We start from the raw sequence: 288,358 nt of genomic DNA, 5'->3' as shown, positions 1-288,358 counted from the left end.
ATTACTATTAGACAAACTATTCGAGAAAGATTCACTGAACAAATTAAGACACTCAAATCACACAGCTTATTGAATCAACTTAAATCACTTAGGACATCATGCAAGTGGAGTAGAATGGCCACACTACATGAGTCCTTTGTCAGGCCAATGTTTATGTATCCTGTCTTCTCTCTTTTTCTCTCTCGCTTCCCGGCCTCTTGCCTCCCTGCAACCTCAGCACAGCAACCAGTGTGATTATAAAGGCCATAATTGAGATTGAACAAGTTGGCTTAGCAGATAACGAGGTGCTGGGAGTAAACGCTCTTTTTCTATTCAGAAGACACAAGAGCAAGTATACTTGCCATAGCTCAAACTCACCAATAACTAGCTGAGCAGCCATAACTTTGATCCGTTTGTTTTGGGAAAGTATATATAGGGTCCGAATGGATGCCACCAACAGATGCACAAAGTGATATAACCTGAAAATCATAAATATTCAATGACTTTCTTTGGTTCTTCCCCTCTTTGTACCTATCTTCAACACATATGCTCTCTTTATTAATTCCTGTGATGTTTACTAAAGGAACATTAGAGAGTACCTACTTCATTTAATCTATGTCTAGCATGCTTCAGAGACTATTTTTACTTACAATCAACACTGAGTATTTTAGTCCATTTGAGCTGCTATAACAGAATGCCATAGATTAGGTGGTCTATGAAAAACAGAAATTTATTTCCCACAGTTCTGTACGATGGGAAGTCTAAGATCAAGTCACCAGCAGATTTGGCCTCTAGTGAGGGACCTCTTCCTAGTCCATGGAAGGCCATGTCCTCACTATAGCCTCACATGGCACACGGGGTGATTGAACTCCCACATGTCTCCTTTATAAGGTCCCTGTTCCCATTCATGAGAGCTCTGTCCTAACCATCCATGACCTAATCACCTCCAAAGACCTGACCTTCTAATAGCATCACCTTATGGTTAGGATTTCAACACATGAATTTGGGGGTGGGGATGAAAATATTCAGATCATATCAATAAATTGTACTTATCTATTTATCTTATTATTTATAGCAAATTTGAATTTTTTAGATAATACACCAAACATTCATTAAACATATGTTTTCTAAAGTTGTAATGATATCTAGTAATTATCTTGTGCTGATTATGTCAAGCACTTGACTAGAGTATCACATACCAATAGAAACCCTTTGTTGCCTGTCTGAGAAGCCATCTTCTTCCATAGAAACAGAATGTGTTTGAGTATTGGCCCGCCATGTACCTTCTGGTGCTGGACTCTGCTCCAGCTATGGGGACAGTATCATGACTAGTTCCAGCTCATTGAGATAATCTCATTCCCCTTGCCAGGGATTGGCATTTGACACAGTCCTGGACATTGAGACCAGTGGGGACATCTGTTGTGGGGATTCTGGGGAAGGTTTTCCTCACTGATATTATGAGCTTAGTAAGAAACATTTCCTTTTCAGCACATTTTTCACCTTCGTATGCATCTCAGATCTGCAGGAACCTCTTGGTGACAGTCAGTTTTTGAAGAAAAAAAAAAAAGCCAAACAATGAGAATGCCAGAGGAGAAAGATGGAAAGAAGCAGAGGATTTGATGGCACAGTGAAGTCGCTGAATTAATCAACTCTGGAATGACCCTATGTCCAATATTCTTGTTATGTAAGAGTTTCCTTGATGTTTCAGGCACTCATGGCTGAATTTTCATAATATATTCATTTAAAAAACTTGACTGATACAGAAAAAGACTCCATTTTAATCTTCCCAATGTCCCTAGCATACAAAATTGTAAGTTGTAGAGCTGTGATTCAAATATTGCTTTGTCTGACTCCAATACCCGTTAAAATATCATGCTAAATGAGTGGTTAGTGATACATTGATACATACCGTTAAAATGTTTTCATCTTCCTTGATTTCTATACATGGGTTCCTTGACAAGCCCTGGGAGGCTATGCTCTCAGCTTTATTCATGTTTCCCACCATCCCAAACTCTTGAGCTGGCTCAAGATCTTGTTACCCTTTTTTCCTTTATCTGCCTTTTGTGCCTTCAGATTTTTTATATTAATGACAGTAAGTAAAATCAGTTAAACTGATAAGTTATACGATATGCAACTATTCTCTATTTTTCCTTATTCACTAATATTTTTCATTTCTTTTTGTCTTAGACAAACCACATCACTGATCCTTAATGACCTCATTAATTAGTAGTTACTGGAACAGCTGCAGCTTTGTATTCAACTAGAACTTTTTTATATGCTAAACATCGCCCAGGAAAATAAAGTGCCTCCACAGGAAGGCACTCCCTTAGGAGAAACCGTCTGTGACGTTCTTTGCCTTGGCACTAGAATCTTTTCTAAGTGACCTTGAGTTTCACTATTTTCTTTTTCCATGTAAAACTGTCTCACGATAGTTACTCTGTTTTTATTTATTTATTTTTTTGAGCCTTACATAAAATTTCTTCCACTTTAAATGTGGGACTCATGATTTTATCCAGAAGATGAACAGTATTTTTTGTGAACAGTTAGTTGAGCCATGTTGAGATATCATTTGAACTTCTAGAAGCCCCAGCATGTTTCATGGGGCTCAGAACCCTTGCTCCCTGAGAAGCATTCATCTTCAAGATTTCACCAAGACTGTCAGAATGAATTAGCATTAAATGCTATATTCATTATCCCTTCAACTTTAGAGAGGTGAGAAAGAAGGTTCAGTTTCTATGCCTCTTTTTATGCAGTGAAATCAACAAAGTAGTCATGTATAGGCCTAAGAGGATACATTTGGAAAATATTACAGTAAAACTACATTTATCTGGATATCTCAATCACCTAAGACGTAACAAACAATAGATAATAACCAAAAATTTCCCTGAACAAAAGCACCAAGTATCACAATATCAATTTGCTAAAAGTGACATACACCCTTTTTAGAGCAGGCCTTCAAGTTCTTCTCAGAACTCATATTTTAGGCATTATTGTAATAGATTTGACTACATTGTTCCTAGAAATGTCTGTGAATAATATATTATTCATATTGACTGAATATGAACAAGTTTATTATTCATCTGGTTGCACAGCAGAAAGACATTCTTAGGTTTCACCAAAGCTTTGAAAAATGTATTAAACAAGTAACTTGTACAAAAATTTTGAATATGAACTCAAGAGAATTAACAATTGAATTTAAGGAAAAAAAAAACATGAAGATAGTACTATTGAAAAGATGTATAATGATCGTTGAATTGATATCGAGCCTTTGCAGAGATGAGAAAACAGACATCAAGAGGAAAATATCATTGTTAATAAATGTGATTATCAAAGCTTTTTGCTAAAATGAAGTCATAAAAGAACAGCTGCAGAATATTAAATTACATTTATATATACAAGAAGAAGAGTCAGGGATAAAATAAATAGATAAAAAGAGAAAAAGCCAAATAAAGTATACAATTTCTTATTTTCTATACAGGGTGAGTATTCCTTATCCGAAATGCTTAGGATCAGAAGTGTTTCAGATTTTGAAATGTGTTCAGATTTTGAAATATTTACATATAGATAATGTGAAATCTTGCGGAAGGGGCCCAATTCTAAACACCAAATTCATTTGTTTCACACATATCTTATACATATAGCCTGAAAATAATTTTATACAATACTTTAAAATAATTTTATGCATGAAACATAGTTTGTGTACATCAAACTATCAGAAAGTAAAAATGTCTCTATCTCAGCCACCCATGTGGACAATCTGTGGTTGCTTGGCATCATCATCATTCCTGAATCTGAATTTTTATATGCTATTTATATGTATGTTTTTTTATGTATGTAAAAAAAGCATTTTTTGTGCATATTCACACATAAGCACTTAACGGTAAAAAAAAATTGACATACTATTAATTCAGAAAAAAAATAATGTGCTCAGGTTAACTAAACAGCACAGTATTATCACCAGAATGCCTATCGGCTATTAATCAATAAGAATAATAAAATATGTGATGCAAAAACAAACAAGGGCAGGCTTCCAGTCTCCACCTACAATGCCGTATTTTGATTAAAAGGTTACTGTACGTTGTATTTTATTTTTTTAGGTGAGAAGAAATATCAGAATCCGGAACCAGGAAGTGAGTCCTCTAGGGATGAGGAGGTATTCAGCTGGATGGCTTTTTAAAACATTTCCTTCAGAGTCTTCTGCCTCATTAACAACAGTTTTTGTCCTAGAAGCCTGATTTTATAAATCATATAAAATAAAATGATCTGTTAAAAATAAAATAAAATGGGTCTGTTATACATGCATGCTGCTCTAATCCTTCAATAAGCCCATCTCACATTTTCACCATGCCATATGTAGGTACTTTTTCAGCAGTGTTAGCAACATCTTCTTTGTCTTCATTAATATGATTACCTTGATTCAGAGCCATTTTGGCTACTTGACCATCCGTCAATGAATGAATAACTAGAACCTCATTTCTTTCAATTTACTGACAGACTTTGAAGGGATATTTTTTGCACATGTAAGGAGGTAAGACTTTTTCTTCTCACTTGACTTAAGGAATTCTTCAAAGTCATTACCTTGTGCCTCCTCATTTCTGAATACAGTTACAATCACTCTGTGCCAAGCATTGGCAAAAGCATGTGTGGCATCCTTCATGCTAAACTTCTCTTGAAAACCTTACACACCCAGGCCTCTGTTCACTGCTGCTACCATGCTAGTCAAGAAAGTGTTTTATATTTACCTTTTATTATTCTAAGAATACTCTGGTCACATGGCTGAATTAATGAAGTCACATTTGGTGGAAAGTACATGGCATAAACATTATTTTTTATGACGTTTCAGCTGGAAGATGAGCAGAACATTTGTCAAGGATTAACAGAATCTTGCAGTTGGCATCCAGTCCAACTTCCCTGCAGTGAGCATGCACCACTGGTACAAAATGTTTATGAAACCAATCAGAAAAGATATCTCTGGTGATCTATACCTTTTTATTAGCATAATAATGAACTGGTAAAAAATTCACTTCTTGAAAACAGCGAGGACGCAAACTTTTGCCTATCACAAGTTTACACTTAGGCATGCCTGTTGCATTAGCACATCCCAGCAGAGTTATTCTGTCCTTGGAATCCTTAATTCCTATAGGAGCTGTCTCATCAGCTGTAGTTGTTGTCTTTCTGGAGTGATAACACCAAAATAGTAATGTTTTATCAGCATTATAGACTTGTTCTGGTGCCAGATTTTCATCAGTGATCATCTTAGCGAACTCATCAATGAATTTCTCCATTGCTTCATGATCAGCAGATGCTTTATCACCACAAATTTTTAAAAATTTATTGCTGTGTTTTTTCTCAAATCTTTGTAACCAGCCTGTTACATATTCATAGTTCCTTTCAATTTTCAGTTTATCATGATAAATCTTTGTTTCATGATCAACATACCATTAAGTAATATGTGTTCACTGAGACACTGACAGATGTACTCTGCCCCAGCCCAGAGCATATAGAATCTGTATGTATTTTGATAAATTTATACCTAAGTATTTTTGGTGTTATTGTAAATGGTATTTTTTATTTCAAGTCTTAATTATTCATTGCCATTATAGTGCAACATAATTTATTTTTGTATATTGACCATGCATCCTGCAACCTTCCCAAACTCACTTACTATTTACAGGAGTTTTTGTTTGTTTGTTTTCTGTTTTTTGTAGATTTCTTACAATTACATAGATAATTACACAGCATATGTAAATAGAGATAATGCTACTTCTCCCTTTCCAATTTATATGCTACCTATTTCTTTTTCTTGTATTGTTGCACTGCCTAGGACTTTCACTATGATATTAAATAGGAATAGTGAGTCTTTACCTTGTTCCCAATCTTAGTAAGAAAGAAATCCATCTCTCACCTTAGTTGTAGTTGTAGGTGTTTTGTAAATGCCTTTTATCAGATAAAGTAAGTTTCTATTTCTAGTTTGCTGAGAGGTTTCTCGTAAATAGTTGTTAACTTTCGTCAAATATTTTCCTGCATTTAAAAAAATGATCTTATGAATTTTTCTTTTTTCTTTTTTTGATATACATTTTATTGATGGATTTTTCAAATGTTTAAACAATCCTGTATCTCAACGTAAGCCTATTGGCCATACTGTATTATCATTATTTTATACTGTTAAATTTGATTTGCTAATATTTTGCTGAAGATTTTTGTTTCTGTGATTATGAAAGATACTGGTCTGTAGTTGTGTTTTTCTTATAATGTCTTTGTAAGGTTTTATAACCAGGATAATACTGGCCTCATAAAATGAGCTGGTTCTCTTATGTTTTCTAGAAGTGATTGTGTATATGATTGATATTATTTCTTTTTAAATGGTTTGGTAAAATTTGCTGTTGAAGCTATCTAGGTCTGAAGCTTTCTTTGTTGGAGATGGTTAACTATGAACTGAATTTCTTCAGTAGATATATAATTCTTCTGGTATAACAGTGTTTTTTAACTATCATTTTCTACACAGAGAAGAGAAAGATTATTCAGTTTTTCCTCCAGCACAGGTGATGAAAAAAAAATTTTTATTTTATTAGTGATAGTTGTGATGCATAAAACACGAACCTTCACATACTGACATATTCACTGTTTGTAGTATAGCTACAGGTTTTTGTCCTACAACCCAGGAATTCTGAAACATTTTACACAATTTTTGGATAATTCCCATCAAAGAAAAAAATATGTAGTATTTTTAATTAATACTACTTTATTATTTTATACTTTATTAAAAGTATACAATACATACTTATAAAAATACACCTTATTACAATTTACATTTAATTTTTCTTAGACATCAGTGAGACCCTATTTTTCCATTGACAATTCATGTCATGTTTGGAAGATTCCACAGACTAGCTTCTGCCTCATAAATTACACTTTTTCTTTCATACACTTGGAGCTCACCTATTGCAAAATGTCACACATTAGGCAACACATAATGGTTATGACTATAAATTTATAAATTCTAACACTGAAAGTCCCATGATTTCATGGAGGCTAAAAAAACCAAATCCAACAATATTCTGATAAGGCAAAAGCTACAAACAAGAGTTGATGTGAAGCTAAATTGGTCTTGAATAAGAGGGAAGCAGAACTGGCAACAACAATAATAATAGGACCAAAAGTTTTACGGAAGATAGAATCAGGGTATAATTATAGTACGATAAATAGTAAGGCAAATGCATGAAAGTAATATATGGCAAATAGTGCAGAAAATTTATTAATTAAAATCTTTTAGCAATAAGAGGAGAAATATACAGAAATGTAATTATGGTTTTGTCCATAACTGCCAACCTTACAAACAGAAAAAAAACTATTGAAACTATAATTAATAAAATAAAAAATTGCTGTGTATTACATGTCAACTTCAAACGAGAAATATATATAATTTTCAGTGGCAATATTCATGAAATGACCATTTACTAAGCCACATAAAATATCATATATGGACGTATTAATTTCTACTTTTAATGTTCTGATAACAATATATTCATTTACACTTATTTATAAATTAAAACACTTGTAAATGTTTTGACATATTTCCTAATATCATTTTGTGTGATCATAAAAAGGCTGTGATTCTAGGTTATCTTTGGTCAACCTTAAGAAAAATTGACAGTACAGCTAATGTGATAACTTTTGCAAAAAATACAGTGCGAAATTGCAGACTATTGTCTAAAGTGGATAGCCGAAGTAGATTTTATAGTACCAGTTGCTCTTAAATGAATTATAAAATTGTTGTATTTGTATTTTTTAGCAAAAAAAGAAATATTTCCTAATAAAGTAACTGAATTGAAAAAATATTTAGAAAAATATTTCTAAAAAATATTTAGAAAAAGTTGAAAATACTGAATATAATTATAATAGGGTACAGCTAAAGCATTTTTACTAAAAATTTTTTATATGTACATTCTTGTATTATTTAATCGACCAACACAACTAAAATTGGCTGGAGTAATAAGAAAATTTTCTGATTTAAAATTTAAACAATACCGCACATAAATTCAATAAATTTGAAAATCAAAATAAATGTGATGCTTCTGATCAATTTTAATATGAAATGACAAAAGTAAACTAGAAAACCAGAGAACTATTTATGTGACCATGTGGAAATCATCCAAGAACTGCTGTCAAACACAGTTGGGGAGGGGAGGTCAATTAAACATGACGAGCCCTTTAAAGAAACCTTTCAAGCATTCAAATTGATGATTTCCTTGTAATACATATTTCAAAGACTAGAAAAAAAATTACGAAATTATATCATGAGTCAAACGTGTTTTTTCCACCCAAATCTGGTTATGTCATGCAAAAACACTCTATCTTACTTATGAATGTATGAATATAGGTATGAAAATCTTTTTTAAAAAATATATAGAATTAATACTTGATAAAATAACCCACTGCAACTAAGCTTGGGTCATCTAAGAAATGCAAAAATTTTCCAGTATAAAGAGGTCATTTTAAATAACATTTTAGTTAAGTAACAAAAAATGTAATAATCATAGCAGATGCTGAAAAGATTTAGGAACAGATTGTGAGACTTGACTATGCCCCATCCAGAAGCCCTAGAGAGCCATCAACTGAAAGGAGGGTTCCTAGGACCATTATAAAGAGGATGCTGAGCTCTGTTTAGTTTTGAATGCATGGAACCAAAGAGAGGCACTTGCCAGAGTCAGCAAATAAAGGCAGCTGGTCAGAGCAGGGAGAACAGCCAACCATAGATTGTGCTAAAGGGACTGGGTACCAAAAGGAACCAGAAGATAGGGATTGCTATTTATGATATGGACAAAACAGAAGCAAGCGTGGGCAAACTGAAAGTTAGGAACTTGATCTGTAAACACAGGCCTGGGTCTATAACATGTTCCTTCCTTCTGGTAGCGGTAAGGAGTGGATTCCCAAAATGACTGAATTAGTCTGGAAGAGTTACCTAATAAACCCCAATACATCCTTTGTAAAATTCTTTAATTTGATAAGATAAAGAACACCTATTCTAAATACAGATTCAGCATTTTAAAGACATTTCCTTTAAATAAAAGCATAAACTCAAAATTATTCGTTTGTTTTGAAAATTCTGCATCTACAATAAATGACAAAAGTATTGGTTATAAAAGAAATAAAATAATATTGGAAATGAAGAGAGAAAAACCATTTTTACTATGACTTCTATCTATAAAATAAAAAAATCAATTAAGACAAACCATTAGTTATTTTTTAATTTAATAAAGTCCAAAATAAAATAAACATACACATATCAAGCGTGATTAATACAGCCTAAAATGTTAAGGAATTTTGCATTTTTATTTAGAGAAACAAAGAATGCATACTATATTTCCAATATGAATTCTATATGTAATAAAATCAATTATGGTAAACGAATGGTACAGATTTAGTGCAAGACCAATCAAAAATAGATAAATAGACATAGTTGCCTGGATAACTATGGACATGGACAAAGACATAACTATAGATATAATTATTTGATCAAAGAGAAGCCAGAAATATCAGGTGATTAATGTAAAATATTTAACATTTCAAAGATTAACAATAAACCTAACTAAATATAATAATTTAATATATGATAAAATATTTGCAGAAATAAACGGTAAAAATAAGTCTTACTTTTTTTTTCAAGAATTGAGATAACCCAATAAAAGTTTTGGGGATTTTTTTTCCATAGCATATGTGGTAAAACAAAATGCAATTCTTCTCTTTGACCACAAAATCCTAACTTCATACACGCTTCACACTCTTGCTGCAGAATGTGCCCTTGACCTTCATTATGACCCTGAAGCTCCTCATCCCACACCCTTGGCATGGTGTCATTGGCCTCTCTGTGCATTTGAGGCAATAATTTTAAGATGGTACCCACTAAAGGTACAGCATAATTGCCACTCAGTTCATTTCTAATTCTAGTTAATTCCAACTGCCAGTTTATTCCAATATGTAACTGTATATTTAAACTATAGATTGCCACATACATGCCACCTATTCATTTTATTTCTTGATCATGCTCCCAGAATCCCAAGTGCTGCTGGAGAAGCTGCCAATCCTGAACTGCAAACCCATGTTCTTCAAGATCAGATGGGTAACACTGCTACTTGGAAACTATTTCATCCATATTTGTATAATGCTCTACATCATTTTTCCACAATGGTTGTTACACATCCTTTTCACTTTCCTTACATACCCAATCCCACTCAATATCTTTATTCTAAACAGATGTCCTCATTTCCCATCTGACCAAGCAAATTTGGATCATATGTAATAAAATCCCTCAACTTTGCTATCCCTTACTATGTCTATAAAATTTCGCTGGATACTTTTCTATGCTGAGGGGGAAAAGACTTTTTTCTTTGCCAAAACTAATCCACTCCACTCATTTTTAATCCCATTCACTACTAACACCCCTTTGGGATTTTTTTTTTCCAGCTTTTTCCTTTCTCTTCCTTACAACTTCACTATGTTCCTTGATACTGATTTATTTCCTCATACCTAATGCTCTTGTCCCTTTATGTTAAAAATGACACTTCTGGATGATCAAATGTCTTAAAAGGTAGTCCTCTCTTAATCTTGATTCACATCTATACAGTATTAACAGTTTATAACCGGCTTCTGCTGCCAACTTAGTAAAATCATGGATAAATCCTAAACACCAAATCCAATATAGTTTTTCTCACTATTCATCTGCCTTGACCTCTCAGCAACATGCTCAGTTTTCTTTAATTTTCTGGAATGCAATATATTACTTGTACTTACAAGAAATGCTTTTGTGTTTCCTTCTCCAAATCATTTTTTTTAATTCTCCTTAAATGCTGATTTTTTTCCCCAAGACTGATTCGTTTTCTCAATCACAGAGGTTGCACTCACTATATTTTCACAATAACTTAATTTTTCTCAAAAGTAATTGTCTCTCTACTTCTAATTCCCATGTAAACTCTACATAGGCAAAATTAAAGTCATCTTTCTCTGACTAATGTCACATTAACATCAGACCAGGTTATTCTTCTCTTTGAAAACATTTGCTAACTTAAATGCTTATGCATAAACTTGATCAAGAAACTCAAGGCCACTTTTCCTCTACTAACACCCTGATTAACGCAGGGCTCCTCTGAGAAACCAGGTGTACCTGGAATTCTCTGCATTTTCCATTTTCACTCTCTTTAGTCCCTGAAGACTGATCTTCACACCACCTCCTTTATAAGAACTTTCCTATTATTTTGATCTATTAAAAATATTTTTTTTCTTTTATTAAAACTAACATAGGCCGGGCGCAGTGGCTCATGCCTGTAATCCCAGCACTTTGGGAGACCGAGGCAGGCAGATCACCTACAGTCAGGAGTTTGAGACCAGCCTGGCCAACATGGTGAAACTCCGTCTCTACTAAAATTACAAAAATTAGTTGAGCGTGTTGGTGGGTGCCTGTAATCCCACCTACTCAGGGGGCTGAGGCAGGAGAACCACTTGAACCCAGGAAGCAGAGGTTGCATGAGCTGAGATTGTGCCACTGCACTCCAGCCTGGGCGACAGAGCAGGACTCCGTCTCAAAGAAAAACGAAAACCTAATAAATACTTATTATATAAACTTTAGAAAATATAAAGTTCAGGGAAAATAAATATAAAAACTATGCATGGATTTAAAAATTTTTGCACCGAGATATGTTCATGCTAACTTGTTACAAGATCTCTGAACAAGATCTATTTGAGGCACTAATAAGGGAAAGACACCAGTTTGAAGAGTCCCAATCAAAACAGTATGAATTCTGCTAAAACTGAAGCAGGAACAAACACCAAATGTATGATGAAGCTTGGGTGGAAAATCGTGAAATTATTGATGCTTTATGAAAAGTTCATGGGGACAATGTCGCCAAAGAAATCAGCAGTTTACAAATGGACTAATGTTTTTCAAGGTCACTGTTCTTTAAAAAAAAAAAAAAAAAAAAAAATTATTTCAATAGGTTTTAGGAGAAAGGTGGTGTTTGCTTACATGAGTAAGTTATTTTGTGGCGATTTCTGAGATTGTGGTGCACTCTTCACCCAAGCAGTATACACTCTACCTAATGTGTAGTCTTTTATCCCTCACCTCCCTCCCACCTTTTCCCCCGGAATCCCCAAAATCCACTGTATCATTCTTATGCCTTTACGTTCCCATACCTTAGCTCCCTCTTATGCGTGAGAATATACAATGTTTGGTTTTCCATTCCTGAGTTACTTCACTTAGAATAATAGTCTTCAGTTTCATCGAGGTTGCTGCAAATGCCATTAATTTGTTCCTTTTATAGCTGAGTAGTATTCCATGGTGTGTGTGTGTGTGTGTGTGTGTGTGTGTGTGTGTGTGTGTATATATATATATATATATATATATTACATTTCCTTTATCCACTCATTGTGTATTTATTCCGTATTTTTGCAATTGCAAGTTGTGCTGCTATAAACATGCGTGTGCAAGTATCTTTTTTGTACAATGACTTTCTCTAGGTAGATACCCAGTAATGGGATTGCTGATCAAATTGTAGATACACTTTTAGTTCTTTAAGGAATCTTAACACCGTTTTCCGTAGTGGTTGTAATAGTGTACTCCCTCCCAGCAGTGTAAAAGTGTTCCCTTTTCACCATATTCACGCCAACATTTATTGTTTTGGATTTTTGATTATGGCCATTCTTGCAGGGGTAAGATGGTATCACACTGTGGTTTTGATTTGCTTTTCCTTGATAATCAGTGATGTTGAGCAGTTTTTCATATATTTGCTGGCCATTTGTATATCTCCTTTTGTGGATCGTTTATTCATGTCCTTGACCCACTTTTTGATGGCGTTGTTTGTTTTCTTCTTGCTATTTGTTGGAGTTACTTGTAGATTCTGGATATTAGTCCTTTATTGGATGCACAGTTTATAAAGATTTTCTCCCACTCTGTGAGTTGTCTGTTTACTCTGCTCATTATTTCTTTTGCTATGCAGAAGCTTTTTAGTTTAAATAAGTCCCATATCTTTATCTTGGTTTTTGTTACATTTGCTTTCGGGTTTTTGGTCATGAAGACTTTGTCTAAGCCAATGTCTAGAAGGGTTTCTCCAATGTTATCTTCTAGAATTTTTATGGTTTCAGGTCTTAGATTTAAGTCTTTGATCCATCTTGAGTTGATTTTTGTATGAGGTGAGAGATGAAGAACCAGTTTCATTCTTCTACATGTGGCTTGCCAATTATCCCAGCACCATTTGTGGAATAGGGTGTCCTTTCCCTACTTTGTGTTTTTGTTTGCTTTGTCAAAAATCAGTTGACTGTAAGTATTTGGCTTTATTCTGGGATCTCTGTTCTGTTTCATTGGGCTACGTGCCTATTTCTATACCAGTATCATGCTGTTTTGGTGACTACAGCCTTATAGTATATATAGTTTGAAGTTGGGTAATGTGATGCCTCCAGATTTTTTTTTTTTTTTTTTTTTTTTTACTCAGTTTTGCTTTCGCTATGCAGACAATTTTCTCATTCCATATGAATTTTAGGATTGTTTTTTCTAGCTCTGTGAAGAATGATGGTATTTTGATGGGAGCTGCATTGAATTTATAGATTGCTTTTGGCAGCATGGTCATTTTTGCAATACTGATTCTACCCATCTATGGGATGTGCTTCCATTTGTTTGTGTCATCTATGATTTCTTTCAACAGTGTTTTGTGGAGGACTTTTATCTCCTTGGTTATATATATTCCTAAATATGTTTTTCTCTGTTGCAGCTATTATAAAAGGGGTTGTGTTTTGATTTGATTCTCAGCTTGGTGCTGTTGGTGTATAGCAGTGCTACTGATTTGTGAACACTGAGTTTGTATCCTGAAACTTCACTGAATTCATTTATTAATTCTAGGAGCTTTTTGAATGAGTCTTTAGGGATTTCTAGGTATACAGTCACATCACTGGTGAACAGCAACTATTTGGCTTCCTATTTACTGATTTGGATGCTCTTTCTTTCCCTTGTCTGATTGCTCTGGCTAGTACTTCCAGTACTATGTTGAATAAAAGTGAGGAAAGTGAGCATCCTTGTCTTGTTCCAGTCCTCGGTGGGAATGCTCTCAGCTTTTCCCTGTTCAGTATTATGTTGGCTGTGAGTTTGTCATAGATGGCTTTTATTATCTTAAGGTATGTCGCTTCTATGTCGATTTTGCTGAGGGTTTTAATCATAAAGTGATGCTAGATTTTGTCAAATGCTTTTTCTGTGTCTATTAAGATGATAATGTGATTTTTGTTTTTAATTCTGTTTCTGTGGTGTGTCACGTTTTTTGACTTGCATAAGTTAAACTATCCCTGCATCCCTGGTATGAAACCCATTTGATAATGGTACATTATCTTTTTGATATTCTGTTGGATTGGGTTATCTAGTATTTTCTGGAGGACTTTTGCATCTATGTTCATAAGGAATATTGGTCTGTAGTTTTCATTTTTGACTATATCCTTTCCTGGTTTTGGTATTAGGATGATACAGGGTTCATAGAAACACTTTGGGAGGATTCTCTCTATATCTTGTGGAACAGTGTCAGTAGGATTGGTGCGAATTCTTCTTTGAATGTCTAATGGAATTCAGCTGTGAATCTGTCTGGTCCTAGACTTTTTTTGTTGGCAGTTTTTTTTACTACCATTTCAATCTCACTGCTTGTCATTGGTCTGTTGAGAGTGTCTATTTCTTCCTGGTTTAATCTAGGAGGGTAGTATATTTCCAGGAATTTATTCATCACCTCTAGGTTTTCTAGTTTGTGCATGTAAAAGTGTTCATAGTAGCCTTGAATAATCTTTTGCATTTCTGTGGTGTCAGTTGTAATATCTCCCATTTCATTTCTTTTTTTTTTTTTTTTTTTTTATACTTTAAGTTCTAGGGTACATGTGCATAACGTGCAGGTTTGTTACATATGTATACTTGTGCCATGTTGGTGTGCTGAACCCACCAACTCATCAACACCCATCAACTCATCATTTACATCAGGTATAACTCCCAGTGCAATCCCTCCCTCCTCCCCCCTCCCCATAATAGGCCCCGGTGTGTGATGTTCCCCTTCCCGAGTCCAAGTGATCTCATTGTTCAGTTCCCACCTATGAGTGAGAACATGCGGTGTTTGGTTTTCTGTTCTTATGATAGTTTGCTGAGAATGATGGTTTCCAGCTGCATCCATGTCCCTACAAAGAACACAAACTCATCCTTTGTTATGGCTGCATAGTATTCCATGGTGTATATGTGCCACATTTTCTTAATCCAGTCTGTCACTGATGGACATTTGGGTTGATTCCAAGTCTTTGCTATTGTGAATAGTGCCGCAATGATATACGTTTGCATGTGTCTTTATAGCAGCATGATTTATAATCCTTTGGGTATATACCCAGTAATGGGATGGCTGGGTCATATGGTACTTCTAGTTCTAGATCCTTGAGGAATCGCCATACTGTTTTCCATAATGGTTGAACTAGTTTACAATCCCACCAACAGTGTAAAAGTATTCCTGTTTCTCCACATCCTCTTCAGCACCTGTTGTTTCCTGACTTTTTAATGATTGCCATTCTAACTGGCGTGAGATGGTATCTCATTGTGGTTTTGATTTGCATTTGTCTGATGGCCAGTGATGACGAGCATTTTTTCATGTGTCTGTTGGCTGTATGCATGTATTCTTTTGAGAAATGTCTGTTCATATCCTTTGCCCACTTTTTCATGGGGTTGTTTGTTTTTTTCTTGTAAATTTGTCTGAGTTCTTTGTAGGTTCTGGATATTAGCCCTTTGTCAGATGAATAGATTGCAAAAACTTTCTCCCATTCTGTAGGTTGCCCGTTTACTCTGATGGTAGTTTCTTTTGCTGTGCAGAAGCTCTTTAGTTAATTAGATCCCATTTGTCAATTTTGGCTTTTGTTGCTGTTGCTTTTGGTGTTTTAGACATGAAGTCCTTGCCCATGCCTATGTCCTGAATGGTATTACCTAGGTTTTCTTCTAGGGTTTTTATGGTATTAGGTCTAACATTTAAGTCTCTAATCCATCTTGAATTAATTTTCGTATAAGGAGTAAGGAAAGGATCCAGTTTCAGCTTTCTACTTATAGCTAGCCAATTTTCCCAGCACCATTTATTAAATAGGGAATCTTTTCCCCATTTCCTGTTTTTCTCAGGTTTGTCAAAGATCAGATGGCTGTACATGTGTGGTATTATTTCTGAGGACTCTGTTCTGTTCCATTGGTCTATATCTCTGTTTTGGTACCAGTACCATGCTGTTTTGGTTACCGTAGCCTTGCAGTATAGTTTGAAGTCAGATAGCATGATGCCTCCAGCTTTGTTCTTTTGACTTAGGATTGTCTTGGCAATGCGGGGTCTTTTTTGGTTCCATATGAACTTTAAAGCCATTTTTTCCAATTCTGTGAAGAAACTGGTAGCTTGATGGGGATGGCATTGAATCTATAAATTACCTTGGGCAGTATGGCCATTTTCACGATTGATTCTTCCTATCCATGAGCATGGTATGTTCTTCCATTTGTTTGTGTCCTCTTTTATTTCACTGAGCAGTGGTTTGCAGTTCTCCTTGAAGAGGTCCTTTACATCCCTTGTAAGTTGGATTCCTGGGTATTTTATTCTCTTTGAAGCAATTGTGAATGGAAGCTCATTCATGATTTGGCTCTCTGTCTGTTACTGGTGTATAAGAATGCTTGGGATTTTTGCACATTAATTTTGTATCCTGAGACTTTGCTGAAGTTGCTTATCAGCTTAAGGAGATTTTGGGCTGAGATGATGGGGTTTTCTAAATATACAATCATGTCATCTGCAAACAGGGACAATTTGACTTCTTCTTTTCCTAACTGAATACCCTTGATTTCTTTCTCTTGCCTGATTGCCCTAGCCAGAACTTCCAACACTATATTGAATAGGAGTGGTGAGAGAGGGCATCCCTGTCTTGTGCCAGTTTTCAAAGGGAATGCTTTCAGTTTTTGCCCATTCAGTGTGATATTGGCTGTGAGTTTGTCATAAATAGCTCTTATTATTTTGAGATACGTTCCATCAATACCGAATTTATTGAGTGTTTTTAGCATGAAGGGCTGTTGAATTTTGTCAAAGGCCTTTTCTGCATCTATTGAGATAATCATGTGGTTTTTGTCTTTGGTTCTGTTTATATGCTGGATTACATTTATTGATTTGCGTACGTTGAACCAGCATTGCATCCCAGGGATGAAGCCCACTTGATCATGGTGGATAAGCTTTTGGATGTGCTGTTGGATTCAGTTTTCCAGTATTTTATTGAGGATTTTTGCATCGATGTTCATCAGGGATATTGGTCTAAAATTCTCTTTTTATGTTGTGTCTCTGCCAGGCTTTGGTATCAGGATGATGCTGGCCTCATAAAATGAGTTAGGGAGGATTCCCTCTTTTTCTATTGATTGGAATAGTTTCAGAAGGAATGGTACCAGCTCCTCCTTGTACCTCTGGTAGAATTCTCCCATTTCATTTCGATTTATTTGGATCTTCCCTCTTCTTTTCTTGGTTAATCTCACTAATATTCTATCAATTTTGTTTATCTTTCCAAAGAACCAGCTTTTTGTTTCATTTATATTCTGTATTTTTTTGCTGTTGTTTCCATTTCATTTAGTTCTGCTCTGATCTTGGTTATTTCTTTTCTTCTGCTGGGTTTGGGTTTGGTTTATTCTTCTTTCTCTAGTTCCTTGAGGTGTGACCTCAGATTATCTATCTGTGCTCTTTCAGATTGTTTGATGTAGGCATTTGATGATATGAACTTTCCTCTTAGCACTGCTTTTGCTGTATCCCCGTGGTTTTGATAGGTTGTCTCACTACTATCATTCAGTTCAAAGAATTCTTTAGTTTCTATCTTGATTTCGTTGTTGACAAAATGATCATTCAGAAGCAAGTTATTTAGACCAGGCACAGTGGCTCATGCCTGTAATCCCAGCACTTTGGGAGGCTGGGCGGGCAGATCACCTGAGGTCAGGAGTTTAAGACAAGCCTGGCCAACATGGTGAAACCCTGTCTTTACTAAAGGAAATACAAAATTAGCCAGGAGTGGTGGTGCACACCTGTAACCTCAGCTATTCGGAGTACTGAGACAGGAGAATTGTTTGAACCCAGGAGGCAGAAGTTCCAGTGAGCTGAGATCATGCCACTGCACTCTAGCCTGGGAGAGAGAGCAGAGCAAGACTCCATCTCAAAAAAAAAAAAAAAAAAAAAAGAAGCATATTATTTAATTTTCATGTATTTGCATGGTTTTGAGGATTCCTTTTGGAGTTGATTCCCAATTTTATTCTACTGTAGTTTGAGAGAGTACTTGTTATAATTTCGATTTTTGTAAACTTACTGAGACTTGTTTCATGGCCTATTACATGGTCTTCTTGGAGAATGTTCCATGTGCTGATGAATAGAATGTATATTCTGCAGTTGTTGGGTAGGATGTTCTGTAAATATCTGTGAAGTTCATTTGTTCGAGGGTATAGTTTAAAGCTCATTTTTTCTTTGTTAACTTTCTGTCTTGATGACCTCTCTAGTGCTGCCAGTGCAGTATTTAAGTCCCTCATTATTACTTTGTTGCTATCTATCTCATTTCTTAGGTCTGGTAGCAATTGTTTTATACATTTGAAAGCTCCAGTGTTTATATATTTAGAACTGTGATGTTTTCCTGTTAAGCTAGTCCTTTTATCATTATGTAATGTCTCTCTTTGTCTTTTTTAACTTTGATGCTCTAAAGTCTGTTTTGTCTGATATAAGAATAGCTATTCCTGCTTGCTTTTGGCGTCCCTTTGCATGGAATATTTTTTTCTACCCCTTTACCTTAAGTTTATATGAGTCCTTATGTGTCAGGTGAGTCTCTTGAAGACAGCAGATATGTGGTTGCTGAAATCTTACTCATTCTGCAATTCTGTATCTTTTAAGTGGATCATTTAGGCCATTTACATTCAAAGTTAGTATTGAGATGTGAGGTACTATTCTACTCATCATGCTATTTGTTGCCTAAATACCTTGTGGGGTTTTTTTTATTATTGTGTTATTGTTTTATAGGTCCTGTGAGATTTATGCTTTAAGGGGGTTCTATTTTGGTGTATTCCGAGGATTTGTTTCAAGAGCTACCTTTTGCGGTTCTTGCAGTGTTGGCTTGGTAGTGGCGAATTCTCTCAGTGGTTGTTTGTCTGAAAAAAAACTGTATCTTTCCTTCATTTACGAAGGTTAGTTTGGCTTGATACAAAACTATTGGCTGATAATTGTTTGGTTTAAGGAGACTAAAGATATGATCCCAATCCCTTCCAGCTTGTAGAGTTTCTGCTGAGAAATCTACTGTTAGTCTGATAAGTTTTCCTTTATAGGTTACCTGATGCCTTTCCCTCATAGCTCTTAACAGTCTTTCCTTCATCTGGACTTTAGATAACCTGATGACTATGTGCCTATGTATGTCTTTTTGTGATGAATTTCCCAGGTTTTCTTTGAGCTTCTTGTATTTGGATGTCTAGATCTCCAGCGAGGCCAGGGAAGTCTTCTTCAAACATGTTTTCCAAACTTTTAGATTTCTCTTCTTCCTTGGGAACACCAATTATTCTTAGGTTTGGTCATTTAATGTATTCCCAAATTTCCTGGACACTTTGTTCATTTTTTAATTCTTTTTTCTTTGTCTTTGTTGGATTGGGTTATTTAGAAAGCCTTGTCTTTGAGCTCTGAAGTTCTTTCTTCTACGTGTTTGTTTCTTTTGCTGAGAATTTCCAGTGTATTTTGCATTTCTCTAAATGTGTCCTTCATTTCCAGAAGTTGTGATTATTTTTATTTATGCTATCTATTTTTCTGGAGATTTTCCCAGGCATATTCTGTATCATTTTTTTTTTTTTATTTCTTTAAGTTGGTATTCAGCTTTCTCTGGTGCCTCCTTGAATAGCTTAATAATTGACTTTCTGAATTCTTTTTCTGGCAGTTCAGAGATTTCATCTTGGTTTGGATCCATTGGTGGTGAGCTAGTGTGATCTTTTGGGGGACATTAAAGAAACTTGTTTTGTCATATCACCAGAATTGTTTTTCTGGTTCCTTCTCATTTGAGTAGACTATGTCAGAGGGAAGATCCTGGGCTCAAGGACTGCTGCTCAGATTCTTTTGTTCCACATGATGCTGCCTTGATATGGTGTCCTCTCCATTCCCCTAGGGATGGGGCCTCCTGAGAACTGAGCTGCAGTGATTGTTATCACTCTTCTGGATCTAGCCATACAGAAGAGCTATGGGGCTCCAGGCTGGTACTGGGGAATGTCTGCAGAGTCCTGTGATACAATCAGGTTTCTCAGCCATGGATACCAGCACCTGCTCCATTGGAGGTAGTAGGCGAGTGAAGTGGACTCTGTGAGGGTCCTTGGTTGTAGTTTTATTTAGTGTGCTGGTTTTTTGTTTGTTGGCCTCCAGCCAGGAAGTGAGGCTTTCAAGAGAGCATCAGCTGCCATAGTATAGGGTGGATGTAAGCTTGCCCTAGGGTTACCTGGATAACTATTAGGGTTTCTCACATGGTGGGCAGTGCCATGGAACTCCCAAGAGATTATGTCCTTTGTCTTTGGCTGCCAGGGTGGGTAGAGAAAAACCATAAGGTAGGGGAGGGTTAGGCATGTCTGAGCTCAGACTCCCCTTGTGCAGGGCTTGCTGCAGCTGCTGTGGGAGATTAGGGTGTGGCTCTCAGGCCAATGGAGTTATATTCCCAGGGGAATTATGGCTGCCTTTGTTGTGTTGTACATGGCTCCAGGGAAGTTGGGGAAAGCCACCAGTGACAGGCCTCACCCAGCTTCCACACAGCCAGAAAGGCCAGTCTCACTCCCCCCATGCCCCCAAAACAGCACCAAGTTTATTTCCAGGCAGTCAGTGAACAGGGTTGAGAACTTGCTCCAGGCTACCAGCCACCCCACTGAGAAAGCAAGTAGGGCTTTCAATTTTCATACCTCCCCATCTGCCACAGCTTCTGTGCTTGTATCTGCATTCCCTGTTTGCTGCCTCTCCTGGATTCTGTCCAGGAAACTTCATGTATGGTAAAAACTGTTACAAAGTTCAGCTGGAAGTTCCCATCTACCAGTGGTCTTTCCAACAAATTGACCCATTTTAAGATAGAAAAAGATGTTGTTGAAAATGAAGCCTGCAGCACCACACCAGACCATCCACATTAAATTTGGGAGGAAAAAATTAGTCTTATTTGTCCACTAATTGAAGAAGACCAACAATTAACAGCACAAACAATAGCCAACACTACAGACGTCTCAATTGTTCAGCTTACACAATTCTGACTAAAAATTAAATTTGAACAAACTTTCCACTCAACAGGTGCCAAAGCCATTGCACCCAGATCAACTGCCAACAATAGCTGCCATTGCAATGGAAATTTTAAACAAGTGGGATCAAGATACTAAAGCATTTCCTCAAATAATTGTAACAGGAGATGAAGAATTGCAACATGGTTTTACCAGTATGATCCTGAAGACAAAGCACAATCAAAGCAATGGCTACGAAGAGATGAAAATAGTCCTGTCCAACCAAAAGCAGATCAGTCGGGAGCAAAGATAATGGCAACAGCTTTTCAGATACTTGAGGTATTTTGCTTATTGACTTTCCAGAGAGCCAAAGGACAACAACATTTGCTTATTATGAAAGTGTTTTGAGAAAGTTAGTCAAAGTTTTAGCCAAAAAAAACCCAGGAAACTTCACCAGGAGTCTTTCTCCACCATGACAGTGTTCCTGCTCATTCCCTCATCATGCCAGGACACTGTTATGAGAGTTCTGATGAGAAATCACTAAGCATCCACCTTACCACCCTGATTTGGCTTGACTCCTTCTACCTTTGTTTTCTTTCCTAATTTTAAAACATCTGTAAAAGGTGCCCATTTTTTTAGTTAACAGTATGTGTGTATATATGTATATGTATATATACACACATATATACAGTATGTGTATATATGTATATATAACAGTATGTGTATATATATTTGCATATATATACATATGTGTGTGTGTATATATATATACACACAGAAATAATTTGGGTTTAGAAAGCCTTGTCTTTGAGCTCTGAAGTTCCTTCTTCTACCTGTTCGATTCCTTTGCTAAGACTTCCCAGTGTATTTTGCGTTTCTCTAAGTGTGTCCTTCATTTCCAGGAGTTGTGATTATTTTTTATTTATGCTATCTGTTTCTATGAGAGTTCTGACAAGAAATCATTAAGCATCCACCTTACAATTCTGATTTGGCTCTTTCTACCTTTGTTTTCTTTCTTAATTTTAAAACGTCTGTAAAAGGTGCCAATATATAATAATAACATATTGTGTTATTTAGAAAGCTTGGTCTTTGAGTTCTAAACCTAAATGTTGGGTTTTTAGAAAGGCTTGTCTTTGAGCTCTGAAGTCAGAGCTGTAGTCTTTTATATATACATACAAACAAAGGTAGAAGTCAGTCACGTATATATATATATGTGTGTGTGTGTATATATATATGAGAATATTGACATGGTTAAATTCCCAGGACTCAGTTATTTAGGATTGGAGTAAATGGCTCTTTAACTTGATGAAGCTTATGTTGAGAAATAAAATTCATATTTTAATTTTAATTTTATTTAATTTTTTAATTCAATTTTCCATGAATTTTTTGAAGCCTCCTCATATAAAATGCAATTTCCTGCCATCTCAAGGTTTTAGGCAAAGTAATTCAAAGTAAAATAATCGAAAGTGATATGAAAAGCTTTCTTAGGTGGTGAGATAAAGGAAAATCTTCCTGAGCAGAATATTACAATTTTACGGGAGCTAGCAGATCATATGCTATTTTATAGTTGTTCTTCCTACTTATCAATATATTCTAATCAGTTTCTTTGGATTTGACCAACAAGTTTAGCCACTTTTTTCTTTTAAGAAAGAAGAGCTAAGAAGGAGTTATAAAGAGATACAACACTGACATAGAATTATTGCTTCTTCCTGATGCATTTATTTTAATTCAAATTCTTTCAATTATTATTGAGGCTAAATATGTATGTTTCCACATATTTATTGGCCATTATCATTTATGTGTATGTGTGTGTGTTTGCGTGTGTGTGTGTGTGTGAATTGTCTATCATGAAGTCTTTTTTGATCCGCAACCAAAAGTGATTTAATTTACTTGGAAGTTAAATAGAATTTTATTTGTACCTCTTTTGACATTTATCATACTTGACTTACTATTTAAAATACTTTTGTGCTTGTCTTATCTTCAGTGTGTAAATTCTTCGTGCTGTGAAATTATTTCTTTAATCTGCATTCCCTTTTTATCTAAGATAACATAATGTAGCATAAAGTAGAAGCTCATTAAGTATTTCTTGAATTATGCTGAACTGTGAATGGGTAGGGACCTGATCTCAGAGAGCCTCACCTAGTCTTTTCTAAGTCTTTAGGTATTTTTTATTTACTCTGTTTTATGAATTTAGTAATAATCCTTGTCCTAAGATAGTATATAGTATAGATTAAAGAAAAAAATTGTCATATCATTTTTAATTTTTTGATGTTAAGCACAAGTTTCTTTCAATATATACATTATTTTCATTTCTGTCTCTTCATAAATATCTGACCCCTTGCTATCATCACTTCTCTCTCTCTCTAGATTTGCATTTGTCCTTTATCTACATGTTGATGCTGTCTCTTGTGGCGATGATGGCTGTGTTCACCAACCTGCTTCAAGAGTCACTACCAAGCCTTGTCTTCAGCTATTCCAACTTCCTCCAACTGCATACAAAGCCCAAAGGAACCATTTACGAACACAACTAGTTAAAGAAAATTATCATATTAGTTTTAATAACATAACAGATAACAATATTAACCTCAAGTACACAAATTTAAAGTGGAATCAGGTTGCTGACCCTGCCATTATTCTAAGTATATATAAATAAATGCTGTAATCAAGGGAACATGTTACTAAATAAAGCTAAAATACTATGCTATTAGAAATGGTGAGGTTAGAATCTTTGTTTCTCCATGGCTTAAGATCATGATGTCTAGAGAATTCAGCTTTGTCATTGCTACTTATAATCCTTTAATATGCTATGCTCGAATGGATATAAACTAGTCCCATACATCCATGGGTCTGCAACAGCTGAACCTCAGCAGGTAGCAAGAGGATGATATTAACTGGGTTGTGTGAAGTCCTACAAGCCTACACAGAGCTGGTTGCCATGGTGGTGGCTAGAACAAAACTACCAGTCAAAGGCTCCAGAGACGGAGAAGGTCAAAGGACGCCAAGTGGTGCAAAAAAGGCAGCTGAAACAGATCCTTTTCAAGTGGTGAATTGTCTCTGATGATTAGGATCTGGAGTCTGCTATCAGAGATCAGGCAAGCAAATCTCTTGCCAAGAGAATGTAATTTGAACAAGGCCTGTTTCTATTTTTATTACACAAGAGAGCCTGTCATTAAGAAATAATTAGGTATTTCTTGCCAGGTGGGCAAATCCATCTCTTTTGAGGCAACATAGGTGCTTTAATATTCTAAATGTAGAATCTCAGACATGCAGAACCCATCTCTTAAGCCTAGAAGAAACCCAGGGCAGAAATACTTGACTTTCAGAGCAGAAACCTGAAACCCAGAATGTTTAAGCATAACTTGTCAAAAATCGCAGCTACTAAACAGAAGGATCAGAGCAGTAGCAGTCATCAGTCTTCCAATACCCTGGCCAAGGCTTTTAAGAGTGTACCTTACCTTGTAAATATACCTTCCTTGAGCCCCTCTGGTAATGGCTGTGGGACAAGTTGCCTGGCCCCTGGCTCCCATCATGCCACACCCACACTCACGACTCTACCTCCAAACAATACCCTGACAAGCAAGGCCCCAACCTTTATGCCATTTCCTAGGAACATAGCTAGCATCTAAGAGTCATCATCACTTTCCTCAGTATGTGTAAAAAGTTTTGGCTGCACCCAGGGAACAGCATGATCTGCTACACTCTAGAAATACCAAGGACTGTGTGTCATGTTCAGGTTTTTGGTGAGTACAAGAGGGCTGTCCTGACAAGTCTCAGTAGCAGGAGTGGGCTGCATGTCCCTCAAAGTGGTCTCTCCCCGCAGAGAGAATGTCAAGAGAAAGTTCATCTGTGGCCAGAAATCGCCCAACCCAGATTATTAGGTGCCTTTGTGAAAGTCCAAAATATTATCCTCAAGCTAGACGTAGATCCTAATAACAACTATACCCCTAAAACAGGGCTCTGACCAGGCAATTGGCTTTTTCCTCACTGCTTCAATTTAGGAAACTGACTGAGAGGCTGCCTTTCTCAGAGATTTGAAAATTGTCACTACCCTTTGCTGCCTGAAATGCCTTAGAGGGAGCTGATGCACACCCCCTACAAGTGGTCAGTTTTCCCTGATGATGGGAATCTGGATGCTGCTGTCAGAGATCTTGAACTGTCTGTCTAAAATACTGTGTCTAATCAGTAGTCCTGGAATCATTCATTCATCACGTACTAAAAGAATGCACACCTGGCACAAATTTCTACTGATGCTAGGCACTGTGCAGACACCAGAATCTAGGCAGGACAGAGAGCTTACCATCTCCTTCTAGTCATAGATATAAGAATAGTTAGCAAAGCAGTTTGAAGGTTTTATACGAATTTGTTTTAGGTAGAAGCCTGAGGAAGGCAATATTTAGGAATAATTAATGTTCTGAATTCTGATCTAAGAGAAATATTCTGACAATCTAAGATACACAATACAATAATCCATCCTTACGTACATTCTTGCCAAAAAAAAAAAAAATCTATCCATATCCATCAGAATAGAATTTTTAATTTTTTTTTTTTTTGCTTTTTTAAATTGAGCAATTATCAGTTTTTTTAAGACCATTCACATGGGTCAGTACTAGTTCAATGAAAACAAGTGTGAACAACAGGTAAGTGAAGAGATAAAAATTATGAATGAATGGAAAAGCAAACCCTCAGATCAGGCATCCTTTACCTAATAAAGGTTCAAATGGCAGGGACAGACTGGCACTGACAAATGACAGTGCTGAAATTACCAACAGTCCTCCTTCAAAACTAAACCTATGGCTTTGAACACTGTGCATCACATTAACAATAAAGAATTCTAAATATTTTTTCAAATATCAGCATAAGAAAATGTTGACATGATATCAAACTGTAGTAATGAATAAAACATAGTATATATGAAATGTACAAATAGTCTTGTCTACTTTGATAATTGTGTTGAAAACATTCAGGTAGTCTGACATAGATATAAGAAGCAGCTAAAATTCCCACTGGGTAACTCTTTTTATTGTATTTATTTTTATACAAGAAAAGGCTACAAATGCCTGCTTCTAATTCTCCCGAAAATTAAAAATTTATGTGAAGATTCAGTAAAAAAGTAGATAGAAAGGAAAATATGTATATGCGATTTCTTTAGAAACAAATTCTCATCTAATTTTAGATGGGGAATGTATTACTTTAGGGAATGTTTGTTTTTAATATTTACACTATGAAATATTTTCCCCCAATCACTAGGATCCTTTAAGTATGATAGGGTAAATGTTTATTTAGCATAGACCTAGAGTACTAAAAGTCTAGAGCACTCCAAAAGATTCTCAGTAATCTTTTGATTGATTTAATTTATAATTACTGTAGTGGGTTGAATAATGTCTCCCCAAAACTTCTTGTCTATTAAGAACTTCAGAAAGTAAGCTTATTTGGAAATAGGGTCTTTGCAGATGTAATTAGTTAAGGATTGACATGAGATTATACTAAATTAGAGTGGGCCCTAAATCCAATGAAGTGTCTTTCTAAGAAACAGAAAAAGGACACACAGACAGAGCGAGGAGGCCATATGAAGAGGGAGGAAGAGATTGGAGTCATGCTGCCACAAGCCAAAGAACACTAGTAGCCATCAAGAGCTGGAAGAGGCAAAGAAGGACTCTTCCCTACAGCTTTCAAAGGAAAAGAGGCTTTCTGGCTTCCAGAACTGTGAGTGAATAAGTTCCTGTTGTTTTAAGCCATGGTTATCCCAATTTGTTATGGTAACCATAGGAAATGAATGCAATGGGCATAATCCATTCCAGTGCCGAAGTCTTTCTTTGATGTAAGTTTAGCCTGTAAGCAGACAAATCTGTTCCCTTTACTGTTAGATCTCAATTTAACACATTACTGAATTGGTTGTAAATAATGTGTAACAATGGTGCTCAAGAATCAATTCTTTTTCCAAAGGTTCTTAATTTGAGGAAAAGTTACTTCATTAATAAGAAGTATCGTAGATCTCATTACTTACTGGTATTCTTCATGTTTCCTCCTCTTTAAATACTTTTAAAGTTAATTTTAAAGTGGCAGACTTAATGAATTAATATTTTTCAATATACTGTGTTTGTTAATCTCAACTTAGTCTTTACATTTTACAAGATGCAGTAATCAAATTGTTTTTTATGTAAATGATATTTCATCTCTTGAAAACTGTCAAAGAATAAAGAGCAAGCTCTACACTTGCCATAGGCAAGGTGATCTCAACTGTCACTTTGCAGGCTGTACCTGAGGGGGACTTTATTTAATCCTCCCTAATGTTTCCTGTGGTGTATAAAATGACTCATTCAGGCTTTGCCATTCCAGCGTTTGTTTCTTGTCCAGAAACCAGTAAAGTCTGGCTTTCCATCTGGGCTTCCTCCAGGTCTCTTGCCTGTCAGAGTGTCAAGGCCAGCAGGAGTTCAGTATCACTTACCCTTTATGGGATCGTGTTCCTACCAACTGTATTATTCTTTTAGGTTCACACTTAAAGGGCATGTGAGACTTACAGCTAATTCAATGGTTCTAAGTCGCAGTTGCAGGAGCCTTTAAGAGAATATGTCTTTAAAAATCACAGGGCTGGTTGGCGTGGCATGGTGGCTCACGCCTGTAATCCCAGCACTTTCGGAGGCCAAGGCGGGCAGATCACAAGGTCAGGAGTTCGAGACCAGACTGACCAGCATGGGGAAACCCCATCTCTAATAAAAATACAAAAATTAACCGGGAGTGGTGGTGTGCACCTGTAATCCCAGCTACTCAGGAGACTGAGGCAGGAGAATCCCTTGAACCCAAGAGGCGGAGGTTGCAGTGAGCCAAGATTGCGCCACTGCACTCCAGCCTAGACAACAGAGTAAGGCTCCATCTCAAAAAAAAAAAAAAAAATCATAGGGCTGGTTATATGTTGCTGCCTACAAAAGCTACCAGGCCAGATTACAGGTCCTATTAAAATAAAACCAAAGTGATACTCCTTACCAATCATGTATTAGAATACTTGAAGTCAAACAAATGCTTTAATGCTTTGTTCTTTAAAATGGAGACATGTGTTAAGTTTTGAGAAGGCACTCATATCGTTAATCTCACATGAGGGTCTGAAACAGGGAACTTCTCAATAATAATTTCTTCAATCTCATGAGGACAGAGAGTGTGATCCTCATTCCACAGGAGTAGGGTTTCTTATCAGTGAGCCTCTGAGTTCAGGTGGATGAGATCAAATTAATGTGTTGACAGAGGCAAGGCCAAGGAAACGTTTGGAAAAAAAAAAAAAAAAAAAGCAGCCCCTGCCTTCGGCTCCTGGAACATGCGATGCAGAACAAAAACAAGAGCACAGGACGCCATGCAGAATGAGTGCTCTCTTCCTCACTGCAATCATATTTCCCAGCATCTAAGGATCCGTTTTATAAGAACTACAGTTGGTTCCTGTCCTGTAATATGTCAAAGTATGTGCCTGGAAAGATGAAATATCAGCAGAATTAAACGGCACCCCATGGGTTCCTGACACCTAGTATAAAATATATCTTAATCACTTGATTTTCCTTCTTCTGTGACTGGTTAGCAATGTAAATTATTACTATATTTTAGGATGTTTATGAGCTCTACTTTATACTGAGTAGAAGTTTCAACTATAACCAAACTCCTTAATGTGGTGTTTAAGATCTTTCATAATATGACCCCTTCTTACAGCTTTAATTCTTTCCCAACTCCTCCCCTTGACTTCTGGCTCCAGCAAACCTGAAGCTCTTTCATATTAGGAAGAGTTGTGCTAAGTGTAAGATTACAGCAGTTGACCACACACCATTCTTGCCTTCAAGAAAGTAAGAAGACTTATAAATACAATAACCATCCCTATACAGGAGCACAGGACACCTAACCTAGTCTTGGAGTAGTAGAAGGCTTTCTAGGGAAAATATCTATAGCAACATCTGAACAATAACCAAGGGTTAGGCGATTGAGATTGTGTGGACAAGTATTCTTTACATAGAAAACAGCCTGTACAAATTCTTGGCCATCAGAAGTTCCTTATAAACATCATAAACATTCTTTAGTTTATCCACAGTTTAATTTGTCCATGGTTTCTAAGTGCCAGTTAACGTGGGTGAATTTAAAGTGAGTTCTCAATATGAGTGTTCTCCCCTGTAGGTTCTCTTAAGTTTCATCAGTTTCCTATGCTCAGACCAGTTTTACGAAAACAATAAACACGCCTACAGATGTAAGACTGGAATGCTGTAAGTACTATTTTGTGAATTGCTATGCCCCAAGTACAATATTCTTCCCTAAACAATAATGTCTGGGCCTACCTGGCTCTGTTAATTGTTTTATTTCACTTACTTTTCAAATTGTTCTCACTCTTCATTAGATCGAAAACCTGTGATCTCCATAAATGACCAGTCCTGAATGCAAACTTAGCTTTGAACAGCTGTTTCTCTTCTGTAACTTTTTATATTTCATACAGCTCAGCTTCACTGGTCTCCCTGACAATATCCTCCTTCAAAATACAGAAGTAAAGCAGAAACAATGTTATCAACCATGCATGCTAAAACATGACATTTCCCCACCTCCCTATTGGCCTGACCCTTCTCATTTGTCATACCTTGGCCTCGTCTCAAGTTCCTCTAGACATCCCCTATGCTACTGAAAAAATATGTTGGAGGAGAACTTGGCAAAATACGGCCCTTCTTCGGCTAAATATACATGTGTAATACACATATATGTTCAGAAAATAAGTAGGCAGAACTGATTTCACATATACCAGAGTGGCACCATATCTGGTCTCCATAAATGTCAGTTAAGCAGGAGAATGAGCTTGGAGTTGGTCCAGAGACTAGAAACTCTTGTATGTTCAATTCTTGGCACTTTCTTTTGACTTGCAACGTTATGTTTCACAATATATTTTATCCTTTTTGGCACTCAATTGTCTTCCTCTCTTAAGTGGCAATAATGGCTTCCTGGTCTCCATTCTCACATTGTGTTTACTTCCCAATTTCTGTGTATAGTTTACACTGATTTTGATAGGTGTTCAATTTAGAGAGAGGAAGGAAGTACAGGTACATGAGGAAAAAGCACAGCTCTTTTTGGTTTGTAAAACTACTTGATTAAAATCAGGATATGAGGTACATATATTGTCCATGTAAGCCAATTTTGATTGCCAAAATCTGATGCTGAAATATGCCCACATTTTTACCCATCACTCATGGCATTTACTGTATACTCCAAAAGATAAAATACCATGTTATAATGCTAGAAGTTTTGCTAGGAAATATCCACATTCTTCAATTAAAATTTTAAAATAAATTTCCTCTGCTAAGAATAAAGACACAAAAACATAAATCAGTAGACTTTTTTTAGTTCCAACAGTAAATAAATTCTGATTTTAATTACCTTCATTTGCTGCCTGGTTTTTTAAAAAGGAAAAAAAACAATAAAATTAAAACAAAAATCTGTGGCAATGCTTTTCTTCAGCAGAGCTCAAAGAAATCTATAAATACTCCTTCAACCATTTCTGGTATTCTAATTTAAAATGTTCCATCATGCAAGACTGACAAACAATTGTTTCTTATAAAATTACTTTCCATACAAAGTTTAGTATCAGCTCTTATAAGTCATTTCCTATGATTTCTGAATCATTTGATGAATAGTTATGCATCTGTGCATAACTGAGTGACCTAAATTACTTTAACTTCTGATTCAACACGACCCTATTTCATTTTTATATTTAGGTCTATTTTCTTCCCAAGTTTCAATGTCAACATAGAGCAAGGATACTCTTGAAAACTCTTTAAACTATAGCTTTATTGTTTACTTCCTCAAATAAAGTTTTGCCTCTTTTCTTCTGCTAAATTTCTGGTTTTTTGTCTTCTAAGCCATCTTAAACCTGGAGAGGAACCTCAAGACAGGTTGACCAGTTTGACCTCCTAACAAATGTAGGGATACCTTTTAAAATTCCCTGGCAGGTAATCCAGACTATGAACAGCTCCAGAACAGAGAACTCACGAAATCACAACGAAGCCAATTTCTTATATTCCCAAAGTAAGACTTATTATGTGCAATTCCCTATGCCTGATGAGAACAACCTTACTCCAGGTCTCTGCATGGCTTGGTCTCTAGATACATTCAGTTATTGGCTTACATGTCACATTGTCAGAGAGATTTGCCAGTTATTCTCTATTCTCTTACCTATCTTAATTTTTCTTTATAATACTATTACCTGACATTATACTCTAGGTCTACTAATTATTATCGTATTAATTATATTATATCATGTCATAGCGTATCATATTATTGGCCAATTACTAGATGCCATAGAGAATATAAGCTGAAGCTCTAAGAGAGCAGGAGCTGAGTTCTGTCATCATTGTATCCCTAGCCCCCAGAAATGCCTGGTATATAGGGAATACCAGGAATATTTGCTGACTGACGGAATGTTGAGCTGAAAGGCGCAACCCTGTAACTTTCATCCACTGATCCAAGTCCTGTTTTTTAGAATCACATGAGAGTGAACATTCTTCCACATAACAGCCAACACCCAAATATTTGTAAACAACTTTCAAACCCTTTTCTTTCAGAACTATCAATCATACATCAGGCAGTAGAGAGCATTTTCAGGAGTATGATATTAAAATACGGTTTTTTCACATCAAAGCAAACAATCAGAGAAGTGAATTTAGGGATCAAGAGTAGGGGCTTACGGATGTTAGAGAAAGTACTGTGATCTGGGGTTAGACGACGGAACTGGGCAACAGGGAAGGAATCCAGACTGTTGCTGTTTCTCTTATTTAAAGAATGTTATAAAGGGAAAATGAATTGCTAACCCGATACTACAGCTCTTTGACAGAGTAATATAAATTTCAACATGTATGTCTGTTCTTCACTCCTTTCCTCTTTATAATCAGTGCTGACTGTCAAAGGATCTTAAATGCTTGTCTATTATAATTATTTCTAAAATCTTATTCTTCTTTGAGGCATCTTAACTCTTATTCTGCTTTAGAATAATTCTGTATTTGGAAAATTTTCTCTATTTTTTATTCAGGTTTCAATGAGTGTCATGAAAATGACTAAAATTGGGTTGTTGCATATTATCCCGTATGCTTGGCATGTATAACTTAGCTTTTTAAACATTTTCATATAGCTTTTTTACTAAAGGAAGTATAGCATATTCTCAATAATCAATGATAATGGAAGAGGAGACTAGTATGGATAAATTAGATACACAAACCTCATTATAGTCAATAGTTTGAAGGTTCTCTTTGACAGATATTTACCAGACTTCCCAGCAGGAGCAAAATTATTTGGTTTTCAGTCTCATTTGATTCCCAGAAAAGCAGGCAGTCAGGGCTAGGTAAGGGCTAAGTGTGGATATTCTGCCACAGAGTCTATCCTATGTTCAGTGACGGCATCCACTGGGCTCTCCTGTGTGCTACTCTCTTCCCTCCTGAAAAAGTTCCATCCACTTTCTTTTCCTTCAGAATGTCACCTGGCACTATTAATCAAGCAGCCTTCAGCACACTCATCAAGTTATTTTCATTTACATTCTTAATTTTCTCATTAAATTATCTCCATCTTCTGTTTTTTGTTTAGTTTTGTTTGTTTGTTTTTTGAGATGGGGTTTCGCCCTTTTTGCCCAGGCTGGAGTGCAGTGGCATGATCTTGGCTCACAGCAACCTCCACCTCCCCTGTTCAAGTGATTCTCCTGCCTCAGCCTCCCGAGCAGCTGGGATTACAGGTATGCACCACCATGCCCGGCTAATTTTGCATTTTCAGTAGAGACGGGGTTTCAATATGTTGGCCAGGCTGGTGTCGAAATCTTGATGGTGGGTAATCCGCCTGCCTCGGCCCCCACTAAGTGTTAGGATTACAGGTGTGAGCTACTGTGTCCAGCCTCCATCTTCTCTTTGGAAAACTGGTCCAGCACTGGGGTCTCAAATTTTTTACAGCACTTATTTTTTTTTCCTGCCTGTTTCTAATCCTTGAATCCTCTTTGCAATTCTCTATTTTTCATTATCATTTTTCTTTTTCTAAAACAGTGAGCACTTCATTAATGACGAGGCTGTGGCCCAGGCTTTGTTACCTTTCCTAATTCACAAACACTCACATGAAGGCCCTGTCATCCAAATATTTACAGATGGCAGCCACAATTCCTTCCTCTTCAAGTTCCCAGTGAGACTTCTTTCCCCCTGCCAACACTATCTTCCACCAGATAAAGTCATTGTTACCTGGAGGAAACTGGTTTCCTGTCTGCAGTTTGCTGAGTCACATCTAGCCATTACTCTGCTGTGATCATCCAACTCTTCTTTTTTTTTACTTTTTGCACCACATACTACATACAGTGCATATCCTCATGCAGCTCTTCAAGGCTTCCTTAGCCAAAACTGAATCTCACCTTTTACATCATGGGCCCTTCTTTCAAATTCTCACTGGCCATTTATCTCATCCACATTCTTTCTCCACCTACTTACTCACGCCTTTCCTATTTTCTACAGTTACCTGAGAGCTACATAAGGAAACATAACTGTCCCAAACTTTCCAGTTAAAAAAATAGACACCCTGGGCCGGGTGCGGCGGCTCACTTCTGTAATCCCAGCACTTTGGGAGGCCGAGGAGGGCAGATTACCTGAGGTCAGGAGTTTGAGACCAGCCTGCTCAACCTGGTGAAACCCCATCTCTACCAAAAATACAAAAATTAGCTGGGCATGGTAGTGGGTGCCTGTAATCCCAGCTTCTTGGGAGGCTGAGGCAGGAGAGCTGCTCGAACTCAGGAGGCAGAGGTTGTGGTGAGCCAAGATCATGCCAATGTACTCCAGCACTCCAGCACTCCATCTTGGGCAACAGAGGGAGACTCCACAAAAAAAAAAAAAAAAAAAAAAAAAAAAAAAAAAAAAAAAAAAAAAAACACACCCTGCAAGGTAGTTAAATTACCTAAAATTATAGACCAGTCAAGTGTTAATATACTCTAGGTGGTAGGGTGCTAGTGACTCCCTGCAGTCATTAAAGTAACATTGATGTTTTGGAAACAAAAACTGCTGGACAACTTCTTGTGAACATGTTTTGTTAAGACTTTAGGTGAACAGCAAACACTTGGCTGATTCTCTACTACTCCTGCCCCACCTGAGTTCAGAAGTGTATACAGCATTGGTCCCATTCCAAAGGATGCAGACCAGAGCATGATAAAACTCAATGGCACATCTGCTTGGCTCCCTCGGCCTTCTCTCCTAGAATTCAAACATCCAGCCTGCCCCAAGGTCTTGGTGAGTGAGAAGAATCACATTTCTCAGAGCTGCTTGACAGATGCATCTTCCTCATTATTTCATCCTCAACAGGTTTCCTCAGCTTAATGTCCAATTCTCTCTTTTCAAATAAAACAACTTGCAGCAAAGTGAGGAATGAAGCCTAGTATTTCATTTAGAGATATCTCAAATTCTGGCATACCTCAGAGATACTGTGTGTTCAGTTCCAGACCTCTGCAATAAAGTATCACAATAAAGTGAGTCATATAAATATTTTTGTTTCCCAGTGCATATAAAAGCTACAATTATACTATGTTGTATTAAGTGTGCAATAGCACTAGGTCTAAAAAAAGCAATGTATATGCCTTAATTAAAAATTACATCATTGCTAAAAAATGCTAAGGATCATCTGAGCCTTCAGAGAGTCATATTCTTTTTGTTAGTGGAGGGTCTTGTCTCAATGTCGATGGCTGCTGACTGATCAGGGTTGCTGAGGGTTGAGGTGGCTGTGGCAATTTCTTAAAATAAAGCAATAATAAAGTTTGCCACATTGACAGACTTTCCCTTTCATGAAAGACTTATCTTGTAGCATATAATGCTGTTTGATAGCATTTTACCCACAGTAGAACTTTTTTCTTTTATTTTAGTTTAAACTTCCAGGATCCATGTGTAGGATGTGCGGGTTTGTTACAAAGGTAAATATGTGCCACGGTGGTTTGCTGCACCTATTAACCCATCGCCTAGGGATTAAGCCCTGCATGCATTAGCTATTTATCCTCATGCTTTCCTCCTCCCATCCCCCCAAAAGGCCCTGGTGTGTGTTGTTTCCCTCCCTGTGTCCATGTGTTCTCATTGTTCAGCTCCCACTTAAAAGTAAGAATGTATGGTGTCTAGTTTCCCGTTCCTGTGTTAGATTGCTGAGGATAATGACTTCTAGTTCCATCATATCCATGCAAAGGGCATGATCTTGTTCTTTTTTATGGCTGTATAGTATTCCATGTTATATACCTACCACATTTTCTTTATTCAGTCTATCATTGATGGACATTTGGGTTGATTCCATGTCTTTGCTATTGTGAACAGTGCTGTAATAAACATACGTGTGCATGTATCTCTATTAATAAAATGGTTTATATTCCTTTGATCCAGTAATGGGATTGCTGGGTCAAATAGTATTTCTGCCACTAGGTCTTTGAAGAATCACCACCCTGTCTTCCACAATGGTTGAACTAATTTACACCCCCACAAAAGTGTAAAAGTGTTCCTTTTTCTCCACAACCTTGCCAGTATCTGCTGTTTCTTGACTTTTTAATAGTCGTCATTTTGACTGGTGTGAGATGGTATCTCATTGTTTTGATTCACATATTTCTAATGATCAGTGATGTTGAGCTTTTTTTCATATGTTTCTTGGCTGCATAAATGTTTTCTTTTGAGAAGTATTGTTCATGTCCTTTGCCGACTTTTTAATGGGGTTTTTTTCCTTGTAAATTTGTTTAAGTTCCTTATAGATTCTGGATATTAGACCTTCGTCAGATGGATAGATTGCAAAAATTTTCCCCCATTCTGTAGGTTGTCTGTTCACTCTGATGATAGTTCCTTTTCTGTACAGAAGCTCTTTAGTTTAATTAGATCCCACTTGTCAATTTTTTCTTTTGTTGCAATTTTTTTTTTCATGAAATCTTTGCCTGTACCTATGTCCTGAAGGGTATTGCCTAGATTTTCTTCTAGGGTATTTATAATTTTGGGTTTTACATTTAAGTCTTTAATCCATCTTAATTCTTGTATAAGGTATAAGGAAGGAGTCTGGTTTCAATTTTCTGCTTATGGTTGGCCAGTTTTCCCAGCACTATTTATTAAATAGGGAATACTTTCCCCATTGCTTGCTTTTGTCAGGTTTGTTGAAGATCAGATGGCTGTAGATGTGTGGTCTTATTTCTGAGATCTCTATTCTGTTCCATTGGTCTGTGTGTCTGTTTTTATACCAGTACCATACTGTTTTGGTTATTGTGCCTTGTGGTATAGTTTGAAGTCAGGTAGCATGATGCTTCCAGCTTTATTCTTTTTGCTTAGGATTGTCTTGGCTATATGGGCTCTTTTATTGGTTCCATTTTAATTTTAGAGTGGTTTTTTCTAATTCTGTGAAGAATGTCGATGGTAGTTTAATGGGAATAGCATTGAATCATGATATTGATTCTTCCTATCCACAAGCATGGAATGTTTTTCCATTTGTTTGTGTCCTCCATTTTTTCCTTGAGAAGTGGTTTGTAGTTCTCCTTGAAGAGGTCCTTCGCGACCCTTGTTAGATGTATTCCTAGGCATTTTATTCTCTTTGTAGCAATTGTGAATGAGAGCACAATAGAATTTCTTTCAAACTTGAAGTTAATCTTCTCAAACCCTGTCATTGATTTATCAACTAGTTTATGTAATATTCTAAACTCTTTGTTGTCATTTCAACAATGTCGGCAGCATCTTCACAGAGAGTAGTTCCCATCTCAAAAAAACACTTTCTTTGCTCAGCCATAAGAAACAACTCTTCATTCATTCGCTCCACTTCTAATTCTAGCTCTTTTGCTATCAAAACCACATCCACAGTCACTTCATCCACCAGTATCGAACCTCTTAAAGTCATCTATGGACGACGGGATCAATTTTTCCCGAATTCCTGTTAATGTTCATATTTTGATCTCCCCCCGTGAATCTCAAATGTTCTTAAGGGCATCTGGAATGGTGAATTTTTTCCAGAAGGTCATCAATTTACTTTGCCCAGATTCAAGGAATCATTATCTATGGCAGCTAGAGACTTAAAAAATGTATTTCTTAACTAATAAGACATGAAATTTGAAATTACTGCTTGATCTGTGGGCTGCAGAATGGATGTTGTGTTAGCAAATGTGAAAACAACATTAATCTTTTTTTATATATCCATAAGAGCTCTTGGGTTACCAGGTGCATTGTCAATGAGCAGTAATATTTTGAAAAGATTCTTTTTTTCTAAGCAGTAGGTCTCAGCAGTGAGCTTAAAATATTCAGTAACTATGCTGTAAACAGACTTGCTTTCATCTGGGCTTCATTATTTCATTTATAGAGCACAAAGTAGTTCAGCATAATTCATTCAACTTGAAGTCACCAGCTGCATTATCACTTAACAAGAGAGTCAACCTGTCCTTTGAAGCTTTGAAGCTAGTTGTTGATTTCTTCTCTCTAGCTATGAAAATCCTAGATGGTGTCTTCTTCCAATAGAAGGCCATTTTATCTACATTGAAAATCTGTTGTTTAGTGTAGCCACCTTCATCAATGAGCTTCACTAGATCTTTTAGATAGCTTGCTGCAGCTTCTCCATCAGCACTTGCTGCTTCACTTTGTACTTTTATGCTATGGAGACAGCTTGTTTCCTTAAATCACATGAACCAACTTCTGCTAGCTTCCAACTTTACTTCTGCAACTTCCTCACTTCTCTCAGCCTTCACAGAATTGAAGAGTTAGGGACTTGCTCTGGATTAGGCTTTGGCTTAAGAGAATGTTGTGGCTGGCTTGATCTTTCATGCAGACCCCTGAGCTTTTTCCATATCAACAAGAAGCCTGTTTTACTTTCTTATTATTTGTGTGTTCTCTAGAGCTGCACTCTTCATTTCCTTCAAGAACGTTTTCTATGCAATCACAGTTTGGCTAACTGTTGGCACAAGAGGCCCAACTTTCAACCTGTTTCAGCTTTTGACCTTTCTTCCTCATTTAGTCATTTCTAGTTTTTGATTTAAAGTGGGAGACACGCAACTCTTCCTTTCACTTGAACACAGAGGCCATTGCGGAATTATTATTTATTATTTGGTTTAATTTCACTAATGCTGTGTCTCAGGCAACAGGAAGGCCTGAGTACAGGGGAAAAGATGCAGAGGGGCTACTTGATGGAGTAGCCAGAACACACACATTTATCAGTTAGGTTTGCCATCTTATGTGGGTGTGGTTCTCGGTGGCCCCAGAACAATTAAATAGTAACATCAAAGATCACAGATGGCAGATCACTGTAACATAAATAATAATGACGAAAAATTTGAAATATTGTAATAATTACCAAAACGTGATACAGAGACACGAAGTGAGCACGCCATTAGAAAAATGGTGCAGGTAGACTTGCTCGACACAGGGTTGCCACAAGCCTTCAATTTGTAAAAATACAGTATCCGTGAAGCACAATAAAGTGAGATGTGCCTGTAGGTGGAGAGAGTTTCGGTGTCCTGCTTTGCAATGTACTAAGCCATGCCTTTCGTTGCTCTGCTTTAGATATTCAACTTCACACTCCCTCAGATAAAATGATGAGTGGCAGTCAATGGCATGTTTCTTAAACAAGTCTCAGATATTCTATCTGACAATGTCCCACAATGTCCAGACATAACTTGGGCAAGTTTTAGGACCCGTGATAGAACACAAATTCCTAGGTAAGAACACTTTGATTAGTTTCTATTGCTGCCCAGCAAACTATCACAAGCCTAGTAGCTTAAAACTAGACAAATGTATTATGTTATCACAGATTCTGTGGGTCAGGATTCCAGCACATTTCTGCCGAGTCCTCTACTCACAGTCTCACAAAGCTGTGATCAAAATGCCAGCCAGGACTGCACTTTAAGTTTGGCTTAAAGTTCTAAGGCTTAAGTTCTTCGTCCAGGCTCTTGGGTTGTTGGCAGAATTTGGTTCCTTTGGCTAAAGGACTGAGGTACTCTTTTTCTTGCTGGCGTCACCTGGAACCTGCTTTTGATTTCCTGGAGCCCACTCATGGTTTCCTGCATGGCCTTTACAGCATGGCTCGTTGCCTCTTCAAGGCCACAAGGACAGCAATTCTCTTGCTGTCTCTCCCTCCATCCCGCTAAGATGAGGTCTTCTATACCATAATGTAATCATAGGACTGACAAGTTCATCAGAGGCACGGGTCCCACCAGTAATCAAGCAGAGGGGATTGTACAGGACAGGTACACTTGGTGGGAAGAGGTAATGTCTCAGGGACCATCTCAGAATTCTGCCTACCTCAATGGAACCATTGGGCAGAAGTCTCTTCCAGAAGAGACACAAGTCATCCATTTTTCTAAGGTTATCACAGTGGACAATTAATTAGATTAAGCAAATCACAAATGCAGCAATCGCTTTTATCAGTGGACGTTTTTCCAACACTGTGAGCCTCATGGGATATTCAAATTGGCCTGTAGGAACTGTTGTTCATAAACTGAATGTTATTTTGAAAGTCTTCAAGGAAAGAAAATTCAATAATTTATGCATGGGCACCAAGTATTTTCATTTTTGGCCTAAACCTGATAAGGACTGAAAAAGCAATTGCCTTAAAGTTTTTGGGCAAGGGTGATTCTTTTTGCTGGTAGTTCTAGCTAAGCTTTGAGGAGAAAATTCAAAAGATAATCCTCCAAATAGTCTATCACTTTTAAGGTTCTTTGAGTCATGAAGTAACAACAGCCTATCATAAACTTTTCTCTACTAAAATTTTAGGCTAAGCCTGAAAAATTGTGGTGTTTGAAAGAGAGCAAAATCCTAATAGTCCTCCTCATTGGTATTTAAAAGTTTAGGCTAGCAAAGCTTACAACTACTCTGTGTATGCATTGCATACATAGAGAAAAAATGATTAAAATATTCCAGAGAGACCAGGTGCAGTGGCTCACACCTGTAATCCCAGCATTTTGGGAGGCCAAGATGGTGGATCACCTGAGGTCAGGAGTTCAAGACCAGCCTGGGCAACATGGCGAAACCCTACCTCTACTAAAACTACAAAAATTAGCCAGGCATGGTGACAGGCATCTGTAATCCCAGCTACTCAGGAAGCTAAGGTATGAGAATCGCTTGAACCTGGGAGGCAGAGGTTGCAATGAGTTGAGATTGCACCACTGCACTCCAGCCTAGGTGACAAAGCAAGACTCTGTGAAAAAAAAAAAAGAAAAAGAAAAAAAAAAAGCCAGGGAAACATATCCAATTTGCAGTGCTAGGGTCACATTAAGTAAAATGCAGCATTTTTTGTTGTTGTTTAATTTTTCTATGCTATTGGATAAAACTTTCCACAAACTGTACTAGAATAAAAGACATTTTCTTCCCACAATATTTGCATTTTGAGGTTTCAATATGTGTGATTTAAACAGTGCCAGCTAAATCAATTAAAGCAGCAAGCTAATACCTCCCTAGGTTGTGAGATTGTATACTGTCAAATGGTCATCAGCCTTCCCCAGCATACTGATGCAAATTCTCTTTCTACCACTGCCAATCCATGCCTACCATTATTTGCTCAGGGAACTCAGTAAGAATATGATGATTCAACAAAAACCCACCCAAGTACTACCAAGAAATGACTCAATGCATCTAATCCATAGATATACTGGAGCAGTAGCTTTATCTTTGAAAATAAAAGATCATCTTCGTATTTCAACCTTAAGTAAAATGCTGCAGGTTTTTATTGGTATTTTCTAGTTCATGCAATTTGTACCAATTCGGTTATAGCTGAGAATTCTGGCAGTTTTTCTCCTTGTCTGCTTAGGTTTGGGAGGCTTTTTTGTACCATGGAATCTTTCACCATCAATCATCTCATTCCATGCAAAGTCTGTAGGGACTCAAGAGTCAGAGATGTTGCTGGCCACAGCTCCATGAAGGACTTGGCTTGCTGGCATTGTTCTTGGCTCTTCAGGAACTTCTCAACAATGTCCAGGCTTCTCCAGCAGTATCCAGCCCTATCCAGGCCTCCTGAGGGTTTATGCAGCCAGTTTGACTGCGCTCGCTCTGTTCTCAGCATTCTTTAATATCTGTAGCTCTTTGGGTGGTGGTAGATCCCAAAATTGAGTTTAGATTGCTCCTGCTGTTTGGTTCTGTGGTAATCCTAAGTACATGTCTTTTATTCTACACCTATACAAATCACAGATTCTGAATCTCTGCCTTGGGATGTGCAACCCATACCCAATGTCAGAGGACATAAAAAATAACATAAACATATTTTTCTATGCACAAAACTATTCTGGGAAAATATATAAAAAACTGCAAATAATTGTTGCCTTTGGAGAGGAATGCCAGAGAATTAAAATATTATTCTTTTTAAAGAAAAATTATTCTTTTTTATATACTCATTCTATTTGAATGTGTTCTATTCATTTATTTAATAAATATTTGTATATTTAATTTTTTCCATTAACATGAAAATGAAATTTAAAAATATTGAATAATCAAAAGGAGTCCAGTGTTGTTTGACTTAAGAGGAAACTAGACAAGTCCACGGATGTACATCTATGTTAACTAGGGCTAAAGTGACAAACAACCTCTTCTTCAGCAAGGAGCATTTCTTCATTCAAATAAATCCTTGCCAAATATTCTTCTGAGTGCTACGAAGATTCTAATGAAACACTATGTTTCCATTTTTGGCCTCCAGGAAGCAGAGATGTGACAGGCACATGAACAAATGAGTAGAACATAAAGCAGTTAATGGTTAAATGCCAGAGTCTCACTTTGGCACTCAGTGCAGAATTGTTAGAATCACAGTCTTATGGGTTGAACTGTGTCTACTCCCTCCAAAAAAAGTTGTGCTGGAGTCATAACCCCCGGGGACCTCAGAATGTGACCTTAATTGGAGATCGTGGATCTTTACAGAGTAATCAAGTTAAAACGAGGAGATTGGAGGGGGGCCCTTATCCAAAATAATTCATGTCTTTATAAAAGGGGGAACGTGGACATAAGACAGACACACACAGAGGGAAGAGGATACGAAGAAACAGGGAGAACATAATTTAAAGCCAAGGATTCCTGAAGCCACCAGAAGCTAGGAAAGAAACCTGGAGCAGATTCTTTCTCGCAGCTTTCAAAGGAACCAATGCTGCAAACACCTTGATTTTGGACTTGTTTCCCCTAGAACTGTGAGTCAATAAATTTCTGTTCTTTAAGTCACCCAAATTGTGTATTAATACTTTATTCTAGCAGCCCTCGAAAACTAATACACATATATTTATTTACTATAGTTAAAACGAAATTGAACCCATCCTTCTCATTCAGTCCCTAAACTAGACTAGAAAACAGAAAGCTATGTAGGCAAAACTCAATTATGCTAATTGTAGCTTCCTTTCTCATCAGTGGTTCTCAGCCAGAGGAGATAGGCCACCCAGGGGATATTTGGCAAAGTCTGGAGACATTATTGGTTGTCACAGCAGGGGGAGTTGCTACTAGCAACTGGTGGGTCTAAAGGCCAGGGTTGCTGTTACACAACCTACAAGGCACAAATCAGCCCCTCACAGCAAAGTACTCATTGATAAACTCAGTTTCTAATGATATCAGACCAATTTTTTCTTTATACATAATGAATTGCTGTTTTCATTCAACAAATGGTTGAGTGCCTACTATATTTCGTGTGCACATAAAAAGACATTTATTAAAATATATATTCACTTAAATGTCATGAACAATGGTAATGTGAGATGCCATATGCTACAAAAAGTGATTCTTCTGCCAGTGTCATGCCCGTTTGCTTACTGCACCCTGTTTATTTAACTAAGGTGACGTTCACTATTCTGTTTCAGTTTTGCAATTTAAAGTAACATATCACTCCTTCCATGAAATAACTTCTAAATCCTCTGTAATAAATTAGCATGAGTCTGAAGAAAGTAACTGTTCAGAAGCTGGTTTTGGATTTCCTGTTATTGTAAACCTTGTGGGAGGTGACCCAGGCTCAGAGAAAAGAAATTAACAGACAAGCTGCCTGCTATGTTCTAACAGACTGAATTGAGACCACATATTTGGTGGTCTCTCTCCTAGTCTCCTGTGCAGTCTTCCTCGTACAGTGTATCTGCCTTCTTAGTTCATAAAGGGACTAAAGCTTTTGTTCGTCCTTTTGAAATACTCCAAATCCATCTGACATATATTTAAATGTTTTTGTTCCACTGTCAGAAAAAGTTAAATACTGAATCTTTCTTTAGATAATGTGTAAAGTGTTAATAGGTTTTTTTTTTTTTTCCTTTGATGAGTTTAATTTCAAATTGAGATGACTGGTGAAAAGATGTCATGTGGTTTCATATAAATGCCTGATGGTCATTTATCCACATTGGCCATTGTATATTTGAATCTGATGGACAGTTTTTCTTAAAAAGAAAAAAGATCGGGTCCTAAATAACCCGCAGATCAGAATAAAATGCATCGACAAGTTTCTTCCATGCTGTTAGCATTTACTCATTTATTTACCATACAATTTTATAATATATTTGACTGAGAGGAATCTGTCAACAGCTCTTGCTGCCTATGAAAGGGGACCATTTTCTTCCACATAAATGTTTTAGAGCCATTGACCTAATTAACAATAACTCTAAGTTGAAGAGTTTAATATTTAAACTCTTCAAGTTTACAGGTTAATAATTTATTGCAGACAAAAGAAGTTGGGTACATTTTTAAAATTAAAGAGCAAATGCCTGTATTATATACAACAAAACTGTTGCATTAACTCAAGATATTATGACCTCATGTCACATTTTTAGTTGAATATTATGCTGTTGGAAGGATTTTATAAGCCATGCAACAAGCGTAAATGGAATGAAGAAAGTTTTCAACTCCCAGAGGTAGGAGGTCCAAGTCTTTTTGTTTTGCATGTTTTTTACAGTGCTTTCACTGCAGCTTTGAAATGCTATAAATAAAAGAAAAGAAGAAATTTTAAGTGCTACCTAGAAAAACGTTTGTATGTGTCTGCTGTTTACTTATTTGTTTGCTTGTCTCTTGGGAGCATGAGCGCCTCAGGACTCCTGTCAAATACACCAGTCTTATTCCCAAAAAAAACAGTGTTTCCTCAGGGAAAATAAGTAAATCCTTTCTCCATCACAGAGTGAGAAATAAACTAAAGGATGACAGAGATGCATGGAGTGTGTAAGCTTTCATATAAATGCTGTCAGCATAAATTAGATGTGGTTAGGAATAGAGAAATAGCAGCAGCACCAGAAAGAGTTATGTGCAGGCTTAGAACTGAAAAGAGAATGAGAGAATAAAAAGACAACAGTTCGTAGTGTAAAGCTTGGAAAGGGCAGCCTGCAGGGAAAAGAAATATACAAAGATTTTATTGTCGTGCAGGACACAGAGCATGAACGGGCTGCAAGAAAAGGACAGCTCCAAAGAAGAAAGTCAACCAGAAATAAAAAGTACAGGACAAAGAGCTCGTGAATGGCTGAGGATTCACAGCAAAGGCAGCAAAGCCTCGTTAGAGGAATTGGAATCGAATAGAGATTGAATGAACCTGAAAGGGGTCGGAGTGCTCTCTCTAATCACAGAAGAGGCAACAACAATGGGTAAAGATACACAGGTCATAAGAGCAGCTTTGAAATGCTGGCATCACCAACAGGGTTATTCCCTTAATAATGGTAGATACAGAACTACTATAAACTCCCTGATGTGAAGGGATGAATGATGTCAAACGAAACTGAAACCTCCATAATATACTTCTAATGTATTCTCCTATTTAAGTGATGTTCTTACCAGTTTCATTATTGCAGTCAATTTGATTATTGTCAAATTATCCTTTTTCATTAAAGTTGCCATCTAAATCTCTAATTCGTATAGCATCTAAGGTAGAAGTACTTGAGTGGACTCCTTTGAATAAGTGATACCAGTGATGACAGATAATGGTCCTACTTTGATTGATTTTGTTTACACTCTCAGCTATCTATTAAAAAGGACAGATTAAATACATGGCAACCCAAAATGGTTACACAAAATTGTTTTTAACTTGATAACCTCCCTTCTATGGAAGGTGATAGGTCCTCAAGCAGTCAGAGAAACTGAACTGATTTACTTATCCCCACATCACCCTGCTCCAGATTTTCCTTATCTTGTTGATTAGCGTCAGAAATTGTTTAGCAGTGACTGACAATGTGTATATTATTTCTGGCACAACACAGAACAACATGGAAAAGTTTCATTGAGTTCTTTATGGCCAATGAAAGTATTATTGGGCAAATATTTTATATTCATGCGGGGCTGGTTTTACAACAGGTATTTTTTTAGTCACTCCTCTCATATTTATTGAGTTAAAACCTAGGATCTGGCAGATACTGAGCAGTATTTTCTGCCCACCCAGGATCTGGGCTCATATTCTAAATGCAGCTCCTGTAAGGTTCCTAAAACTACAGATTAACATAATCTATATGCTATTGACATTCAGAGGGAGATGTAATCGCTTCTAAATGGGAAGTCTAGGAAGGCATCATGGAAGAAACACAGGTGGAATTGGTTGGAAGTGTCTCAAAAGGCATGTGAAGGAAACTAATGTTTGTGTATTACATGCTGAAATAATGTAATAATCAGAAGTGCAAAGTTTAGAAAGCAAGTGTTTAGAAGCCATTCAAGGTTGCCTAGAAAGCAGGATACTGTGGGGAAAGCAGAAGAGACACAGCATGAGGGTGGGCATCGGGGAGTGGTTAACAAAAGAGACCAAGCCCCCCTCAACAGTTTGAGTTTTATCTAGCAGGCGATGAAGAGTCAGTGAAAGCTCCTGAGCAAAGGAGTGACTTTAGTAGGATACTTTCTAAACAGTATTTTGAATGGACTGGCAAGGACATCTGTAGGTACAAAATTCAGTTATTGGACCATTCTAGCAATTCAGATATCAAGTTTTATTGGAAACAAGAAGCACACAACTACTTTAAAAGTTGCTGATGGCAAGAGCATTACTTTTTGTATCCACAGTGCCTAACATGTTCTGTGAAGACACAGTATTTTGCTAACTGGTAATCAGGGAGTTAGGAGAGGGATCAGGAGCATCCACGGAAAAAATGAAAGCCAGAGGATAATCAGTGCCAGGTGCTGTGGCATGGCTAAGAAGAACCAAGCTGGTAGATGGCCAGTGGATTTTACAAGAAGATCACTAGAGACAATGAAGAAAAAAGGAAGGAGTTAGTCAGTGGGTTGAAGGAAGAGGAGAGGCAGAGAGTCTTGACTGCTGTTTTAAGAAACTTGAAGGAGAAAGGCAAGAAAAAAAGACACTCTTTGGTAAAAGGTAAATAATAAACCTTTAAAAAGAGCTTTGTATTTCAAAAAAGACACATACCTGAGAAAGACTTAGGTGATGGGAGAAAACCCAGTGTTCAGGGACAACAAAGGCTCCAGCAAGAGAGCAATTAATTAGATAAAATTAAATAGAAAAAATCCTTGAATGAATGTTTGTTAAGCACTCTTATAAACTGGGAAGTATGCTAAGCAATGGAAATATGAAGATGAAAATAAATGGTTTCTGCCCTCACAGAATTTATAATCACACAGAGAATCAGATAAGATGAACACACAAATATAATGCAATACTGGCTTTATTTAAGGCATCTACCAATGGTAGTAAGAGCAAAGGAAAAGCCAAAGAGTGCCTGGGAGAGTTATAGAAGGTACCAAGAATTCTTTCTTCCTGTTAATTGAATTATTATATTGTTTTTGCAGAATCATCCCCACTCTACCAAGTCTTCATGGTTTGGTATAATCGACCATGATCTCCAGCACCTGGCCCTGGGCCACCCAATCAGAGTAACGCATCCTTCAGGGACATCCAAGGATAGACATGAGACCCAGGCTAGGCCAAATGAAATCCTCCCTGAAACTTTTAACTCTCAACTAGCAGGAAAGAGCCACTCTCTTTTTAAAGATAATATACCAGAGCCAAGCAAGCCTTGGCTGCTGGAGTCCCTTTGCCAACATAAAGACAGAGCCTGCCTGATAATGAAGTCATCCAAGAGGAATAAAGAGTAGACAAAAGAAGAGGAAGAAATATAATTTAAAAGACAGACTTCCAACAACATTTTTAATATTTCTAAGACCTCCTAAGACTTTGTTCAGCATAACCAGAGGCAACCAGCCCATGCCATTATACACATTAGTCTGATAAAAATATGCCAAACACGTGGTCCTTCAGAAACTTGCCTGTTACAAGTATTTGATTAGCAGTACCTAATGGTATTATTTATGTGGTACTATTGCCACATTATGCCATGGAAATCAGTGCTCTCTTTCCTAATGGAAATAGTCATTGGCACCTTTAGATCTAGTAAAATTAAAGAACCAACTCCAGAAACCCCAGAACCAATCAGGAAAAGTTATCCTTAAGATTCTGTTCTGAATAGAGAACCCAAAACTAAGACTGCACACCTGCAGCCATCTGACCTTAGACAAACCTGACAAAAAACAAGCAATGGAGAAAGGATTCCCTATTTAACAAATGGAGCAAGAGAACCGACTAGCCATATGCACAAAAACTGAAACTGGACCCCTTCCTTATACCATATACAAAAATTAACTCAAGATACACTAAAGGCTTAAATGTAAAAACCAAAACTATAAAACCCTAGAAGAAAATCTAGGCAATACCATTCAGGATATAGATGTGGGCAAAAATTTCACTACAAAAACACCAAAAGCAATTGCAACAAAAACAAAAATTGAACAATGGGATCTCATTAAACTAAAGAGCTTCTACACAGAAAAAAAAAAAAAAAAAAAAAAAGAATGTCATCAGAGTGAAAAACCTACAAAATGGGACAAAATTTTTGCAATCTATCCATCTAACAAAGGTTTAATATCCAGAGTCTACAAGGAACTTGAACAACTTTACAAGAGAAAAGCAACCACATTAAAATTGGGCAAAAGACTTGAACAGACACTTATCAAAAGAAGATATTCATGTAGCCAAAAAACATATGAGAAAAAGCTCAACATCACTGATCATTAGAGAAATGCAAATCAAAACCATAGTGAGATACCATCTCATGCCAATCAGAATGGCTATTACCATAAAGTCAAAAAACAGCAGATGCTGACAAGGTTGTGGAGAAAAAGTAACACTTTTACTGTGTAAATTAGTGTAATCATTGTGGAAGACAGTGTGGAAATTCCTCAAAGATCTAGAACCAGAAATACCATTTGACCCAGCAATCCCATCACTGGGTATATACCTAAAGGATTATAAATCATTCTATTACAAAGATACATACAAACGTATGTTCATTGCTGTACCATTCACTATAGCAAAGACATGGCATCAACTCAAATGCCCACCAATGATAGACCAGATAAAGAAACTATGGTACATATACACCATGGAATATTATGCAGCCATAAAAAGAAGTGATATCATGTCCTTTGCAAGGACATGGATGGAATTGGAGCCATTATTCTCAGGAAACTAACACAGGAACAGAAAAACAAACACTAAATGTTCTCACTTGTAAGTGGGAGCTGATTGATGAGCATACATAGACACATGGCAGGAAACAACACACTCTGGGCACCTGTTGTGAGGGGGAGAGTGAGGGGCAGGAAGAATAGCTAATGGATGCTGGGCTTAACACCTGGGTGATGGGACTATCTGTGCAGTAAACCACCATGGCACATGTTTACCTATTTAACAAACCTGCACATCCTGCATATGTACCCCTGAACCTAAAAGTTAAAAGAAAAAAAAAAAAGACTCCATTCCTCTAGAACCACTCTCAGTGCCAAAATCTGTACCAGTCAAGTCTCTCCAGAGAAACAGAACAAACAGAAAAGGAGAGAGAGATGTATTTTAAGAAACTGTCTCACACAACTGTAAAAGCTGGCAAATCTGCAATCTGCATGGCAGTCTGGCAGGCTGGAAATGCAGGCAAGAGTTGACATTGCAGTCTTTAGTCTGAATTGGGGCAATCTGCTTACTCAAAGTCTACTGATTTAAATGGTAATTACATCTAAAAAACACCTTCACAGCAACATCTAGGCTGCTGTTGAAACATAAACTTGCCAAGTTGACACATAAAACTAACCATCACCTCCACACAAAGACTTGAACACAAATGTTTATATCAGCCTTATTCATAATAACCCTAAACAGGAAATATTTCAAATGTCCATCAGCAGTTAAACGGATAAACAAATTATGATAGATCCATACAATGAAATATGTCTCAGTAATAACAAGGACAAGATATTGATACAAGCAACATAGATAGATCTCAAAATTGTTATGATCAGTGAAAAGCCAAACAAAAAAATACATATTGTTCCATTTAAGTGAAATTTGAGAATATTCAAACACATCTATGGTGACAGAAGGAAAGCAGTGCTTACCAGCGAGAGGAGGTAGAAGGAGGAATGAGTTCTAAAGGAGTATGAAAATATTTTGGAAGATGATGGTAATGTCAGTTACTTTGATTGTGGTGATGGTGTCATGTACACACATGTCATAATACATTGCGGTAGGCAGCCTGTAAAATGACCCCCAGTGATCCCCACTTCCTAGTGTTCATGCCCTTGTAGAATCCCTTTTTTTAAGTATTGGCTGCATTTAGTGACTTCCTTATAGTGAAAATAATGTAGTAGAAGTAATGATGTCACTTCCAGGATTAGGTTACAGAAATGATGTATGCTTTCACCTTGAATTCATTCTTCTCTCTCTCTTTCTGTCTTCTTCCCTCCTGGACTCGCTTCCTCCTTCTCCCTATTCTGTCTCTTTTTCATGAAAATATTGGTCTAGGGGAAGCAAGCTGTCCTGGAGAGGTTCATATGGCAAGGAGGGCCCTCATGAGTGAACCTTGGAAGTGGATCTCTGAGGCCTCCCAACAGCCATGTGATTGAGTTTCAACGTGGATCCACCCTCAGTTGCACACAGAAATACTATGACTCTGGCCAGCACTGTGGCTTCAGCCTTGTGAGAGACCATGAGCCAGAGTACTCAGCTAAGCCCAGATTCCCAATTCACAGACATGGTGAGAGAGAAAAATGTTTGTTGTTTTAAGCCACCAAGTTTCAGATGATTTTTTAAATGAGGCAATAGATAATATACCTACAAAATGTCTTTCACATCACATAAGCTTCAATAAAGCTGTAAAGAAAGAAAGAAAATAAAGAAAAGAAGGGAGAGGAGAAGGAGGAAAAGAGAGAGGGAAGGAGGTGTGAAGGAGAGATGGAGAAAGAGTTGACTAGAGGGAAGGAGGGAGACAGACAGAAAAGGGGGATGGGCGAAAGAAGAAACTTTAAGGGTAGCTGTAAGAACAATCATTTATGGTGATGAAGTCCCCAAGACCATGGAAAGAATAAGGATGGAAAGGAAGAATATGATATGCCTGCTAATGTTCTTGATAAATATGTCATTGTCCAGTTTTTAGAAGGGAAGTTAGAAGGTTATCTAGTTGGAATACTTAAGTCTTAAAGACGAGTGGTTTAGAACAAGAGTCAAGTATAATGGCTTAGAAACAGTGCTGAGAAAATGTCAACTCCCACTCCTGACCCATGATGCACTGGAAATGGAGCAGGAACATCTTCTGTGAAAGAGGGCTTCATACGGAAGCCAAGGGTAGGCATCAGGTAAGGCACAGACCTAGACAGAGTATTTGAAAAGCATATGAACATGCCAAGGAGCATGAATTCCCACAGGAACAAAGGAAATTGTTAGGTAGAAGAATGAGACCAGCAGAAGATGTATTTAGGGAGAGAATTGCATGGCAATATTTGAGTTCCATTACAGGAAGAACTGTTAACTAGAAAGGCTTACATCTGGAATACAGACAAGGAATGACAGGATAAAATAACCAAATCAAACACAGGCAAAAACTGTTATGATTAAGGGTAGCACGGAGGATTTAGTACTAGGAACATGGGAGAGCCATCTTTTCCTCTAAGACAGGAATGGACTGTATATACAACATGGTTTATACAAAAAGACATTTTGAATCATTGAAAAGAAACTGAAGACAAGTGGGAATTCAAAGGCTGGAACCTGAGTAACTTAATCTCCTACATGATTTTATCCCATGTATTCCATGGTCTGGTAGACTCTCTTAATTACCCTCTCAACACCTGTTCTCCCCTTCTTCCTTACAACCAGAACACCAATTTTATTCAGGTTTCCAGCCTCCAGGGAAAGAAGTCCTATTCACAAACCACAGGTTAATCCTGGTTAGTCTCCACCAATTGTGGTTATCCTATTATCTTGACAATGGGTGGCTTAGCAACAGGCATATAAGCCAGTCTGAGGCAACAAGACAGACATAAGTGGAATCTTGGGAGTAGAAGACAGCCTGAGAGATGTTTTCTCATTCTTAAACTAGCACACAAGAATATAGTACTTCCTCTTTCTGTTCAGTCTTGCTGTGTCAGGGTGCGATGCCTATAATGAGGACATCTTATGACTTTGAGAGAGGCTAGTCTAAGGACCCAGTTAACTGGGGATGGCAGAACGGAAAAGCAGAAATAGCGCAGAATTAACCAAACCTGTAAACACTTACCTCATAATATTTTGTTATTGACTTTGTCTTTTAATTTGCAGTTAATGACATACTCATTGACTTGTTAAAAATACCAACTACATAGTAGGTTAAAAAGTATGACATGAAAAATAGTTCATGGTCAAAAGTGTGGAATATCATGTGTAAAATATTTTTATACGATTTGGAAATCTGTTATTGGCAAATAACAGAAATTTTAAAAGAACATTTATTTCCTTTCATATTAAATTGAAGAAATAGTTCTGGCTTCAGACATGGCTTAACCCAAGGCTAAAATGATACATAGCCTTTATGTCTCAGCTCTTCTCCATGTTAGCTTCCTCCTCAGGCTCCACATGGTGTCAAGACAGCTGCCAGCAGTTCCAAGGCTACATTTTTAGGGGTTCTTTTTCTTAGCAGCTCTGACATAAATGCCTGAATTCACTTTAAGTGCACATACTTGTGCTTGCTCATACCTGAACTGTGGCCGGAGGAATGGAATTATAGTACAGCTTGCTTATGTCAGGGGTCCCCAACCCCCAGGCCAGGGACTGGTACCAGTCCATGGCCTGGTAGGAACCTGAACATATAGCAGGAGGTGAGCGGCGGGTGAGTGAGCATCACTGCCTGAGTTCCACCTCCTGTCAGATCAGCTGCCGCATTAGGTTCTCACAGGAGCACTAACCCTGTTGTCAACTGTGCATGTGAGGGATGTAGGCTGCATGCTCCTTATGAGATTCTAATGTCTGACGGTCTGAGGTGGAACAGTTTCATGCCAAAAGCATCCTCCCACCCCTCCACCCCACTGTGCATGGAAAAATTGTCTTCCACGAAACCAGTCCCTGGTGCCAAAAGGTTGGGGACCACTGTTTTATATGACCACACCTGGAGTCAGGAGTGGAACCATAACAGAATGTAAGGACTAAGATGGAACAGATGGAGGGGCTGCAGGATAATTACCTAGAAGAAATGCATGGAACTGTTTACTGAAGAAGGAGTAATGGGTGTCGGGCAGGCAAAAACATGAAATTTTCATTCTGACTACCCAAAAGCCCACATGTGCTTTCCAGAAGAAGACAACCCAAAGGTCATCAAGTCATTACATTACACACATCACATTACATTACATTACATTACATTACATTGCATTACATTACATTACATTACATTACATTACATTACATTACATTACATTACATTCATGCTAACTCCAGGATCTCTGGGTGACAAGCATCTTTCCAAGTTTTGTCTGGACATGGATCCTTGTGATCTAGCAACCTATACAACAAACACAACCACACTCGTTGTTGGATAGTAAGTATAGAACAGGAAGCACTTAGGAGGACTAGTGAGATAAAGCTATGTTGTCTCCTATTATATTTCCTGTATCCTCACCAATACTTGCACTAATCTTTCATTGAAAAGAGAATTCAACTTTTCCAACCCTATGACTCCATGTTGTTGGGCTTTCAGCTTATTGGATTATGAAAAGCAGAAAGAAATTTGTCTTTTAGTAAAAATTCATTATTTTACAACTTTTATTTTAGCCCTAGATTCAGACTAGCTTGTCTTTTATAAAGGCTTACTGAGGTATATGTGAAATATTTATATTGTTACATAATGTATGTTTAACCTTACATGTGGTATAACAAAGATCTCTAATGTCAATCTTGAGTAGAGCAGACCTCAGGGAGATTTCACTCAACCCTGGAACTCTATCAATCTCACAAGCCCATACCCACTTGTCATCCCTACTCTTGTATCAATTTCTAGATCAACTGGGACTCTTTCTGTTGTGTCAGAAAACCCTACCTAAACTGACCTAGCAAAAACAGAACATATTGACTCAAGTAACAGAAAAGTCAAAGGATGTATGGATTCAGAGGAGTTGACCCAGGAGTTCAAGCAATGTTACCAGTATTCAGGCTCTCCTCTGCTCTGATTCCCTCCATAATAGCTTCCTTGCTCAGGTTCCACATGGCTTCAGGATAGCAACCAGATACCTAAGCCTAAAGCCTCCTAGATTAAATGTGGAGGAAAAGAGTGGATTCACTCTCCAACCTGCAATTGTATGCCCATTCTTGAGCAAAACATTGCCCAGGAAAATGAAATTACAGTACCTGATCACACTTACGTCATGTGACTACCTTGAATCCATCCCTGTGGCTAGGAATATTCACTAAAATTATGTCAAACAGACAAGACAGGAAGTGGTTTCCTCAAAGGAAATTTGAGTACCAGTACAAGAATGAAGAGTCATGAATATGGACCAAAAAATTAAAGATGTCCACTATGATCTCCTTCCTGGATATTCTGAATGTACATCAGTATATTGATGTCAAAGACCTTTGTTTACCTTTTTTTAGCCCAGCATTTTCCAGTCACATTTGATACCATATTCTGTTTATTCTGGGCAACTCATGGGACTAGTATTTAGTAAACACTCTATCAAATTAAGCAGGAGGCAAAGTTATCTCTTGGGAAAAATAGGAGAAGGAATGTGACTGAGACTTTAGGAGTACGTAAAAAGTGTTAATTCCTTGTTATAGAAAGTATAACATGGAGTTCATGAGACTAAAGAGGGTAGTTCAGGAAGAGTGACAGGCGCATTGAAATTAGGTCATCTGACTCCATTATAAGGTTTTTATGACTCATCTATAAATGTTTCACAGCTAGGAGTGACAGAATTGAAGATTGGCATAAAAAGCTGAGAAAATTCAAGGGGCTAAATGATTCAGGAGGCTAGAAAGAGTAACATCAAGATAACTTGTCAGGAAGCCTGCATGAATAAAGAGGCAAGTGAAGAAAGCAGGATAAAGTGATCTGGTTGAATGGAGACGGTAAAAGCTCTGGACTGTCAACTTGAGAAAATATGGGAGAATCAAAGGCATAGACACGTAAGACAAGCCACAAGCAGAGTAACTGGAGCAGTGATGGTGCAGAAGTTCAAAGAGATAATGGGCTAAATTGTGGCTATTCCATGCAGTAGATTAAATTTGTAGAAGAAACTCCAAGATTGAGGTATGATATTATTCATCAATGTAGACATGAAACCCATCAGTTCAGTGAAGGAAAAAAACCAATGTACTAAGAGAATATCTTGAAGGTCAGAAGAAAAGAGAGGAATGACTCACATGGTATAGACTGTGCAAAAGAGACTTAGTCAAGTAAGTATTTGTTGAGTTCTTACTTAGTGTATCTGTTTGCTAGGACTGCCATTATGAAATACCACAGACTGGGTGGCTTAAAAAGCAGAGTTGTTTTCTTGCAGTTCTGGAAGCTGGAAGTTCAACAGCAAGGTATTGGCAAGGTTGGTTTATTTTGAGGAGTCTCCTTAACTTGCAGGTGGCCATCTTCTTCTGGTGTCTGCACAGGGTCTTCCTTCTTTGTGCACACATGTTGTCCTTCTTACAAGGATAATCGTCATGCTGGATTGTGCCCATCTGTATGACCACATTCTACTCAATTACCTTTTTAAAGCCACATGTCCAGATAGTCACATTCTGAGGTACTAGAGTTTAGGATTGCAATGCATGGATTTCAGGCGGGTCAAAATTCAGTCTGAAACGCTTAGTACCTGGCATGGTGTGAGGCACCAGGGATGGAATAGTACAGTCATGGTCCCCGCTACCATGGCACTTACATTCTAGCAGGCAAACAACAATCACACCTGAATAATCACAAGCACAACTTGGAGAATAAAAAGTATGAAGAGTATTTAACAGGGGCACTTACCGCAGTCCAGCGGTTCTCAAGACTGGAGGTAATGTTGCTACAGGAGACATACGGCAGTGTCTGAAGACATTTTTTATTATCACGAATTAAAAGTACTGCCAGCATCCGCTAAACATCCTACAAGGCACAGGACAGCTCTCCACAACAAACAGCTCTTTGGTCGAAAATGCCGTCGTGCCACTGTTGAGAAACCGTGACCTGTAGAAACGCTGATCTGTAAGGTCATGGAAAGATCCCTTGAACCAACTTCTGAAACATTTGTGCTACTTTACTAGGTGAGGCAGTGTAGAAATGGAATTCTACGCAGAGATAAAAGCCAGTGTGGAAACCTTGAGTTAGTAACATGGCTCACGTGAATGGAAAGAAGGCAGAATGTGAAGCAACACAAGTGAGGAGGAGGTTGAAATACAACGAGGTACATGAGCCCAGCTCACGCATACCCTAGAGGTTATATCTAGGATGCCAGTCTTTATTTAGATTGTAAAACAAGGGTTATGAAGGAGCAAGGAGAAGATGAAACCTCCTCCTTTTGTGATTTAGTGATATTTTTATAGTAAATCTCCAGGAACTGGTGAGAAAGGAGATGTTGTTTGTGATATGCCAAGTTAGTTACAGAAAGGAGAAAAAGAACAATCAGTGAAATTTTTGAAGTATAGAAGATCAAGAAAGTATGAAATACTGTTTTGTATTTGGAGAATCCCATAATTCTATGGGCCTAGAGCAGAGATTGCAAAGAAGGAGCAGTGCGGGATGAAGAAGCCTCATGAAAGGGTAAGTGTTTAGAATTCATACTATAGGCCAACACTTCTCAGACTCTCGTTTGGGTAAAATGAACTAAAGCATAAATTCCTGGGCCTTGTGTGAATGTGAATTCTCTTGTGAGAATTCTAATTCTCAAATCTGAGTTTAGCTCCAGAAATTTTCACTTAAAAAAAAAAATCCCAGGTGAGTTTAGTGAAAGTATCAATGCTATACTTATAGAAACCCTGCAGAAAAGAAATGTGATCTAATTTTCACTATAGAAAATGTCTGCTGGCAATGTAAAGGTTAATCTTAAGGGAGAGATGCTGAAATTGGAAGCAGATAGACCAGATAAGAGACTGTTATTATAGGTCAGGTGACTGAGAAGAAAACCTGAATTCAATAGCAGCAACAAAGGTAGAGAAGGGATGGGAGGAGTCAAGAGAAATGTAAGAGGAGGTGTAACTGACGGAGTTGATTACCTGGTTGAATGTGGTCATAGGTGACTTCCAGGTTTCCAACGCGGATTATGGTATAACAGTGGTACCTTTAATTACAATGGAAAGTCAAGGCAGGAATCAGGTTGGAGTGTAGGCAAACAATGATAAGAAACACTCTAAACATGTTGCTTTTAGAGTTCCTTAGTCCACCAAACATTTTTCTTAGTCCCATAGATAGAGATGTGGACTAGTGCTTAGAGCAGACATCTACACTTTCGATGTAAAATTGCAGTCATTTGTGTGCAGGTGATTACATAAGCCCCAGGAGTGGTAAGATTGCTCAGGAAAAGTATGTAGAATGAGAAAAAGAGAAAACCAAAATGGAGGACGCCAACAATTAGACACTGAGCACAGGAGACACTGGTTGAGGAGACACAGGCCAATGGGAAGGGACAATCAGGCAGAGAACAAATGAAGGAAGATGGGGAAACTGGGGAAGGAAGGATTTTCATGACTGTTGCCATTTCTAATATGCTGATAAATGAGAATCTAGGATGATACATGATCTGATAAATGATAAATCTAGGAAACACTACAATTATAGTTGTGTAAATTTTCATATTTACATAATTATAAACAATAGTTATACCTATATAATGCCTACTATACACCAGGTACAGGTCTAATATATATCTTATTTAAACTCCACTAAACTCCTATGAAATAAATACTACTATTATTACTTTTTTATCAATGAGTAAACTGAGACACAGAGGTTAAGTAACTCGTTCAACATCATACACCAGTGCCATACAGTCTGACTCTGAAGCCCATGCTCTTAACCGTTACACTATAATCCCTTCCTTTCTCTGTTACAGAACTTACCATACTAAGAAGGATTTGCATTTCTATGTGTTCCCTTCTGTTAACAGCACATACACAAGACTTAACATATATAGTAAGTGCAAAGCCATTATTTGTTGAATTGAATTCTCTCTATAGCTAAAACCATGAAATAAAAGGGAACCTTGTAAAAGAACAGAGGGGATAACTTCTATTGAATCCATAAGTAGATGATGTTTCTGGGTAAGTAAGGTTTGGGGCAAAAAAAATACAAAAGGAAGGAAGGGAGGGGGAGGAAGAAAGAAAAAAAGGGAAGGAAGGAAGGAAGGAAGGAAGGAAGGAAGGAAGGAAGGAAGGAAGGAAGGAAGGAGGGAGGGAGGGAGGGAGGGAGGGAGGGAGGGAGGGAGGGAGGGAGGGAGGGAAGGAAAGGAAAGGAAAGAAGGAAGGAAGGATTTCTGAAAGTAAATAGCTACAGTAAATGCACATTTTTTTCTATTCCCACTTTCTTAGAAACTATCATTTTTTCACTGTCTTTAGCTATGATTTGGTGTACTGAACTGCTTAGTCTCTGTGATTCAAGAGCCCTGAGATTTTTTTTCTTTGTTCTGCATTTAATTTATTTTGGAATATTGCAAAATCCATCTGGCCTCTCAGTATCTCTCTGTTTTGCACCAAACAGGGGATTAAATGTTGATTGATCGCTAAAATACTTAGAGATCCTTGGGGTAAAAATATTATCTAACCACAAAAGAATATTTGATTGCTATACTTACAGGCTATTGCTAAAGGAAGATTAAAAAAATATTTTAAGCTATAAACTTACTGTGTGGAAAAGAAGCAACACATTTAAATAAAAAAATTTGGGGCCAAGAAAAAATTCTAGACAAGCTAAAGTCTTCATTCATGAAGATATTCTTCAATCGTAAATAAAAATTCAAAATAGATTTATTACCCTACAGCACTACTTATACATTATTTATATATTATTTACCTCTTTTGATAATCTAACACTTTGACCTTTGTCTTCATGGTTTGATGTAGTTGCCCTAAATATTAAACACACCAATATGAGAACAAACGTCAACAGACTAATCAAATATTAGAATATGTTGGGAGCATTCGCTGACCGTTCTATTATTAAAACTATAGGGAAAAAAACAGCTTCCTGAGTGACTTTGATCACGGCTTAAGCTGGCTAAGGAGGGTGTTGCATAGAAGACTCAAGAAGTGAGTAGAAGTAGAAAGGTAGTTTTTTTGTTCCAGCAGCCCCACATCCAGGAAGGCAGATTTGTTTTCTCTTCCTGTGGGAATTAAAGGAGAAATCAGCTGTCTTCTTTAAGAGTCCACTTCAGTGCTTATTAACTTTGCTTTTTATGTGTTCAAAGGTATTCATTCTTCTTCCTTATGTTCATCCCTGTACTCACTAATGAACATGTGGCACTTTTTCCCTCTTTCTAATCTCACTCCTCAAGTGAGCCCATGCAGACTCACTAACTTAAACACCGTCCTTTCACTTAGCCTCGGACAACAGCTCTTCCCTTTCTCTTATGCTCTATCCTTGAATACACAGTATTTGATATTTCCTTCTGGGCATCTAATATGTATCTCAAACTTAGTATCTTCAAAAGAGGTCTCTTGTTTTTCTCCTAAAGGAAATCACAGCTCCAGTTGTCACCCAGTGGCCTGACCAAAAAAATAAGCAATAATAGATTCTCCATTGTTGCCTTCCCCCACACCCGATTCATTAGCCAGTTCTGTCAACTTCATTCTAAAATATACCCCAAATCTCTCCAGTTTTCATTACCTCCCACTGTTCCTCTTGTTCCCCAATTCCACTGTAACTCATTCTCCACAGAGCAGGTAGAATACATTTTTTTAAAAATCAGATCTTGTCATTTCCCTCTTTAAACCTTCCAAAAGCCTTCCATCCAATTAAGTATACAATCTAAACTCCTTACTCTGACCCTCATAGCAGGCATTAAAATCAATTTCACCGCTCTATTTCTAACTAACCTTCTCTACTTTCCAGCTGGCAAGTTTTTGAGCCACTATGGTCTACAGTCCATAGATCCTACCATCTCTCACTGTCCTTCACCTCCATCACCTCCTCATTCACATCCTTGGAGAGTTTGAAATCCATGTCAATAAGTGTAATCAGTCCTATGCACGTATCTTTAAATCCCTTGCTCCTCCCTTACTACTTCATACTTACTTGGCAAACTTCTAATCTTGGTTAAACCCAATTCAACTGTGTGCCGTGCCTGCATCCACATACATGAAAATAGCCAGAAAAAAAGCACACACTGATACCGAGGGTTCCTGTAGTATCAAGGGTGCCATAGTGCTGTCTGGGAATCCTTCTGTGTTTCTCTGGCCCATTGTCTTTCCCAGTGTTCTAATCTCTCAACAAAGAACCAGGCTTCATATTCCTCTGAGAGCACAGAAGCAATTAGAAGAGAATCTTCATAAACTTCCATTATATCTACCAAGCAACCCATATACCCTGCTACTCTTGAAAATGTGAATAAGCTGTCCATTATCCTAGAAAAACCCAAACCATTGTATGCATTAGTTCCTACTTTCCCTCTTCTATTTGAAAGCATTTCTTCATCATTATTCTATTTCATCCCTGTATCATTAAATTTTTCTTCTGCACTAGCCCTTTTCCTATTGCACATAAATATATTATGACTTTGTCATTTTAAACAAAAAATTTTACTTGATTTCACGTACTACTCTAGCTACTGCTCCGTTTCTCTACTTTTTACAACATGTCTAAAAAGCATTTATTGTCTTCAATATTACTTTTCATTTTCTTGAGTCCACTTTATCAACCTTTATAACTATCCTTAATGCAAAACTACCCTTACCTAGGTCACAAATTGCCTCCAAATTATTAAAACCAATGCTCCATCCCCAGCTGTCTTTCACTTGACATCCAGTAGAAGTTGAGACAATTTCTTACTCCTTCCTAATTAACATTTATTCACTTAATGTCCAGCAAACTACACTCTCCTGCTTCTCCTTTTATCTCAGAGGTCACTCGTTTTCAGTCTCCATCACTGGTTCCTCCTAATCAACTTGCTAATATTGATGTTCTCTGGGGCTGAGTCTTCAGACAATTTATCTTCTCTTTCTACACTTGCTCCCTCGATGACCTCATTCAGCATCACAGTCTTATGTATCATCTGCATGCTGGTAATTCCCAAATTAATGATCCTAGCCTGGACATCTCCCCTGAACTACAAGTTCATATACCCAAACACCTACTCTGTAACTTCACTTGGATATCTAGTAGGCATTTAAAACTTAACATGTCCAAACCTGAGCTCTGGATTTTTCCCTCTCAATCCTTCTTCTCCTAGTCTTCCCTATTTCAGTACGTATCAACTCCATCTTCCCAGAGACCTGGACTGAAATCTCTCTTATCATATCACACATCCAGTCTGTCAGCACACCACACTGCTACCACCCTAGTACAAACTAGGCTTCCTGTTTCTCTACAAATCACCATCACCTCCTGTATTGATTATCGTAATAGTCTTCTAACAGGTCTCCTTGTCTTTGTATTTGTCTCTTTATAGTCTTTTCTCAATGCAGCAAAGTAACCCTGTCAAAACATAAATTATCCTTTTAAAACCCTCTAATGGCTTCATATTTTTGTAATAGAAATAAAAAGCAAACTCCTTAGAATGATCCACGAGGTCTTAAATGGTCTGGCCTCCTCTACTGACCTCATATCCTACTACCTCCAATGTCCACCTTTTCCGCTCCATTCCAATACCTGGGTCTTACTGCTCCTGGAACACGTCAAGCATACGCCCATTGTAGGACTTCCATACTTGCAATTCCCTTTCCTACATCACACTTTCCCTAACTATTCATGTGGCTCAATCCTTTGTCTCTTTCAGGAATGTTCTTAAGTGCCACTATTTAAAATTATAAACTCCTTCCCCACACCAATAATTCCTATACCTTTTTTCTGCACTGTTTTTCTCCATAGCACTTATCCACTTTAGTCATTTCAAAATTAGCTTCTCTGGAATTTCTTCAGCCCGTGTGTGTGTGTGTGTGTGTGTGTGTGTGTGTGTGTGTGTGTGTGTTTTAAGGGAACAGACCATAAGAGACCTGGGTCTCTAATCTAAATCCAGACAGACTACAGTAGATCTTCTATGGTTTCCTAGTCAATGTCATAAATTACAATCTGAGATTCTAAGCAATGCCTTGGTAATAATCATTGCTATCACAATTTTTGAAGATGAGAATGTCTCACAGACTTTAGGTGACATGCCTAAGGTTATACAACCAGTAAAAGAGCCTGAGCCAGAATTTAAATCCAGGACTTAATGGCCCCAAAGCTTCTACATGTAGTCACTTTTCTAGACTGCTCTGCCCAAAAGCCATGTTAAGTATGTGATATGGTAGTTCACAGAAAGGCACTTTCTTTTGTAATATACTAATTGCTGAAAAGTAAGTTTACCTAACACTTCTTAAATACATGTTATAATCTCTTTGTCCTTTTTCGTGTGTAATTCTTTGTGATCATAACCTGGAAATTTCTTCCATTCTAGAGAGAAAAGCTTTTTATATATAGTCAGTACAACAAATATGTATTTATCTTAACATCCCACATTACTGTTTTTACTCTGTTTATGATACTGAGGACTAAGCTCTGATTTTTTTTATCTTGCCGAAATTCCTATCTAAGGGGTCTGGAGAGTCATGCCCTACAAACCATAAATTCTCATCAGATGGGTTTTATTTAACCTTGTATATTGTGACTTACTTTCCAACCTGTCTCTGGCATAACGTTATGAGACAAGGAAGAAAATCAAAATATTGTACTCCAAAACATGTTTATTTGCCATATCTTGAAATGGCCCTGCAAAGCTGTTCTTTGTGGGGGATAATTTGTGTCTGTAAAGAATCTTTATTAACATAGCTAGATCTTTTTCTTCCAGGCCCTCCAAATCCTAAAGAAATTAACCAGAAGTCTAGCACCTTTTAAAGATCTGAATATGAAACATTTGTCGTCTGTCAAAGATTCAAAAGAATCTTCGTCTCCACAATCTTTTATCTTAACCTGAATATTTTCTTTCTATCCATCCCAGGTCTTTAGACAAACTCAACCAGTTGTCAATCAGAAAACATTTAAATCTATCTATAGCCCGGAAGCCCCCTCCCCTGCCCTACTTTGAGTTTTCCTGCCTTTCTGGACCAAACCAATGTATTTCTTAACTGTATTTGATTGATGTCTCATGTCTCCATAAAATATATAAGACCGACCTGCACCCAAACTACCTTGGACACATGTTCTCAGGACCTCCTGAGGGCTGTGTCATGGGCCATGGTCACTCATACTTGGCTCAGAGTAAATCTCTTCAAATATTTTACAGTTTGACTCTTTTCATTGAAAATACTCATAATTTCATTATATTCATTTAGTCTCAAATCTATCTTAGACACAAATTTGCACACTATGAGAATGAACTATGATTCATACCCTCATAAATTTCTCCAGACTGTATTTGAGCAATAGCTAAAGACATCTAAAGATGTGTCCCCAAAATATTTCAATCCCCTCACCTCCCTTTACTCACTGCCAGATTGATGACATTGATGTTTGCTTCTCAGCAGGGAGGCAGCAATAGACAATCTTGCTGACACTCCATCTGGGATGCACTGAAAACCACCATGGTGAAGATCAGGGCCAGTTCTGTCCCTTCTGATCAGATCCTTTTCTTCCCTGCTTCACATTTGGCACCTGTTCCTTGACAGTTGGCTAGCACTGATACACTCCCAAATGCAATTGCCCGGACAAATACCTTCCATTTTCTGGAAAGAGAAAACTTTTCAAATAATGGGGATTCCTGTGGTCTGGCACAAATAACAGTAATTTTGTATTCCCCATCCTAGCATATGCGTATGTGCTGAACTTTGAGAGGAAAACCACTTCCTAAAATCTTTGTTCTATTGACTGGAGAAGTCTGAAAGTCTACTATTGCCTCCCTTTCTTTGATTTTAGCATTGAGCCCTTCCTGGGCTTATGCTAAAAGCAAATATTTCTGAGGAAAGTAAAATGTTGTGAATAACACATTATTGCTAGTTTATCAGATGTTTTCATGGGCAGAAGATGTAGAGGCTGCATTAGGGTGCTTTAGGGGAGAGTATTTTATGATTGAAAAGGGACAGTAGAAGTGCTGGCCCAGAAAGGGGAAAAAGGAACTGCAAAAAACCAACCCAGTCTTCCTCAAAAGCCCCCACCATTGGTTAATTCAAGGGAGAGAGGGAGGAGAGAAAGAATGGAGGGATGAAGGGAAGAACAAAGAGAAAGAGGGAGGGGAAAAGGAATGGAGGGATGAAGGGAATGAACAAAGAGAAAGAGGGAGGAAAGAAGGGGAAAATATCCAATATAATTTCAACTAAATTCAACCTAATAATTGTATTAGACCTTTTGGTAGTTTTCATTGTGTCTTGGGAACACACACACACACACACACACACACACACATACTCTCTCTCTCTCTCTCTCGCTGTCTCTCTCTGTCTCTCAAGTAACCAGTGTCCTTCAGAGTCTTTGGACACTAGCATACTCTGGCTTCACTGGTCTCCACAGCAATATTCCCTGGCACCAGCTGGTCTTCAGTCACAGACATCATGAGAGTTGCTCTTTTTGCTCGTGAGCTGCTCCGGAAGAGCTCCTGCACTAACACGCATCTGGGTTTTCACTCATTTAGGAGAGTCTTGCATTCAGACCAGGCAGCACAGTCTGCTTTGCAGCCCTAATTTGGAACTACTTCACCCAAGAAGAACAACCCCCATGAAAAGCTTCACGTCCATACCTTCAGCTACTTCTAAGGCCCATGTATGTCACTCAGGAATCATGATGTAGGTGGATGGATATCCCATAGGAAGCAGTCTCTTCTTCAGAGTCCTCATGAAAGATAACCACAGCCACTTCTTTTCCTTTGAATTTCTCATAACATGCATGATATGGTTTGGCTGTGTCCTCACCCATATCTCATCTTGAATTGTACTCCCATAATTCCCATGTGTTGTGGGAGGGACCCAATGGAAGATAATTTGAATCATGGGGGCAATCTCCCCCATACTGTTCCATGGTAGTGAATAAGTCTCACGAGATCTCAAGGTTTTATCCGGGCTTTCCACTTTTGCCTCTTCCTCATTCTCTCTTTGCCTGCTGCCATCCATATAGGATAGGACTTGCTCCTCCTTGCCTTCCACCATGATTGTGAGACTTCCTAGCCAGGGGGAACTGCAAGTCCAATTAAACCTCTTTCTTTGTAAATTGCCCAGTCTCAGGTATGTCTTTATCAGCAGCGTGAAAACGGACTAACACAATGCTGTAAACCAAAAATAAAATCCTAAGCCCCACAACCAACTGAATGGACACCCTCTTGGCCAAGGGGACCCCAAAGAAACCTGAAAAACTGAATTCCCCGCCATAATGGGAAGGGAGGTTAGACACACCTCATTATACCCCTGCCTTTTGGAGTTTAGATACAACTGGCCAGCACTGATATTAAAATAGAGATCCTAAGACTGACAAAACAGGCTCTTTGTGGCAATAAAACACCAAATTATAAACAAGACCTAAAGCTATGCAAGGCGAAGATTCAGTCATACCCTATGAACCATAAAATCTGATTAAACTAGTTGTTTTAACCCAGTATAATGTGGCTTACTTTCTAACCTGACTCTGGTTTAGCATCACATGATAGATAGCAGACTCTAAAGGAAATCAAAATATTTTACCCTAAGATGTATTTCCTTGACATATTTTGAAACAGTTGCTGCAGGCCAATGGATTGAAATGGCTCTACAAAGTCATCTTTTGTGGGGGAAATTTGCACCTGTAGAAAATCTCTATGAATGTCACCAAACCTTCCCTTTCTAGGCCTTTTCCTGGATATGGGAGAGGTTAATTGAGAGCCTGACATCTTTAAGGTCTGAAAAGTGACATTTACCATCTATTCTCTCAAAGGACTGCTACCTATAAGGTTTCATCTTATGTAACAGGAACTTTGGCTTCCACAACTTCCTTACCTTAACTGAAGCATTCCTTTCTACTGTTTTCAAGTCTTAAGACAGTAGATAGTAGCTTAACTCTCTCAACCAGTTGTCCACTAAATAATCCCTAAAACCTATCTATGACTTGTAAGCCCCCCCTTAGATATGTCACACCTTTTGGGTCCAATCCAATGTATACCTTCCATGTATTGGTTTATGTCTTTGCCTGTAACTCCTGTCTCCCTAAAATGTATAAAACCAAATTATAACCTCACCACCTGGGGTACACTTTCTCAGGACCTCTTTAGACTGTTCCCTGAGCCATGGTCACTCATACTGGCTCAGAATAAACCTTTTAAAAATACTTCCCAGAGTTTGACTTTTCTGTTAATGTTGCTAAGCAGAGGAAGGAAAATCTAGACACACAAACCTTAAAACTATATATTATTCCTTCCCTCCTCCCCTCCTATTTTTATCATGCCCATGGCCTGGAAGAGATGAACTTTCCACTTGTTATATTCTCCTCTTCTTGAATCTAACCTTCTAGCCCAAAGAGGGATTTTCTCTACACAGTTAGAGAACTCTATAAAGTAATTCTTCCAGGACTGGATGTTGATTCTAGAAAAGGAGAAAATAAAGAAGTTCAGAAAATTTTCTCAAGAAAATGATCCAATTGGAAAGAAAATTACCTTAGTATAGAAGGTATATATGCTTTGATATGCTATTTCATATAGCATTTTTTTGATATGCTATTTTGCATATCAAAAGCTTAATGATTTCACATTCTTTCTGTTTACATTTGTTCCATAACAAATCCTAATTTCCACTTAGGAAAATAGCTATTTGAAGATATTATGGCAAAAATCGTGTCCTCAGACCAGAAAAAAAATTCAAAATTAATGATTTTCAAAATTATTTCTGATATAAATAAACTTTCAGAGATAAGGCAAAAAAACTAATAAATATACCTTCTAAATATATCCTCTCAACTTATATAAAATTTTTAGAAAATGAAAGAAATTATATAACCTCTTTGTAGAAATACAATGAACCCAAAGACCTTTTTTCTTGAGGTTTCCGAGAGTTAAATTTCAACAAGACTCGACATTACTTTTGTGTCCCATGTTCAACATTTCTTATTTTCTAATTATAGTTTGAATTCAAAATTTCATTTTGAATTTTTCCTGGTCCTTTCTTACCCATCATGCCAACTTAAAAATTATTGTTCCATCTCCAGGAACTACCCCACCCACCCCATTTCAGACGCCTATGATCTGTAAAGTATCAGTTGTCAGTTTCATCCCCATCTCAGTGTTTCCAGGACTAAGCTCTACAGAACTACTGGCTCCCTGCCCAAAGACTTAGGGGTAGTCTGCATGCTTTGTATTTCTCCACTGCGCAAAGGGCACAGCAATGCCTTGAATTCTAGAAACTTAATCTGATTCCCTGACATTGAGGGAATTAACTCAAACAGCTTTGTGAAGGTCACACAAGCCTGATCACTCCCTATGGAATATTGGAAAAGACATCAACGCATTTTAACCTCTGTTTGCCCAGCTCCTTTCAACTCTTTTACTCTCCTTGAAATTGTCTAAGAATTCACAAGCAGTTGGCTGTAAAAAGAAAAGATCCTGTATAAATACTCACGTGGTTTTTTCTATTTCCTTCTTCCAAGTACATTGAAAAGGACAGGATTTTACACAGGAAACACTTAATGATAATATTTGGAGGAAACCTGCTGACTTGGTAAGACACAGTTGGCCAAAATTCAGGTCAGAAATACCCAGGGAAGTCGAAGGCTCCTAGAATTACCGGGATGAGGTTTCTGCAAGCAATGAAGCCCTCTGTAAAAGACAAGGGATACTATTGCTTACAAAGGGAAAAATGGAAACATTAGCAAGGCTGCAAGCAGTCCACGGGTGCTGTGCACACGTGTGCCAAGAAGTAACTGAAGTGTAACTTTGCAATGAATTGAGGAAATATGGGCTCTCATATTGAGTGATAATAAGAGACAGCAGGGGAAAAATAGAAAGGAAAAGGGGAAAGGAGAAAAAGATGAAGATAATGCCAAGAAGGGGTGCCTATCTAGGAAAGAATTCAGCAAAATAAGATCGACACTCCACAGTTACGTGGATAATTCTCTGAGACACCAACTGAGAGATTTCTAGATGAAAATCCTTTACTAAAGGACTGTTGAGAGTGTTCTTGTAGTAGTCATTAGTATCCTTAATAATTATAAGCTGCTAATCCCACAGAGTAAAATCACTTCTTTTGTTCCCTAAGGGAGTAGGTACCAGAGAGACTGTTCATTTATGTCTTCCTAAAGGATTATGAAGAGCGGTGTATTTTTTGCCTATTAAACCAACTAGAGAACAGTTCCATTTGACCAGTATCAAAACATATGAAAGGATGTATTAGAAGCTTAAACTATTAGGCTTTTAAAGTCAGAAGGTATCTTAAATATATTGTAGGTTAATAAACGAAGGATAGATGGCAATCCAAGGTCATAGCTAGTTGGGGAGAGAGGTGACATTTTAATATCCGATTATTGTGAGTTATGACAGTAGGCCATTTCCAAGGGTGTTAGGGACGGTAAACAGAGGAAAGCCTGTTATCTTCTCAGCTCCATCTGCAAATGGTGCCCAACACTAGGCTGAGGACTGAGGAGCTTGAGCTGGGGGAGAAGACAAATGTGAAACAAGTATTTAAAGGTAACCAAAATCTGTGAAGACATATACATGACGCTATGAGAGCACATAGCTGGGGTCTGTATTCTGGGGATTTTGGAGAAAGATTATGAAGGAATGAGGTTCTCAAAGGCAAAGAAGGACATGAGGAATAGAAACACAATATTAAAAGATCAAAACTTTCCTTCAGCTAAACAGAAATAGCTTTTGTCTCCTCAGCTCTTCAGGGAAGGCTGAATAGGAGAATGAGGGGGTGGCCTTTGGATCTGGTATGCCCCTGTCTGGGCCCCGCAGATGTGTGATCCAGCATTTTAAACTGGCACGGAGCCCAGGTTTACAGCTGACAGGTGTGTGTTCAGAAGAACGAGGGGAAGTCCTGTTCGGCTTGAGATTCACACGTCACTCCTGAAATTCCTTTCCTAATGCAGCTTTCAGGTGCATAATCACTGTCTCCATTAACTCCTCTTGATCACATAGCCAGCATGAGATCTTGAAAGTTTCTGAAAATCAAAGAGAGTCTCTAAAGTCCTCCTTGAACCATTAAAGAGTTTAATTTGTAATAATTTTACTAGTGGGCTTTTGGGCTTTGCCAAGTGGTCAGGTCTTGGGCCCATTCTATTTAGTCCCAAAAGGCACTGAAGAAGATAAGCCTAAATAAAGAATACTCCTTTATCTTTCTGAAGATGTGTCATGAGTCTTACATAATATGGTTGAGATAGAGGAACTAGCACAGAAATTACCAGTAGACATGAGGCTACTGCATTTCCTTTAGTTTTGCACAATAGTCCCCACTTATTTTCGGTTTTGCTTTCTGTGGCGTCAGTTATCCACAGTTAACCACAGTCAACTGCAATAGAAAGCTATTGCAGTATTTTGGGAGAGAGAGAGAGCAAGAGACCACATTCACATAACTTTTCTTATAATATGTTGTTATAGCTATTTTTATTTTATTATTAATTGTTGCTAATTTTTAACTTTGCTTTTAGATTAAGCTTTATCACAGGTATAGGAAAACAACATAGTATTAATATATAGTAGGGTTCAATACCATCTGTGTCTTCAGGCATCCACTGGGAGTCTTGGGATATATCACTTACAGATATATCCCCTTGTCCTACTGTGGACAAGATAATCTGTTCTTCCTGCAGCTCCACAGTTCTGTATATATGTATTACCAAGCGCTATGCACTACATGCTTGGTGGAGACTAGAGAAGGGGTTAGAGCTTGGAGAAAGCAGTGATGCAATGACGTGATACATCATCGCATCACAATCAACAAGTAAGAGTCAATGTTTTCTATATAGGGGATGGGAAGAAGGGGATATTGTTTTTCACATGGCTCTATCAGTCATACACTGTGAAATATCACCTGATGATTTCATACCTGGTAATTCTTGCTAATACCTAGTTTCCTAATAGGGCTGGGTCATCCATCCTTTAAGAGGAGGACAGAACCCAGAACCAAAAGAGAAATGTTCATCTTTAGAGTTACAAAAGAAGCTCTAAAAGCCCATCTCAGAAACAGACTTTCACTTGGGAGAGTCCATCTTTGCTCCAAAATGAAAGAGTTGATGTAGCCTGAGGAGCCAATGTGAAGAACTAGAACATAGAGACTACAAAATGTAACAAGAGTACGTGGTAGAATGTCAGATAGGACAAAATAGAATTTCACCACCCAGCTGGGAGGAGAAAAAACCCTTCTTGGATTAGGGAAAGATGCTGGGGAGGAGCTAGAAAGGATTGAGACGTTAGTACAGAGCCTGTTCCCTTCCTCCAATTCGGGATTAAAATTTCAAAGAATAGATAAAGACTCTCAAATGGGTTTGTGAATCTCATGTCAGAAGATTTGAGAGGAAATTGCCCTATATCAACTACCAAGATAGGGGTAGGGCCACAAAGGGGAGGATGGAGACCCTAAGAAAAAGTCCTGGTTGCTCCTCCATTTGAACAGAGTTAGCTACAGAACATATCATCATCATCATCATCATCATCACCATCATAATCATTATCATCTTGCTCTGTCTTATCTTCCTCTGACCTGCTCTGAAATGTTGGTTATTTCCGAGGAAACACTTGTTCTGGTCTCACTTTTCTATGAAAAGGTACTTCACCTAGAGCAATTGTTCCAGTTTCTCTCCAGCTCCTCCTTATTTTCCTCCATGGTAAGAAATGTGGCTTATTTGATTGATGAGCTTGAGAGAGAGACAAAGCTTTGTACTTCTGGCTTTTCTCTCCAGAAACTCTGCCTATGAACCAACTTATGTGATCTGTGGAAGTGGTGGAGGAGAGAGATGTATGTGCCTATGAATATTCTATCAGGCTTAAGAGCCAGAATCAAGCTCATCATTATCATAATGATAATTAGCATTTTGTTTACAGTTAATCATTTAAGATTTGACATTGCTATATTTTAAGGGGTCTTCATATTCAGAAGCAATGTAGTTTTGTAAATGTACATATGGTCAAACACTATTGCTTGTTCATGAGGGCTATTGCATTTTGGATTGGATTGGATTGGATTGGATTGGATTGGATTGGATTGGATTGGATTGGATTGGATTGGATTGGACTGGATTGTCTAGTGAGTGAATGCTTAATGATACCATGCACTTAATGGCAAACCAAACATATCTAATAAAAGCTGAGTGCTCTGTTCTGTTTACTTGGGATCACAGAGTTGCATAGACCACATAAAACAAGTGAACAAGTAGTTTTTAACTTTGGTTTTGTTGCCAGATTTTATTACTATCAGCACTTTTTCAAATACGTTTTTGAAAACCTAGATTGTATACTATTGCTAGTTTTCTAAACAGTCAGAAGCACCTACTGTTTGTAAATTAAAATCTGGCAGGTAAGAAATTTCAAAATTTACAGATATTTGTACCAAAGATCTTCAGAGACACAGGATGCTGTAAACTACAAATGCTTCCAAAGACAACAGCCTGCTGTGGTATTCTTAACTTGTCTGTCAGGACACAATTAAGGAGATATATACCATCTTGATATTTCCAGCTGAGAATAGCTGAGGAAACTGCAGACAGATGGCCCAGGTGCAGCACCCTAAAGAGCTGTATATGCTGCTTTGCAGTTAAGGAAAATATTACCTCACAGAGTACCATTTGGAGCTGTGTTTTTCAATAAGTCAAAAGGTTTAATATGTTTGCTCTAGCACACAGTTCAATGTGAAGATTCTCTGTCTTGCACTGAAGTCATGTAATTTAAGCTGCAGGGTTCCTCGAAACAGATATTTCACAAAAGCAATAGGGACGTCTGACTGATTTCCCATTTTTCACAGCAGAAAGATCCAAGAAACTGAGTTTCTGTGATGGTGTTTTTCCTGGCATCCGTAGTTGACAATGATAGTAAAAATGAAACTCAGTGAGCCTCCAATCCAAGTTCAAAGATTCGTGATTGATAGTGTTTTCTAACTATCATGGTAGGATACTGTGTGTAGAAAATATATGTTTTAGCCCCATTTTGGAAGGGGTGGAGTTAGAAAGGTTAATTTAATTCTTTAAGGCAAAGGCAATACCCAAATCCCAATCTCTTGATATCTAAGGCTTAACTCACATTGATTGTGCAAAGTGTAATGGAAATATTAAGGTTATATAATTAATTTGATCTTTGTAGGCAACTAATAATTTTGTTTTTTGTTCATTCAGTCTATTTAACACACCTTATGTTGAATTAATGGTTAAAGACTATATTTATACAATAAAAAGCCACTGTACTTAAACCTTAATAATAAAAAATTAAAACATAGAAATTTCATTGATTCATGATCTTAAGATGTTTACCTTAATTTTCCATGAATTAATTCTATGAATTATTAATTAATTAAAATAATTTCCATTAATTTGGTCTCCATGTTAAAATGTTAGGGTAAACAATTGCTTTTTTTTTTCTTTATACTTTGTGACTCATAGTGTCAACAATATATTAAGTCACAGCATGGAGCTGGAGATCTGTAGTTACATACTTATTTGTGCTTTGCGTTGACCGGGTGACTCCCTCCTTTCTCAGTCTTGTGTCACCATGCTCTTCTTTGTTATTCTTCTCCTGCTTCTCTGAATATTATTTCTCAAGAGACAGTTTCTAAACCACACTACTTGTATTCAAATCCTGCTTCTGCCACTTTGTTGTGCTTCCATTTCTCTACCTATAGCTCATGCTTGCTATGAGGATTATAGAGGCCCATGATTATAAAGGACTGGGAAGCATACCTAGCACATGGTAAGTGTTCAGTATGTTAGCAATTTTCATCACAGTCTATATTGTCATCATCGAGTTGCTGCTCTGCGTTCTTTTCCTTTGCCCTCCTTTCAAATGTAGGCTACTGGAAGACTATTGATTCTGGCCTCATGTTTCCATGTGAAGGCACTTTACTTAGAGCAACACTTCTAGCTTCTCTCCCCCAGGGAGGGAAGAGTGGTTATTTCATTGGCAAGCTTGGAAGAGAGAACCTCTTTTTTCTAAACTGCATGTATACCAGCAGCTTATGCTCTGATCCATTCTCCCTCTAAGCCAGGGGCAAATAAATATGTCTAATTACTGGGTAAAAGGCTAATATTATCTTTTAGCCTCAGAAATAGAGCCATTTTCAAGTCATTGTAGAAGTCCAAAAAGGAAAAAAATAAATAAATAGAGCCATGTTTTCCATTTAGCTTTACTAGTAGAAAAAATAATGTTTCCAACTTTGACTCTTGTGTCTAGTTCCACACTGGTTACAAACTTTGCAGGGGAAGAGGAGTGTTTTACACTGACCTTCTAGGACCTCAGCATTCACATGTACCCCAATACTATCCTTGCTTCTGCATGTGCAATCTTCCTCCTCAAATTCCCTCTCTCATTCAATGACACACCTGCATATCCACTTCTGGGGCAGACCTGTCCTGGTATCTCAAACACTGTCCAAAACTGAACATATATCTTTGTTCCAACTATGATCCTCTTTATTTCCAGCCTCAGTGACTTTGCCCTTCATCTTGTCTCTGAAGCCAAAACCCAAGAGCTTTCCTTGACATATTTCTTTTGTTCGACTCACACATTCAGTTCTATCTCCCTTATATGCTCTGAATTCTTCCTGTTCTCCCCCATTTACCTTTCTATGTCCTTATTTGTGGTCTCTCCTCAGAGCTCAGGCCTAACAACCTCCTGCACTTTTGCTCTACCAGCAACTTTCCCCCGTCTTCTCATTCTCCAACTGCTATTGGGGTTATCATTCTAAAACAACAACAACAAAAACCAGTGTCACATCCCTCGTGGGTAAAGTCTGAACTTCTCAGGGTAGCAGCTTCCATTATGTGTGTCCTGTCTAACTCTCCATCCTGATCCTCATGACCAGTCTCCTCCACTACTAGCATGTCCTATGTCTGGGCCACACTACACTCTTACGAGAGTGCTGAGATTCATTCAAGGGGCTTATTTATTGGAGGTTGAAGCACAAAAACTAATTTATGTGATCAAGAAAAAATTAATTTTACCATGACTAAAAGTTCCATCTTACCTAATGTGAATAAAAACCTTTGAGTACTTCAAATACACATTCAAATAATTTGAATAATTTAAAAGTAACCACGACTAAATCAAATAAGCCTGTTGAGCAATACTTTCCTTTATAGCACATCAATATTAACTTCTCTATTGTCTGGGAAAAGAAGTCCAGTGGATCACCTCTCCAGTCTCATGTCACACAATCCTCAATGTGGGGCTCGCCGGGCTCAAAACAATGGCTTGGGCCTCGGATGTTGTATGGCTGTTCCTGTCCCATGAAGGCTTCAGCCTCACCATCCTCTTAACCTGCTGGTCTCAAATCAGACATCACTTCCTTCAAAGAGTCTTTGTTCACTCTTCCATCCCCGAACACATCTCCCTGCACACTCTACTGGGCTCTGTGAGGACATTTCCTGAACCTTCTTTCCCTTGCCTCTTTACCTTACCTGGATGCTCCTTCCAGGCTCATTTAGTCAGGCACTATGTTGTGTTGAGCAGTAAATACCTATTACTTATCTTCAGGCTGACATGTAGTAGGTGTTTAGTAACTGCTTATTAAATAATGGATAATGTGTTTATGTTATACCACACATCATTATACAAAAGATAGAAGAATAAGATCAGATAAAGTAAAATGGTACTTTTACAAAGTAAATGGTATTGACTTTTAGAAGCTTATGACGTACACTGAGGAACAAAATTAAGTGGGAAAGATCAGTTATTTTAATGGGTTTTTTTATTCTTAGAATAATAAATGTCAACAATCATTTTTCAAAATACATTTTAATGCAGCAAAAAAATTGAATAGTTGCATTTATTAATTATAGAGAATTCAAAGGAAAGTCAGTTCTTGTGTTTTTAACAGTTCTAAAATTGTTTATTGCCTTTGAGACTCCCAAGCAAGAAAAACTGACCATTCCCTTCCACACTGTATTTCTCATTTCCTTAATTAAATGTGAGCTGCACAAGCTTGTTAAAGCTAGTTTATGTGCAGTGGGTTTGCATTACATTAACTTGGACAATAGCTGTTAATAACTTTTCCTGTGCTCTTAAAATCTCACTGTTACAAATACCCATAAATAATGTCACCCTGTTTTGGAACAAGAGTTTGTGAAACACGTCATCTTGAAGCTAATCGTAGCTCAGGCTGCTGTCACTAATTCCAGGCTTCACTTCTTAACAGCTTGATAAAGCCCTGGCTGTGAGTCTACCTCTGGTTCAGCACATGATTAGGGCAATGTCATTGATTTTATCAACACCAAAAAGTCAGCTTTGAGTCATTTCACTTTTTGAACAGAACATCGTGAGCATTTTCCCCCAAAACTTAATTAATCATATTTTTAATCATTGTCTTGTTTCAACATGCACAGCAGACTGTTCTAGAAAAAACAGTAGGCTAGTCAGATGGCTAATAAAACTCCACTGGTAAATTGCTGTATTTACTTCTTACTGCATGGGCATTACAGTCAGATGTTCCTGGGTCTTCAGACATGACTCAGAGGCTGCAAATGTCCAGGCACATTCATAGACAACTCACCAAGGACCATTGAGACACACACACACACATACACACACACACACACAAATTTGTGGGCTCTAAATGAGCTGTAAGAATTGGGGGAAATCAGTTGCAAAGCCGTTATACTTGATGTCAGAATGATTGCCTTATGCTGGTTGTGAGTCAGGGAAAAGACCTGCTGTAGCTACCAAATGTGTGGCCCCTTGAGGTTTGTGCCTGGACTCGCAACCAACCCATTACATTAATTCATCATGTCTATTAAAGAGTACTAAACATAACCAACTCAGAAAGTGGTAGTCCAAACAACACCTAAATGTTGCTGACCAGTAATTTTTTCTTCATAAGTATGTCTCCAACTTGTCAGGGTTGACAGTTGATTTTCTGTCTTCTCACAGCTTCAGTCAAGGCAGCATATCTTTTGCCAGATATGTGATGAGAGAGTAAAGAAAGAAGAAAATGGGAAGATTCTGAATATTTATTAAACTAACACAATCTATAAGTTGAAAATGCATATATAGAGCTTATGACAATAATTTCCTTCAAGAAAATTATTGTAGAGCCTAATAGGCAAACTATTGTATGACAAACAGGTCCTTTATTATTTAGTAATAACAGTGTTTCTCAAATGTCTCCAAATGTCTAACTTAAATGGTACCTGACGTAAATGAGTCTGGAGAGAGCACACTGGCAAGGTAAAGCAGCAACTAAAAGAGAGCGTATCAAGTGTCCTAACAGAGAGGTAAGTAAAAGGTGATATGGGAGTTATGGCTAGGAGATAGATAAGTTAGTAAATGCTATTTAAAGGAAGTGATGTCTAACTCAAGACTACAAGATGAAGAGGACTGTAAGGGTGAAAATGTCAGGAAAAAGGCCCATGCCATGCCTAGAGGCCTAAAAGACTGTGTTTTGAGCCTGATATGCCCAAGTTTCTCAAATAGGGTTGAAAAATGTCCACTAATTATAATGGTCAATTATATAGCGTAGAGGGGACAGTATGTATAACTGTTATAATTTGGATTTAGTCTGAATATTCATGGCTAAAATTAACTGCCCACCAGCCATGCTGGCTCACGCCTGTAATCCCAGCACTTTGAGAGGCCAAGGCAGGTGGATCACTTGAGGTCAGGAGTTTGAGGCCAGCCTAGCCAACATGGTGAAACCCCGTCTCTACTAAAAAACACAAAAGATTTGCCAGACATGGTGGTGGGCTCCTGTAATCCCAGCTACTCAGGAGGTTGAGGCAGGAGAATTGCTTGAACCTGGGAGGTGGAGATTGCAGTGAGCCAAGATCACGTCACTCCAGCCTGGGCGACAGAGTGAAAATGTGTCTTAAAAAATAAATAAATAAAATAAAGTTAACTGCCATATACACCCACTCTGGAGCCTTGTTTTGGCATTATCCTGATGCACATCCCCTCGGGCTCCATTGGAGAAATGCATCTTTTTAACTCTTTGATGTGTTACATCCCACTGGACAGCAGGTAAGGAAACCTTGGTTAAATTGAAGTTCAGTTTCTAAAGCAATGCATTATTGGCAGACTCCACGATATTGGCTTCCTCTGCCCACCCCCAACTGCCACCAACATGCACAAGATTTTCCAACTTTCCAAAATCCAGTCATTCTAAAGTTTTGCAAAATACTAAACATTTTTTAAATCCTCCATCTTAAGATATGATCTTATATACTGAGTGCTTTTTTCTTTGACATAACTATAAATTGGCAGTACAGAACTAGACTTCTATCTCATTTCTGTCTAACTTTTCAACTAACATTGAAGCACAATCCTTCTATGGTAGATCTATAATTGCTTATAATTTGATGTATTTGTCTCTCTTCTGTTAGACCATCAACTCAGTCTTTATATTTCTCATGTGCATAATAAAATGTCTTACAAACAACAAGCAATAAATGAATTATTGTTGATCGAAAAGACATATGAAATAACCATAATAGGTTTTATTCAGAGCCTGCAGTTGGAAACCAGCTTTCCAGCCAGAAAGGACAGAAAAGCACTGAGAATAACAGATATCTTTACACCTTCGTTTTGAATCTTGGCATAAAAGAAAACGGTTTTTAAATCAAAAGGATGCCAGACTATTTCAAATATTTTAACACTAGACCCCAAAGCAAAACTAAGAAGATTTGTAATGGGGCATAAAGAATCCTGCCAGTGATACAAACAGTATTAAAATTAGATCGTAAAAGCGAAAAGTTTGTACATCTGTATTACCTAAGCAAAAGATTATTTATGCCAAGAAAATTACATTATGTTTCTAATAAATACATTTCAGAGCTATGTGTATGTTTGTGAGAGTATGTGTGATTAGTATTGCTACTTTAAATATATGCCTATGTTTCATGAAGACACAGAAATCGCTATTAAGCTTGAATTAAAAAGTAGCCTGCTAACAACAATCAAAACTTGCATTTATGAGAGAGTTTAGAACATACCTGGTAGTATTCTAAAGCTTTACATTTATTAATTCATCGTGCTATAAAAACCTTATGAATTAAGTGCCTTTCAAATCTTTACCAATGAAGAAACAAAAGTATAGGGGATGAGGTAGCTTGTTCAAGTCACGCAGCTAATGTGTAGCTGAGTAAGAATCTCACCTAGCCAGTGTGAGTCCAGTGTTCCCACCCAACCACTATGTTATAATGCCCTCAAAGAAAAAGAAGTGATTTCGAGAAAAAGAGTGATTTTTGAAATCAATAGTTTTTAAGTTATCCATATTATTATTATGTAATAATTTTGCAGCATTTTAATAGATGCTTGGATGGATGGTGCAATGTTTGATTAGTAAGGAGATATATAGGAGAAAATATTTTAAATATGTCCATTTATTTCATTTAAAATAGTTTAAATTGAAATTTAATTTTAAAATTAAACTTAGTAAGATATTTTTTAAAATAAACCAATTTGGAAAGAAATTTTTCTTTTTTTTTATATTTTGACATTTAACAAAACAATAGATAACTATAATTTGAACAATGTTGCAAGAAAACAAGACAATTCTCAGAGCTGCCTTCTCCTTTCCTACCTCTGAGACCTACTCTGAGACCACCACTTAAAAATCATTTAATTGTTCTGTTTTTGCACTATTTCTATGTTTCTAATGCTATTTTATCACTTTTTTCTATTCCTGACATCATCTACTGATTTTCTGCCATGTAAAACACATCTCATGATTTGTGAACTTCCAGTATTGCTATTGAGAAGTTCAATACCATTCTGACTTCTGAGGTTTCATATTTTTCTTTTCTGTATCTCTTTCTTTCTCTCTCTTTCTCTCTCTCTCTCTCTCTCCCTTGTTCTATGAAAGTTTTTTATGATATTCCTTTTTTCCCCTAGGATTTTTTTTTTTTTTGAGACGGAGTCTCCCTCTGTCACCCAGGCTGGAGCGCAGTGGCCGGATCTCAGCTCACTGCAAGCTCCGCCTCCCGGGTTTACGCCATCCTCCTGCCTCAGCCTCCCGAGTAGCTGGGACTACAGGCGCCCACCACCTCTCCCGGCTAGTTTTTTGTATTTTTTTTAGTAAAGACGGGGTTTCACCGTGTTAGGCAGGATGGTCTCGATCTCTTGACCTCATGATCCGCCCGTCTCGGCCTCCCAAAGTGCTGGGATAACAGGCTTGAGCCACCGCGCCCGGCCTTCCCCCAGGATTTTTAAACTTTACGAAGATGTCACTCTGTGTGGGTCTTTTTGAAACGGCACTCCACAGACCATTTCAAAATGAAAAACATGTTCTTCAATTCTAGGAAGTTTTCTTATAGTATTTCCTGGATAATTTCTCTCCTTTCCATTGTGTTCATTCTTTCATTTAAAAGTGTTCCCATTTAAACATTTAGCCGTATAGGCTCATTCTCTAATATTCTTCTCTTTCTCCTCCTGTTTTCAACTCCTTGCCTTTATAGTCTTTATTATAGAAGATTTTCTCAATTTTTGATTTCAGACTTTCTATTCATTGTTCTCATTCATGAATGCAGTATCTTTTATCGCTTTAAAAATCGCTTTTTTTTTTTTTTGCTTTCACTTTTAGTTTCATTCTGCTACTTGTATTATCTTTCTTCTTCTTAAAGCTCATCTTTCTGATTGTTCTGATTCCCAGTTTTCCAATAAGAGCCTCTCTCCAGATTCCTGATTTCACTGACTATTCACAATTTGCATTTCATAGTGAGATGCTAAAACTCAGTTGAAAGCTTTCTGGCTTGTCAATAAGTAGGTTTCACAAAAGTGTTATCAGATTAAAATCTCACTCTCGGTAGGGACTGAAATATCAGTATCATCGTCTTTTTCCTTAGGTTAATCTAACTCTCCAAAGAAATATTACCCCATCTCCTGCCTAAGGGATGGGATTGGAGTGGGTAAAGGGTTGGCAGGTGGCTCTGTGTAATGTTTTTCTAATTCTTTTTTTTTTTTTTTTTTTTTCCTGCTGGCCCTTTCCACACTCACAATTGTCCTCAGCTGTGCCTAGTGTCGCCTCATTCTAGAGCCTGTCTTATTCATTATTTTTCTGGAAAATAAATCTCTATTCTCTTGCCAGAAAAATACATGTATGTGGAAAGGTCGGGGGCAAGTGGAGGTTCATTGGGCGTGATCATTGCTGGTTGTGCCAGATACTGGGGAAAATTTTCAGATTTAGATCTCACGTACCCCACAGATGTATACACCTACTATGTACCCGCAAAAATTTAAAAGCATTTTTAAAAACCCAGATTTACTTGTTCTTTATATAGACTCTTAATCTTCTCATTTTCCTTCTTACCTATCAAACCCATGCTTTCAGAGGAATCTGTTCCCTGAAATTCCAGAGCGTTTTCTGGGGTCCTGATGTGTAAATCATTCTGTTTCTTGTTGGCTGCCCCAAGCCATTTACCACACAACTTTCTTGGAGGATGCAGGGTGAATACAGCACACACACAGAAAATTATGGATATAGGAACTATTATATTTTTAAAAATAAACATGTACCTGCCTCTCAGCCTAATAAACAGAGCATTCCTGCTGCTTTTTGAAGCTTTCCTTGGAGTGTCCCTCCCCAGTCACATCCCCTTCTTCTGTTCTGAGTATTACCATCATGTCAATGGCTTGTGCTCATCATGACCTTGCTTCTTCATATAGCGTCTCTGCACACACTATATATGTTACCGCTAAACAACATACTTTTTTATTCTACTTGATTTTTAACAGTATATATATATTTATATTATATATAAACATTATATAGTGTTTATATATATCATAGTGTTTATATATAATATTATATATATTGTGCTTATATGTATAATATTATATGTATAGTGTTGGCCAGGCATGGTGGCTCATGCCTGTAATCCTGCACTTTGGGAGGCCAAGGCAGTCACCTGAGGTCAGGAGTTCGAGACCAGCCTGGCCAACATGGTGAAACTCTGTCTCTACTAAAATTACAAATATGAGCCAGGCGTGGTGGCGCATGCCTGTAATCCCAGGTACTAGGTGGGGCTGAGGCAGGAGAATCTCTTGAACCTAGGAGGCAGAGGTTGCAGTGAGCTGAGATGACACCGTTGCACTCCAGCCTGGGCAACAAGAGCTAAACATTGTCTCAAAAAAAAAAAAGTCTGTTATTCATATATATAAAAATGGAATTATGTTATTTATATATAAATATATGTACATAAATGGAATTAATGTTATTTATATATAAATGGAGTTTTATATTTTTAATATTTTCATTTTGTTGCTTTTAGATCTAGGCTATTTATTTTTAATATTGCTATATAATTTTCCTTATATAAATATCCCACAATTTTATTTGTTCTTTTGACTGTTGATGCAGAATTGAGTTGATCCAGTATTTGCTGGCATGTCTTCTGGTTCACACTTGCAATTATTTTTCTGAAGAATTCGACACAATATTACCGGACTGCGTGAATTTGTACCTTCAGCTTGACTAGGCAATTCCAAATTATTGTCCACGGGTTGTACCAATTTACATTCCCCCAAAATACATTCACTTCCTAGTGTTCTTCATCCTCTCCAATCTTGATGTTGCCGCACCTGCTTCGCAACTTCCCGAATTTGGTTGACATCTCTCATATGTTGTGTGTAGTTCTTTTTTTCCTTTGGCGAATTTCTACTTATTTTGCTCTGCTGTCATTTTAATGGGCTTTCAGAAGGAAGCAGAGATAAATGAATACAAACAGCCCGTCATATTTAACTGGAAGATCCACATAGGAGTCTTTTTTCATTTCAGGAAAGTAAAATAACTTACAGGAAAGGGAAAATAACTTTTTATTTACCTTGCTTCTCTCAGGCAAAGATAATTTATAATATTAAGCCTACATGGGAGCTATTCAAATCAATAGTTTTTAAGCTATAAACTGATAAAGCCTAGTAGGAGTGTTGGTTAGGAGTGGTAACTCAAAGAAGGTAAGAATTACAAATACTTCTCAGCAGCCCCTTTGAATTGCTACTGTCCCCAAAATATTGGAAGGAAAACATGGGGGTTTTTTTAAGTGAATACATAAATAACAGTTTGCTTTCCTCACGTTTGTGCTGCATTGCCTTCTCCTATTCTGAGGAAAATGTCTCCACAGCTTTTCGCATATTCCTTCCAAATGTTTGAATAGCAGTTTTGTGTCCTCTCTATTACTAACCAAGCTTTTCCTCATTAATATCTATCTCTCTTTTACATCTAGGCTACTCATTTTTACTGCTTTATAATTTTCTTTGCTATATAAATGTCTCACAATTTTATTTGTTCTTTCTACTGTTGATAAATAATTGAGATGATCCATTTTTTGCTGGCAAACAACAACTGAAATACTAAAATAGACCCTGAATTTAGGGCCATAATATTCAAATAATAAGAAAAATGTGTTAGCTCAAGTAACTCAATACTCCAGATGTAGCTTTGTGTTCTAAGGCTATTCATTTTCATATAGCTTTGAGTTCTAATTCAGTAGTTCAAATCATGTCAGTGGGAACCCAAATTTTCTCCTCTCCATTCTTTTTCTGCCATGTTGGTGTCAACCTCAGGTTTTATCAAATGCTTTTTCTCGCACTCACACCTGGACTGGCTCTTGGGTAGCACAATAGCTTCCAGTTCCAGAGCTCACATCCTGAAATCTGACCATCCAGGAGAATGTTGGTCTTTCCAGCAAACATCTCCCAGTATCTCTTTAGAACTGAATGCATTACAGGTGTATCCCTGAACCAATAAAATGCTATGATCAGGAGCTATGGGAAATGCTGATTGACTAAAGCTGGTAAGAATCCATTTGAGCTGGGAATGAGTGTCACCCAAACCACAGGAATGAGAATGAGAAAGGTAATTTTCCCAAAGGTATTCAAAATTCTATTAGGAAGAGGAATTCTGGACACGCAAAAAGCAACAAATGTCTATTGACTTGAAATCTTCTCATGTGGATACTTGATATATGAAAATGATGAGCCTTTCCTGGATCTTTCCTAAATATTATCTTTCATAAATCTGAATATCAGTGGAACCCTAGAAAGCAAGGGCAATGGAAAATTTGAATGCACATAGCTAATTTTGAATGCCATCTGACCACTTGTTCTTTAAGTATCAAGAGCCAACTTCACAGCCTTATGCTCTCTCTCATCTTTCCAAATAGCATTCATAAACTTCCTTCACACATTTCTAAGATATATGCCAGTGGTGACATCTTTATTAAATAGTTACCTCAGTTTGGGGTACCTTTTCATACCATTTAAGTCAATTTTCTCTTCTAGTTTAGCTCACTCCATAAAGAGTTTCATTTAAAAAGAGATTATTTATTATTAGTCCTTAAAAAGGACATTATGCTTAGTGAAATAAGCCAGTCATAAAAGACAAAAACTGTATGATTCCCTTTATATGAAGTATCTAGAGCAGTCAACTCGTAAAACAGAAAGTTGAATGGTGGTTGCCAGGAATGTGGGGGAGGGAAACTGCTGAGGGATTGTTTAATGGATAGAGTTTTACTTTTACAAAATGGAAAAGTTCTGGTGATTTATTTCACACTATGAATATACTTAACACCACTCAATCGTACACTTAAGAATGCTTATGTTGGTGAACTTTGTTATGTTTATTTTACTATAATTTTTTTAAAAGAGATTGATTCATTTAAAAAAATTGAGAAATTGTGTCCAAAATTAGATAATAACTATATTCTTAAGAAAGAATTCCAAATAAATAAATTTCACTCTAAAAAAAAAAAGTAAAACAATGATTATTCCTGTCTTTGAGCTACTAGAGCAGTGCAACAGACAAAAAAAAAAGTGGACAAGACAGGAGAAGAATCTTTTTTTTTACATGTGCAGAACGTGCAGGTTTGTTACATAGGTATATGTGTGCCATGGTGGTTCGCTGCACCTGTTGACACATCCTCTTAAGTTCCCTCCCCTCACCTCCACCCACCACCCCTCAATAGGCCCTGGTGTGTGTTGTGCCACTCTCTGGGTCCATGTGTTCTCAATGTTCAACTCCCACTTATGAGTGAGATCCTGAGGTGTTTGGTTTTCTGTTCTGGTGTTAGTTTGCTGAGGATGACGGCCTCCAGATTCATTCATGTCCCTGCAAAGGACATGAGCTCATTTCTTTTTATGGCTGCATAGCATTCCATGGTGTATACGTACCACATTTTCTTTATCCAGTCTATCACTGATGGTCATTTGGTTTGGTTCCAGGTCTTTGCTATTGTAAATAGTGCTGCAATTAACATACACATGCATGTGTCTTTATACTAGAACGATTTATATCCCTTTGGGTATATACCCAGTAATGGGATTGCTGGGTCAAATGGTATTTCTGGTCCTAGATCCTTGAGGAATTGCCATTCTGTCTTCCACAATGGTTGAACTAATTTGCATTCCCACCAACACTGTAAAAGCGTTCTTATTTCTCCACAACCTCACCAGCATTTATCATTTTCTGACTTTTTAATAATCGCCATTCTGACTGGTGTGAGATGATGATATCTCATTGTGGTTTTGATTTGCATTTCTCTGATGATCAGTGATGTTGAGCTTTTTTTCATAAGTTTGTTGGCCACATAAATGTCTTCTTTTGAGAAGTGTCTGTTCATATCCTTCGCTCACTTTTTGATGGGGTTGTGTTTTTTCTTGTAAATATGTTTCAGTTCCTTGTAAATTCTGGATATCAGACCTTTGTCAGATGGTAGGTTGCAAAAATTTTCTCCTATTCTGTAGGTTGCCTGTTCATTCTGATGATAGTTTCTTTTGCAGCAAAGAAGCTCTTTAGTTTAATTAGAACCCAGTTGTCAATTTTGGCTTTTGTTGCAATTGTTTTGGAGTTTTTTGTTATGAAATCTTTGCCCATGCCTATATCCTGAATGGTATTGCCTAAGTTTTCTTCCTGAGTTTTTATGGTTTGGGGTTTTACATTTATGTCTTTAATCCATCTTGAGTTAATTTTTGTAACAGGTATAAGGAAGGGGTCCAGTTTCAGTTTTCTGAATATGGCTAGCCAGTTTTCCCAGCACCATTTACCGAATAGGAGATCCTTTCTCCATTGTTTGTTTTTGTCAGATTTGCTGAAGACAAGATGGTTATAGATGTGTGGTGGTATTTCTGAGGTCTCTGTTCTGCTCCGTTGGTCTACATATCTGTTTTGGTACCAGTACCATGCTGTTTTGGTTACTGTAACCTTGTAGTATAGTTTGAAGTCAGGTAGCATGATGCCTCCAGCTTTGTTCTTTTTGTTTAGGATTGTCTTGGCTATATGGGGTCCTTCTTTGATATGAAATTTAAAAATAGTTTTTTTTTTTTCTAATTCTTGAAGAATGTCACAGGTAGTTTGATGGGAATAGCATTGAATATATAAAATATTTTGGGCAATACGGCCATTTTCATGATATTGATTCTTCCTATCCATGAGCATGGAATGCTTTTGTATTTGTGCCCTCTCTTATTTCCTTGAGCAGTGGTTTGTAGTTCTCCTTGAAGGGATTCTTCACATCCCTTGTTAGCTGTATTCCTAGGTATTTTATTCTCTTTGTAGCAATTGTGAATGGGAGTTCATTGATGATTTGGCTCTCTGCTTCACTATTGTTTGTGTAAAGAAATGCTTGTAACTTTAAGCAACTTCAGCAAAGTCTCAGGAAACAAAATCAATGTGAGAAGAACCTTGATTTAAAAGATCTTTCAAAATTGCAAATATTGATTTTCAGGCTCTAAATCTTAGGTGACTTTCGATTCAGACCAGAATCACATACAATTTCATTTGTCATTTGTTCACACCGTAGACATGTTCAGAGAGAATCATGAAGGCCAGTGTGGAGATTTAGCAGCTGATCACACCCAGCCGAGTGCTGTGCTCCTATTAAGAACAAAGTAGCACCATTTGAAGAGGTGGGGAAAATGCGAGGCCAGAATCCAACCACTTTTCACTACCTTCAGTGCTACCACCATGATCCAAGCCCCCATGGCGGCTCATCTGGATTATTGTAACAATGTAATTGGTCTCCCCGCTCCAGCCTTTGACACCCTAAAGTATATTCTGTACAAGGAACCCATGAAAATCCTGGAAAATGTGAATCAGATCATGTCACTCCTCCACTCAAAATCCTTCATGGCCTTGCATCTTAGAGTAAAAGCCAGTATCTTATCATGACCTGTAGATTCCTACAGCATTTAACCCTCACTACCTCCTCAACATCACCTCCTCCTACTCCTCTCCCCCTTGTTCATCCCATCCAACCACCCTGGCTTTTTCACTATTTCTTGAATATAACATATGAGCTCATTATATAACTTTGTCATATAAATTAGGGTACCTTGGTTTATAGTTGATTCCAAGACTGCAGTATAATCAGGTAAGGATAACATTAATGTGTGAAATAAGGCATCTATACAGGTAACAATTGATTTGTGAAAATGTAACGCATTCTTTTAGAATAATAATAATTTTTAAAGTTTTTACCTTTGTTTTACAAACTAAATAAAAAACATAGAATTAGATTTAAAGATGTAAAACTATACCCAGATTTTCCTTAACAGTTTTGTTTAAGTTTTAAACTTCATGTCTTGAAAAGTACTGGAGGTAGGGATTGGGAAGGAGGTCTTAACATTTTAGATGTATACTTCTGCATTGTATGAATAAGGGAAAATATTAAAGAAAATTTATAACACTGTTGCAATGAATTTGACGGGCTGACCTACACACACCCCTGCGTATGCATGCACCCACACATCAACTAAAGTCACTTACTGAATAAACACCGTAGATTAGGATAACTAAGGGGAAAGTCCATTTGAAGTTATGAGAAAAAAACAGACATTTTCAAGCACTTTGCAAGGTTAGAGACTGCATGGAAAATTATTTTGATAAAGGTAAAATTTGAGAAATGGTAATTATTTCCATTTTGGAGATTTATAATAACTCACTCTACACCATAGCTATTCTCAATCATTGCTTAATTTTCCTCCGACTAGTTCACCAATCTAAAAAGTGTTATGTCTTTCTTCTTAAGGTCAGAAAGGACTATAATTTCTGGCTCAGGGAAATTGCATTTTAGCTTGGTGATGAAAATGTACTGTATCAGCATGCTCTTCTGCTTCAGCTTGGTAGAGACCCAAGCAGTATCAAAAGCATTTCTATTTATTTGACCTAATGAAAAACATACATTTACTCTTGGCTCTAATTTTTAATTTGCTTTTATCAGGAGGATTAGGATTCCTGTTCTGTTGCTCCCACTGCATGGTTTGAATCATCAATATGGAATCTACCTGCTCTTCTTTCCAGAAAATTCCACCAATCAAAGTCAGTGCTATATTTCTTTTCTATATGATCCTTTGTCTCAAATTACGGGCATTAGTTTCAGGAATTGTGGTTGCTCAGCTCCCCTTCCCTTTTATAGGAAATTGATGTTAAGTTATTTTCACAAAGATAGAAATGGTATTTGTGTTAGCGACAGAGATCCTCTGCTCTGATCTCCCTACCTGCTATGATAGAGGCACTTGGGCAAGCAACTTCCAGGTGCCACCCCTTCCAATCTGCAGGAATATGCACCTGAGGCCATGCTCTCCACAGGTGGAGTGGAGAGCAGTGATTGAGCACTGGGGCACTACTCAATTCAAGACTCCTCTGACAACTTTTGCTTGCCAACAGCCTAGTCAAGACTTTCTCAGAGCCTCAATGCAGTATGAAACTCCGCCTACCCAAGTCTCTTTCCTTCCTTCTCTTCTATCACAGTTGTCACAGCAGCATAATGATCTGAAGCCTTCCTGTCCTCCTCCTCCTGCTCCTCTTCCCTTCATCCTATAGCACTGATCAGCTCATAAGCACTTTGTAAATTGGGCAATGAGGTTGGTTACTTGGACATCATTTATAAACAGTGATTTAGACACCATTTTTTCTAGTAGGCTGGATAATCTTCAGTTGGATCCCTCAGCTCTGCTAGTACTCAAAGCCTTTTACAGCTCTACTTTAAGAAAACTGAAAATGAGATAACTATATGCAAAGTTCCTCCCCAAAGAGGCTCACCCTATCTTTGCCCTCCACATTTGAGGCAGATTTATTCTTCCTCCTGGGTCCACCTATACAGCAAATCTACTCCCTTGAACTCCACTTCTATCTCTAACATGTTGGCACCCACAATTCACATTTACACTCCACTGGTTTTTGCATTTTGAATATCCCTATAGCACTTTCCAGCCACACTGAATTGACCTCTCTGTTCAGGTTGTTTGAGACACCAATTTTTTTGGTTCTATGGTTACAAATTGAATAGGTATGCAGGTTTATTAAGCTATTGTCTTTCAGCTCCAAACTGGCCTGCATTGCTTTCCTAATGCTATGTAACAAATGACCACAAATTCTGTGGCGTAAAATGTCATCCTTTGATTATTTCACATTTTCCATGGATCAGGAGTTTGGACAGGGCGTAGGTGAATCCTCTGCTCAGGATCTCACAGGGCTGCAATCTTGGTATAAGAATACTGTGGTTCTTATTTGGAGCTCAAGAGTCTTCAGAGTTCATTCATGTTGTTGGCAGGTGGCAGCTGTAGAACTGAGGTCTCTAATTTTTTCTCTAATTTTTTAGGCAGGGACCACTCAGCTCCTGTAGGCTGCCTGCAGTTCCCTGCTATGTGGCCCCTTTAGGCAGTTTGCAACATTGTTACTTGCTTTCTTCCAGGTCAACAGGAGAGTGCCTCGCTGACTTCCAGTCCCTCTCCTGTTGGCTGTGACTGAGTCTTAGATAATTGTGACATAACTACTGGAGTGACTATCCCAGCACTATTTGCTGTATTATGTAACCTAATTAAAGAAGTGACTGTCCCATCATATTCACAGGTTCCGCCCACACTCAAGGGTAGCAGTTGTCTACAAGGCAGGTACCCCAGGAAGTGAAAATCTCTAAGGTCGTCTTAGAATTCTACCTACCACACTGCCCTCTGGACTCTGCTTTATGATGTTGGGGCTGAAACTCGGCTAACCATGTTTCTTCTTGACCACCGGCTTCCTTGGAGGTTCTGTCAGTGTTGGGCATAAGGGGAGGTGGAAAGACTGGAGAAGAGAAGGGTCATTCCTTCCTGGTTATGCTGTTCCTATCAGCACTGCTTCAGCAACAGCCCTTCCCTCTGCTAAGAGTGGTCGGTTTCAGTCTGTAGTTTTTGGCAATCCCAGAAACAACCTCATTATGTCCCCTCAAAGGTCTAAAACCATGTTCTATGAGACATCTCCAAGCACTTCATTTGGTCCCTTCTAGTTTCTAATAACCCCATTTTTGTTCCTTTTCCCCCAAAACCTAGGTTGGGAACAATGTTCTTTTGTTACTCCATTTGGATTATCTCAGTGTTTCTTTTTTACTTTTTCAGTAAAACGTACAAGTACTCCAATACTTGTTTAATCAATTTCTTATATTAATTTCCTTCTGAAATATAATTGATGTAGTTTCCATATTCATGACTTGACTCTGGCCACTGCAATACATTTTAAATAGTCTGCCCTACTGCAATTTTTTTCCTAAGGTCTCTTATTTTAGTGGAAGATATTGTTGAACACAGGTTCTTCAAAAATGCATATATTGGGTTATAACAAACATGTTTGTAATCATCTAAACTTTTAATGACTAAATCTTCTTCTATCTTATGTATGCACCATAATTTATTTATTCAGTCCGCCATCTTGGTTATTTTGAACATTTTGCTATTACATATAATCCCATGATAAACATCCATATATGCAAATGTTTGCCCACATCTCAGCTTCTTCCTTAGAATGAATTCTTAGAAGTGAAATTATGAGGCTAAAAGACGAAAGTTTTTTTTTAAGTTTTGGATGTCAAACTTTCTTTCTGAGAAGTCATGACAATTTAAACTCCAACAACCATGAATGAGGATGTATATTCCTCTATCCTCTATGCTCTCATCAACACATTGCTTTCTTTATCTATTAAAATAGCTGACATTTTGATAGATGAAAAATGGCATCTCATTTTAACTCATTTTTAATGTTCAAAAATCTTTCTATATGTGTGTTTGACATGTTTATTTCTTTTGTGAATTAACTGTCATTGTGCCTTTTCTAATCACTCCTACCAGAAGTGATATTATGCTCCTTTCAGCATCAATAATACTTTATTTGCCTTTGGCATTTACTATACTCTGCTACTACTCCACCACTGGTATGGGAACATTTTTGTGTTTCTTTTTTTTTTTTTTTTTTTTTGAGATAGCTCTGTCGCCCAGGCTGGAGTGCTGGAATGCAGTGGTGTGATCTTGGCTCACTGCAATCTTTGCCTTCGGAGTTAAAGCAATTCTCCCAAATAGCTGAGACTACAAGCCCATGCCACCACACCCAGCTAAATAGTTGTATTTTTAGTAGAGATGGGGTTTCACCATGTTGGCCACACTGATTTCAAACTCCTGACCTCAAGTGATCCACCTGCCTCCATTTTTCTGTTTCTCTTAATCATTATCACAATCTATTACTTTTCTCAAAAGCTTACTCTTCATATTGTTTACTCCATTTTACATCCTGCATAGAAATTCAACATCCTAGCAGAACTTGTGCTATACCAGTAAACCCTCCCTATGTGAGGACAAACTTAAAAACTTGCAATGGGAATTAGACTGGAAGATCCCTTAGACTTTCTCCAGCTCTTATATTTTGTGTTTCTCTGGTTATATTTCAGGTCCTTCTCTGGCAAGCTGTATTCGTCAACCCATTTGATAGTTTCTGAATATAGACTATGCATAACTTTTAGAGATCTTCCCATTCCAATGAACCTGAGTGAGCACCTGTAAAACAGAAACACTCAGCTTTATAAATTAACCATTATAAAAGTTTATTTCCATGAGATGACAATATATCAAATATTTAGTAATAACTCTCTGATGTAAGATATATTCAAATATATTATTCTACTGGTTTATTGACTTTAGATAAATTATTTAGTATGTCCAATGCTCACATTTTCTGGATGAGAGATGGGTATAACAATAATTAATTTTAATTGAATAAATAAATAAAGCACTTTAAGAAAATTAAGTGATAAAATATATGTCAAGTCTTTAGCACAGTGTCTGACAGAATTCAACAAATATTTAGGGAGTTCCTATTATGTTTCAGGTACTCTTCTAGGTTATGGGAACATAAAAATCAATAAAGCATAGACTTTCTGCTTGACTACTGCCCTCACTGAGCTTAAATTCTAATGAAAGAGATGAGCAATTAACAAACAAATAATAAAATATGGAATGTATTCAATGGGGTAAATAAAACGGAGAAAAACAAAGAGGAGGAGTGGGGAGTGCAGGCTGATGCAGTAGGGGAGGAGGAGTGAACATTTTACAAAGGGCCATCTGGAAAAGCCTCATCTAAAGGGCACATATGAATAGAAATCTGCGGATATTGGCTGGAAAAGCTAAAGAGAGAAATTGGCAAGTATGGTGTTCGAGTAGGGGAGGGCAGAGAAAGGCATGCTAATCTTCTGATACAAATGACAGAGACCACAACAAATAAGCAAATAAACAACCAAACAGAAAAAGACGATTAAGATAAATAGAGACCATGCAAGGAGAATAAAATGTCAAAGACAGAAACCTACCATTAATATTCTCTGAATGCTAACAAAAGAGATATTATAAAAAGTGTCATTCAGAGATAAAAAAGAGAGCTGTTAGATAATGTAACATGATAGACATTTTTAAAAATCAGTAGAAGGTTTGGAAGCTAAAACTGAAGCAATCTTCCAGAAACCAGACGAGAATAAGAGGTGGAGGAGATTGCCAGGATAAAAACCATGCACCACTCCAGAGGTGATCTGTCCTCATTGACTTCAAAAGACAGAAATGTTGAGGGTTGCCATCAACAAGATGGCCTCTTGTTGAACCTTCTTTAAATGGACAATAATTAGGTGAGCCTGCCCAATTTTTATCTGCCTATGACTTGCCCAGACCATGTCCTGATGAAAGTTTTATGCTCCTCTTTATAGTGAGATGTTGATTCAGCTGACCACACTTATTTCATCCCATAGAAATATTCTACTTTGAGCTACTTCTAAGAGCTGAAGGTTGACCAATGTGAACTTAAAAGAGAAACTTCAGAGCAGCCCAGTCCCTTAACTATATTCTTGCTGGATGAACAACACCTGACTCATACCGCATCCCTACCAAATGCCCCAATTTTGGTAGGCCCTATTCCCAAAGCCTTGTTCACTAATTTCCCCAGGAGATATTTTTGCAAGCTCTCCAGGAAACTAAAGTCAGTAAATAGTGCAGGAATTTTGTTCCATGAAATCTCTTTGGGGAATTTTCAATTCTCATTAACAATATTGCCTTTTTCCATAACTTGGTTTATGCTTGTACTTAATTTCTTATTAATCATTCTTCATATTTGATTATATTTAAAGAATTGTTGATAAATTATAAAATATTTTAAACAACATTTTTTGAAAAAAAAATGAAACTTTAAAAATACTACCAAGGAAAAAGCAGATTCAAAAAATTGAACCAACTAGAATTTCTAGAAATGAAGAAAAGAAGAGAGTAATTAAAATTAAAATTGGCAACTACATTGATTAATCAGTAGAAAAAAAGTACTTTGGGGAGTTCTGCTTCTAGTATAACTGAATAAACTGTTAACAAATTGACCTCCTGCAGATAGCACTTATATATCCTGGACAAAATATAATACTCAACGACCTGGCTGGGCGTGGTGGCTCACTTCTGTAATCCCAGCACTTTAGGAGACTGAGGCGGGCAGATCATGTGAGGCCAGCAATTGAGACCAGCCTGGTCAACATGGTGAAATCCCATCTCTACTAAAAATACAAAAATTAGCCGGGTATGGTGGCACATACCTGTAGTCCCAGCTACTCGGGAGGCTGAGGCACTAGAATTGTTTGAACCCAACAGGCAGAGGCTTCAGAAAGCTGAGATTGCACCACTGCACTCCACCCTGGGCCACAGAGCAAGACTCTGTCAAAAACAAACAAACAAACAAACAAACAAACCAATGACCTGAAGTATTTGGAGAATAAACAGAAGCAAGAATATTCTGGAGGATAGAAGGGATCAGAATCGAGTGGGATTACTGATGTATTTTTCCTTCAGCCTGTGGAAAGCTATAGTCACTGGGCAGCTAAAATGATGAAATCCTGCATTATATACAACAGGAAGATCCAGAAAAAAGAGTGAAGGGAAACAAAGTCACTGAAAAATAATGTAGAAAGACAGAAAAGATGAAAGCCAAGGATTATGAATTCCAAATTCTGTGTATAAACTTTCTGTTCAAGTATCTGTCTACCCCCGTACCGTGTGTGTAGGGAAGACTGTGAACATTCCAGCTAAGAGGGGAAAAAATTAAAATGATATTTTAGCTTCTTCCAAATAACACAGTATGCAATTTTAGTCTGAACAAATTAATTGCCTACCAAAAATATATATATTTACTCTCTTCTTTAAAGGAACATGACAAAAAAATTAACAATCTTCACTTCATAATATTCAAATTTTCCAGGATATAATCCAAAATTATTCAAAATATTATTTCAAAAACAGTAAAATGTGACTCAGTATCAAGGGAAAAGGCAATCAATGGGGACCAATTCTGAGACATAAGATACAAATGTAGGATTTAATAAACAAGTGTTTTAAGCAACTACCATAACTATCTCAATGAGGCAAAAGAAAATGTACTCATAATGACCCAATTAAACGAAAAAGCTTCTGCACAGCAAAAAAATAATAATAATAATCAGCAAAGTAAACAGACAACCCAAGGATGGGACAAAATATTCACAAACTATGCAACCAACAAAGAACTAATATCCAGAATCTATAAGAAACTCAAACAAATCAGCAAGAAAAAAAGCAAACAATCCCATCAAAAAGTGGGTTAAGGACATGAATAGACAATTCTCAAAAGAAGACATACAAACAACCAGCAAACATATGAAAAAAAGCTCAACCTCACTAGTGATCAGGGAAATGCAAATCAAAACCACAATGAGATACCAGCTTTTTCCTGTAAGGATAGCCATAATTAAATTTAAAAACAATAGATGTTGGCATGGGTGTGGTGAAAAGGCAACACTTTTACACTGCTGGTGGGAATGTAAACTGGTACTAGCACTATGGAAAGCAGTGCGGAGATTTTCCTTAAAGAGCTAAAAGAAGGTCTACCATCTGATCCAGGAATCCCACTACTGGGTATCCACCCAGAAGAAAAGAAGTCATTATATGAAAAAAGCACATGCACACACATGTTTATAGCAGCGCAATTCACAATTGCAAAAGTATGGAACCAACCTAAGTGCTCATCAACCAACAAGTGAATAAAGAAATGTGGTTTATATACACTATGGAATACTACTCAGCCATTAAAAAGGAATGAAATAAAGTCTTTTGAAGCAACTTGAAAGGAGCTAGAGGCCATTATTCTAGGTGAAGTAATTCAGGAATGGAAAACAAAATTTCGTATGTTCTCATTTATAAGTGGAAACTAAGCTATGAGGATGCAAACGCATAAGAGTGATACAAGTGACTTTGCGTACTTGGGGGGAAAGAGAGGTGAGGGATAAAAGACTCCATATTGGGTATAGTGTACACTGCTCAGGTGTTGAGTGCACCAAAATCCCAGAAATCACCACTAAAACACTTTTCCATGTAACCGAAACCACCTTTATCCCAAAAACTATTGAAATAAAAATAAAAACTAAAAAAAAGAAAATATACTCACAATGAAATAAAATAAAGGAAATCTCAGTAAAAAAGTAGAAAATATAAAAAGTAAACAAATGGAAATAATAGACCTAAATTAAATTTAAAATATCTATATTAAAGCATTCACAAGGTGATCCAAACAGAATAATGAAGATGATAAACAGCCAAAGACAAACAGAGGCAAAAAACAAAGCAAACAAATAGGAATAAATAACACAATGATAGAACTGAATCAATAGATGAGACTTCTTCAGTACATTTTTTCAATATAGTTCCTCTGGACCTAAAGACCTGCAAACTAAAAGGACCAGTTATTCACCACTCCCATCAACCCTTCCCCTTCAGAATGTTTCCTTTGGCTCTGTCCTCTGAGCTAAGTGCTGGGTTCTGCCCTCTGAGTCATCCTTTCTTTTCCATAAGAAATGGCCTGAGTTTGCAATTTAAGAAGCAGACTCAGAGTCTGCTTCCTGCACGTAGAAAGTTGGGGAACCAAAGGTCTGTTTTTACTTTGCACTAGCTCTGTCTCTTCTAGTACTCTTTGTCAGTTCCATCAATATAATCTCCATTAAAAACTTTGTGGATTTTCTATGAATGTCATTGGGATTCACCTATCAGATAAAAGAGCACTCATGATCTTTTTGAGACATGCTACTCTCTATCTTGGGTCAATGCTGTCAAGACAATTAAAAATCCTATTGTTTATCAGAGAGGGTCTATGAGACACACCCAAAAAACTTTAGAATATGAACAGTTCATTCTTTGGTTTACCTCCCTCTTCTCCTACTTCATCAGTGGCAAATAAAACCCCAAGTTGCCACTTTTTATATTTTTCATGCAAATCTCCCCAAAAAGATCTAGGACTTCATTGGGAACTCCTTCTACTTCCATCCTGTGGCAGGTAACAATGTTACCCAACTTTCCACCATTACAAAATAAGACCCCTAGCTTCTCATATTTTTCTCACTGTCCTTCAAGTCCTCACAATAATCTCTTTGAGGCCTTTCCAGTTTTACAGTTTCATGGAGGCTTTTTCCTGCTTTTACTTACCACCTACACGCAAAGGCCACGCTTTAACTTCTTTTTATGGGGATACGCCCTTCCCATTATCAATTTCTCAGCCAGCTTTTTACTGCTATATAAACTCCCCAAAAAATTGACGGCTTAATAAACAACCATTTCATTACATCTCACATTTTTGTACATCAGGAATTCAGACAGAACTCAACTGTATGACTCTTCTACTCCATGCAGCATTGACTGGAGTCACTCAGTGGTTTTCAGCTGGTGATGCCAGTGAGCAGAGCCAGAGGATACAAGACAGCTTTACTCGCTTGGCAGAAATGACCTGGAGGCTGGACTCAGCTGGAGCTCTCTTCTCTCTCATTTGGTCTTTCAAGCAGGATATGTGGATTTCTACATGGAAGGTCAAAACTCCAAGGGACCTGGGGGGAAGTTTTCCAGCCTTCTTAAAGGCAAAGCCCAGAACCAGCTTTGGGTCACCTTTCTTGTGCTCTGTTGATCAGTCACAGACCAACCCAGATTCGAGGGTAGGAGAAACCGACCCCATCTCTTTGTGGGAGGACTGTCAAAGAACTTTCAGTCCTTTTGAATGTGCTATACCAAGATAGAAGAATATTTTCCTAATAAAAAAAGCTCCAAAAATCCTAAAATCCATGGTGAAAAGCTGAAAACATTTCCTTTAAGGTCAGGTAAAGATAAGGATGCCAGCTCTCACCATTCCTATTCATCATTTTACTGGAGTGTCAACCAGTACAGTAAGGCAAGAAAAAGTTCTTAAAAATCTGAAGAAAATACTGCCTTTATTTGGAGATGGTATGGAAGAAGACAAAGTAATATTTAATAGATTATTAGAATTGTTTTAAGTGTACCAAGATTTTAGGATAGAAAATTGTATTGAAAATATAACTGGTTTTAATATACTAGCAAACATTGGTTAGAAAATACAATTTTTAATGATATAATTTACAACTGCAAGAAAAAGTATTAAGTACCTGAGAACAAACCTAACAAAGCACACATATGCCCATTATAAAGAAAATTAGAAAATGTTGTTGAAAGATATTAAAGAAAACCTAAATCAATAGATAGGGAGCAATACAACATTTTTTAATAAGAAGATTCAATATTCGAATAAAATAAATTTTACCTAAATTCATCTGTAGATTTCATGTGATACTGATTAAAACCTCAAGAGAGTTTTCCAGCAAGTTAAGCGAGGTGATTCTAAAATTTATCTCGAATAGTAGAGGAACAGGAAAAGCCAAAACACTTGTTAAATAACAAGAAGGTAGGTGGATTTGCCCAGCTAGATATCAAGTTCTGTTATAAAACTGTAATAATTAAGATAGTTCAAGGATAGGCAAACAGACCAGGTTAAAGGAATATGGAAAGCAGAAACAGTCCCATAAAGAGAAATATACTTAATTTATGGAAGATCATACACTTCAGATTAGTGTAGAAAGGATGGAACGTTCAATAAAAGTTCTAGATTAATTGGTTATTACAGAGAAAAGAATAAAATTTAACCTATACTTCCCAACATGTACAAAAGTTAATTTATGGTAGACTAAAATCTTTTATTTGAAAGGTAAAACTATAAAACTTTTAGAAGGTAATATAGAAAACTATCTGTAGTACCCTAGGAGAGTAAATGATTTCCTAAAGAAGACCAAACAAAGGCTAACTGTTAGGATTCTCCAGAGAAACAGAAGCAATAGAATATATGTATATATGGAAAATGATATAAGGAATTGCCTCACACAATTATGGAAACTGAAATATCCCAATATCTGCAATCTACACACTGAAGTCTCAGAAGAGCTAATGGTGTAGTCTCAGTCCAAATTCCAGCAGGCTTAGAACTCAGAAAGAGCTCATGTTTCAGTTCAAGTCCAGGGAAGGAAAGAGCCAATGTCCCAGCTCATGGCAGGTAGGCTGGAGGAATTCTGTCTTATTCAAGGGAGGATCAGCCTTTTAGTTCAATTCAGGCTCTCAATCAACTGACTGGGTGAGTCCCATCCACATTAGGGAGGACAGTTGTTTTGCTGATCTTCCAATTCAAATGCTAACCTCATCCAGAAACACCCTCACAGACACACCCGGAATACTTTACCAAATGTCTGGGCACTTTGTGACCCTCACATTGACATATAAAATTAGCCATGACACTCACCATAAGGGAAATATTTGATAAATTCAACCACATTGAAATTAAGACCTTCTGTTCATCCAAAGTTACCACTGACAGTTTAAAAACAAGCCACAAAGGAGGAAAGAACAACTGCAACATAAGTAACTGTCTTAGTCAGTGTGGGCTACTACAGTAGAACACCGTAGAATGAGTGGCCTCATCCACAAACATTGATTTCACGCAGTTGCAGACGCTGCGATGCCCAAGAGCAAGGTGCCAGCAGATCCAGTCTCCAATGGGGGTCCCCATCTTGGTTTTCAAACAGACACCTTATTCTTACTCTTGTATCGCACATGATGAAAAGAATGTGCTCTAGTCTCTTTCTCTTCCTATAAAGACACTAATCCATCATGGGGGCTTGACTCTCATGGTCTCACCCACACCTAGTCCCCACTTCCGAATACCATCCCACTGGCAGCTAGGGCTTCAACACATAAATTTTAGGGAGACATGAACATGCAGTTTGTAACAGTAACTAAGAAAGGATTAATATCTAGACTATGTAAACAGCTCCTATAAATCAACCTGACTTATAATCAAAGAAATAAGATTAAAATAAAAAAGAGATCACATTTCACGCCAAAATGATATAGGAGTTAAGAAGAAATCACTTAGGCATATAGTAAGGGCATGGGAGTCCTCGGTAAGGCTTTTCCCTTAATGAAAAACAGCCCCAAATCATTTTCTAACAAAGAGCAGCCTGTAAAGTCGAGCAACATTGATAAGCAAGCTGGGAGCTTGCACAGGTAAGTGCTGACAGGAACTAGGGACTAGACATATTCAAGATGGAGTCTCTATCTTCCCTTCTCTTTGTCAGCCACCTGTAGAGTAAAGAGCAGACAAGATGGCCTGATCAACTGGAAAGCCCATTTGCATAATAAGATTAGGATGAGGCAACCAGCCTTCCCCACATGCCATGTAAATGTCATACTTGATGGCACCAATGTACATAAATCAGACACTGCCTTCAGTGGTCTGCCACCTTCCCCATTTTTCCAACCTCTCTCTCTCTCTCTCTCTCTCTCTCTCTCTCTCTATTGCAAAGGGTTGCTCTCCTCTCTCTTTTCTTCTGTCTATTAAACTTTCCACTCCTTAACCCACCCACATGTGTCCATGTCCTAAATTCTTTCTCAGCACGAGACAGCAAACTCCAGGGTATATACCCCAGACAAGGTAACCATTTCAAAAAGATTAGTAAGACAACATCAAGTGTTGGTAAAACTATGGAGCAACTTTTCTACATGCCAGTGGGGAGATAAATTGGTATAATTGCTTTAGAACATTATTTGGCACTACCTAGTAAAGATGAACGTGCACATATTGTGACGCAGCAGGTCTACTCTTGGGCATATAACCTAAAATCTTAGAGCAACTCTTATCCTTGTGCAACAAGACCTGTACAAAAATATTCTTACCAGTAATATTTATAATAGCCAAATTCTGGAAACAGTCCAAATGCCCATCAGCATTAAAATGAATACATCAATTATGGCATATACATATAGTGAAATATTATATGGCAGTGACAAACTGTAGTCACATACATCACCATAATATGAGGCATGAGTCACTGAAGAATATAATCATAATAGTAATGATAATGATAACAGTGAATATGTAAATTGCTTACTATTACCAAACTCTTGGCTAAGTGCCATATATATAATTTAATCCCACAAGAATGCTATGAGTCGTGTACAATTACTGTTAGCATTTTGCAGATGAGGAAATTATGACTGAACAGATGAAGTAACTTTCCCAAGTTGATAGAGCTTCCCACCGAGGTGATGAAGTGGGATCTCAAGCCCAGAAAATTTGAATACAGAGTCCATTGGGTGAAGTGAGGCATATTCAAAAATTGGCATAACCAAGCACTGTATTTGGGAATACACACATACATGTTCATTACGATATGAAGAAAACTATGGGAATCATTTACAGAAAATTATTCCTTTGAGAGCAATTGAGGGGGAGGACAATTTAATAATTTTCAAATTACCAGAATTATTTTATTTCTTAGACTCAGTGATGGGCATATGGTTGTTCAGTTTATTATAATTATTTAATCTTTACCTATGCACTGGATATATATATGTATATAGTATGTGAACACACTTCATGCTATTGTCATATATGCTTTTCTCTTTATCATCTACTTTGTTCTCAGATTTAAGCAAGATTTGTCCTTAACACAAATGTGCAGTGTATAATAGTAACTAAGAAAGGATTAATAAAATATCTAGACTATGTAAACAACTCCTATGACTCAACTTCACTTATAATCAAATAAATACAATTAAAAATAAAAATATCTCATTTCACACCCACAAGATTGGTAAAACAACACCAAATGTTGGTAAGGGTATGCAGCAACTCTTCTACTCTTTGAAAATCAAAGCCAGCATATACACCATGGAATACTATGCACCCATAAAAAGGGATGAGTTTGTGTCCTTTGTAGGGACATGGATGCAGCTAGAAACCATCATTCTCAGCAAACTATTGCAAGAACAGAAAACCAAACACCGCATGTTCTCACTCATAGGTGGGAATTGAACAATGAGACCACTTGGACTTGGGAAGGGGAACATCACACACCAGGGCCTATTATGGGGAGGGGGGAGGAGGGAGGGATGGCATTGGGAGTTATACCTGATGTAAACGATGAGTTGATGGGTGCTGACGAGGTGATGGGTGCAGCACACCAACGTGGCACAAGTATACATATGTAACAAACCTGCACGTTGTGCACATGTACCCTAGAACTTAAAGCATAATAATTTTTTAAAAAAGTAAAAAAAAAAAAAGAAAAGAAAAGAAAATCAAAGCCAGCAGGAGACTTCTTTCTTATCACACCCCTTCCCTGTAGAAGTGATTTGGTGTGATCTTGTCTATAAATTAAGATAGGAAAAAAACAAAACAAAACAAAATGTGGAGGAAAGATTAATGAATACTTATTTTTATTATCTTTTATTTTTAATTGACAACAAATAATTGTATATACTTATAGGGTACAATGTGATGTTTTGGTACATCTATACATTGTAGAATGATCACACTCCACATGACCTCACATATTTATCATTTCTTTGTGATGAGAACGTTTAAAATCCACTCTTTTCGAAACACATTATACAATAGCAGAGGAAGGAAGTATGATTGAGGAGAAAAAAAATTGATAAAGTAAGAGGAAAAGAGTAGAAATGAAAGAGCTGGAGATAAAGTGACACCAGAGAGAGATAAAGGAAAGAAAGATTAGCCCGTGTTTTTCTGAGTACACTGCATGGTTTATCTATGAAATGCTGAAAAGAATTCACTTTATGGCTCTAGACTCTTGGATATGGTCCACTGTCATTGCCTGCTGGGAGAGGTCTAATATACATCCAACTATCCAGTGTGCCCAATGAACATCAAATGATTGATTTCTACCTTAACTTTAGCCACCTCAGTCACTATTCATCAATAATTAAGGAATATATTCATTTGACATCAAATGCAAAAAGAAAATCCAAAGACATCAAGGCATGGGTTTAAACAGATGCATTTACATTGATATTAACTTCAGCATATCAATCAATCTCACCCTGGGAGCGAGATAGGAATTAGTGTGCTCCTAGAAAGCATTTATTTGAACATTTTACATCCTTATAACTCTATGTACTGAAAAAAGCTATTCTTTGGACACCAGCAAGTAAGCTTATAAATTATGACACTTCAGGCCCTGATTTATCACCGTATTGGGTATTTTTCAAGATAAAACACTAGAAACCAAAAATCTATTAAAAATTCCAAACTTACAATAATCAAAGAAATATGGATATAATCAATGAGACTTCAATACATCATATTCAAGCAGATTATTATAATATCTAATTTTGCAGAGGGTGAGAGAAAATGTACATTCTCACATCATAATGCTTCATAACTTGTATAAGAAGACTTAATGATGTGCCTATTTTTGATGTAATAATTTCATATCCAAGAATTTGACCTAAGGAAATTATCATGAATATCTTGAAAGTTTTCACTACAGGAATGTTCATTTCAATGCTATTATCGAAGTGAACAGTGAAAAGTAATGTCCAACCTCACAGGATTAAATGAGGGCACGTTTATTGAATAGAATAAAACTGCTTAAATGATAGCAAAAAATAGAAAGTAACATCAAAAAATTAAAATATGTTAAATGGAAAAATAATTGTTAAAATTCATACATAAAACTCTATTGTTGGCTTGAAATAAAGGTTTCAAAGGAGGGAGTGGGAAGGAAAAATGGATGCGAAACCTGCTGACAAAGAAGTGTGAAAGCCTCCACAATTGCCTAAGTCCATCCTTGTCTAAATATCTCAAAACTTAACTTCTTGTTCTGAATCGTATTTTATGAAAGATAAGCCATGTGTCTCTAAAAGCATACTCTTCAGACAGAAATGATTAAAAATATTAAAATGACCTTGGGTTATTGATAACAAAAAGAGAACAAATGTAATGAGAATGCATTTTGCATACTGTCCCATTAAGACTTTCTGTGCATGGCTGATGCAGGAAACTAAAATGATCAGTGGTGTCAAATCCCACAGGAAAGTAAAATCTTGGGCCAGCCGGAGCTCTGTAATCACAGGTGATCGTTCATGAGAATGTCACTAGCCCATCTCCTCAAGTGATGTATTAGCCCTGGCTGATCGATTTAGAACTTTGCAAGGGCAATTCTAAACACTTACACATTTTTATTTAAAGGAAAGTTTCTTTCATATACTTCCTAATGGAAGTTTACATATTCTTTTCCATGAAAAACAGGGTTAGGGTAAATCCTAGTGGTATTCAGGATTGTCTACCCCTCTCACATAAGTTTAAAGAGAAAATGATGATGAAGTAAGAAGGCAAAGATTTTTACATCTGAAAGACAGAATAGCTGAAGAGGTGTGTTTTAAAGAAGACATAAAAGTGATGAAGATCATGCTTTTGTTGACCATAAACACAACCACCAAATCCCAAAATACTAAACATGAGCCAGAAAGGAGGCAGTTCTGGAACAACTTTACTAAACATATGGAACTCATTTTCCCCAATAAATTATGTGAGACAAAATTGGAATAGTCCAAGAAGGGGTTGGTCAGGCCTTTCTTGTCTATGAATTTAAAACAGAAAGAGAATAGTAATGTCCATCCATGAAGACCATCCCAGCAAAAATAGCCAAGCGCCTCCAAACACATGTTCTTGTGTCATTGACAGTCAACAAATAGATTCTGTGAAATGGCCTCTCTTGCATTTTTATCTGCATTGGCACCACGCCTGGTACATGGTGGATACTCAAAGCACATTTCTTCAATGACATTGAATACAATCGGCATATCCCAGCTCCCTCCAGACCATCATTAATCTTCAATCTGCTGTGTCATTGCTCTTAGGAGAAGGAAAACTGGAAGTCAAAGACCCTTATGAGAATCAGAATCCCCCAAATACTTCTCAAACTCAGTAAAAACATAAAAGTCAGATATTCTCCCTTTATAGAAACATTAAAATGATTAAGATAGAGTCACTAATGTATTCTTGAGTTTCTTAAGGACAGAAGTTTCTTAATGTCAAGTTATTATATTAAAAGGAAGCACATAGCAGGGATTCAATTAATAAAAATCACCTAATATTTGTATCTGTAATTTTAATATAAAAACTCCATTTAGCAAAGAATCTTATAGCACCACACCTTCTCCTCTTTTATTCAACAATTGTTTAATAAAATTATTACTTACTGATCAGTTTTTCAAAAGGTATATAACTATACCTTTTATGTATGTTATGATTTGAGTTTTACCTTATCTTTGGAGAAATAAAATTTATAAGAAAATGATCCTCCCCGCTCCTGCCCCCCACCCCCCAATTTTTTTCTCTCTACCATCTTTTCTTATGTGGAACTCAAGATGCTCCATGCAGGTAGTTCAAAATGCATGACTACCATGCCAAGACTTCCAACATCTGTCACTGAAAGGAGGCAGACAAAATGCTATAAAATGCACTGACATGATGGCTTTTGCAGACTTGCATGTAAAAAGTCTCAAGGTATTTCTTTCCAAATCGTTCCAGGGATCTTTCAAGCCTTCTGCTGAACCATAAGGAATGTACCATGTATTTACCGCATTTCTTCACTGGCCTTCTGGAACCCACTCTTGCAGCTGCAGGGAATAACAAGAACCAAGACCTTCACAAGGTCCCTTGCTGTCACTTCACATATTAATCAAAGAAGAGTCCCAAAAGAAAATGCGTCCAAGAAATCTAAATTCACTGTTTCTACAACATCCTGATCACCTGCAGAGACATAGGGTGAGTCTAAGACATAGGGTAAGTCCTCAGAACTAAACTCCATATGTCAGACAAAATTAACAAATCAAAGCAGGGCTTTCATGTCATGAAATAATTACTAAGTGTAGAGGACAACAGGCATAAAAAGTGGAGGGAAAAATATTTTCTCTTGATTCCCATAGATACTATTTTTCTTATTTTGAAAAATTTCAAATCTACACAAACATTAAAGAAATGTCTAGTGAATATTGGTATACACTTGCCTATACACACCAACTGTTAATAATCTTGTGGCTCTTGCTTCATCTCTCTATATAGGTATTGCTATAGTCGGAATGTTTGTGTCCCCCCAAAATTCATATGTTGAAATATCTAACCCCCAGCATGATGATATTAGTAGTTAGAACTTTGGGGAGGTAGAACCCACATGAATGGAATTATTGCCCTTATAAAAGAGGTCTGAAAAAAACCCTTCATCTCTTTTACCTCATGGGGACACAGTGAAAAGGTGGCATCTATGAACCAGAAAGTAGGTTCTCACCAGACACCAAATCTGCTGGTGCCTTGATCTTGGACTTCCCAGACTCTTGAACTATGAGAAATAGATTTCTGCTGTTTATAAGCACTCCAGTCTATGGTATTTTGGTATAACATCCCAAAAGGACTAATACAGGAACCTACACACACCTCTTACTGTCAAGCCATCCTAAAGTACATTGGAAACAACATGACAGTTTATCCCTAAATATTTTAGCACATAGCTCTCACAAACAAGGACATTCTCTCACACAACCTAACACCATTACCAGGCTTTTGTTTGTTTGTTTGTTTGGGATGGAGTTTCACTCTTATTGCTCAGGCTGGAGTGCAATGGCGCAATCTCGGCTCACTGCAACCTCCGCCTCCTGGGTTCAAGCAATTCTCCTGCCTCAGCCTCCTGAGTAGCTGGGATTACAGGTGCCCACGATCACGCCTGGCTAATTTTTGTGTTTTTAGTAGAAATGGGGCTTCACCACGTTGGTCAGGCTTCTCTCAGACCCCTGACCTCAGGTGATCCACCCGCCTCGGCCTCCAAAAGTGCTGGGATTACACACATGAGCCACCACGCCTGGCCTACCAGGCCTTTTAAAAAGTGAACTCAGGGGCTGCAGCAGTGCTGGCTGTAGGTGATGACATGGTGAGGAGTGGGTTTGGGGCATGAGAATCACAAAGCAGTTTCCAAGCCTCTCTCTTTACGTCTCTGGGTCTTCTCGGAGAAACAAGGCTGAGAAAATTACTTTTCCCACTAAAACACACCAAGTATATGCCCAGCCTTCATGAAAATGAACAGAGAAATGAAGCACCTTTATGTGGGTGGCCTTGGCCAGGAAATTTCTGGGACAGACCTACAAAATCAGTTCAGCAGATTTGCAGAGGTTTCGGATGTGGACATCATCACAGGGAAAGATGACCAAGGAAACCCACAGAAAATCTTTGCATATATCAACATCAGTGTAGCAGAAGCAGACCTGAAAAAATGTATGTCTGTTCTAAGTAAAACAAAATGGAAAGGTGGAGCATTACAAATTCAACTAGCAAAAGAAAGCTTTTTGCACAGATTGGCCCAAGAGAAAGAAGCAGCAAAAGCTAAGAAAGGAAAACCAACAAAAGGTAACACCAACTTGTTAGAAAAGATAGGAGGAGTGGAATTCCATATGAAAGCTGTGCCAGGGACAGAAGTGCTAAAGTATAAGAGTTGGGTTGTGAGCAAATTCAGAAGAGTGTTACTTGTTCTTCACCTTAAAAATTATCATAAATATAAAATTATGAAATATGATCCCTCAAAATCCTGCCACAACCTAAAGAAGATAGGGGAGGATTTCACAAACACCGTTCCTATATCCAGCTGGACTTGGGAATTGGAAGGAGGGAATGACCCTATGAGTAAGAAACGGTGAGGAGACTTCTCTGACTTCCATAGCCCTCCCAAGAAGATGATAAAAGTGCAGAGGGATGAGAGTTCCACTGGGTCTCTGACCATGAGTCCAAGGCCCAGGTGGGTAATAGAGAGACCACCCTTAACACAGCAACAGGCTGCACAGAAAAGAACTTGTGATTGCATTACTTCTTCTAAATCACCTCCTGTTCCTGTTTCTGATACTCAGAAACTTAAAAATCTGCCTTTTAAGACTTCTGGCTTGGAAACTGCCAAGAAGAGAAATAGCATTTCTAATGATGATATTGATTCTGAAGATGAATTAAGAATGATGATTACAAAAGAGGAAAACTTATAGAGAACTGTACAGCCCTCAATAAATGAATCTGAAAATGATCTCTTTGGAGTTGTAAGGGATGATTTCAAATCAGGAATTCACAAATGGCATTCTTCAATAGGTTTAGGTATTAAAACTAATGTCTCTTACCATGACAGTGATGATATTATTAGAAATGATTGTGAGTTTGACTCAGGAGATACAGATGAAATCATTGCGATGAAAAAAAATGTTGCTAAGGTCAAAAACAGTACAGCATTTTCACAAATGGAAAAATCTACAGACAAGAAAACTTCCTTCAAAAATAGAGAAATCTGTGAGCTTTCTGATCACTGTATTAAAGTATAAAAAAGAAAAAGCAATGTAGTCAGCCCTCGGTCATGGATTAAAGCCTCTTAATCGCAAATCTCCCTCTCAGTGCAGTAGCGGTGAAGATGCTGATTCTGCATCAGAATTAGCTGACTCTGAAGGAGACAAGGAGTATAATGCCATGATTTACAAAAAAAAAAAACAAACAAACTGCCTTCGTGTGAATCTTACTTTAGCTGATTTGGAACAATTGGCTGGCACTGATCAGAAAGTTCCAAATGAAAATACTGAGAGTGATGGACCAGAAACCATGACACAATGCAAGTCTGACAGAGGCTTCAAAAGCCCCAACACTCCCACTGGCCTCCACAGACGCAGAGAGTGTATTTGTCCTGAGGACATTGTGGCTTCCCTGTTAGAAGGAGAGGAGAGCACCTGCGGCAAACAGAAACCAAAGAAAAACAACTTAAAGCCAAAATTCCAGGTTTTCAAGGGAGGAGGCTGTTCATATGAAAAGGAGTCAATAAAAAAAAAAATCATTGAAAGACAGTGTTGCCCCTAACAATATTAATAAAGATCAGAATTCCATGAAACATGTGGATCCTGGTATCATATCCATGGAAGATGGGTCCCCATATGTTAATGGCTCATCGGGTGAACTGCCTCCATGCCAACATGCAAAGAAGGCAAATGGCCCAAACTATATTCAGCCTCAAAAAAGACAGAACACTGTAATCCCAGCACTTTGGGAGGCCGAGGCAGGGGGGATCACGAGGTCAGGAGATCGAGACTAACCTGGCTAACAGTGAAACCCCGTCTCTACTAAAAATACAAAAAAATTAGCCCGGCGTGGTGGTGGGCACCTGTAGTCCCAGCTACTCAGGAGGCTGAGGCAGGAGAACGACGTGAACCCGGGAGGCGGAGCTTGCAGTGAGCTGAGGTCGCACCACTGCACTCCAGCCTGGGCGACAGAGTGAGACTCCATCTCAAAAAAAAAAAAAGAACACTTTTGAGAGCCAGGATCGCAAGGCAGTGTCCACTAGCAGTTCTGAAAAGCGAAGTAAGAATTCTATTTCTAGTTTATTGCCATTAGAAGGTAAGAAGTCCTTAAGTCTTAGCGCAAAGACTCACAACATCAGCTTTGACAAAGACAGTTGCCGTAGTGCCACAAAGACAGAAGCTTCAGAGGAAGAGAGGTCTGACTCGAGCAGCCTCACGTCTCTTGAGAAATCACCAAAGGTATTATCCAAGGACACCGAGGAAATCAAAACTGATTTCTCACTTTCTATTAGTAATTCCTCTGATCTGAGTGGTAAGGATAACCACGCTGAAGATGATGAGAAGCACTTGGCAGCCTTGGAAACAAGGCAAAAAGCAAAAGAAGAGCAGAAGAAGCTGGGGCACAATGCTCTGACAAATGTGGATGGTCATCCAGAGGATAAGCTAACGCACATCATCTTCGGTTCTGACAGTGAATGTGAAACAGAGGAGACATCTACTCAGGAGGAGAGCTGTCCAGGAGAGGAATGGGTGAAAGAGTCTATGGGTGAAACATCAAGCAAGCTGCCTGATAGCAGTGATGATGAGGAATCTGATTCTGAAGATAACAGTAACAGGCTCAAAATTAAACCTCAGTTTGAGGGCAGAGCTGGACAGAAGCTCATGGATTTACAGTCACACCTTGGCACTGATGACAGATTCTGCATGAACTCTTGATTTCAAGAAAGTACAGTGAAGAGGAACAGAAAGAGTTAAATGAAAAGAAAACTACTAGGAAGAAGAGAGCCCGCTGAAGAAGAAAAGAAAGCCCTGAATGTTGTACAAAGTGTTTTGCAAGTCAACTTAAGCAATTCTACAAAGAATCAGTAGCTGCTAAGAAATTTAAGGACAGCATACATTACGATCCAACGAAGCAAGACCGTGCCACTTACGAAAGAAAAAGACACGACAAACCAAAAGGAAGTAAAGAAAAACAAAAAAAGAAAAGGGAGGAAGCTGAAAAGCTACCTGAGGTGTCCAAAGAAAGGTATCATAACATTGCTATGGATCTGAAAGAAATATTTCAAACTTCAAAATACACCAGTGAAAAGGAAGAGGACACACCCTGGAATGAGGAGTGTGGCAAAGAGAAACCTGAGGAAATCCGGGACCCTGCAGCTCTGAGCAGTGGGGCTGAGCAGCCCAGCAGGTTCACGTTCTCCTTTTTTGATTCAGACAGTAAAGACATAAAGGAAGAGACTCACAGAGGTGAAACAGACGGGTTCTGGAGACGAGAAAGACCCATGTTTCCAAGACAGCAGTTCCGAAGAGGAAGATGTTACTGAAGGAACAGATCACAGAAAGTCCAGTCCTGGAGAAGCATCATTACCTGAGAAAGAGACCACGAGGTTTTTCTTTTTCTCTAAGAATAATGAAGGACTTCAAGCAGGTTCTGATTTATTCTGGAGAGGAGCGGGAAGGAATATTAGCAGGAACTCTTGGGAGGCCAGAACAGACAACCTGCGTATGGATTGTCGGAAGAAACATAAAGATGCAAAAAGGAAAATGAAACCAAAATAATAAAAATCAGCATTGAGTATGATGCCGAATGTGAACAAGGCTCACCTAAGAAACGGACCCAGAAAATAGTTTTAGCTGACAAAAAAGAAATTTCAGAGTGGAGGAATTTTAAAAATCTGGCTGATGGAGTATCATTCTGGTTATCACCTTTTTCTGTGGAACTCCTCTGCATTTCTTCCTAAGCAATTACTTCAGAAAGTTAAATTCAACTCCTTAAAAAGGAAAAAAAAAGTGAATTCAATAACATCATTAAACATCTTAGCCATACTCAAATTGCCCACTTGTCCTCAAAATGTCTCTTACAGCTGTTTAAAATTCAGCATCCAGCCAAGTTCACACATTACATTTGGATGCTGTATTTCTTTAGTCTTCCATTGTGACCCTCTGATCTTCCTGACACCAAATCCTTTGACAAGTCCAAGCCAATTGTTCTACAGAATGTTCCATCTCCTGAATTTATTTGACAGTTTCCTCATGATTGGATTTAGACAAGACATTTCTGGCAAGAACTCCACTTAGGTTATGCTGTGTACCTCCCACTCCATCACATCCGGAGGCACCTAATAGCCTGACCCATTGTTGCAATGGGGACAATGGTAACTACCAGGTCTCTCCATTGCAAAGGCATACTCTATCACATCATAATTAATAAATAATACATGGTGTGATCTTTCAAAACTGTGTGAATACCCCATCCTTCAACAATCTTGCTAAAAACCTCTGAATGATTTTTAGCATTCAGAGATGGTTCTCACCTAAATCAATTATTATACCAGGAAGTTTGCAAAACAGATTTTCTAATTCTATAATTCTTTCTGTACTTATTAGCTGGCATTCTGCTTTAAAGAAAAGCTTTTCTTTTCTCCTTTATCTTCCTCCCTCTCTTTCTTTCTTCCTAGTATCACTTTGGAATCAAGAAATGTTTATATTTGTTATATTTCAGTATAATTACTATTGATTTTGAAGTTCAAATTATCCCTAATTAGGTTAATAGGAGTCCTTTTCAGTCAGCTCCTTGGTTTTTTGATAGCTCTATCATTATTTGAGCATTTTCATAGTTACCTAGTCAATAAAATATTTCAGGCTAAACCGAGACTTTTCTTCCTCAAAATCTGGAATCAGCCATTTCTCCAAACAAGGCTAATTCATCTGGGTGGTAATGGGCACTGGATATGCTCAAACTTAGGAGATGTCTAATTTGAACTGAAAACACAAAAGATAATTCTCTCTACCAGCAGGTCGAAAAGTGTCGAAATTTAAAAGAAGGTGATGACTGGTCCAAATTTCTGAAGCAATAAAATTAACAATGAATTCTCCCTTTATTATTATTATCAGTAGTGGTACTGATATGTATAATGTGTCTACAACAATACTCAAGACATTATATGTGTCCAGTAACTGAAAATTATACATTATTCTTGTTAATAAAAAGAAGCATCAATATCAGTGTAAGTTTTATCAGACAAGAATGTAGAGTATGTGCCTATATTTTGACACTAACTTTACACCCAAGTTATATTTTGCTTAAGCCCATTATAAATTAGGCTCCTTCTTAGGGTTCACATTGACCAGTATGAAGCAAAGTGTGCCAGGCCCTTATCATCATATACGAAAAACCACCTTAAGAGAATATCATCTGAAAGTAGCTGACAAATGAGTAATCCACACTTCTCCCACTTCACCCCCTTCTTTGAATTGCTGCAGCCCTAGCTGAGGCACTCATTACCTCTCACTTGGATGTTAGCATAAAGTTCTAAACTGTTCTTATGTTTAAGATACACATACTGGAGTATTTAGCAGTGACAAGTCATAAAGCCTGAAATTTACTCTCAACTGGCTCAGGAGGTAAAAAAAAAAAAAAAAAAAAAAAAGTATATAAAACAAATATGGCAAAATGTTAACAATCGAATCTAGGTTCTGAGTATACAGGTATTCATCATATTGTTCTTTTGACTCTTCTGTGTGTTTGAAATTTTTCACAACAAAACAAGGGAAAAGAACTGCCAAATGGAGTCAACCAATTCATCCTCTAAGTTTTTGCAAAGCCATCGACATTGTCTTTCTCAAACCTAATGATGATCACATTACTCTTCGGTTCAGAAACAGCATTTAGGGAGCTGTATATTATATGGATTAAAAAACAGACCTTGCAGTCAGACCACCTGGGTTCAAACCCCAGAGTTATCACTTATTAGCTTGTGACCCTGGACTCAGAAGGGTTTCTTAGCCCCCTGCACCTCAGCTTCCACATAGGTGAATGAGGATAATAATGGTACCTACTTCACAAAGTGTGGTAAGGATTAAATGAGCAAACAGGCCGGGTGTGGTGGCTCACACCTGTAATCCCAGCACTTTGGGAGGCTGACACTGGCAGATCACACAGTCAGGAGATCGAGACCATCCTGGCTAACACGGTGAACCCCATCTCTACTAAAAATACAAAAAATTAGCTGAGCATGGTGGCAGGCTCCTGTAGTCCCAGCTACTCCGGAGGCTGAGGCAGGAGAATCCCTTGAACACAGGAGGTGGAGGTTGCAGTGAGCCGAGATCATGACATTGCACTCCAGCCTGGGCAACAGAGCGAGACTCCTTCTCAAAAATATAAAAAATAAATAAATAAATAAATAAATAAATAAATAAATAAATAAGCAAATACACATAACACACGTAAAACAGTGTCTAACATATAGTTAGGCTATGTAAGTGTTAGCTCTGTATAGACTCAAAGTACTCCTTCCACAGTATTATTTTTTAAAGAATTCTGTAGTCAGAAGCCCTTAGGAAATGTTGGGTTAAATAAAGAAAGGCAAGAACCAATTTTTTGTTTGTTTGTTTGTTTTTTAGATGGAGTCCGGCTCTTTCACCAGGCTGGAGTGCAGTGGTGCCATCTCGGCTCCCTGCAACTTCTGCCTCCCGGGTTCAAATGATTCTCCTTTTTCCTCAGCCTCCCAAGTAGCTGGAACTACAGGCACATGCCACCACGCCCAGCTAATTTTTGTATTTTTAGTAGAGATGGAGTTTCACCATGTTGGCCAGGATGGCCTCGATATCGACCTTGTGATCCTCCTGCCTCGGCCTCCCAAAGTGCTGGGATTACAGGCGTGAGCCAGCATTCCCAGCTGGCAAGAATCTTTAACTGTAGGACTGATCAGAGCTTTTAATATTCTAATGTCTATGATGAATCTTTAAGTATGCGGATCTCACATTCAGTGCCTCTCGTGGGGCCAGTACTTTGAAGATCAGTCTTAGGGAAATGCTGAGCTAGATGATGAAATCTAAACTCCTTCACTTGTTTTTGAAGGGCTTCTACTACCCACTCATCAGTCTCACAGTCTCCTGCTTTCATTCACTGAAATTTCTTTGGGCAAACTTCAAACTCTGCTACCTCCCAGTTTAACCCTAATATTTCCATGAGCTCTGTGCCATACCCCTGCAGGGATTTTCCTCCCCTCAAACCCAGCTCACATGGCACTGCCTCTACAAAGGCCACCCAGATTCTCCCAGGTAGAATTAATTTTCCCATCCCTGCTTCCCTGAGTGTTTTAAAATTCTAAGAAAACACATGACATTCTTTCTTGTGTTATGAGCTTTTACTTCTAGGTTTCAAAAAATAATTTACTTGGATAATTTGTAACTACCTAAGATGAAAAGCACATTCAAGTTACAGAGAGTCTCTTGTCCACCACTGATCTTCATCTCTTCCCTAAAAGCACTGTTTAATTAATTCCTTGTGTGACACAGAGCATTTTTAACACATCTGTTTTTCTACAAGACCCTAAATTCCTAGAAGGCAGAATGAAATCTTGTCCATTTTTACATCTCTCATCATAGCTAACAAAGTTCGATAAACATAGTACATGCTAAATAAATGTGGGGGAAGTAATTAACTGTATAAGATCTGTGCCCACAGTAACTTTGATTCAAAATAGAAGAAAGAAAAGATGAAGAAGAAATTTAAAAATAATAGATATTTTAAAGTTCCAACTGTTTTCTCTTTATTTAAAGATTCCTCCATTTTGGATGGTTTAAATTGAAAGAAACTTTGCTGCTTCTCATTTTGAATTACATAAACTAAATGAAGACAGGAATTCTGTAAACAAACTGAACATTTTTATTTCATTTTCGTAATTGGCAGTAGGCAAGATGCAAGAATCAGAAGTAACTAAGGAGAAAGTAGATGTCATTTGGACAGAAGCTCAGCCCCTCATTGGCATTAATCCCAATGGGAAATGGTAATTAGATATGTTCAGATTCTGACCATCTGGAACTATAGGAAGCTTCTAAATTTGATTTGCGTTGGAGGAATTGTGGTCAAGAAAGGAACATGCACACAGTGATTTGGATATATTCCAAAATATGGCCTTTTGGGACCCCCAAAACATGTAATTCTACATGAAAAATGTGAAGAGAAAAATGCCCTCCTTTGCCCTAGATCTGGTTCTTGGAAACCTGTCTGGAGAACATACATAGTTAACTAAATATCCACCCAGAATTTCTAATCTCACAGTCAATAAACAGTTTGATACTTTGCCTTTACAATAGAACACCGACGTATTTTACCAAAAACTCGTGCCTCTCTAAGCTCTATAAGCTTTAAGCATTGGGCACACATCTAAAGCAAAGAGAAACAGCTAAATAGTATACAGACTACACTTTGCTTCCACGTGATGTTGACATTAGCAGAGCCTAGCTTAAGTCAGTTTCCAGCAACGCCTGGAAGATGTGGCTTTAGGTGACTTTCAGATGGGAGCTAATGGCATTTGTGGAAAATGGTAACATAAAAGTCCAATGGAGCTCTATAGATTGGATCCTAAGCCGATTTTTCTGGAAGATAAGGGCATTAAAGGGTCTTATTGCCGTTATGCAGTGCCTCGTAGCCTAAGGATGACTGAACTGATTGGATACGTGAAGCAAAGAAGGAGTAACTTGACTCGGCTTCTCCAGCAATCAGTGGGATAATCAATGGCCACAGCCAAGTTGTGTGTTGTCAGCTAAGCTCACATGCCTTAGAAGTTTGGCCATGTTGAGAAGTCCAGGTGGATATTGCCCAAGTTTCAAAATTTTTATAGGCTCTAATACCTGTATGAAAATATAATTACCTTGTTTTCTTCCAAAAAATATATATATATATAAATATGATACATATATTTATATATTAAAATATAATATAAATTTTATATATAATATAAAATATATATTTATATATAATATAATATATATATAAAAGCATTTGAAATATCAGGGATATTCTCCTGGTTTTCTTCTCCATACTCCTAAAAATTACATTGTTATGTTAAATGCTTCCATTATAAGCAGCACATTTCAGATGTGACCTGCTAAAATAAATAGGTTCTGTATTAGGAGAAAGTTGGAACATTGGTTTGAAGAACTTGAAAGAGGACAACTTCTTTGAAATCCTGGATCTGCCACTGACTAGCTTTGTACCCTCAGTCAAGACTGCAAGCCTCAGATTCCTGATCTATGAAACAGGGGAAATTCTAGTGGCCACACAGAGTGCTAAAGATACAGTAACAGAATACATGTACAGTGCTTTTCTAGTACTACGAGGTCCATATTTATTATTATTTTTCAGTTTTGCTGTTTGAGAGTCTAGATAAAACGGTGATAAATGGAAAAATCAGTATTTTATTGTCCAATCTGGTCTTTTTTTCTCAACCAGAAATACATCTGACTTCTTTTGTATTCTCCATCTTAAAAACAAAGTCCATGGTGATTCACAGCAATAAAAAAGAGTAATGCCTACATTATAAGCAATTTTAGTAAAATCATATCCTTGCTTGTTCCTCATGGCAAAACTAGCTTTATGCTTATTTTGCTAAGAAACAAATGGACACACAGAAAGTTTAAACAACCTGCCCAAAGTTACACAGGTGGTAAGTGGCAGCCGTGGGGCTCAAAGCCCTGCCTGACAGCTCTCAGACACAATTGTGTCCCTGCTCAGCTACGGTGAGAAGCACACAGCAAGTTCCCAAAATGCTTCTGCTCCTGCTGAGGGGCAGACAGGTAAGTCACCACTTGGGGACAACTGCCCTAAGGCCTCTACTGCTTCAACATACAGTTATCACAAAGTCATTTTCAAAGATAAAAATGACACCTTATTTTTATATGAAATTCCTTAGGAACTATAGGGACATATTCCAGGCTGCCACCTACATTGATACTGTATTTGAAAGTTTGTAGAACTTTCAAACTTTCTTATTCTAGGAAAGCTACTTTGTTACTCCAGGAAACTAATAAAGAATCTCTGTGGTTAGACTGCTCCTCCGTGCTTCACTGTGTCCATGGAACATGGAGCATCTCTCACAGTGCCATGAAAGGAGAGAGCTCTTCCTTGCACTCTCTACCTAGTGAACTTACTCATCCTTCAGATTCTGCTGGAACGTCGTTTCTGAGAAGACTTCCTGCTCCCCTTCACACACCCCGAAGTCACTCACTTGTCCAGCTTTGTAGTTTTCAATACCATCTAAATGATGCCAGTTCCCAAATGTATACCTTCGACCCAGACCTCTCTGCTGCAGTTGAAATGAGATCGTTTTGCTTGGACAGATAACACACAACTTTTTTTTTTTTTTTTTTTTTGAGGTGGAGTCTCACTCTGTCGCCCAGGCTGGAGTCCAGTGGCATGATCTCAGCTCACTGCAACCTCTGCCATCCAGGTTCAAATGATTCTCCTGCCTCCGCCTCCCTAGTAGCTGGTACTATAGGCGCCTGCCGCCGCACCTGGCTAATTTTCTTTTTCTTTTTTTTTTTTTTTTTTTTTTTGGTATTTTTAGTAGAGACAGGGTTTCACCATCTTGGTCAGTCTGGTCTCGAACTCCGGACCTTGTGATCCACCTGCCTCAGCGTCCCAAAGTGCTGGGATTACAGGTGTGAGCCACTGTGCCCGGCATGATGATAACACATAATTTAAACTTATCATTCCCAACACTGAACTCCTGATTTTTGTCCCAAAAACCTGCTCTACCCTCAGTCTTCTTCATTTCAATTAATGGTTGTTTCACCCTTCCATTGGTCAGGACAAATGTCTGGCAGTCACTTACGCCTCCTCTCTCTGTCTCCTAAGCCCCGTCCAGCCAATCAGGAGATCCTTCAGGATGGCTTCAAAAGACATCCTGAATTCTACCACTTCTCAATGCCCGATAGCTGCCACGAGGTCCAAGCTACTAACCTCTTTCTCCTGGAATCTTGGTATGCTGGTTTTCCTCTTTGACCCCTAAAATTTTTTTTTAATCACAAGAGTCAGAGTGATTCTGCCATAAATAAAACGGTATCACATCTCTGCTCTAAACCTTCCACGACTCTGGCTCAGTCCAAGCAGACGTTTCAATGGCCGTAAGGTCCTACATGATCTGCCTCCCACTACCTTGGGAGACACAGGCAACCCACAAAATAAGTGCAATGGAAAAATGTGAAGAAGGGACGTGAGAGAAGTGGCATTGAGGAGGAGCCTGGGACTTTGGCTAAAAGTCTAGGCTCTAGGGGATTTGGCCAAGTCCCCTAGACCTGTATTCATTCCTTCAGTTATGCTAACCTCCTTGCAGTTCCTTGAACTCACCAGATATGTTACTGCTCTAGGGTCTTTGCATTTGCTATTCTCTGACTAGAGTAGCTCTTCCTCCAATATCCGCATGGCTCTTTCCCTCATTTATTTAAAGCTTTAAACCATATGACATCCTCTCAGTAAGACCCTCTGTGACTACACTAGTCAAAGTCCCAGGCTCCTCCTCAATACCACTTCTCTAACATCCCTTCTTCATATTTTTCCATAGCACTTATTTTGCGGGTTGTCTGTGTCCCCCAACTCAAATATATTTCCACATGGACAGGGATCATTATCTGTTTAGCTCACTGGTGAATCCCTAGCACCTAGAATAGTACCAAGCACAGAGTAGACAGTCAATAAGTATTTGTCGAGTGAATCAAATCAGGCCACCCATTATAAAATCACTTAACATATCTCTTTGTAGCCTTTCTCATCATTGTAATTGATCAATTTTGTTAATTATAAGATTACTTAATGTCTCTCTTCTGCTAGATTATAAGTAACACAAGAACTGAGACTGAGTCATCATACCACTAAATCCCTAGCAACTTGCATAGTGCCTGTATTAGTCTGTTTTCGCACTGTTATACAGGCATATCCAAGGCGGGGTAATTTATAAAGAAAATACATTTAATTGACTTACAGTTCCACACGGTTTGGGAGGCCTCAGGAAACTTACAATCATGGCAGAAAGGGAAGAGGTACATCTTACACGGCAGCAGGCTGGAAAGAGTGTGCGTAGCAAAAGAAGAGGGAAGAGCCCTTTATAAAGCCATCACATCTTGTGAGAATTCACTCACTCTCACAAGAGTAGCATGGAGGAAACTGCCCTCATAATTCAATCACTTCCCACCAGGTCTTTCCCACAATACCTGGGGATCACAATTCAAGATGAGATTTGGGTGGAGACACAAAGTCTAACCATGTCAGTGCAATTACTCAGAAGATGCTTACCAATATTTGTTAATGAGTCAACTGCACCAAGAAGCAGTGAGCCCTGGATTCTAGTGCAGGCTCCATATTTCTGACAGTATTACAAAGAGATCGTATTCTGGAAGAAGTACCCTGATGAGACAATAAAGCGTTGCTAGATACATTAGAAAGAGACAGAAAACCTAAATAAGAACCACAGAAGTGACAAGGTGCTTAAAGCAAATATGTAGATGGTTATGCCTGAGTGTAGGTGAGCAGGATCGTTTATGCAAAGGCGTGATTTGTTTGGGTTTTGAGGTGTGTTTTTTCTTTTCTTTTTTCTTTCGTGTGACTACAATAGTATCATCTTTCTTCACTTACTTGTTTGCATCCGGGAGGTATCAAAACTTCTTCAAGAAATAACAAGGAAGAATGTTACAAGATTATCTCAGAATACTCCAAATACATAAACCAAGTTACAAATCTGAATTGTCTGAAAGCTAAAAGAGAACCAAGACAATTTTTCACTCTTAAGAATAATTTGGTTTGATACTTTAAAAAATAGGTTTATATATTTTCACTCCTAGCATACTCTGGAGACTCTTTTTAAAACAGCCTTAGCATAAAAATATATTAAACTTGCTTTGAAGTTGGGAAAAATGGAGTTCCCTAGATTTTTTCATTGGTGTTATACTGCCATCTAGTGACCACAAAAATGTATGACTTACCTGCACAGCTGAAAAACAAACATAGGCTGTCAAGGCAAAAGTCCCCAAGTAGCTGATCTGGCCTGTCAAGGTCCTTTCACTTAGTTGAGAGGGGCACCCTAATAGACGAATGTTTGTTCTTGACATGTCTCAGCATGAAAAACTGAATTTTTGTGTTTGTCTATCAAACACGCAACTTTTATAAGCAAATTTTTGCTGATAAATCACTTTAATCAGACTTATGAAGGAAATGTCTTATTGGGAGTTATAAACCATTCATCTCTCCACTACTTCTGACTTCATAGTGATCAGGGGATCTCTCAGGTCAGATGGACCTCGAAAACTTTCCCATTTACTTCAATGCAGAGGAGCTGTGAGAACACCATAGTAAAAGGGAGGCATAGAGCAACTTCTTTCCATTCAGATGTATGTGAACACAAATACTTCTGCTTATTTCCTGACATTGACTATAATCATAAAATGACTGTGTTTTATAAAATTATTCATCTTCTAATAAATATAAATGATTACACTCAACTGACACTTAAGTGCCTGGAAATGGCTATTTACCTTTTGGGGAAAATGAAAAAAAATGTCTTCAGGATTACAGTATACTCTAGCACACCCAACAAGCCAATAAAATCTAAAATGAACTAAACCCTTCCTGCCAAATAAGCACAAACGTCTAGCTTATTTGCCTTCATTTCTCATCACACTTCATTTGTATTTTTTAAAAAGTGACTTGTCTGCTTGGTTGGTTTTATCTTTTCCTCAATAATTTCCACATTTATTTCTAAGGATAACATAGAAAGAAAAACACCATATGATACAGAAATTGGAATACATTCCCTTACTTGCCTCTTATATAAACACAGAGGAAATGGTGGTGTGGAATTGTAAGACCACCTTGTCTAGCTAACATCTGAAATGGACAGATCTGAAATACAAGGAGTGCTCCAACTTCCAAAGGAAACCTCTTCAGAAGAATGGATGCACATTGACAAGAGCAAACACAGAATGGCAGTGCGAGCCTTATCATCTAGAAATCTGTTCCCATCAAAGAAGCAAGAACTTCTCTTCTTCTTTTATTCAAGGAAATAAAATGAGTGCTTCTCATGAGTAGGATAACTAGAATTATGAGTAGTGCATGTTCATAACATAGATTTCTAAGAAGGAACAGTAGGCAAGGCGGGCATACAAATTCCAAAATCAGGGACTGAACCTTAACTACTTACATAATTCTTTAGTAAGTAATAAGTAATACTAATTTTATTTTACTTTGTTGCAAAATTGTAAAATAAAGTTGATCTTAAATGTTAGCTAAGGAGATTATCATTACATGTGTCATTACATACTAATATGTCTTTTTTTTCCAGTGTTTAAGGGAAAGATTGTTTTAAAATGGTTTCCTTTGTGTTTACCCCGTTCTATGCATAAAGCAATAAGGAGATTTCTAAATACCTACAGCCTTTGTGTGCATTTCAGAGCATCTTTTCTCCATCCGTTGTGTGTCCTTTCACCACAGATTACCTCCAAAAAGTCATCCTAATCAGATGGAACTAACACGAGGGTTTTTCTTTTCTATTTCTGTGTATAACTTGAAATATTTTACAATAAAGCAGTAGAAGTTCAAAGCACAAAATACCAAAAACATATCCTCAAAATAACGAAAAACCAGTGGACTAGAACGGAAGGCTTGTATTAAGAAGGAAGGACTGATGGAGGTTGTGGTGGACTTTGCAAACCAGGCTAAACAGCAGGGACTTGATGCTCAAAATGAGTGAAATTCAATTTAACAACTTAATTGAAGCAAAATATCATTGTTTGTATTTCTTTTTCTCATATTTATTTTGAAATTTCAATTCATAATAAAGGAAAAGATGCAGTTTTTATACTTGTCAAAGAGTACATGATTTTTTAAGCTGAAAAACACTGCGTACTCAGAAAGAGACGGCCACTTAAGGTTGAAAAGGGCAGGTCTTAGGAAAGTTACTTTGTCAGCAATAAGAAACACAAGGCTGAAGTCAGGGAGTCTAATTAGGGGGCCACTGACAAAGTTCAGATACAAAAGGCAAAAGGACCAGGCCTGAGTGGTGGTAGTTAAATGGAAGAAATTGGAGATGTTTTTTAAGAATTGATTTTTTGTTGTTGTTGTTGAGTCTTGCTCTGTTGCCAGACTGGAGTCCAGTGGCTCCATCTTAGCTAACTGCAACCTCCGCCTCCCTGGTTCAAGCAATTCTTCTGCCTCAGACTCCCAAATAGCTGGGATTACAGGCATGCACCACCACGCCTAGCTAATTTTTGTATTTGTAGTAGACAAGACAGGATATCACCATGTTTTCTTTTTTTTTTTTTTTTTTTTTTTTTTTTTTTTTTTTTTTTTTTATTATACTTTAAGTTCTAGGGTACATGTGCATAACGTGCAGGTTTGTTACATATGTATACTTATGCCATGTTGGTGTGCTGCACCCATCAACTCGTCAGCACCCATCAATTCATCATTTATATCATGTATAACTCCCCAATGCAATCCCTCCCTCCTCCCCCCTCCCCCCTCCCCCCTCCCCATGATAGACCCCAGTGTGTGATGTTCCCCTTCCCGAGTCCAAGTGATCTCATTGTTCAGTTCCCACCTATGAGTGAGAACATGCGGTGTTTGGTTTTCTCTTCTTGTGATAGTTTGCTAAGAATGATGGTTTCCAGCTGCATCCATGTCCCTACAAAGGACGCAAACTCATCCTTTTTTATGGCTGCATAGTATTCCATGGTGTATATGTGCCACATTTTCTTAATCCAGTCTGTCACAGATGGACATTTGGGTTGATTCCAAGTCTTTGCTATTGTGAATAGTGCCGCAATAAACATACGTGTACATGTGTCTTTGTAGTAGACTAATTTATAATCCTTTGGGTATATACCCAGTAGTGGGATGGCTGGGTCATATGGTACATCTAGTTCTAGATCCTTGAGGAATTGCCATACTCTTTTCCATAATGGTTGAACTAGTTTACAATCCCACCAACAGTGTAAAAGTGTTCCTATTTCTCCACATCCTCTCCAACACCTGTTGTTTCCTGACTTCTTAATGATTGCCATTCTAACTGGTGTGAGATGGTATCTCATTGTGGTTTTGATTTGCATTTCTCTGATGGCCAGTGATGATGAGCATTTTTTCATGTGTCTGTTGGCTGTATGAATATCTTCTTTTGAGAAATGTCTGTTCATATCCTTTCCCCACTTTTTGATGGGGTTGTTTGTTTTTTTCTCGTATATTTGTTTGAGTTCTTTGTAGATTCTGGATATTAGCCCTTTGTCAGATGAGTAGGTTGCAAAAATTTTCTCCCATTCTGTAGGTTGCCTGTTCACTCTGATGGTAGTTTCTTTTGCTGTGCAGAAGCTCTTTAGTTTAATTAGATCCCATTTGTCAATTATGGCTTTTGCTGCCGTTGCTTTTGGTGTTTTAGACATGAAGTCCTTGCCCATGCCTATGTCCTGAATGGTACTACCTAGATTTTCTTCTAGGGTTTTTATGGTATTAGGTCTAACATTTAAGTCTCTAATCCATCTTGAATTAATCTTCGTATAAGGGGTAAGGAAAGGATCCAGTTTCAGCTTTCTACTTATGGCTAGCCAATTTTCCCAGCACCATTTATTAAATAGGGAATCCTTTCCCCATTTCTTGTTTCTCTCAGGTTTGTCAAAGATCAGATGGCTGTAGATGTGCGGTATTACTTCTGAGGACTCTGTTCTGTTCCATTGGTCTATATCTCTGTTTTGGTACCAGTACCATGCTGTTTTGGTTACTGTAGCCTTGTAGTATAGTTTGAAGTCAGGTAGCGTGACGCCTCCAGCTTTGTCCTTTTGACTTAGGATTGTCTTGGCAATGCGGGCTCTTTTTTGGTTCCATATGAACTTTAAAGCAGTTTTTTCCAATTCTGTGAAGAAACTCATTGGTAGCTTGATGGGGATGGCATTGAATCTATAAATAACCTTGGGGAGTATGGCCATTTTCACGATATTGATTCTTCCTATCCATGAGCATGGTATGTTCTTCCATTTGTTTGTGTCCTCTTTGATTTCACTGAGCAGTGGTTTGTAGTTCTCCTTGAAGAGGTCCTTTACATCCCTTGTAAGCTGGATTCCTAGGTATTTTATTCTCTTTGAAGCAATTGTGAATGGAAGTTCATTCCTGATTTGGCTCTCTGCTTGTCTGTTGCTGGTGTATAAGAATGCTTGTGATTTTTGCACATTAATTTTGTATCCTGAGACTTTGCTGAAGTTGCTTATCAGCTTAAGGAGATTTTGGGCTGAGACGATGGGGTTTTCTAAATATACAATCATGTCATCTGCAAACAGGGACAATTTGACTTCTTCTTTTCCTAACTGGATACCCTTGATTTCTTTCTCTTGCCTGATTGCCCTAGCCAGAACTTCCAACACTATGTTGAATAGGAGTGGTGAGAGAGGGCATCCCTGTCTTGTGCCAGTTTTCAAAGGGAATTTTTCCAGTTTTTGCCCATTCAGTATGATATTAGCTGTGGGTTTGTCATAAATAGCTCTTATTATTTTGAGGTACGTTCCATCAATACCGAATTTATTGAGCGTTTTTAGCATGAAGGGCTGTTGAATTTTGTCAAAAGCCTTTTCTGCATCTATTGAGACAATCATGTGGTTCTTGTCTTTGGTTCTGTTTATATGCTGGATTACGTTTATTGATTTGCGAATGTTGAACCAGCCTTGCATCCCAGGGATGAAGCCCACTTGATCATGGTGGATAAGCTTTTTGATGTGCTGCTGAATCCGGTTTGCCAGTATTTTATTGAGGATTTTTGCATCGATGTTCATCAGGGATATTGGTCTAAAATTCTCTTTTTTTGTTGTGTCTCTGCCAGGCTTTGGTATCAGGATGATGTTGGCCTCATAAAATGAGTTAGGGAGGATTCCCTCTTTTTCTATTGATTGGAATAGTTTCAGAAGGAATGGTACCAGCTCCTCCTTGTACCTCTGGTAGAATTCAGCTGTGAATCCATCTGGTCCTGGACTTTTTTTGGTGGGTAGGCTATTAATTGTTGCCTCAATTTCAGAGCCTGCTATTGGTCTATTCAGGGATTCAACTTCTTCCTGGTTTAGCCTTGGGAGAGTGTAAGTGTCCAGGAAATTATCCATTTCTTCTAGATTTTCTAGTTGATTTGCGTAGAGGCGTTTATAGTATTCTCTGATGGTAGTTTGTATTTCTGTGGGGTCAGTGGTGATATCCCCTTTATCATTTTTTATTGCATCTATTTGATTCCTCTCTCTTTTTTTCTTTATTAGCCTTGCTAGCGGTCTGTCAATTTTGTTGATCTTTTCAAAAAACCAACTCCTGGATTCATTGATTTTTTGGAGGGTTTTTTGTGTCTCTATCTCCTTCAGTTCTGCTCTGATCTTAGTTATTTCTTGCCTTCTGCTAGCTTTTGAATGTGATTGCTCTTGCCTCTCTAGTTCTTTTAATTGTGATGTTAGAGTGTCAATTTTAGATCTTTCCTGCTTTCTCTTGTGGGCATTTAGTGCTATAAATTTCCCTCTACACACTGCTTTAAATGTGTCCCAGAGATTCTGGTATGTTGTATCTTTGTTCTCATTGGTTTCAAAGAACATCTTTATTTCCGCTTTCATTTCGTTATGTACCCAGTAGTCATTCAGGAGCAGGTTGTTCAGTTTCCATGTAGTTGAGCGGTTTTGAGTGAGTTTCTTAGTCCTGAGTTCTAGTTTGATTGCACTGTGGTCTGAGAGACAGTTTGTTATAATTTCTGTTCTTTTACATTTGCTGAGGAGTGCTTTACTTCCAATTATGTGGTCAATTTTGGAATAAGTGCGATGTGGTGCTGAGAAGAATGTATATTCTGTTGATTTGGGGTGGAGAGTTCTATAGATGTCTATTAGGTCCGCTTGGTGCAGAGATGAGTTCAATTCCTGGATATCCTTGTTAACTTTCTGTCTCATTGATCTGTCTAATGTTGACAGCGGAGTGTTGAAGTCCCCCATTATTATTGTATGGGAGTCTAAGTCTCTTTGTAAGTCTCTAAGGACTTGCTTTATGAATCTGGGTGCTCCTGTATTGGGTGCATATATATTTAGGAGAGTTAGCTCTTCCTGTTGAATTGATCCCTTTACCATTATGTAATGGCCTTCTTTGTCTCTTTTGATCTTTGATGGTTTAAAGTCTGTTTTATCAGAGACTAGGATTGCAACCCCTGCTTTTTTTTGTTCTCCATTTGCTTGGTAGATCTTCCTCCATCCCTTTATTTTGAGCCTATGTATGTCTCTGCATGTGAGATGGGTCTCCTGAATACAGCAGACTGATGGGTCTTGACTCTTTATCCAGTTTGCCAGTCTGTGTCTTTTAATTGGAGCATTTAGTCCATTAACATTTAAGGTTAATATTGTTATGTGTGAACTTGATCCTGCCATTATGATATTAACTGGTTATTTTGCTCGTTAGTTGATGCAGTTTCTTCCTAGCCTCGATGGTCTTTACATTTTGCCAAGTTTTTGCGATGGCTGGTACCGGTTGTTCCTTTCCATGTTTAGGGCTTCCTTCAGGGTCTCTTGTAAGGCAGGCCTGGTGGTGACAAAATCTCTAAGCATTTGCTTATCTGTAAAGGATTTTATTTCTCCTTCACTTATGAAACTTAGTTTGGCTGGATATGAAATTCTGGGTTGAAAATTCTTTTCTTTAAGAACGTTGAATATTGGCCCCCACTCTCTTCTGGCTTGTAGAGTTTCTGCCGAGAGATCTGCTGTTAGTCTGATGGGCTTCCCTTTGTGGGTGACCCGACCTTTCTCTCTGGCTGCCCTTAAGATTTTTTCCTTCATTTCAACTTTGGTGAATCTGGCAATTATGTGTCTTGGAGTTGCTCTTCTCGAGGAGTATCTTTGTGGCGTTCTCTGTATTTCCTGAATTTGAATGTTGGCCTGCCCTACTAGGTTGGGGAAGTTCTCCTGGATGATATCCTGAAGAGTGTTTTCCAACTTGGTTCCATTTTCCCCCTCACTTTCAGGCACCCCAATCAGACGTAGATTTGGTCTTTTTACGTAATCCCATACTTCTTGCAGGCTTTGCTCATTTCTTTTTCTTCTTTTTTCTTTTGGTTTCTCTTCTCGCTTCATTTCATTCATTTGATCTTCAATCGCTGATACTCTTTCTTCCAGTTGATCGAGTCGGTTACTGAAGCTTGTGCATTTGTCACGTATTTCTCGTGTCATGGTTTTCATCTCTGTCATTTCGTTTATGATCTTCTCTGCATTAATGAGTCTAGCTGTCAATTCTTCCACTCTTTTTTCAAGATTTTTAGTTTCTTTGCGCTGGGTACGTAATTCCTCCTTTAGCTCTGATAAGTTTGATGGACTGAAGCCTTCTTCTCTCCTCTCGTCCAAGTCATTCTCTGACCAGCTTTGATCCGTTGCTGGTGATGGGCTGCGCTCCTTTGCAGGGGGAGATGCGCTCTTATTTTTTGAATTTCCAGCTTTTCTGCCCTGCTTCTTCCCCATCTTTGTGGTTTTATCTGTCTCTGGTCTTTGATGGTGGTGACGAACTGATGGGGTTTTGGTATAGGTGTCCTTCCTGTTTGATAGTTTTCCTTCTGACAGTCAGAAGGACTCTCTGTTGGTCTGTTGGAGATTGCTTGAGGTCCACTCCAGACCCTGTTTGCCTGGGTATCAGCAGCAGAGGTTGCCGAAGATAGAATATTGCTGAACAGCGAGTGTACCTGTCTGATTCTTCCTTTGGAAGTGTCCTCTCAGGGGTGTACTCCACCCTGTGAGGTGTGGGGTGTCAGACTGCCCCTAGTGGGGGATTTCTCCCAGCTAGGCTACTCAGGGGTCAGGGACACACCTGAGCAGGCAGTCTGTCCGTTCTCAGATCTCAACCTCCGCGTTGGGAGATCCGCGGCTCTCCCCAAAGCTGTCAGACAGAGTCGTTCGCGTCTGCACCGGCTCCCGCTACTTCCCCTGTTGGTCTTCAGCTGTGCGCTGTCCCCAGAGGTGGAGACTACAGAGACAGGCAGGCTTCCTTGAGCTGCTGTGAGCTCCACCCAGTTCGAGCTTCCCAGCGGCTTTGTTTACCTACTTAAGCCTCAGCAATGGCGGGCGCCCCTCCCCCAGCCTCGCTGCTGCCTTGCGGATAGATCGCGGCAGACTGCTGTGTTAGCAGTGAGGGAGGCTTCGTGGGCGTGGGACCCTCCCGGCCAGGTGTGGGATATATTCTCCTGGAATGCCTGTATGCTTACAGCGCAGTATTGGGGTGGGAGTTACCCGATTTTCCAGGTGTTGTGTGTCTCAGTTCCCCTGGCTAGGAAAACGGATCCCCTTCCCCCTTGCGCTTCCAGGTGAGGCGATGCCTCGCCCTGCTTCAGCTCTCGCTGGTCAGGCTGCAGCAGCTGACCAGCACCGATTGTCCGGCACTCCCTAGTGAGATGACCCCAGTACCTCAGTTGAAAATGCAGAAATCACCGGTCTTCTGTGTCGCTCGCGCTGGGAGTTGGAGACTGGAGTTGTTCCTATTCCGCCATCTTGCTCCGCCCCTGATATCACCATGTTAACCAGGATGGTCTCCATCTCCTGACGTTGTGATTCATCCGCCTTGGCCTCCCAAAGTGCTGGGATTACAGGCATGAGCCACCACACCTGGCCAGAATTGATTTTTTTTTAAAGGTGCATTTTCTTGATGAACACTATGCTATATGAGGCATTTACAGAAGCCAGCACATAGTAAGTATCTGTAGTATTAGGTAGATTCCAGAATGACCTCCAATGACCCCCACCTCCTGTTCATCATGAGTTGTATAACCCTGTGTGTGTGTGTGTGTGTGTGTGTGTGTGTGTGTGTGTGTGTTAGGATTGGCCTAGTAACTTGCTTCTCGTGAACAGAATGCAGAAAGAGTGATGGGGTCTCACCAATCACCTGTGAGGAACTGAGACTCTTGACACACCTCCTGAGCTGAGAAACTAAATCCTGCTGAGAATTACTGCTCAAGCTCAGAAGCAGATCCTTCCAGCTGTGCATTCAGATAAGACCACAGCCCTGCTGACGCCTTGACTGCAGCCTTGTAAGAGTTCTTGAAGCAGAAGACACAGGTAAGCTGTGGCCAAATTCTGACCCATAAAAACTATGAGATAATAAATGTGTGTTGTTTTAAGCCACTAAGTTTGGGGATAATTTATTATCCCACAATAGATAACTACTATAGTATCCAATAATATCTGTTGCTGAATTAAATACATAATACACAAAAACGAACCATACTCATTGTGGAAAACGAACCATACTCTGTGGAAAACAGCACAAATACCTCTTAAAAGAAATAACTTCAGGAACTGGTAAATCTTCAGAGATAAATTTTGTAACCCTAAACTTACCAATAACTTATTAGCCATTTCCAAGAACCTTGAATTGAACTGTTTCTTGAAAAGAAGTTTTCCATTTCGTAGGAAAATGGAGTCTTCAAGGCTCATTTATCAAAGTGCATATTCAGCTCCTATCACATATTGATTCCTGGAATCTTTGGTAAACATGCTGTGGTGGTTGCAAAAATGGCCACACATACATGTTACATGCACATGTGCATATACACAGGCACTAGTGTGAATGAGCACGTCTGTCTTGATATGTTTGCACACCTAAGTACATGGCTTCTAGTGATAAAAGATTGATGCTTGGACCCACATGCACACACCCACTAAAGCAATGAAGCACACACCGAATCATCACTACTCAGTATGTGCACCTGGATACACACAGACATAGACACACAAAAGGAAGTGTCCTGATCCCAAAGGGAAAAGTCAGTTTATTACTCCAGAGCAGCACTCCTCAAATGGTGCTGTGGATGTTAATCAGTTAGGCAAAAAAAAAAAAATAGGTACAAGATCAAATAAGTTTGGGAAACACTGTCTTAAAGTGTTAAATGTGTGTTTTCAATATGCATCTCCAAATACACTGCTCTACAGCTGTTTCCACAGAAACAAGAGAGGATTGTAAAAAAGCAAAGATACAAAGATTAGGCATTTTACTTTGTTTTTTCAGGTCCAAATACAAGCAAGGATTAATCCCATTATTGCACTGAGCACAATATAGTATAGAGCTTTTTTCTAACCATATCTTTACAGCAATGTTAAAAGTTCCCATGGGTATAGAAAACTAGGATAGATGAGAAGCAAGCAGATGACTAGCTTCGCCACTCATGGAAACCTAATCACTTCACCTCTGACAGTGGAGAACATAATAGCTCTGTCTCCACTTTCAAGAGAGCAGTGGTTGTCCTGTAGCCTGAGCATAATTACTTCCTTCAGGGCTTCTGCTATTCCCTAGCCTGGTTTACAACCCACTCCTCTGGGCTCCCATAGCACTTTGCACAAATCTCAGTTACAGAAACTACTATCTTGTATTATCTGGGACTATAATTTGGGGCCCATGTGCCCCATGATCTCCTAGGGAGTCTGTTGCCTAGCACTGTACCTAGCACTGGGTGAATAGCTAATCAATGTTTCTAGTATAAACTACACAGAAGCAGAAAATCAAATATCTCATGTCCTCACTTATGAGTGGGAGCTAAATAAATGGTACACATGGACAAAAAGATGGGGAAAGTAGACTCTGGGAACTCCACACAGACGAGGGTGGGAGGGGAGTGAGGGTTGAAAACCTACCTACTGGGTACAATGTCCAATATTTGGGGGATGGATACACTAGAAGCCCAACGCCCACCGTTACTCATGTAATACCCATGTAACAAACAAGCACATGTACCCCGGAATCTAAAATCTGAAACAATAAAGACAGAGAAATTAAAATCAACTGAAATGACTTAGTGTTTACCTAAAGAGGATCACTCCAAGAAGGAAGACTGTTAAAACAGATAATGCCAGCCTAGTGAGACAGTGCGATTGTGATGCAGGAAGCCTGAATCGTATACCTGGAAAAGAAACTGATGAAAGACTCCACAAAATGAAACTGAACCTTCAAATCAATGAGACTTCGAAATAAAATGCATCAGGTCAGGCGCGATGGTTCACGCCTGTAATCCCAGCACTTTGGGAGGCCGAGGCAGGCGGATCACCTGGAGTCAGGAGTTCAAGACCAGCCTGGTCAAAATGGTGAAATCGCATCTCTACTAAAAATACAGAAGTTAACCAGATGTGGTGGTGCACACTTGTAATCCTAGCTATTCAGGAGGCTGATACAGGAGAATCGCTTGAACCCAGGAGGTAGAGGTTGCAGTGAGCAGAGATCGCATCACTGTACTCCAGCCTGGGTGACAGAGTGAGACTCCATAAAAAAAAGGAAAAAAAGAAAGAGAAAAGAAAAGAAATAGAATGCATCAGAAAGTATGTATGTAATGCTTCATTTCTTCAGAATTTCCTTCTCTATGTGTATCAAAAAAGACCTGAGATGCTGTTATTGTGAGACCTCAGAAATAAGGCTTATAGAAGCATGATTTAACTTACAGCTGAAGAATGGGTGGCTGTTGGGTCCTTTACTGGCTGTTGAATGATAAGATGTGGTAAGGATTCAGGATAGTAAGACAGACACTTGAAAATATATATTAAGGGTGGAATATTAGATACAATCAGAGCCATCATTTCCACCCACAGCTTAGATCACGCCCCTCCCTAGCTCCAAACTCTCCCCTCATCTTCTATATATTTACTACGCATTATTTTCTTCATATCACCTATCACTACCTGAAAAGGTATATTATATGCTCATTTTTACATTTTCATTTTTCCCCCTCCAGTATGTGGCCTCAAAAGCTCAGAACAGTGTCTGACAAACCATAGGCTTGTAATAAATAATAATTGAGCCACTAAATGATGTTGAGGTATAGCTTTGAGCTGATAAACATTGAGTTACAGCTAGCAGCTATGGTTGCTGATATAGAATAGTTGTATATGTGTGTACAGTATAAAGAACCAGCAGTCATTTCAGCCCATGCCTATCACCATTGCTACTACTGCTGCAACTACTACTACCTATATTATTACTACTACTCTTACTAATGAGTGCCCATAATAACAGCAAACCTGTAAGCACTTAATATGTGCCAGGTATTATACTAAGTACTTGATCTACATGAAATAAGTCAATCCTCACAAGAATTCCACTAGGTAGTGAGCTGACACAAAAGGTCCTACTATTGAATCAGAATCATGTGATTCAAAGAACTTATCCAATGTCAAACTGTATTAATAATTTCATGGATACAAGCAATCAAGGTGCAAGCAAAGCAGTGACAGGTACGAGACATCCCACATGTCCCGGCTCTTTCTTTTTCATAGTTGTCCACACTTTCAGGCCCAGAATAATAAGTGAGCTCTCTAATGAAGTTTGCAGGTCACCTCACATTGTAGGGAGAATTTAAGCTATTAAACACTTCATTTTAACCCAGAGTGTTTTTGCAACTTGTGCAACATTATTCATGAGTTATGAGTTATGCCTCGTAAATGTATAGATTGTATATAAGATGGTTTACCCTAAGCAGCTCTAAACCAGAGACATTCTGCTCAATGCATGTCTTAGACAAAAGATCTCCCTCTTAGCAAGTATCACTAGTCTATTTGCCTACTGGTCTGGAGATATGGAATAAATGCTTTTGTGTTCCCCAAATGTATACATTGAAAATCTAAACTTCAATTTGATCGCATTAGGAAGTGGAGTCTTTGGGACAAGGTGTCTAGATGTTTCAGTCAGTCTAGGCTGCTATTAATTGAGAAATAATTAAGTCATGAAAGTGGAACCCACATAAATAGGATTAGTACTCTTATAAAAGACCCCGGAGAGCTCTCTCGCCCTCTTTCTGCCATCCAAAGACACAGCAAAAAGATAGGCCACAGAAAGTGGCCCTCACAGACACTGAATCTTCCTATGCCTAGATTTTGGACTTCCTAGCTTCCAAAACGGAAAGATAAAGTTTGTCGCTTAAGCCACCCAGTCTGTGGTAATCTATGACAGCAGCCCAAACTGACTGAAACATCAAATCCCTTGGTTTTTTTTTGTTTGTTTTTTTTTTTTTTAGACAGTCTTGCTCTGTCACCTACCCAGACTGGAGCGCAGTGGTGTGATCTTGGCTCACTGCAACCTCCTCTGCCTCCCAGGTTCAAGTAATTCCCCTGCCTCAGCCTCCCGAGTAGCTGGGATTACAGGTGCGCACCACCATGCCCAGCTAATTTTTGTATTTTTAGTAGAGACAGGGTTTCACCGTGTTAGCCAGGCTAGTCTTGAACTTCTGACCGCAGGTGACCTGCCTGCCTCAACCCACCAAAGTGCAGGGATTACAGGCATGAGCGACCATGCCTGGCCTCAAATACCTTGTTTCTAAGGAGATGGAACTGGATGGCCAGCCTTCTCTTGTTTCTCTGGGTGTGTTTCTCTCACAGTCAGGAGTAGAAATGGGTTATATGCCACCTGCTCTAACTCTTTGCTCTGCAGGTAACAAATTACTCTTTTCCATATCAGATTTAGAAAAGGAAACACAGTAAATGGAAGATCCGGAACTGACAGTAGAGTGCCCAAGAAATCTGTGATTTCTTAACCCCTACACTACTGCCTGCAACAGATAATGCCCTCTATCTGTGCTTAAGTAAATCAAACATTTCTTGAGAAACCACTATGCTAGGCTTTGTCAGTAAAAAAGAATAGGCCATGGTCTCTGCCATCGAGCTTAGATTGGAGATATAAAAATATTTTTTAAAATGTAATGAAGTGTGATATGTTCAATGAGACAGTTACAAGGTTGTGAGAATACAAAAATTTGGAGTAATTCAGGAAGAGGAGGAGAGCAGGGATGGCTTGGAGGAATGGCCTGGCTGTTGGCTACTCATGTGTGTGCCTACCCTTGGAAAATGCACATCCTTACAAAGACAAATGATGGAGAGTGAGAAAGGGTAACAGAATGCAAGTGCACCATTGGACTCAGTTTGCCTTTCAGAAGGAAATCAGTTAAAAACAGTAACTGGATAAAGAAAATTTGGTACGTATACACTATGGAGTACTATGCAGCCATAAAAAAGAACAAGATTGTGTCAGTTAAAATCTTAAATGATCTTAAAAATCTTAACCTTGGTTGCCCCAGAAATATGCAAATGTGAATTTGTCTGCATCACATGGAGTTGAGCATGTGGTAAAGCAATTTTTCATTTGTCTTCCTTCATGACAGAAGAACTGCCTTGCCCTTCTAAGAAGCACAGAAGAATTTTTTATCCTCATCTACCTAACTTCCCCAGAACAACCAAGCACTACACTTCAAAAAATCTCCCATGTTCCCTACTTCTTCCTATTCCACAAATCTAATTTTGAAACTACAAAAATATTAAATCGATTATTTTTGTATTGACTTAAATGTACCCAATATATAATCCAACTTTCAGATGTCCATAAATGAAGAAAAATGCCATCCATTCATACGTCTTTGAGTAATTTTCACCCCTTTTAAGTGAAAAGTTGGTTAAGACCCTTTGCACTCGGTAGCATAGGGCAAGATTAAGATAAACCAGAACCATGAGAACTACAGATGAAATAAACTATAACTATTCTACAAAGACCATCTAGTTGTCGACAGCTGTGGGGAAGATCTGAATGAATTGTTTGCTTTTCTAAAAGTTTGAAATCAGCCCACAAATCTTTGTATTACTTTGAGGAACTCTTGGGAGAGTACACACAAGTTTATGAAAAAACAACAATTTGTCACTACAAATTACTCATATTATCACAAGTAAAATCCATCTGCCAATGAGGGAAGGGCACAAAATCCACCTGTCCTACGTACTTCACTGACAGCTGGCAGAAGCCATCTGCTGCTGTTACGGGAGGAATATAGGCAAGAAATCCACTTATCCAAGACTCTGCACTGATACAAGACAGTGTTTCTCTGCCCCTGAGAAGACACAGGAAACCCAGTTGTATCCAGACCCTATACCAAGAAGGAAGCAGAGGATGTTTGCTATTGGAGAGAATTAAGAATTTTGAAAAAAGTCCTATCCCTAAGATTTAGGGACATAGGACTTCCCTAAGACTGAAACCGGGATAGGAAAACCAAGAAACTTGTTTCTCCTCACTGAAAGTCTTACCCCAAATACCAAAGAACAGACATCTGCTATTAACAGAAGGGCATAAAGAAAGACTCCTTCCATAGCACAGTCATGCAGGTGCTACTGAAATCTGAGGCAGGACAAAAATACTGAGAGAAATTCTGTTGCACCATGTCTCGTACTAAATACAGGGCAGTAGCAGTACCGTACTAAAGAATTTAAAGACTTCATTGCACTAAAGCAACAATAAAGCCCAAACCCAGCTCACCTGCAGTCTAGACTGAATCACCCTCTTCCTCTCCCCGCCAAACACACACACACACACACACACACACACACACACACACGGCTTTATAGGAGAAAAGGCATACTCATTTCTGGACATAAAAATTATTTACCTCCATCTCTGCTGTTCTGTTACACATATGTCCAGCATAATAAAAAAAATTATATAACTTCCAAAAGAGCACGAAAAAAAATGCACCCATTGTTAAGATATAAAATAATGATATATAGTCAAAAGGTAAAAGAGCCAACAGAATCACACCCCAAAATGGCCTAAGTTGTTGGCATTATCAGACTGAGACTTTAAAATAACTGTGATTAATATGTTAAATGATCTAGTAGAAAAGTTGTACATTATGTGTAAGCAGATGAAGAATTTCAGTAAAGAGATTGGAACTCTTTAAAAAAGAACCAAAGGAAAATGCAACAGGTGAAAAACACCATATCAAAGATCAACAATTCCTTTGAGGGGCCAGACATAGCAGAGAAAGAAAGAAATGAACTTGAAGATAGGTCATAAAAATTCCACATACTAAAACACAAAGGGGAGGAAAAAAGTATAATGAAAAGAGCATCTAAGGTCTGTGAAACGATATTAAATATTCTGGGGGGGAAAAAAAAAACAGGTAATTGGGGCCCCTGAAGAGGAAGAGAGAAAAGCAGGGTAGAAGAACTATTTGAAAAGATAATGGCTAATAAGTTTTCAATATTAATAAAAACAAACAGGCCACAGAGGAAGCTCAGAGAACTCCACGCAGGATAATACAAAGAAAATCTCCATTTAAAAATATAGAAAAGACTTTCTCTCTCTCTCTCTCTCTCTTTGTGGTATGGGGTGTGTGTGTGTGTGTGTGTGTGGTTTGTCTTAAAGCATAATAACATTTTCTTTTTTTTTTTTTTTTTTTTTTGAGACGGAGTCTCGCTCTGTCTCCCAGGCTGGAGTGCAGTGGCGCGATCTCGGCTCACTGCAAGCTCCGCCTCCCAGGTTCACGCCATTCTCCTGCCTCAGCCTCCCGAGTAGCTGGGACTACAGGCGCCCGCCACTATGCCCGGCTAATTTTTTTTTTTTTTGTATTTTTAGCAAAGACGGGATTTCACTGCGTTAGCCAGGATGGTCTCGATCTCCTGACCTCGTGATCCGCCCGTCTCGGCCTCCCAAAGTGCTGGGATTACAGGCGTGAGCCACTGCGCCCAGCCCATAATAATATTTTCCACATATTCAAAACCTTTTAAATGGCTGTGCATATCATTGGGGGTACAACCAAAGCTGACTTTTCACGTGTGATTAAAGACCATTTCAGAATCACTGAACATTAGAGTAAGAAAACTAATAATTCAGGAACCCTTGTTGTTTACCAGACATTCTGCCACATTCTTCATATGCTCACCTCTTTCAACCACCACAAGTCATTTATTCATCCTATAAATATTTATCAAATGCCTACTTTTTGTGCCAGGCATGGCATCTCTGAGAAAGTAACATAAAACTGAAAGCTAGAGGACAAGAAAAAACCACCATGTGAAGACAAAAGTGGCTAGTGGGGAAAGGGGCAGCCTGGTTTCCAGCCAAAGGAATGAATCCCAAATGTCCTCCAATGAACAGGAGAAAGAATGGCTTCAATGCAGCAAGCCAGGAGAAGAATGACTGACTAGGAGGCCTGGCCCTGCAGACGATCACCAGTGCCTTGTGGAACAAAGCAAGTTATTAAGCAGCAACTTGAGGACAGATCCTCCTGACTCCCTAGCTTCTGCCCATGTCTCTGGGGTAACTACTGACACTTTTAGAGCTTTGCATTCTTCACAGCACTTCCGTACTCCTTACGCATGTGAAAGCTCCTGAAAAGAACAGCTGCTTCGCAGAGCTCTAGGCTCTTTCCTCCACTGTGAAATATCACGCGAGGCTGCTGAAATCTAAGTTCTGACGACAGGAATATGCTGAGAAGCTTCCAAATCTGAGTGAATAAAATGCTTGACTTAATAAGTCATGGGTGGAGGGGACTTTACAGCCCCACTCAGTTCCCTGAGCATGATGTCAAGACCTCCACCCCCAACACACCCCTGACCAGAAGTTATGTAACCGGAGGACTCTGCTTCCAATATCGAGCACAAAAGAAGACATTCATACAGCCAACAGACACATGAAAAAATGCTCACCATCACTGGCCATCAGAGAAATGCAAATCAAAACCACAATGAGATACCCTCTCACACCACTTAGAACGGCAATCATTAAAAAGTCAGGAAACAACAGGTGCTGGAGAGAATGTGGAGAAATAGGAACACTTTTACACTGTTGGTGGGATTGTAAACTAGTTTAACCATTATGGAAAACAGTATGGTGATTCCTCAAGGATCTAGAACTAGAAGTACCATATGACCCAGCCATCCCATTACTGGGTATATACCCAAAGGATTACAAATCATGCTGCTATAAAGACACATGCACACGTATGTTTATTGCGGCACTATTCACAATAGCAAAGACTTGGAATCAACCCAAATGTCCATCAGTGACAGGCTGGATTAAGAAAATGTGGCACATATACACCATGGAATACCATGCAGCCATAAAAAAAGGATGAGTTTGTGTCCTTTGTAGGGACATGGATGCAGCTGGAAACCATCATTCTCAGCAAACTATCTCAAGAAGAGAAAACCAAACACCGCATGTTCTCACTCATAGGTGGGAACTGAACAATGACATCACTTGGACTCGGGAAGGGGAACATCACACATAGGGGCCTATCATGGGGAGGGGGGAGGGGGGAGGGATTGCATTGGGAGTTATACCTGATGTAAATGATGAGTTGGTGGGTGCTGACGAGTTGATGGGTGCAGCACACCAACATGACACAAGTATACATATGTAACAAACCTGCATGTTATGCACATGTACCCTAGAACTTAAAGTATAATTAAAAAAAAAAAAAAAAAACTTAACAGAAGCTAAAAAAAAAAAAAAAGATGTAATAAAGGTCATCTTTATCTCTGTTTTTCCTGTATTTATCAGTAAGGTGATAATGAAGCCTACAGGGCAAAGAGAAGGAGGAGGCTAATGATTGGAGGCAGATACACATCTATGGAGGGCGTTTATCACCACAAACTCATGCTCTTGAGGCAGGAATGCAAGCTGTCATTTAAACACACTCTAAAGGGCCTTAACTTTAACTCCCTTAACCTATAACCTACTTAGGTAGACAAAGGGGCAGAAAATACTGTTAAGTACTCCAAGCATTAATGAATACTCCCAGGTATTTGACACCAAATAAATGAGATGTCTTTGCAGCCCTGAGTGTTCTGATATATGCGCCTTCACTCTGATACTTTTCTTATCCTTCCTGCCTCCTTGGGTCTTGACTTTAGCCTCCCAGGTAAATTAATTCAACTGAATGTCTATTCATGCTTTTAGTGGGCTACCCATGCTACAGCCTACAGTATGAAATCTCATGAATTGATTTCCCATGAGAACCTAGAAATTTGACTCTAGCTCTGACTTTACTGAATTTTGCACTCTATTCAGGAGATATTCCTGTGTGCAGACAGTAGTAGGGGTGTGTTTGAGCCAGGACTGGACCTGACTCTCATTTATCCTACTGTAGCAGCTTGGCAGGTGGGACCCAGGGCCCTGTCCTAACATCCCCTGTCACAGAGATTCTCCCTTCACAATGGCTCTTTTTAATTTTTTTTAAGACAGTGTCTTACTCTGTTGCCCAGGCTGGAGTGCAGTGGCAGGATGATCTCAGTGCACTGCAACCTCCACCTCCTGTGTTCAAGCGACTCTCCTGCCTTAGCCTCCCAAGTAGCTGGGATTACAGGTGCCTGCCACCACACCCTTCTAATTTTTTTATTTTTTTTATTTTTTATTTCTTGTATTTTTAGTAAAGATGGGGCTTCACCATGTTGGCCAGACTGGTCTGGGACTCCTGACCTCAAGTGATCTGCCCACCTCGGCCTCCCAAAGTGCTGGGATTACAGGCATGAGCCACCATGCTCACAGCCCACAATGGCTCTTGATTTTTATTCTCACTGCTACTACCCCAGTACAAATAGTAATCACATTGTACATAACTTTCAGCAGACTCCTAACAAGTCTGACTGTTTTTGATATTTCCCTCTTCTTACTTCTTGCTTCCATAAAACGTTTTATTGACTGGGCTCAGGGGCTCACGCCTGTAATCCTAGCACTTTAGGAGGCAAAGGCAGGTGGATGGCTTAAGCCTGGGAGTTCGAAACCAGCCTGGGCAACATGGATGAACCTTGTCTCTACAAAAAGTACAAAAATTAGCCAGGCTGGATGGCACATACCTGTATTTCCAGCTACTTGGGAGGCTGAGGCAGGGGAATCACCCAGCCTGGAAAACAGAGTGAGGCTCTGTCTCAAAAAAGAAAATCCTTTTATAAGTCTTTCTTAAACTCTGCTTTTCTCATGCCACCTCTTGTGCAAGAATATCTGATAGCTCCCGAAGTCCTACATTCTGATGTGGAAGGCACAAATGAAGACAGGCTGATCTGTGAAACAGCATCGTGAGACCTAGCAAGATAGCTAGCAAGATGGGAAATCAATGCTCAAGGCCTTCTCAAGTTTCAATAAACAGGAAAGAATTGCAAGATTGAGGCCCATGGAGTAACATTTGGCAAGTATTGTGTGGGAGAACTCCATCAGCCACGGGCCAGTCAGAAGGCAGGCAGAAACTGCCCTGCAAGTTGGAACAGAGATAATTTAACACAAAAAATAGATAGCTAGATATAAAGTTGTTAAATAGATACTGAAAAGAGTAAAAAGGGACATCGAAGAAGCAACCACAGGAAACAGTTACTCTCCCTAAGACTGAGGGAACAAAGGGAAAAATTGACATCATTCAAACTTAAAGGAGGGACTGATTGGTCACAATTTCCTTCCTCCATTTCTCATTCCATGATTTTTTTTGTCTTATCCAGAACCTCAGTTGGTTTGTATCTTCATCTGTTTGGGAAGCTATAACAAAATATCATAGTCAGAGTAGCTTATAAACAACAGAAATTTATTTTCCACAGTTCTGGAGGCTGGGAAGCCCAAGATCAAGGTGCTGGCAGATTCAGTGTCTGCACGGGGGTCCGTGTATTAGTACGTCCCCAACTACTACAAATACCTGAGACTGGCCAGGCGCGGTGGCTCACGCCTGTAATCCCAACACTTTGGTCACCTGTCCCATCACCTGAGGTCAGGAGTTCCAGACCAGCTTGACCAACATGGCAAAACGCCATCTCTACTAAAAATATTTTTAAAAATTAGCCAGACATGGCGGTGCATGCCTGTAATCCCAGCTACTTAGGCGGCTGAGACAGGAGAATCGCTTGAACCCGGGAGGTGGCTGTTGCAGTGAGCCAAGATCACACCATTGCACTCCAGCCTGAGCAGCAGAGTGAGACTCTGTCTCAAAAAATAAAATAAAAAATAAATAAATAATAAATAAATAAATACCCAAGACTGCTGATACTGGATAATTCATAAAGAAAAGAGGTTGAATTGGCTCACGGTTCCACTAACTGTACAGGAAGCATAGCCACTTCTGCTTCTGGGAAGGTGTCAGGAAACCTCCAATCATGGTGGAAGGTGAATGGGAAACTGGAACATCACATGGCCAGAGTGGGAGGAAGACAGAGAAGGGGGAGGTGCTACACACTTTCAAACAACCAGATCTCTGGAGAACTCACTCACTGTTGGGAGAACAGCACCAACAGGGAAATCTGCCCCCGTGATCCAATCACCAGGCCCCACCTCCAACATTGGGGATTACAATTTGTGATGGTTAATACTGAGTGTCAACTTGATTGGGTTGACGGATACAAAATATTGAACCTGGGTGTGTCTGTGAGGGTGTTGCCAAAGGAGATTAACATGTGAGTCGGTGGGCTGGGAAAGGCACACCCACCCTTAATCTGGGTGGACACCATCTAATCAGCTGTCAGCACGGCTGGAATATAACCAGGCAGAAAAACGCGAAAAGAGGGACTGGCCTAGCCTCCCAGCCTACATCTTCCTCTGGTGCTGGATGCTTCCTGCCCTCAAACATCAGACTCCAAGTTCTTCAGTTTTGGAACTCGGACTGGCTCTCCTTGCTCCCCAACCTGCAGATGGCCTATCATGGGACCTTGTGATCATGTGAGTTAATATTTAATAAACTCCCCTTTGCGTGTGTGTGTGTATGTATATATATGTGTGTATGTATATGTATACATGCATATATATATATATTCCATTAGTTCTGTCCCTCTAAAGAATCCTAATACACAATTCAATATGACATTTGGATGGGGACACAAATCCAAATCATATCAACCTGTTTCCTTGTTCACAGATGGCACTGCCTTCTTATTCTGTCCTTAGGTGGTGGAAGGAGCAAGGCAGCTCTGTGGGGTCTCTTTATGAAGTCACAAATCCCATGTATAAGGGTTCCACCCTGGCCAGGCGTGGTGGCTCACACCTATAATCCCAGCACTTTGGGAGGCCAAGGCAGGCAGATCACGAGTCAGGAAGCCGAGACCAGCCTGGCCAACATGGCAAAATCCTGTCTCTGCTAAAAATACAAAAATTAGCTGGGTGTGGTGGTGGACACCTGTAATCCTAGCTACTTGGGAGGCTGAGGCAGGAGAATCACTTTAGCCTGAGAGGCAGAGATTGCAGTGAGCCAAGATCGTGCCATTGCACTCCAGCCTGGGTGACAAGAGCAGGACTCCATCTCAAAAAAATTTTTAAAAAGGGTTCCACTCTCATGATCTAATCACCTCCTAAAGGTCCAACCTCCTAATATCCTTACCTTATAAATTCAAATATCAGCATATGAATTTGGGGGTGACATAAACATTCAACCTTAGAAGTTTGAGGTAACTGACAGAGTGACCAAACCACCGTGCCTGAAGGATCATAATTCTCAGTATTCTGCTCTAGGTGCTGTAGTGATCCATTCACTTTTACAAAGGGATATGGAAATACTAAGGGGCACCACAGAGAGTCCTTACCGACCCCATCACATAACATCAACCAATTTCTTCTGCCTTTCCACATGTAAAATTCAAAACGTCTTTCTTCTCATATGTATGTCAGCTACGTGTTTTGAGGGTGATGAAAATTATGATTAAGGATCATAATGATGCAAAATATTACCAAACAGACCAAATAGAAAGTATGACAGTAATTATAAATACAGTGAATCTTAAAACATAAAAAGTAAAAAGAGTGGGAATGGAGTTGGTCTCAGTAAGTTAACACAAATTTTATCATTTCTAAAAATTGGTAGCTAGTAATAATTACCAATTACCAAAAAATTTTATCATTTCTAAAAATTGGTAACTAGTAATAATTATTATACAGCTTAATTATAAATCATAAACATAATATTTTAATCAGAGGTTTCATTTGATTTTCACATTAAACGATACAACTATGTTCAGACCTCATAGCAGTGGGTTTATCCAATAAAACCACTAGTTTATGGTGCTAACAAAAAGTAGAGAATCATGTTGTCAACCCACATGTTACTCAGTGTAAAAGCAGTAATGTAAGATGCAAATCCTAGGCTGCAGTTGAAATTCTGGCTTGTTTCACCCACGGCCATTTGATAACCATGCCAAATTATCTTTATGTGAACACCTGTATGAGTAATTCTTGCCTAAGAAATATAGGATATGTTGCCACACTTCTTTTTTCAATTTATAATTGTTTAGACAAGTTGAGACAGAGTGATCCTCTAATTAAAATATTTAGAAATAGATCATATGATTGACCATGATCTGCTAAAAACATCTGAACTCAATAAAGGAACAATCAGAGAGTTTACCACTACTTCAACAAGAGGAAACATACCTATGCTCACTTAATATGTTCCATTGATTGTGCAAATTTGCCAACAGTAATTTCCCACAGTCTGTTTCACTTCTTAATAAGATTAGAGATCAGATACTTACAGAGACAAATTGATAGAAATTTATTGTTGTACCAAAGGCTTTAACTTTTCTTTGAAATCTTATAGCTCTGCAAAGATTTGTATCTGGAATCATAAGATCTGCATGCCAATCTATCTCTGATTATCCAATTCAATAAAAAGTTAAAGTAGCAGAGATGGTTTTTATGCCAAATGCTGACATAACCAGAAAAGAGTTGTTTTCAAAGGGAACCCTCCCTCTTTTCTAAGCAACGGCATCAGGACTGTCTGACTTGCTCTTTGACTTGAGAACTGTTAATACCTAACTGGCAATGAGTATCGAAGGTCTTAATGTAAACCACAGAGATATATTTTAAATGCATGTAAATCCCATCAGGTTGTCTCAATTTTAGGCTGACAGTGACATTGAAATCTGTCGTTTGTATTCTCCTTTCTTGCCATTTCAAGTTTCAAGAAAGATAGCACTACATTTCAGGTTTGTATATCAATAGTAATTGCTGTGTTAAAACTATGCACAGTTGTGTGGAGAGGCAGAGAGAGTTTAGAGAATTGAATACTAGTTTAAATTCTATTCTCTCATGTGTTGGCTATGAGAACTCGAGCAATTATCTTTATCCCAATGGTATCCACATGAAACATATACAAATTTTAAAAAGGAAACTGAAAAACATTCTTGAAAATGATCATTAATTCTAGAATGTACAATATGATCATTTAGCCTTCAACAGTTAAACATGTAAAAACTTTCCCCAGAATTCATTATTTATAAGCTTTTAAAAAGAATGCATCTCACAAGAGAAGATATGAGATGGATCCTTAGATCTCACATCTCAATCAGACGGATGTATAAATTAATGTTGGTTAAAAAAACACACACACACTTTGGGAAGCCGAGGCAGGCGGATCACGAGGTCAGGAGATCAAGACCATCCTGGCTAACACGGTGAAACCCCGTCTCTACTAAAAATACAAAAAATTAGCCAGGCGTGGTGGCAGGCACCTGTAGTCCCAGCTACTCGGGAGGCTGAGGCAGGAGAATAGCGTGAACCTGGGAGGCTGAGCTTGCAGTGAACTGAGATCGCGCCACTGCACTCCAGCCTGGGCAACAGAGCAAGACTCCGTCTCAAAAAAAAAAAAACACAAAGACTCCTTATAAATCAATCACACCATGCCCTGGCATACTGTAACATGATAATCAAATTGCCTCATACCCAGCTAAGATACTGAAGGGTTGGAATTTTGATGAGGAAGGTTCTTGCTAGAACAGAAACTCTCCAAAGACAGGATTTGGGACTGTTTGTTCACTGTTGCATCTTCAGCACCGCACCTGGAGCCATTCCTGGGACATGCAGTAGTTGGGTGTCTGAAATCTCAATCACTTGAGGGAAGGGCAAAGGATAGTATGAAGGTATCAGGCATTAGGTGCCAATTAGGCAAGAGAAAGGGTTAGGTGAGGATCAGAAACAGAGATGAAAAGGTAAAATCTAAGTTGAGATCTAAGTAGTAGAATTAATTGGTCCCAAATCTAGCATGCCACTCTAGTTGACAATAATACACAACACAAACATCATATAGCAGAGACCATTTCAAAGTAAAATACTGAGCATATTATCATATAATGTGTATATATTTAAGAGACAGTACAACATAATTCTGGGTGTAACTGTATAAGAGATAAAGGAAATACGAGTAAACTAATTGATGACTTTCATTGCAGTTTATAAATTGGAATCTTTCCTACAAAAAAAAAATATATTGATTTCAAAAACACTGGTTATAAAATCAGTCTTTCCAGGCCAGTTTCAGTGGCTAATACCTATAATCCCAGTGCTTTGAGAGGCCAAGGTGAGAGGATGGTTTGAAGTTAGGAGTTTGAGACCAGCCTGGGCACCATAATGAGACTCCATCTCCACACACACACAAAAAATTAATTAGCTGGGCATGGTGGTGTGTGCCTGTAGTTCTAGCTACTGGAGAGGCTGAGGTGAAAGGAGCCCTTAAGCCCAGGAGTAGAAGGGTACAGTGAGCTGTGATCAGACCATTGTACTCCAGCCTGGGCAACAGGGTAAGACCCTGTCTCACACACACAGACACACACACACACGTACAACACACAAATCAATCTTTTCCCATGAAAAGGAGAATGGTTAGACAAACTGTGTTTCATGAATATTTGTTAAACTTACTTGAGTCTTAGCCATTTCAACAAGATCAGGGAAAAATTAACCAACCCGTTAGAAAAAAGATACACACACTCCTCACCATAAATCAGAGCTACAGTGTACGTCATACCTCAGAATTTCATACTTAGATTCTTAAGCTAACATTCTCCTAAGATAATGTGATGGTGTAATATATTTCTCAATTATATTTCTTTTCTTTTCTTTTTTTTTTTTTTTTTTTTGAGACAGACTCTGTCTCTGCCACCCAGGCTGGAGTGCAGTGGCGCGATCTCAGCTGACTGCAAACTCCATCTCCTGGGTTCAAGCAATTCTCCCACCTCAGCCTCCCAAGTAGCTGGGATTACAGGTGCCCGCCGTCGTGCCCAGCTAATTTGTGCATATTTAGTAGAGACGGGGTTTCACCAGGTTGGCCAAGCTAGTCTCGAACTCCTAACCTCAGGTGATCCACCCATCTCAGCTTCCCAAAGTGCTGGGATTACAGGTATAAGCCACCACATCTGGCCTCTGAATTATATTTCTAACAGGTAGATAGTGTGGAATACCGGGAAGATCAAGGCTTGGTAACAGACAAAGCTAAATAAGATGCCACAAGGCTGTCAGTGTGCCTCCTACTACTCACTCTGGCCTTTAGCTGCTAAGAGGCCAATGCAGTGCTCTGTCCGGCCCTTGCTACTAAAATCACAGGCTTCTTATTCACTCAGGATCCTTTGTTCAAGTTACAACTTGCCAAACTTAACGCACCTCTGGAACCTATGGCCGCCAAGATGGCAGTGAAGAAATGCACAGACAAGATGTCCCTTGGGAACAGACTCTTAATTTTAAAAATATTGGGGAAAATATTGGTGAAATTTAATCTCTGAGATGTAAAAACTCTTTTATCCTGGTTTCCACTGTCTTTCAGTGATACCCTGATCTTCATTGCAGAATGCAAAGGTTTCAACTTCTTGCTTTAATAAATTATTGCCCTACAAAAAAAGAGAGAGAGAGAGAGAGACTTGGTAGCAGAAAGGTCTGGGTTTCACTGCTGTCTCTGCCATTTTTATAACCTTGAGAGAATTACTTAATCTCCCTGAGCCTCAGTTTTATCATCTATAAAATTGAGATTATACGGTATGCTGTTGTGCAGATTAAATGAAGTAGAAAAAGTACCTGGTATATAGTGGGTGCCTAATTATCCACTTTCCTCCATGCTTTCCCCAAGCCTCCTAACTATATACACAGCCAACTTGATAGTTTCAAGATGCCCTTGACCTGATAATGTACCCAAATAACTAATTTCAATTGCTTTTCATGGAGCCAGTCTGCTAGACTAAATTGACTCTTCAAGTTAGTTGAAACAGTTAAACTGATAGTTTTATGAAAATACCTTAATGTCAAACAGAACATTATAGCAGATTTTATGGAGGATTAAGATTGCTTCTATTGCTCTCTTTGAAGAGAATGGATGGCGTGACTGAACACAAATCCTCTTGGTGCTCCTGGGCACTTTGCAATATGAAACGTGTTGGGTGATTGCTTCACTGTGTTATAATATATCTGCCATCAGCTTCAAGGTGAGCGCTCTATTATTTTTACAGCTGTACTCCTTTTCCTGGAATTTTGAAATTTCAAGAGGAAAACAACAATTTCAGATCTGTGGAGCAAAGGTAGGTGTGATCCTGTAATCTCTTAGCTCATCCTGCTGGGTTGGCATAGGCCAGAAAACCTACGGAAATGGGACTGAATCCAAGCTGAAGTCTTGGACTGCCATATGTCAGCCCAAGAGCTCTTGGATGAAATGCTAGAGAGAGCCTCGTCACCTGTGCTTTTGATGGATGGAAGCACTACCTCAGTAGAGCTGAGGGCTTCCCTGCAGATGTATAAAGGTTACAGATCTCCGTCCCGCCACATGCCAACTGATCCAATCCCAAGACCTCCCAATTACTCCCACCTGGTCTTCATCCCACTGGCGGCCCCCTCCATATTTCCTCCCACCACGGGCATCCCACTTTCCAGATGCTCTGATTGCCATTGTTTCCACTTAGAGATGCTCCAGCAGGTTGGAGCATTGGTTGGGACATGCCTGGTGAGAGCATTTTGTGTTACAAATGTACTTACATGTATTTGTGTTACAATCATATGAGTTCTATTCTTGGCTCAGGCTCCGGTGGTTATGAACAGGTGACTGACTTACAGTTAGCCCAAACTGCAAAGTTAGAGGACATGGTCCTTCAGACTGCCAAGTCCACTCAAGACTTTCTGACACCAACTGCAAGGAGTTACAGCCCAACTACAAAGCTAAAAAGAAAGTCAACACAAAATCTCCCACACTTCTGACACTAACCCCAAGGTCAAGAGGTTCCCCAAATCACCCTCACATTTGATAATTCACTAAAAGGATGCTCACTGAAGGCTGTTTGTTATACTCATGGGGTTACGGTTTATTATAAGGAAAGCATAGAAAGGGCTGCACCTGTGAAGCGTCTACTGTCCCCAGAACATGTTACGTTCTCAGCATTGGTGTAGGACAACATACATGGAGTACTGCCAACCAGAGAAGCTGACCCAAGTCTCCATGGGCAGAGGTTTTACTAGGGCTTCATTAGGTAGGCATGACTGATTGCTTCATGGATTGACTGTCCACAGAGTTGACACTCAGCCTCCAGGTTAACTTCCCCAAAGGCTCAACCCTTAAATCGCATGGTTGGTCCTTCTGGTACGACCAGCCTCAGACAGTCAGGTATGGATGGAATCCTCCCCAAAGACTCTCCTTCCTATTAGGTATGACACAGATTACCTTCCAGAAGCGGAGGGCCAAGTCCAGCCCACTCTTTGGACAATGCCAAATTTATCACTACACATTACTTAATTTCTCTGAGCCTCAGGTTTTTCATTGATAAAATAAGGATAATCACACGTGCCCCATGACTCTCAAGCTCATGAAGAGATACAACAATTCTCTGGATTGAGAAAACTTCAGCTAATAAAAGAAACTTTGAGATTCCTGCTAAAATAAAGTAGTTTCTGTAGTTTCTGTGTCAGACTCAAATATTGTCCAGTGGCTCCTGCCTCCAAACCCCACTTTTCAAAGATAACTCTGATTGCACAATGTCCTTAGAAGCAGACACATTCTCCCATTTTCAGGGGAAATAGTACACAATGGGGGGAAGTGCACAGGACCAACCAGTGGCAGAGGAGCCGGCTTCTAGCACTTATTGGCTGTATAATTAACTAAGAAGTCATTAACTTCTCGAAGCACCAATTTCCTTATGGAGATAACATACTTGCCATATATGTTATCACAACATTGTTGTAAATTCAAATGAATTTTACTGAATCTTAAAATCAAAATGAATGTATATATTTATACGAAAATGCTCATTACTCAAACATTATTGAAGACAATGCAATGGTTAAGCCCCCAATGCTGTAATTTTTTGGAGACAGAGTCCCTCTCTGTTACACAAGCTGGAGTACAGTGACACCATCTTGGCTTACTGCAACCTCTGCCTTCTGGGTTCAAGATATTCTCGTGCCTCAGCCTCCTCGGTAGCTGGGATTATAGGTGTGTGCCACCACACCCGGCTAATTTTTGTTTTTGTTTTTTGTTTTTGTAGAGAATGGGTTTCACCATGTTGGCCAGGCTGGTCTTGAACTCCCGACCTCAAGTGATCCGCCTGCCTCGGCCTCCCAAAGTGCTGGGATTACAGGCATGAATCACGGCACCTGGGCAGGTGCCAGAACTTTTGCACCCCAGAAGAGTGGACTTCTGTAAAGTGCTAAAGAAAGTGGCTGACATGCCAGTATAAAGTGTCCTATGGGTCACATTTAAGTAAATGAAACCGTTTCTAAATAAATCCTATGGTCTGAATGTTTCTGTCCCCTAAAGTTCAGATTTTGAATCCTAACCCCCAAGGTGATCCCATTAAGAGATGGGGTCTTTGGGGTGGTGATTAGATCATAAAGGCAGAGCCCTCATGATTGGGATTAGTAACCTCATAAAAGAGGCCCCAGAGAGACCCTCACCTTTCCGCCAAGTGAGGACATAGCAAAGAGGCACTGTGTATGGGAACACAGGCACTCACCAGACACTGAGTCTACTGGTGCTTTGATCTTGGACTTTTCAGTGCCTAGAATTGTCAGAAATAAATTTCTGTTGTTTATAAGCCACACAGACCATGGTATTTTGTTTTAGCAGCCCAAAAGGACTAAGACAATGGATTATTAAATTCTCTCCTTCATCTCCCCACATACTTTAAAGTGTTTTCCATTTTTTGGTTAAGGAGCATTTAAGATATTTTAGTCCTATAGTCTTTCTTTAGCATGTATTCAGTCATCAATACACCCAGTTGGAAGGTGGGAATATCAAGGATTTTTTTTAGAATATGCAATACCTTGCTAAGGTTGAGGTTCCATCCTCCCATGTGCCTTTCGTACTCTCAGGAACTTGGACACTCCTTGTTTATGAAGCCTGAAGTGGGCCTCCTCTCCCTTTCCTCACCCGTTGAGAGGAACAGCCCAGCTCCAGCCAGCGGGCAGCGCCCTTGGGTGCAGCTTCCTTCCCTGCACTCATGATCTGTCTTGGCAGAAAGGAAGAAATGATTTCCCTTGAGCTTCACAGCAGCTTCTGCTTCTTTTCCACCAGGCGCTAACCACCACCTCACTACCTCCACATAGCCAAACAGACATGAGAAGGCAGAGAGAGGGGAAGGGTGCACTCAAAGGCACCCAGAACCCAAACACCGCCAAAAGGCTAACAGAGCTACAGAGACTCCACAAACTCCACCACTTCACCTCCAGTCTCCAAGATCTATACTGTTTCTCTCTTCCTTTGAGAGTTCCTTTCCCCTAGCCCCGTTTTTTACCTTTCAAATTAGGGAAGTTAGAGAGGGAAGGAAGGAAGACAAAAGTGAATATTTATTATGTGCTGCCTTTACCATCAATAGGGCTGGCATTTTTTCATGCTCCGCAGTACTTCCCCCTGAGAGGCTCCAGTGAGTGAAGTCGGATGTAGCCTGGCCCTGATACTCAAGGAGTCCTGTACATTCTCAGAGGGACAAAGGGAGCCTCAGAGCTCTGGCATAAAGCTCCAAGACAGCTGCTTCATGACAACCTAATTTGCTTCAAACTGCTATAGACCAATCAAGAAATGTGAATTATTTCTATTTGAATGAATGATGTTATACGTTCTGAATGGTTTGGCTCCAAATTACAAAGAGGTCGATTTTCCTCACCTGTGCTGTGCTGCGGAGGAGGGCAAACGAGATTTCATAAGCGAAAAAGAGGGGACAGAGGCAAACGTGGATTTTTCCTGAACAGGAAGGCTGTTCTTCCTGAAGGCCGGTGCTGCTTTACCAGGATCAATCCAGAAGACTAAACAGGAGGTGACTGCATGTCTTCATCTGATGTGGCCCAGAGCCAACCTGTCGGAAACTTCATCTGCTCATTTAAGAGATAGGAAAAATATGGCTTTGGAACAGAGCTTGGGTCTGTAATTTAAAGAGGCAGGCACAGACATTATTTCCAAACAAACTATTGCTTTGTTTAGTATTGTAATCAGTCAGGGCTTGGCAGAGAGCAGAGCGCACCTTCCATCCAGCTAATGAGGACAGGGCCACAAAGGGATGGATAGGCCTGAGGGATGCCAACAAGGAAAGTGTGGTGCTGAGGCTGGTAACAGCAGAGCCTGAACCCAGGCAACACAATACAGCCTATACAAGAAAAATTGATCAATCCCAAAATGTCAATTGGATCAAGGTTGAAAAATCCTAATCTAAAAGAATACACCAGCAATGTGGATTGGGAAAATAATTTGCAATGGTAGAAATAATTAGCAAATTCATATTAATTCTAAAAAAGGTTATTCGTAGAAGGCTTACATGGGCACTTCTCAGAGACGCTGGGTGCCTGTTTCTCACAAGGGACTGCAAACTTAGGCTTCATGGTCTGCATCTCACTAGTTAATTAACAGTGTTTTTAAGCATGCTTTGGTTTCCCCAACTTTGGAACAGGGATTAAAAATAGTGCATAGATTTGTTAGGGAGAGTAAATGGAAAAATATAGGAAATGGGCCAGGTGCGGTGGCTCACACCTGTAATTCCAGCACTTTGGGAGGCTGAGGAGGGCAGATCACTTGAGGTCAGGAGTTCAAGACCAGCCTGGCCAACATGGCAAGATCCCTGTCTCTACTAAAATACAAAAATTAGCCAGATGTGGGTGGGTGCCTGTAGTCCCAGCTATTTGGGAGGCTAAGGCATGAGAATCACTTGAACCCGGGCAGCAGAGGATGCAGTGAGCTGAGATCGCGCCACTATGCTCCAGCCTGGGCAACAGAGCAAGATTCTTGTCTCAAGTATACCTATGTAACAAAACTGCAAGTTCTGCACATGTACCCCAGAACATAATTTAAAAAAATAAAAAATAAAAGTGTAATTGTGACAAAAAAGAAAGAAAGATAAAAGAAAATATAGGAAATGCACTTAACACATTCCCTCTTGCACAGTAACTTCTCCAGTAACGTAAACTGTTGTTATCCTCACTATTATCATCATACTTATTACCATGATTACTACCAGCTGAGTCTTGGGAGTGGGTCATGGTGGGGGGCGGGATTCATCCCACCACTACGTTGCCTCGAAATAACCTTCTCATCTTATTTCTGAGTTTTCTCTGTTTTGACATTACCTGATTCCATGAAACCTCTGGAAAAATGAATTGCTGGTCTTGGACAACAATTCTAAAACCTCCCCAAAATCTACTGCTACAAAAATGTATCAAACCGGAACTAAATGCAAAACGGAAGTCTTATTTTCCTTGAATTACAAAACATTATTGCCAGGATGGATAGGCTTCTGTTCTCCATTTCCTAATTTTGTGACGAAAAAGAAAAAAAAAAAAAAACCCTACCCTATATTCGGTTTTCTCTGGGTTTGGCCAGGACAATTCTGAAGTTTTCAGTATCCAGCTATGTATCTGAGAAATGTTTCTATTTTATGCAAATTAAGCTGGTTGCATGGCTCCGTAAACATATTGAAGTCTGTTTAGCTTATGGTAGGTCTTTTTAAAAGACAAAAGACTGCTTTCCCTAAATCTTGCTTTCCCTGAATCATGAATTTGTCCAGGAAAACGGCACTGGCTGGTGCCTATCTGTAGAGGTTTTGTGTACCTTATCTCAAAGAATTCTCTTAACAACCAGGCAAGGACGGTGTTTTTGTGTTTGGCTCGGGGCTATAAAACTGAGTTTCTGAGACATTAACTTGTCAAACATCACACCGTTTATAAGTGGATTTGAAGCCAGGTATGTCCCACCCCAAAGCCCATGACTTTCCCATGACTCCTTGTGCCACCAGCCAGCAATCTGCCCTCTGGCACCTCACTCTCAGTGTGGAGGGAGCGTCAAGAAACTGCTTCAGTGCTCTCCGAAAGGTAATTGTAGTGAGCATTACCCATTACACTGTGCTGTTCTTGCGAGGGGGATTTTGCCTAGCACTTCTGTAGCTAAAATCCAATGAAGAGCAGTTGTTTCTCTCACACAAAAGTCTCTATCTCTAACAGCTTTAAAAAGAAACTCTGAAACGCCCCAATCCTTGCCCTGGTACCAAATCTAAAATGCTTTTACCCTTTTCTTTCATATGTCATGCACCTTAATCCCGTGACTGTGTGTCTTAGGACTCAGAGGGCTTAAATGCCTGCTGGGGCAAATGCAGATTCCAAAGGAAATCGAGCCAAACCAAACCCAAGCAGGATGGGGAAGAACAGGGGAATGTTCCTCTTCTTTCCCTTCTGCTCTCAGATGGCAGCAACCTGAGTTCTGTCTGTCCCGTTATAATTTCTTCTAAGCCTTGGATATACAGCCAAAGTTTAGTTTCCTACCATTCTGTGATACTTTCACAGATACAGTACTTCACTGTTAAAAGGATGCCAATGCCTGTAATAAACAAGAGACAGACTTAAGAGGTAGCTTTTGTTAAGCATTTACTATGACCCAGACCCTGTGCTAAGTTCTTTCTGTCCATCAGTATACATACACAAGGAAAGAAAAAGAAGACTGAAAGACATTCCTTTTGGAGTCTGACTTTCAGTAAATGTGAAGAGTCAAAAGCTGCCCACCATTCGCAGAGGCCCGCTGTTGGTTGAGGTTTATGTTGGCATCCTGGAGTATTTAGTCACTGGCTAACCAGCATCTCTAGGCTGAGTTCTTGTCTCCTAAATGATGGTCTTTTTTAAAAAAGGGGGGAGAAAAGATTTGCAAGGCCAGGACAAAATCTGACATTCAAAGATTATCAGAAGTTCACATAAGTGGCAATATTTCAAAACTAAAAGGTTACATGATCTGAATTCTACAAATGGTATTTACAACATGAGAAATATTTGTGGTTACATGTTAGGACAAAACAGCCTGAGGCAGAGTGGCTTTTCCCTGCTTGGACACTGTTACATACTTGTTTTAGGCATTGGGCAAAACAACCCACTGCAAGAAAATAAAATTACCCTTTTAAAATTCAGGAAAACTTTTTTCCCAAGAAAGTATGCATGATTTTCCCCCAATAGCCTCTTAACTGTTTTGCTATTACTTGGTACACATAAATATACAGAAATATGCACCCTCATCATCTCACAGATGTCAACGGTGCAGTAGCATTTTCACATACTCTCATTTGTTCTTTGACACTATTCTGATCAGTAAGCAGAAAAAGTATTTCAAAATGTCTCCTAAATGGTGTGAAGTTTTAAAGATAGCTTATCCCAGCTCACTCTAAGAACCAGACACTCTTAACTTGAGGTTATTACAAATGAAAAGCAAGTCTGTTCAACATAGATAATTTTAAAAGTAGAGCAGCACCATCTGCCTACCCATCCTCTTCTCTCACATCTCTGATTCCAGAACAGGGTCCCCTCAGAGTTCTGGCACTCCCCAGTCCCCAGTCGATGTGGTTGCTAATGATTAAGGTGCTAACAGGTCCTGGATATAGCTGCATGGATGGAGATAGATAGGTAGATAGATAGATAGATAGATAGATAGATAGATAGATAGATAGATAGATAGATAATAAAGGTGTAGATATAGATTTCAGTTTAGGGCTAGACACAGACACAGATGCAGACACAGAAATAGATATAGATTAGATAGATAGATAGATAGATAGATAGATAGATAGATAGATAGATAGATAGATAGATAGATAGACAGAGAGTTAGGGCTAGATATAGACAGGTATAGCTATACCTCCTGTATCTAAAGGACTCAGAGCGTCACCCCACAGTTTGGTTTGACACCAAGGGCAGCCTGTCACCTCCCTGCCCCACTACCTTGCTCCCACCCTCCAATATCAGTGCCAGTTTTCACAGATTCCTCTGCCCATAGCTGTTGCGTCAAACCTAAAGGCTTCTTTGCATTTCTAAGATCCACTCTGCAGGAGTGTGGCGGTGGAGGGGACACGTCCAAGGACTTGATTGCTTGTCTTGCTCAAGGAATCAACATCACTAATATTTAGGAGTCACAACTCTTTTATGGTCAGGCTTTGCTGAGCAGTACAAAGCTATTTCTGAGTCATGACACATTTTAAACAAAACATACTCAATGTCACAACATAAAGATTTTAGTTTGCCTCCCCTGTTGACTCTCTTACATTCCATAGGAAATTTCCTTTGTAGACCTATGAGGTTATCAGGAAAACAACTTTAATCAATATTTGAATAGCAGCTCCACTGTCTGCTAGTTCAATATGAGGAGACTGAGATTCCAACAGGTGCCAAGCTCCTTTATTAGACAAACTGCAGCCACTGCTCAGATCTTTCGAGCCCAGTCCCAGGCTCTTTCGATCCTACCATCCTGCCTGATCTTCTGAGTTCCAATTAGTTGGTTGAAATTTCACGTATCTGTCAGTGATGAGGGAAGCAACCTAACTCTTGACTGACTTTGTGTTTCATCCAGGACACCTGATTTCAGACAGGCCAGGGCAGAGCCCAGAGTTAGGACCTGGAATCTTGGGGTCAGGGCTGGGATTGGGGAGTTGTGAAGGCTAGGCCTGTGGACAAGGTCAAGGGAGTTGTCTGGAGAGCAAGGTGCCCAGCAAGAGGATGGAGCTAAAGAAGATCCTCTCCGCCGAAGCCCCTTTCCAGAGGAAGAAGCTGTGGGGAGGAGGAGGAAGAGAAAATCTCTGCTGGTTGGCCTCAGACGCTTTCCTCACTAAATGCCGTCGTGACCCAGAGAGGTCCAGAGAGGCACAGAGAGCATACAAAGAAGTAGAGACAGGGGAGACAGAAGACAAGGAAAGAAGACAGGCAAAGGGAAGGAAAGGATGGTTGGGACAAATAAAATGTACCCAAGAGACAGGTGAATAGGAAAACAGAAAGCAGAAACGCAAGCGAAAGCGGCGCCATGCTTACATTGCGAAAACTCATGAATAATGACACTGGGTTTGAAAGTGAGTCCTGCATGGAAAAAAAAATGACTTTCCCTTTTTCAATCTTTTTGTTTAGGTACAAACCTGAAGGATCTGGGATGTCAATACCGGGCACGCGATCCATTCACTCAAATAAGCCTTATCTAGCTTGTGCAGATACCGGCTCCCCGCTGCCCCATTTGAGAAGTGAGAGCCTTGTGCTGAAATTACCAGGAGCTGTATCCTCACTCCGTGTCTGTGAATAAAAGGAAGGAGATACATAACCAAGTTTGTGCGGGCATGAGCCTGTGGGACTGTTCACTGCCAAAGGATTCAACTGGAACTCTAGCATCTAATGCTTCTCTTCACATCTGCCTGGCAGCTCAGTGTATTTGTTGGCCTTCCCAAGGCTTGACAATGAGCACATGTGGCGGCCTGAAGCTCGAGGTGCACACAGAAAGCTGGCACTTTCTTACTTTAATTACACACATACTTAGCTTTGAAATACCTCTGTGTATTTAATGCACAAGGAGGTGTATTTTAGGTTTTAAGCAAAGAATGCTGCACCACCCACCGCTTTAATCTTCCCTAACCAGACCCCAAATCCCACAGCAGTGGTTCATGTAACGAGATAAGCCATGGCAACACTTTTATGAAGGCCTGGTTAGACTCAATGCTATTTTTCTCATCATTTTGCTCTTCAAATTTAAGGTTTAAAATAAACACAGGAGAAGCTGCGGTGGAGTTTCTGGAGCAAAGGATAACTATAGGTGAATGACTATGGCCAGCTGCTTTTAGATAGCTCCATGACAAGGCAGAGAACAGAAGTCACCCTGGTAGCATCAGGGCTGAATTTTCAGGAATTTCTAGAATAAATATTAGTGTAAAAGTGGGTAGGAAGAAAGAGCAGTTTTAGCCAGAGGATTCACTGGAAAACTGTAAGTCATGTAATCAGGACTATGCGAACGCTGCATTGTGATGACGGTCAAACTCATGCAACTTGACAAACTCAACCACTGATTCAACTGTTCAAAAAAAAAAGAAAAAGACATTGGATCATTTTCCGGTTTACATACTTTGTGCATATATTGAGTTTTGGTTTATGATAATCAACTAGTGATTTCTCAATCATTCATTACATATCCTATTCCTTAGTCAGTTGGTTCCTAAGTCATGAGAAGAATTTCAGCCACATCCATTTCAAGACAAAGTGCTAGTCATTGTTTAATTATGAAAAATTATATAAAAAAGAAATATGAGGAAAAAAACACATTTCTCCCAGTTTTGTAGCAATCGCAACAGGGATATTTTAAGTGTTTATAAAGTAAAATGTTATGGCTATTTCATCAGCAAGTGTTTTTCGCCCAGTAAGTGTCCGATTGCATGCTGCTGCTGAGGCTCTGAACGTTGGGCCATCTTTGTTCAGGTATGTGCCACTCATCTCCCACTGTGCCTCCCCTTTTCTTGGCATGCATTCATTCTTTCAACAAATACCTGTGGATATTCACATTCCAGTTACCCAGAACATCTGGACAAAGTTTCTTCATCTTCTTTCACTGTCATCTCCACATGGAACTTTAGGTGACAACATTTCAGAGACACCAACTGTCCCAAGCAGCTTCTAACAATGCAGGGTGGACACTAAGCTCACAATTCTTGAAATATAAATGCATTGTGGTTTTATCTCTTTTCTCATCTTATCATTCTGGCCTTAATATTAAATAGTTGTCAGTTAAATAGCCACGAGATAAAATATAAATAATTATTTAAATGATTTTAACTTATTCAAATACTTCTATAGTTGATATTAAAACTATTACTAAACAATAGCTTTAGCTGGGCACAATGGCTCATGCCTGTAACCCTAGCACTTTTGGAAGCTGAGGCGGGTGGATCACTTGAGGTCAGGAGTTCGAAACCAGCCTGGCCAACATGGTGAAACCCTGCTTCTACTAAAACTGCAAAAAAATTAGCCAGGCATGATGGCAGGTAATCCCAGCTACTTGGGAGACTGAGGCAGGATAACTGCTTGAACCTGGGAGGCGGAGGTTGCAGTGAGCCAAAATAGTGCCACTGCACTCCAGACTGGGCCACAGAGTGAGACTCTGTCTCAAAACAAAACAAAATAAAATAAAAAACAAAACAAAAAATAGCTCTTTGTATAAAGAGAAGCCAGTTTCCTTACCTGTTTGCTCTGCACTGAATCCCATCAGCAGGCTCCAGCCAACTGTAGGTCCCTATACCCATCTTACTCTAACATAGGGATATTTAACAGCTCTAAGATTCTTATCTCTAACGCAGTATTACACTATGGCTCTTCTGAAAACTAGGTTTTCACCTCATGTCCAAGCGCTGGCCTTACCGGTGGGTCTTTAACCTGGGTTTCTTCCATGATTCTAGTTTCTGAGTACCAAGTCTCACAACTTACCTTGGAATAAGAGCAGCAACAATAAAAATAAAAACACATTTTGAGCAACAGTGGTAACCCATCTTTGAGTAATAATAACACATTATTAAGTAATAATAATAGTGATTGCATTTGTTGAGCCCTTGCTACATGCCAGGCAGTTTTCTAAGTGCTTTAACTCATTTAATATGTGCACCACGGGACCCTCCTTGTGGCCTTCCTTCCAGATTGTACACTAACAGGGAACCTTTGCCCAGGAGAGGAAGCCTCACTATGCATGCTAAGGGTCTATGTTCCTTTGTTTTCAAGTGTTGTCTACATTCATTTTTTTGCTGACTTCAGGACTGTTGATATTCCATTTTGTACACTCCAACTCCACCCCTGCTGCTGTCTGCCCTGACTCTAACTTCAAAACAGACAGAACGTCAGCAACCAAACCCTGCAGCTGGGTGGGCTTTCCAGGAAATCCTTTCCCTCTTAGGGAAGGTGGGAGACTAGGAGGCAGTTGTGATGCCAGGCGTCCCTGTCCTCAGCTGCCCTATTCTGCTGACCTCCCTGGCAAATCCTGAAACGTGTCTCTCTACTGCATAACGTCAGGACCAAACATAACATCTGTGGCAAACAACACCATGTCTACAGGGAACTTGATCAAACTAATTGGATTTACAGTAATTCCACATGGCAAGAAGCAATAAACAAGAGCTATTGCATTTACTTGAAAAATGTTTTAAAATCATCTTTAAAGGGCCTCCTTTCAAAATAGGTAATAAATACTCCCCTGAAGCCCAAAGTATAGCCATCGGCCTATGTGAATAGTCAAAAGAATATAAAACAAAGATACATTTAATGAAGAAGTACACAATTCTTTCCAGGCCGTGCTAAAGAAGTGAGGTAAGGTGGAAACAGGATGGACTAGAAGTAAGGCAGACATAGGCTGTAATGGTGCTCTGCCACATTTCAGCTGTATGAAGTGGGGAATTTAACTTCAATTCTGAATCTCTTTCTTCATCTGTTAAATAGGAAAGCTGCATCACTTCTCACCTTAAAATATTGTAGCTGGGTTTCAAAACACTGCGTTTCAAGTCTCTAGCGCTGAGTGCAGCATACGACATACACTCAGTCATGGTGAGGATGGTAGTGATGGTGACGAGGATTACAGTGATGGCGGTGGTGACCATAGACCACAGCAAAGTGCTACTGGAATCCCTGGTAGAGAACACAGGGTGAGCACTTAGTAATTGCTGAATGAATCTTCAAAAGGAAAGAATGGAGAAAGGAAAGGGAAGGAGGTAGAATACTAAAAGAGCTAAGACAGGATAATGTGTATAAGAGGTCGAAGAAACTATGGCACCCTCCAAAAGATTACAGCTTTTGCGGCCCCTAGCATCATGGAAATTTTCAGTAAGCTTCATCAAGGGGATTTTTCTTTTCTGAGTCATCAGTACAGACCATAGTCAGTATCAGCTTGGGTCACACTGATGACCCTTAACCCTGCTAAGCCAAATCTTTGACTTGTTTTTAAAAACATTGATCCTCAGGGAATTTTGCAATGATTTAAATTAAAACTAGAATTATGTACTACCCTAGAAATTCAAGTCATGATTGAGTTGATTCATAGGCTGACTGTCTAGGAGAAAAAAAATGAAAGAGTAAAGAATCAGACCATTTGTAAGTGCCTAGAAAGATGTTTACTTAGGAACAGCAAAACCAGGATGTAGTGTATTTACAAGGTGAGCCATAAAAGCTTAGGTATACTCTATTTTGACATTTTTGAGGCAGAAACTCCAAATGCCATCCAGTCCTAACCTCAGAAGACAATCGTCATGGGAATTTTGAAAAGACAAGTTGAGCAATATGTTGGAACAAATGATGGTTTTTCAGCCTCCCACAACACCAAATCATGGAAAGATTTCAGACGTTGCCTGTATAAATAAAATATGAATATCAAAGTTCATATTTCCCTTTCTGCAAGTCATGTTTACCTTTGTTTATATGAAAAAAATTGGAAATTAAAAAGAGTTAAGATTAGCTATTTTCCCATAGTAACATATTTGATTTTCATTGTCATTGACAGAGGAAAAAAAGCGAAGTTCAAAATGCATTCATTATTTCATTAAAATCAATGACTCAGTCCCCTTCTGTTCTTATTTTTCTTACCTAGAGCTATTTGACCCTCTTGTGCATAATCCAAATCCGTTTAACCCTCAGCTCATGTATCTTCCATATCCTTGACTGCTCTAACCTTCACTTCCAAACCAGATCGAAAAATCTTAGTTTAGAGTTTTCATTTATGCTAAATTTATAGACATAACAATGCGACTTAACTTCAAATAAATGTCAGTATCATCTTAGACTGAATTAAGAGAAGTACAGGCCGAGTGTGGTGGCTCATGCCTGTAATCCCAGCACTTTGGCAGGCCAAGGTAGATGGATTGTTTGAGCCAAGGAATTTGAGACCAGCCTGGGCAACATGGTGAAACCCTGTCTCTACAAAATATAAAAAATTAGTTGGGTGTGGTGGTGTGTGCCTATAGTCCCAGCTACAGGAGGCTGAGATGGAAGGATCGCCTGTGCCTGGGAGGTTAAGGCTGCAGTGAGCCATGATGGGGCCACTGAAATTTAGCCTGGACAACAGAGGAAATCCCAAGAAAGAAGAAAAAGAAGACGAGGATGAAGACAAGGACGAAGAGGAGGAGGAGGAGAGGAAGAAGGGAAAGAAGGAGAGGAAGAAGGAGAGTAGTCAAAAGAGAAAGGTGCTGCCCACTTCACTTTTTTTTTTTTTTTTGAGACAGTCTCATCTGTCACCCAGGCTGGAGTGCAGGGGCGTAATCTTGGCTCACTGCAATCTCTGCCTCCCGAGTTCAAACAATTCTCCTGCTTCAGCCTCCTGAGTAGCTGGACGCCTGCCACCACACCCAGCTAATTTTTATATTTTTTTAGTAGAGACAGTTTCACCATGTTGCCCAGGGTGGTCCCAAACTCCTAAACTCAGTCAATCCATCTTCCTTGGCCTCCCAAAGTGCTGGGATCACAGGCATGAGCCACCACTCCTGGCCCCACTTTACTTTCACCAAAAAAAAAAAGAAAAAAGCCACAAATCTAAAATACTACATATGTATGCCTCTTAAAAATTTTAGGCATTCAGTATAAGTTGCCTATTTCTTCTACTCCTGAGTTCAGAAACAGTTGAAAAATAAAACACAGATCAGTAGACAGACAGAAGTTAAACTGTCAGCTTTATTATTGATAAACTAATTGGAGAAAATGACATTAGGTTTGTGAACCAAAGATCCTATTAATACTCCGTGACTGCCAACTCTCTCCTCTGTCCGAATACACATCCAAAGCCTCCCTCTGCACCCAAAGGAAAGTTTGGAGCTGTCTCTAGGGAGGAAAATGGAAAGTTTATGGTCCTTTGACAGAGTTGTTCTACCCAATTAGCACCCCGTCACCACCTCGCAATTAGGTAATTGATTTCTCTGCTGGAAGGAGTGTGTGAGGGGTGAGACTACAGGCCAAGAGTTGTATTTCAATGGAGGTCCTTCAACACAAAAACATGAGACCAGGGAAAGGACTTTCCCTCCCAACAGTGCTCAATTCTATGTCCCCTATGCCATTAGATAAAACTGGAGCATGTTAACAGCATGACCAGGACAGGGAGCTTTGAAGCCCTTTATCAAGAAAAATGGGTGCGAGGACAAGACCACATGGAACTAACACTTTCCTTCCAACAGTCAAATGGGTAGTCCATTTGGCCCATATGGCCCTATAGTGGAGACATATAACCAGTGTCCTCCCCTACATTTCCTGCATTCTGTTCAGTTAGGCAAAGTCACGTGACTAGTCCTGGACAACAAAATGTGAGCAGAAGTGACATGTGTCACCTCCAGGCTAAGCCAATGAGAGGGTCCACTCTTCTGTTCCAGTCTTTCCTCCCCACCCTCTGCAGTAAGTGGGGAGGTCCCACATTCCAGATGATACAGCTATGCAGGTCAGGACCTCCACCAACTTAGGTCCCGAGTGAACAGAGAGAAGCTTAAGATAGCAAAGTCAAGGCCATGGAGAACAATAGGAAAAGAAAGCTCTTGGCCAGGCGAGGGGCTCATGCCTGTAATCCCAGCACTTTGGGAGGCCGAGGTGGGTGGATCACGAGGTCAGGACATCAAGATCATCCTGGCTAACACGGTGAAAACCCATCTCTACTAAAAATACAAAAAAAAAATAGCCAGGCGTGGTGGTGGGCACCTGTAGTCCCAGCTACTCGGGAGGCTGAGGCAGGAGAATGGCACGAACCCAGGAGGTGGAGCTTGCAGTGAGCTGAGATGGCACCACTGCACTCCAGCCTGGGTGACAGAGACTCTGTCTCAAAAAAAAGAAAAGAAAGAAAGCTCTTGCCAAAGTGTAGAATGAATTCTGAAACCAGAAACACTTTCTACCCCTAAAATAGAAGGCCCATAAAGCGTCTGCTCAGCAAGATTCCCGAGTTGCTGCAGGCCTGAATGCTGGGCCCCTCTCATTGCTCACCACTTCAAATGAAAGTGTTTCCTCACATTGTCTTGATCCTGTTCTACCACTGCACACTGGGGGTGAGGGATGCATTTTACCGGTCTTCTTAGTTTACTTGTCCCTGAAACAGGATTGGCCATATACAGACCTGACATAGAGACTATGGTGAGATCACTCAGAGATCCTGAAATTGAAGCTCAAAGCCATGATTTGATGTGACTTTAAGCCGTCTCCCTTGCGAAGTGAGTCCTATATTTGGAAAAAGGAGAGCAAAGTTGTGTTGGCACCAGAGAGAGGACTACAGCAGTGACAGTGCTCACCAAACACTGTGGTTAGGCAAGGCCATGTAACTAGCTCTGACCTGTGAGCTGTGGGCAGAAGTGGCCCCAGTTATCTTCTTCGGTCACCAACACAGGAGACTGAAGAAACCTTGTGCTGGGCTGGCAGAGCCGCAGGTGGAAACATTCTACATAACTGTGTCACAGCATGCAGCGCGAAGTTCCTGGAGAGTTACGTAGACCTACAGACTTTGCATGAAAAATAAATTACTATTAAGTCAGAACACTAAGAATTGGAGTTGCTTCTTACGGCAGCACACTGCAGTCTATCCTGTCTTATCTAAACCTTGAGAAGCAAAATTTCGAAGCTCTTCGGAGCTCAGTTTCAATCTCATTTTTCTTCTCACTCTGTGAGCTTCTCTTAGGCAACTGTACATCTGTCCTTCTTCAGTCTCCATCAAGCCATGTGTTTCCTACCTGAATGCTTTTGCATCTGCTATTCTGTCCCAAAGTTCACGTCTCCTCACCTAACTGGGTGCACTTCTAGACTACATTTTCCAGACTTCCTGGCAGTTACTGTGGCCAAAGAATGTACAATTCCAGGCGGTGTGATGTGAACAGAAGTTATACCACTCCCAGGCCTTCCCACAAGAACACCCTCTGCATTCTCCCCCTTGCTCTTTCCCCTTTCCCACTGGCCGCAATGGAGACAACCGCCAATGCAGCATTGTTGGACATGTGCAGAAGATGGCAGATCTTCTGTCAGAATGGATCCCAGAATGTGGTCCCAGACTGTGTGAAGAAAAGTCACCCCATCTTTCTGTCTTCTTTCCAGTATAGGTACCTGAGCAAAACATACACTTCCATTGTGTTTAACCCAGGATATATGTGGGGGCCTACTATTATAACAGCACGAATTTAACCAAAACTTACACTTGCAGCACTGATCAACCATACCACCACCACCATGCACATACACACACCCCCCTACACTCAGACACTCTGCATTGCTCACACCCACTCAATATTCTAGGTCTGTGCATTAAGATGCATCCCTGACTCCTCTCATCCAGTCTACTTTAAGTTGCTCTGTCATTCTTTCTCTCTGTACCCTGCTCTTTCTTGTCATTTTACTTATCACAACGCATAATTACATATTAACCTGTGTGTTACTGATTCAGAGTTTGTGTCCAAACATTGATTTGTGTGTTATTTATTTAAAGGTTGTGTCCAAAATCAGAACCTTTCGCCTGCCACAATAACATACATAGAGGCTATGCAGTGCTTGGCACACAGCAGTCACCTAACAAGTTTTAAAATGTACAGGATGAACACATGAGAAGCCACTATTAAGAGGATACATGTTTTCATCACAAGAGCACAGTGCTAGACCAAAAATCTTAGAGAATTAAAATACACACCCTGGGGATTTTTTTTTTTTTTTAACCTTTATTCATTCCGAATGCATTTCTGGGCCACTCTACAACCAAGAGAAAACCTAAACTTTTAAGCGGTGTTAACGGACTAAATAATGTAATAGTATTGCTCCTATATGTACAAGCAAGAAGTCAATTTTTATTCTTTTCATAAAACCTCTTTGTAAACATGTACCTTTTCTTCCCATCAAAAATGCATTAACAAGATCATGCTTATAGTTAGTCAGTACAAGAAAAAAACGACGATTTATACTGAATTGTTTAAGCCTTGCAGTAGAGTGCTCACAACTCCGAGCTGTATCTGTTAACCTTTTCAATAGCATTCATTATGTGACATTGTCGCCAATTACAGTAAAAGAACTTCACTAATTTTTAAAAGCTAGAATTACCCAAAAAGTTCTGCATTGTAGATAATACCAGGAATATTGCATTTAAGCCTAGGGTGGCAAAATTACTTAAATCTTTTCTATATTTTTTGTGTAATATAGGTAGGAAAATGAATACTATATAAGAGAATGAAATATATCAAGTTCTTATATTTTTACCTAAGAGGCTATTTATTTTAAGTAATGTTGATTAATATTTAAATGATTAAAAAATAAATCAATGTTAAGTATTAACTGCACAAAATCTAAAAAAAAGACCACATTACATCATACTACATTATATAGATAGATTTAAAGCAGCTAGCTAGAAGCCTTTTTAAAAATTTAAAGTTTCTGACATCATTTTCCACCATTCCATCAATTCTTCCTTCTCCTCTTCTTTCCTTTCAGAAAATGACTCCAGTTCAAAATCAACCTAAAAGAGAAAATCAAGAGCATATTACTATCAAACTGCATGTGTCCTTTTAATTGAAATAAAAAAAAGGGCAGTTTCAGTATACACTCAATCCAGTCACCTGAATTAAAGCAAATCCTGAAATAAAAATCTCTTGTGATAAATAATAGATATTTTCAGGGGGAAAAAATTCAAAAGCCTCATGTTTGAAATGTCCTTTGATTTAATGGCTTTGAAGACAGATATAATTCAATCAAATTCCTGCCCCAGCCTCTTCTCCTTATAAAAAGATGTAACTGGTAGGGCGCGGTGACTCATGTCTGTAATCCCAGCACTTTGGGAGGTCCCGGCGGGCAGATCACAAGGTCAGGAGTTCAAAGCCAGCCTGACCAACATGGTGAAACCCCGTCTCTGCTAAAAATACAAAAAGTAGCTGGGCGTGGTGGCACAAGCCTATAATCCCAGCTACTCAGGAGGCTGAGGAAGGAGAATCTCTTGAACCCGGGAGGCAGAGGTTGCAGTGAGCCAAGATCGCGCCACTGCACTCCAGCCTGGGCGACGGAGCGAGACCCTGTCTCAAAAAAAGAAAAAAAAAAAAATTAACTTATAGTTAATTTTCTGCCTTTGGCTATTTAGTGAGCACCTCCTGTCAGCCTTGAATCTTCTCCTAATGTGGGAGGGAATGTGGAAGAGTACAGTTCAGCATGCTGGTATCCCAAACTACAAGGTTCTGCTTTCCAGAATCTTGAATCTGTTAAAGAAACCGACAAAAGCAAGTATGTGTCCAAGCCACTCTCTTTGTGAACAGGAATCTTCATCAGGTCTATGGAGAAGCCACACACTCCCCGTAAAAGGCTGTTCAAAGTAGGCAGCCCTCAACCCCAATCCCCTCAGGCCCCATCCCAGATGGAACTACGAGTTTCCTGATTTGGCCACTTAAATGCCTGATTATTTTGGATTGCGATTCCATTCACTATATCCTTGCACTAACACATGCCAGAAAGACAAAGGATCAAAATAGTTGAACCTTTACAAATTGTTCCCGGGGCCATTTTTTCCGGGTTTCAGTTACCCAAATATACCTCTTGATTTTAATACATATACAGCCCAGTGTAGACATGCACACAATCAAAGCTATGTACCAGTTAAAAACTCAAGATATTTTGTTTGCAAAAACCAAGCATTTATACTCCAAGTTCTGGGTGCATAAACAAAAATATAATAAATTCTTTTCAAGTAAGCCTTGTAGACTTTCAAGAAATCCTACAGATATTCCCAAGGTCCCAGGCATATAATACGAAGGTAGTAGTAAAATTCTTCTCTAAGAGAAATTTTGGTCTTATCACCATCACCTTCCTAACAAACAAATGAGATCTACTTAAATAAGATATGGTTTTTGATAGTACTTAGCACAGAGAGCCTTGCACATAGAATACGCTAAATAAATGTTTGGTTAGCACCTAGAATTTTCTTTTATGTATCATTTTTTTTCAGATACTTATTGAGAAAGGCATGTGCTAGGTGCTAAAGATAAAAAGGCAAATGAAACATAATCCCATTTAGATGGAAATCAAGGTTAGCAAATAAAAATTTAATTTTTTAAAGTTTTATTTCATTTTCTTGTAAATCTCTTCAAAAACTGAGAAATAGTAATAGAGCTTCATATTAACTTTGCTAAGCCTCAGTTTTCTCATCTGTTAAGTGGAGATAACAATGCTACCTACCTCATAGGGCTAGTATGAAGATTAAATATAAGTCACTTAAGTATGCCTGACAATGGTAAATGCTTTATTATTATTATAGCGCTTGGCTATTATTATGATTACTTACCCCAACAGCAGGGCTGTAAGGAACTGCCACTTTCTTTGTTATTGCCAGATAGCCTGGAGCTGAGGCTGTAAGTTTATAGTTTCCAGGTATAAGCAATCTCCAGTAATCACCATCCTTTGCTGTAGGAAAGCAGAATATCAAATCACAAAGCACATGACATATGCAGAATTACAAAATGCATAATTATGCCATCTAAGGAATACCCAGTCTAGCTCAGTTCAACTTTTTTGATTCTCGATTTTTAAAGTAAATATATAGGGAATTTAATGAAATTTTATTGAATAGGGCGTGAAACTCTCTTTACAGGCTTCATTTCTTATAGCTACTTTACAGATATCAATGTTAAATTGTCTAATAAACCTCGTACGATCATGGACCTTCTAATCACATCAGGAGCAACACAGGGAAAAAGACAGATGAAGCCCCCAAGCAGCGGCATCAGAACACGCAGCCATCATGTTTTGACTCTTGCCAGGTGATGACCTGATAGTCAGAGAATCTTCACAGAGTGTGGGCCAAAGGTAGCCCCTGTAGGATCTCTGAGGCCCTAGTTAGAAATTCAGATTTCTAAAGACTTAGAACACATTGGGCACCCTAGTCCATTCAATCTCCCATTTGCCTAAGTCAGTGATTTTCAAACTTGGGTGCAAACCTGGGAAACTCGGTAAAATGCAAAATCTGATTCCAGCTCCCGGAGTCTGCATTCCTGACCAGCCCCAGGGCAATGCTAAGGTTGCGAGCAGAGGCCACACTTTGAAGAGCAAGGTTTTCGTAGACACTTCACACCTTCTTCTTTTTCCTAACACCCCTACACATCCCGTTCATCCTCCCAGTTGATACTTTACATCTTATTTCATTGCAAAAATAGGTACAGTCAAAAAAATTAAGCCCCCATCCCCATATCATCAAATCTACCTCTAAATCCACATCTCCTTGCAGCTATTGCCTCAATTGTCTTCTTTGCTTTATAGCAAAATTTCTGGAAAGGTTTGTTCATGTCTCAATCTCAGAATGATTCTTCTCTTATTCTCCCTCGGACCCAGTCCAATCAGGATCCCACCACTCACTCCACTGAACAGATTTTGATAAGATCCTCTGAACTGCTAAATCCAAGGATTCATTCTCAAGGTTCATCTTAATTGACGCTTTTTCACTCTCTCCTTCTTGAAGCACTTCAAGGCCTCCAGGACAACACATTGCATTTTCTTTCTACCTTCAGTTCTATTGCTGGTTCCTTCTTATTATCACCTTGCCATTGAACAGCTGGAGTATTCTAGAGCCCCTCCTCCTATTTAATTTCTTTCCACCTGTTTATTCCCTAGTTAGATTTTCCTAAACAGTTCACATCATGGAATGCAGAGAAAATAAAATATTTGTATGACACATTAGGGCTAACAGGTATCTTGAGGCAGGGATACTAACGCTGGGTTTCACCCTCCCAGCTAAGGGCTAAGGGGCTACATGGGGTAACATCTTGGCACAGATTCTGGCATACTGGTTGGCACCTAGTGGGCTGTTGATAAATGAAGAATGAATGGAGTTTTAGAGGACAAATGTTAAAGATTTTTTTTTTTAATCCAAGCTATAAATGTGAAGGTTAAGAAAGAGCTGACGATACAGTGGTTTGGGACATAAGTTAAAGGTTAATTGTCACAAGGTCTAAAAAAAATTGTAAAGAGTTTGTAACTAAAAAGAAAAAGCTGTCATTATTGAAAAGATCCCAACAAATGACAATTAAAATGACCTGGATCAATGTTTATTAATGGGAATAGGTAGATTTGCCAGAAAAATCATCATTTTCCTCAAACTGGGAAAATGGAAATTAAGCTCAAAACCTAGAAGTCACTAACATCGCACCTCAATCCTATAAATTCTTGTTTAACCTTGAATCCCTGCGGATTTATTTTATGGATTAAATGAAAAACTGTGTGAGAATTTTTAGACACACAACCCGCAGCAGTTTTCTTCCTTCCTCCTCTTTCCGCTCCCTCCTTCGGTCTCCCCATTAGCAGCTCGTTAGCACTTCTTAACACAGACCAGAAATCACTGGTATTTTAACCCCAGCAGCTCCTTTTCCTTTGCCTGAAGAACCGCGAAGAACCGGCAGCCTGTGGTACCACCTCCCAGCTCTGGGGCGAGACAGCTGAGGAAAGGGCGCCACCTGCTGCACCCGGATTTCTAACGCAGCAGCCGCCCTGGGCTCCACTCCGCCTGACCTGAGCCCACAAATGAAACTTCACCAGATCAAAGCTCAGAAACGCTGCAGAGATACGAGCTATTTGTTTCGCTCAGAAGAGTATAAGACTTATAATTATGATAATTAGTAATTATGCTGTTGTACATAACGTAGAGCCTCCAGATTGTGGCAAAGACCCACCGGATGTAACATCGTGGTCTATTCCTTCCACGGAGATGGTGGCATTGGCAATTGGGTTACCTTGAAGATCTCGGACAAATCCTTTGACTCCTCGGTGTATCTGTGAAGGTCAAGAACAACCAAAAGTTAATATGACCTATAAATTATAGAAATGGCCTTAAATATGTTTCATATCAAGCATCTCCTTATTTTCCAGCAAATACCGTAGATTCCCATTGTTTAAGAATCAAGATATGCACAAAAGGCCACTGAATTTTTTGTGCATTTTATTCTGCTTTTCCATAGAGAAATGAAAATTAATAACTTATTTGTGTCCAAAAAAAAAAAAAAGACTTTAGTACCTTTCAAATCATAAAAAAGTGTCATATTAAGGGAGGACACAACCCCTCATACTGTCTTATGCCCAATTTCTGCCTCCAAAGAAAGAAGAAGTAAAAATTCAAAGGCAGAAATGAAATCCACAGGCAGACAGCCCAGCGCCCCACCCGGGGCCTGGTAGTTAAAGATCAACCCCTGACCTAATTGGCTGTTATCTATACATTACAGACACCGTATGGAAAAGCACTGTGAAAATCCCTGTCCTGTTCTGTTCTGTTCTAATTACCGGTGCGTGCAGCCCCCAGTCACGTACCCCCTGCTTGCTTACTTGATCACGACCCTCTCACGCAGACCCCCTTAAGAGTTGTGAGCTCTTAGGAGGGACAGGAATTGCTTACTCGGGGAGCTTGGTTTTTACGACGTGAGTCTTGCCAATGCTCCCGGCCAAATAAAGCCCTTCCTTCTTTAACTCCATGTCTGAGGGGTTTGTCTTCAGCTCATCCTGCTACAATATGTGTGAAGTTCTAGTCTTAGCGTATTTCATAACTTACTCTCCTTTAATTTTGGTCATCTATGTATCTGTTATATGGCTACTGTCAATTAACAAGGATATCGTAATAAAAGCCATTTAATATTAGCTCATTTTGGATAAAAAGATATCTACTGTGACTGCTTTTGCATTAAATCTATTAACATTATTTTGGCTGCAAATAGAGTAGGGAACCTTATAACAGAAAATAGGATGTTGAATTAGGAAGAAGATGGGAGAGCTGCCACTGAGAATAATCCCCCTAAATTAAGTTGTAGTCATCAACTGGCTATTATTTAATACACTGCAAACTACAAAAACTGCTTTTCTCTTTATTTTGGAAAGACAGTTCATCTAAGTCAATATGTGTTTGAAGTGACAGAGTCACTTCAGGTCTTTAAGAAAGTACTGCATCTAGAATATACATCAAATGGTAATTCATTAACTTGATTACTTAACAAACTATGCACCAACCTCCCAAATGCTCAGGTTGTGCCTCACCCAATCGGGCTATAGAAAACAAATTGTCTTTCGCTACTTAGGATATCTGACTATTTCCCTACAGAAGAGAGATAAGTCTCCTGCAACCTTTTGTCATCAAAGAATAAATTTGGCAGTGGTACACTGTTTTATCAAAAAGATGTCCCTTGTGACCAGCAATATTTTGTGTGTGTGCCATTTTTCTTTAAAAAAGAAACCTCTCACACCCTATAAAAATAACATGTAATTTTTTTTAATGTTGCAAATAGGAAAAGGCTATCCCTGTTGTCAGTAATAATGATCATTTTATTGGCAACCAGTACAGCAAAGAGAGTAAATATATTTTTTAAAAGTTTAAGATTTATTCAATTCTAACTTTTCTCCATAACTTATTTATGAATTAGACAACCAAAATTGAAGAGTTTGAAATTTAGCCATTGAAAAACATGAAACATGAAAACTTAACTTTCTGAATTAAAAGATAAGAGTCAGAAAAAGTGTAGAGAGGAAGAAAAGGGCTATATGTAGAGATCCAAACTCTAAATTTCTTAAAATGAGGCCCCATTCAATAAAACTGAGAAAGATACTAGCTGATAAAAGAGGATTTACCCAAGTACTTTATTCCTCTTGAGGCACTATAATCCTAAAACTATCAATATTATAAGCCTTAAAGAAAGTTTCTAATTTCCACATCATTGTAAAGTAAGCAAATCAATCACTACAAGAACATATTATTCGCCTGTATTTGGCACAAATCTATTCGGTTAATATTCATGGCTTTATTTTTTTCTGCCTCTGCAATCCAAGACTTATATCTCAGTATGCAGTTTAACAAATAGTTAAAGAAGTAAATGTCTGTCTGTGATATGTCAACTTTTCTGTTTGAAAAATTCCAGTGTAGTAATAAATCTCAGTAGAAGTGTATGGCCTGTGTCAACTCCCCATGAATGGACTGGAAAATTCAGATTGTATGGTTTTTGCAAAAGAAATCACGAAAGTCCAAATTTCACTCATGCCTGGAAGAAGCTGTTTTACTACACTTGGGCTGCCTGCGATGATCACTCCCCAGATTCCAGGACTTCTCAGTTTCAGCGAAGGCTGAAAAAAGCATCCATAAGATTCTCCATTTGTTGCTTAGGACTGTTTACAGCCCCTAAACCCTCGTGTAGTGTCACACAGAGAGCTTGCTGCAACTGAAGATTCTTGGGTTCTTCCCTGCAGGGAGTGTGATTTAATGGTAGGAAAGGAAACGCATTTTTAATAAGAACTCTAGATGATTCTAATGCAGGTGCCCATGAACCATTCTTTAAGAAATTCTTCGAGAATTTTGAGAATTAGACTGTTTCAAAGCTACTGAGTGGAAGGGAGCTCTTCTCCTTAGCAAACTCTTTAGTCTAATTAGCTTTACAATTCTAGTCCCTGCAAACATCCCTTTAAAACTCTGCAAGGGATTTCCTCTCAAACAATTACAGAAATAGATCTCCTAATCACCTATTTTCTATGAGTTGTAAACTAGTCCAAGCTTAGATTTTAGGCCCAGGTGTTCAATTACTAATCACCACCATTGTCAAGACAACAATTACAACACAGAACTTCTGGCAGCCCTCACTGATTTTTCATCAGCCTTTGTTTTCCTCAACTGGAGAGTTCTATAATGCAAGCTAGATGAGCTGGTTATAAATACCACTCACTGCTTAGACACAGTTTGCATCATAATGACAATCAATGCCATATCAAGGTAGATCACATGGATCTGTGGACAGAGCAAATTCTTATTCCGAGTGCCATAAAATAGGATTGTGTAACTTTATCCTTCTTCTTTTTAGCTTATTTATATATAAATTGACATTACTGTCAGATGAATTGGATGCATGCCCACCTGCCACCATAAATATGACAAATCTCCTTTTTCACGATGGTAAGAAGATGTGTTTTATTTGTTTTGTATTATGTTTTTTCTCAAGAACTAAGAGATGATTTAAACAGCAGCTAAGCATGTTTCTAAATTGTTGATCAGAGTGATGATCTTATTGGCATCAACTTTAGTAAATCTTATAGCACAGCTCCAGGAAGCCTTTTCCAAACTTCCATGATTGGGTTAGGTCCCCTTCTGTGTACTGCCATTGCTCCTTGTTGCTAAGCTTTTTTTGTTTCTCAGCCAGCTCTCCTCCTCCTCTCTTGTGATTAGGTATTCTTGTTTCTGACAGCACTCGTGTGAAGCCTTCCTGAGGATGGTCACTATCCCCAGTGCCTCACAGAATGCCTGGGATGTGAAACTAGTCAATACACTTTTGTTGAAAAAATATATACGTAAAATTAAAAGCACTGTATTAAGGAGTATAAATACAAATATTATTTAAAATTTAAATATCATTAAATATTTATTAAAATAAAAAGCACTGTATTTGATATCTAAGTGGAGAACACCCCAGTCAGTCCCATCTTACTTCCTCTATCCAAAAACATACTTTTCAGTTAACTTTGCTCTTAGAAGATCCATCCAAATACAGCTCTCCTCAATGGAGACGTTCTGTAGGGGTTCCCACCACAGTTGTTCTAGAGTCATTGTGGACTACTTATCCTTAGTTTTTGTGTTGGAAAATACCTTTTTAAGCTAACATGCAGCAGGAATCCATTGATTCAAAAGGAATCCTGTGGAATGAGTGTTCTTTAATCACCATCTGACATCAGTGGATGTATTCCATGATAGTCCCTGGTAAGGTATGACAGTATATGGATATTTGACATGTGTAAAAGAATTCCTATGCTGATTTTGCTTCTTTTTTTGTTTGTTTGTTTTTTTGGTAGAGCAGCCTTTATTCAAAGGAGGCCATAACAAGATATAGGGACCACTGCAACAGGGTCTTGCAATGGTGGAGAAAGAAACTGGATTCAACTCCTGGTTTTACTTTTTTAAAAGTGTTGATTTTATATATATATATATATGTTTATATGTACATATATACATATAAATACTTAAATGTTTATTTAACAGCATTTGTTTATGTCAAATTAGTTTAACAGATCGGTCTGGGCTATTTGTTGGCACATGAAACTAACATCACTCTACTTGACTTTAGGCGTAAATGGCCACATTCAGAATAAAATTTGAAGACTGGCAAAGCACTGCAGGAATGAAGTCTTTAGATCTTTCTACTGCCACTGCCCCTGGTGCCAGTGTCTACATACTATGCAGGGGGTGGGGTTGGCAGGGGACTGGCCAGAGTAGGTGAAGGATTTTATTCTGGCAGATGGTGAGATCCCCCAAATTCTATATGGATCCCATTGGAATGGCTACATAAATGGCTCTCTGGTAAAGATCCAGGCTTCTGTTCTGAAAGTCAGTATGGCATGGTGATTCTGGAAATAGACAGCCTGGATTCAGATTCTAGCTTTACAATTAAATCCCTGAGAACTTCAGGTGAGCTGTCTAGCCTCTCTGTGTCTCTCTGTCTCTGATTCTTCATCTTTAATTTAGTGATAATTATAATGATGGTGAAGATGATGATGATAACTTCCCTCATAAGGTTGTTGTGGGGATTAAATGCACTAATTATTACATAAAAGGCATTTAGTATAATGCCTGGGAAATAGTAAATGACCAATAAACATAACTCATTATTATTATTATTACCTGTGATACAGTTGAGTCCAGGGTGAGAAAGATGATGCCTGTACAGCTCAAAACTTAAGGAGACACTCACTCTCAAGGGCTACTCCTGTACTTGCATGTCCCTAAGATTAAAATCCTCCTTAAATTTTCCATTCTAGGTGCCTCACTTGCCTTACTTTTGTTCTGACTCTGCCTGGGATGCCTCACGGTGATCAGGGTGGAGTCCTAGTATTGCCCTTGCTTAGAATAATACAAACAAAAACAAGATTCTATATCTTTTCTCTATACTCTCCAGTTTAGTCAGTTCTTGGTGAATAGTCACGAGCCACAAAACCTACGACAAATAAAAGCCTAACTGAACCACTGCTGACACCTGCCTTCCAAATATGGTGTCCTCATTCTGCACCAGATGGATTCCCCTGGACTCCTCTTACAAGAGCATTGTATGCCAGGTTTGAATGCTTCTAAACCTTGCATTTTGTGCTGGCGACTGTGTTTACCTGCTCAAGGTAGCTAATGAGGGAGTTTTTGTTATCCTCCCAGTAGGCCTTCAGAGTCTCTTCAGGTGGAAACTTCTCACAGCTGAGCTCCACGGTGATCTCAAAACAGTTGCTGCTAAGGTAATTGAAGTCTTGCATCCCTGCCAAAACGCCAGATGGAAAGTCAAAATACGCACAAGGAGCCTAAAACTCTACACAGGCTAGTCTTCTGAATCAAAAACCAAGTAAAAGGTACACAAACCAGGGCATTTGGGGAGCCTGTGGGAAACCTTAACGGGAATCATCTGCTGTAAGGGATTGAACAGAGGTGGGGGCTTGTTAGACCTTAAAAGCACAAACTCTCAGGTTCCTAAGCAAAAGTACTTGCTGCTTCAGAGTGCTAATGCGGACATCACCCACCCTCCACACTGCTGGAGTGGGCTTTGGAGAAGACAACAGGGTAAAAGACTTCATCCCTACTTATCTGTTAAAGAAATGCACATCCCTCTAAGTCTACCTTTCTACTGGAGAAGAACTTGGAGCTTCATGTGACATGATCTGTCATACTATATTGTTCCTTAAGCCCAATCAGTATCATAGTGTATTCCTGAGGGATTGGGAGTCTTGGCAATATACTATTGTCAATCAAGAAAAATGATGAGACAAGTCTCAATTGTTTTAGGGGATTTCTTTGCCAAAGTTAAGGATGTGCCCCAGAGACAGGTCTATGCCTTTCTCCGAAGATGATTTTGAGGACCCCAAATTTAAAGGGGAGAGGGTGGGATATTGATAAGCACACAGTTTTCACATAAACAAAAGGGGGCAGAGGAAAAATGTGGGGAATGTGCATTTTACATAAGATAACACAGACAAAATGGCATGGGGAGCAATCGGATATGCATTTGTGTCTGGCGGGCTGGGGTGACTGCACCTGTAAAGATAAGCTATCAATTTACATGGCCAAGGTGAAGTTTTAACAGCTCACCAGGAATTTCCTTGTGGGCAAAATATGAGGGAGGCATGTAGCCTTTCATCTTGTAGTTATCTTATTTAGGAACCAAAACAGGGTGGCAGGTTTGTGTGACCCAGTTCCCAGCTTGACTTTTCCCTTTAGCTAAATGAGTTTGGGGTCCCGGAATTTAAATTCTTTTCACACTATATATTAATTCAACAATCCCTGAGTATCTACTACATACAAGATATAATGATAACAATACTTCAAATAGCACCAAAGAGAATATTCTGCATCCAGAACAATTTTAATTTAAATCTGACTCAAATTAGTAGTGGATGCTGTTAGTGTCCACCAGATTGCTTTTACGGAGCCAGAGCATCCAGACCCAAACTGCTACAGGTGTTGGCTGCTAGAGCTCACAGCTATCCCCCAGCCCTTTTCCAGAGAATTGCTGGTGGGAGCCGGAATCTCCACCTGGCTTCGGAGTTACTTCCTCCTATCTCTCCCCGCAATTCCTTCTAGCACCCCACAACCAATGGCTGACCAATATAGAGCCACCAAAGGCTCATCCCTTTCCCTCAAGGGGAGAAAAACCTGCCCCTAATTTATGCTCCAGGCTTCTTCCAGTGGCTCAGGCCAAGGCTGGACTTTGCCTGAGACCACACCCCTGTTTAGCTCTATCCCCTTCCTTGCTCTGCTTCCCTCTCTTCCCTACAGGGTGTTTCCTAAAAAGTGCTCCCTTGATAAATTACAAGCATCCAAATCCCTGTCTCAGGCTCTGCTTCTAGAAAACCTGACCTAAGACATGAATGTTATTCACTATATACAGAACTGAAGACTAACGGAGCTTCCTTTGACTGTTTAGCTAAATGAGACATAATCGTTAACTAATATTATTATTATCATTAATAATGTTATTATTAGTATTTTACTGATACAGATTACTTTATATTTTGTTGACAATATACTATTTGTTCAAAAAGGAATTCCAAGGAATCATTAAAGTTTTTGTAAAAACTAAAGTATAAAATTACTTCCCATCTGATGTACTTGACACACTCTAAATCCTAAATTTGACATAGATCATATTTCTGAAGCTATTGGGGGAAAGAGTACTAAGTCTGATCTGGATAAAATGCAAAATATAAATAAAAACAGAATTAACATGTATCAGAAAGAAAAAAATCAGAAAGAACATTTTTCTCAGCACATAATTCAACAAAATTAAGCATATTAAACACACCAATACCCTACAATTAGCTAATGCTGCTTATTACCCTAATAAATTTTCTTCTTCCAGGTAGGCCATAGAAAATTTTTCTCAGGCAAAGAGAAAAGTAAAAATATATATAAATATCTTCACATTTCAATCTTCACCCTTGAGTGTTAGTGAAAATAAGAGCTCTGTAAAGTCCGCCTTGGGACAAGGAAGCCAAGACAGCTGCCTTGGCTACCCAGGAAGGGGCTTCCCCCAGCTACTGTCCCACATGGCAACTGCTTCCTTTTCAAACTAAACAGCGAAAAGCTACCTGATCTCATAGGGATTATTAGAGTAGTGAATATAAACTAAATATTCCATGTCAAATACTCCCCATTATCCCATCATTTAATAAAAAAGTACTGTGCACCAGGTTATGCTAAAAGCCAAAGCAAGCCCTCTAAAATGTATATTTACCTACAGTGAACGAGCATGACTGGCATATACTAAGGATGCCATCTCATTCCCTAAAGCTTGAACTTGAAAAGTAGCGTAGTTAACAATATTCAATTTATTATTTTCCCAATGAATGTCTTCAATTCATTTCCTGTGTCTCTTCAATTAGCATCACAATTTTTAAAATCCACAAAAACAAAATTATACATAGTAATCATTCATGCAAAAAGTTGACTTTAATGGAAGAACTACAGATTCAGTCTACTTTTTAATGATGGAGGACGGTAGAAGATTCTCTAAATCTAAATCACTCTCTAAACATAAACGGTCATTGTAAATAAGCTACAATCACATAATCAGACAGCACAACGGAAACTCACCTCCAGGTACACTGTACCAAGCACCACCGTTGGTGGTTCCATCTACAAAGCTGCTGTCATCATCATTCTTGCGACATGGTGGCCGATTGGGGTTAGACATGGCTGGGTTGAAAGAAGAGTATGCCCGGGCCAAGCTTTGGAAAATGGCGTCATCTGGGGAGGAGCTGTATTCATGAGCACTACCTAGAAAACAAATCCACAAGATTAAAGAAACGGACACAGACCAAGCAGCACTGCATGTTTTCTAAAGAGTAATTCAGTGTTGAGTAATTGTATTGTTGATGTATTTTTTTAGCTACATAACCATGGGAAGGAGGTAAAAGTTTAAATACTAAATAATTACACTTAGTTTTTAAGTTACAAAACTTCCATTCCTAAAACTACAAAGTAGAAACTGGGTAGAATGTACATTCTACTTATGAGTTGAAAGCTTTGCAAGGGAAGGTAATAAAGTCATAGGAAACTAGGCCTGGGAGAATAGGAGGAAGATTTTCATTGTTAAAATCATTAATTTAAAAAATGTACCTATACTAATCTCATACCCACTATGAATCATTCTCATATATACCATTCAATATCTGGTCTTAGATTTTTTAAATCTCCTATATGTATTATAGAAATAAATAACACATTTTGATACACTGTATTCTTATTAATGCATTATAAATTATGCAGGCCTACAAGTTTCCCAATTATCAACAAGCCACAAAATCTTTAAATTTATTTAACAATGTTATTTCCCCAAAGATGTTCTTTAACACTCAGTTTCCAGTATCTAAAATTATCATCCCAACAACCCCATTAAAAAGTGGGCAAAGGACAAGAACAGAGTTTTTTCAAAAGAAGACCTACAAGCAGTCAAAATAATTGAAAAAAAATGCTCAACATCATTAATCATCAGAGAAATGCAAATTAAAACCACAATATCATAATACATGACTCAAAATGGCTATTATTAAAAAGTCAAAAAACAACAGATGTTGGCATGGATTCCCACCAGTGTTGGTGGAATTGTAAATTAATGTAACTTCTATGGGAAATAGTACAGAGATTTCTCAAAGAACTAAAAATAGAATTACCATTCAATGTAGTAATCCCACTACTGAGCATGTATCCAAAGGAAAAGAAATTATTATATAAAGAAGACATGTGCACTCATATGTTTATGGCAGCACTATTCACAAAAGCAGAGTCATGGATTCTGATTCCAACCTAATTGTCCATCAGTGGTTGATTGGATAAACTATGCAATACTAAGCAGCCATAAAAAACAATGAAATCATGTATTTTGCAACGACACGGATGGAGCTAGGAGCCATTATCCAAAGTGAAATAATTCAGAAATCAAATACCATATACTCTCACTTATAAGTGGAAGCTAAACAATGCCTGTACATTGACATAAAGGTGGAAATAATACGCCCTGGGGGCTCCAAAAGTGGGGAGGATGGGAAGAGGTGGGGGTGAAAAATTACCTATTGGTTTCACTCTTTCGGTGATGGGTACACTAGAAACCCAAACCTCACCATTATGTAACATATCCATGTAGCAAACCTACACAGGTACCCTGAATCTAAAATTTTAAAAAATAAAATAAAATAATCATCCTGTTTTTACAAAGAGCTAACTCTTCAAAGGCCCCTGAAAATAGATCCAAAGCAGGAAATTCCCTGGAGCAACAAAAATCAAGTTGAAAATATCTATCTGGCCAAAGGTTGCTTTGTCTGAAGCTTAACTAAAACTAGTTAGAGAAAGCCAAAGCACCACTCCCCCTCCCTGACACCACTAGAAACAGTTCCAAATGCAAAACTGTGTGGACACAATGAGACACATGTAGAGATCCACTGGGGACCTGATCAAGCACCAAGAGGCTGCACCCATGTTCAAGCCATCTTCTACATGAACCTACACAACTTCTGTAATCTCTCCACTTTATCAGTGTCCAGGAGTGACCCAAGTTTATGACGCATATTTTCTCCCTTTCTGTTGTCTAGGTACTCTGTCAAGATCACGTTCCTCTTCACCTAAACTATTGAGAAAGTGAGTCCTTTTCTGCCAAATAGATATGCCAACACCACATGAAATGATTAGGAGAGCTTCCTGTTAAACATAGTTCTTTCTTCAGGCAAAAATCACTTAACGTCCACTTCTTTAAAAAAAAAATTACAGAAATCATCCTGTAAACCCTTGTACAGTATTATAAACTTTGAATCAATTAGAGAAGCAGAAAGAATACCTACCACTCCGTGTCTCATCATATGGATAATTGGCCACAAGGTCTCCTCCATGGAGATTGGCAGAGAGCACAAAAGGAATATCCATAATCCAATGAATGACAGCCTTGGTCTCTGGAGCAAGCTGTTCAGATGAGACATTAAAAGGATTATAAATTTAATAATCATTGATATGACCACTTGACAGAAAAGACATAGGAAAGATAAAGGAAAACACTGAAAGCTGGTCATATTTTAACTACTTTGCGGTTGTCCTCGCAGAAAAAATAAAGATTCCTACAAGAGCAGCATTCCTCATGTCTAACTTTCTCAGATTTATAATAAAAATATTTCAAAAGTGTTTAAATTTCTTTCAAAGTTTTATTTTTGTGGGCTGCCAGTTTTCCTCTCTGTGTAACTTGAAAACCAGCATGCAACTCACAAATTTTGGGACATCGCTGTCTGATCTGTAGTGGTTCACACATTGTTATTATGAATAGTTAAGAATAATACAAGGAGAAAAGAAAATAGTTGAACTGCAGAACAAGATCTGTCCTCTGTGGTGGTTCAAACATGTGGTAAAGTTTATTTCCAAATTTTGCTTATTATTTTCCCAACTTCCCTCAACTACTTCAAACATTTTTCCTATCAAAGAATATTAGGTTGAGTCTCCTTCAGAGTGGACTGTAAAATATGTTTACTTTGGAATGGTCATCTTAAATTTTTAAATAAAGGCAAGTTTCAAGAATTCATGTTAAGTCTTTAGAATGATTCACTGCCCCACATATCTTGGAAGCAAAACAAAGGAAAAAATAAATGTATACCAAAGAAATAATGTGGAGCCAAAAGCTTGATACTTTTATGCAATGAGTTTTTAATAGCAACTAGGAAGACTCTCAAACCCCGAGTGCTTCTCTAATGAAAAGAAAAGATTTTACTGGCGACGTGATCCATGCTGTTCTTTGGGACAGAAAATCTAATGACATCAGTAGGGTTTGATGGTTATAAGATCTCACATTTGTATAGCTGTGCTCAGTTTATGAATAGCTCTCACATGAACTATTTTACTGCACTTCAACATTTGCATTGGATATGCAAAGATATTCATACCCATTTCACAAGGAGGAATCTGAGAGCTGGGCGTGTTAAATGGCATATCTAAGTTCACACAGCTAAGAGTTCACATCCAGTCAGTGAAACCATAAGGCTCATGCTGTTTTTAGTGTATCAGCTGTAGTCTATTAAAATTATCCTATTTTCACATAAGCTACTCTTAACTGCGTAAAAGTGGGATTTAGAGTAGGAGGTTGTTTTTATTGTTTTTCATTTGGTTGGTAGACCTTATTTTTGCTTAAAAAAAATTCATTGTAGAAAATGTAGAGGAGACAGACAAGAACAAAGAAGAAAATTTAAATTACCCATCATTTTACCACCTAAAGATACCCACTACTAACATTTGTATAGATCTCTTTTTCATTCTTTTCCCAATGTATTTACATAATTTTTAAATGTGATCATTTATATACCATTTTATATACTGCTTTTTTTGCTTGACAACAGATAATGAACATCTTTTCATGTTATTCAATACCCTTCTAAAATGATATTTTAATGGCTGAGTGGTAGCCAATGTCTGGATATAACATTTTTAAATACTAATAAAATGATAGCTAATACTTATTGAACACTTTCTGTGTCGGGCATGGAATTCTCCCATTCACTCTATGAAAAAAGGGACTACATTTTCCCCCATCTTACAGACGAATAAACTGAGATGTAGAGAAGTTAGGGAATAGCATGAGGTCACTCAGCTGGGAGTGTCAGAGGCTGGACTCAAGCCCAGCCGGGCCAGCTCCACAGCCACTATACTAGTACTAGTAATCTCCAAGTGGTGATACTTGGTCATTTATACTTTAAAAATTAAAAATACTGCGGACACCTTTGTAGCTACCATTTGTGCAAATCTGTACTTTCCTTAGAGAAATCCCTAGAAACGGAATGACTTGACCACAAGTTAAGCACATTTTTAGCTAAAAATGTTTGAGTTAAAATTTGTATTAGCTAAAACTGTCTACATTTAAAAATGTATTCCAAACTGCATTCCTGTAAGGTACAGGAATATAACCAGCAACGGTATCATAAACTTTCCATTTCTAATTTTTTTAAGAACAATGGAATTATTACATGTTTTAAAGTGTGTCACTTTGATTAATGACAAATGGAATGTTTTAAGTTTGCATTATTTTAATTAACTAATAAAACTAGAACGTTTTCTATGTTTAGTGATTATTTCTATTTATTCTTCTGTGACATATTTGTACAGTTTAATTTTTCTATTGAAATGCATAGCTTTTCTTAGTGACTTGCAAGAGTTGTTTAGAAAAAAAAATTAGCTCTCTATTACACACTAAATATTTTCCAAGTGTGTCATGTGCTTTTCAAATTTTGTGATTAAAATACAGAACATTAAGATATTTATGTTAAGCACATAATGGCAAACCTATTGATCTTTTCTTTATGGTCTCTTTGCTTTTCCATTTCCTTCATTCATTCAGTAAATATTAAGTGTCCACTATGTACTAGTGTCTATACAAGAAATTTAGAAAGTTCTATCTGCCTCTAAATATTATATACGAAAGCTTCCTAGTTTCATACTTTTTAAACTTAAATTGTAGTGTCTAGAATTTATTTTGATCTATGCTGATATTTATGAGATGGATTTGTCTCAATTCCATTTATCCAATAATGCATTCTTTCCACAGGGATCTGAAATACGCTCTTATTATATGTTGATTTAAATCAACCTAAAAATAACTAATATGGGACATCAAAATATTCTATAATGTATATATGTTTTAAGCGAATTTTTACACCCAATTGCTAAGATGACATTAATATTAAATGAGATGAGTTCAACACACTCTTCTATAATATTCTGTTCCAAAGTTTTTCTTTTACTACTAAATTTATTTTCAGTTCTCTTCTTCTTTGTACATCTCTCATTCCCTCTATTTTCTTTAACCCAATGACAGATATTGACAGATATTCATATTTCAATAAGTTCAGAAGGGGCCAAATCACGGTGGTTTGGAGAATCATTGAGGACTTCAGGAAGGAGGTGGAACCTCACCAAGTCTAGGGACGAATAGAGAGAAATGAGTGGTAAAAATAAAGAAGTTGGGAGTACCCGTGGCCCATCTGTTGGGGGTAAGGAAAATACTCTTTGGGAGGGAGGGTTGGTTTTACTGGGAGTTAGGAGGCAAAGCCATGCCAAGGCAGACTGTATTCCTGTGTTTATTATCCACCTAAAAGTGTTTAGAATGACTTGCACAGTGTGCACCATATATTTATAGGTTGATACAGTCATAAAAATAGTATTGAAAAATACATATCAAAATGTTAATGGTGCTCACTGAAGATTGTAGAGTAATGGATTCTTCTTTCTCCTTATTTGTATGTTTTAATTTTTGCAATAAAAATGAATTTTTCAATAGAAAACTTTTAAAAGAAACTGTTCTTGAAACAAATTGAAAGATACAGTCCTAAATACACAAAATTGTGTGAAGCTATCAGGTTTAGCCTATTACTAGTTCTTACATCATACACTATTGCTTATATGCATGTTACCAGTATGTTCAAAAGCAAGCAAGTAACTTCTACAATTTGATAAATTCAACTAAGTTTCCCTTTGACTATCAGCAGAATCTTTTAGGCTGACTGAGTCCTGAGACCCCTGTGTACTATAATTATATATTTAACTGACCCACAGAGAAGACTTCGTAGTACCTTTAAAATTGAGCCTTTAATAGAAACTAGAAACAACTGTGGCCTTTCTTTAAACTTTCCATTTAAAGATTATAAATACAGCTCAAATATGATGCTCTATAATTAGATGTCTTTGGTTCTTAAATTATGATGAAGCGCTATTCAGTTTTCTTCACAACTCTAGCTATTAAAGTCAGGGTAAACAATAAATGGCTGGGTATGTTTTAGTTGACTCTGCTTTCAGGCCAAGGCTCATGTACTGAGCCCAGATAACACTGGAGGTGACCAGGCTGAAGGGCTCAAGAGCAGATGACAAACGACTTAGAGAAAGAATTCTGGGAGAGCAAGAGAGAGCTTTTATTCAGAGAGGTTCAGAAGAACCAGGAGAGCATGGATCTCGAGCAAGTGCACGTGTCTCAGGTACCTCCAGCATCTAAACGGCTTTGTAAGAACGAAGTTCCTTCCCACCACCCGCTCCTGAAGCACACACACCCCAGGCCTGGATCAGCTCACATGGGAATATGAATTTCTTTTCTTTTTTTTCTCACAACTATACAAAGGAGGAGGAATCTGCATTTCTAAGCACTGATTCCCTGTTCCATCAAACAGAAGAATATATCTTGACATTAAGAACCTCTATAAGGAATACAAATACAGATAACAGGCTGAGAAGGGGAAGAGGGTAGAGGAATGTGTAATAACAGTAATGAAATGCCTACTATATCTTTTGTACCATGCTGGATCAAAACACTGTCTCACACTTATGGACAAAAATGTAAAAAGGCGATGAACCAGACACAGGCAATATCATCCCATGATGATGAAGTAAGTTTACTAAAGATTTAGTGTAAACTGACCTTGCTTATGTTCCAAAAAGGGACTAGTCCTTAATTTTCATGTATTTCTCTTTAATTTACCTCTATGAAAAGAAGTCACATTGAGTTTGTTTTAAATAAAAGCTCTTATTAAAAGATAGTACCATGAACATGCCTCTTTTAAATAAGTGTTGCCTAAGCCAGAAATACAAAAACATCTAATATAGAGATTATGCAAATATTCAGGTTCAGCTGGGGAAGGAGAAGGTAGTGCTGGCTAGAAGTAACGGTGCTTGCACAAAGTTGACAATCAAATACCCTGTCAACATGAGTTGATTTCACCATTCTTCTATGATAGGTGGAAGGAATTATTTTCTTCATTTCTCAGATTTAACAGAGACAGCACAGGCAAGTCAATGCAAGCAATGGGGAAAGCTTGTAGGCTAATATGGGGCCTCCGCTTCCAGAAGTTTTCCATTTCTGTCTCAGCCCCCATGGTTTATTACACAGGACTGCCCTCTTTCGCCTGGGGTTACCCCAGTCTGCTGCCTTTCTGGCTCTCTCTCTCTCATGAAAGACAATTTTCAGGCTGAAACAGTGATATGTATCCATGACTCAGAAGCAGGAAAGCCTAAGTCACTCACTTATCAGGTTCTGCCAGGGTCCTCAGCCTTTGGTAGCCTTTGTCTCAGACTGTTGCAGTAGGTAGCTAGCCAGACATGAGCAGGGCAGGAGAGGGCCCTCCCCCAACACCAGGAATGTCAGGCAAACATTAGGTAATGAGCAGGAGGTTGTTAAACTGCCTCTCTAAAATAATAATTGGTTGCAGCAGGCGCCAGGGAAAGGCAGTCTCCCAACAGATTAAAAAACCTGAAACGGGTGATCAGCAGCTTCCCAATAAGATCTCAGGAGCTGGGCAAATGGGCTCATGCATGTGCACTGAGAGGTAAAATGGCAGAGTTTAACTGGTATACTACCTTCCTCTAGGAACACTGGACTGGTAAGGGATGAGCGCCTCAAGTGAGCATGTGCACAACTTCAGTAAACACACTGAGCATGCGCCCCTCACAAGTGTTGCCAGGCCACTGCACATGCAGACACCCCAACGGAGGAATTAGGGGAAAAGGGACATAACCTCCCAGAAGCATAAGCATACCAACCTATAAAGCCCCAAGTCAAAAAGTCAAACAGGGCACTTGATCTCTCAAGTTGCCCACTTGGCCCACTTCCAAGTGTACTTTACTTCCTTTTATTCCTACTCTAAAGCTTTTTAATAAATGTTCACTCCTGCTCTAAAACCTGCCTCAGTCTCTCGCTCTGCCTTATGTTTCTCAGTTTAATTCTTTCTTCTGAGGAAGCAAGAATTGAGGTTGCTGCAAACCCATATGGATTCATCAGTGGTAACATACTTTGGTGCCACATGACTTGGGTATGTTTCCCAGTGGTAAAAGACCTCTATGCCTCACCTCCTTTGGCTGGAGGCATTCAACCCCTGTATGCAGTTTCCTTCTCTCTTTTTGCCTCCTGCTTACTGACCAACCCTAGAACAATTCTTCTCAGCCACAGTGGCTCTGCTCCCCACAAGCTGATCACTCAGTTCACACTAATGGGTGGCTCATAAGGGTGGAAGGAACTTGGAGTTCACACCAAGTAGAATTGAGACACTAATGGCCCTCCGGGACAGGAGGCTCACAAGAGTGGTAGAACTAAAGCCTACTGTGCCATGTTTGGGGTTTCCTCTGGTTTTTCAACTAAAGTTGGCTCTTTCCCCAAAACCACAACCTATTCTCCTTTTTTCTCCACCTATTCACCTCCTATTCACCTTTGTATTCTCAAATGGCCTTGTGCACCAGCTAGACCATCTGCCTCAGAGGCAAGTCTGCTTCTTGTTTGCTTTCATGTCACATGCCATGTAACTTCTTAAACACACAATCATTGTTATTTGTGTGCCCATGTCTCTTGCTGCATTTGTGCAGCAGCAAAGACATAGGCTCCCTTGCAGATATCCCCTGAGATTTATACTTGTTCTTACCTACCAGCTCAGTGACCTCCAACTCGTCCCCTGTCTGGTGGCATATTGCCAGGATAGATACAAATTGGAATCCCAGCCCTTATGACTCACCATATACTTTTTGTTCCTGTTATGCTCCAGGGCTAAGTTTTCCAGTGGCTTTTGAAGCACTTTGTCTGCCTGCATAAGGCCTCATGGTAGCCCTTTAAGGATCTCACTTCCCTGCTTTTTTTGAGTTAGTGCCCCTTTGAAAGGAGGGAAAATTCTTCCTTTGCCATTTATGAGTTCTTACCTCAAGCCCCAAGTCCTCCAGAGGTTACTACTTTATGTCAAGAGGGCAAATAAACGTTGCCATTTCACTAGCATCTGAAGGCTTTCAGTGAGTTTTATCTCACTTCCTCCCATTGCCTCCATTTCTCTAATCATTTCCACGCCCTTCTTAACATGCACCAAGACGTTCAAGGTCATATTCGAAGGGAGGGAAATCCAGCCACCTTGTGGCAGTTAGCTGAAAAACAGGCTTCTTATCTACTTAAAGAACATGGGAAGGAAATCTGAAAAAAGGGATAATCATTTTGTTGCTACAAGAGTCACCATAAAATGATGGAGACTGTTTACTCCAGTATCTCTTCTGTTCTCAAGTGAGTAATTGTATGAGATGGAACCAAGGTAATGGGTACATAGTAAGAATGGTTCATTCCAGAACCCTAATGACAAATGGGAGATGCCTATTCAGGATAAGAGGAAAGTAAGAGGGGATGCCTTTGTTTTCCTTTTTCCTATTTTTCTCCTCTGTTCCCTCTTTGCAGGTGGGCAACCACATCTCTATACCACGGGATATGCCCCTCAGATGCATCCCCAAAACCTGGGAAATGTTTGACTCCCCCAAACCTTTAAATAAAACAAAACACAACACAACAAAACAAACACTATTTGTCCTTTGTAATACGGCTTGGCCTAAAAATGAACTGGGAGAAAATACAAAAGTCAGCCTTGGAACCCAGTGCCTTTATGCAGGAAATCCTCAAATCAGCCTCCTCAGTGTTTTATAACTGAGAGCAGAATAAGGAGGATAGAGATAAGGAGAAGGAAAAATGTAGAAACAAGAGGGATGCTCAACTATTGGCTGCTTTTTATAAGCTCTCCAACCCCCATCCAGGTTGCCCTAAAAACACTCCTTCAGGTAACTGCCATTGGTGTGGGAAGCCAGGCTACTGAAAGGCAAACTGCCCCAATGAGACAAATGAGAAGAAGCCAAGCATAGCTTGCCCCCTCTGTCACAAGCTTAGCTACTGGAAATTGGATGCCCTGAGGGCCAAAGGGCTCTGGGACAAACTCCCAACACCTAACGGCCTTGAGCTGAAGGGGTTCTCTGCTCTGGCTGGCTTCCAAGTCATCGACAAGACAAAGCCAAGAGAAACTCCTGGAGGAGTAAAATTATAAATTTCCCTTTGGGATTTAAGAGCTGCCTACTCTATGCTAATCTCCTTATGTGAGAAACTCTCCTCCAAATTCTGCCAGGTAATGGGGGCAAATGGCACCTCCTCCCTCCAAAAGAAAAGATTCACTCTCTACTGGGCAAAAATATGCCTTCCAAGATGGGTGCCTGATTAATATTTACCCAACCTCTAAATTCATCTTTTCCTCTAATAACGCTATTTCTCCTAGAAAGCTACCTAAATCTTAAATAACTTCACCCTAGCCAGTCCTACCTCAAGGATAAAGAACTAGCCCACATTTATTCAGACAAGCCCCAGCAAAAATCTAACTGAGCAATCTCTTGACGGGGGATAACCTCTACAATATGCAGATAACCTCCTTCTTCTCTGCTCCTCCTTCACAATCCTCACACAGCAACATACAGTACAGACCTTAACTTCCTAACAGAAGGAAAATGACTTTAATCTAATTCAAAGGTTATAAAGAGAAAAAGGTATCTTTGGTAAGGAAGATTATAAAGAACAGAAGTTTTATATGAGAAAGGATCTTGTACAGTAAATTCTTGTCCTAAAGTAAAATGACTGGTTGTTAAAAAGAGGGATGTTTAGGACAAATCCGAAAGTCCAAGCATGTCATAGATAGTCTGTGTAAGTTGTGAAAAGATTTGTGAAAGGGAATTTATTTTTAAAAAGTTATACAGTTTTAAAGGTTATTAGGCTTACTAAATGCTTCATAAACTGCTACTCTGACTCTTAACTGAACAACTTGCTGCCTTTAAAGCTGCATAAGGCCTGGGGACATACAGAGTTAGCCATGTGTCCTAGATGCTGGAAAGGGTCAAACCTTTTCTGCATTTCTGTCTAGTGTCCTAAGCTCCAAACCTAGTACATAGTCAGAATCACTTACTTAGCAGGTTTTTCACAAAAAGTAAAAGTTGCTAAGAGTTAACAGTGTAGCATATTCTTGAGAATACTGGAAAAGTTTTACATGCAAGGCATGTAAGGAAAGTAGAATGTGGTTTTAGTAAAAGATTATAAGAAGGCATGGAAATGTGGATTTTTTTGGCCTAGTTTAGAGAGTTAAAGGATTTTTTTAAGTTAGATAGGATAAAACTGAACGTTTGAGCAAGTTGTGGAAGGTTTGTGAAAGATTAATCTTGTAAAAAAAATCTGTGCATAATCACATTGGCTAAGTTAAAGGAATGTTATTCCATTTTTCCATAAATTGAAAAGCACAACAGAGTTTTAGTAAAGCATTGATCTACTCTTTATAAATGTGTTATTTATATGTGTTCCAAAATTATGCAAAACTCCTATAATTCTGATATAACTTAGTATATATGATCGGTAATAATTATAATTGTTATGCTACATAATTGTATGCCACAGAGATAACAAATTTTCTTGGCATCTCTGTCTTTAACTGTGGCTGCCCTAAGACTTTTTCTCATTCACAGATAATTGTTGTCTTGTTTTAATCCTCTTTAAAAGGTGGCCTTTATAATCAGCTATAGGACTCTGACAGGCACTCTTGAATGCAGGTTGCTGATAACTTTAAAGATTGTAACATTAGAATATAGAAAGAACTTTCAGGACTCTCATGGAGAGCTGAAGTGTTCATGAATATCAAGCTGAACAGGAGCATGAATATCAAGCATGGACTGAACTAATTAAGAAGACTAAAATAATCCTTTTGTGACTTTTTGCTTAAAACATTGCTGATCCTTTGTTTTTCAGTCAAGAAAACTTTCTTTTGAGCTATTTACAGCTTTTAAAAATAAGTACTCCTATAAACAAAATTTAGAGCCTATTTCTCTCTACCTGATTTCTCCAGAATTTGGAAACTATTTGTGAGTATTCTTAACTTTTGGCAACACAGTTATTTGCATAAATACAATAGAAATCTGTTTTCTTTTGCAAAAGGGCACAATTGGAGAAACTGGTTATTTTACCAAGAGTTTGACTGGAAACGCATGCTCTACTTTAAGGAATCAAATTTGACTTATAGAGCCAATAAAAACCCCTTGGGAAAACTGGCCTCATACCTTGTCTACACAGTCCCTGTACAGTGTTTCTGATCCATGGGGAGTAAAGAATGTCACTTTCTGAAAGGCCTAGGAGCCCGAGGTTATCTTGGGACCTCAAGGGGAGAGGAATTTACCCAACTCATCCCGGTATTTGACGGCAGAAACCCATGGCTGGGCTCAAGGCATTTAAGAAGTCTTATCTGAGATTCCTTATGGAACGAAGTTTCATCAAAGCCAATTTTAAAAGGAGCTTATATGGCAAATAATTATTCTTGCTGTGCTTTATGCAAATAATCAGATCAAGTATGATAAGACCAAAGCTTATTTTGCAAACAAATCGGTCCTATCATGATTTGCTTTTAATAAAAATGAGGACTGGAGAGAGAAAAGTTATATTTCAAGAACATAACAGATTATAATCTAATAACTTGGTATTAGATTATATTCTCAGCAGTTGTTTTTGAGTTTTTATCTGCAATTTAGACTAATCCTGCTTATTCCTGTGAACCAACCAGTGATCTCTGGTCACAGCTCAGAAGAAACAAGAGGAATAGGTAATGTAAACCTCTGGATAAATATTCTAATTCTGGGAACACATTGGAATTGGCTAGTAACCCTATCCACTCAAGTCTTAGCAGGCATGACAATAGCCACCAGTTACCTGAGTGTGTTGGCAGCCTCAGGAATTTTTGGAGTTGTCCTCACCCCCTTATTTCATTTTGACATTCTTCTAAATCTAATAAACTGATTTGTCTCCTCTTGCCTTCCGGCCATCAAGCTCCAGATGATCCTCAGTGAAAGATACCATCCTGTCAGTATTCAAGAGTCACCCTTCTACAGAGGACCCCTAGACTTCCCATCAATGAGACATGACAGAGGCAAAATCCCACCCCTGTCTCCCTCAGGCCTGGCTGGATACTGTTTTCACCAATCCATGGAGCCATCCTACTCTGACAGCTAGCAAGAGGTGAAGACCCACAAAACAACCACCACCACCCCTCTTTCAGCAGGAAGCAGTTACAGAAGACTGACGTTTATCTATTTTCCCCAAGTAATTGAGGACTTGGACTCTTGAGGGGGGAAATGTTGTGGTGGGTAGGTAGTCAGACATAAGCAGGGCAAGAGAGGGCCCTCTGACCACCAGGAATGTCAGTCAACCATCAGGTGATGGTCAGGCAGTTGTTAAACTGCCTCTGTAACATAATAATTGGTTGCAGCAGGTGCCAGGGAAAGGCAGTCCCCCAACAGACAGAAAAGCCTAAAACTGGTGATCAGCTTCCTGATAAGATGGCAGGAATTGGGCAAGTGGGCTCAAGCATACTAAGAGGCAAAATGGGAGGTATTAACTGGTATATGACTTTGTAGGAACACTCAACTGGTAAGGGAAGAACAACTCAAGTGGGCATGCATACAACTTCAGTAATCACACTGTGAATATAGTGCCTACCAAGTGCTGGGAGGCCACCATGCATGTGGACAGCCCAGCCCAAGAGGAGAATCAGAGGGAAAGAGACACAATCCCCCACTCCCTTGGAAGCATGCCAATGTATAAAATCCCAAGTCAAAGGTCAAACAGTGCACTTGAGCCCTGGTGTGATTCCATCCTGCGCAGCTGTTCTCTGGAGCAGCATTCGTTTCTCTCCATCCGCCTTCTCTCCCACCTAAGTGCGTGCCGCCACCTGATGGGAGATTCGATGGACATGGACTTGAGCCCCCTGAGGCCCCAGAACTATCTTTTCGGTTGTGAACTAAAGGCCGACAAAGATGATCACTTTAAGGTGGATAATGATGAAAATGAGCACCAGTTATCTTTAAGAATGGTCAATTTAGGGGCTGGTGCAAAGGATGAATTGCACATTGTTGAAGCAGAGGAAATGAATTACAAAGGCAGTCCAATTAAAGTAACACTGGCAACTTTGAAAATGTCTGTACAGCCAACGGTTTCCCTTGGGGGCTTTGAAATAACACCACCAGTGGTCTTAAGGTTGAAGTGTGGTTCAGGGCCAGTGCATATTAGTGGACAGCACTTAGTAACTGTGGAGGAAGATGCAGAGTCAGAAGATGAAGAGGAGGAGGACGTGAAAGTCTTAAGTATATCTGGAAAGCGATCTGCCCTTGGAGATGGTAGCAAGGTTCCACAGAAAAAAGTAAAACTTGCTGCTGATGAAGATGATGATGATGATGAAGATGATGATGATGATGATGATTTTGATGATGAGGAAGCTGAAGAAAAAGCACCAGTGAAGAAATCTATACGAGATACTCCAGCCAAAAATGCACAAAAGTCAAATCAGAATGGAAAAGACTCAAAACTATCATCAACACCAAGATCAAAAGGACAAGAATCCTTCAAAAAACAGGAAAAGACTCCTAAAACACCAAAAGGACCTAGTTCTTAGAAGACATTAAAGCAAAAATGCAAGCAAGTATAGAAAAAGGTGGTAGTCTTCCCAAAGTGGAAGCCAAGTTCATCAATTATGTGAAGAATTGCTTCTGGATGACTGACCAAGAGGCTATTCAAGATCTCTGGCAATGGAGGAAGTCTCTTTAAGAAAATAGTTTAAACAATTTGTTAAAAATTTTCCATCTTATTTCATTTCTCTAACAGTTGATATCTGGCTGTCCTTTTTATAATGCAGAGTGAGAACTTTCCCTACCGTGTTTGATAAATGTTGTCCAGGTTCCATTGCCAAGAATGTGTTGTCCAAAATGCCTGTTTAGTTTTTAAAGATAGAACTCCACCCTTTGCTTGGTTTTAAGCATGTATGGAATGTTATGATAGGATATAGTAGTAGTGGTGGTCAGACATGGAAATGGTGGGGAGACAAAAATATACATGTGAAATAGAACTCAGTATTTTCATAAAGCAAAAAACAAAAAACAGTGCACCTGATCTCTCAAGTTGCCTTGCTTCCAAGTGTACTTTACCTCTTTTCATTCATGCTGTTAACTTTTTAGTAAACTTTCACTCCTGCTCTAAAACTTGCTTTAGTCTCTCACTCTGCCTTATGCTTCTTGGTCGAATTCTTCTGAGGAGGCAAGAATTGAGGTTGCTGCAGACCTGTATGAATTTGCCACCACTAAGAAGGCCAGCCCCCACCTGTAGGCTCAGCCCATGTTTCTGGAATGAATTCTATATATAGGCTGGGGAGTTTTTAAAAGTTTAGACTGATAATCTAAGACTCCCTGTCTCCTGGATCCTTTACCCATCATCCCAATCCCATGATGAACACTTGTCTGGATCCCTGGCTGCTTACTTGCAGTGGCCCTCTTTTTCAAATATTATGATTTGTTTGCTGAGCTGGATTGTGCTTATTCACAACAGGCCCTAGCCTACTGCGTGTCATAATCAAATATTAATCATAATTCTTACAATCAAATGATCAAATTCTAGAATCAAAGGAGAAAACATCTGTATAAACTAATAACATATATAAAGCTGGATGTAACAATAAGCCCATACTGGAAGTATAGATAAAGAACATATTAAAAAAGGAATCTGTCTTGAAGAGTAGAGGATGACTTCACAGAGGGATTGGCATGGAAGGAAAGAAAAGAGAATTCTAGATAGTTGGAGCAGCAACTCATCTGAAGACATAAAATTGTTAGAAAACGGTATGTTTAGGAGCACAAAAGAGTTGGTATGAGTGAAGTCTATAGGGTATCGAAGCCAGGTTAAGGAATAAACCAGCTGGCAGCTTCCAGGGACCAAGGGGCGCTGGAATGACCCAGCAACTAGAATAAAGTGGAGAAATTGTACTTTGTGAGCTCTGACTTAGGAAAGACACTAGACGTCATGGCCAGCGACTAGAATAAAGTGGAGAAATTGTACTTTCTGAGCTCTGACTTAGGAAAGACACTAGACGTCGTGGACACATGAGAGCAGAAATACCCAGAACAATAGAGAAGGAACAGAGGGCTGCTGACAGCAGTTCTTCACCTTTCCTCCAAGATGGGCTCAATTTCTCCTCCAAGTAATTGACAACAATATTGGTTCAAAGATGCACCAAATGTTGAGTGCATATGTAAATGTGTCCACCTAGCCCTGAGCTACATAACAGAGAGTACCAAAAAATTACACTGAAATGTTAATAAAAGTTCCAGGTGCTGGCCTCAAGTATTTTATGTGTATTAAGTCATCCAATCCTTATCCTATGAGGTAGATATTATCACTTCCATATTACAGATGAAGAATCTGAAGCACAGAGAAGTCAAGTAACTTTACAAAGTTCACACAACAAGAATGAAGCCATGATTTACCTCTAGAGTGGCTACCTCTAGAGTCTCCATACTTAACCATCACATTGAGTTTTCACTTTATCTTCTGGGCAGTGGAGAGCTGGTAAGGTTTTTTAAGCAAAAGAGCAATAATTTGTGTGTGAATGTCACTCTGGAAGATTGAGAATTTGAGAAGGTAGAATAGAGTTGGGAGAGGCTGGACATGAAACACATGTAGCAGGCCACTGAGCCAGTCACAGCAGGAGACCATGGGGGCCTGAGCTGAGGCAGGGGAATGAGTTTGCAGAGGAAGGGAAATGGAAGAGGTGTCAGAGAGATCAAACCACTGAGCGGTGGTAACTGGTGAGGAGTGACAGAGATGGAAAAATCAAAAGCTTTGATGATTGGGATAAATGAAAGAATAGTGGTTCCAAGGGAAAATATTTGTTTCTGGACAACCTGAGCTTGAGGTTTCAAGTTCCACCAGTTAAAGGAACCCAAGTTAGCTGCTAAAACAGAGACATAAAGCTCTGTGGAAAGTCTGGAGTTAGAGGCACGGATCTGGGAGACCTTGTGTAACAGACGACCCTGAAAGTTCAGGTAAGGAGGGAAGCCCAGGGAAGCAGATAAAGGTATCAGATGAGACCCCAAAGATGGCCAGCATTTAAGCCCAGGTAGAAGAAACAGGGAAAAAAAACTGAGTAGTGATTTGAAAGGCAGTAGAAGAGGTAGGAGAAAGTAGAGTTTTGTAAATCAAGGGAGGAGAAAGTTCTGGAAAAGAGAAAAAGAGCAACAGTGTAAATTTGGCAGGAGGAGCTGATCAGATGAGCTAATAAAGGGTCTCTGAGAAGGCCATGGTGACTTTCTAAGAAACCTACAACTGGGTTCCTCCCTATATCTGCACCTCCAACTCCTCTCCACCTACGGCCCAATTCTAGGGGCCAGGACTAACCTCACGGCACCAGCCCTTCCAGCCTTGACTTTCAAAGCCACAATTAACCACTCCATACGAGCTGTGATGTTACTCCTCTGTCCTTCATGATGATGAAGATATTGGAACATATTTCCTTAGGCTAGAGATGAACCCAAGAAGACTATCCCGTGGTCACTACCTTTGTGTTTTGATCCACAATTTTCTTCATATTTTTCAACAGATGATTATTTGGACCACCTTCTTTCTCATTCACGTACACTATCCTATCCAGGTCTGGAAAGTTCCGGTTCAGATCTATTCCCTGGGCATTGCTTCGACCCACAAACCAGTCTTTGAGTTCACCAGGCTAAAAAAAAAAGTCAAAGAGAAAAAATCATCAGTTGCTTATTATTGTTGTCACTTTCTATTTAAGGTCTCTATCAATGCTCTTTAAAATAACTATTAAGATTATTTATTTCAACAATGCCCTCCCATATCAGCATTTTTACTACTTTACTTATATAAACATGAAGATATCAAATTTAAAGTACAGTGATGGGTCACATTATGACATTTCTTACCACAACTGACAGACTATACAACAGTGATCCCATAAGATTATAATAGAGGTGAAAAATTCCTATTGCCTAGTGACATTATGATGATCCTGACCCTGACCCTGTGTAGGCCTAGTCTGATATGCGTGTTTGTGTCTTAGTTTCTTTTTTTTTTTTCCTAAGAGACAGGGTCTCACTCTATTGCCCAGGCTTGGGTGCAGTGGCATAATCACAGCTAACTGTAACCTCAAACTCCTGGGTTCAAGTGATCCTCCTTCCTTGGCCTCCCAAAGCACTAGGACTACAGGTGTGCACAACCATGCTAGGCTAAGTTTTTATTTTTTATTTTTGCTAAAGACAGGGTCTCGCTATGTTCCTCAGGATGGTCTCAAACTCCTGGCCTTAAGCAATCCTCTCCTCTGGGTCTCCCAAAGCACTGGGATTACAGATAGAAACCACTGCACACAGCCTGTGTCTTATTTTTAACAAAACAGTTGAAAAACTAAGAAACCATTAAAAGTTTTAAAAATAGAAAAAAAGCTTGTAGAATAAGGATATAAGACAGAAAAGATTTTTGGACAGCTCTACAATGTGTTGTGTGTTTCAAGCTAAGTGTTATTACAAAGAGTCCAAAAGGTTTTTAAAGTTTAAAAGTTTATAAAGTAAAAAAGTTACAGTAAGGTGGCCAGGCGCGGTGGCTCATGCCTGTAATACCAGCACTTTGGGAGGCCAAGGCGGGTGGATCACGAGGATCACGAGGTCAGGAGATCAAGACCATCCTGGCCAACATGGTGAAACCCCATCTCTACTAAAAATACAATGCTGAGGCAGGAGAATAGCTTAAACCAGGGAGTCGGAGGGCGCAGTGAGCCGAGATCATGCCATTGCACTGCAATCTGGTGACAGAGTGAGACTCCATCTCAAAACAAAACAAACAAAAAAAAGTTACTGTAAGATAAGTTTAATTTATCATTGAAGGAAGAAAAATATTTTTTATAAATTTAGTGTAGTCTGAGTGTACAGCGTTTATAAATTCTATAGTAGTGTACAGTAGTGTCCTAGGCCTTCACATTCACTCACCACTCACTCCCTGACTCACCCAGAGCAACTTCCAGCTCCATTTATGGTAAGAGCCCTATCCAAGGGTACTGTTTTTATCTTTTATGCTGTATTTTCACTGTACCTTTTCTATGCTTAGATATACAAATAGTTACTAGTGTGTTGCGGTTGTCTACAGTATTCAGTACAGTAACATGCTGTACAGACTTGTAGCCTAGGAACCGTGGGCTATATCACATAGCCTAGGTGTATAGTAGGCTATACCATGCAGGTTTATGTAGGTGCACTCTAGAATGTTCACAAAACGACAAAATCACCTAACATTGCATTTCTCAGAACACTTCCCCATTATTGAGAGATGCATCACTGTACTTGTTATAGGAATTTTGAAAATATGTTCGATGAATAATATTTTAAATGTTAATAATAAAGAGATATTTATCATCAAATTTCACAATATATATTCACTAGTTATAAATGACCTATTTCCAAGCACATCATTCTATAATTAGATTTAAGTAAAATATTCATTGCCTCTGTAAATCACAGCAACCTATTTTTTAAATATTTAGAAGAATAAATAACTAAAGATTAGAAGCTTAAAATGAATTTAACATGCATTATAGACGAATAACATGTCTGCCTCTTATAGTCTTCATGAAAAAATATGAGCCTAGAACAAAAGTTCTAGGGCTTTATGGTTTGAGGAATTTCTCTCCAGTTTAAACCCTTCATTTACCTAATGGTACAATCTGGAAAATTATTCCAAGATATTTGTTTTATTTTATAATGTGAATTTTCTTGTTTTACTGTTAGATTATATCACATGATAATAGACATATTTCCACATTTTTTAAGTCATGGAAGCTTAGATATCTTAGACTGCGAGGAATAAAAATCTATAAGACAGAAAATAGCAATGATAATCTGTTGCCTATATGTCTAAAACTTCTGAATATTACCTTAAAATATTAAATAATTTAATTTTATATATTACTAGAATTTTTCTCTCATAACTTTAGAAATCATATCAATTGTAGATCTATTTACAGAAATTCACTGGGTTTCTTACAATGTCAAACTATGTCATTGGATCTTTTTAACTGTAGATAAGCATACTAAATATTAACTTGAATGTGTTCTCATGTTCCCATAGACTAAGAAAATTATTTTAAACTGTAGAAAACAGCATATATAATGTTCCCCACCATTGTCCAATAAAATAGGAACAAACACCATATATCTTCTCTTAAAAAGGCATTACTTTCCAATTCATCTAACAGCGAAGACATATTAAATTATTTTTAGTTAAGAGGTAGAGTTTTTGCTTGTTTTTTAACTTTACTGAGCATATGTAAAAACCAAGTAAACATCAGTAAAACATTATTCTGGCCAAAAGTATTTCGTCCTTAAATTCAGTAGAGGGCGCTGTGACACTAGCTCACCCACATACACCCATGGCGTTACTCTTCAACAAACCGCAGTATTTTTCATATTTGTAGATTTTTAAAAGAAAACTTAGCTAGTCACAAAAGTGGATGAATAATTTATTGAAAAACATAAAACAGAACACTATGTGAACATTAACTTCTTAACACAATTTCTGATTTGCAGTCTTTACTGGAAAAACTCGCCCATCACCCCTTTCATTCTGAGCTGTTTTCTTACCAGTGAGTTGAATAATGAATGCATCACTTATGCCCTCCACTGCACTATCTTTAAGCTTTGTGCGAGGGCATAATTTTTAGATAAATATGTATGTACAAACATACAGAAAATGAAGAAAGCACGCCTGATCTGAGCTGCCTGGCACTCACCTGAGACGCTGCCTTCTCAAAGCCATCTGGGTTCAGGGAAGGCATGATGTGAATGCGGGTACTGTGGATCAGGTTGACAATTGTCTCGTTCCCCTTCTGGTATTCATTGCATAGGTACTGTGCCAAGAAAATGAGCAGTTCCCGTCCAACAGCCTCATTCCCATGCATATTCCCAATGTATTTAAATTCAGGCTCACCTAAAAGATTAACAACAGATAGTTTGGAGATGTTTTCTATGACATACAGTGCCAAATACATTGTATACCTACAAATGTATTATGAATACCTGATGGTTTTTTTCTCCAGCAGCGATGCCTTAAAAAAAAAAAAATCTATCTTAGACATTAAAATACCCCTTCTATCCTTCTATTCCTCTCCTCCCAGCTACCCACCTGTTATGGACTGAATTGTATTCACTCAAAATTAATATGTTGAAGGTCTAACATCCAATGTGACTGTATTAAGGAGGTAATTAGGGTTAAATTAAGTTATAAGGGTGGAGCTCTAATCCCATAGGACTGTCATCTTTATAAAAAGAGGAAGAGACACCAGAGTCCTCTTTCTCTCCTCTGCACAGAGGAAAGACCATGTGAGAGCACAGTGAGAAGGCGGCCGCCTGCAAGCCAGGAAGAGAGGCCTCACCAGAAATCAACCCTTCTGCCACCTTAGTCTTGAACTTCTAGCCTACAGGACTGTAAGAAAATAAATTTCTGTTAAGCCAGCCAGTCTGTGGATATTTTGCTATGGCAGTCTGACAAGACTAATATACCATCTCACCCACAATAACTAATAATAATAATACACTATGTGCCTCCTATTAAACACTGTACTTTGCATGTTTTCTCATTTAATCCTGACCAAACATCTAAAAATAAGTATTATCATCCAACTTCATTTTGCAAATGAACAACCTGAAGTTCAGATGCTTAAGAAGACTGTCTCCATAGTTATATGGCCTGTGAAGCCAGGATTAAAATGCTAGTCTTCTGGTTTACTTAAAAGTCTATGTTTTTGTTTTTTTGTTTTTATTCCTAAATCATAGTGATTAAGAGGAGCCAGACTGCATGGGTGCAAATCCTAGCACCAATTCTTACTGTCTGGGATTGGGCCAGTTACTTCAGTTCTCTGTGGCTCTGTTTTTCCATCTAAAAATTAGAGATAACAATAGATTCTAGCCCAAACGGAAGGCTATTATCAGAACTAAATAAAATAATGAATGTAAATGCTTAGAACAGTGCCTGGCAAATAGCAAGTGCTATGTGTTTCCTATAATTATCTTTAATATTATTATTACAACACATTATCTTGTCATTGTGAACTTCCTTGCATTACATAATCTAATTTTCTCTTCACAACAGCCCACTAAAATGTGTAAGGCATATATTTTTATTATCCTCATGGTATAAATCAGCCCAAAGAGGATATATTTTGCTGAAGAGCTCAGGATACTAACAAAAGCCACCATTGCCAGTTTGAGAGACTCTCCATTGCATTTTAGGAGGAGTAATAAAATTGCAGAACGTAGCAGCAAAGTGATCTCAATTAATCCTGTTGTTCTGCTCATTTCTGCTTCATCCATCCCACGGGCCCAATTTCTGCAGTGGAAAGGATTCTCCCTTCTAAAAAATCACTAAGGCTGTTGGTTCTTGGTATAAGAAGTTGGAATTATTTTTCTCCTGGAAACATGTTAACTAAACATTCTTTGCATGAGATTCCTGAGTGTCTGATTTAAGTGACTATTCACCCCAGAAAACTACATCCTTGTGGTGACCTCTCAGCCTGAGCTTCTGCTAATCTTAATCTAAGGATCAGGTGGGAGCAGGATCAGGGCTATTTATACCCCCCTCAGTTTTTACTTTGAGGGAGAGTCTCTATTAAAATTACCCCTAGGGACTTGCCCAGAAAGTAAGAGAAGAGATGAAGATGTGTGAGAAGAGATGTTTCCTTGGCTTCTGATTTCAAAGGTAATAATAACCTTCTTCCTTTCTGTAAACTTACGCAGTTTATACCTTCATTTATGCAATGTATTCATTTGATTGAGGCACAGGAGAAACTGCAGCAGCCCATTAGAGAGAGAGAGAGAGAGAGAGAGAGAGCAAGTAGCCAGAGGAATATTAGAAGCCGGCCTCACAAGGTTTTTTGAAAAAGTTGCACTAAGGAGGCATTTTGGTCCTGCTCCCTTCCCCAAAACAACTTCGAGGCTTCACGTCACTCAATAAAGCTTGGCCCACAACCCCTAATTACACTGAAAATTTTTATAGCTTCTCTGTGTTTAAATCTTTTTTTAATCAATTAAAGAAGAAACAACAAACCCATAGTTACTAAAGCCACATTTGCCCCCAGATGTCTGGTTTAGCTAGCACAGTGTATTTGTGTTTGAATGTGAATGCTTTGGGATACAGCATGCTCCCCCTAGTTCTGCCACAGGCTACGCCATTCCCTACTGCTGCTTTACTCATTTATGTTTGCAACTCCTGATTTTCAGACTCAGAAATGTATGACATGGTTTCTTTTCAAATCTGCAGATTTCTCTCATCAAAAACCTCCCCCAATATATCTATATATTTGTGAGGAGGTAGTAACAATAATGACAATAACAATGCTTTAGGTTGACATGAAGACAGGACAACAAAGATCATTATATTGAAGATATTAATGTATGGAAATAAAGTGCAAGACACAGATGACAGCAAAAGAAAAGGCAAGTGTATCTTTAACCCTGTCTGTCCTCAGGAATAAATTAGATCACTATATAATGTTATCACTAGAATACAGAAGAGCTATGTTCCTTTACGCCAACTGACATGACTTGTGAGATGGGGAAGCGCTGCATTGTTTAAATACAGCATTTGCTAGACATACGTGCAAATCCCAGGGTCAGACACTACATGGGATCCAAAAGCAAATATGTCAGCATTCCTAAACTGAAGGAATGTAGTCTGGAGGAAGACTGAGACATGCAATGGACAATGTTCAGGAGTGAGGCAACGGTGAAGGAATGTTGGATATGTAACTAAACTGCTTCGAGGTTCCAATCCGGGATGTTCCTCCCACCCCTCTGGCCTCTCTCCAGCTCTTTTCCCTCTCAAAGCCAAAGCTTTCTTTTTAAAACACAACCCTCTTCAGGTCACCTCCACCTAAGAACCCATCAGTAACTTCCCCTTTGCTTTCATGATAAAGACCAAAATTCTTTACAAGATCTTGAACCTCCACGTGGTTTGGCGTGGTGCCTCTCGCCTCCTGAGAGGCCTTTCCCTCCTGTGTTTCAGCCATCCTTCTTTCAGCCATGGGACTCATGCTTATAATGCTCTCTGCTTCACATATTCACACACTTTATCTGCAAAGCCTTCTAAGTATGGCTAAATACGGCTTCCTTGGAGTATCTTTAGTCTAGGTCCAGTTCCTTTGTTATTTTTCTCTTCTTTTCTTTTCTTTTTTTTTTTTTTTTTTTTTTTTGAGGCAGAGACTCACTCTGTCACCCAGGCTAGAGTGCAGTGGCACAATCATGGCTCACTGCACCCTCGAACTCCCGGGCTCAGGTGATCCTCCCACATCAGCCTCCTGAGTAGCTAGGACTATGGGTGTGCACCACCATGCCCAACTAATTGTTTTGTAGAGATGAGGTTTTGTCATGTTGCCCAGGCTGGGTTTGTTATTTTTAATACCTCAGTTTGAAAATATACATTCATTAATGCAGTTATTTGATTAACCCCTCTCTCGCCCAGACTGTAAGGTCTATTAGTCCTGGGATGGGATCTGTTTCAGCTCACTAGTGTGTCACCTGTGCCCCCACATAAAGTCCGGAACATAGTAGGGATTTGCATTCTTGTGAGAATAAGATAAGAATAAATTCTAAGCTTAAATATCAGTTCAATGAATTTGTGAACGAATGAGTAAATGAATGGTCTTGCTTTTCAATCCCATACTTGCAGCAGCGTGGCTGACAGTAGACCCGGCCCTTGAGACAGAGGTGCAGCTGCAGACGCTTGAAAACCCTCTGGAACAGTGAAGGGAATAAAGGAGTAACTGAAGGGGACTTGAGGCAGGTTCAAGGAGGCTGCACCCCGGGTGGAATATCAGGAGGCCTCAATGGCTCACTGCTCTAGCCAACATCCCATGGTAGGAATGGAAACTCTTCTTTGGGAATGAAGAAAGCAGTATTGTGAACAGCCGATTTCCCATCAAGAAGATTAATCTCCATGGTCACCACAAAACGTCTCCAGGCGAGCAGCTCCCCAAGGCTATTTTTGTCGTAAAGTCTAAACAACAGATTCTGAAGAAATTTTGCTTTCAGAATCCTTAATACAGAAATAGCAATAAAATTGAAGACTTTCGATTTTGAATGGCCCTCTCTGAGTCAACACATTCTTTACCTTAGACTTTTTTTTAAGCAAAGCAGTGAGTTTTTCATCATCAATTTTCTTTTCTGTGTAAATGGATGACGTTTGCCTTCCTGTTTATAGTGTATACATAGAAGAACAAACTATAGGTTTAACAGGTTGCAGCTGCCAGGTACGTGGATCCGGCTGGTAATGTACACGTCCCTGTGAGTTAACTCATCTTTCTCCTAGCAACGGGGTAGGAGAGCGGAGAAGACGGGGAGAAGCACTACCCTCAGGACATTGGGGATGGTAGTTTTTACATTCATCTTATTTTTTTCACTAATTCATTTTCCTTTTTACACAATAATCCTGAGTTCCTGAAGCTGCAATTGAGGAATCATCATATTTGCACAGGTTTCAGTTCATAGGCTCAGCAAGCACCTTTTCCCCATTGTGTCAGTTTTCCCACAATTTCATGTAATCATCCAGCATTCCAGTTACTTCACATGGCACACAGTCATCCATCAAGCCGTTATTAAAAGACGATCAACTCACAAACCAAATCCAGCCTGGCTGGGCCGAGTTTCTATCTTTTTCCATCTGTATCACAGAACAATTAATGTACCTGGTTGGATTTGCATTGTCGTCAGAATAAGATAAGAATAAATTCTAAGCTTTAAAAATATCCACAGTTTTAATTAAGGCAGAAATAGCTGCATAAATTTCCAAACCAGAGCAGGCAGATTATTTTAAGTCCAGACTTGTAACTCTTAACTTGCCCCAATTAATATGATTTGAAATAACTAAATCAGTAAAAAGGCAGCTTTAAAGAAGTCTCTTGCCTCAACAATAAAATGTTACTGTTTTACACCCCAGAAACTACATCCATGTGGGTGAAATTTGAAACTGGAGGCAAGTTAGCAATGTTCCCAAATGGTAAAAGGAATTTATGCCTTAAAGTGACCAGAGAGCCACTGAAACAGAAGACCACAGGTCAGTAGGATGAGCATGAAATAAATGATCAAATAAAAAGACAAAAGTAAAAAATAATATTGTCTTCCATTCCTATGAAAAGAAAATTTACTTTCACTATGTTTTTTGACCCTATGATCAGTCTGTCTACATATCTAATGTTTTCTTCTCCTTTTGGAAATAACAGACAGGCTGATCACTAGGCACAGTCATTGAACAGATAATCTGAAGACCCCTTTCAAATCTTACAGCCAATTATTCAATGGCCTTTCTACAGGAAGAAAACAGCAGAGGGAAAATATCCAATGGGAAATGAAATAACAAATGTGAATGTGGGTTGTAAATTGTGAAATTCTACGTAAGAAGTGGAGCATCATTATTTAGAGGGAAAAAAAGTAGGTTAAGGGTATTTTAAGAAAGAACCTGATTATAGTAACAGAATTCTCCCATCTTTTACCCTGAAAATAGAGAAGAAACTCACTCTGGGATGAATCTATTCTTCCTCCAACAACAAATTTTTGCCAAAATATAGGTCCACTAATTCATTTGGAAGTTACATATTTAACTCACTGATTACATAATTCTCGGAGCTGGTGACAATTTCAAAATATGTGTTCCTGGTACATGTAATAAACTGAACATAATGCTGAATAATGACAGTGTAATTTCCACAGGTAAAACCCCATTTTTCAAAGATATCATGATAAAATGTATACAAAAGGAGTGATTTCGAAAAATAGACAAACAAATGGCTATATAAGCCTCACAATCACTGCACTGATTTGATTTACAAACTGCTATACAAGCAAGTTGGAAACATCTTTGGAACAGATGGGCCATTTCATCAATGATCCTCCCTCAGTGATAAACCTGAGGTTAAAACATTAGTGCTACTAATTGTTTCCCCTTGTTTGACATTCTAACCTATTATAGCCTGTAAATCATTCTTGGAGAAACTGAATCCTAGAAGTTTCCTAGACCTGGTCAATAAGAACATCATTAATTGGCTCATGTTTTAGCACATTTTAGCAGCCTAAAAATGCTGGGCATATTCCTAAAGGAAATGCAAGTCTCCAGGGGTCCAGTAAACAACACGAGGGGGTAGTATGGTTATAAAAACAGATTACTCCTTTACAGAAGAAATGAGGAAAAAGTAAAGAAAGAAGGGGGGAAACGAAACCAAGAAAAGGCAAAGGAACAAAAAATGATTGCAAAAGAAATGACAGAGTATAGAAACATTATATTCTCTCTTGCTTCTTCCTTCCTTCAGAGTGAAATTTAGAAGACAACCAAATCAACATGATATCTTAAAAGTTAAATCTCATTTCATCTGGTTTTTAATGGGCAGTCAAGATGGAATATATTACAGAATTTTTCTGCAGAGACGTATTACAGAATCATTTTGTAATATTAATTATGCATTTTCTATTAATATAAAGTTAACTTACATATGACATCTAAAATATTCCTACTAAGTTTCTAATTGAAGAAAGAGAGGTAAGCAAAAGAACAGAAGGTATTTCCAGCTTCACAAGTTTATAAAATAATGTCAGAGTTACAATATTAGCAGCAATGCCTTAACTTTCTGAAATGAAAGTATTTGATGCCTTAACAAAAGAAAGCTACAGACTTTTTACAAATACCCCATACACAGTGGTGTGCTGATAAATGTCTCACACTCAGCTCTAATTTGTAGCATTGCCTACTTCCATGGTGTAAATACTCCCACCCTGGCCAATTTGAAGTTACCAACTTGGCTCATAAATTTCCTGAAAATTAAAAAAGGCTCTCATATGCCAGTAAAAGCCTACTCCAGCCCACCACTGCATGTAGAAAGCAATTATTTGGGACAGATGGCTTTTGGTTTCTCCAAAGATTCTCCAAAAGGGGAAACTGAGGTCTAAGAAATCTGAAGAATTTTGAAACACATTATAAGAAATATAATGAAGCTACAGCCTGGAACAGTGGCTCACGCCTGTAATCCCAGTACTTTGGGAGGACATGGCAGGTGGATCACGAGGTCAGGAGTTCAAGACCAGCATGGTCAAGATGGTGAAACCCTGTCTCTACTAAAAATACAAAGATTAGCCAGGCATGGTGGTGGGCGCTTGTAATCCCAGCTACTCAGGAGGCTGAGGCAGAGAATTGCTTAAACCCGGGAGATGGAGGTTGCAATGAGCTGAGATCGCACCACTGCACTCCAGCCTAGGTGACAGAGTGAGCCTCCGTCTCAAAAAAAAAAAAAAAAAAAAAAAACTTTGCTGGGCATAGTGGTCCACGCCTGTAGTCCCAGCTACTGGGGAGGCTGAGGCAGGAGAATCCCTTGAACCTGGGAGGCGGAGCATGCAGTGAGCCGAGATCGCGCCACTGCACTCCAGCCTGGGCAACAGAGCAAGACTCCATCAAAAAAGAAAGAAAAAGAAAAAGAAAAGAAAAGAGAAAAGAAAGAGAGAGGGAGGGAGGGAGGCAGGGACGAAGGAAGGAAGGAAGGAAGGAAGGAAGGAAGGAAGGAAGGAAGGAAGGAAGGAAGGAAGGAAGGAAGGAAGGAAGGAAGGAAGGAAGGAAGGAAGGAAAAAAGAAAGAGAGAGAGAGAAGAAGGAATAAATTAGCATCTATCCTATTACTTTTCTTTTTGTTTCATTTCATGCTAGGATAATTAAAAGAAGTTTTTATTTTGTGGGGGCTTTTTTAGCATGTATTAATATAGAACTGTTTTCCAAAGCACTGCATTATTATGAATTCAACTTAGGGGGAAGGAAAGGAAAAGGGGCCTAGGGAAATTTTTTTGACTGAATAAGTTATCCTAGCAGTTACTGACTCACAAGAGTATATCACCTTTTGCCCTAAATATTAGCCATAATAAATCAATGAAGAAAATTTACTTTAACCTATTACATAGTTTTTCTAAAATATTTGGCAGCAATAATATCAGATATTCAAAATTCCTTCTGCTCTCTCTACAGTCCTATCCTACAAGATTACCTTCACAATAAAAAGGCAATACAATTTCCATTCCCATTAATAGAAATTCATCATTTAAAATTCACAAAAATTAATAATTTAAAATTAGTATCACAAAACACCTTATTATTACCATCCAAGAAGAAGCTACCTATGAAAACCTTCAGATGCAGAAAAACCTTTGACTTGTGGCCAGGCATGTTGGCTCATGCCTGTAATCCCAACACTTTGGGAGGCCAAAGCAGGTGGATCACCTGAGGTCAGGAGTTCCAGACCAGCCTGGCCAACATAGCAAAACCCCATCTACTAAAAATACAAAACTTAGCTAGGTGTGGTGGCGGGTGCCTGTAATCCCAGCTACTTGAGAGGCTGAGGCAGGAGAATCGCTTGAACCAAGGAAGCAGAGGTTGCAGTGAGCTGAGACCATGCCACTGCACTCCAGCCTGGGTAACAGAGCAAGATTCCGTCTCAAAAAAAAAAAATGAAAAAATAAAAACCTTTGACTTGTTTAAGAACATTGTTAAGTGAGCACAGAGAAGTTTTAATATACAAATCAGATGAGGTAGAGATCGTTTTAATGATTTAGTTTCATGATTTGAAATCTTTCTGTAGATATTAATCACCAAAAAGATCAGTAATTATTTTTTAAAGTGCTATAATAGTTATTGGCTACAGCAAATGCTTATCAAAATGCCTTTGCGCATTTATTTACTGAAGAGGGTTTTTGGACCCTGAAGCATCTTTTAGAACTATTAGCTTCTAGTTATCTTAGAAAACTCTCTTAAAAGATTCTGCTGTCTTTCACTAATATTCTTATCAAATAAAATAAGATAAATTGGGAAGATAAATTTGTCTAAGAAGTTAAGCACAAAACAGAGGTAAATGAAGTGACCCTAGGGGCAACGGAAAGAAAATAGGAATGCACCTGGCTTGTGGCAGCGACTATGATTCGAGTGAATCAATTTAGCTGATTCTCTCATTAATGTATTTTATTGTGCTTTGTATATCTACTTTGGAAAATAATGTCCATGAGAAGTTCATTTCATAGGTTGAGAAGAAAAGTTTAGGGGGCAGCATCAAGTTTCCAAAGATTGAAAGTTCTCCAAGTTTTCCAAGGTTCTTATGTGGGGAAGGATTTGGTTTGTTCTGCAAAACTCCAGACAAATCTACAGTCGTAGAAGTCATTAATTCCCACAGAAGCAGAAAGATACCTCAGAGATAAGCTGTGAAGGCTGGACTAGATAACCGCTTAAACATCCCCTGATTCTAGAGAAGCAGGAGCTGTATCTTGCTTGACAAACTACTGGTATTCAAGTTTCTAAAACTCTCCTATACAAATCACGGTTGTCAATAAATGTCAGTGACAATTTTGATAGTTCTCTGGAACAAAGAGAAAACTGTAGATCATCATAGTGAACTAAGACATGATTACAAAAATTAATGGAAAAACACTAGTCCATTTCCGCAGTCATTGCTCTTTATGCCCATGAATGAATAGCTCATCCTTTCAAAGGTAAATACACAATGAGTAAAAGTAATGTCATCAGAACCTGTGTGGGTGGAGAATTTCAAACAGTTCTAGCAGACACAGATAAATGAAGGAGGAAAATGCCAATTTACTAACCCTCAGATAAAGAGGTAGTAGAATTAACTACCTAAAACTAAATCAACAATATAAAAACTTATTTGAACAATCTCTTCCCAGGAGACCTTTGGAACACTTTATTATTCTCTCAAAAGGAAAATAATTCAAAAGTCAAATTAATTTGTCAAAACATCTTCAGGATGTTATTTTTTTCAACATCATCATGAAAGATTTGTGGTGTTGAACATGCACGGATTTCAGAAGGAGTAGGCCATGCAATAGAATCTTTTGATAAAGATAGCAAATGGAGCTCTCTGAATCATTCTGCATGCCTGAGCCTATGGAGAAATCCAGAAGCCATCTCTCCCAGATAATCACTCTCCATATGCAGTGGTGGGATGGAGTAGGTGGGATAAAGAAGCAAATGGAGCTCTCTGAATCATTCTGCATGCCTGAGCCTATGGAGAAATCCAGAAGCCATCTCTCCCAGATAATCACTCTCCATATGCAGTGGTGGGATGGAGTAGGCTTCTACTGGCTTATGAGAGTCTTCTTTAATTTTCAGGAAATTTGTGAGCCAAGTTAGAAGCTTCAGATTAACCAGGGTGGGAGTATTTACACCATGGAAATAGGCAATGCCACAAATCAGAGCTGATTGTAAAACATTTACCAGCACACCGCTATGTATGGGGTATTTGTATAAAATTTCTAGCTTACTTTTGTGAAGGCATCAAATACTTGGATTTCAAAAAGTGAGGGGATTTCTGTAAATATTGAAACTCTGACATTATTTTTTATAAACTAGTGAAGGTGGAAATACCTTCTTTTCCTTTGCTCACCTCTCTTTTTTAGTTAGGATCTTACCAGGAAAGCCAGATCTAAATGATGATGAGTCTCTTGTGGGAAGACTGGGCTACTCTGGGTCTCCCTCCAGGAGATCATTCCACAAGAAGACATTCATGAAGAATCTCCTTTTGTTCAAAGTTTGTAAAGAAAATTGAAACTGAGTATGGTGGCTCATGCCTGTAATCTCAGCACTTTGGGAAACCAAGGTGGGAGGAACACTTGAGCCTAGGAGTTTGAGACCAACCTGGGCAACATGGTGAAACCTTGTGTCTACAAAAAATTTAAAAATTAGCTGGGCATGGTGGTGCATGCCTGTGGTTCCAACTACTCAGCAGCCTGAGGTGGGAGGATCACTGGAGCCTGGGAGGTTGAGACTGTAGTGAGACATGATCATGCCACTGCAGTCAGCCTGGGTGGCAGAGAGAAAGAGAGAGAGAGAGAGAAAGAAAGAAAGAGAGAGAGAAAGAAAGATGGAAGGAAGGAAGGAAGGAAGGAAGGAAGGAAGGAAGGAAGGAAGGAAGGAAGGAAGAAAGAAGAAAGAAAAGAAAGAAAGAAAGAAAGAAAGAAAGAAAGAAAGAAAGAAAGAAAGAAAGAAAGAAAGAAAGAAAGAAAGAAAGAAAGAAAGAAAGAAAGAGAAAGAAAGAAGGAAGGAAGGAAGGAAGGAAGGAAGGAAGGAAGGAAGGAAGGAAGGAAGGAAGGAAGGAAGGAAGGAAGGAAGGAAGGAAGGAAGGAAAGAAAGAAAAAGAGAAAGAGAGAAAGAAAGAAAGAAAATTGGCTAGGCGCAGTAGCTCATGCCTGTAATCCTAGCACTTTGGGAGGCTGAGGTGGGCAGATCACGAGATCAGGCTGGTCTCTTGACTAACATGGTGAAACCCTGTGTCTACTAAAAATACAAAAAAATTAGCCAGGTGTGGTGGCACATGCTTGTAATCTCAGCTACTCAGGAGGCTGAGGCAGGAGAATCACTTGAACCCAGTAGGCAGAGGTTGTGGTGAGCTGAGATGGCACCACTGCACTCCAGCCTGGGCGATAGAGTGAGACTCCATCAAAAAACAAAGAAAGAAAGAGAAGAAGAGAGGAAGAAGGAAAGAAGGAAGGAAGGAAGGAAGGAAGGAAGGAAGGAAGGAAGGAAGGAAGGAAGGAAGGAAGGAAGGAAGGAAGGAAGGAAGGAAGGAAGGAAGGAAGGAAGGAAGGAAGGAAAAAAGAAAGTTGTGCTGACTTATAGCACTCTGGGTCAGAATCATTTGTGGAGCTTCTTAAACTACAGCTTTCTGAGCCCCATTCCCAAGGTCATACTTCAGAAGGTTTGAGAAGGGGTGTGAGCAGCTGTATTCTGTACAGTGTCTAGAGGTGATTCTGATGCCAGGGCAGGATTGAGAAGGAATGATTTGGGAAGAAGGCACTGGGAAAATCTAGTAATTGGGAGGGATGCAATGATGCCAGCAGACTGGTGGGAATTTCAATAGCTGAGGGCCATGAAGGTACGGGGTGTTGGGGGATGGCTCTTAACAATTTGTGGGCCATGGCCTTTTTTGAAAATTCAATTTAAACAAAACAATGAATGCTCTTCCCCCACATTTGAAAAAAAAAAAAAAAAACCCAAGAAACAAATCACAAAAATGTACAAAGATTTTACAAATTTAAGGAGCCTTATTCTAGACATTTATAAGTCAAAATCTGAAAACAGAAATAAGAGCCACAATAAATATCAGCATATGCCTATACACCAGCTTCTTTTCTTTTTTATTGATATATCATAGTTGTACATAAATATATAATTATACATACATGTGATATTTTGATACATGTATACAATATGCAATGATCGAATTTGGGTAACCAGGATATTCATCACCTCAAACATTTATCTTTCCTTTGTGCTGGAAACTTTGTAATTCTTCTTTTCTAGCTATTTTGAAATGCACAATCAATTATTAAAAATAATTTACCTATGGTAGTGTTGAATATTAGAACTTATTTCTTCTAGCTAACTGTGTTCATTGACTAACTTCTCCTCATTCCCGCCTTCCCTTCCCAACCTCTAGTATCTATCATTGTGCTCTCTCCTTCTGTGAGAGCCACTGTAGCTCATGCACACATGTGAGAACATGCCATATTTGTCTCTCTGGGCCTACACAGGCTTGTTTTCTGATCCCAGACAAACAGGGCACTTTTATATGCCCTTCCTTACTGCAAGAGGACCAAAGTGATATGGCAGCAATATAGTATTGTTTAAAAAAACAAAAACGGGGCTGGGGGGCGGTAAGTGGCTTAGGGGAGACAAACTTAGGTTTCATTTCAGAACTAACATTGTATATTTAACCTTGAACAAATAACCCCTAGCCTCAGTTTTCTTTTCTGTAAACTGTCTTATTAAAACCTCTTCTGGGCTGGGCATGGTGGCTCACGCCTGTAATCCCAGCACTTTGGGAGAGGTCAGGAGTTCAAGACCAGCCTGACCAACATGGCGAAATCCCATCTCTACTAAAAATTCAAAAATTGGCCAGGCGTGGTGGCATCTGCCTGTAATCCCAGCTACTCAGGAAGCTGAGGCAGGAGAATCACTTGAACCTGGGAGGTGGAGGTTGCAGTGAGCAGAGATCGCACCACTGCACTCCAGCCTGGGTGACAGAGTGAGACTCCATATCAAGTAAATAAATAAATAAATAAATAAAACCTCTTCTGTTGAGTTGTTGAGAGGATCATAGGTGAAATACACAGGTGAGACATTCTGCATCACGCCCCACTAGTGGGTAGATAATAATGGAAATCATATCACCCATTATTGTTACTCATACTGGTAGCAATAATATAGATGATCTTCCCTGTTGGAGACCTAGAAACTTCCAACAGGAATATCAGGAGCCCCTGGGATCATTCAAAAAACTACAGAACCCAAACAAGTTTGGAAAATTAAGCAATCCTTCCGGGAATATAGACAATAATATCGGCCTGATTCAGACCTATCCCATATGGCAGAGCTTCTCAAACTTGGATGTCATGTAAAGCAACTGAAGACCTCATTAAAATGCAGATTCCAATTCGGGAGATCTGGAGTGGGGCCTGAGAGCCTGTAGCTGTAATAACCCCCCAAGGATGCCATGTGGCTAGTCAGTGGACCATGCTATCCTGCAGGCCTAGGAACCACTCTTTGAGTGGAGAAAGGCCATTTGGAACCTCCAAAATCAAGAATAAGGAAAGAAAGAGAGAGCAAATGAGACTGACTTTTAAAGTAATTAAAAACAACAACAACAACAAAAACTTGAGTGCTTTTTCTTACTCCAACCTACTTGAGTGCCCACCCATTCAAAGGCATACAGCATAATTTTCAAGGCTGCTATGTGGCTTCAGCTCTAAGACTCATTATAAATACTAAACTGTATGATCAAAAAGTATCTACTGTGTGTATTAAATCTGATGTTAGACACAGGAAGACAATGGAATATTATCAGACCTGAAATAATCCCATGATACTCCAGAACTGTTCAGATGACAGGAAAGTGTATTGCTTGTCCCACTTTCAAATTCAATATTTAAATTTTAATTATGCATTAAATAATTATGCATGGTTTTACATTTTTAATGTACTTGTAAATAAATTATGAGTAATCATGGATCTTATAGGATATGCACTATCATATTTTGCTTATGGTTCTCTCACTAAAGTACTTTCAAGATTTTTACTGATTGCAACCGTTCTAATTTTACCTCCCACTCAATCTCATCCATCTTCTGCTACTCTTTCATATTTATTTCTTCAGGGACTGAGACAGGACCTTTAGAGAATTTTTTTCTTCCCAATGAAGAAGAGTAATAAAATCAAAGACAAAAATGCAGATAAGATCAAGTAGATAATTAAACAGATACACAGTAGCCCCCCCAAAATCTTGACATTTCTGATGTTATAATAGTTTTTGTTTGTATTAGTATTTCACCTGTCCCTTCCCTTAGGAATTTTTTAATGTTAATTTAAACATTCTACAAACACTCCAAACTAAAAATAATATTAAGATGTTTTGCTAAATAAAATATAAAATATCTGGCTTAAATGAAGAAATAAAGACAGTTACTAAATGCTAGTGAATCACCTTTAATTTCACGTGTGCCCCAAGTAAACATTATCTACCATCTCAAAATGTCAACTTAAATGTTATACTGAACTTCATTATTTTTGCTAATAAGTTCATGATTCTTTTACAACTATTTAAGATTCTCTATTCAGATGGTTTGAGATATCTTGTCAAAAGCATTATTAAAATATTTCTTTGCGACCAAAATAAACAGCTGTTTTCAAGTTTACTGATAAAAATTATCCTGTGTATCAAAAAAATATACTTAAAATAATTTTCTAACTGCTTAACAACTCAGAAAAAGATAAATAAATGTGCCCCAAACCCAGAAAAAAAAGAATTTCTTTTCTGGGAAGATAATTAAATAATAAAAAATTAACAGAAAAATTTTACATGAAATTGCATGAAATCCAAACAAATAAACAAAAACCTAAACAGCTCTATCAACAGATAGATATATTCATCACATATCTCAGCGTCGAGGGTAGGAAATACTGTGGTTTTCTTTATGGGTCTCTTACTCTCTTTTCAACACTCACCAACCACACTTCTGCTTTCACACTCACCTCTCCTATCTACGTATCGCTCATTTCCCCAACATCCAAGAGAGGAAAAGACACAGACAATACAGCAACAAGGACAATCATGAAAATTAACAGGAGCCACACAAAAAATCAGGCCTCTCCTAAAATAAACTGGCATTCAAGAAAGCAAATGATAATTTAACAGTTTTGGTGTCACCCGTGAACATTACTGTGTCACAAACATTTCAGGATTCAAATGGTTATTAACCTCGATCTGATCTTATCCTTCTTTAAACTCATGGTATAAACGTAGGCATTAGCATTATGACATTGATAATCATAGGCTAATCGCACCAAAAGTAAACTATCTTATTGGACCTAGAATCCAAGGATTGGTCTTGATAATAATAATAATGGCCTGCATGTACTTTGGGCTTACCCTGTGGTGGGGACTTTTCCAAGGGCTCTCTGTGTATTAATTCATTTAATACACACTCATGTACACACACTAAGAAGTAGGAACTATTTTCATCTACATTTTACAGATGAGAAAACCTAGGGCACTCAGAGTTTAAATATCTTCCCCTATACCACAGAGCTTATTCACAGCAGGACTGGAACTCAAAAACCCACGATGTAGCACCACAACCAAAGAACATCACTACCCTCTGACTCCGTCTCCCTAATCAAGTTTCAGGTGCTTACCTCTTCCATGCTGGCCTTCCCGGACTGTCCACATTCTAGCTTATGAATATGCAATAATTCACTGGATAGTGAACTGACAATCAAAAATGACTCAGTAAGGCAGCCCATTGCTATGGGTGTGGTAGAGTGGAGTGGTCAGTTAGGACTCGTGACAATGCATCCAATGATAAAAGAAGGGTTTTTTTTTCTTTTTTTTCTTTTTTTTTTTTTTTTTTTTTTTGCTTTATTCTTTATTAGTTCTCAATAGAACCAAAACCAGCAGTGGTTATACATGCCAGGGACCTCCTTCTTATGGCTCCCTTGCCCAGAGAGAAGTGAGGCATTTCCTGCTCCCCTTTAGGGCCCACACAGAAGACGATGCAGCCATGGAGGAACTGGAAGCAAAATCAAAGACTTTCTCAGCAGATGGGTTAGGGGCTGAATCCCAGCTCCACCACTGACCGCCAATCTGAGCCTCAATTCCCCATAGGAAACTGAAGACACTGTTCTTGCATGTTGTTGTGAGGATTATAAATAATATATGTAAATTCCCGCTATACTTGGTCCATAGTAAGGGTCAATAAGTGGTAACCATTATTATAATTAATATCAAAAGTAATGCATTCTCCTGTGACAAATAAAATTATCTGAAGTTTTATTTTTGAAAAGTTAATAATCTCCTTTCCTCTCTCTACCCCTCTACAGGTCAATACATTTAGATCTTATTCTTTATAATAGTGGGTAACAATTCCTTTTATAAATACACAATAATTTTTACCTCTCTCCTATAGATGAACCTTCTGAAAAGGCAATAAACATCCTTGTGCATGCATATGTATATATGAATATATACATGCATATATTCAATACAATGAACATACAGTCATAGGCCATACATTTTGGTCAATGATTAACCCCACATATGACTGCAATCCCATAAGATTATAATGGATCTGAAGATTTCCCATTGCCTAGGGCCTGTGTTTTGATGTTCCTGACCCTGTGTAGGCCTAGGCTAATGTGTGTGTTTGTGTCCTTGTTTTTTAAAAACAAAGAATTTAAAAAGTAGAAAAATATAAAAATTTTTAAAATACAAAAAGGCTTATAGAATAGGATATAAGAGGAAGAAAAGATTTTTGTACAGCTATACAATGGTTCTCTGTTTTAAACTGTGTTATTACAAAAGAGTCAAAAAGATTTTTAAAAAGTTTTAAGTTTATAATGTGAAAAAAGTTACTGTAAGCTAAGATTAATTTGTTACTGAAAAAATAAAAAATTTTTTTTTTTTTTTTTTGAGACACAGTCTTGCTCTGTCACCCCGGCTGGAGTGCAGTGGCATGATCTCAGCTCACTACAACCTCTGCCTCCTGGGTTCAAGCAATTCTCCTGCCTCAGCCTCCCAAGTAGCTGGGATTACAGGCGCCCGCCACCACGCCCGGCTAATTTTTGTATTTTTAGTAGAGATGGGGTTTTGCCATGTTGGCCAGGCTGGTCTCGAAATCCTGACCTTAGGCAATCCACCCACCTCGGTCTCCCAAAGTGCTGGGATTACAGGCAGTGAGCCACCACTGCTGGCCATAAAAATATTTCTTAATAAATTTTGTGTAACCAAAGTATCCAGTGCTAACAAGGTTTACAGTTTTATATGGTCATGTCCCAGGTCGTCACATTCATTCAGCACTCACTCACTCACCCAGACCAACTTTTGGTCCTATAGTTCCACTCCTGGTAAGTGCCCTATACAGGTGTACCGTTTTTAATCTTTCAACTGTATTTTTATTGTACCTTTTCTATATTTAGAGATACAAATGCTTGCCAGTGTATTACAGTGTTCAGTACAGTAATACACCAGACAGGTTTGTAGCCTGGGAGCAATAGGCTCTACCACATAACCTACGTGTGTAGTAGCCTCTACCATATAGTCTGATGTTTATTCAGTGACAAAAATCATCTAACAACTAATTTCTCAAAACATATCTCCATTGCTAAGTGTTGTATAATTTGTTTATCAATACATACTTGTGCTTTCATTTCAGTAGGTAAGATTTCTAACAGCAGTGTTGTTGATTTGAGGAGAATATCCTTTTTATATTTCAATAGCTTCTCCCAAAAGAGTTGTAGCAATTCACACACCCCATTAGTAATGTGTGAAAGGGTTTCTTTACTCATTCTAAGGTCAGCAATAAAGATTATTATTTTTTCCGAACTATTAGAAAATAAGTCTAGGCTGGGCACAGTCGCTCATGCCTGTAATCCCAGCACTTTGCGAGGCTGAGGCAGGTGGATCACTTGAGCTCAGGAGATCCAGACCAGCCTGGGCAACATGGTGAATCCCCACCTCTACAAAAAATACAAAAATTAGTCGGGTGTGGTGGTGGGCACCTGTAGTCCCAGCTACCTGGGAGGTTGAGGGGAGGGTCACCTGAGCCCACGATGGCAAGGTTGCGTAAGTTGCAATCACACCACTGCACTCCAGCCTGGGTGACAGAGCAAGGCCCTGTCTCAAAAAAACAAAACAAAGCAAAACAAAAACTCTAATTTGTGTTTCTTTTATTTAAAAGTTAAACATTTTTTCATACATTTATTGGCCACCTGCATTCCATTCAGTGTATCTTGCTGAATCTTATGCTTTGCCTATTGTTTCTATGTTTCTTAATGCTTTATTAAGTCTCTTTGTAAACTTGCATTATAAACAAAAGTGTATTTCTTACTTTATGTTGTGCATCTTTCAACACAGAAATTCATAATTTTGTTAGTGAAAACTATCCAACTCTTTTCTTAAATGGCTTATGGATTTTTCCTGTTTTTAAAGAAAAGCTAAATATAGTCAAAATTTTACTTCTATTATTTTACATTCTGATTTCAACATTTCAATATTTATTCCACCTCACACGTATATTTTATATATACATGGTGTGAAGTTGTGGTTTCACTTTATCTTATTCTAGCTAGATGCCAATTACGCCAACATCGTTTTCCCTCTGAATTTAAATTCTACTTTTATCATAAATCAGGTTTCCATCTATACTTTAATTTATGCTGGACCTTATTCTATTACAATAGCTCCTTTTTTCCAGACTTTACATCAAGCTGTTTTTCTAAAGAAATCTTAGAACCATGTATTAATAGCCAGTAGGACTACTGCTCCAATATAAGTCTCTTTTCTAAAATATTTTCTGGAATTTGAATACATTTATTATTTCAAATGAACCTGAAAATAATTTTTTTACTTAAAAAAATAAAATTCTGGTTGGAATTTTATAAATCAAATATTAATTTTGGAAGAACTGTTATTTTCATGATTTTATATCTTCTTGTGAATTCAATTTGTATTATTCAAGTCCTGTCAATAAGTACCTCTTTCTTCATGTGGGAGTTGTACCTTTTTTGTTAAATGTATTCCTGGCTATAAAACTGTGAAATGAACATTTTTCTACTTTCTGTATCTAACTTGTTATTGCCATTATTTTCAAAAGCTGTTAACTTTGCCATTTCTTTCATTTTTTCAAATCCAAAGAAAATACCAAAACCAGCCAAACGAAGGTAGGTGTAGAGACTTTAAAAGCTAAAAGCAAAATCAGTATTTTAAAAAACAATTCAAGATGCAGTATAAAGGATAAATATCACCAATAAAACAAAAAATACCAATAAAGTAGAATAACTTCTTTTGTGCCTAAGAGGAAAAAAAGAAAGGGAAAATAAATTTACATATTCTTGGAAGAAAGAGAATAGCTTACAAATGTACACCCAGCACTTTGGAAGTGCGGCAGGCAGATCACGTGAGGTCAGAAGTTTGAGACCAGCACGGCCAACAGGGCAAAACCTCGTCTCTACTAAAAATACAAAAATTAGCCAAGTGTGGTGGTACATGCCTGTAATCCCAGATACCTGGGAGGCTGAGGCGGGAGAATGGCTTGAACCCAGGAGGCAGAGGTTGCAGTGAGCCGAAATCATGCCACTGCACTCCAGCTTGGGTGACAGAGCAAGACTCTATCTCAAAAAAAAGTTAAAAAAAAAAAAAGAAGAAGAAAGAGAATGGAACAATACATATGGAAGAAGTTAAAATAATTTTTATTCTTATTAGTATTACAAAACAAAGTAGAGAGAAAGCTATCTGACCTGCAATGACTAAGGATCTGGCCCTTCAGTTGCTCCAGCCATCGTGTAATTCACATGGTTTGTGCAGCTGAAGATTGCCACAGTCCAAGATGAATCTCTGTACCCACCACAAGTTTCCCTCCCAGATAAAACTGGGGAAGATGCAACGAGGGCAGGGAGGAAGAATATGGCTGAGCTGGTCTGAACTTTGGAGACACTGCAGTTGACAAGCATATGAAGAACCGCAGAAGCTGGGGGCAGCAATGGCTGTACCCAGTCTCCCCACCTGGGGAGGCAGATCACCTCCAATGCTGCAATGATCTACCACTCCATGGTGGTATCTTTTTCTTTTCTTTTTTAATTTTTTTTTTTTTTTTTCAGTAGAGACGTGGTTTCGTCATGTTGCCCAGGGTGGTCTCAAATGCCTGAGCTCAGGCAATTCGCCTGCCTTGGCCTCCCAAAGTGTTAGGATTACAGGCGTGAGCCACTGCGCCTGGTCGATGATATCTTTTTCTAATTAGTTTCAAACCCAAATGTGTTCCCAATTTAAGAAAATGCAGTACCCCTTCTAGTGGCTAAAAATGCAAGCTTTGAAGTCAGACTGGTCAGATGCCTATCTGTGTTACATCATTTACCAGCTGTTAAAAACTTTGGGCAAGTTACTCTGTGCCTCAGTTGCCTCTACTATAATGTGGGACTAATAATAATACCAACTTTATAGGTATACCAACGTTGGTATACGGGCTAAATTGTACCTCCTCAAAATTCATATGTTGACGCCTGTCTTGGTCCGTTCAGGCTGTTATAATAAACACCATAAACTGGGTAACTTATAAATAAGAGAAATGAATTTCTCACAGTTCAGAATGTCAGGATGTCCAAGGTCAAGGCACTGGCAGAGCCAGCGTTTGCTAAAGGCCCCATTTCTGGTTCATAGATGACACCTTCTGGCTGTGTCCTTATGTGATGGAAAAGGCAACTCTCTGGGATCTCATTGTAAGGGCACTAATCCCATTCATAAAGATTCTGCCATCATGAACCAGTCACCTCCCAAAGGCTCTTCCCCTCTTGCCATCACATTGGCAATTAGGTTTTCAACAAATTACTTTTGGGAGAACAGAAACATTCAAACCATAGCAAAGCCTTACACCCCCTTGCCTCAGCATGTGACTGTATTCAAAGATAAGGCCTTTACACAGGCGGTTAAAACGAGGCTGTTGGGATGCATCCTAATCCAACCTGACTGGTGTCCTGATAAGAGAAAATCGGACACAGAAAGAGACACGAGTGATGCAGATGCACAGAGAAAGGGCCATGTGAGGACACGGTGAGGAGGTGGCCATCTGCAAGCCGAGGAGAGGCTTCAGGAGAAAACAAACCTGCCTGCCTTTGATCTCAGACTTCCAGTCTCCAGAACTGTGAAAAAAATAAATGTTTGTGGTTGAAGCTACCCAGTCTGTGGTATTTTGTTATGGTAGCCTTAGCAAAGTAATATAATAGAATCACTGGGAAGATGAAATAATCTATTAAAAGACCTTAGAACAGTGACTGGCATTTAATAAATGCTCCACAGAATTAGCAACTTGATATGATGCTGGAGTAGGGAGAAGAGAAGGAGAGGAGACAGAAGGAAGAGAAGAAAAAGGAGAAGCCACTCAGCGAATGCCATTTGCCCTATGCTGTGCTGTCGCTTCTACACAGGAGACATCTCCAACGGCTACTGCCCTGCCTGCCCCTTCTCATGATTCCCAGGGAACCCTCAAAAATGATCCAAACCCCAAGAGATGCCCATGTTTTTGTAGGAAGGCCGTTTCAATGGGTCCTTGCTGGGTTCCCTCAACTATTCATTACACAAGTGTTTATTGAATGTCTACTATGTGCCAGACCCAGGGATTGCAGTGAAAAACAAAGTAGGCTTAGACCTTACTTTCATGAAACCTAAAGTCTCCTAGATTACGGGTTCTGAATTCTGGAACAGTTGCACCACTATAAATTTTCACTGTTCTTCCTCAAGGTGATACAGGGATTCTCATAGTGCTCTGACTGAATAGCACAGAATCAGAACTAAGAACACATGAAAGGTTGGCTCAATTCCATTTTCACCAGAAAATAAAAGGATTGTTTTTTATAAGGTCCTGTCTATTCCTACACCATCACTCTCCAGTAGAACTTTCTGCAGTGATGGCAATTTTCTCTCTCTGTACTGTCATGGGAAATAACCTTTGAGTGCCTGAAATGTGGCTAGTGCAACTGAGGAAATGAACTTTTATTTATACTTAATTTTAATTAATTTAAATTTAAATAGCAATATGTGGGTAGCATATTGAACAGCACAGAGCAACCTCTGATGTTCTGATGTTCATGGGGCTTTGTTACAACCTGAAAACTGAATTTAGCACTTTTGTATGAACTCCCTGTATGTTGAGTTTTTTTCCATCTCGATAAGTTTGAGGAACATCAGAAGGAAATATGGAAGCAATACTGTTGCTACACTAGCACAAGCTGTTGTATACTTTTTGTATGAAAACTCAATGTTTTGCTAGGCTGGGTGCAGTGGTTCACGCCTGTAATCTCAACACTTTGAGAGACTGAGGCAGGAGGATCACTTGAGCCAAGGAGTTCAAGACTAGCCTGGGCAACATCACAAGACTCTGTCTCTACAAAAGAATTAAAAAATTAGCTGGGTGTGGTAGCATCCACCTGTAGTCCTAGCTACTCAGAAGGCCAAGGTGGGAGGATTGCTTGAGCCCAGCAGTTCGAGGCTGCAGTGTGCCATGATCACACTCCTACACTCCAGCCTGGGTGACAGAGCGAGACACTGTCTCAAAAAAAAAACCAAAAACAAAAACAAAACAAAAAAGCAAACTCTCTGTCTTGCTGTAGGAAGAAACTTTAACTGGAAAAATTTGAAAAGGTTTTGACAAACCAGAAAAGCTATTTAAATAGCAAGAATTTACAAAAAGAACGCTATCTTTCATACAAAATATGAATGCATTCCTACTTCCTCTACCAGTCAAAAATATGATCAGTCATGATTAGAAGCATTTACAAAAGTCACTTTGATTGTATCTGCATTCACAATCTAGAGTAGCAGCAATTGCGCTGGAGCAGCAGTGGTCATTCTCATTTGGTCAAAATATGCATACGTCCTCAACCATAATTCATGCCCTTTATCTTGCTTAGGATGAAAGTTGAACTCAACATTGTGACTCAACTCAGAGCCAAAGGAAAACTTTTTAAAGATCTTTAAAAAGAAAACTCAAATAGGACGTAACAAATAATTAGGAGTAATTGGAACCAGGATCTCATGGAAAATGCCCACCCTGAAAGTTATAATTACTGGTTCCAGAATGCTACTTGGAAAATAAGGTTAGCAAGTCTATGAAGCTGGCTTGAGAGAGCCCCAAAAACTCCAGTACCACAGTGGTCTGCTCCAGAGACAGGCTGTGATGGAAATTCAAATGATGGCTCCACTCTGTAGCAAATTGAGTCACTGGGACATACTATGTCACAGGAAAGCCGAGGTCCACCAAGTGCTACTAATCTGGCCTGTTAAGGAGTTCAGGATCTATAGGAGGCACCTCCTCAAATCACTTCGATTCTCCAGATACTCTGGGTTTCTTTATGCTATTTGAGTCATAGAAAACACTTTCACTACTCATCAGATTAACAATCAAATCAGGATTCTCAAGAATGAACGGGGTCTCGACAATTAATTCTGCCAGGGAAATAGTCATAAATGGGGCCATCCTGAGCAAACCCAAATATGTGGTCACCCCCTGAGAATACTGCTGTAAAGGTCCAGGTGTGCAGTCAGGATCTAACTCAGCACCTGTGCCTCCCCGACTTTGCCTCCCTTTGGATGTGCCTTTGAACTGATGCATTTGCCATCCAGTGACATCTGCATTTCCACTGATGCAACAGCATTTTTATACTTTTATGATTGAGATTAGACTGTCAGAGCGGAATTTTTAAGATTTATACCACACCGGCATTTGCTAATTCCTCACATGAAAGAAGGAGCACACCAGACTCTCTGGCAACCAACAAGTTCCAGGTCTCGGAGCCAATTTTCAAGTGCTAATTAGTTAGTGTCTATCAAGGACTCAGAAGTCACTGAGGACAACCCCTCAAGGCAAATATTTCCAAATCGGTGACACAGGGGCAGAGGTGGCATTTTCTGACTCACTCCTTGGAATTCTCTCAACAATGATGCTAATGTTTATAAAGGGCTACAGGAACTCAGTTGGGAAGGTACGAGGAAAAAAATCCCACAAAGTGGATAAGGCTTAAAGAACATAAATTATTAGAGAAGTTTGCTCTTGTTTTTTCCATGGTGTGCATACGAATCATGAAATCAGTGGCATTTTTCCAAATCTTGCAAACCAGACCACTGTTCCAGAAACCATAGCTCGGGGCGGGTGGCGGAGGGTGGGGGGGTTGTGACAGCCGCTGAGGGGATTCTGAAACTTATCTTTGATTAATTTCTGCTGCAAATGAATACTTTGGTACACTTCCATATTGCCAACATCTATATTACAAGGGGCTCCGTTCAAACTGATCTGACTTCTAGATAAATAAAGAGACAAAGTTATTTTCTATCATAATGAAGATTAACTTTAAAACCACCATTCTTCCTGCCTCCCACTGATTTATCCCTGGCAGAAGAACACTAGGAGTTTTTCTGGTTGAAGCCTTCATACAGGAGCGGCATGTTGGGAACCTGGAAAGGATACACAGAGAGTAAAAACAGAAAAACACACACACATCCACAATGTTTATAGCAGGAAAAACTGAAGAAGACAAGAAAGGCTGATGTGAACATCTAATGCAAAGCTATGTAACAATATAATTGTATTATGCAAATGATGGTCTTTGAGCTAAGGTATTAAAAGCTAAACAAAAAATTATAGAAAGCAGAGAAATAAACTTCATAAACAAGGGAATTGCATTTTGTTCATTTAATGGGCTCACGAGCTGATCCGGGGAGTGCTTTAGCCCTCTCATTATGCCATCGGTTCTTTGATTGCCTCAACATGATTTTATCCAGAACGTTGACACTTGCTCTACTTGTTGTAAACTGCTCCCCTCTTCCAATCAGACTGCTGCCCCTAGCTTTTATATATAGAAATGTCTAGCAGCAAATATAAATATATATTATCTTATTAGTATCAATATCCTTCTTTGATTAGAAGTCTCTCTGGATTTTTTGTAAGAGGAAGAAATGTAACATGAACCTCCTGTCACACTGAGAACTGAGATATAAGTTTGAAAGTAAAGTAAATCTTGAAAGTGACATGAGTCACATTAAAAGAAAAAAAAAGCTTCAGCCCACTTCTGCCACAACACATTGTTCATTTTATGTGGAGAAATTGGCAATAGAGAACACAGATGGCTCTTCCATTTCTAACAATTTAACTAGGAAAAGAATTCCTGTTGACTTATAAATCAGAATGACAAACAACAAAGACAGTCTACTCTCCTTTCACATTTAATTCTACTTCCCTCCCCCCGATCTTCTATCTTATCCACTTCTCTTTCACATGATCTTTTTGCTGCCTTACTAAATTTTAAAGTTGGCTCAATCCAAGGCCACCTTTTGGGAATTATTAGACAACTGTTTTTTACGTTATTCTTGTTTTGCTATTATTCTTGTTAACATTGGGTTGGTTGGTTGGTTGGTCGGTTTCTCAAACATGATGCTAGATCATTTGTCCAAAAGCATCTTCAGTGAACGAGGCAAATGAAGTGTTTCTTATCATTACCTTTTTTCTAAGTCAGAATTATAAGAGACAGATTCTCTGAAGGTTTAAGCTTCTTCCTGACTGCAAATCAGACACCTTTGGAAACACTTACTCTTTTAAAACACCAGGACAGAAATCTGCATTTCTGCTGGCCTGCCCAACATTAAAGGGGCCAGCCTTAGAACTAGAGGTGAACTATGCATCTCTACCTCTGATTTTTTGCCATCCATGCACATCCTTTGAGCAAGCATTCTAGAAACTCTACTACAAACTCTACAGTCCATGAGTGCCAAGAAATCCAAAATCAGTCCATATAAAGTATTGCCCCAGTCAGAGCAGCTGGCATTAGCCTTTACAATCCTTACTACCCACTAGCCTGGAAGTCACGATGAACTCTTCCACTGCATTAGACCTATTTCATCTTTTTAAAACCATGTTAACTTTAGTGACTTTGTAACATTCATCATGTTTGAAATGACTCATTCAAATTATCCATTTGTCTTCCCCACTAAACTGTAGGACCCGGGAGCAGGGGTTATGATCACTTTGTTCATAGTTAGAATCTCAGCACAGTGACAATCATATAGAAGATTCTCAATGAATACATGTTGATAAAATACACCAATGGAGGAGGAAATTGTGTCTCAAATAAAGAAGGATAGATGGCCAATTGTTTTCCCTACTCCTTCCTCAAAGGCTTTTTTGTACTACCAAAATATACCTGTCACTTTCTCTAGACCAAAATGGCCTTCCTAATCTGAGTACTCATATCTAGGAAAGCCCTGTGCTGCAAAACAACTCCCTCACATAACTCTATTTATCAAACTTTGCCAATATTTCTCATACTCATTCCCTTCTGAACATCCTCCCATCCACTACCCTCATCATCTCCCACTGGGTCTGTTAAAAGAGTCTCCTAACCTGTCTGTCCTCCCACCTCCAGAACTGATCCTGCCTCCTCCACACAATCACCAGAGTGATTTTTCTAAAGCATTCATCCGTAGATGTGCTTCCCCTAAGTAAGCCCCTTCAAGATCTCCTTACTTCGCACAGGATAAAGTCTAAATTCTTTTGTATCTGAACTTAATCTAAACACTAGGCAGCTTATGTTGAGTGCCAACATCTAGTCTCATCCACCCCTCCAGCCACTTTCTGATTCACACCTCACCCTGAAGCAATGTTAAATTATCAGCAGCTCATCACACACCATGCTCTGTCTCCTCTCCATATGTGCGCTCGTTCTGTTCCTTCTGCCTAGATGCCTCCCCTTCTACATCCAGAAACTCTTATTCATACTTCAAGATTCAGCTCAGATGTTAGCTCCTCTAGAACACCTTCCCGGAATTCTCTCCATACCCCACACTCTGCTCCCAGATTGCTCCCAGATTGGCTGACTGTCTTTCCTCCCATCATACCCAATGCATGAGGATATCATAGCAAATATTATATTGTGCTGAATTTGCATATTTATATGACCTCATTTCATTATCTCTAATTGAGGTCATTAGATATAATTATCTCAAGAGCCACAACTGTGCCTTCCCTCTTCATCTTTGTATCTTCAGGATCTGGCAGACTGCCTGAGCTGCTGTTTAATAAGTGTTTGACCCAAAGGGTTTCACTTTAATCCCCTTTCAACTTCCATTCCCCTAGACAACAAGAAACTCAGATGCAGATACAGGATCTGGGACAATGACAGAACAGAGCTGATTTAATACAGGATGCAGGCTCTGAAAAAATATGCTGAAAATATCACTTAAATAGTGTCTAGAGGGTACATTTGAAGTTTTTGCTGAACCAGAATTAATTTATCCTTGTCTTGAGGCACAGCACCATGATTTTCTTCACTCTCAGTCCATCTGACTCAAGGCTTAGAATCACTATTCTTCATCTCTGACCTCAGCAACTGTTTCAGATATGAGCATGTGACCCCAGCCAGACAAATAACACTCAATTAAGGACTTTTGTGGGAATTTATCTTTCTGAGAGAAGGACCTGTATGAGAAAGGAGACAAGATAGAGAACAGCAGTCCTCATGACCAAGTCCCCAGGATCTCACTTTCACACTTCCCCTATGAAGAAGGATATATAAGCACCTAGACTTCACTGGGTAATCCTCCTCCTCCAAGTCTCCTGTACTCATGCACATTAAATAAATTGTGCATGCCTTTTTTTCTTAGTAATCTGCCTTTTGTTAAGTGATTTTCAGTAAATCTTTAGAGGGCAAAGTAGAAGCTTTTCTTCTTCGACTCTACAAAAGCTTTTTCCTTAATGCAAAGATTTATTTTAAAACTAGTTTTTCTCAGTTAGGCATGGTGGCACATCCCTGTAGTCCCAGCTACTCAGGAGGCTGAGGCAGGAGTATCACTTGAGCCCAGGAGTTTAAGACAAACATGGGCAATAAAGCAAGACCCCATGTCTAAATAAATAAATAAGATTTTTCTGTCTAAGATGATCCAGAAATGATTCTTCCAAAAAAGTATTTGGAATAGTCTAGATCATGGTTCAACAAACTGTAGTATATGGGCTGGCCACCTGTTTTTTGTAAATAAAGTTTTATTGAAACACAGCCATACAATAGTATGAAGTTTTCAATATTTTTTCTAGTTGTAAAGATCAAGAAACAATCATAATTTTCCCCATTGATTACATAGATCATTCTGTATGGTTTTTATGCAGTGCACAGTCATTTTTATAATCCCACACTGTCATGCCTATATATTTAGTACCATCAGCATAAATGTGGCATCTAAAGCCATGAGAGTATATGACATCACCTAGAAAAATGTTTTTTCAACTGCAAGTCATGACTCACTAAGTGGGTAGTAAAATCAAGTTAGTGGGTATAAAGAGGAATTTTTAATGATAAAGAAAAGAGAACTTGGATTCTGTGCACGTGCGTGCGTGTGTGTGTGTGTGTAGTGTGTGTGCTGGGAAATGGTGCAAAATATATATTTTACATGTAGGGATGAAAACAAGTTTGAAAGTCATAAACCTAATAAATGTATGCAAAGAAGAGAGGAAGGTCAAGAACAGAGTGCTAAGGTCTTTAAATATTTGAGTTTGGGAAGTTGAGGAGAAACTATCAAAGATGGCAAAGAAGAATCAGCCCAGAGGCAAGAGGAGAACAAAGAAACCAAGTCCTGGCAACCAGGTTAAAAAGTGTTCTGTGAAGGAAAGCATGATCAGCAGGTTCAACTGTTTGTTCAATTACTATTGTATGTAGCCAGAAGGTGGCCACTGGTGATCTAAACAGTGATGATGATTACAGTCTTTAATGGAGTGATAGGGTAAAGCCTTCGCGGAATTGATTCACAACAGGAAGTGAAGAATCAAAGACAAAGATTTTGTTGTAAAATGGCATGGATTGATATTTAAAATGTATAAGAAACATAAAGTGAATAAATGTCAGCACACATATTATTATATATGTATACAAAACATGTTCAAATTTATGTGTAATATTGCTTTTTGCTTCTCTTCTACATCTTTTACGGAAATCACAGAAGTACACAAGCACATAAGAGATCATAGTCCTCATACCCTGGCTAAGAATTATACTAAGTTATTAAACAGAAAAGAATCTATTTTACTTTCCAAAACTTTCAGGGATTAATATTTTACATCATATTTATAATCCTATGATATATTAACCCATAATATGTTCCACTAATAAATCAGTTACACAAACTTATAAACACAAACTCAAGCTTTCATGTTTTCTTCTTTTGCTACTCTGAATTCTTTTCCAAAGTCAGTTTTCCTTTTCCTGTAGCCTGAAAGGCATTAGCATTTCAACTTTCTCAGAAGGCCATTATATGCAAAGTAATGGTCCTTTTTCATTTCATTGAGGCTGTATGAAGTATTTGAGACTCTTGCTTTTCCATCTTTTTTCCTATAACTTTGGCAAACTGGCTTCAAAGATGTTGTCTTAGTCCATTTGTGTTGCTATAAAGGAAAACTCAAGGCTGGGTAATTCATAAAGACAAGAGGTTTATTTGGCTCATGGTTTTGCAGGCTGTACAAGAAGCATGCCACCAGCATCTGCTTCTGGTAAGGGCTTCAGTCTGCTTCCACTCGTGGCAGAAGGTGAGGGGAGCCAGCATGTGCAGAGATCACATGGTGAGAGAGAAAGCAAGAGCCAAAGAAGGGAGGTGCCAGGCTTTTTTTTAACAACCGGTTTTGAGGGGACTAACAGAGCAAAACTCACTCATTACAGTGAGGATGGCACTAAGACATTCATGAGGGATCTGCCCCCATGATATAAACACCTCCCATTAGGCCCCATCTCCAACACTGAGGATCAAATTTCAACATGAGATTTGGAGGAGTCAAACAAACCAAGCTATGGCAGATGTTGTGTCATCATGCACTCAACTACCAGGTATTGTGGTAGCTCCTCTTCCTGCATATACCCTTCACACTGACAGGTTCCTTCTTTCTTACTTCCAGAACCTCATCTCCATCAAAAGCTTATTAAATACAGTGCTCAATGCAACATGTGCCAGGTGCCGTATTAGTGCTCATCGTTCCATTGAGTTATTTAGGTGCTGAAAGTAAGATGCCAAAAGAAAGAGAGTATGTAACATTTAGTATTACATTAAGGTACATGAAATGACCTTTTTTGCAGGTCAAGAGTAGTCACATACAGTTAGTTTCACATGGTTCAACCTAAAAGCTTTTCTTGCAAAATCTGTGTGCTCTCTATAGCTGATAGGTGAACACTATAACATCTCTATTTCACTTTGGCTTTCCAACTTGCACCCATTTCTCCAATATCAATGTTCACATTATAGATGAAAATTATAGATTTAAATGGATTTATTTAGCAAATATTTGCTAAGTGCCCACTAGACAAAACACTAGACAAAATATTGAGAATTCAGAGTTGAAAACTCCCACATGTTCGCTGACCCTGAGAATTGACAGTTTAGCAAGGAGCTAAATGCTAGATAGTCACACAAATATTTTTATTTAATTTTAAAAAATTGAGATAAATGTTATGAAAAAAAGAAAAGCGTGGATCTAGTAGAAAAAAAAACCTAAATCAGTCTTGAAAGACAAGGAAGGTTTCCCTGAGAAGGTAACATTAAGCTAAAGACAGAAGGTTGAGCAGGGGTTAGGACAGTCAAGATTTCCGGGGAGTAGTAAAACAGTTTGTGCAAAGGTCCTAGCTCAGGAAGGAACTTTCAAGGATCTGAATGAACGAAAGCCAAAGAACAGGTACAAGATGAGCAAGAAGGAAGGGGCTCAAAATAAGCAAGGTTAAGAAGCAAGACATTGTGAATGCATGTCCTTGAGCAGCAGCAAGTCAATTAAATAACATCAGGAATGGCCTGACAGGATATCCTTCACATTTAAGAAGGATCCCTAGCTTCAGTGTAGAACAAGGACCCTCAGCAAACTGTGATGAGAACACCAAATCCTGCTGTGGTCTGCCGTATAAATAAGGTTTTACAGGCACGCCGCCACACTTGTTTGTTTATGCACTGGCTATGACTGCTTTCTCCTATAAACGGCAGCATTGAGTAGTTGACACAGAGACTGTATGGCCGGCAGGGCCAAAAATATTTATTTTCTGGCCCTTTGTAGAAAAAGTTTGCCCATGTCTGGTGTGGAGAATGAATTGGAGGGGCTAAGAGAATAATAAGGAAAAGAAGTCAGAGGATATTGTGGTAGTCTGTTAAATAATCACTATAGGAGGACATTATTTTGGACTAAGTTCCTGCATTGAGCTCCAAGAGACCAGGCTAAAATTCAAAATGGAGTCATTTGTTCTGAGTTCCAGGTCACCAGACTAAAACTAACTCATCTGACCTTCCAAGAAATCAGGAGAGAGATAACAGCCAATTTTCCAATCAGGCCAGTAAGCACGAAAATGAAGTTCCTTCTCTTTTAATCCTTAACCAATCCATTATCTTTCTATTCCTCTGTCTCCCTGTCCCTGCCTAACAAGGAAAGTAACTTTGAAATAACCAATTCACTTTTGTTCTTTCTTCAGCACTTTTTCTGTCTCTAGAGCCAACCTCCTCTGCTTGAGTCATTGAAACACCTATTCTATTTTATGGGATGAAGTGTTACCTGATTCTAGAATTGCAATAAAGCCAATTGAGAGCTTTAAACTAAATTTGTTGTAATTTTGTCTTTGGGCAAATCCAGAGGCAAAATCCAGGTAATTTTGTCTTTGGATAAATCCAAGAGAGGCTATTGGCTTGGACTAGGTTGGCGGTGGAGGTCATGGTAAGCAGTGGACAGATTCGAGAACAATGAAGGCGTGGAATTGACAGTGCTTGGTGAGTGCTGGAGGGAAGGATAAGGAGGCACCTGGAATAACTCCCAGGTTTCTGGTAGGAGCAGCTGGGGCCGAGTTGTGCCACTTAGGCAGCATGGAAACAAAGATGAACAGGGAGACCGGGGACAGATCAGGAATGGGTCCTGAACTTTGAGATGAATATGAATAATCCATCTGAAACATATAAATTACTGGGGGGGAAGGCGGATACTCACATTCTTAGCCTACTCTCTGAAATGGTTCTATTGAAAAGTTTTATTGACCGGGCGCGGTGGCTCAAGCCTGTAATCCCAGCACTTTGGGAGGCCGAGACGGGCGGATCACGAGGTCAGGAGATCAAGACCATCCTGGCTAACATGGTGAAACCCCGTCTCTACTAAAAATACAAAAAAAAAAACTAGCCGGGCGACCTGGCGGGCGCCTGTATTCCCAGCTACTCGGGAGGCTGAGGCAGGAGAATGGCGTGAACCCGGGAGGCGGAGCTTGCAGTGAGCTGAGATCCGGCCACTGCACTCCAGCCCCGGCGACAGAGCAAAACTCCGTCTCAAAAAAAAAAAAAAGAAAAGTTTTATTAAAAATTCTTCAATTCACCAGGCATGGTGGCTCATGCCTATAATCCCAGCACATTGGGAGGCCAAGGCAGGAGAATTACTTGAGCCCAGGAGTTTGAGACCAGCCTGGAGTGCAGTGGCACAAATCTTGGCTCACTGCAGCTTCCACCTCCCAGGCTCAAGTGATCCTCCCACCTCAGCCTCCCGAGTAGCTGGGACTACAGGCGCTCGCCACCTTGCCCGGCTAATTTTTTGTATTTTTTAGTAGAGACGGGGTTTCACCGGGTTAGCCAGGATGGTCTCGATCTCCTGACCTCGTGATCCGCCCGTCTCGGCCTCCGAAAGTGCTGGGATTACAGGCTTGAACCACCGCGCCCGGCCTGATAGTCTTAATGTTGCTTGTCTTACATGGATTGTTCCATTTGGTGTTGGTTTTTTTTCTTTTTTAATTGGGGTGTAGGGTGGGGTTAAGAGGAAAAGAAAGAGATGTTTTTGTTTTCCCATCTACTACACTCATCTCTCTTGTCTTTTTACCTGTGTCTATTAGCACACATAGGAATGCCTGCTATATTCTGTAAAGCTTTTAATATTTTTCCTTCCCTTCAGATCTTTTCTCATACATTTAGCTATTTTTATTACTCTATGGCTCCTTATCACACTTTACCATATTTTACTGTCTTCATACTCCAACAAAAATTGAATCAGCTTTCATATATCTTTGCCAAAAAGTTCCAAAAGTTCTTCACTACTTAATTTCAATTACCATGATTATATAATATGTACAGAAAAATAACAGAATCTGTCCACTTCAGATGTTCCAAACTCGTCAGGAAGTAGCATGTTGTGATGGAAAACGCCTGGTCTTTTTCAGAAAATCTCCCCCTATTATTAACTATGTGTCCTTAAGGGAGCTGTTCACACCTGCTTCCTAGAGAGTTAGGGAAGTTAAAGTGAGAGTGGAAACTACCTGGCCTAGTGCCCTAAACATAGTTTCTGCCCTCTCTCCCTTTCTCCTTTCCTCTCATGCACAAAAGGACATCAGTTCTATTGGTCCTTTTGCCTTTTTTGCAAGATCAATTTTGTACTAACACACCTAACCTATAGCTGGAGTGGGAGAAAGCAGATGTAAAAACAAATGCTAGGCTAGCCCAGGTGGCATCACATACGTGTGGACAGTGGAAAACGGAGGTATCACATTAAGACAGGAAGCCTTACCAGCACAGGAAGTGATAGATGTGAAGGTAACTCAAACCACACAGCTCCTGAACCTTAGTAAAATGCAGCTTATAGGTCAGTATCAGGAGATCTACGATAAGAAAGGCAAAAGGCAGAGGACACATTGGAAAGTCCCTAGGAATGGGGCTCAGGCTGCTGAATAGCTGTTTTCGGTATGATCACAAAGTCTCCATCCAGGTGAGACGAGTTTATTGGAAAAGGCAAGAGCAGAAATCTGGTCATGAGCAACCACCGAGGTCAGAGCTTCTCCTGGAAAGGTAAGGTCAGTAATACTGAGGTGGTGGTACAGGCCTTGTCCAGAGTCCCATTCCATCATTAATTTCCTTTGGACTGTGCCAGCATTCTTCAACCTTGGTGTCTTCAGACTAAATCCAAACATTTAACTTAAATCATTTTCTCATTTTTTTTTTCTTTTTCTGAAATACAACTTCGTCACCCTAAATTTCACTCTCTTTTAGTAGGTCTGAAATGTATACCCTTAAATAATGCTCTTTTAGCATTTCTTTTATGAGGCATATATTAAGTATAATAAAAATCAATTTCATATTTATACTTTTTCAAATTCCAACATGAAGTGCAAACTATATTTTACCACCACACAGTTTTAACAATCAATTACATTATAAGTTTTTGAAAGTTCTTATTATCTTCTTTTTGGGATTCATGTCAGATATAGTAAAACTCAAATTTTAACTGATAAAACTTTTCATCTATTACCTTCAAAATGTCAGTGAAATAGGATCTTGCAGAATATATGTATAAACATCATTCTGAAATCCCACACAAGCACTTACATTTGGAAACTCAACCCAAAAATGTTATGTTATTTTGTCACATGTTGTTTTGCACTACTTTGAAAATTTTTTGTGCAAATTTCCCAAAGTGACATTTTCCTCAGAGAACAAGAAGGTCTTGTAGTACGTATGACTAAGATTGCTTCTTCCAAAAATTGAGTCAACACATGCAATCAATTTGGCCACATATGGTTACTTACAAGAAATATTTTTTTTAAAAATGAAAACTGCCTCTAGGCTATATGATTTCTGCAGCTACTAAAAACTGATTTTCGAAAAGACTATAATCAATTCATTTTAAAGAGCACAATAATAATAACGGCATCCTTTTTATTTTTATTTTTTGATATTTCCACTCAGCTTTCAAATAATCAGAAATTGTCTAGGGATATGAAAATTACCTGCAGAATTTCTTCCGACATGATTAGGGCTGGCCTCATGCCAAATGAGGTTATGATTTCTTTAGGGATTAGGTATTAAGAATAAGATGTTTCTTACCTAACTGTTGGTCATCTATACGGCATTTTTAAAAACCCAAAAGCACAAGCACAGCATAAACAATGACATAATTTCTTATAATCAGTCTTGGTTGCTTATTATTATTTTTACATATGTACATGTGTAATTCATCTTTCCTATAAACGTGAAGTGTTTGTAACATGACAGAAGCTTAATAACCTTTTTTTTTAAGTTATTCTTTTACTTTTAAAAGAGAGAGTGGGTCTCACTCTGTCACCCAAGCTGGAGTGCAGTAGCACAATCTCGATTCATTGCAACCTCCACTTCCCGGGCTCAAGCAGTTCTCCCATTTCAGCCTCTGGAGTCGTTGGGACTACAAGTGCCTGCCACCATGCCTGCCTGATTTTTGTATTTTTGTAGAGACAGGGTTTTGCTATGGTGCCTATGCTGGTCTCAAACTCCTGGGCTCAAACGATCTACTTGTGTTGGCCTCCCAAAGTGCTGGGATTACAGATGTGAGCCACTGCACCCAGCAATAATTTTTAAAGTATGTTTATAAAAGCAAAGAATGTTTCCAATAAGTGGGAATGTTTTTGCATAAACTTGGATTTCCAAAATTATTAAAAATAGGAGACACAGAAAATTGTTAACCTAACTGCACCCAAAGAATCATAACTCCCTCAGTCCACATGGCCTGGCTGACAACTAGCACCAACAGTCAGGCATAAGTGAAGCTCTTGCTTGAACCAGGCAGCTTCTAAGTGAACTCAGAAAAGACTTGTTGAAGAACTTTCCAGCTGAGCCCAACCCAAATTGCTAACCAACAGAATTATGAAAAAAATCAAATGATGATTGTTATTAAGCTGCTGAGTTGCAGGGGTGGTTAAATATATGGCAACAGATAAGTAACATAGGACAGGAGAATGACAGAATTGATTAAGAGAAAGAGTAATGACAAGTGTATTAGGCTGAAAAATGGCCTCTCAACAGATATCCATGCCCTAATCCCTGAAACCTGTGAATGTTACCTGATATGGCAGAAACAATAGAATCTTCACAGATGTGATTAAATGAATGATCTTGCAATAGGGAGGTTATTCTGGATTATCTGGGTGAGCTCTAAATGCAATCACATCTATACTTATAAGAGGGAGATTACACACAGAGAAAAAGAGAATACAATGTGTCCACAAAGGCAGAAATTGGAGTGAAGTAGCCACAAGTCAAGGAATGCTGGCACCCACCAGAAGCTGGAAGAGGAAAGGAAGGAATTCTCCCTTACAGACTCTGATGGAACAGCAGCCCTGACAACTCTTTTATTTCAATCCAGTGATACTAATTTCAAACTTCCAGCCTCTAGAATTGTAGAGAATAAATTTCCGTTGTTTTAAACAACAACGTTATGGTAATTTGTTACAGAATCCACAGGAAACTAATACCATGGGTAATACATGTATATGGAAGACCAAGTTGTCTTTATGCTGTGATGTCAAAGGGAAAATTATCTCCCATTACAGATAAGTCTTTTTTCTTTGAGCAACAAGTCAAATTTTTGGTTGCTTCTCTATTGGAGTACTTAAACCTTGACAAGGAGTTTAAGAAAATACAGGACAGCCAGGCACAATGGCTTATGCCTATAATCCCAACACTTTGGGATGCTAAGGATTGCTTGAGCCTAGGAGTTTGAGACCAGTCAGCAAAGTGAGATGCCTACAAAAAATGAAAAAAGTTTAAAAATTAACATTTAAAAAAATAAAATTAGCCAGGCATAGCAGCATCTGCCTATATAGTCCCAGCTACTCAGGAGGCTAAGGCAGGAGGACGGCTTGAGCCTAGGAGTTTCAGGCTGCAGTGAGCTATGCTCTCAACACTCCACTCCAGACTGGGTGACAGAGTGAAACCTTGTCTATAAAAAAGACATAAAAGAAGAAAGAGAGAAAAAGAGAGAGATAAAAATATAGCATAAAATGCATAATCTGAAATAGAGCTTCAAGAAAGTGTCCATTTCACTCATAAGTAATAAACAGCATTATTTACACATTATAGAATGCAATACAAATTCACATTTTTTTCAAGAAGAAAATTACATCTAAATTAAATATCAAATGTGGAATGTATGGGTGCTTTGGACTACACCCTGAGATTCACAGAGATTCTAAATCACCCTTCCCTATTGCTGGAGGAGATCCAATGGAAAACACTGAGGAGTATTTTATATCCACTTTTGTTTTGTGTGACTGGTACAATGGAATACTTCTGTCAGAGCCTTGGGGGATAAAGCATCATAGACAGGGAGTTCTGTGCTTGCTATGGAAGGCAATCTCCTTTAGAGGATCTAATATTTAGGAAAAAAACGCAAAATATGTGTAGCTTCTTACCCAATGCCCATATCAATTTTCTTTTTAATTCAGAAATTATACCCTACAAAATGCTTTAACAAATTATGCCATGTCCATAAAATGGAGTATTATGCAACCATTGATACTACCTACAAATGCCTATAGAAAATGGTTGAGAAAATGTTTATGACAAAATGTTTTAAAAAAATTGGACAACACTATTATTTATACAAAGACATATGCACAGGAAAAAACAAAAAGGTAATTGCCAAAGCGAGAGAAGAGAAAGGAAGAAACTGGTCAGGCAGCCAATTAGGATAGGTCCTCAGCTGAATTCTTTCAAACAAAAGAACAGCCTGAGAAATCAAGCTGCAGGCACAGATAAAGGAACTTGCACAGAGGCGCTTGCCTAAGACATGCCCTCAGCCACACAGATAAGAAAGCCTACACAGGTGACTTCCCAGATATGCCCACAATGGAAAATTCCATCCCCTGACACATGCACAGTAAAGGGAACAAAGCAATATGGAGTAACTCAAGCTAAGGGCCTGCATGCACACTAGGATGACGGGTGGAGCAACCAGAAATGTGTACCTTATGCAAATGAGACTCCCAGCCCTCATTTGTTTACTATAAAAGCCTTTGCATTCAACTGTAAAAACAGCAACTCTCTTCCAGGCCCCCTCTCTGCCTCAGAGAGCTTTCTTCTTTTGCTTACTAAACTTTTGCTCCAACCGCAACCTTTGTGTCCATGCTCCTTAATTCTCTTGGTTGTGAGAAAAAGAACTCCGGCTGATACCTCACAAGAGACTACTACATGGTAGTGCATTGGTGAGACTGTAACAAAAGGTTAACTGTGTTAAATTATTTGTGCTTTTCTGAATTTTCTCAAATCTATGAGTGTGTGTGTGTATTTCTTTAATAAATCCAGAAATAGCCTACTTCAGACAGACACAAAAGACATTTGCCTTTTCCTACTTCTAAAAGAATTTGAGGCAGCCTACACAATTTCACATTACATAAACTAGGCCACTGAAACTGAAAGTAAAGTCAACACCAAAAGAGGTGCATATCAAACTTTAATGTGCATATGAATCACCTGGGGACTTTGTTAACAGCAGATTCTGATGTGATACTGCTCCTGGCAAACGAGTAGGGCACCACACTTTAAGTATTAAATAGCAAGGAAAGAAACTAGAAGTAGATGTCACACAGCGACTGAGATGACTTAATCACCACAGCTGGAGGCTAGACTTAACATTTTTCCTGTTTAAACAGAATAAATCATTATATATAACAAAGGCTAACCTTAAAGTATAATTCAGTAAAAATAATTGTTCCAGTAATCTAACCTTCAATTTTACTTTTTAGAAATACAGAAATAAAGCTTGCTTCATATCCTTCTTGAAGAAACGGTATTTATAGATATGAAACCACTAAGAATAGAGCTTAAAATTCTAAAGTTGAAAGACGCTCCCCTAGAGAATTTTTTCAGTGTGGGAAAATGATCCATTATTTTAATTTGGCTGAAGATTCTTGATCATAGCTTGTGAGAGCCCTGAAATCCAAAATAGAGAGAGCAATATAGAAAACTGTATAGCTGAAGTCTTTAAGTAAGTAATTCACTCAGGCACCAATAGGTACCACATAAGCTACACTGGTATAACCATGGCACCATTGACATTTGGGATCAGATCATTCTTTGCTGTGAGAGGCTGCCTGGTGCACTGTAGGATATTTAGCAGCATCTATGGCCTCCACCAGATGTCAGGAGCACCCACCTCCTCCCTGCCCTTCCATCCCTACTCTCCTCAGAGCTGTGACTACCAAAAATGTCTCCAGACAAGGCAAATGTCCCCTACCTAGCAAGACCTCACCCATTTGAGAACTACTTCTAAAACTTCTTCTCAGCCTCTATTGGAATTAAGTGTTTTTTTGAGGAAACATTTGCTTTTAAACATTTGATTTTAATCAATCTTTGGATGATTTGACTTTCTTGTGATTATCTAGTAAATCTGGCAAACTGTTTTTTTACTTCTTACAGAATAGAAAGCAAACTAATAAAAAATAAAGACATAAAAATAAGATCAAACATGATAATTATGGTAATCAATACAAATCATTTATATTTTCCTATCAAAAGAAAAAAGCCTAAGACATTATGAGAAAATAACTAATTCTACAACGTCTGATAAATATACTTAAAATAAAATGACACGGAAAGACTAAAAAAAAACTAGAGTATATACATGCATATCAAACAAACCCCAAAATAAAAAACAAGGTAAACTAATTATGCAAAATTGACTTTAATATTTTTTAAAGCAGTACTTAGGTGAAAGGACCACTTCATAATTTGAAAAGGCAAAATGTCTAGTGAGTAAATAACTAAAAATAATGCAGCAAGAAAATATACACTGCAAAAACCTTTGGAAGTCTAAGTAGGAAATAATCAAACACAATTACAGAAGACAGCAACCCACCTCCACCTGCTTACAACAGGTCAAGTGGACATAATAAGGACAGTAGAGATTTTTTTAAAAAATAAAATGAATCAACATATATTTATCTTGGTAATCTAGTAACAGGGAATTCACCTTCTGGCATATACATGAAATACAATGGTTAATGACATAATTTGTCATAGGGAAATTCTGATAAATTTTAGAAACAAAATTTATAAATTTTATACATTTATAAATAAGAAAGACTAAGATCACATTCTCTAATAACCATATGATGAAGCTGGAAATTAATAGAACTTTCTAAAGAGGCATAAAGCTTTTTTAAAAAATAAATGAGATCAAAGAAGAAAATTAAAAATAGTTTATTTATAAAACAGTGCTAAAGGACCCCAAAATCACTAAGCTAAAACGAAAAGTCAACCTGGGAACTGCTTAGGGCAAACTTGCTTCCCATTCTATTCCTAAAAACGATAGCTACTAACATAAAAAAGCTACATAGCTCCCTCACAATTTGTCCACAAGGACATTTCTTGCGGACAAAGGACAAAGAGAACTCAAAGTCATCCCTCTGCTCACTGAGAGAAATGCATATTTGATTGCTTCCTTTGGAAAGGCTTACCAGAAACTCAAAAGAATGTTTGTTTGTCTCTTACCTGGAACACCCCTCCCTTCTTCGAGTTGTCCCACCATTCTGGACCAACCCAGTGTACATCTTATACATACTGATTGACGTCTCATTTCTTCCTAAAATGCATCAAGCCAAGCTGTGCCCTGACCACCTTGTGCACATGTCATTGGGACCCCCTAAAGCTGTGTCACAGATACATCCTTAACCTTGACAAAATAAAACTTCCTAAATTGACTGAGACTTATCTCAGATACTCTGGTTTACAATAGCAATAATGAGATTGCTAAACATAAAAACCTTTAGGATTGTTCAACGATATACTCAGAGATAATGCCATAATTTTAATTCTTTTCCTGCTTTCCTGTTTAAATATAAAAATAAATGAACCAAACAATTTTTATTGTAAAGAGAACATTCCTTAAATAGATTTTAAAAAATTAAAATATACGTAAAAAATAATAAATGAGATGAAAGAAAAATGAGATGAATTGAGTAAGTAAATTCCAGAGTTCCTTATTTAAAGTAACAATGATAATGATGAAATAGACTAGCACTTCTTAAATTGGTATTAAGAAAAAAATTAAAATCTATTCCAGAGAATTTTAATAACTGTGCCAAGAAAAAAGCCTTCCTCTACACAAATAAGTTCTTTATTTTTAAGTTCTTTTAATCATTGAATAAACTTCAAAAGTTTTCCCTGTTATTTTAAAACTTCTCAGATCTTTTCTTATGTTAATATGTACTTTGAATCCTCAAGGAGGGTATTTAGTACAATTTCCCAAGCTTATTTGCCCTTTTTTTAGTATTCTGAGAACAACTTGCAAAATGCTGACCTAGACTAACTTCTTACAAAACTATTTTTAAAAAATTGAAAAAATTAATTAGGTTAAAAACAATAAAATTGAAATAATAGAGGAAAAGGCATTAAAATGGAATGCTATGCACCATTAACATTAGTTTAAAAATGGAAGAACATCATATAAGAGCACGAGCTATCCAGATATGCCTTTGTTTGTGCAATTTGTGTTCTAAATCAGGATATGATACTAAGTAGCATTATAAGATGGACGAAATTGTAAGCACAGTGTTTAACCTAAATCAAACTTTAAGTAAGCATTCTATAACTACAATTCCCATTGTCCTCTCCCGGGTGAAATGTATACTATGCGAAGGTGGCAAGGAAACATCCTTACTGTATGAGCAGGAAGGATGGGGGTTTGTGAGGCAAATCTGAGGGATTTTTTGGACAAACTTGGAGGAGAACAAGCAATTCACCAATCTGGGAATGAGCCCTATCTCTGTCAGTAAGATACAGAAGACAAAAGTTACAAATGTCAAGTTCAGGAGGTGGACTAGAGGCAGAGGTTATGTGCTGACCAAACATAGGAGAGATACCAAGATTTGGCCCCTTCTCTGCCCACTGGAGGACCAGGAGCTATGACCAGACTATGGCCAGGCATGTAGGTCCTAAAAGTAAACCTTTCAATACATGTGTTGTTTTTTACCTATAGAGCACAGCAATGAAGACTCCAAATCCTACTACAGAAGATGAGAAATTTACTACTGCACACTCAGTAGGTTTCTGCCTTGCTAATTGGATCAGCCTTAGGCAGTTAAAAGGAAGTAACTAATAATCAGGCAGAGCGTTAAGAAGTATAATTTTCTGCTATAATGCAGACCCAAATTGGGCTTTCTCACAATGTTAAGAAATATGTAGATCATAATGAAATTATTTCCTGAAAATAAATTACAACTCTAATTCTAAGTGTGATAAAAATTATATAAAATAGAGAAGTACAGGCCAATTTCCCTTATGAATATACATATGAAAACCTAAATAAAATGTCAGAAAATAGAAATGTATTTTTAAAAAATCTGCTCCAAAAGTTTACTTTTAGTATCCTATAAACAAAAAATTATCTTAAATCAAAATGACATTTAATAAAACTAATTATTCCAAAAGCTTAAAGTACCTAATCTGCAACTTCAGAAGAATGGTTATTTGAGTGTTTGAATATGCATATGGTCACAGAAGTGTCCTTCCCATTAAAATCAGGAAAAAAGACATACTATGTAACAGTGTACTACAAATTCTGTACTATTCAATTCTGCATATGAATAAATTACGATATATAAACTTAAAAATGTAAAGTACTAACACTATATACAAATTATATAGTACACTCAGAAAAAAAACAGAAAAAATAAACTAGACATCACCTGTAAAATGGAGATGATAAAATAAATAAATAAATAAACAAACAAACTGGACAGTCACTAGAAATCAGAGTTCAGCTAAAATGCCAAAAACAAAACACTTATATGAAAAATAAATAGTTGTTTTACTCCAACAATAACAAGTTAAAAATATAATGAAATAATTTATCCACAGGTGCAATAAAATGTTGTTTGCATAGGAATGACTATAATGAGAAATATATCACCAATATTAACCTAACTGCTATAATTTTCTGAGAAACAAAAGATATAAAATATTCACCTTTTTTCAGATTTATACTTTGGTGCATTTTCACTCAGAATAAAAAAGAGAATGTTTATTAAGTGATAACATGATATGAAGACCATCTAGAAGACAAACTGGTGGGAATAACAAAGCAAAGAAAATCATTAAAGAGATAAAATCTAAGAATAAGGGTGAGGATAACGCTAGCCCTTTGAGATATTAAGACGTAATCACACATATAAGGCTACAAAACTGAAAAAAAAATTAGGTGGGAAACAATTATGTATGCATATATCCCAGAAATAAGGTATTATATTTTTTATTTTCATATTTGATGAAAAGACATTCTAAATCTATGTTTAAAAATATTACCCAATGAAGAAGTCTGGTTCAGTTGGCTAGCAACGCCGGGCAAGTTGGCTCACGCCTGTAATCCCAGCACTTTGGGAGGCCGAGGCGGGTGGATCAAGAGGTCAGGAGATCGAGACCATCCTGGCTAACATGGTGAAACCCCGTCTCTACTAAAAATGCAAAAAATTAGCTGGGCATGGTGGCGGGCGCCTGTAGTCCCAGCTACTCGGGAGGCTGAGGCAGGAGAATGGCGTGAACCCGGGAGGCGGAGCTTGCAGTGAGCGGAGATCGGGCCACTGCACTCCAGCCTGGGTGACACAGCGAGACTCCATCTCAAAAAACAAACAAACAAAACAATTGGCTAGCAACTTGCAGAAAATAGTGTTTAGATTTTTAACTACCACCATACAATAAAGATTGGGTTGACTGGTTGGTTGATTGATTTTTGAAATGTTTGATGTAGTAGTTCCCAACTGGAGATTTGAATCAGAATCTCCTCTAGAGCTTTCTTCACATGCATGTATGTGCCTGGGGACCACTCTTGGACAAGTGCAAAGAATAAGGAGTCTAATGGACAATGTGCAAAACCCCTTCTGCCACTGAAAGACACAGAATTGAGTTCAAATCCTGACTCTGCTATTAGGTGTGTGACTTTAGGAAACTGAAACCTGGTTTTGATGATCTTACATTTCCCCAATTATGAGAATGAAAATAACAACTATTTTAAAACGTTATTTTGAGGATTAAATAAAATGACTTACATAAAGTACCTAGATTTCATTATTTTAATTCATTAAAAAATACACCGATACATGAGTTTGTTTCTCTGTCTGGAAAATCACATCTTCAAAAGTAAAACAAATTTTTATAATAAATTTAATGTTTTGCCTTCAGTTCTCAAGAGAAAAGAAGGAAGCCTCACCACATACTCAGCTCTCAGCCTTTTACTTTACACATTTAAACTTAAAATGCAAAACTTAGTCTTGAGCAAGTGTGGCTAAAAACCTAAGAGAGAAACAACAAAAATAGAGAAGAATCCAACATATTCAGTTACTATTTCTTCTAAAGAAGGAGAATGGAGCGTCGAATATTTCTTATGCATGAAGTCAAGACATATTCAGGCACACAGAAGAAATGCTTTAGTGACCTAGAAAAAGGTTGTAAAAACCCTGGCTTATTTGATTACTCAAGTGGCACACCACCAGAAGACCACGGAGTAAGTAGTTCTGAATTAAAATTTAAGCACAGAAAACTAGGTCCCAAACTATCAAAAAATGATTCCCAATTCTAAATGTTCAACCACATCTATTTTAAAACATTTATAAATTTTTTTCAAATTCTCTCATACCATTCCAAATGATTAGTTTTCTCTGCTATATTTTCTCAACTTTCAAATTAAAATTCTTTGCTTTAAAGTTAGCATTGTGATTTGTCATTTTCTATATCCTATTCCAAAAAAACTCTCCAATGGAAAAAAATGTTTAGTACATTCTTTCAGTTAGAAAATTATCATTGCTACCTTAGCAACCTACTAACATCCTTGGGAGAATTCTTTCTTACATCAAAAATGTGGAAAGAACAGATTTAATACAAATTCAACGCTTTTATGCAAAACAAAACACTTTTTATAATTTTGGTCACAATCTCTAAGTAAACAAAACTTCTCTTCTAACGGAATAACGCATCTCTCATTTCTATTATCCTGACACAAATACACACTTACTTAATATTCTGTTTCTGTACGATCACCCTTCCCTGTAATACTAGCAACGAGTTTTAATTTTCCCCAAAACCTCAAACTACAGATGGATAATTTTATAGACTTTGTGATTTTTAGCGTAATCACTCCTCACTGAACGCTTCCTGTCACCATCTGCCTCTTTTAAGGCCAAATAGGACTTTTCTTGGCTTGTTTATTTTTCTCCACAATCTGTTGTCTGACATTTTTCTCACCACCTTCTGGCCTTCTGTATTTTTGGATAGCTGCTCCAATCTGCACTCTTCCCACTCTTGTGTCTCCTGATTTTTCCAATGGGTCTTGAATGTCAATCCGTGGGCCGTTCTCATTCACCCAGAATGTGTTTGCTTTACCACTGGCTGGTGATATTTGCAGTTTTAAACAACACCCTTATTAAATTCCTGAGTCCATTATTCTGAATAACTACCTACATTCGTGTCATCTGTCTTAGAATAAAGACTTACAGGACAAAAAACTCTCAGTCCCCCTGTCAGAAATCAATTCCAAGAGTACGACATGAATTTGATCTTGAGGTCCTTCATAAGTTGCACTCAGTGAAATGCGCCCACACAGAACAAAAACAAAAAAAGTAAGCCAGACTTTGCTAATACTGAACAGAAAATGACTAATGATTCTCAATTTTCTCATTCACTGTCAATTATTTATTAAGTACCCACCATGTTCCAGGCATGATTCCAGGGGCTGGAGATTTAACGTTTTTTTTTTTTTTTTTCTTTTTTTTAAGACAGACAAAATATTAAAGTTGTAATAAAAGGAACTGAACTTAAGGCCCTAGACACTTTGGATGAGTAAAATGGTGAGGCTTCACGTTTATTCTGATATGATCTAGTTAACTTAGTGCTTTTTTCTACATCGCTTTCTCTTGGCCAAAATCATGATTCTAAATGAAATGCATTCTTTACCATCAAAAAAGACAAAGCTAATGATAACAAAAATTTACTACCAATAAATATTTGTGGAATGAATGAATGAATGGCTGCCAGTTCTACTGTTTGTAGTTTTACAATCCTAAAGTCAATTATAACTCTCTGAGCCATTTCCTCATCTGTAAAATAGAAGTATAATTCCTACTTCATTACATTGTTGAATGAAAAGAGATCATCTCTGTGAAGCCTGGACTCTTAGAAACTGCCCTATAATGAATAGCTCTGTCTCCAAGTCAAAGGCAATTCAATAATATCAAGGGAATTATATTTAACTTAGTCCAAATATTTTTACATGGCTACACTTGACTTCTAGGAAATTTACTCATTTTTTTTAAAGTCTAAAATAAGGATAATTGGACAGTTTCCCAATTTTTATAACCATCAACATCTTGTCTGCTGGCATTCCTCCACCCACTCACCCATTCCTTCTTCTGCCCCCTAATCCATTCCATATTATCTTCTAGTCTAAGAAAATGGCTCTTTCCTTCTTCCCCTAAGCCCAGTGGTTTATTTGCATCTTTTGTAAATAAACCTTCCAGCTTTCTAAATAAAACCTAACCCCAGTCCTGCAAGATGACAGTGAAGAAAGTATCTCATAGGATAAAGAGAAGCTAGAGGTCAGAATTCTCTTTTTTTCTGAATTCCATTCATTCACGGACTCATTCACACATTTGAAAATATTTTCTGAGTCCCCACTGCGTGCCAGGCACTGTCCAAGCTGATGAGAATACAGTGCTGAGAGAGACAGAGAAGGTCCCCGGTGCCACTGAGCTTATGGCATAACAGGATAAACAACTGCAATACAGGTTGATGAGGAGGCATATGTGGGGCCACCGTACCATCTGGGACAAACCTATATAACCCAGGCCAGGGGAATCAAGAAGGCGGAGCCCCTACTGGGAAATCTAGTAATTGAGAAGAAGATAGCCAGGCAATGAAGGGGAAGACCAGTCCAAGCAGAGGAAACGGCACATGCAAAACCTGGCATGAGCAGAGTTTGGGGGCTCTGGAGATCCAGCAAGTTATGTTGGAGAGCCTAAATTGTCTACTGCATGTTCTCCCTTTGCTGATTTCTATTGTGTTATCCTAAAGCCTCCAGCACCCTTTTGTGTAAGTGCCTCAGCCTGCCATGAGCTACACTACTGGAAATTTAAAACAATATTTTGTGTCTCCCCTATGGGCCAGAGCATTAAGGGGAGCAGTGCCCCCACCCTAGCTAGCCCAATAGTGGCAGTGGTCACCGCTCAGAACCCCTAGAGGGGCTGGTGAATGAATTAAGGGTAGGCAGAATCAGGGCCAGAGGCTCGGTGAAGACCCTCCCATGTGCCTTCTCCCTCCATCGCCAAGCTGAGAAGATCGGGCGTAACTTTATTAAGGAGGCCACAAAGCTTCCCTACACCTTACTTCAGGGCAATGCCTTTGTCTCAGTTACTGTTAGGGTTGAGTTGGCACAGGAGTAGGGAAGTAGCTGAGCTGGCAGGGGAGTGCAGGTGGGAAGATTCCTTGTGTGGTCTGGGTCTTAAGTTTTTAAAAAAAGTTAACGCCATGCCTAGAACTGCAGAACCAAGGCCAGCTTCTAATTCTCTGTTTTATAGCTAGTGTTTACCTCTGAGGGATCTAGATCCTAAAGAAAACTAAACTAAACAAACAAAAAAATCTGTCATTCTTGGACTGCACACAAAAACATACATTCATCCTCCCATATTACCTAAAAAGAAGACACAGGACTTCTATATATGTGACAAATATATATATGCACTATAACTGTGTACTACACAAATATGTACTGTATGTATGTATGTAATACATGTACTGTATATACTATATATGTACTAGACAAACATAAATATATGCTATATATGTGACAAATATAATGTAACACATCACTACATAAATGTATTTGTATTAATTTTGATCTCTATATTTCTACATCATTTAAATTATACACTTGAGCTACGAAATAATTAGGTGAATAGGTGAAATAATTAGAGAATAAAAGGGAGATATGGAATACATAATAAGTGTTTACCAAAAAGCTTTTACTCATAGTGAAAATTTAAGTATTAGTCATTATTAATTGTCCCAAAGCATATTTTAAAGGAAAATAACACTAAGAAAATATTAAAGATTGTGGTGGCACCTCCTCTGAGCAGGAGGAGCTGCTTTCATTTTGCTGTATTTAATCCAAATGATAAAGGAATTTAATAAAATTACCCTCTAGGTAGCAGTAGTTTTAAAAAATAAACCAAATCCGTTCTGACACAATAGCTCTCCAGAGAACAACAGTAGATCCTACAAATGACAGAGGAAGAAACTCACCTCATCTGCTGCCCCCATATAGAGAGAAACAGATTAACTCAATGCCATGGAATCCTGTAAAGATCATTCTCCAAAGGTTTTTCCACCAATCAGAAGGTCAGTGATCTAGAGATATTTTGGGGACCGGCACTATTAACATTTCCATTAATTATATCTATTTATGATTTGTCAGCAGCAACGCTAAGGATGAGATAAATTAAAGATTCAAAGCCAATGTCTTGTTCAAACACACTCATTTGGAATTAATTTATGATAATGAGGTGATTATGAGAAAGCTCATTCATCTAGTGATAACTATATTTAAAAATAATAATAATAATGGCTGTTTTTCCAATCTGGCATTTTTTAATATCACTGAAGTTCACTTCAAAATGCAAATATATCCTAAGACAATAACCAGCTGCCCCTGCAGTCATGTGAGGTGGTACTTCTCAAGCTCAATTTGGTTTCTGGATGCATTCCTCTAAATTATTTTATATATACACTGTAAATAAGTACATATGTGTATATATGTAAATATATATGTATGTGTGTGTGTGTATATATATATATAACTTTATCTCTATATCTACATTATCCAGGATACTTTGGCACAACATTTCTTAAGTCAAATTGTGTAGGCCAGTGAATATTCATCAAACTACCTTAAAGATGGAGCCAAGTGGCCTACAAAAGAATACTGCTAAGGCTGTTAACACATATAATGTATGCAAGAGAATATTCTAAGCTTCCTGATTGCATCACTGTTTTAATTTTTTCTTACATTAAAAACTATGCTTAGAATCCTAACAAATTTTATTTTTCAAAAGTTTGAATTTAAGGTGTGTACAAGTATACTCCGATTCTATAAACTTACCCTTCTTTAAAGCAGATCATCCTATTCATCATAAGATTATTAAAAATGTATACCTTTGTTTTTATTTGCCATAAAAAAACTTTCTTTGGAATAAAATAGATTTTTATTCAAAGAGGCAGAACTGTTTTCAAGATAAATCCAATCTGATCAATCTGACAGATTAAGACTCTCTTCAATAGTAATTCCTCAAATTATTTAAATAATTTATGAAACAGTAAAGGCTTAAAATATGAATTACATAGCCTTAAAAGTTCTAGACCCTTCATGGATTTTATTTTTGATATTGCAGGAAAATACATATAAATCTTTTGAGAAAAATGACAAAACCAAGACTTTTTTCCCCAGTATGCTATAAGTGAGCTCAGTAAATGTTTCAAAGTGAACGATTTTTCTTGTCCATATTAAAATAGAATACTCCTCAAGTGCTATTAATAATTTAACTTAGAATAGAATCATAAATATGCATGAATGGAAGATCACTTCCTCTATCCCCATGCTCAGAAGACCTTTGACTAAGCATTTCCAGAAAGATAAACAGCTGCCCAATTATCAGGTATCTCCAGGTACGTTGATGCCAGAGGCTCTGAGAAAAAGAAAAGGCTTACGTGACATCTTTTGTGACCTCTTGAGCTGTGTTGGTTGCCCTCTCCTCTGTGTCCCTGTTCATGCCTGTAACATAACCCCTAGCATGTGCCTTAATTATCTATTTACACACCAGTTTCTCACACAAAAGTTTCCAAAGCACTTTAGTGATCCTTGTTTTTTATTTGAGAAAGTAAGCTCAGAAAAGTTAAGTAACTTGCCTGAAGCCTCAAAGGCAGTACGTGATAAAGCCAGAATTCAACTAAGAGCTATCTGAGTCCAAAGCCCCTCGAATTCTCCATCATACTATGTTTCTACCTCAAATACGGCATCACTCCTAATGAAGCTGGTGTCCAAAACATGCCTGCTAATTGATTACATGTGTGAATGCCTTATGTGTATGAATGTTTTACATGTACATGTTCTGGGTCACATGCTGGGTACTGGAGAGAACTGTGCGAACAAGATTCCGGTTCTCTATTCCCCAATTCTTCGCTTCAGACCCAGCATCACATGGTTTCCAGGCCCGTGGACTCAGGGAAATTGGGGGTGGACATGCAATTACAGCACACTGTAGAGACATGGCATCAAGGTACAGATTAAAAAGAAGGGACAAGAATAGCCACTTAAGAAGGTTAGAGGCCGGGCGCGGTGGCTCACGCTTGTAATCCCAGCACTTTGGGAGGCCGAGACGGGCGGATCACGAGGTCAGGAGATCGAGACCATCCTGGCTAACACGGTGAAACCCCGTCTCTACTAAAAAATACAAAAAACTAGCCGGGCGAGGTGGCGGGCGCCTGTAGTCCCAGCTACTCGGGAGGCTGAGGCAGGAGAATGGCGTAAACCCGGAAGGCGGAGCTTGCAGTGAGCTGAGATCCGGCCACTGCACTCCAGCCCGGGCGACAGAGCAAGACTCCGTCTCAAAAAAAAAAAAAAAAAAAAAAAAAAAGAAGGTTAGAGTAAGAGGGAAGAGGGGAAGAAAAGAATGTTGAGGCCGGTGAACCGGCATATACAACATGTGAGAGACAAGAAAGAGCATGTTTTGTTAAAATGAGAAAAGCTCTGTAGAGCTAGGGCTCAGAGAGTGCAAGTGTGACACTGCAGAGGTATGCAGGGACCCGGCCGGAAGAACCTGAAGCGCATGCTGAGAAGTCTAGGTTTGATCCTAGGTGGAACAGTGAGCAACTGCACGGAGTTAAGCAGAGGAACATTACAGATCTTGTGTTTGAGAAAATCACTGGTTATAACAGTGCAAAAAGAAATGGAGTGCATGGCTGATTAGAGGCTGGGAAGCCAATGATTGAAGCATTGAAGAGGTGAAGATGATGACTCTAGAACTTCTTCCCAGCATACAAATTTAAATAGATCACGTTTAATTTTTGAACATGTTCATATTTTTTAAATGTGAATAAACATACCTTTCCCACCTCCCTCAGAGGGTTAGTTTTTAAGATAAGGTGCACAGTAGCAATGCCGCCTGCCTGAGACAGGACTGTGTGGTGCTAAGAGCACAGTCTCTGGAATGAGAATCTGGATTTCAAATTTTACTCCCCCATTCCTGACTAAGAAAACTCTGAGCAAGTAACACAACTCTTCTGTGCCTCAGTTTCCTAATCTGTAAAATAGAGATAATAATGGTAACTGATTCATAGGCTTTATTGAGAGGACTTAATAAAATAATGCCTGTTTTATTTATTGTCTTACTTCCAGCATCTAGAATTTTTCCTGGTATGTAGTAACTGCTTACTAATATTTGTATTTATTTGAAAAGTATAAAGGATTATGTAATTGTAAGGTGTCAACATAACTAAAAAAGGTATTTAACGTCTGCAATTTTCCCACCACCAAAAAAAAAAAAATCACATTTTTAAAAATCCACAATCCGTCAAGAACATATCTGTTCTTAGAAACATAAAGGTAAGTATGCAACTTTCTCTTTTTTTCTTCCTCAACTTTTCCATGATGTGCTTTATCCTTCCAAACAAAATCTCTTCTGTTTAACACATTTGTAAACCCCAACTTTCAGGCTGGCTGGGGCCCAAATGCCTTCTAAACATCACTGAATCCTGCTCTGCCTGTAGACAGAGGCTGTTCCAGTGTACAAGTTGTGCTTGGGTATAGCTTGACACATTTGAAAGACCAAAATAGTTACCAATGGTTACAAAAATTATGGTTCTCTCGTGGAAGGAAAGCACTGTCATTTTAAAGAGATGGTTTCCTCCTCCTGGAGGAATGTAGAGACTCTCTGGCCCCCACTACCCTTCTCCCCATTCCTTCCGGTAAAAGGTTTTCTCCTCCATCACCAGCCGCAGGCGTAGTGCTTCAGTGGGCAGAACCAGAATCCACTGAACGACTTACCATACACAGTGACAAGACTTTTCCCCTTCGAATTTTTGTATTTTTTTATTGCATTCATCATTTGATCAGATAAAGCAGATCTGTTTGCCAGGTGCCCTACATTCTACAGGTATTGAGGTCTCCACGAGAAAACTCTCTCAAGCGCATCACAGGGTTTCCATGTGAGCTATGACAAATTAGAAATCAAGTGGCCATACTTAAAAAGGAGGCAAAGCTGGTTTCCATCTTTATTCAATGGAGAGTGAAAAGGAGAAGAAGGATTCATTGATAAAGGCTATTCCTGGCCGATTATTTAGCAACTGGTATGACACTGATTTAGCAACCGTCTAGAATGTCAAGTGTACCTACCAGGTGGTAACTGTGAGCTCTGTAGAATGACATAAACTAAACAAAACAAGGGATCAGGGAAGGAGGAAGGGCAAAGAGTAGGAGGGAGAAAGAAAGGAAGAGGGATGGAGGGCAGGAGGATTGGAAAAGAAAAAGTTGTATAGCTTAGTTTGACCAAAAGTCAATTTTTAAATAAACAAGTACTAATAGCACCTCTCTTATGCGACTAAAAAAGCTCCCTTTCCAACAATGCCTTTTTGTTGTAATTAATACTTTCTTTCCACAGAGGAGAAAAAAAGGAAAAAATATTCCCTCTGGAGAGGAGAAAGAGGCCAACTATCAGAAACAATGAGCTAGATTTTTATCTTAAGTCATACTGTGCTCAAGACCCTCTAGGTAATTTTGAAATAATCACTTCCCTATTTCCTTTAGCACTGGAAAGACTATGTAAATGTCCTCCATTCAGCATGCTCTCTGGTCTTGGATTTATCTACTAATACAGTCGTGAAATTACCTTTGACATCCCCTGAAACCTGGCTTTCTGCTAGATTGTCATCCTTCATCCTCAGATCCTGAAACATCCATAGAAAGGGAACCTCAAAGTGCAAGTGCACACACACCCACGCACACACAAACAAACCCACACACACAAACACACACACCCCCACACACACCTCACACACACACACCCCACACACACAAACACACACACCCCCCACACACACACACAAACATACACACAAACACACACATACACACACACACACACACACCCCACACACACAAACACACAGCCTTTCTGCCTTCCTAAATCTAAAAGATATAACAGCACCATAAATAAAAAAAAAAAAAAAACTAATTTTGAGCAAAATTTTCTCATTCTCTAATCTAATATCAGGTTTCAGTTAGATATTAATATTTAAAATATCTTCGAATACATTATTCTACTTTCCATTTGAGGAAAGCAACAAATGTAGACACAAATATGGTCCCCTTCCCTTTGTAACCTTTCTTTTCTTTCCATTTTTTAATAGCTGCAAACTTACAGGACTTCTGCCTCTTAAATCAAGTATTACTAAATTTCTATTTAGGCACCTTCTGGGATGACAAGATTCCAAATATGTAATAAAAATAAATTGCCATTAATAGCTAGGTCTTTGGCAGAGTTACTGGCCTGTTTTGTTTACTTACCCAGTGCCAGTGTGATTTTCTACTTTGGGCACAGCTGTGAACAAGACTATTAATAATCAGGCTTCATCAAAAAGGAGTCAGTTCATAGCTCTGTAATTCAATGATTTTTTTAACCTTTTACAAATCAAAGTTGTTCTGAGTGAGTTGTTCACATAGTTCAAGATTGACCTATTAAAATCTCTGATTTTTTTTTCCAGTCTCCCTCTGTCACCCAGGTTACAGGGCAGTGGCCTGATCTTGACTCACTGCAAACTGTGCCTCCTGGGTTCCATCGATTCTCCTGCCTCAGCCTCCCAAGTAGCTGGGACTACAGGCACCTGCCACCACACCCAGCTAATTTTTGTATTTTTAGTAGAGAAAGGGGTTTTACCACGTTGGCCATGCTGGTCTCAAACTCCTGACCTCAGGTGATCCACCCGCCTCAGCCTCCCAAAGTGCTGGGATCATAGGTGTGAGCCACTGCACCTGGCCTCTGTTTTTTTGTTTGTTTGTTTGTGTTTTTTTTTTTTAAACCTGTGTGGTTTACAAATAAAACTACTTCAGAAAGAGGGCAACTGGCACACAATCCTGAGAGCCTGTAAACTCTGTCAACACTAGGCCTGCAAGGAAATGTTACAGAATTCAACAAGACGAAGGGTCCTCCTGAATGAGCACAAAGTAAGTATAAATAAAGTATCGTATAAAATAATTTAATAAAGACTGGCTCATCCTAGTTTGTTCCAGGATAAGGTCACCACAGTATTTCACAGTTTCTTAGAAAAGCATTGATATACTGCTATTATTGATCTTTTCTTTATCAAGATTTCATTTGTACACTGAAAGACTCAGAGTTTAAAAAAAAAAAAGTCATCAAGTTAAATCCATTATGTATTTTAGTCTCTCTCACAAGTGGCATCGATTTACTAAACCCTGACTGTGGGATATAAGCATGAGTGGAGAACGGGCGCAGCGACTCAGCCTGTAATCCCAGCACTTCAGGAGGCTGAGGCGGGTGGATCACTTGAGGCCAAGAGTTCGAGACCAGCCAGGCCAACATGGTGAAACCCTGGCTAAATACAAAAATTAGCCAGGCATAGTAGCGCACGCCTATAATCCTAGTTACTGGGGAGACTGAGACGCAAGAATCACTTGAACCCTGGAGGCAGAGGTTGCAGTGAGCCGAGATCGCACCATTGCACTCCAGCTGGGCAACACAGGGAGACTGCGTGGGTGAAAAATTTTAACCAGCCTCACTCCCATTACTTTCCTGTATTCAGTGTCATAATCTGACACTTAAGTGCTCTCTCTGCATGTCCCACATCAGCCATTCTGGAACCACCACCCACTCCACTATATACTTGCTTATGTGCTCGAGAGCTTAGCTGCTCTAAGCATACTTGTGACCAAACAAATGTTAAGAGAGACAGTTGCTGTCTGATTTCACCAGATGGAGGTAAATGCTTGAGATTATCCATAAATGAATCCATTCCATAATGTCTCCTGCAGAAACTTTTTTCAATATTCTAATCAGAATTACTGTTGTCTTCCTCTACGCACACTTAGCCCTTTGTCACCACTATTGACTTTATATTATTCTCTCTGTGTCTCCCCCAACCCCAAATGAAGACTCTTCGAGTATCAGGAACATAGGGGAACCATCACAGTGCATTACGATGGCTCTCAAAGTGTGGCCCCTAAACCAGTGGCATCAGAATCCCTGAGAACTTGTCAGAAAAGCAAAATTTCAGGCTCTGCCTCAGACCTACTGAATCAAACTCTAGGGGTGGGACCCCAGCAACCAGTGTTTTAGCAAGACCTACAGGTGATCCTGACACAGGCTCAAAATTGAGAACCACTGGTATATTGAAATAAGTATGGGTTTTGGAAGCAGATAACCTAAGGCTTTTAAATTCCTACTGTGCCCCTTATTAGCCAATGACATTAATCAAGTAGTTTGCTATTTTTGAGTTGTCTCTACTCACTTACGAAATCCATGAGTTGTGAAAATATGCTGAAGGGTGGATGCTTTTTTAAATAACAGTCTTGTCAGTAAGTTGTGCTGGGGCAATGGGATATCCACCTGCCAAAGAAGGAAAGTGGACCCTCTAACTATCCAATAAAAAAGTTAACTCAAAATGGATCAAAGATTTAAATGTGAGAGTTAAAGCTATAACACTCATAGAAGAAAACGTAGGTGTAAATCTGTGTGGCCTTAAATTAGGCAATGCTTTTTCGATATGACACAAAGAGCACAAGAAACACAAGAAAAATACATAAATTGGACCACATCAAAATGTAAAACTTCTGTACTTGAAAGGACACTATCAAGAAAGTAAGAAGACAACCCACAGAATGGGAGAACATTTTTGCAAATCGTATATCTGATAAGGGACTTGGTTCCAGGATACATAGGGAGCTCTTACAACTCAACAATAATAAGACAAATTGCCCAATTTAAAATGAATAGACAGCCCCAGGTGCAGTGCCACATGCCTGATGTCTCAGCTACTTGGGAGGCTGAGGTGAGAGGATCCCCGGAGCCCAGGAGTTTGAGACACAGCAGAACTCTCTTAAAAATGAAAAAAAGTTGGGTCGGGCACAGTGGCTCACGCCTGTAATCCCAACATTTTGGGAGGCTGAGGCGGGTGGATCACCTGAGGTCAGGAGTTCAAGACCAGCCTGGCCATCATGGCAAAACTCCATCTCTACTAAAAAATAAAAAAATAAAAAATTAACCAGGCATGGTGGCAGGTACCTGTAATCTCAGCTACTCAGGAGGCTGAGGCAGAGAACTGCTTGAACCTGGGAGGTAGAGGTTGCAGTGAGCCAAGATCACACCACTGCACTCCAGCCTGGGCAACAGAGTGAGACTTCCATCTCAAAAAAAAAAAAAGAAAAGAAAAGAAAAAATTGGAGCCTGGCATGATGCTTGTAATCCCAGCAATCCACTTGAGTTACTTGGGAGGCTAAAGTGGGAGAATCCTTTGAGCCTGGGAATTTGAGACCAGCCTGGGCAACATAGCTGGACCCCATTTTAAAAAAAAAAAAAAACTGGAAGTTTCTCCAAAGAAGATATACATATGGTCAATAAGCACATGAAAAGATGCTTAATATCATTAGCCATCAGGGAAATGCAAATCGAAACAACATTAAAATATCACCTCACACCCAGTAGAATGGCTATAATCAAAACGACAGCAAAAAACAAGTTGGTGAGGATATAGAGAAATTGGAGCCTTTGTACACTGCCGATGGGAATGTAAATGGTGCAGCCATTCTGCAAAACAGTCTGGCAGTCCCTGAAAATATTAAACAAAGAATTGCAACATGACCCAGCAATTCCACTGCTAGGTACATACCCAAAAGAAATAAAAACACATATCTACACAAAAACTTGCACATGAGTGCCATAGCAGCCTTGTTCATGATAGTCAAAAAATGGAAACAACCCAGATGTCTATCAATGGATGAATGGAAAAACAAAATATGGTAAATCCACATAATGGAGTACTAATACATGCTACAACATGGGTGAGCCTTGAAAGCCCTATGCTAAGTTAAAGGAGTCAGTCACAAAAGACCACATATTGCACAATTTGATGTATATGAAATGTCTAGAATAAGCAAATTTATGGAGACAAAAAGTAGACTAGTCTGGTTGCCTAGAGTTGTTGGAGCAGGATTGGGAGGAAATGGGAAAATGAGGAGTAACTGCTGACGGGTATGGGGTTCTTTTTGAGGTGATGATATAAATGTTCTAAAATTGTGGGGATATATCCAACACTGTGGATATACTATAAACCATTGAATTTTACTGTTAATTGCATGAACTATTTGGTATGTGAATTCTATCTCAATAAAGCTGCAACAAAATAATAATGACTACAAAGATTTTCGGCCATTAAATATTAAAATATTTAATAAAAGAGGCAAGTTTTAGGAGGGAACTTAAGAACAGTACAACTCTGAAATCTGAGGAAAAAACTCTGAAGTCAGTTCATTTGTATTCTCCTTGGTTATGATAAATCAAAAAAGCCAATACAAAAGATAAGAACGAAATTAAAGAGAAGGGCTCTCCACTGCTGTTCTCTTCAGCTCAACATGGTGGCCTACCGGGCAACTGGCAGCCTCAGCCGCTTCTCTGCCTTCAGGATCCCCCGCTCCCGAGGTTATGTATGCCGCAATTTTACAGGGTCCTCTGCTCTGCTGACCACAACCCATATTAACTATGGAGTCAAAGGGGATGTGGCAGTTATTTGAATTAACTCTCCCCATTCAAAGGTAAAAACACTGAATAAACAAACAGCTGCATTCAGAGTTCACAGAAGTTATGGATGAAATCTGGGCTAGTGATCAAATCAGAAGTGTCATCCTTATCTCATCAAAGCCAGGCTGCTTTATTGTACGTGCTGATATTAACATGTTAGCCACTTGCAAGACCCCTCAAGAAGTAACATAGATATCACAAGAAGCACCAAGAACATTTGAGAAAGTGAAAAGTCCACAAAGCCTGTTGTGACTGCCATCAGTGGATCCTGCCTGGGAGGACTTGAGTTGGCCATTTTATGCCAATGCAGAATAGCAACAAAAAACAGAAAAACAGTATTAGGTGCTCCTGAAGTCTTGCTGGGGATCTTACCAGGAGTAGGAGGTGCACAAAGGCTGCCCAAAATGGTGGGTGTGCCTGCTGCTTTTGACATGATGCTGACTGATAGAAACATTCATGCAGACAGGGCAAAGAAAATGGGACTTGTTGACCAATTGGTGGAATCCCTGGGACCAGGACTAAAACTTCCAGAGGAACAGACAATCAAATACTTAGAAGAAGTTGCAATTACTTTTGCCAAAGGACTAGCTGATAAGATCTCTCCAAAGAGAGACAAGGGATTGGTGGAAAAATTGACAGTGTATGCCATAACTATTCCATTTGTCAGGAAGCAAATTTACAAAACAAGTGGAAGAAAACATGTGAAAGCAGACTAAGGGCTTTATCCTGCACCTCTGAAAATAATTGATATGGTAAAGACTGGAATTGAGCAAGGAAGTGATGCTGGTTATCTCTCTGAATCTCAGAAATTTGGAGAGCTTGCAATGACCAAAGAATCAAAGGCCTTGATGGGACTCTACCATGGTCAAGTCCTGTGCAAGAAGAATACATCTGGAGCTCCACAGAAGGAAGTTAAGCATCTGGTTATTCTTGGTGCAGGGATGATGGAAGCAGGCATCACCCAAGTCTCCATGGATAAGGGGCTAAAGACTACACTTAAAGATGCCACACTCACTGGGCTAGGCCAAGGACAGCAACAAGTGTTCAAAGGACTGACTGACAAAGTGAAGAAGAAAGCTCTAACATCATTTGAAAGGGATTCCATCTTCAGCAACTTGACTGGGCAGTTTGATTACCATGGTTTTAAAAAGACCGACATGGTGATGGACACTGTGTTTGAGGACCTTAGTTTTAAGCACAGAGTGCGAAAGGAAGTAGAAGCAGTGACTCTAGATCACTGTGTCTTTGCCAGTAACATATCTGCTCTCCCAATCAGTGAAATTACCGCTATCAGCAAAAGACCTGAGAAGGTGATTGGCAGGCACTACTCTCCTGCGGACAAGAGGCAGCTGCGGGAGATGATCACAACCGAGAAGACGTCCAAAGACACCAGTGCCTCAGCTGTAGTGTCCATCTCAAGCAGGGGAAGGTCATCATTGTGGTTAAGGATGGACCTGGCTTCTATACCACCAGATGTCTTGCACCCATGATGTCTGAAGTCATCCAAATCCTCCAGGAAGGAGTTGACCCGAAGAAGCTGGATTCCCTGACCACAAGCCTTGGCTTTCCTGTGGGTGCTGCCACACTGGTGGATGAAGTTGATGTGGATGTAGCGAAACATGTGGCGAAAGATCTGGGCAAAGCCTTTGGGGAGCAGTCTGGAGGTGGAAACCCAGAACTGCTGACACAGATGGTGTCCAAGGGCTTCCCAGGTCACAAGTCTGGGAAGAGCTTTTCCACCTATCAGGTGGGTGTGAAGAGTAAGAATTTGAATTCTGACATGGACAGTATTTTAGCAAGTCTGAAGTTGCCTCCTAAGTCTGAAGTCTCCTCAGATGAAGACATCCAGTTCCGCCTAGTGACAAGATTTGTGAGTGAGGCAGTCATGTGCCTGCAAGAGGGGACCTTGGCCACACCTGCAGAGGGAGACACTGGAACCATCTTTGGGCTCAGCTTCCCACCTTATCTTGGAGGGCCTTTCCGCTTTGTGGATCTGTATGGCACCCAGAAGACAGTGGATGGGCTCAAGACGTATGAAGCTGCTTATGGAAAAGAGTTCACCCCATGCCAGCTGCTAGCTGGCCACACTAACAGCCCTAACAAGAAGTTTTACCAGTGAGCAGGCCTCATGCCTCACTCAGTCAGTGCACTAACCCCAGCTGCCGGCAGAGGTGGTTCTCCAACAGAGTGGCGTCTAGATTTATCAGAGTTACGAGAAGGAAGACAAACTCCAGCACTGGGTTTGCTCCCTCATTAAAGTGCCTTCAGCCAAGATCATCTCTCCCTCCTGGTGAAGTCTGACTGCGAATTAGAGTTTGCACTTCCTATTGGAAGGTGGAAGCCCCTGTGCTCATTGTATAAGCCCTGAGGCCTAGAGTGGCAGCCAAGAGCCATCTGGAGCCATCTCTCTGCCTGTTCCTCCCAGGAAGCCAGGGTGGCCAGGGGTGGTGAGGGCAATTCTGCACCCAGCCAAACATATAACAATAAAAACCAAACTCTGTTAAAAAAAAAAAAAAAAAAAAAGAATGAAATTAAAAACATGAATTACAAGAGGCTTTCAACATCCTCTTTTTATGTTGTTAGCAAGCCAGAAAACACATTCCCCATGGCATATGTTACAATTTAAATTTCGTTCAACAATCAAATCATTGTCACATTAATAGTGCTAGTAGGATTTTAGAGCTGGGGCCCCAGTGATTATCTATTCCAACTTCCAGATTTTACAAAAACAGACTGCTCTAACATTTTTCATACAACTCCACACAGCTTCCCCATCAGTGTGCAGACGTTAATTTTTGCTTAACGTAATTCTAATAAACTGTTTTCTGGAACATGTGTTTCAGCCTCAAAAATATGATTTTTTAAAAAATTTCTTACACTATCTTTTCACATTTAGTTAACATGAGCCTTTCTTTGTTTCAATGAGAGGTGGTGACGCTTTCCTTTGTGATACACACATCATAAACCAGTGGCCCTCAGCTTTTGTTTTTTAATACTTGCTTACGTAAGTTTTACAGAGCTATGAAAGAATCAAACAGCAATCAAAATATTCTTCATAATCATCGTTAATTTCTAGTTGATTTCCAGTGTTAACTTTTTCAATCTGAGTTCAAAATTTGGTGTGCCTGCATTTTAGTTCAGGGCCAGATATTTCCCAGTGTTTGATTGTTTCAAATCCAGAAAAAGAGAAGAAGAGTCTGGCATTTTACGTTCCAGATTTCAAAACAACTATTTCCAAAGAAAAAATACCTTAAAATATTTTTTAAAAACAAAGGTAGCTTTCTCATTTCTGTTTTTCTACTTGCCACATTCTTCAGGTTTTCGTATTGACTCCTCTTCGGGGGAGAGTAAATCTTTTTGTGACATATTTGTCACAAAAAGTGTATATTTTAATTTACATGGTGCATTAGGCCATTTTTGCATTACCATAAAGAAATATCGGTGACTGAGTAATTTACAAAGAAAGGAAGTTTAATTGGCTCACGGTTCTGCAGGCTGTACAAGAACGATGCTGGCATCTACTCGGCTTCTGGGGAGGCCTCAGGGAGCTCTCACTTGTAGTAGAAGCTGGAGCATGCACATTACATGGAGGGAAAGGGAGTAAGGCGGGGGAGGTGCCACACACTTAATCAGATCCCGTGAGAACTCACACCAGGGGATGGCATCAAGTCATTCATGAGGAATCTGCCCCCATGATCCAAACACCTCCCGACAGGACCCATCTCCAACACTGGCAATTACATTTCAACATGAGATTTGGTCAGGGATAGATATCCAGACTACAGCACAAGGTGTCATGTAACAGGCCAGAATCACTAGAAACACCAACATCCTTGAAGACTGAATTATGCATCTCAATAATTCTATGTAACTATAAGAATAATATAGGTTATAAATGGGACCAGTCATTTACAAAATTCATTCAAATATCTGAAGAGGTAGATGATCATCTAAGCAAATACTGAGAGAATCAGGCTGAAAATGTTGGCCACTATTATTATCAGCATATTTTCCTTCTCTTTCACAAATAAATTGGTACAAAACAGTAGTGGCTTCTTAATCCATAAAGAAGCTTTATTACATCTTTATTAAATATATCTTTTTGATGGAAATATTTTACATCTTTCTGAAGAAAGAACTGACATAAAAATAAAATAATCTGTCCATTTATCACATTTCCCTAATTATCCTTTCCTCTTCATACCATTGTCACCACACCCTTCCAGGTCCTTATCAAATTACACCAGTATTACTCTGTCAGCCTTTTGCCCAGCCTCCCAGCCCCTACTTTGAACACATCTGGCTTAATATTAAAATAACTAATTTTACTACAACACCACTTTCCACAGAATCATTCTACGCTTACAAGACTGCAAAAGCCCAGTAACCCACCATTGTGTCTAAATTCCTCTGTCCAGCTTTCAGGGCCTCATATATTATGGTATCACCCAATCTTTCCAAAAGTATTTCATGTTCCCTCACACATAAACCCTCCTCCACTCAGGAAGGCAGATGTTCCACAAGACAAGAAATAATGGGAGGAGAATACGGTTTGGGAAATAATAATAATTTCTCTTATTCATTAAGTGTACGTTGTGTGCCATGAATTGTGCCCAGCACATTACATATGCTATTTCGTTTTACCCACACATAAACCTTACGTGACAGGTTTCATGATTTTACGGAGTAGAAGCTGAGCCACACGGAGACTTTCTCCTTTAAGGCCGTTAAGCTATTAAATGGCAGAGCCGGCAGCCTTATGTCTCACTCCAATGATCAAGTTCTTGTCCACATGTTGAGTAGCACTTATAGTAAAGGTGTACTAGGCAGGTGGATGTGCAAATCTGAAGCTCAGTGGGGAGAAACAAGGGTTATATTTTTCCATCACTGGCTTCTAGGTAACTGCACCTGTTGTTATGAGTGAGCTTGTCTACAGAAAAGGTGTGTAACGAAGAGAAGAAACCAAGAACAGAACTCTAAACAGTGGCACCACTTTCAGGGTGGACAGAAGAGACGGCCCCAGAGAAGACTGAGAAGGTGTCAGGAGAACCAGAAGAGTTAACCAGTAGAAATCAAAGAAGTGGGGTTTCAAGTCACAATAAAGGGGAGTAGTCAGCTGTATAAAGAAAAAAAAAATCAAATAAGGTCAAGTAAGATAAAGTTTGAAAACTGCTCATTAGAAATGGTGGTGAAGAGCTGGGATAACTCATAACTTATTATCCAAACCAGGACAGTTTTGAGGGTGAAAGAGGGTTCTATTAACAAATACCGCAGGAACACTGAATATGGTGGAAACCAAGACATAAGGTCCCCCTATTAAGAAGTCAGTAGTGGCCCTTTGTGAGAACCACATGAAGAGAGTAATGCAGTGACCGCCACAATGATGTGAGTTCAGGAATGAATGTGTGTTGAAAATAGTATGTAATCTTTCAAAAAAACTTAGTTTATTCCTTCTTTACTCCCACTGCTTCACTTGACTAGCCTTTAGAAAAAGAAAGACTTGATGTGATGAATGGGTGAGAGAAAAGGTGAGTGTTAGAGGTGAAACTGCCCTTTACTTACTCCTTATCCATTTGTTTGACTTCTTCCTCTTGACTCTACTGAAACTACTTCCCCAAATGTCCCCAATGACTTCCAACCAGTGCTGGGAGTGAGTGACCTTTACTGTATCCTCTGCTTCATTAACTTCCACAGCATTTGGCATCATCATATGCCCCCAGTCCTATCTTGAGACTACAGCTCCGAATCATACGTACTGTCTCTCTTTCTCTGACTACATCTCTCTGCTCTCTTTTGCTCATTTAATCTTAAAAATGTTGGTGTATTCAAATTTCTGCCTCATACACTTTCTCTCCATCTCTCTGCTCTCTTCTTGCTCATTTAATCTTAAAAATGTTGGTGTGTTCTAAGTTTCTGCCTGATACACTTTCTCTCCTTTGTCTATTCTCCCTCCCTCAGTTATCTCATCCATAATCACCGTTTTCACCCTCACCAGTCATGCAAATGACACCTAAATCTTTTTCTCTGTCCTCAAATTCTGCCATGAAATGATTTTCATTTCAAACTGATGACCATATATCTCTCTCCAGGTAGTGGGGCCACAACACCTCCCTAAATATGTCAAAAGCATACAATATCCTTTTCTTAAATTAGCAGCTCACAAATGGTCTATTTCTATTAACTCCCGAAAAAATGAAGTCTAAATCCTCAGCCTAGCATTTAAGGATATTCATGATATGACCAAAGACTACTTGTAAAGATTTTGCTTCCTCTACATGTACAGCAAGGTCTAAGCACAAAGTGCTCTGTTATTATCCTCTGAACATTACCTTGGAACCCACTCTTAGAGAGGCTGGGATTATAACACCGATGAATGCTACTGTTTCTCCTAGAATTCTCTTCTCTCCTCTACACTGGTCAAGATTAAGCTAATCAGAAATCTTGGTGAGCATCCTTATTAAATGTGTCCTCCATTCTTCAGTCTCAAATTTTGCTTTGTATTACTCTTAAGGTACTTGTCATTTTCTGTCTTATCATAACATGTGCATGTGTCTTATCCTCCCTAGTATACTGGGAACTCCTTTAAAAGAGGATATGTGACCAGGCACAGTGGTTCATGCCTGGTAATCCCAGCACTTTGGGAGGCCAAGGCATGTGGATCACCTGAGGTCAAGAGTTCGAGACCAGCCTGGCCAACATGGTGAAACCCTGTCTCTACTAAAAATACAAAAATTAGCTGGGTGTGGTGGCACGCACCTGTAACCCGAGCTACTCAGGAGGCTGAGGCAGGGGAATTGCTTGAACTTGGGAGGTGGAGGTTGCAGTGAACTGAGATCGTGCCACTGCACTCCAGCCTGGGTGAAAGAGTGAGACTCTTTCTCAAAAAAAAAAAAAAAAAAAAAAGAGGGTATGTCTTTTCGCAGATGTACAACAGGTATTTACTGTTTAGAATCGATAGTTATAATTAGTAGAATAGATGCATTTGACATCTTAATACATCTTACTTGAAAATCCATTATTTTTATCACCCTCAAAAGTAAAAGAAAAACTGACAGCTATTTATGCTCTGACATATTAAACATCCTCAGTAATCATTATTTTAAAACTATATCTCTGGTTTATGAACATATAATTTGACAGAACAGTTTATCAAGTAGATTAATTTTTAGGCACATCAAGATTAATATGATCATTTAGTAGAGTATATTTAGGCAATTAAATTTTTATAATATAAGTAAGTACAACAGCAAAACCCTTTAATGCCTACTGTCAAAGCCTAGAATTGTGAATTAATTGATTATAATAGGTTGTGATTTGAAGTGGAACTTCTTAGTCCGTGATTGATTAAACCAAGTAATGCCTGCAAAACCTATTTTTAACACCTCAGTGTATATCACCTGCTGTTCTTTGTTTAACACAACTGTACCTTTAAAGACAGCTAATGCCAGATGGTCTCCTCAATAAAAAACAGCAGGAAGCAACATATTAATGCCACTCAACAAGCAAGTCTGCAGACAGCCAGCCAATGAAATCAGTCTTCAGTTGCTAAGCCATTCTGTCACCATGGCAACACCTACTTCAGAAAAAATATTGGATTTTCAAGTCAAGTGAGCCACCCACCTTAAAATTCCAGATCCTCCAAGCTATGATCACCAGATACTTTAGTTAAAATAACTGCTTAGATTTTTTCCATTGACCTAAAATCAGGGCTATCTTGAAAAGCCATTTGCCTTTCCATTTTTAAATGTTTATTTACTCTCAGTTTCTAACTTTCCTCATTTTCTAGATAAACATACTCCATTTAAATGTGTGTAGGCATATGTATACATATGCACATTTGTATACAAGTACCTATATGTATATATGTATTTATACATACATATATACATACAGGTGTATGTGTGTGTATATATATGTGTGTGTGTATATGCACACACACACACACACACACATGCACCTGTAGGCTAATAGTCCTAAATATAAATACAAATCTTAACGTCTCAGAAAACTGTCACTGGTACATGCTCTTATCAATCTTTTACTAATATTACATCTGATGTAAATAAGCAATTAATAAAATAAGTTTATGTATTAATTAGAATAATTAATTAATTGAGATCAGAATAATATTCTTTTTGTTACCAGCCTCTAAATTATTTAGTATGAATGTTCAAGATAACATTAAAACCTTAGTGGGGGAGTTGTTATTTTTTTTTGAGAAATGGGGACTTGCTGTGTCACTCAGGCTATGTACAGTGGTGCAATCATAGCCCACTGTAGCCTCCAACTCCTGGGCTCAAGCAATCCTTCCACCTCAGCCTCTGGAGGAGCCAGGACTATAGGCATGCATCACCATGCCCAGCTAATTTTTCTTTTTTTTTTTTTTTTTCTGGTAGAGATGGGGTCTTGCTATGTCACCCAGACTGGTCTCAAACTTCTGGCCTCAAGCAGTCCTCCCACATTGGCCTCCCAAAGTGCTGAAATTTCAAGCATGAGCCACTATGCCTGGCCAAAAGCTTGTTTTTAATACAGCTCCATTTTTAAGTGGAAATGATTATTTGTCCTGTAAAAGGAAGATAATCCTGTTTTATCTGATGAAAATGCAGAGAATCTAAAATAATATTTGGAAATACATTGTATAATCAAGATAAGATGGTAAAAAGGATGCTTACTTTGAAAGCATGGAAAGAGAGTATTTAAGAACATGGCTGCAGCTTCCACTCAAGTCACATGGTAAGAAGGAACATTTCTCCAAAAAAAGGAAAAGAGGAGCTAATATCAGAAGGGAGGAAGACAAAAGAAATAGGTGTCTAATATACGGAACTGTGTATTTATTTAAGAATGTAGCTGTATATACATATATATTCTAACCTTGGTTTTGCCACTTACAGACCTGTGATGTTAAACAAATCACTTAATCTCTCTGAGCCTCAGTTTCCTAATTTATAGAATGGGGATAATTATAGTACCAAGCCCACAAGGGATATGTGGGCAAGTTGTGCCTTTAAACATCACTTGGCATATATCAAGCATTATTTAAGTGTGAGCAGTAATATAAAGTAAGTTCATATTCTCTCCACCACATTTAAACATTTTTTCTTGGCCTTTCTATTTCATCTTTAAGCTTTATTTTCTAACTTTCTCTGTGTTTTGATGCTTTTTGTTTTCAGTTGGCTTCACTTTCTTATTTTTATTTTATTTTAATTGTATTATTTGTGGAGACAAGGTCTCATTCTATCACCCAGGCTGGAGTTCAGTGATGTGATCACCAGTCACTACAGCCTCAACCTCCTGGGCTCAAGCCAATCCTCTCACCTCAGCCTCCTGAGTAGCTGGAACTACAGGAGCATACCACCACACCTGGCTAATAGTTTGTAATTTTTTTTTCTTTTTTTTTTGGTGGAGACAGGGTCTCACCATGTTGCTCAGGCTGGTCTCAAGTGAGTCTGAGTGGTCTCAAACTCTCCAGCTCAAGTGATTGATCTGCCTCAGCCTCCCAAAGTGCTGGGATTACAGGCGTGAGCCACCACACCCAGCCTTCTTCTTTAATCTTAAATATTATATTTCTGTCTATTTTATTCTTTTTAATAATCTCCTTTTTTTTTTTTTTTTTTTTTTTTTGAGACAGAGTGTGGCTCTGTTGCTCAGGCTGGAGTGCAGTGGCACAATTTCATCTCACTGCAACCTCCATCTCCCAGGTTCAAGTGATTCTCCTGCCTCAGCCTCCAGAGTAGCTGGGATTACAGGTGCCCACCATCACACCCTGCTAATTTTTGTATTTTAGTAGAGATGGGGTTTCACCATGTTGGCCAGGCTGGTCTCAGACTCCTGGTCTTGAGCTCCTGGTCTCAAGTGATCTGCCTGCCTTGGCCTTCCAAAGTGCTGGGATTACAGGTGTGAGCCACCATGACCAGCCTATCTTAACTTCTTACCTGATATTTCCAACATTTGATGGCTCACTTCTTTAGATCTATCTCAAAGTCAAGTTGTGGGAGTTACACAGAGACAGAGAGAGCATGGAGGGTCATACCAACAGTCGTTACAGCACCCAGTAAATTCCCTAGCCCCGTTAAAGATGACTCCAGGAACAAATTCAGGAATATGATATAACATATTTCCCAGGGACCACAGACTCATTGTGCGAAGAGCAAATCTGATTATCTAAAAAGTATTCTTAAACGGAGACTTTGCTATATTTTAGATTTCAAAACACACATACCATTTTTCCTTTAGAGGAGAGAGAAAAAAAAAAGAGGGTAGGGATAGCAAATGAAACTTCTTTAGGACAACTCCTTTTTGTGACAGAAAAAAAGTTGCAGTGGTCTTAGAATAACTGATTGGATGAAAGGCAATCTAGTTTTTGTTTACTTAAGAGAAGGGAGAACTCCTCTTAATATCAGAATTAGCCCAGTCCATACAGGTGACATTAGGTTCACAAACCTTTCATGACAAGTGTTTTGGGGGGTTTTTTGTAATTCTACTTCTGAAATGCTTTGGGCATCTACATGTTATGCATGTGCCCAGTGAGCATTCTCTGAGGGTTAAGAATCATTTCCCAACTATCCTGTACAATTCTCTACATGTGAATTATCATGTAATACTTTTGAACTACACATAATGCACAGAATTTATGATTTCAAGTTTGATCCCATGCGATTTAATTTCTAAGCAGAATACATATTTAACAGAAGGCAAGAAAGAAGATGAAATGTGGTTCACAATTTTTTCATCATAATCCATTTATATAAGATAACTTGGAAAAGAATCTTTAAGTCATTTTTATTAGTCTGTCAAAGAAATGGCTGCTAATAAAACTACCCAATCAAACCATTACCAATACAGTACATTGACCCTTGGCATAGGTAGAACTTGCTTTCCATCCTTTCTTCCTAATCTCTTACTTAACTAGGCTCTGGACTCCCACTCTCATTAACACCCAAAGGTTAGCTCTATGCACAGGTCAAATGTCAAATGGAGAATTAAAGCAATTGTCTGAATAATTCAAATTTAATACTTTCACCAGAAATATTATTACAATCAAAATAAATTTCACCCCAAATTAACCATGAAATTGTCTCCAGTCTTTTCGTTGCATTATTAGCCCATTTCCTGCTCATATGAGAACACACCCTTTCACACAAACATCAGCCAGAAGACTTCGGAATATTTTGCTTGCTAATATCCTGACTATAAATTACCATCAGAATTCATCAACTAATCATTTTGGTAGAGTTTCTCATAGGACAAAAATCAAAACAAAAAAACGTCATTCATACATATATCATATGTTCTTAAATTCAGTAATGCATACCACTCTTTCCTGTCCAATCATTTAAGGAGGCTCTTCATTCCAGATATAGTTCCTTTATATGTTTCTCCTTTTTAATAAAGGCTGTTCATTAAACATGCAATACATTATCAATGACTCTTATTTTAATATGTTTCATAAAACTTTCACAAATATGGAAATAAAGTCCTTTGAGAAATTGTGTGATGATTGTGGGTTTGGAAAACATTTTCAACAAATATGTGATCTCCTTCAGCACAAATAACATTTTTCACATTAAAAAAAAAAATTTTAGGCTTTGCAGACGCTGCCGCCGAGGAAATTCTTGTACTACTAGCCATGGTCAACCCTACCGTGTTCTTCGACATTGCCGTCGACGGCGAGCCCTTGGGCCGCGTCTCCTTTGAGCTGTTTGCAGACAAGGTTCCAAAGACAGCAGAAAATTTTCGTGCTCTGAGCACTGGAGAGAAAGGATTTGGTTATAAGGGTTCCTGCTTTCACAGAATTATTCCAGGGTTTATGTGTCAGGGTGGTGACTTCACACGCCATAATGGCACTGGTGGCAAGTCCATCTATGGGGAGAAATTTGAAGATGAGAACTTCATCCTAAAGCATACAGGTCCTGGCATCTGGTCCATGGCAAATGCTGGACCCAACACAAATGGTTCCCAGTTTTTCATCTGCACTGCCAAGACTGAGTGGTTGGATGGCAAGCATGTGGTCTTTGGCAAAGTGAAAGAAGGCATGAATATTGTGGAGGCCATGGAGCACTTTGGGTCCAGGAATGGCAAGACCAGCAAGAAGATCACCATTGCTGACTGTGGACAACTCGAGTAAGTTTGACTTGTGTTTTATCTTAACCACCAAACCATTCCTTCTGTAGCTCAGGAGAGCACCCCTCCACCCCATTTGCTCGCAGTATCCTAGAATCTTTGCGCTCTCACTGCAGTTCCCTTTGGGTTCCATGTTTTCCTTGTTCTCTCCCATGCCTAGCTGGATTGCAGAGTTAAGTTTATGATTATGAAATAAAAACTAAATAACAAAAAAAAAAATTTAATAGGGGCAGAGTCTTGCTATTTTGCCCAGGCTGGTCTCAAACTACTGGGCCCAAGCAATCCTGCCCTCTCAATCACATTAAAATTTAATGCAGACATATGAACAGATCAACACGAGTATGATTTTTTAGAAGGAAACCTCACCCAATTTTAGTTATTTATATTATTCAGCCTCAACGTCCAGTGACACAACACATGATTCATTCTGTGTGGTGCACATAACCGAGGGTTGCCCTTGCACACCACAGCACCCTTCCCAGAGGCCCACTCCCAATTATCATATTCTCTTAGGACCGGGATTCCTAAATGTCAGTCACGTGGGAGATGCCAGCCTTAAATTCAAAAAATTACTTGAATCTATTCGCAGAAGCACTGTGGTATAGTAGGTATCTGATCTTTGCTAATAAGTTTTCATAATTGTATTGTAACTTACATGGAACAGTCCTTCCTTGGGCCATCTTGGATTTTACAACTCCCTAACTCAAAGCAAGATTAAGCACTTCACCCCATCTCCCAAAGTAATTCACTCCACGAATCATTATGGAGCACTGTAGATCTGCTGATGTCCCCATCCATTATTTCTGTTTCCCCAAAGTTTCTCTTGAGCCACCAGCCCTTAAATCTTTCTCTTCTCTCTCTCTGAGTCTCTACACACCCTCTGAATATGTCCCTCTCTTTCTTATCCAGTTTAGGTCCTCAGCCTTCCTGAAGGCCCAGCCCTCCAAAAAGTTTATCAGAGCAGTCTTCCAACAAAAGCTTGTTTCTTCCTAGAGACTGGATTCTACTGCCAAGAAAAATAACATTTTCTGTATGTACTTACAGTGTGCTGGAGTGATTTATTCAATGTTTTCCTGATTTTTTGCCACCCTAGGCCCTGTTCATCCACCTCCGGCACACCCATACCCATCTACAGCACACAGGTCAAGAAGCTCTGCTCTAAGGATTTGAAAACATGCTGATAAGTTACATTCCAGTAACGCCCTCACAGACTTCGGTTCACATTAACAGCTCATGACCCTCCATGACCAGTAAGAAATAGTTACGTTTATTTCTCCATCTGTGGACGTTGCTATGGGAAATGCTTTAAGAAGAGTGTCCAACTGTGTATCAGAAAATGAGTTCCAAGCCTCCTGGGCTTCAGAACCTTGGGCAGGTTGTTTAATCTCTCTCTGAAGCTCAACTTAATCATCTATAAAATGAGAGTGCTCCTTCTAGCTAGGAAAAAACTATAATTGTAATGTTTCACAATTCTATGGAACACTAATGAAGATTGGGTTTAACATCAGGAGTAATTCAAAATAAATTTACCCTAATCAAAAACCTATAATTGGAAAAATTAGTTAAATACTAAATATTTCTGCAAAGTGAATTTCTCTCCCCAAAGCATCTGACAAACTGCATGATCATTATTCAAGTGTTAGACAAATGCAGCTGGATGAATGCTCTAAAACAGCTGCCAAACCATGGAGAAAATCTATGGGCTGAATTCTCCTTCAATAACTCAGACGACATTGCTTTTTTTGTTCTTGTTCTTATTTTTGTGGGTTTTTACAAAACATAGTTTTTGAATTACATAGCCAAAACAGAACACTAATTGAGCTATACTTAATTGCTGGAAATTAGCCTAACAAGATCAAAATTACACAGCATCTTTATATTCCATGGCTTACTAGAGAGTGCTCAATAATAGCTACCTAGGGAGGAAAAGTATCAGTAATCAATTGTTGCTAAGTACAGTATAATCTAGTATATGCTTAATATGCTTCTACTTATATACTATATAACTGTATTATGTGTTTGTTTATGTATGTTATTTATGTATGTGATATATTATAACAGACTATATATGTGCCAGATAATTATGTTCCATTAACATGGAAAATTTTCATCTAGAGAAAATTTTCATTTTAGAGAATGCAGTTTTGGGGGTGTTGTCCTTTGAGGCTGATTTCCCTCGTTAAGACATTAAAACTATTTGGGATGGAGCTTCTACTAGGATAAGCTCCATTATATTATATATAAATATAAAATATTTATAATATTTCATTATCTATTTATAATATCATTACAATAGTATAATATTTATACTATAGTAATGGAACAATGGAATATAAATAAAATATGTAAGTATAAGCTCCATTATAATATATACATATGTAATATATTTAATATATACATATACTGTAAATATATCTGTATATATGTATATATGTGTATAATATGATATATTATATGATATCTGTATATTATAGCTGTATATTATATAATATATAATATACAGATATCATATATTGTAAATATATAATTTTGTATTATAAATAGATGATATATATTTTATATAATATATAATATATTGTATATATAATATATAATATTTACAATATATATTATACATTATATTATATATACATACTATCATATGTAAATGTATACATATATATTATATACTTATATATTAGTATATATAATTAGCATATATACTAGTATATGGAATAATGGTATATATATTTAGTATATATACTATATTTATTAGTATATTAGTATATGCTACATCCCAAATAGTTTTACCATCTTGATGAGGGAAATCAGTCCTCAAAGGAGGGCACCCCCAAAACTGCATTCTCTAAACAAAAATTTTCTGTAGATGAAAATTTCACATGTTAATGGAACATAATTATCTGGCACAATGTATCTTGAATGCTTATATGTCATCCACATTCAGAACAATGAAGAAAAAGACACAAGAAGTGTGAATGATTTACTAGCTTAGAATAAAGTCCTCTCTTTGTCTTTCCATATCTTATACATCTTTTAAGTCCTGCTCAAATCCCCACCTCCTTCTGAAAGCCCTCCATTGCAGACCACTCTCTTATAACTCCCTGAAGAATTAGAGTCAATACCTTCATACCAAGTACTTGGTAAAATGCTGTTGTTTCTTGCTCCCTTTTGAAATATCTCTTCAATTTGCAGAATGTAACTCACATAGGAGGCACTTAGTTATTACTGTTAAATAAGTACAATTGTGTTACAGATATAATAACACATAAAGAAATGAAAGATGCAGTATTTCAGTTTACAGCTCTCTACTACTCAGAGTTTGATTTCCAAATGTGACCTGGTTTGAAAGCATTTCTACCTGGAATTTCCAAATACCTGGTGAATGAATGAATGTCTTTATTTTTTCTCGGTGACCTGTCCAATTAGGATGATTTATACTGCAAGTTGTTAGTAGGGCCTTTTTGATAATAAAGGATTCTTACTACCTTGGTCTGAGGGGCTGAGAACATTATGGAAAATATAACGTATTCTACGAATGAGAGCCTTCTTGGCCTTTTGGAAATGTTGGCAGAAGTATGAATGTTTTCCTTATACTACTGTCTTTATGGAGTCTATGAATGCATTACCTTTGTCCAATGAATTTTTGAAAAAATATTAACAAGTCTCAATCTTCTGTACATTCATTTAAGAAACGCATTCTCATTGATTCACTTTCCCCGTACAGAGGTCACAGAATTATAGTATCCAATGAATGCAGCTTCAATGTTAAAATAGTAACAGCAACAAGAATAAGAATTTTAAAACTTTTCAGGAAAAATACCTCGTACTGAATTGATATCCCTGAAAATTAGGTGTAATTTTTTAAGATACAGTTTGTGCAAATTGAAATAGACTCAAAGGAGAAGGGAAAATGTTTGTTAAAATAGCATAAGGTGCCCTCACTCCCATCTATCCAGTAATCTGAATCTCCTATTTAAAAAAAGCATACTCAGAAGTCTAGAACAATAGAAAAGGATCTCAAAAATATTAAAAATATCACATAGTTCATGTTTTTCACTGCTGGAGAGAAATCTAGAGTTGTCCTCAACATACAACCTAACAATTTAGACACACGAGTAAAATGAGTATACTCTTTTAATGAAGTTTCTCATGTTCACTCCATAGTTTACTAGTGGAGAGGAAATTAGAAATTGAAATAGTTTTGACAAGTACAGTAAAAATGTGTGTTACTCATACATATGAAAATATAAAAACGCTACTAATCCCAATGCTACACTGACCAGTGGAATACTGAAACTAGCCCGTTATGAACATTGGGGAGACCATTCTAAGTATTTAATAACATTCAACCCAGAGGTTATTCTAATTTGAAGAAGGCTAATTTGAGGAAAGCTTATAGAATTCTTCCTATGCATTAACACATAGAAGCAGTTTTTATCAAGTATTTTGCACATGTTCAACACCTCTAAAGTTCTCTGCAGCTCATGCATTTGGAATCAAGAAATAGCAGCAAAAATTCTTCCAGAGGAGGAAGCCTCCCTATTTTAAGTACTGAGTCTGACCCATTGTATGGAGAAATTAATGTTAAATGCAAGAACAGAATGAGGACCTGCATCTCACTGAGAAGATTGAAGGCAACACAGAACCAGGACTCAATATAGAAAAAACCAGAACAAGAAACACAACCGGCCTAGGGTGGAACATTAACATAAGATCCAGTTGGTGACAAAATATACATGCCAAGCACTGTGGATACAATAATCTCCCAAAGATAGCCACCTCTCCTCAAGGTCACAGTTCTAGAAGGAAGGCAGAATTATGTATTGATACAACTATTTGCCTTGCAGGTTGAGAAGCAGGTGTGCTTGCATGCATGTTAATGGTTTGGCAAAGTGTGTATAACTAGATCTAACATGTGTGTCATTCATTCTGAAGTGTTCACTCACTCATCACTTTTAACAACACATTGAGAACCTACTATAGACCTGACAGATGCAGCAGATGGTCCACGCTGAAATGTGCGGTCACTATCTTGATTCCAGAAGATAGACAAGTTTGAAAATGTCTCCTTAAGAAAATGAGAAGACATTTCACTTTACAATTTGGCAACTGTGAAAATTAAGCTCTGACATTATAAAATATGTCCTAAATCTAATTGAAATTATAATTTTCACTAGATGTTTGGACTTGTTCATTTATTATGTTAGTGGCATTTAATAATATTTATCTGCCAAATACTTTTACAGAGTTTAATTTATAAATGGCCATTAAGTCACCTCAACCTTCTAACAGTTTTAGCATGTTTGGCTATGAAATTATTTCTCAAGGACTGTTCTCCAGGGAGAAAGACAACTCCAGCACAAGCAATACTTTAAGCCATGAAGTTGTAACCTATCTCAGAAGGTATCTGGTTAGCATTCTGTTGAAAGCAAAGGCAAAGTCAGCCCAACTGTTTAAAAACCCAGAGAACAACAATAGCCCAAGAAAACTTCCAGAAAAAAGACATTCTTCAGAAATGATATTTTTACAAGAACCAACCACTCAGATTAAAGAAAAAACTCTCAATTCCTGAAAATAGCTATGAGTAGAAGTAAAAACAAGAAAAACAAGGGCTATTGTATAGATAGGAGTGAAGTCTATAAATATAAATAGTTAAACCAATTTGAAATTTAAAACAAAGATGACTTCTGCATTCACAATTATCTTGCCATCATCAAACCCTAGATAAAACCTATAAGTCTAGATAGTATTTTAGTCTATTTAGCTACACAGTATCATTCATTATATATCTATGTAATAGTATTCACATGAGATTTATCTATATATGTATTTTTATGGCTTTAGCATTTTCCCAAAACTGAATTTTACTCTTGAGAAAATACATGTAGCAGCTGATTTCTCTTTGTGTGAGCTGTATAAAGGTCTTGTTGATTTTGTGGAGTTAATGCAGTTTCCAAAAGTGCATTAACTTAATTCCCCTGATGCTGGTTATGTTGAAAATCTGGCTTAACATTTACTGAGTTCCCACAATGAATAAGACTGGTTTCCTCTAGTAAACTTAAAGAAAAAAACTCTGTACTGAACAATGTCAAGATCTGAGACAAGTGAAAATGTTTCAGTAGGACTGTTGTACTTTAAAATCAGATGTCCAACACTGCACCTAAAACATAAAAAGGACAAAAAGTATTTCATTTTGCAAATGTCTTTAACGTTTTCAATAGTTTCCCCTACAGATATTGCCTTTGTGTTTGCTACATTAAGAATAGAATAGAGAAACCTTCAACCCCTGCATCATATGCAGCAGGCATTTTGCAGAATCAAGTAACGTATCCACTGGTTATACAGCATGCAATATAAGCTCAATGTGTGTGAAAGAGTGAATCCAAAGCAAATAATGAAATAACACATTTCAAGAAATACAATGGCATTGCCTCAAAGGGTGACCAGCAGGTAAGTAAAATGGCAAGGACATAGTAGGTATTCATTAAATACTACCTAAATTACATTAAAATTATTAGTTCTATTTTAAAAGGCCTATATTTTCATCTTGGAAAGTTAATTTCAGTGTGGAATGACACACAGCAATATTTTACAATAGTTATGAAGAAAGGTAAAAGGAAAAGGAAAATGAAAACCTGGAGATGCATATCTTCTGTGTTAAAAACAAGCACACAGTCCTTAGTTTGCAACACTCGGGTCTCATGCAGAGTTTTTAAAGGTCAAAATTTTACTAAATAAATGCCTACCAATTATCTTAAAATGTTTATTTAACACTTAAAAAGCAGTTTAACTTTCTAAAATGTCTGAAGACTCTTCTCTTCCAAAAGGAAGAGAGCCCCTTACTAATCCAGTTACATGAGACAACAAACACAGCAAGTTCAGCACTGAAACTTGAAAAGACATGTAATTCACGTAGGTGTATTTCTCCATTATGCAAAACTGGATTCAGCGCACACAAAAAATAAGCATATGCAAAAGAGAAGTACCATCTCTATCCTTTCTTGTTATCACACTTCTGGCATGCTAATATGCATGATGTCAACATCGACCAACATGGCTTTGTTTTATGATATGCATTTTTGCCTATTTGAGAAACTTCATTTATTCAAAAATATTCACTGAGTGGCCACTATGTCCCAAGCATAATACTAGACATTTGGGATGAAAAACTATATATATAAACAAAATACAATCCCAGAGCACAAGAAGCTACAGGAGCTATAGGAGTTTCTTATAGTCCGGGATTGTATTTTGTCTATATATTTATCCCATGTAGACCAACAATGGAAAATGCCATAATGAGGTAATAATAATTGTTGCCACATATTGAACTAAGAACTTTGTATTTACCACCTCATTTAATCATCACATTATTGTCATTTCATAGGTGACGAATTTGGGAGATAGAGAGAAGTTAATTGACTTGCCCAGGGACACTCAGCTAAAAATAAGAAGCCTCGGGATTTGAGCTCAAGTCCCCTGACATCAAAGTCCACACTGTAATTCTTTACATGACAGCTCTCCAAAGAAATATGGAAGCATAAAGAAAGAGCCCCAGCAGGGGTAAGAAAGTTAGGGAGCGGGGAGAAAGGAGGTTTCAAAGAGCTTTTGCTTCTGCTGAGACTGTAAAAGACTAAGTTAGTCAGGACCTGAGCAGTTTCATCATAAATTCTTTAGGAAAATAGGTCGGATTGCCAATGAAAATGTTGATATTGCCCTAGATTTATTTGGCTACCTAAAGAAACAACCATAAAGACATTCTCAAATACTGTCGCACGCTTTGTTCCTATTGAGTGACGCTTGCTTGATTCAAGCTTGCTTGATGATTATTGTTCATCATCATGTCAAACTGAAGAAAAGCAAGAATGTCCCACATTTTAAAATTGATAAAAGGCAAACAGGCAGGGTGTAGTGGCTCACACCTGTAGTCCCAGCTATTCAGGAGGGTGAGAAGGGAGACACCTTGAGCCCTAGAGTTCAAGGCTGCAATGAGCCATGATCGTGCCACTTCACTCCAGCCTGGGTGACACAGCAAGACCCCATCTCCAAAAAAAAGCAAACATTTGTGAACAAAAAACAGTGAGAAGAGGGAAAAAGTCCTTCAGGGCTATCAACTAGGCCTGTGCAACAGCATCCTAAGAGGAAAGAATTTGGCAGGATTGGTGGAGGCAGATCTCACATGGCAATGCAGCCAAGAGTGCCTACTCTAAATGACCGGAAAGGGCATGGAGCACAGTTTCCAGACCAACTGAAAGTAAAAAAAGAATATTTACAAATTAGCGTTTCTTCTTCATAACTAGATGTAAGCAGCTCCATGAAATGTATTTCTATATACTACACTACTTTGGCCTCACAGCGATCCTGTGAGTTCTGAGTTCTTAACGTATTCCCATTTCATACACAAGGAAAAGAGGTGAACAAAAGTTAAAAGCATGAAGCTATTTAACAATAAAAAAGAAGAATTGTGAGGCATTTATGTAACTTTAATCACTTTCATCAAAAGGATTTGTCCTTTTCAGCTCCATGAGACAGGGAGAGAAAAAAGCAAACAAACAAAATTATTTCTCCTCTGCCTCATTGCCTCAGAATCATGCTCTGATTCTAAGCATAACTTAAAAGCCTACTCTACATAAACCACTATACTAGCTGTTTATGGAGGAAAAAAATGGAAAACATATGTTCCCTACCCCTGAAGAGCTCCCTGGATGAGGCCCTCTGCTGAAGAATTGCCAAATGAATCATTTTTTTCTTTGTTCTACATCCAGTCTCACATGACAAATGAATCTTGAACACTATGATAAAGAATGATAATGGGCTAATGTTGTGTTTCTCATGCTAGTGTAACATGCTAGTTCCAAGATAGGCTGCCCTTTTTATTGTTGCTGTCGTTGTTGTTGTTGTTATTTTGTTTCTGAGATAGGGTCTCCTCTGTCGCCCAGGCTGGAGTGCAGTGGTATGATCATGGCTAACTGTAACCTCAAACTCCTGGGCTCAATCACCCTCCCAAGCCTCCCAAGTAGCTGGGACTACAGGCAAATGCTACCATGCCCAGCTAATTCTATTTTTTTGTAGAGACAGGATCTCATGATGTTGCCTAGGCAGAACTCGAACTCCTAGCCTTAAGCATTCCTCCCGCCTCAACCAGGTGTGAGCCACCATACCAGGCCTCCTCTTTTTATAAAAAAAAAAAAAAAAAAAGGGAGAGAAGGAAATCCCATGGTAAAAGGCTGGCAAATCTTATATAGTATGCATCTACCTTGGAGATTTGAAACATACATTAGCCTATTAAGAGCTCTGTAAAGTCTTTCAATATACAAACCTGCTTATCTTTGTTTACATAATACCTATCAAACCATGCTGAATATATGTTCTATGAAATATACTTTGAGAAAAGCTGGGTTAATGTGTCACCCCTTACAAGAGCTATTTCGTATTTCTTAATAATATTTAGAAATAGGATTTCACCCTTATGGTAAGCCGGTAACGGAGTTACTAGCAAATGAGTCATCTGCCACCTCTCAAATCGGTTGTCACAGAAAGCTGCCTCTTTTGTCTAAGCAAAGGCTATCATGTAGGGGCAAGCCCAACTTGCCTTCTCTTCCATTAACCAATCACAAGTCAATCAAGAACATCACTTCTGGCAAAAGCTGTGTTGACTCATTCAGGTCTAAAAATAACTCTTGACCATGTGTGGTAGGTCTAGATTCTTCTCTAGGATCTAACATGTATCCTCACGAATTTTAAGGTGTTATTTAGTTGTAATCATTTGCCACTAATACATACTAATCTGCTATAAAGAGAGGCCAGACAAATAATAAAAACCCCCACTTCTCTTTTTCAAGTTGTGTGGAAACTTTGCCAGCATTAAACGTTCCATCACAATATTTGGCAAATGCATACTGGCATTTATACACTTTAAATTTTAACAGATTCAGAGAGGAATACGTCCAAAATAATCATTCCAGCCTTTGAGAAAGAAAAATCCTGCTCTAAAGAATGTTTTTGAGATAGCGTTTTAGCTATAAATCAGATTTACTTCCCAAAAGCAATCTTGAACTACATGTAAAAGAAACAGTAGTTTTAAGCAAATTAATCTTAACTCATATTTAACTCTGGGTGGAGTGGTCTGGGAACACAGAATCCATTACTTAGACTCAAGTTAACAAAGGTTTCTTTTATGAGTACTGTATTTCGATGATGGATATATATGCCTAGGAAGGCATATGTTTGGGTTGGAATACATGAGTCCTTAAGCATGGAAATAAGAAAAAATTATAAAATATAAGTAAAAGGAAAGAAAAATGGGAAAATGACCATGCCCAGCAGGTATGATATCTAATGGGGACAGATCTGAGCACTTAGAATCAGCCCCTAGCCTAGTCTAAGCTCATTCTTCATCCCAGTTCCAAATGGGCCACAAACACTAACTCCCAGTGTAGAGGAAACCCATCTGGGGTCCAGACTTAACAATGTCTGAGGAGATAAGACCAATGACAGGACCATTTGTGATTCTGCTCATTGAAATTGGCTGCTACTCACAACCCTCTTTCAACAGATTCTTGCAGACCTCAGAAGTGATACAAAATGATGACTGAGATCCAACGTTCAGCTGGTCAACAATCAAGCTGATTCCTAAGATGTCATCACAGAATAGGTTTGGCTATTCCTCGATGACCAATTCAAAATGCAATTTGCTTTGCCATTTGATGAATTCAAACGTTGAACATCTTGCAAAGAGAGCCATTTTCAGAAGATAAGCTCAACTACACCCCATGTACTGTACCAAGCATGTATAAAGATCACTTCTTTCTGCTCAGGAAGAGAGCTAATTGTATCAACAAACATTTCTGTCCAAAAACTGCTAGTCTAACTAAGTAAACGTCTAGCTTGCCGATTCCACCACAAGAAAGGGCTTTACGTGGGTACTGTGTTTTATTTCATTGGAGTTCTTCTGTTACGACAACTAAATCCTTAGAAATCCACTATTTTTTTTTAATGCTCAGGAAAATAATCTAGATTAAGAAAGCTTATCAACAAATCTGACACCTCTCTTGCTGGAAAATAAAACGAATGTGAGCCACTTCACCTCAAAATTTCAGTCAAGTAAACACATTTGTTAAGTTCAATATTATTTCCTAAAGCTGAATCAGAAATGTTATTTCAAACCAAAAAATAAGGTTCTTAAAAGGTGAAAATAGTTAAGGCAGTTGGCCCTTTTTCAAAAGCAGGGGTCCTAGTGAAGACAGATATCTATACCAGCTATTTTGGAATTTGTCAATGTCAACAAACTGTACAGTTCCTGTCTTTTGTCATCCATTCTTCAATAATCCAGTCTCCCTGACCTGTTGACCCTACTGTCTTTTTCTCCAGTCCTCCTAAAGCCAATCTTGCAGCCTCACATACCTTTATGCTGTTCTTCAAGCTCCCAATTCTCTATTCCCCTCAGGGCAAGGGACTATCTTCTGTGTTATCTTCTATGGGCTATGCAGAGGCACAACTCATAGAGGCCTGGTCCACCTTGAGTACACAGGTGCTCAAAAAAAAAAACACACTGAATGAACCCACTTGTACCTCAGAATAAGTATAATATTCCTTTTTACTTCTTAAAATAGTTTAATCTAAAAGAAACTGAAAGGCCATCTAAGAATGGTGAACATTTTCCTTTATCCAAATGTACTTGAAGTTAATTCACACAAGCACCATCAAACCTGTACACTGATCAGATCTCTACATTTACTAGTCTCCTGAAGATTTCTAATCTATTTGACCCTCATAAAAGGTGACGGAGGCGGATATCACCCTTGTAGTTTTGTTAGTGTTGGTTTATAATAGTTTATTTCTACTTTTAAAAATACAAGGGACATAGACATGTTGTATTCTATTAGTAATACCATAGACTTAGAGTCTCCTTCATTTAAAAAGGAATTGTAAAGTATATATTATACAACACTTCCAAGTTTGTCTCTGTGAGAGGAATTCAATCAATGTATTTTGTATGTATGAGGAATTAAACATTTTATTTTAATTCACTGTTATGCAGCTATTGATGGATTCATTTTTTCCATACTGCATATTCAGTATTTTTCCATAATGTAGATTATTTCATAATGTAGATTCAAGCCCGCTGTGTGCCAAACATGAGCTGGGTTCTGGAGTCAGGGTCCCCACTTCACAAAGCTTGCAATCTAAAAGAAGGATTTGCAAACCTTGATGAACTATATATTCCAGATACTTAAGCAAAGGAATCATTGTTTTCATTTTCTAAAGCATATCACATTCTAAGAGTAATACCACTTTAAAATTTTATTTTCAAATTTGAAACAACAAAAAGTTAAACATTAGCTTTCATATAATCTCTCTGAAGTAACAATGCAAAAAACTCTGGGATCAATCTACAAAATAGAGTAACAAAGGGTTTTCATTAAGAAGGCAGCAGGAGAGTCACAAATACTTACATTAGCTTTAACTGTGCCTAGGATGTCTTGGCTTTGGTTATTGGATTTAGCTGAAAATCAGTTATCACATTTAAAATTTTTCCCTATCTTCAGATAACGGTATGAAACTAAGTTTCAAAATGTCCAATCCTACATGCTGAATCCTGCCAGATAGAGTAGTTAATATTAAATGTTTTCTAGGATCTGATCTTAGAATTTTGACAGCAAACTTATACAAACCTTTTTTCTTATATTATTTGAAGGTAAGAAATATTTCCTGAAGATTTATTCTTGATCAACCTATCTACTATACATTTGAAGATCAAAATGTCTATTGATCACCTATTTTAATCCTTGCTCAGTTTGGTTCTTATGTATCATTATAAAACTATTCTGACCCTTCAATGAGAATTTTTAGCCTACTGTTCTTGCTTGCTTTGTCATTAAACAAAAATTAAGCATCCCAGGCTGATATCATTAGCACAGATTACTTTAGCCATACCTTGATTATCAGAAGACCAGGCCCAAATTATTTCCTAAGCAGAAACATAATGAAAAAAAGTCCCAAGAACATTTTTAAATACCTCTTTATTAATACTAAATGCATCACAATTAACATAAATCAAAACGTGCTTTAACATACTCCTAGGAAAGATGAATACAGACGGTTATTTGGGAACATCAGTTGGAATAAAGACCCCATCACAAACTATTCATCTCAAACGGTTATAGCATAGAAAATGGAATACTCCTTTTCCCTTGGAAAGGCCTTGTGCAGTTTCAAAATCTGAACGTCAGTCAGAAACCACTTTTCACCCCGGTAGGAGGAGGGGGTCCGATGTGTCTGCATACACCACCACCCCAGATTGGCAATATCCCTAAGATTCCCCGAGCATCCACAGCAGCGAGTGTACCTAATACTTATGCACACACAGGTAGAGATGGGTACACAGAGCCAATAAACTGGTCCTCTGGAAATTAGAGAAAAAATGATAAATGACTCGTTCTCCTTGCCTCTAAATCACTGCCTTCTGCATCTTATCTTTCTACTCATGTCAGCACGGAAGACCAACCCTCCTTGCTGGGGACTCGCAATCATTCCTTTGGTTTTTTCACACAGCAAAGTGAGAAGGACCGCTGGGGATGCGTGCGTCAGGATTTGTTTTTTCCATATTGCTACCCCCCACCCCCCGCCACCCCAGCCTCCCAAAGCCTATACACACTAGAGGGTGGGCTAAGGTCTGGGAAGATGGGCTTGGGGTTGAGCGGATGGGACGGAAAAGCAGAAATTGGGCCCCTGGCACTCTAAGTCGGGTTCCTCCCCATTTCCATCCCTCCCTCCACTTCCCACCTTCCACCTTAGATACCTTTTACCAAGAAGTCCCCTGGGCCCATCCCTCCCTCCTTCCCCCACACCAGCAGTCCCACCCTCTGCCGCCCGCCCTCCGGGATGCCCCAAGGCTGTCAGGGGGCAGCACCCTTACCAGGCTCATGGACGCCAGGGTTGTCGGATAGCTCGATGACCAGGAGCTCCCGGCCCTCGAAGCTGCGCCCCACCGTGTAAATCCTGCTGATGGCGGTGCACTGCAGCCACACGGACACGAGCGCCTCGCGCAGCTCGGGGTAGCGGTGGTACTCGAAGGAGATGCCGTCCTCCTGCTGCAGCCGCCGGCGCCGCCTCATGCCGGCCGCGGGAGCCCCGGGCTCCTGGGCTTCGGCGCCCAGGAGCCACCCGCAGGCAGCCAGTGCCCCGCACAGAGCCAGCAGCGCGCGGCCCCCTCGCCCGGCCATCGCTGCGCTCCGCCGCCGCCGGCCGTGCCTTCCTACGCGGGCGGCCTCTTTTGTCTGCCCGGACCTGGGCTTAGCCGGCCGGCGCTGCTGGGGGCGGCGGCAAGTTCCGCACCAGCTTCCACTCGCCTCACCTTCCCCGGTTGAATGAGTGTCAGCCCGCGCACTGGGGCCACCCAGAGGAGAGGGGCGAAGCCGCGGCTCCGCGGGCTGCACTACTGGCCGCGGAGCCCAGGGGAGCTGCAGGAGAAACCACTGCGAGGAGGGGGCCGGCGGAGAGCGAGACGGGCCGGCGTGGATTTGGGAGGGCTGCTGGCGTTATTTATTGGCTCGGAACCACGTCAACAGCCAAATGGCGTCCGGGACGACGCAGGTGAAATGACAGCTAAGGTCTGGGGTTCGGGAACGTTACTGTCATTGAGACACCCATGACCCACCCACGTCACTGCGTATGGAAAAAATATTCTTGTATTGTTACTGGAGCCTTTTAAAGGGACATCTATTCCAAGCCTACCAGTTTCCATCTTGATGCACCAAGAATTAGAGAATATTCCAGAAAAAAAGGAAGTATTGGCAGCCACTTGCCATCTCCTGATGCGTCTTTCATAACTGTATCAAGAGTCCACACACAAACCCAAGAGTTGGGTTTTCATTTCTTGGAAGGTCTTGCTGGAAATCAGAACATTAAGTGCTTTGATTCAGAGATTTAAGAGAATAGAAATGCTTTCTTCCAATTTGTAGATAACTGTCCTTAATTGCATTTATGCACGTTCCTAGATTCTTCCAGAAAACAAACAGACGAAACAGATAAGGCAATGTCATGTGGCTGTGCCTGCACCAGCCCTCCTCTGTAATACTATGGGGAAAATAAAATACAACTCTGCTGATGCTTTAGACAAAGGATTTAGTTTGGCATTAAGATTAAATCCTGTTAAGAAAACTCTGATAATGACATGACACCTCCATTCCTTTTGCAAAGCTATTGTAAAAATAAAACATCATTTACAGCTTTAAATACCCACCCCTTAGTCAGGATTCATATTCCTGGAGCAATGTCTGGAGCAGATGTTACTCTAAAAAGGCCGCTGTTTGGAATCAGGGACAGCGCACATCTAAATAAATAAATAATCCATTGGGTATTGCAACCAAGCAGGAAAAGTGGACGCCATGCGGATAATTTTTCATGTTAGGCTTTTTTTTGTTTGTTTTTCTAAACTTGCTCATTCTTCACCTGTTTAACAGTGTGTTGCACATAATAAAAAATTTACCTGGAAAAAGAGTTAGATATTTAAGTCACTTTATTGGATCAATAAGTAAAAGCACAGACATGGTTGGTAAGGTGCTGCTGGAGGGGCTGGCTTCAAACACCCCCATGTACATTGACTACAGCAGCATGGATCTTCTCTTTTTTTCTTTTTTCTTTTTTTTCTTTTTTTTTTTTTGCGTTTTTGGGGAGAAGCTGTCACTGTAAACACATGGCACTCAAGTTGAATTGATGTGGATCCAGCCATTTTTTTTTTCTGTCAATGTAGGCAGAGCTAAAAATTGTATATCTTCCACTATGACCAGCCTGTGTTTGATTACATGGTCCAGAAGTTTGAAATCAAACTTATAATTATATTTCTAAAATCATGCCCAAAACAGCAACCTTGGAAGCCTAGAAAAAAAAATTGAGTAGCTAAAACCAAATAACTTCAGAAGTAGGAGGTTAAGATTTTCATGTTAGCAATTTAGAGTAACCACACTAATTTGTGGCTAGGTGGGGCATACTGACTAGTAACTACACACATAAACATGTTTTTCATTGAAGTCCTGTGTTGTTCCTCTGCTGTCTCTTTGAACAAAGGATATGCTTTCTATTTTCTACAAAATAAAAAATTTTGGAATGAAAACTTGGTCTGAATTTCTGGGCTATTTTAGGTGTAGGTCAGCTGTACCAACTTTACTGGCATATGTATTACTTGTTAGTGGCTTCATAGGCAATTATACAAAAGATTATATATCCACCCTAATTGCTGAATAAAAAAATTTTATTTTGAAGAAAAAAAGTTTTAATGTGTAAAATCATGCCTACTATGTGGTCTCACTTGCTGGGGGTGGGGATCTTTTACAGCTTAGTTGTTTGTTTCCCTAATATATAAAATAAAAGGTTTGGATTATTCACTCTCTAACGTTTGCTTGCAACAGAATCATGTAGAGAGCTTATAGAATGTGCAAATTATTAAGCCCCCACCAATTCATCAGGTCTGGGGTGGGTTTCAGGTACTAACAAGCTTCTAGGTTTTAAAAAGAAGACCAGTCATTTCTGATTTTGATGTTTGATTGACAAAGACATTTTGAGAAATAATATACTGTAGGTTTCCTACTGTCTCTTTCAGACCTAAAATGCTATTATTCTGGAAATTTTCTTTTTGAAGTAAATTCCTGCTCATTTGATAAATGGTAGCACTCCTCTCATATTATTGATCATGCCACATACACCAAGGCATCAGTTCAAATGAACTAAAATTTGGTCTTTGAATTTCTGAGCTATTTTAGGTATAGGGCAGCTGTACCAACTTTACTGGCACATGTATTACTTTTTTGTGGCTTCATAGGAAATTACGCAAAAGATTATATACCCATCCCGATTACTGGATTTAAAAAAATATTGTATGCCAAGTCTTTAATGTGTTTGTGTACACATAGTTAAATTTAGTATGCAATCTCCATTTCAAATCATGTACACACATGCACACACAAGAAACAAAAAGAGAAAGAAAGAGCTGCTTTTTCTTCATGTCATTATAGGCATCCATAAGAACATATTTAAACTCCCTAAGTCTCCCTCCACACCTTGCTTCACCTCTATTATCTTTAAATTAAGAAACTATCTTTTTCTGTATGAATAATATTTTATTTCCTTCTTTCAAAGCCCTTCCTAAAATTCATCTAATTCATAAAAATTCTGTGAACATATAGCTCTATACTCATCCTGTTGTGTACTGGTAAATGTCAGCTGTCTGGAGGGAAAAATCTGATTTAGAATGTTTACTAATTTCCATGGTTTAAATATTCCCACCATGGCTGATTTCAAACTACCAAAGTTGCATCACTGCATACAGTGTTAGGAAGAAGTATGCAGTAGCATGACATCATATAGTGTTGTGATGGGACAATTCTTTATACTCCTCCTTTGCAAGTGCTGAAACTTAATTTCTTCCATCTGAGTGTAGGCAGGACTTAGTGGTTTTCTCATGAACATAACACAGCAAAAGTAATGAGATGATCTTCTAAAATTAGGTTATTAAAAGGACTACAGCTCCCATCTTAACTGCTCTCTCATGTTTCTGTGTGTGCTCTCTCCCCACCAACCCCTCTCCCTCTCCCTCTCTCTCTCCCTCCCTTCCTCCCCTCAGTCCCCCATCACTCCATCACTTGTCTTGGGGAAGTTGTCTGCCATATTGTGGAGAGGCTCATATAGCGAGGAACTGAGGCATCTGGCAAACAGCCGAAGAGAAACTGGCATCCTTAGTCTAGCAGTCAGTTAAGAACTGAGATCTGTCAACAACCATGTGGGTGGGCAGGGGCAGATCTCAGCTCCACCTGAGCCTCAAGGGGACTCCATCTCTGACATCTGACATCTCTGAGGTTTATTACAGCCGCATTAGAGACTCTGAGCCAGAACCACCCACCACTAATACATACATCTCCCCCATACAGATACAACAGACATAAATAACCTCAAGAACATCAAGGATAGGGTGACATCAGCAAGATAGCAGAATAGCAAGTTCCAGCCCTCATTCCCCAACAGAAACACAGATTTAACAGTGATATAAGTAACAAATTAGCTTTATAAGAAGTTCAGGATTAAGTTAAGAAATTTCAGTGCCCCAGACAAACAAAAAAATAACAGTCAGCCACACTGAAACAGATAAGAGAAGCTATTTCACTTTACCTGCTAGTACAACTCAGCACTAGAGAGATTACAATCCTTTCCTGGTGTGGGGAGGGCAGGGGATAGAGAGTAGGGTGAGCATCCAACATTTCTGGCCTTTCAGTACACCCCCAAGGGACTTGCTTCTGTTATGCCTCTTACAGAGTGCTTAAAGATATAGCATAGTACAGATGCCTGGGAAAGCTAGGAGAATGGGCACCTTCCCGTGGCTGGCAAGGCTCTGAGACCTGTAGAAGGCATAGAACTGAGGCCTCTCCTTCAGGAAAGAAGGAGGAGTGGATCATGACTCTAATGTCCTGAGCCTTTCAGTGAGCTCCCTGAAGAGCTAGTTTCTATCTCATCTCGTATGGAGCACAGATGAGACTGACATGGGAACCAGAGAAGGCAAGAGATTGCTAGTGCTGAAAAGAAAAGAAAGGAAAAGAAAAAAGAAAAGGAAAAAAAATAAAAGAAAAGAAAAAGACTGAACACCTGGGTCAGGACCTAGGAACAAGACCCAGAAATTCTACCTGGGCTATCTTGCCCAATCAAAGTCAGTTCATTAAGACTGGAGAACATGTCATTAAGACATGGATGTCACCTGTAAAGACATCAATGCAAAGCTACAAGTAACACAAAAAATCAGGAAAATAAAACACAATCGAAAGAACAAAATAAATATCCAATAACAGGCCCTTAAGAAAATGGAGATCTATGAATTGTCTGACAAAGAATTCAAAATAATCATCTTAAAGTAGCTCAGCAAGTTACAAGAGAACCCAGATAGACAACTAAACAAAATGAGGAAAATAATACATTAAATAAACAAGAATATTGTGAAGAAATAGAAAAGATAAAGAAGAACCAAATGGAAATTCTGGAGTGCAAGAATGCAATAATGGAAATAAGAAATTATCATAAGGGTTTAACAGCAGATTTGATCAAACAGAAGAATTAGTCAACTCCAAGACAGGTCATTTGAGATTATCCAGTCAGAGAAGCAAAAAGAAAAAAAAATCAAAAAGAGTGAAGAGAGTCTAAGGGAATTATCAAACACCACCAAGTGAACAAATATATTGACTATAGGTGTCCAGAAGGAGAAGAGAGAGAGAAAGAGACATGGAAACTATATAGAAAATACACACAATAGATAAAGAAAAAGAAATAAATACATACATGCAAAAGAAAAAATAAGGGAATCAAAGCATATCACCACAAAAAATCAGCAAAAAAAAAAAAAAAGGAAAACAGCAAGAGAGGAAAAGAGATACAAAAGAACTACAAAACAGAAAACAACAAAATACCAATAGTTAATCCTTACCTACCGATAATGTAAATGTAAATGGATTAAATGCTCCAATAAAAGTTCATAGAATAGCTGAATGGATTTTAAAAAAAAACAAAGAAACCAAAAAAAAGAAAACAATAACTATGTGCCGTAAGCAGGAGACATTCTTTAGAATCAAAGACACACATAGGCTAAAAGTAAAGAGATGGAAAAAGATATTCCATGCAAATGATAACCAAAAGAGATCAAGGATAACTATAATCATATCAAATAAAATAGAATTTAAGTCAGAAACTGTCATAGAAGGTCCCCATTATTTAATGATGAAAGGGACAAATCATCAAGAAGATGGAACAATTAAAAATGCATATGCTCCCAACATTAGAGCACCAAAATATGTAAAGCAAACATTGACAGGCTTGAAGGAAAAATAGAGAATAACACAATAAAACAGGAGATTTCCTACCCTACTTTCAATAATTGATAGAACATTCAGACAGAAAATCAATAAGGAAACATAAGACTTGAACAACACTATACACCAAATGGACCTAAAAGACATATACATAACATTCCACTCAATAGCAGCAAAATACATTCCTCTCAAGTGCACACAGAACAGTCTCAAATTCACATGTGATCACATGTTAGGCTATAAAATAAGTCTCAACAAATTTAAGATTGATATCATACTAAATATCTTTTCTGATCACAATGAAATGAAACTAGAAATCAAAAACAAAAGGAAAACTGGAAAATTCACAAATATGTGGAAGTTAAACATCACACATTTAAATAACCATTGGGTCGAAGAAGAAATCAAAAGACAAATTAAAAGATATTTCAAGGGCCGGGCATGGTGGCTCATGCCTGTAATCTCAGCACTTTGCAAGGCCAAGGTGGGTGGACCACCTGAGGTAAGGAGTTCAAGACCAGCCTGACCAACATGGTGAAACCCCGTCTCTACTAAAAATACAAAATTAGCTGGGCGTGGTGGTGCATGCCTGTAATCCCAATTATTTGGGAGTCTGAGGCAGGAGAAGCACTTGAACCTAGGAGGCAGAGGTTGCAGTGAACCGAGATCATGCCATTGCACTCCAGCCTAGCACAAGAGCAAAACTCTGTCTCAAAAAAAAAAAAAAAGATATTTCAAGACAAGTGAATACACAATATACAAAAATTTATGGGATGCAGCAGAAGCAGTACTAAGAGAGAAGTTTATAGTAATGAACATGCATGGTAAAAAAGAAAAAAAAAGGCTCAAATAAACAACCTAACATTACATTTCAAGAAGCCAGGGAAAGAATAACAAACTAAGTTCAAAGCTAGCATAAGAAGTAATAAATATTACAGCAAATATAAATAAAATAGAATATAGAAAAAATAGAAAAAAAATCAACCATACTGAATTTCTAAGAAAAACAAAACAGACAAATCTTTAACTAAAATAACTAAGAAAATGAGAAAATACTCAAATAAAATCATAAATGGAAGCAGTGATATTAAAATAAATGCCACAGAAATAGAGAATCATGAGACTATTATGAACAACAATATGTCAACAAATTGGATAACCTAGAAGAAATGGATAAATTCTTAAAAACATACAACCTACCAAGACTTAATCAAGAAGAGAAAAAAATGTCTAAACAGACAAATAAAAATAAGGTTCAATAATGTAAAACCTCTCTACATTGAAACAGACAAAATGAGGATCAATAATTTAAAACCTTTCAACAACGAAAAGTAAAGAGCTTCACCAGTGAATTCTACCAAATATTTAAAGAATAATTAACATTAGTCTTTCTTAAACTATTCAAAATAATTAATAAAAGAGATATTTCAAAATTTATTCTATAAGGCCAGCAATACCTTGATACCAAAGCCAGACAAAAAACACTGCAAGAAAGGAAAACTACAGGTCAATATTCCTGATGAATGTAATTGGAAAAATTCTCATCTCAATAAAGGCAATAAAAAGCTTTGACAAAATTCAAAACCATTCCATAAAAAATAAAAAATAAAAAAAAACTTCTAACAAACTAGATATAGG

The 288,358-nt window shown here is 38.6% G+C and overlaps 1 protein-coding gene and 5 pseudogenes across 2 annotated transcripts; 4 read left to right on the top strand and 2 right to left on the bottom strand.

Annotated features, from left to right (window-relative positions):
• Positions 1–1,972, bottom strand: part of LOC104663435 — a 14,641-nt pseudogene extending 12,669 nt beyond the window's left edge.
• A 103,175-nt stretch (positions 1,973–105,147) lies between these two features.
• LOC104663420 lies at positions 105,148–108,951 on the top strand (annotated as a pseudogene).
• A 53,614-nt stretch (positions 108,952–162,565) lies between these two features.
• On the bottom strand, positions 162,566–281,475 carry CPE (carboxypeptidase E). Its single transcript, XM_030918134.1, has 9 exons — positions 280,795–281,475; positions 196,808–197,004; positions 193,574–193,741; positions 178,214–178,331; positions 175,974–176,156; positions 173,006–173,145; positions 167,566–167,665; positions 165,189–165,307; positions 162,566–163,379 (listed from the first exon to the last, which is right to left on the bottom strand). Exons 1-9 carry the CDS (start codon positions 281,099–281,101, stop codon positions 163,281–163,283), a joined length of 1,431 nt encoding a protein of 476 aa, XP_030773994.1. The 5' UTR covers positions 281,102–281,475; the 3' UTR covers positions 162,566–163,280.
• On the top strand, positions 189,926–190,794 carry LOC104663422 (annotated as a pseudogene).
• Positions 254,591–256,875, top strand: LOC104663421 (annotated as a pseudogene).
• Positions 266,344–267,095, top strand: LOC115893586 (annotated as a pseudogene). Its single transcript, XR_004053643.1, has one exon. The product of XR_004053643.1 is annotated as a peptidyl-prolyl cis-trans isomerase A pseudogene (transcript).
• Positions 281,476–288,358: the final 6,883 nt, after the last annotated feature.

This window comes from Rhinopithecus roxellana, chromosome 2, assembly GCF_007565055.1.
Source record: "Rhinopithecus roxellana isolate Shanxi Qingling chromosome 2, ASM756505v1, whole genome shotgun sequence".
NCBI lineage: Eukaryota > Metazoa > Chordata > Mammalia > Primates > Cercopithecidae > Rhinopithecus > Rhinopithecus roxellana.
The sequence above is the reverse complement of the archived record's forward strand: the minus strand, read 5'-3'. Positions and strand labels throughout refer to the sequence as shown.

What these genes read in the sequence shown, in the direction of transcription:
- CPE (XM_030918134.1), bottom strand. Translation starts at nt 281,101, where the DNA reads ATGGCCGGGCGAGGGGGCCGCGCGCTGCTGGCTCTGTGCGGGGCACTG. An exon ending in TTGAGAAGGCAGCGTCTCAG is followed by an intron (nt 193,742 to 196,807) that starts GTGAGTGCCAGG and finishes TTTTTTTTTTAG; the next exon opens with CCTGGTGAACTCAAAGACTG. An exon ending in TTGGTACAGTGTACCTGGAG is followed by an intron (nt 173,146 to 175,973) that starts GTGAGTTTCCGT and finishes GCGTTTTGGCAG; the next exon opens with GGATGCAAGACTTCAATTAC.